General features: G+C 54.9%; 5 protein-coding genes and 1 pseudogene across 24 annotated transcripts; 1 reads left to right on the top strand and 5 right to left on the bottom strand.

Moving 5' to 3' along the window:
• Nucleotides 1-1,835: 1,835 nt before the first annotated feature.
• On the top strand, nucleotides 1,836-58,877 carry ZMYM3 (zinc finger MYM-type containing 3). 5 transcript variants are annotated; one of them, XM_050964890.1, is made up of 25 exons: nucleotides 1,836-1,909; nucleotides 16,935-17,831; nucleotides 19,363-19,406; nucleotides 19,765-19,837; nucleotides 20,512-20,803; nucleotides 21,247-21,424; nucleotides 21,915-22,127; nucleotides 23,037-23,187; nucleotides 23,527-23,642; nucleotides 25,567-25,653; nucleotides 26,049-26,199; nucleotides 26,778-26,950; nucleotides 27,341-27,506; nucleotides 31,939-31,997; nucleotides 32,767-32,926; nucleotides 33,848-33,963; nucleotides 34,162-34,336; nucleotides 34,973-35,119; nucleotides 36,905-37,008; nucleotides 38,972-39,140; nucleotides 39,343-39,494; nucleotides 53,076-53,190; nucleotides 54,467-54,721; nucleotides 54,797-54,914; nucleotides 57,292-58,877. In XM_050964890.1, exons 2-25 carry the CDS (start codon nucleotides 16,949-16,951, stop codon nucleotides 57,488-57,490), a joined length of 4,296 nt encoding a protein of 1,431 aa, XP_050820847.1. In that variant the 5' UTR covers nucleotides 1,836-1,909; nucleotides 16,935-16,948; the 3' UTR covers nucleotides 57,491-58,877. The 5 variants fall into 5 exon arrangements, with proteins under 5 accessions (XP_050820847.1, XP_050820851.1, XP_050820849.1 ...); XM_050964894.1 differs by having other exon boundaries at nucleotides 54,467-54,627; nucleotides 57,292-57,388; XM_050964891.1 differs by lacking the exon at nucleotides 1,836-1,909 and adding an exon at nucleotides 2,512-2,608.
• A 97-nt stretch (nucleotides 58,878-58,974) lies between these two features.
• LOC127056740 (gap junction alpha-3 protein-like) lies at nucleotides 58,975-62,684 on the bottom strand (annotated as a pseudogene).
• A 21,680-nt stretch (nucleotides 62,685-84,364) lies between these two features.
• Nucleotides 84,365-105,393, bottom strand: GJB1 (gap junction protein beta 1). Of its 4 annotated transcripts, none has more exons than XM_050964986.1 (2): nucleotides 105,199-105,393; nucleotides 84,365-86,400 (listed from the first exon to the last, which is right to left on the bottom strand). In XM_050964986.1, exon 2 carries the CDS (start codon nucleotides 86,386-86,388, stop codon nucleotides 85,549-85,551), a length of 840 nt encoding a protein of 279 aa, XP_050820943.1. In that variant the 5' UTR covers nucleotides 86,389-86,400; nucleotides 105,199-105,393; the 3' UTR covers nucleotides 84,365-85,548. The 4 variants fall into 4 exon arrangements, with proteins under 4 accessions (XP_050820943.1, XP_050820944.1, XP_050820941.1 ...); XM_050964987.1 differs by lacking the exon at nucleotides 105,199-105,393 and adding an exon at nucleotides 103,328-104,434; XM_050964984.1 differs by lacking the exon at nucleotides 105,199-105,393 and adding an exon at nucleotides 102,793-104,434.
• MARCOL (MARCO like) lies at nucleotides 88,801-98,460 on the bottom strand. The gene is given in 10 exon segments (XM_050965211.1): nucleotides 88,801-88,875; nucleotides 92,355-92,515; nucleotides 92,565-92,829; nucleotides 92,831-92,938; nucleotides 92,940-93,111; nucleotides 93,146-93,558; nucleotides 93,560-93,659; nucleotides 93,706-94,069; nucleotides 94,117-94,363; nucleotides 98,449-98,460. Coding segments are annotated over 10 exon segments (1,917 nt in total).
• A 1,208-nt stretch (nucleotides 105,394-106,601) lies between the features above and the next one.
• On the bottom strand, nucleotides 106,602-111,138 carry LOC127056749 (G-protein coupled receptor 143-like). The gene is made up of 9 exons (XM_050965001.1): nucleotides 110,870-111,138; nucleotides 110,674-110,783; nucleotides 109,661-109,755; nucleotides 109,225-109,317; nucleotides 109,041-109,162; nucleotides 108,820-108,928; nucleotides 108,117-108,225; nucleotides 107,560-107,767; nucleotides 106,602-107,043 (listed from the first exon to the last, which is right to left on the bottom strand). The coding sequence occupies exons 1-9, from the start codon at nucleotides 111,123-111,125 to the stop codon at nucleotides 106,958-106,960; spliced, it is 1,188 nt and encodes a 395-aa protein (XP_050820958.1). The 5' UTR covers nucleotides 111,126-111,138; the 3' UTR covers nucleotides 106,602-106,957.
• Nucleotides 111,139-133,723: 22,585 nt separating this feature from the next.
• Nucleotides 133,724-243,098, bottom strand: NLGN3 (neuroligin 3). 13 transcript variants are annotated; one of them, XR_007775880.1, is made up of 9 exons: nucleotides 230,017-230,144; nucleotides 182,596-183,322; nucleotides 181,423-181,482; nucleotides 166,748-166,807; nucleotides 158,575-158,724; nucleotides 155,703-155,888; nucleotides 139,904-140,693; nucleotides 134,384-136,031; nucleotides 133,724-133,970 (listed from the first exon to the last, which is right to left on the bottom strand). XR_007775880.1 is itself a non-coding variant. In XM_050964902.1 (9 exons), the coding sequence occupies exons 3-9, from the start codon at nucleotides 183,065-183,067 to the stop codon at nucleotides 135,191-135,193; spliced, it is 2,559 nt and encodes an 852-aa protein (XP_050820859.1). In that variant the 5' UTR covers nucleotides 183,068-183,322; nucleotides 229,571-229,623; nucleotides 230,017-230,144; the 3' UTR covers nucleotides 133,724-135,190. The 13 variants fall into 13 exon arrangements, 10 of the variants coding, with proteins under 10 accessions (XP_050820859.1, XP_050820862.1, XP_050820858.1 ...); XR_007775879.1 differs by having other exon boundaries at nucleotides 133,724-134,262; XR_007775881.1 differs by having other exon boundaries at nucleotides 133,724-133,962; nucleotides 134,122-136,031.
• Between the last annotated feature and the right edge of the window lie 695 nt (nucleotides 243,099-243,793).

Here is a 243,793-nt window from a genome sequence, read left to right on the forward strand (position 1 = left end):
TACTGTGGGTTGAGAGGGTCCCGCAGGGTGGGGGTCTGGGAATGTGAGGAGAGCTGGGGGTGTCTCTGAGGGGGAGTGGACCTGATGGGGGGTGCCAGAAGTGGGCAGGTCCCAGTGGAGCAGGGGTCCAAAGGGGTGGGGAAGGGGTCCTGGGGAGGGTCTCCATAAATGGGCAGGGCCCAGGAGGGATCTGGTGTGCATGAGGTGTCCCTGGGGGAGGGGGCCCATGGGGCAGAAGAGTCCCCTGTGTGTGTGCGCCCCAGTGGAGGTAGGGCAGGGTCTGGAGCTGAGGAGAGATGGGGGTGTCTGTAAGGGGGAGGGGTCCCTGGGAATGGGCATGGTGGGGGTGTCCCAATGGGGTGGGATCCGGGGGTGTCAGTGGGGTGAGCAGGGCTGCCCAGAGGATTCAGGGGGCCTGGGGCAAAGCAATTTCAGGGGCCCCTTCCATTAAAAAAATGCAATACTATAAAATACTATATTCTCATGGAGGCCCTCTGGGCATCCCTGGGGGTGAGGGGGCGCATGGGAGGGTGCCTGGCAGTGGGCGGGACCTGGGTTACAAGAAGTGGGGGTGTCTGTAGGGAGGAGGGATCTCTGGGAGTGTGCGGGGCCCAGTGGAGCAGGGAGGAGCAGTGGGGGTATCCATGGGGGCCAGGGGTGAGGGGAGTCAGGGGTGTTAGTGAGGGGGCCATGGGGGGGTGCTCAGTAGTGGGCGGGGCCTGGAGCATGAGGAGCAGTGGGGGTGTCCCATGGGGGGGCGGGGGATGTTAGTGAGCGGAGGGGGCCATGGGGGGGTGCTCAGTAGTGGGCGGGGCCCAGTGGGTGAGGAGCAGTGGGGGTGTCCGTGGGGGGGCGGGGGATGTTAGTGAGGGGACGGGGACATGGGGGGGGTGCCCAGCAGTGGGCGGGGCCTGGAGCATGAGGAGCAGTGGGGGTGTCCCATGGGGGGGCGGGGTGTGTTAGTGAGGGGAGGGAGCCACGGGGGGGTGCCCAGCAGTGGGCGGGGCCCAGTGGGTGAGGAGCAGTGGGGGTGTCCGTGGGGGGGCAGGAGGTGTTAATGAGGGGAGGGGGCCATGGGGGGGTGCCCGGCAGTGGGCGGGGCCTGGAGCATGAGGAGCAGTTGGGGTGTCCGTGGGGGGCGGGGTGTGTTAGTGAAGGGAGGGGGCCATGGGGGGTGCCCGGCAGTGGGCAGGGCCCAGTGGGTGAGGAGCAGTGGGGGTGTCCGTGGGGGGGCGGGGGATGTTAGTGAGGGGACGAGGCCATGGGGGGGGTGCCCAGCAGTGGGCGGGGCCTGGAGCATGAGGAGCAGTGGGGGTGTCCGTGGGGGGGCAGGAGGTGTTAGTGAGGTGAGGGGGCCATGGGGGGGGTGCCTGGCAGTGGGCGGGGCCCGGCAGGTGAGGAGCAGTGGGGGTGTCCGTGGGGGGCGGGGTGTGTTAGTGAGGGGAGGGAGCCACGGGGGGGTGCCCGGCAGTGGGCGGGGCCCAGTGGGTGAGGAGCAGTGGGGGTGTCCGTGGGGGGGCAGGAGATGTTAATGAGGGGAGGGGGCCATGGGGGGGGTGCCCGGCAGTGGGCGGGGCCTGGAGCATGAGGAGCAGTTGGGGTGTCCGTGGGGGGTGGGGTGTGTTAGTGAGGGGAGGGGGCCATGGGGGGTGCCCGGCAGTGGGCGGGGCCCGGCGGGTGAGGAGTAGTGGGGGTGTCCATGGGGGGCGGGGGGTGTGAGTGAGGGGACGGGTGCCCGGGGGCGGGCGGGGGTCCGGGCGCAGCCCAGCCCGGGGGCGGTGCCGTGTCCCGGGCCCCCGCCGAAGCCCCGCCCGGCCGCGCTGTCACTCACCGCCCGGGGGAGACGCTCCAGCTCCAGGGAGGCAGCGGCGGAGCCCGGAGCGGGCCGGGCGGCTCCCGAGTGGCGCAGGTAGGGGCCGGAGCGGGCCGGGGCCGGGAGCTGCTCCCCGCGCGCTCGCAGGGTAGGGCCGCGCGGGGCCGAGGCCAGACATCGCAGGGCCCGAGGCGGGGCCTGCTCCGCAGCGGCCTCCCCCGGGCCCGAGAGGGTTAACGGGGCAGACGGCTCCGGGGGGGTCGGTGCTCCCGCTCTGGCGGCAGATCCGTTCCGCATTTTGCGAACAGCCCCCAGGAGGGGACGATGCAGGCGGTGCCGTTCCTGATCCCGGGTTCCGCGCCGTGATTTCACACCCCCAAGCGAGCATGGCGGGTAGCTGCGGAGGCACCGTCCCTCACCGGGCCCGGCTGCCACACCGAGTTTCCCGGGCTCTCCCGATTCTGGGCTATGCTCCAGCTTCTTTGGGCTTTATCCTCCATTCCGAAAATCTGCCCCGCGTTTTCGGGCCGCCTTGCAGATCCCAGGCTCTGCCTCCGCTCCCGGACACTTTAATCTGCTCCGGGTTTTCGGGGCTGCCCACAGAAAAGAAGTCTCGCGAGCCCGAGCCCCGCCGCAGCCAATAGGGAACCGCCCCCCTGCCGCCGCAGCCAATGGGGAGTCGCCCCCGCCCCCCCTCGGGCTGCAGCGCGCTGAGGGCTTGGAGCGGCGCCTCCATTTAAAGGGGCCGCGACCCGAATCCGGGCTCCGGGCAGTGCGGGCGGCGCGGCGAGGCGAGTCAGGTACGAGCCGCGGCCGAGCTGGGGGCGGGTCCTCATTGGTTGCGGTGGCTTAGCGCGGCCTGCGGGGCGGCGCGGTCCCCGATAGGGAGGGGGTGGCGGCTCCAGCCTTCGCCCGCAGGGCGCCTTCTGCCTGCGCTCCCGGGTGGGGGCGGGGCTGGGGTACCCGTGGGGAGAGGGGCTGGGCCTCTGGGGGGAGGGGCCCCTTCTGGGCACAGTGACTGGCGCGCGCCTACCCTCGTCCCCTTTTCCGCGCAAGGGGAAGGGGGCGCGCACCGACCCTTCCCCCCACCCCCCTTTCCGCGCAAGGGGAAGGGGGCGCGCACCGACCCCGCCCCCTTTCCGCGCAAGGGGAAGGGGGCGCGCACCGACCCCGCCCCCTTTCCGCGCAAGGGGGGAGGGAGGGAGTGAGCATATATGCGCAGAGCCGCTATGGGGGAGGGGGAACAGAGTTGCGAGCGCAGGGGCGGGTATTGCGCCCCTGATGGGGGAGGGTACCCGTGTCGTAGGGAAATGGGAGAAAAGATGGTTGGGGTCTATGGGGAGAGGGTGGAGCAGGTGAGGTGCTGTCTCTAGGAGTGTTTCTGTCTGTGCTGGTGGTAGGTGGCCGCAGCTGAGTGTTGATGCCTGTTGGCACATGGGGCAGTCCGGGTCTCCTGCCCCACTGCCCAGAATTTCAGACCAGGTTGTGCTGGCGTTGAGTGCTTGCTTTGGGTCTCCAGGAAATACAGTGTGTCTCTTCTACCGCCATGTCCTGACGTAGTCATTAGAAGCCCTGCAAGCTTCTGGTTTGCCCAGCTAAGATGGCGCATTGCCCATGGGTGGCTATACAGTGGTTGATTGTAGGTTGTGCTTTGGCCTTGGGGGCTTCTTGTTTCCCTTAGACACCAAATGGGATCGGAACATTTACACCTATTGAGCTTGTTTTCCCAATACCTTTTTCCACATCAGAGTCAAGCAGGGCTTTTTCCAGAGCCCTTTCCCCTTCTCTTTGCCACCTGGTTTGCATGCGCTGCATAGACTTTATCTGCAGAATGTCCCATGTGCTTGGCTCTCCACACATGAGAATAAAAAGTTTGCATTTGAAAGTGCCTAAAAATACTGTTGCTGATGCAGGAGTCACATTAGACTCCAGCTCCCTCTTCCTGAGCTATGTTGTGGGCCCTAGAGTGGGAAAAAGGAGGAGATGCCTTTGTGCCCCTAAAGAACAGTTGTACCAAGAGGGTGTGCCTGAGGGAGGGGGAATGGAGTGGGGCAGGGTAGAGCTCTGCCTGGAGGTTGCTGTTGGATTGGTTGTGGTGGACATGTCTGCTGGTGGTGCCTGCAGAACATGCTTGCTTGGAGTGGGCTGTGACTGTTGATGGGAGGAGGTATGGCTCTGTGGGGTGAAGGTGGTGTTTTACCTGCCACGTGGGCTTGTTCAGGGTAAGGGTTGAGATGTGGCTCTGTGCTGCAGGGAGTGGTCTCGTGGGATGGGGTATGATGCATGGCTTTGGGATGCAGAGTGGAGATGAACCTCTTAAGTAAGGGAGAAGGAGCCATTATTTGAGTTACTTTTCTGCACCAGTAGAAGCTTCCTCTCATTTCCTGATGTGTTGTGTTGTGTTCCAGCTCTGGTTCTAGCCTGCAGCTCGCTCACCTCTCATCACTCTGCTTCTTCCTTGTAAACTGTGCTGCCATTCATTCCCTCCCAAACTCCCTCCCAAATTCAAAGCTCCTGATTAGAGCATGACTTTGTCATCAGCTCCATCCTAGCTTCATTTCTCATCTTGAAAGGGATAGTAGCACATTTGCCCTCTGGGGTTGATGGAGCAAAAGCCAAATCAAGCTGCACCCCATTGCTCCAGCCATGCCTCTTGCCCATTCACAAGCCAGGCCCCATTCCAAGTTCCTTTTGCGCATACTGTCATTTCTGCCTCCCCTCTTAATCCCCCAGCTGCTGGGGGCAGGGATGCAGTGTAACAATCCCACCCAAACAGCTGGTCACTCCAGACTACCAATAAAAATCTGGCATCTGGGACAAAGGACCAAAGTTAGGTCCTATAGCTTTAAATTGGGTGGGTGGGAGAGAAGCCGAAGATTGTGTCTAGGCTACAGACATCTGCTGGAGCTATGAGTTTGGGCTGTGAAGTGGTGTGATCCCTGACTGATATAGCTGTACTGGCAGCAGCCTATAGGGTATGTACAGTGGCAAAACTGTACTTTTACTAGTCTAGCTTGTTTTGCTCAGGGTTAGAGGGTATAGATGAGTTCACACTAGGAACCCTTTGCTGGTATAGATCTGGCCTAAGACACACCATCCTCTACCTCTTCCTCCTTCCCCAATGAAAAGTGTTCTTGATTGATGAGCATGGACCCTACCAGCAGATTCTTGTGGCTATCCCATGGCCACAGTTCATGCTTGAAGTTCATCAACATAAAGGAAGAGAAACCTAGGATTTACCAAAGGAGTGGAAAACACTGATCTATCCAAACCAGCATCCTGCTTCTGCCAATTCCTGATGCTCTTGGGAAAGGTGAAAATTCCCTGTAATGCCCCAGGCCAATTGTATACACCTGCATGTGGAGAGAAAATTCCTTTTCTAAGAACCTGATCTGTGCTGGATTCTCACTGATGGGTCTTTGGTTCCTAGCTCGAAACTGGTTAGAACCCTCTCCTGGCTCTTCAGGTTTTGGGGCCCTAGAAGACAGCATGGCATCAGTTTCAGGCTGCTTACTGGCAGTTTTGTCTGCTATACCCACGGAGTATAAATGTCTCCAGATGTTCAACACCATGGCTAGTAAATGAGCTTGTTTCAGGGACTGCACCTCATCAAACCAGCACTCCAGCTCTTCCCCATGTCTCAGCTATACTCATCCGGTGGTGGTTTGTGTCTGAAACTGCTTTCCAGGCAGCTGTGGTCATCTGTGGGAAGTTTTGAGGCCATGGTTGTGGTGGTGCATGTTTTGGCAACTTCCTTGGCATTGAGGAGCCACTATTCTTTGGCCTTTTCCAGAGCTCCAATACCTGTTTTTATCTTTTGGCTGGTGTCTTGAAACTGAGTGTCATCCACTTCAGCGTGTCTCTCTGTTTGCTTGTTCTTCACTTAGTGCTCCCAGAGCCCTGTTTTTGTGTATGACACCTGTTTTGACAGGTGTCTTTTGGTGTCAGGTTTTTGGTCTGCGAATAAATGCTTGTGATAGTGTTAGTTGTACAGGTGAGGCTCTGAGTAGAGGCAGTGGTTCTTGGAGAGGGAGCTGTGCAAGCTGCAGGAGAGTTTGCTTTCTGCCTTGGTCTCTGACTGGGGTCAATTCTTGACAGAATTTCTCCCTGGGAATCAGGCATTGGAGTTGGGCTGATATTCCTGAAAAAGGGGATTGCCTGCATTTCTGTTCCGGGGCTGGTGTATGTATGCAAAAAAAAAAGAAAAAAAAGAGAGATTTACACTTAGAATACACTCAGATTCCATACGGTTCACTTCTCCACTGGGAAGCTAATGGGCAAAGCCCTAATATCTGCCATCACTTGGCAAAGAAGTGACATAGGTATCAGCAGAGGCTGTTGGTGTCAGAAGAAGGGAAAACAAGGAGGCAGGAGGCTGCTCCTGTGCTCCAAAATCTGTCACAGGCTGCTGAGCATGCTGATATTGTCTGCCTCAGAATTTACCACTAGTGCCAAGGTGTTGGACACATCAGCGGATGTACCTGAGTGGTGAAGAGGCGTGAGGAGTGCCTTCAAGCCCTCTGAGGCATCCCAGAGTGGCCCTGTAAGTTAGGCTTTCTGATACCCCCTGTCAAAGCCCCAACTCTGGATAGCTCTGCCTTAAGGCTTCTGGATTTCACCCTCCTGCGTTCACTTGGCTGAAGCAAGGAGGAGGATAAAGTTTCTGGGTATATTCTGGGCAACCTAGCTTGATTACTCCTGCTCTTGTGAAACTATCCTGAAGCCTACAATGCTGACTTCAGGCCATCCTGTTGCTCTCTCTTGGCAGGTGTATGATCACTTGATGAATCAGAGTAACAAGTGCACCAAGACTGAGGCTTGAACCCCAAGAGTTTGGTGCTCCAGGTGCAAGAAACTCTGGTCTTGGTGCTGGTGTCCCTGGCACTGATAGTTGTGGCAAAGCCCGTGATGGTGTTTTCCAGAGAACTTGGGATGACCTGCATTGTGTAGACAATTTCAGCTGCATATCTGGGGGTGCGGGGAGCAGGTTTGAGGGATCATGGCATGGATGGCTGCTATTTAGACATATGAACTAGAAGATTGGTACAGATTCAAAGGCCAGGAGTGGACGATTGTGCTCGTCTAATCTGACCTCCTACCTAACTCAGGCCAGAGAACCTCACCCAGTGATTCCTGCATTTAGTCCAATAACTTAAGACACTGAATGGGAATGTAAAGACGGCAAATGATGGAGAATCTCTGTTGGCCAATGGTTAGTTACTGGTGCTGTTAGAAATTTGTGCCTTACTTACAGTTTGAATTGGTCTAACTTCAGCTTCTAGCCATTGGATCTTGTTCTGCCTTTTCTGCTAGATGAAAGAGCCATCTGCTATCAGAAATTTCCCCATGTAAATATTTCTAGGCTGTGATAAAGTCCCTTCTTAACTTAATAGATGGAGCTCCTTCTGTCTCTCACTGGAAGGCAAAGCTTTCCGAACACTTACTGCTGCTTATGGCTCTTCCTTGAATCTGCCTCTTTTTCAATGTGTAAACACTAGAATTATACCCTGTATTCCAGCAATAATCTCACCAGTACCTTATACGTAGGGAATGCCACTCCCTCCTCCTGCTCTCCCTGTTTCTACATCTGTCAAAGGCTACATTTCCCCAGTTGCACCCTTGAAGTGGGGAAGGGCATTTCATTTACCTCTACATCATTACCTCATTACTTGGAATCCCCTTCCGGATGTCCCTTCATCTGTGCTGCTTAAGTTCACCCCCTTCAGTGGGTACAGAGCAGTCCAAATGAAAAAGAAAATACTTTCATCGCCCTCGGGGCTTCATGCTAATAAGGGGAAGCCAGTCATTCAGATCCCCCAAGGAAGTCTTGGTCCCTATAGCTAAAGCCAAGGCTTAGTCCCAGGGGTTCCAACAAAGGCTGATTTTCTTTTCTGTCATCTTTCTCCAGAGGCTAGGCCAGACAGCGTGCTCAAGCCTTTCCTTCGGTAACCTAGGGCCCTGGACTGGGCGCCCTGTGCTCCAGGTCTGCTTGTTTCAGAGTGTCCCCTCAACTGGCCTGGATTCCTCCCTTTTAAGGGCCAACTCCAAGACCTGACAAGCCTCAGAGGCTTGTCAAATTGAAGCTGGTTGTGACCAAAGGAGTTCTGTAACACCACCTTGCCTGATGGCGGTGGGGAGTCATTTACATCACCACAACAACCAATAATGGCATTATCCATCTTAGCTGCAGCATTGCAATGGGAGCTCATGTTCAGTTGATTATCTGCAACATCCTTTGCAGAGGCTCATCTTTCCCAGATACAGGCCCCACCCTGTAAGTATAACCTACCCTTTTGTTCCTCCATGTTGGCCCTTGCATTTGGTTGTATTAAAATGCATGGAGTTTGATTTACCAAATTATGTGGATTTCTCTGTAACAGTGATCTTGTCCCCCTCATACCACTCCATCAACCATAATGGCCTCTGCTAACTTTATCACCAGTAATAATTGAGGTATAACTATTTAAACCAAGGGGATTAGCCCTGACTGCAGGGCTGACCACACACACCACAGTTCCCTAATGCTCTTGGTGGCAGATAGGAAGGAACTAATGTGTTTGGGGGCTGTGCTCCCTTGATATGAGTTATGAAACTGAATGTCAATGTCAAAGGCTATGCAGCTGCAGTGGACAGCCCCTCAGACAAGGGGGTGCCAATCTTACAAGTGTGAAATCAGAGTTGACTCATGAAGAACAAATTACTGGTAAGTAACCTTTTACTTTTTCCAGGTCCTCGATAAAAATATTGAGTATCATTGGGCTGAGAACCAGTCTCTCACAACACAGTCATTCACTGATAGATCTCAAAATGTTAATAGAGTATCATCCATTAGCTAGATTTTAATACACGTATTATGTGCCATGTTAATATTATATAGTGTTAATTTTTTAATCAGAATGTTGTGTGGTACTAAGTCAAATGCCTTGCAGAACTCTAGGGGTGTTGTGTCCCCCAATTACTCTTATCAATCAAACTTATAATAGTTTCAAAAAATAATATCCAGTTTGTTTGACAGGGCATTAATTATATTCTCATCCTGTAATTCTTTATTGATTGAGTCACTTATCAGTTGTTCCATTATTTTGCTTGAGATCAGTGTCCTCCTTGCTCTTTTTAAATATTGCTCATGATAAGCTTTTTTCTAGTCCTCTGGAAATTTCCCGTTATTTAAAGATTTACTCAGAATTAACATTACTGGTCCAGAGAGTTCCTTGGCCAATTCATTTAAAACTCTTGGGTGCAAGTTACCTTGTGTACCTATTGGGTTTCGGGAAGTGGGCGGACAGAAGCCCATCCACTGTTTAAGAATTCCCCATCACCAGCCCAAGGGGAGGATCTACAGGACCTCAAAACCCAACTGAGTTTGGGGGATAATTAATAAAAGAACAGGAACAGGAGTGTGGTCAGAGGGTCAAAAGAAGGGAGCCAGACAGGGACACCGAGCAGAGAACCCTGGACAGCACCCACTGCTCCTCTAAGGCGTCAAGGGAGCCAGTGGATGCCACCCAGAGGAACTCTGCCCAGATACGTGAACGGACAGAGGATCGGAAACAAACCCCACAATCACTGAAGTCTCCATCAGCCAACCTTCTCTCCCTGGTTATGTAGATGGCCGTTTTAGCCAGGGCTAGGAGGAGGTTGACCAGGAGCTCCTGTGACTTTGTGAGGCCACGGATAGGGAGTGCATAGAGAAGGAGGTGAGGGGAAAAGTGCAGCCAGAAACGCAACAGTATGTTTGTGAGGAGCCGGTCTAGGTGCTGCAACCTGGTGCACTCTAAGTAAACGTGCGCCAGGGTTTCCCTCTCGCCGCAGAAGGGGCAGGTGTCTGGGACGGGTAAACTGTGCCAAGTCTGCAGTCCGCCCCAGGGAGTGGGGACTAAATAATGACTGGCAGTAGTCACTGAGGCAAGGTTGGGGATAGAGGGTTGGGGTTCCCCTGGGAGGGGAGACCCAGAGACGGCATGGGTACTGCAGAGGGCAGAACCCTGAGAGAGAGGTCACCAGGGTCTGGGAGGGACACAGGGCCAGCGGCAGGCAAGACATCAGCTGGCAGAGGGCACTCTGGAGCTGAAGAAAAAGCTAATTCCCTGGACAACCAGCAGGAGGCATCGCGCTGGTGAGTCATCACCCCATCTCACCTGGACTTGCTGATTTTAAAATGTTGAACTTTAGTAGAAGTTGTTTAACACCTTCATTATTCTAGTGATCTCCCCACACACACTCACCAGCAGCGGCGGAAGCGGAGCAGCCCAGCCCCAGCCTGCTCCACTCCGCCAGCTCCCAGCCGTATCGCTCCACTTCCCACCACCGCCAGTGAGTGTGCGGAGGTTGGGGAAAGGAGCCCCCCTCTCTTCCCCTGGTGGTGGGAAGCAGAGCAATGCGGCCCCAGCCTGCTCTGCTTTCCTTGCCCCAGCCCCAGCTGTGTTGCTGGGGGGCGGCTGGTGAAAGGTCCTGCACTCACCTGCGGTGGGAAATGGAGCGCCGCAGCTGAGAGGTGGCAGAGTGGAGCAGGCTGGGGCCACATCGCTCTGCTTCCTGCCGCCAGTTAGTGCGGAGGGCATCCTTTGCCCAATCTCCCTGCGTTCACTGGCAGCACGAAGCAGAGCAGCCCAGCCCCAGCCAGCTCCACTCGGCCAGCTCCTAGCCATGGCACTCTACTTTCCGCCGCAGGTGAGTGTGGGACCTTTCCCCTGCCGCCCCCAAGTGACATGGCAGGGGCCAGGGCAAGGAAAGCAGATCGGGCTGGAGCCGTGTCGCTCCGCTTCCCACCGCAGGTGAGTGCAGGGGGCTGTCCTTTCCCCAACCTCGCACTCACCAATGGTGGGAAGCGGAGCCCCATGGCTGGGAGCTGGTAGAATGGACTGGACTGGGGCCGAGCTGCTCTGCTTCCTGCCTCAGGGATGTTTCTATGGTAGACATCGGTAAAGCTGATCTGGGGTCCTCTCCCCATGCATTTACAAGGTATTTTTATTTGGACTGGCCTGCAGGAAGGAGTCCTGTTTCAGACTTGTGTTCCAGAACATGTTCACAAGATAGGGGAGTTCTTGTGGCATATGTATACTCAGTGCTGGCTCAGCGTTCAGGGAGTTAACAAAGCAACTGCCTGCATGCTCAGCCAGAGTTGATTTGGTAACTCCAAAGGATAAAAAGGCTGCAAGGCAGGTAGATGCCTGGTCGACACCACAGAGGTAGGTCAACACAAGGCAGCTTACATGGACCTAACTGTAAGAGTATACACTAAAATGTCACTCCCACCGATGTGATTCACTCTCTATGCTGACTTAATAACGCCACCTCTGCAAGAGGTATACCAGTTAAGTCAATGCAGTGTCAGTGCAGACACTGCATTACTTCAGTTGACTTCAGTGGCCTCTAGGAGGTGTCCCACAATGCCCCACTGTGACCATTCTGGTCATCTTTTTGAATTCCACTGCCCAGAGGCCAGGTACACAGGTAGACACTGCTCCTCTTTTAAAGCTCCACACATTTTTGAAATTCCATTTCCTGTTTGCTTGGTATGGATAGCTCACCTAGCAGCTGACCATGCCAGCTCAACGCTGCAGAGACACTTCCTCCTGGAGTACACCAAAAGTGGTGGATGGCTATGGGGGCATAGCTCTTATCCAACCGTAGAAACATTGATGTCTACAAGCAGATTGCTTGGCACATGGGCCAGAAGGGCTGTAAGAGGGACCCGCAGCATTGCTGCATAAAAGTCAAGGAGCTGTGGCAGAAGGCAAGGGATGCAAATAGTGTCTCTGGTGCAGAGAAGCAGGCATGCTGCTTTTACAAATTGCTGCATGCCATTCTCGGCGAAGGCCCCACCACCACTGCCAAGAGCCCTGTGGATACTTCAGGGGAGCTGGAGTAACAGGCCCCTAAAGTGAACAGTGAGGAAGAGGTGTTGGACAAGGAAAAGGAGGCGCATGGGGTGCAGGCGACCAGGGTGGATTCAGTGGCATGGTGAGCACGGACCTCTTTCTGATGCTGGAGCAGTCAAACCAGTCTCTGTTGTCCAGCACCAGCGAGCCTGATGCAGGGGAAGGAACCTCTGGTAAGTATGCAGTTTGCGTTGGTATTGTCTGTTCATTTACTCTTTTTTGATCATGCTAGAAGAGGTAGTGAAATAGCTAATAGAGATAGAGGAACTGCCCCATGCTCTATGAATCCCAAGGAGAAGTGAGAATGTAGTGCCTGTAACTTGTGTGGATCAAGGGGAGTGAGTTCAGTATGCCAAGTTTCCATTTATCTTGTGAATACACTCACAATAGTACCTTTGTGCATTGCATCTTTTGCAGCTGGAAATGTGGCCTTGAGGGTCTCTTCATCCAGACCAGCAGAGCGGCTGTGCCACATGAGGAGGAGAAGGAAGAGGACATGAGATAATGTGTTCCAAAAGATCTTGCAAGCCTCTAGTGCTTCGTATACCGAGCACGGGGCTTAGAGGATCACCCTCATGGATAGAATGGACAGGGATAAAGCAGAGAGGAGAAAAACACAGGAAAAGGAGAGAGACGTGCAGCAGGAGATGCTAGTGCTTCTCAAGTGTCAAACAGGCTGGAGACTCTTGTTAATCTTCAGCTTCAACAGACCCATGCTCGCTTCCCTCTGCAGCCCATAGAGAGCTGCATTCTGGCACCTCTCCACACTCCTGTCCTCTCACATGGTGTCCAGGGACGACACCTTACCCCTACCACTCCTCCCTGTGACAGAGACTGTGTGTGTGTGAAAAATGGAAATAACTGTTCTTTCTTCAAAGGTTCTTTTCCCTGTATTTATAAAGTTTCATTCAGTTACAAATGTCTGTTTGCAGGGGTTTGGAATAAAAGTCTATTTATGGAAACTTAATTCATTTTTATTAGCTCACAGCATATGATGGCTAGGGCTGACATTCACAGATAATAGCAATAGGTGCATTTCCAATGTTATGTTACTACACACAGCACTCATTACAAGGTTCATATGGGACTGCGCATGCGCAAAAAAAAAAAAGCCAGGTAGAGCATGATACAGCAGCACACATCACTGTGGCTCTCTATTAAAATGGTCTTTCAAAGCCTCTCTGAGTCGCATAGCTCCCTGTTGAGATCTTACAGCTCTGGTGTCTGGCTGTTCAAAATCAGCAGCCAACTGTTCTGCCTCCACCCCAGTGGAAACTCCCTCCCTTTTGCTTCACAGATACTATGAAGCAGGCAGCTATACCCAGTGGGATATTTTTTTCACTGAGTAATCTCATGAGTAAATAGTGCCAATGTTGTCTCAAATGGCCAAAGGCACATTCAGCTGTCATGCTTCACCTGCTGAGTCTGTAATTCAAGCGCTTCTTGCTGCTGTCAAGGTGGCTGGTGTACGGCTTTGTGAGCCACAGGGCTAAGGGGCAGGCTGGGTCTTCCAGGATCACTGTCATCATTTCAGCATCCCCAGTGGTAACCCTGTGGTCTGGAAAGAGTCCCGGCTTGCACCTTTCTGAACAGGCCTGTGTTAAAAATGTGTGTTCTACACCTTCCCTGACCATCTTACTTTACTGACATCAATGCATCCCTGGTGATCTGTCAGCACTTGCAATACCTTAGAAAAGTAGCCCTTTCTGTTGATGTATTTGGGCAAGGTGGTCTGGTGCCAAAATAGGGATATGTGTGCCATGTACCCCACCCTCTCACAGTTTTGGAACCCCATTGCTACAAAACCAGCCACTGTCCTGCACATATCCCAGAGTCACAAACTTGCATAGCAGGATGCGATTAATAGCCCTGAAAACTTGCGTCACAGCAACCCCCATGGTGGATTTCCCAGCTCCAAATAGATTGCTACTGATCTGTCAGTAATCTCACATTGCCATCTTCCACACAGTGATTGCCACTTGCTTCTCCACTGTCAGTGCAGCTCTCATTGTGGTGTCGCTGCACCAGAGGGCTGGGGCAAGCTCTGCACACACTTCCAGGAATGAGGCTTTGCCCATCTGAAAATTCAACAGCCACTGTGCCTCATCCCATACCTGAATAACAATACAATCCCACCAGTCAGTGCTTATTTCTTGGGCCCAGAACTGGTGCTGCTTCATCTGCAGCTGCCCTGTGAAGGCTAGCAACAATCTTCAATTGTTTGTGTTCCACAACAAGCTAGCCTCCGTGAAATTGTGATGCTCCCCTCAACTCCTCTGGTGGCTCTGCAAATGCTGCAGGATCGGGCGCCTTATGCTCATATAATGGTGCAGACCTGTGCAGGAACCATGCTTCTCACAGACATAGCGAATGTGTGGATTTGTGGGGCTTTTGAAAAGAGTCACAGACATCATAGGATGCAGGCAAAATTATGGGATGAAGAAAACTGCATCATGGGACGTTGAAACCGTGTTCCCAGTTGCCTCTGAGTGATTCATTTGCCCCCATGAGGCATTGCAAACCCTTCCCAAGCCATCCTGCACTAGATGGTGGCAAGTTGTACAGTGGGATAGCTCCCCGCGGTGTCTGCTGTCTGCATCAGTACAAGTGCTGGTAGCGAGGACGCACACCACTGACACAAGGAGCATGGCGTGGAAGTGCAAAAGCAGTTTAATTACTGTGGCAGCTGTACATTTGTGTAACTTAGGCTCGACTTAATTTTGTAGTGTAGACTTGCCCTGAGGGGAACTGCAGGGAGAGGAGTCCTTCAGCAGGCTGGTGAAAAGCTTCCAAACCAACCAGCCCACCCAGCAAAGGGAGGAGCAGATCAAAGAAGCTGGGGAAGATTACAGAGATAAAAGTAACAGCAAGGGATTGAGGAGGACTGGTTTCTGGCTGTCCCAAATAATGGCACAGAGCTGCAACCCAGTGGAACCCTAGCCAGGGGTTTCCTAGAGAAGAAGCTCCTTAACACAGGTGAACTAGGCCTGTTTAGCCCCTATTACAGGAGATCAAACTTTCCCTCCACCAGATGAAGCTTTGTGGTGGTTTCACATAGTGGCTAATCTTGTCTGTGTGTTTGGCCTCTTTGGCTCATTCCGCAGGCTTGTACATGGCACCTAATTGTGGTTTTGAAAAGTGTCTTTCCCTGCTTTGTACATCAAATGAAACCCCTCCCTGTTCACTGGGCTGGTGTTGACCTTACTGCTGCTCGCTGCTGCGGTGTACTAACTTCTTACTCTCCAGAAGTGGGAATCCCAGTAGAGGGCGTCTTCAGAAAAGGAGAAATTATTTAACTTTATTCTACTTCTCCTCTCTGGAGCATTCTCATCTCCACTAAGGCTCTGGACCTTTTCTTCATTGAGGGACTTTTGACTCGTTTTTTTTCTCTTTTCCTTTCTCTGAGGCACATCTTAGATTTTATATTCTTGAACTGGCTGGGGTGGGCTCACTGTGGGAAGCACAGGGAGGGGCAGAGGATGCTGAACACTCGAAGGAGAGACCCAGGAGGTGAAGACGTGAGCTTTTGGCTCTGAAAAAGTCTGCTCCAAGGGAGAGGAGGCTCCCCAAAGTCCTGCCTGGCTTTGTAGGGAGCAGTTCCAGAGCATCACCCGGGGACTCCGTGACAGACATTCAAGTGGTAGAGCTGCCACAGCTTCCCTGAAGAGAGATTGGAAAAAATAGGGATTGTTGCCTTTAAAGAGGAGATGTGAAAAAGGTCTGTAAAATAATGACAGGTCAAGAGAAGGTAGATGAGGAGCTCCTGTTTTCCGTGTCTCATGACAGAAGAACAAAGGGACATTTTAATGACATTAAAAGGTGGCAGATTCAAAACTGAGAAAAGGAAATACCTTTTTACGCAGTTTGTAATTAACTAGTGGGACTTGCTGCCACAGGGTGTCACTGAGACCAAAAACTGAACATTTAAGAAGCGAGTAGACATTTACAGGGTTGAGAATGTCCAGAGTTAGAATAGTGATGGGTAACAAAAGTTGGAAGGCACATTAAACCTCCTGCCTCAGAGCTTAGACCCATTTCTAACTCTTAGGGATTAGAATGATGCTTTATCCTACATCTGCTCTTGTGGAGTTCTTGCTCCTTCCTCTGAAGTGTCTGGTTCTGGCCTCTGTCAGAAAAAGAATGCCACACTAGGTGGACCATAGATTTGATAGAGCTGGGCACTTCCCAGGATCCCTCTCCCTCTGACTTTTACACCTGTCATGTAGTTGGTGCTAGTTTTCCTTGTTTAGCAAATACATGTATTTCACTCTTCATTTCTCCTCATAATTCCAGCTCCTCCAGCCCTTAATCATGTTTGTGGCTCTTCTTTGACTTCAACTTCCAATCTCTCGCGTAATGAGGAGCCCAGAAGTGATCTCATTTCAGCAGGGGTAGCACAGATTGGTGCATCCTTGCTGCCTAGCTTGCTCTGTACCAGTTTCCGGGTAATTCCCCAAGATACTAGTTTATGATTTTCTGTTATGTTTTGTCAGTGGTTTTTAGCCTCTTAGGGTTATTTCTGTCTTCACTCATAACCCGCCTTACTCCCTGGCGGAAGGTTTCTTTCTGCAGAAACCAAACACTCCACAATTCTTGCACCTATACGGCTGGGATCCCAAAGATATGTCCTTGTCTCCCTGTGTTTTTTGACTCCAAGCTGTTGGGGATAGTCTGTCTCTATGACGAGGGCTACATAGATTGCAGGGGATTCCTACAGTGAGAACAGGGGAGGGGTGAGTCCTGGTGGTGAGATGGACTGTCTGGGAGAAAAGGCATTTTAAATAGTAACACGTGGGCAGCTGTGTGAGAACTGACCTATCCTGCCCCCTGGTCTGGCTCTGGTGAAGTACTGAGGGGGCAATGGGGCACTTGTCCCACTACCGTATTACAGATTGCTGAATAGCTACACAGAGTCCTCTGAATTGAAACACAGTTCCTCTGTAGTAGCTTACCATGTTTCTCTGCTGTAAACATACTTGCTCACCCTTGTAGTTGAATCTTGGCTATGGTGCAGCATAAGCATGTGGTGATAAATTCCCAGGCAGGCAGAGCTCAAGGCAGCTTTTTGGCTCCAGAAGTTTGTAACTCTCTCTCTTATACTGTGAGAAGTGGAGGTGGGTCGCTTGTCTCCTGATCTGTGCTAGATTTCCACCAGGAATCTCCTGGTACAGCCTGGAAGAGTCTGTAATGCTGTATGTAGACACTGTAACATTGACTTTCTGGCTCTTTCTCATTCCCAGTTTGCTGCTTCTAAATGGATTCCAGTGAATTTCCTGGATCTTTGGACCCACTTTCTCTGCCTGATAAGCCACTGATTGGTGATCTCCCTGCTGACATGGAGTTTGGGGAAGATTTTCTGGGCTCCCAGACAGCTTCTACACAGCAAGCGTCAGGTCTTCAACCCCCTGTGGTGGAATGGGATCAGACCAAGCAGGTCACAGCAGATGGGAACTTAGACCTTTTGGTGAAAGCAGACAGTTTGGCTGACCTAAGCAAATCAAACAATCTTGATCTAAATAAACCCAATGTCTTGGACGTTCTGGAGAAACCTTGTGTCTTAGATGACTTAGATGACGCCACTGACTTGTTGGTTCTAGATAAACCAGGGGATTTGGAGAGTCTGTACAAGGCACATTCTTCCCATGACAAGGCGGATGGGCATGGGGACTCCTCTGTGCTGGCTAGGGAAGACATTGTGCCAGAAACTTGGAAAGAAGGGGAAGATAAACCAAAATATGACTCTGGGGACCTAGAAGATGATTGTGCTGCTGCCACTGCTGCGCATTGTGATGGCAACACCCTGGAGTCCCCCCTGCAGCCCATTCCTGTTGCAGGGGAGCTGAGCTGTGCGCCATCCACAGAGGAATTTACAACGCAGCTCTCAAGTTTGCCAGCGGTTTCGCCACAGCCCAGTCTTAAGCAGGCAAAGAAAACAAGGTTGAAGGCACCAAGGAAAAGCTCCCCTGTGCAAAAAGAGGAGGCAGCAGCAGAAGAGGGGCTAGAACAGAGTCCTGCCCTGCCCCCTGAGCACACTGACGAAGGCCAGGCTGAGGAGGAGGAGGAGGATGGTGGTAATACCCTCAGACAAGAGAGCAGCATGCCGAAAGCACAGGAGACCACACTGTCATCATCCCCAGGTAGACCTTCCAGTGCCGGGGCGAAGTTCTTGCATGACAAGTGGTGGGCAGCCTCTGCTCCAGTAAACTGGAAACTGATCAGCTCTCGACTTACCCTGGGGTCTCCTGCCAGAGTTCCCTCTAATTTTTCCCACCCATGTGCAGAATACATTTTATTATGTGCGCCACTATGGATGTGATGTGTGACACATGACCTTCAGATTGGTGCAGATAACAAAATTTATGTGGTGGGGGTGGGGCCAAGGGGTTCAGAGAGTGGGAGGGGGCTCAGGACTGCAGCCGAGAGTTGGGGTGCAAGGGAGTGCAGGCTCTGACTGGGGGTGCAAGCTCTGAGGGGAGGCTGAAGGGTTTGGAGTGTGGGAGGGGGCTCAGGGTTGGGGCAGAGGGTTGGGTTGTGTGTAGGGGGTGAGGGCTCTGGCTGGGGATGCGGGCTCTAGGGTAGGGCCGGGGATGAGGGGTTTGAGGTGCAAGAGGGTGTTCCAGGGCTACAGCAAGGAGAGAGAATTCCCCCAGCTCGCTCTCCCCACAGCAGCACCTGAGCTGGGCCTGCAGGATAAGCGCCCTTCCCCTTGTCCCCGCAGGTCTGGGCCAGGGCTGGGTTCGGGCCTGGGGAGGAGTGCCCCGGCTGCACCTGGGGCTGGGCCACGCTGCGCCTGGGGCAGAACCAGGCCACTCCGACCACAGCTGGGTCCACATCGCCCTGGCCACGGCAGGAGGGGCACCCCTTCCCCGGCTGGTCCCTAGCTGCGGCAGGTCTCCAGGCAAGTTCCCTGAGTGCCTGCACTGCTCTAAATAGGCTGCTGCATGGATGCGCAGCTTACAGGGATCTTAGGTCTCTTCTGTGTGTGAACCAGAATTGCCTGCTAATTGGGTGGGCTGGAGAAGTGGCCCCAATAGGAGGGATTAATAGCTCTGGCAGTCAGGGCCCTGGGTGCAAATGAGCGCACTCATTGGCTGTCGTAGCTTGAAGTTTGGTCCTATTGGCTACTGGTCCCCCTGCCAAAGTGCTGGATTGAGCCCATGCTGGTGCAGTTGATGATGTCTGTGGCTACCTTGGCACTCGGGGTGGAGCAGCGTGGGCAGGGCATGTCTCAATTAGGCAGGGTTCATGCCCTGCTCTCCACACCAGGCTGAGGAAGGCCTGGGCCTACCCACACCCTTCCCAGGCTGAGTCTGTTCTGTGTTTACAGAGAAGATTCGGTCGCCAGGTTGGCAGGCTGGCTCCGAAAGTGTAGAAGTGACAGCTGCAGCTGCCCAGTGTCTCTCTCCCACTCTGCATGCAGGCCTGCTACCCATGGCATGCTCCCGGGTGTGGATACCACACCTTGTGTGTGGTTCTTCCTCCATGTGGCTCTGTGGTGTCAAGCCTTGCTGTGCATGCCTAGCCAGGAGCAAAGGCAGGTCTTCTTCCCTGTGATTTCTAGCCCCTCCTGTTTATGCAGAGGGCTGCTATCTCTGAGCAGGAAGCTTTCCCCCTGTCTGGAGAGAATCAGGGGCTGGGATTCAGGTGTCATCTGTATTTCTGTTGCAGGAGAAGACCTGGCCGGGAAGGGAAGCGAACAGCCAACTGAGAAGGTGAGGAGAGTTCAGACAAGTGCCTCTGTCTGCAACAGTACTTGAAGGCCATCCCTCTGAGTGAGCATGGGAAGGAGTGTGCATGTCTTCTGGGACAGACACCTTCTCTGTGCTGTGCAGGTGACTTCAGTCTTAGTTCCCTGCCACTTGCCAGGCTACAGCCCCTTTCTCCTAAGACGGCTCGGTCCCCTGCCCTTCTAAACCCAGTCAGGATTTGACTGGGGTGCAGCAAAGCTAGAACCATCTGCAGTTAGTTTGAAAGAAGAGCCCTGAAGCTGGGCCCTGGGCGTGGCTGAGGCTCTCTGGCCATGGTCACCCAGAAGATGGTTGGTCTGAATATTCTCTGGGTGTATTCCAGGAGCAGAAGAGAAGCGAACGAGCCAGGAGATCAGAGGCAGCCAGGCCTGAAACTGTGAATTCCTCCGAGAGCAGTAAGTAACCTAGGCTGGCCACTCAGCCCATTTCTAAGTGAGGGGAGGGAGACGGGGCGGGGGACGGTGTGAGGAGTCATCTAAGAGGCCCCTTCCCTGCCAGGAGCACAATCCCCTGGGCAACGCTGTCCCTTTCTCCCCATCCCACCTGGGGATCAGGAGGTGGGCTTCATTGTAGGGGCTTTCCTGGGGGAAAACATCCAGTGTCTGCCTCTGAGATGCAGAGTCCAAAAGTGCTTGTGGCATCTGCTGCTCCTTCCTCTAGGAGTGAGGAGGAGTTGTGCCCCTCGCACCCTGGCTGTGCCACCTACTCCTTCTCTCTTGTGGGAAAGGGCTGGGGGGAGCTGCCTTGGGCTCTGTAATGCACAGTGGAACGTACAGACACTTCTGCAGTCTGCTCTAAGTGTTTGCACTTGAACTTGCTGCTTGGCCCCAAAGAATTGTGCCTTTCATGTGGAGACAGCAGTGCTGAAGGCTCAGTGAGCCTGGGGGTTTCCTGCTTCATCCCCTGCCAGCACATTACAGCTTTCCAAGGTCCCTTACTCCTCCCTGCTGAGGAAATTCCAGGTTCTGCACCCTGAAATGGACTCCAGAAAGCCCCATCCCCAGTCTGGACATAGGGTTAAGCCGCGGTCCCTAACGGGGAATCTGTCTCTCCCTTTCCCTGCTCACAGTCCCAGTCTCTGACGAGGACTCGGATGCTATGGTGGATGATCCCAATGACGAGGACTTTGTTCCCTTCCGTACCCGGCGCTCGACCCGCATGTCCTTGCGCACACAGATGGCTCAGCGGGCTGCCCGCTCCACCGTCACCAAGATGACATGTGCCAACTGCCGGACCCCACTGCAGAAGGGCCAGACCGCCTACCAGCGGAAAGGGCTCCCTCAGCTCTTCTGCTCCAGTTCGTGTCTCACCACCTTCTCCAAGAAACCACCTGGCAAGAAGATCTGCACCTTCTGTAAAAAGTGTGTGCCCTCCCTGCCTTATCCGCCCTCTTGTCCCCCTCCCCCCGGCTTCCATCTGACTAGCCGCCCTTGCCCCCATCTCGCCCTGCCTTCCTCACCCCCCTACCCACGTGCCCTGCTTTCACAGTAGTGCTTACCCCTACCTATCTTTCCTTGTGCCCACCCTCACACTCTCTCCCCAACCCACTACTCTTCCTGCTGAATCTCTTGTCTACTCTCCTCCCCATGTCACCCCATCCTGCTCCCTTGCCCCTCTTCATACTCCTGGCCTCCCCCGCAATACCCTGTCATTCCCCACCACAGGACTCCACTCCCTCTAGCTGCACTTTCTGCTCCCCCTCACATCCCCCTGTCCTGGAGCTCCTTGCATTATGGTCCACCCTCCCTCTTTGTCCTGGAGTGGGGGTGTCCCCTGCGCTAACCAGTCCCTTCCTGCCCTGCAGAGAGATCTGGAACACCAAGGATTCTGTTGTGGCCCAAATTGGCTCAGGTGGCTCTTTCCATGAGTTCTGCACCTCTGTGTGCCTCTCCCTTTACGAAGCGCAGCAGCAGAGACCAGCTCCTCAGCCTGCAGAGGCCTCGGACACCAGCCGCTGCAGTGTCTGTCACAAGCCTGGGGAGGTAAGCAGAGCCCTGGTCTCTCCAGTGTTTGGCCCAAGAAGCTTTGAAGCCATCTGCTGGAGCTGGAGTTAATGCAACTGCCCACACCTTCCAGGTGCTTGTGAGCTGCCTGATCTAGTCATAGGGGCTTGGTTGAGCTTATCAGTATCTGGGTTGGCTTGGGGAACCTGCCAGGGACTCCTGTGGCCTCAGGCTGTGGCCTGTGTGCAGATTTGGGCTTGTTTTCAGATTCTTCCTTTTCCATTGTTTTCTACCTATAAGTCCCAGAGGCACAGCTTCTGCTCTCTTCTCCCCACGCTGCCCCTTGCAGCTCCCCGTGCCGCTCATTCCATTGTCCTGTTGGGATGGGAGCCAGCCTGCATGAGTTTCCTAGAGTAATGGCCCTTCCTGCCCAGAGGCACAGGCCAGCTCGAGGGCCAGGCCCCTGCGGAATGGCAGGGGTGGCCTGTGCATGCCTCTGAGGCAGTGCCTGGTGCTGGTGTGTGTACAGATCCAGCATGAGGTCAGCAATGGGAACGTGGTGCACCGGCTCTGCAGTGACGCCTGCTTCACCAAATTCCGAGCCACCAAGGGGCTGAAAACCAACTGCTGTGATAACTGTGGCCTCTACATCTACAACAAGGGGCTGCCGCTGGAGTACCTCTTCCATGAGGGCCAGCAGAAACGCTTCTGCAATTCCACCTGTCTCAATAGCTACAAGAAGGTGAGGGGTTCCTGGAGACAGGGAGGGGCTCTGGGGGCACCCGTCTCCCTTTCCTGAGGCTTTTACCAGCCTTCCCCTGGCTCAGTGCAGGGCGCTTCCTCTGCAGTAGCAGTAGCGCCGAGCAGTCTCGCTCTCATCTCCTCTAATGCTCAGGAAGCTTCTTAGGAAAAGAGATCCAAAGACTCTCTTCAAAGCCGACCAGTGGAGGTGCGCTGAGCTTTCTCTTGCTGCTGGGGCTGCAGCTCCCCAGGTCTGGCCCTGTGGCCGGTGGGCTGGCTGGATAAGTCGGCCTGGCCCTGGGACCTGTGGGCTGGCTGGATAAGTCGGCCTGGCCCTGTGGCCAGTGGGCTGGCTGGATAAGTCGGCCTGGCCCTGGGACCTGTGGGCTGGCTGGATAAATCGGCCTGGCCCTGGGACCTGTGGCCTGGCGCTCCTGGTCACTTGCCTAGTGAGGCTGATTGTCAAAGGCGCAGAGCTGGCTCCTTACGGTGGAGCTGGTCAAAGGCACAGAGCTGGTTCTATCCTGCAGTGCTGTGCAGGATTCTGTGAACTAGACAATATCCCCACTGAGGGGCCCCTCTCTCATCCAGCCATGGGGTCCCTACAAAGCAGCTGTGTGCCCCAGGCTAGCCTGAGATCTAAGTGGGTTCTCAGATGGTAGAGAGGAGCATGACCTGCTCTCGGGCATTGCCAACAGCTGCCAGGGCTTGTGACCCAAGGGGAGAAACAGAGTGCAAGCTTGTCGTCCATGTTGTGTGTTCATGTCAGCCTGCTGTAGAACTGCCTTGAGCCATTGAAGGGGATGGGAGGAGGGAGAGTGGGTAAGATGGGGTGAGGATGGGCTTGGACATGGGATGGAGGAAAGCAGGGGCCTGAGCTCTCCAGTCACCCTCTGCTTTATGCTTGCAGAAGAATACCCGCGTGTACCCCTGCATGTGGTGCAAAACGCTGTGTAAGAACTTTGACATGCTGCCCAACGTGGATCGAAGTGGCAAGATGGGCCTGTTCTGCTCCATCTGCTGCACCACCTCTCACAAAGTGAAGCAGTCGGGTCTGACCGGTAAGAGAACGTCAGCCCCAAAGGGCCTGTGTCGCTGACCTCTGACCTGTCGGAGTGAGGCTTAGGGGGAGCCCGCAGAGAGAGAAGTGTCACATGTTTGGGGATCTCCAACATTGCCCTAGGTAAGCCCGGGCTGGTCACCAAGCTGGAGTGAGGCCGCAGCATTTCTGCCCTGGCAAAGCCCAGCATCCCCATTCTCCTGCGATTGTTGCACCAGGATTTCTGAGTACCAGGCCCACTATAACAGATCTGGAGAGAATGGGATAGGAACGTGCAGCCCATTCTGTCTCTCCAATCCCACCTTCCACACTGCTGCCATCACTGTCTCTGTCTTGCTAGGTCCTGCTAGGCCCTGCAGCTTCTGCAGAAAGAGCCTGTCTGAGCCCTGCTATTACAACAAGACTGACCGGGTTGTGTACCAGTTCTGCAGCCCCAGCTGCTGGACCAAATTCCAGGTACTGAAACATGCTTCCTGTCAGGGAGGGGTCCCCCTCCCCTCTCCTCTCCCAGCAGAGGCTGCTGCTTCCTGGGACTCCAACAGGGTGGGCACACTGGAAAGTCCCAGCTGGGGCATAAGAGTAAATTACAACCAGCTACATCTTGCAGCCAGCCTAAGAGCAGAGAGTGGGACCAGCACCAGGGTTACTTACGAGCACAGTCTCTGCAACTCCTATACCCCAGCTGAGACTTTCCAGTGTGCTCTCCCTGTAGGAGTCCCAGGAAGCAGCAGCCCCAGATAATGTGGACCAAGAGTCCTAAGAGAATTGGAGATCTTTGGCCCACTGACATGCATTTTTAGTGGATCTTGGAATACCGAGGAAATTCCAGAAGACTTGGAAGAAAGCTAATGTCATGCGATGGTTCAAAAACGATAAGCAGGATGACCTGTATGGTCCAGTTAGCCTGCCATCAATCCCTGGCAAAGTAATGAAAAAGCAAATACAGGAATCAATCAATAAAGAATTAAAGGATGGGAATGTAAGTCATGTCAGTCATCATGGCTTTATGGAAAATAGGTCTTGTCGAACAAACCTGGTTTGGCTGATGAAAGAGAACTGTGTAGATGTAATACAGTTAGACTTTAGTAAGGGGTTTGTCATAGTGACACGCAACGTGTTGATAAAAAAATTACTACTCTATGATATCCGTCAAGCACATGTTAAATGGATTAAGAATGGTTAATGGACAGATCTCAAAAAATAACTCTCAATAGGGAATTACTGAATGGGGATGTTTCTAATGGGGTCCCACAGGGATTGGTCTCCTAGGCCCAGTGATCACCATTTTCATCAATGATCTGGAAGGAAATATAAATTTTTGCTTATACGCTTTGTGGATGACACAAAGCTTGGCAGTGGTAAATGATGTGAGGACAGGCAGGCATACAGAGCTATCTGGTTTGATTGGTAAATTGGTCCCATTCAAACAACATGTGTTTTAATAAAGCCAAATGCAAGTTCATGCATCTAGGAAGAAAGAATGCCAACCACTGGGGAAGGGGACTGTATCCAGCAAAGTAAGGACTCTGAAGGGTTTAGGGTCATAGACAAGCAGCTGAGTGGGAGCTCCCAGTGCGATGCTCTGGCAAAGAGCTAATGTGACCCTTGGCTGTGTAAACGGACATAGTGAGTGGGGGAACCGGGAGGGGACCTCACCTCTGAATAAGACTTTGGTGATGCTGATCTTGAACTGCATCCAGCTCTGGTGTCCACACCTTAAAAAGTGTTGAAACATTGAAGAGGGTGCAGAACAGAGCCACAACAAGGATTTGAGGGCTGGAGAAAACATGTGCTGGGGAGAGACTTAGAGGCCAATGTGTTTAGCTTGTCAGAAAGACACTTGTGAGGAGAGTTGATCACAGTGTCTGAACACCTTTATGGGGAGAAAATTCGGGGCACTCTATGGCTCTTTAATTTAGGAGAGAAAGGCAGAGCAAGAACCAGTGGCTGGCAGCCAAAGCTAGGTGCGTTCAGATTAGAAATAAAGCACCAATGTTTCAGAGAGGGTGATTAGCCGTTGGCGCAAACTCCCCAGGAAGTGGTGGATTCTCTATCTCTTGAGGTCTGTACATGAGGGCTGGATGCCTTTCTGGAAGATCTGCTTTCAACATAGCCCCATGTTCTAGGCTCAATACAAGGGGAACTGAGTGGAATGTAATGGCCTGTCACCATCAGGAGGTCAGACTAGATGCTCTAATGGTCCCCTTCTGGCCTTAAGCTCAGTGACCTTAGAATGTGCTGGCAGGCAGAGGTGGGTGGGGATACTTTGGCCAGTGAGTGTGGTGGGACTGGGCAGGAATGCTCCAGCTGGTGGGCATGGTGGGTACATCTGTCCCCCATATGCCCTTTTTCCTTTAACTTTCTCTCTTTCTCCCTGCAGCGCACCAGCCCCGAGGGGGGGATCCACCTGAACTGTCATTACTGTCACAATCTCTTCAGTGGGAAGCCAGAGATTCTGGACTGGCAGGTGAGAAGGGACAGCAGGGTGTTGGGCCCTGGGTACATGGGGCTGAGGCCCAAAGCAAAGGGTTTGCGGCACCTCCTCAGGTTCCTTTCCCTGCTCTGAAGAGGGAGCGGGAGGGGCAGGAGTGGAGCCACCCTTGGACAGTGGCAGAGCCCAGATCAGCCTGTTCTCGACCAGATTAGCTGGCAGCCGTAGCCCTATGGGGGTGGCTATGAAAGACATTCTCCTGGTGTTCAGGGTACAGGCTGGGCTGGGTACAGGGTGATTCCCCCTTGCCCTAGTTCCTACACTGGGGACGTTGTGACTCTGTCTACCCAGCGCTATGATTCCACTCCTGCTTTCCTAGCCAGCCTAGGTTTGTCCGGCCAGGCTGACCCAGGCAGCGGTCTCTTTGACAGGACAAAGTGTACCAGTTCTGCTGTAAGGACTGCTGCGAGGACTTCAAGCGGCTGCGTGGGGTGGTGTCCCAGTGTGAGCACTGCAAGCAAGAGAAGCTGCTGCACGAGAAGATCCGCTTCTCTGGGGTGGAGAAGAATTTCTGCAGCGAAGGTATATGGAGGAAGCATGGGAGAGGAAGGTGCCTGCTGCCGACCCTGTGGCTTGGGGAAAGGAGAGACCTTGTAGTGGAATGGAGGGAGGTCTGTCATGCCATGGCAAAGGCCTTCCCTTGTAGTGCAGGGAGGCTGATTCAGGGGTGGAGTATTGGCTGCCAGCACCTGGGAAGAGGCGTTGCCATCCAGTGTCAGCTTGGAGAGGGCTGTCTCATTGCTTTTCTCTGTCTGAGGGTTGGGGGAGACAGCAGGTGGCAGCTCCGCACCTCCTGTCATCACACATCTGCACTCCTGCACCTGGGCTGGCCTGGCCTGACCTTGTCCTGGCTGGCAAGTTCCTGCACACAGGAGGCTGGAGGCGTTTGTTTGAAGTCATGCTCTTCCTAGGAGCAAAGAGGTGAGAGATGGCAAATCCGCGGAGGTCCCATGTCGTCCCAGCCCCAGGGCCAGTGCAGGATTGTTCCTGACAATGTTGTGCTCTGTTGTGTCTCCACACACCTGGCTTCTGGTCTTGTTCAGGTCAGGGAGTCCCCCAGTGCATCCTGGGAAGGTTTCACTCCTATTGTTTCTCCGCAGGGTGTGTGCTTCTTTACAAACAGGATTTTACCAAGAACCTGGGTCTGTGCTGCATCACCTGCACCTACTGTTCCCAGACCTGCCAGCGGGCGGTCACTGAGCAGCTGGAGGGCAGCACTTGGGACTTCTGTAGTGAAGACTGCAAGAGCAAATACTTGCTATGGTACTTCAAGGTCAGTATCGGCATTGGCATCCTTGCACTGAATTTCTGTTATGGGCTCTGATCCAGAGAACTGGATCCTACTGTGGGGAGCTGGCCCTGCTGGAGTCCCCAGCTGGCTCTGTTGCGGGGAGCTCCCGTTGCTGGAGTCCCCAGCTAGCAATGATGGGACACTGCTGTGGGGAAGCTCACAGCTGATCCTGCAGAGCACAGCTCTGAGGAGGTTTGTACTGTGGGAGTCCACAGCTAGTGGAGGTGTGGAGAAGCTTGCACTGCTGTTGCTGACAGGGCACTTCTGTAGGGAAGTTCACAGCATCTTACCAAGTGTTCCTCTTTCTCTGCATGCAGAGTGCATGTGGTTAGTTACTTGGTTGTTTGTGTCTCCTACCACTTGGGGCTTTAGGCAGCTCGGTGCCATGCCTGCAAGCGTCAGGGGAAGCTGCTGGAAACCATCCACTGGCGGGGGCAAATCAAACACTTCTGCAACCAGCAGTGTCTGCTGAGGTTTTACAATCAACAGAACCAGCCCAACCTGGACACGCAGAAGGGGCCCGAGAGCCTGCTGAACAGTGAGTAGAAAGGAGGGAGGGAGCCCAGCAGAGCTCAGCCCAAGAGAGACAGGGAGAACTGGAAGCTCCAGTGCTGGGACTGGACGAGACACTAGAGAACAATCCTGCACTGGTCCCTGGGGGGATGGACTGAGTGGGACCTACTGGGGCTTCTCCATCTCTAACATCTATGGTTCTATGACACACAGGGCCCAGATGGGAGGAGCCGGCGCCAGCACGCTGCCTGTAGCTCTCACTCTTAGCGAGGATGCTCAGGTTATTAACGGGCGACTCCAGCCTCTTTCCTCAAGTTGCCAGCTGGGAGCTTGATTTAAAGGGTTAGGGGATAGCGTGGATTGACTTGATAATCCACCTCCAGCCCCGCACCACCTCTGAGCTGTGACCTCCTCAGATCTCATAAACTAAGCAGGATTGGGCCAGGTCAGTGCTTGGATGGGAGACCTTCAAGGAACACCCAGGGTGCTGCAGGAAGTGGTGCTGGTGATGCTGTCGGTGGGGCTTTTCCCTCAGTCAGAACTGAGCCAGTAGCAGAGCAGGACAGTAGAGGGTGCTGTGCTGCTCTTTTAATGAGACATGACATGGAAGTCTCTCTGCAATCCCAGGCAGTTGTGGGTAGTGCTGGGGTTGCTAACCCCACTGTCCTGGACAATCCTGTGCTGTGTTCCAGGAGTTCCAGTTGAAGGTTAAATTCTCTCTGCCTGTTGCCCCGTTTCCTGTAGTTAACTTGTGTAAATCAGTGGTAAGACATTGCAAAGTGCCTTGGGATGTCCCTGGATGGCAGGTGGCGATCGGTACCATGAGGGGACACAGCTAACACCCTCCTGGGCACACAGACATAGCCTTGCTCTGCTTGGCTGTTGTTGGAGTCAGGACCTCCCCCTTGTTACTCACTTGATTTGATTTAGGCCTTCAAGCTGCCCAGGACATGTGGTGCTTTTGTAACACTGGGAGATCAAATGACTTGAACTTCAGATGGATCCAGCATCAACTTTTGCCAAACCCTGAGCCTGCTGCCACAAGCATTACACCCTTAGAAGAGCAAATATTCCTCACTGAGAAAATCCCTGGCACACCTGCACCAAGGTGAGGGAATACATTCCAGAGACCAGGGCTCTGCCCCTACTCTCCAGGCTCTGTTGTCAGGAGAAGGGGACAGGAATGGACCGGCACCATAAACCAGATGGATGGCAGGGCAGCTAACAGCAGAGCTGTTCCACGTACTCCTGGTGAGAACAGCACTCAATAAGTGGCAGCCTTTTTTGTAGCCGGTGAAGCCCCTGATCGCTGTCTAGGGGTCACTGCACCTAAAGCATTTTGGAGCAGCAAAGGCCGGTAGCAAGGGCAAGGCCCTGCACATCAGAAGGGGGCAGGAGGGCCTGTGTGCTGGAATGACCCACCCTGGCGGCCCCAGGGGCCCGGAACTTGTGGCTACCTGGATAAAGCACTGTTGGCCTCTCGTGGTATTGAGACATCTGGGAGCTGAGAATCCAGCCAGGCAAGATGTGTCATGCTCTCCCGACAGAGGGTGAGTGTTACGCCTGCCATTTCCCAGTTCAGCAGCATTGTCTCTGCCACGCTCTGATCTCACCTAGCCACAGGGGAGGCTGATAGCTGCACTGTCCATAGCTGGTAACTTGGACTCCTCCACAGCTGAAGGCACTGCAACCCCACCACCTCCTTCCTTGCCCTTGAGGTAGTGCATACTCTTGAGGGGCCTCTAACGCTGCCCTCTGGAGCACTCACACAAGAACCGCCTGGGCAAGCAAGCCATTCGCCCCTCTGGGCCCTAGGGAAGGACCTGTTTCACACGTGTGGCCATTGCTTCTGCAGCGCAGGCTGCAAGGGTTTTGTAAGACTCCCCTTCTCCTCCTAAGCCCAGTAATCAGCCAGCCCATCTATCTGTGTTGCTGATCTTCTTTATCCCCTTTGAAAGTGACGAACAGGTGGCTCATCTGAAATACGCCCAGTGCTGCCCACCTTTGATGGCAGTGCCATTTGTATGTGAGCCCAAGAACAGGCATGGAGCCTCTGAAGAGAGGCTGGGACTTTACAAGGATGTTTTCTCAGCACCGAGCAGTACATACATGGGAAGTGAAAGGCTTGAAGGATCTTACTGCTGCATGCCACCCCTGATCCCCAAGATGAGCTGGGCAAATGCTAGGTCTCAGGAAATGGGTAGGTCAGAAGCCACCTGTGTGTAGTAACTGACTAGATTCCGATCAACAGCCCATGGAGTTCAGGTCTGCAGCAGGATTCCACCGGAGATCCCAGGTTTGTAGGGTGATATGCCTGTCCCAGAACTGATGGGTTTGAGTGACCTGCCAGAGCACAGAGAGAGAGCAGGAAAGAGCTCCTCTTGCAGGGATGTGTATTCTGGTTGGGCCCTGTACAGGTTCAGCTCCAGCAGCCTAAACCAGGAAAAGCATTTCCTATCAGCAGTGCTCTGGGTGGTTCAGGTGACAGCACAAAGGAGCATGTTGGGACCAACACCCTCTTCCCCAGCACTATGGAGATGGCACCATCTCTCCAGAAGCAGCCGCAGGGTCAAAGAGCTGAAGAACTCTGGAGGGCCACGAATGGTAAGAAACCAGTGGCTGTGCCTGGGACAGACCTGGAGCCTTCCATCCCAAGCACAGCCGCTGGCTGCTCGTTCTTCAGGCTCTTGGTGCCTCGTGGCTTTCCGGAGCTCTGCATCCCTTTGACCCTGTGGCTGCTTCTGGAAAGGTAGTGCCACTGGAACTGCTTAGCGAATTGTAGGTTGCCACTGCCCTTCTTCAGACTAAGTCTCTGTGTGTGAGCACCAGAGCCTCGGGCTGGTTTTGGGGAGACCTGTGTCCCAGAGCTGTGAACAGTCTCTCACTGGGAAGGATTGGCTCTCCAACAGGCCCTACTGCACTTCATCCCTCTCAGGTTGGCCAGACATTCCTATGCAGAATGGCAGTCTTCCCGAATGGGGGCTTTGAGAGCTCCTGACCTGATGGCAGGAAGAACCCAAGAACCAGGCAGGGTGCCTCAGAGGAGCACCTGACCCAGAAAATGGGGGATTGGTCACTTAGCTTGTGGGGCTCTGTGAGGGACTTTCTAGGCTCCCATCCCCTCATGCAGAGAGTCCTTTCTCCTTGGCCAGGCGGGGTGCTGCTCTTGGCCTCTGACTGCTCCACTGCAGAGATGCCTGTCACCCAGCCTAGCTCATGCCCCCCCAGCTCTAGCCTTCCCCACTGACGGCCATGCTCTCTTGGAGACAGGCACGTTATGGGCTCCATTCTGTCTGGGCTGGCTGCCTGTCTGCCAAGAGGTGGGAGGTCCCCCAAGAGATCTGCAGATTCTGCAGCTGGAGACCCTTGCCAGCCCTGCAGCAGGATTCTCGGGGAAGGACTTGCTGCAGCCTCCGAGCTGGAATCATCAAGCGGGCTGTGCTCGGATTTCCCCATCAGCTCTCTGTTTTTCCTACAGAGACAGAAGATCTGTGTGGGTCAGGCACTCAAGAAGGGCTGATCCCATGACCCCTTCTGTTGCCTGACAGGGCTGGGCCATGGGCAGCACCTTGCTCTGCTCAGGGAGGAGTGCACTGTGGGGGACAGGTGCCTCTGTAACTCCTGCTCCTTAGTATGTTGAGGCTCTGCTGAAGCCTGCACGGAGAGCTGAGCGTGCCATTGCTGCTCCATCTTCGTTAATACTGTGTACGGCTGTCCCTGCCCACCGGTGCTCACAGTCTAATGCCTGCTGGGTAATTCTGGACATGCTGGCAGACGTGGCTGAAGGACTTAACAACAAACTACTCCTGAGAGAGACCATTCATCTCTATGCTTAGTAGCTGGTTCGCTGGTTTCCTGACCTGGTCTACTATTACCTCTGCCAGACAGAATCCCTGAGTCAGGCCGTCTGTCTCCAGAGTGCACTTGGCTATGCCATCCTCGCTCCTGGGGGGCACAGCGGGGCAGATTTTGGCAGTATTGTTAATCATTTGACCTTCTCTGCCACCTTTCTCCTGCGGATCCCAAAGCACTTTGCAGAGGTACCCTGGTTTACAGTGGGGAGACTGAGGCACAGGGAGGGGAAGTGGTTCAGCTAAGGCTATGCAGCAGGTCAGTGGTGAAGCGGGGAATAAAAATCTGGAATCCGCTGCCTACCTGCCGTGATGGGGATGGGTAGGTGCCATCAGCTGGGATGGAGTGCTGGGGAGAGCAAGATAACAGTGGAGACGATGATGTGATTTTTAAGGTCCAGTATCTTGTGACCTCATTGGGCTAGAAACATTGGCAAGTATGGTCCAGGACTGGCCCTGAGCTAGTGAGAAGAGAGCATGTCAGTCCCTGCTCTTCTGGCCAGTGGCTGCTGCCATGTCCAGGCCCACCAGTGGGACCCGCCTGCCTGAGAGCGCAGGCAAGCAAGAATGCAGCACGTGCTCATGGTTCTTCTCTTTCCCTTGCAGGTCAGACTCCCGAGCCCAAACCTCCTGGCTCTTCCCCACAGAAAGCAGAGACTAATATGGTGAGGCCTGAGGGGGAACACATTGGGAGAGGTCCTTGGGCTGCCCTTGCCCCAAAGGGGGACTTCCTGAGTTGGAACAAATTATAGGACCTGACCAGTGTTTCCATGGTGACACGGGCCCCATCTGAGGCTAGGGCAGCATCTCTGTGCATGGGCAGAGGAGCCTGAGGTGTGCTGCTGGGACCCAGCCTGTGGGGAGGGCAGTACGGTTGCATGGGCAAGTGGCAGTGGCTGACTGGCCCTGGGAGAGCAGATAAACGCCATGAGAGGGTGCATCAGTGCAGAGCTAGGAGTGGTTCCCAGCGCTGACTGACGCATGCCCTCACCCTGTTTTCTCCCTGGCCTGTGGCTGTTCATTTCACTTGTGAAAGCCTGGGACTCTGAAAAGACCAAATTCCTTCCCTGCTCCCTAGGGTGGGACTGATGAGTGCTACGCTCCCTGTTAATTGGGGCTCGTCGGTCACCGACTCTGAGCTTGCCGCTCCTTTGGCCAGGTCTGCACCCCTGGGCAGTGCAGTCCATTGAGGGCCCGGCTCCCTGTCATGGGGTGTGTTCGTTGGTACAAGCACCTGCTGAGTGTTTGGCTTGAGAGCAGTGAATGGTGCTGGGGTGGGTATCTGGGGGTCTGCAGGTACTGCCTGAGATGGTGGCATCTGGAGGCACCACCAGCAGCAGCTTGAGGGAGAAGGGCCCTGGCCATGTGGATTGTTGGAGGAGGGGGTGTTTGCCAGCACAGGACACAGACTTGTCCCTTTCTGGATTTCGACAGGTGTCTGCAAAGGCCTCCTCAGCCCAGATGTCCCCAGCCCCCCCACCGCCACCAGTTCCCGCCACGCCTCGGAAGAACAAGGCTGCTATGTGCAAACCATTGATGCAGAACCGGGGCGTGTCCTGCAAGATAGAAGTGAAGTCCAAGGGATGTCAGACAGGTAAGAGCATGTGCTGTGTCTTTCTGGACTGCAGGGGCCATTGGGACAAGTTCCTGACTGAGTGTGTGTGAACTCACTGAATGCCCAGCACCAAATGGAGAGAGGAGTGGGAGTGGTTGTAACTTCTGTGCTGAAAGCCTGGAAGAGGAGGGAAGCGAACTCACCAGTACGTGCCAGCCAAAGAGAAGTGGTCTGCCCCTGCTGAGAGCAGAGCAAGTTGGCCCAGTCTTCATTCTAGCTTACTCTGAATAGCACCTGTGCCACCTGTCCCTGCAACCTCCCCACCCCTTCCTTTGGAAAGCCAGGAAATTCTGCACCTCTTGCTTGCTAACTGGCCACCTCCCCAGCAATCCCCACTGCTTAGCCCCTGCTGGTGCTGCATCCATCCCAACAGTAGGCATGAGGGGTCTGTGCCTTCTCCCTAGGGCCAAGTGGGATTTTCAACTCTAACGGATTCTTGCATGTCACTCCAGAGAGCCGGTCTCATTTGGGGGCGGGGCAGGCAAGCTGACTCCATGCAGGCTCTGGGCAGCAGCAGCAGCATCTGAGCCAGCCTGCCAATAGGCTCCACACAGACTGCCGAAGAGGTCTGTGCTTGAGGCATTCCCTTCTTGGGGGAGTCTGCAATCTAAATGCCATTAGCACTGTAAGATGTGTCCTGGCCGTCGGCTCTCTAGGAGAGGAGGGTTTGCAGCAATAGCCTATCACACAGGATTTGCCTGTGAGTTCTGGGAGCTCAAGTCTGGGTGTGCATGCAGGACCCGGTAGTGCTGCAGTGTGTGTCAACAAATGGAGGAGAGTCAGAGACTTACAGCCAGCAGGGGGTGCTGTAAGGAATAGAACCAAGGTGGGGTTCAAGAGAGAGACTGGTCCCCATCCCAGCCAGCAGAAGGCGCTGACATGCCCTTTGTTCTGTGCCAGAGGCAGACTGGAAGCCACAGGTGATTGTGTTGCCGATCCCCGTCCCGATCTTCGTGCCTGTGCCTATGCATATGTACTGCCAGAAAGTACCCGTGCCTTTCTCCATGCCTGTCCCGGTAAGCAACACACCCATTTGCTCATGCTCCCTTTCCCCTGAATTTCCTCTTCTGCACGGGCCTCTCTGAGCCCCGCTTCCTTCCTCCCTCCTGACTTTGGGTGCACTTGGCAGAGCCAGAGTTTGCTGTTGGGTGCAGACCCCAAAGCGGAGGCTGTGTTTGGCTCTGACCTCTGCCTGCTGTCCTGCTGACTGATAGGTGCCTGTGCCAATGTTCCTGCCCACCACACTGGAGAGCACAGATAAGATAGTGGAGACCATTGAGGAGTTGAAGGTGAAGATCCCTTCCAACCCCCTGGAGGCTGACATCCTGGCCATGGCCGAGATGATCGCAGAGGCTGAGGAGCTGGACAAGGCATCCTCAGACCTGTGTGGTAGGTTTCACCGCCATTCCCTGTGCTGGAGCCCCTCTCAGGAGCTGGCCTGGGCTCAGCTGCTACAAAAGCCAGCCCTTCTGTCCGTGCTCCAACTTCTGCACAGCCTGGGGGGTGGGGGTTGCTATCTGTAGGGAGCACCACCACTAAGATGGATGCCACTGAGAAGGCACCTGAAGAGCTGTGTTTCTGGCAGAGAACTGTGCCTGCAGCCCTGTCTGGTGGGGATGGGAGTACTACACATGTGCCTTAACCACCCTGGGTTCACTTCCAAATGATTTATTGTAAAATGGAGCTCCTGGCAGGAGTGCGAGTCCCTGTCCCTTGTGGGCTGTGGGTGTGCAGCACTGCACACAGAGTAAGCATTTCCCAAGCAGTCACCTGAGAGGTTTCTTGAGTCCTACTTTGCAGCCTTTGACTTGGTCTCCCGGAGAGGCCATAGGGCCACTCCAAGCACTGGAGAAGACTCCGCAGCGTGGCTTTAGGGAGGTCAGCTGCACTTCAGCACAGAGCCTCAGCCTAAGAGTGTGTTTAATTCTGCAAGTGTCATTTGACCCATTATGTCTGTTTCCAATTGGAGGGGATGGGGAGGCTAATTTGGAGCGTGAGTATCCTGAGTTGCTCTTGTGTCCGCAGATCTGGTGAGTAACCAGAGCGCGGAGGGTCTCCTGGAGGACTGTGATCTGTTTGGGCCAGCAAGAGATGATGTGTTAGCCATGGCTGTCAAGATGGCAAATGTCTTGGATGAGCCTGGCCAGGACCTGGAGGCCGACTTCCCCAAAAGTAAGAGCAGGCTGAATGTGGCACAGGGATGTATTCTGGCCTGGGGACCCTGCTGCTCAGGCAGCATTTACAGAGAAACTGTTCCTTGTCAAAGAACAAATGGCCAGCTGGGCACACGGGGCCAGTGGCAGCTGGAGGCAGAAGGGGCTGATATGTTTGGGGGGTGAAGCTGATCCCTCCAATATGAGTATGAGGAGAGACCAAGAGGGCAGGGAACGTGCTGAAGTGTGTCTGCACAGTTGCAGGGAAGCCAGTGAGGCTCAGCAGTGACCCTGGGCCCTGACAAGTCAGGGTCACTGGTGCAGCCTATAAAGGGCAGAGCGTGGGAGAGCCACACTGCATGGCATAAGGAGTAATGCCAGGGAGATGCAGATGAGGTTAGCAGCAAAACCTGCAGAAAGGTGAGGCCAGGAACGAAGTAGGGTGGGACTGTGCCCCATCCCTTGAAGATTCCTGCCTCAGCTGTGGTGTGTCTCAAAGTGAGCTTGGCTGCTCTGGGTTGTGGCAGTGTCCCCTAAATAGGGCCTGGCTGAAGGCTAGTACCAAGTGACCGCTGAGCTGGACGAGGCGTCCATCAGGGAATGGGTTAGGTCTGTCCTTCGCTAAGTCTGCTCCAGGGATCTGGCTGAATAAACAGCAGAGTGATCCAATGTACTGAGGCCAGAAGCATGGGCAGGAAATAGAGCAGACAACTCCACAGGGGGTTCTGACCCAGCTCCCAGATGCCCAGGGGACAGGAAAGCCTCGGAAGCAGTAACTCCTCTGCAAAGCCGCAGGGTGCGGGATGGACGGCTAGAGCCTGCCTCTTGGCATGTACCATTGCAAACCAGCAGCCAGGCAGCTGTGATGATGCTCCCCACTCCCCTCCCCCAGTGCACCGGGCACCTTCCCTCAGTCAGGAAGAACGCAGCATGGCAGCCAAGGTGGCCCCTTCTGGGGTGACCTGGAACTGTGAGCTACTGGAACGAGCAGCAGAGACGGGGGCTGTTCTCAGGCATCTGCTCGCTCCTGGCTTATTGGCTCATACGTGTGGGTCAGAGATCCCTGGAGTACTTAGCGGGCCCCTCACTGTCAAGGAGTGGGAGACTCCAAAGAGCCAAGTGCCATGGGACAGAGGGAGCATGCCTACAAGCCCTATGTACAGCAGGGCACGGCCTGTCCGCAGCATTGGAAGAGGGAGACCATTTGGGACCATGGCACAGCAGGGGCTCAAGAGGTGCCTTTGGGGAACCCCCCTTAAGAGGGTAGTTTGCTGAATATTTTCAGAGGCCCAGATGTTATCATGCACTATGGCAGGGGTCAGCAACCTTTCAGAAGTGGTGTGCCGAGTCTTCATTTATTCACTCTAATTTAAGGTTTCGCGTGCCAGTAATACATTTTAATATTTTTAGAAGATCTCTTTCTGTAGGTCTATAATATATAACTAAACTATTGTTGTATGTAAAGTAAATAAGGTTTTTAAAATGTTTAAGAAACTTTATTTAAAATTAATTTAAAATGCAGAGCTCCCCAGACCGGTGGCCAGGACCTGGGCAGTGTGAGTGCCACTGAAAATCAGCTTGTGTGCCACCTTTGGCACACATGCCATAGGTTGCCTACCCCTGCACTATGGCTTGGTGATGTCAGTGCTGCTGCCTGCCATTGGCTGGGGCTAGGAGATCTCCCTGGGGGGATCCCTGGGTAATGCCCACATTAGCCCGGCTGGTTCTATCCCTTTGGGGGGATGGCGTGGCTGGTGAAAGCCCATACCCCTGACCCCTCCTGTGCTGCCTTGTTTCCCGTCAGACCCTCTGGACATTAACCCCAGTGTGGATTTCCTCTTTGACTGTGGCCTGGTGGGGCCAGATGATGTATCCACAGATCCAGACCTCCCTCGCACCATCCGGAAGGTGAGCGCTGCATGTGCATATGCAGGGCTGCAGTGGCCCAGGGCAGCTGATGGACACTGCCTGCTGAACCCTGTGGGGTTCTGGTCTCAGTTCGGGCTGTGGGGGGGACAGGTGGTGGGCTATGCAAGGGTGCTTTGTCACTGAGTGAACTGCAGCCTGGATGCCAGGTTCTCTCCTTGGATGCAACTTAGATGGAGCAACTATAAGATGGGTGCAGAACTGGTTAGAAAAGAGTTCCCAGAGAGTAGTTATTAGTGGTTCACAAAAATGCTCAAAGGGCATAATGAGTGGGGTCCCGCAGGGATCAGTTCTGGGTCTGGTTCTGTTCAATATCTTCATCAGTGATTTAGATAACAGTATATAGAGTACACTTATAAAGTTTGCGGATGATACCAAGCTGGGAGGGGTTGCAAGTGCTTTGGAGGACAGGATTAACATTCAAAATGATCTGGACAAACTGGAAAAATGGTCTGAAGTAAATAGGATGAAATTCAATAAGGACAAATGCAAAGTGCTCGACGTAGGAAGGAACAGTCAGTTGCACACATACAAAATGGGAAATGACTGCCTAGGAAGGAGCACTGCGGAAAGGGGTCTGAGGGTCATGGTGGATCACAAACTAAATATGAGTCAGTAGTGTAACATTGTTGCAAAAAAAGCGAACATCATTCTGGGATGTATTAGCAGGAGTGTTGTAAACAAGACACAAGAAATAATCCTTCCACTCTACTCTGTGCTGATTAGGCCTCAGCTGGAGTATTGTGTCCGGTTCTGGGTGCCACATTTCAGGACAGATGTGGACAAATTGGAGAAAGTCCAGAGTAGAGCAACAAAAATGATTAAATGCCTAGAAAACATGACCTATGAGGGAAGATTGAAAAAACGGAGTTTATTTAGTCTGGAAAAGAGAAGACTGAGAGGGTAACAGTTTTCAATACATAAAAGGTTGTCACAAGGAGAAGGGAGGTAAATTATTCTTAACCTCTGAGGATAGCACAAGAAGCAATGGGCGTAAATTGCAGCAAGGGAGGTTTAGGTTGGACATTAGGAAAAACTTGCTAACTGTCGGGGTGGTTAAGCACTGGATTAAATTGCCTAGGGAGGTTGTGGAATCTCCATCATTGGAAATTTTTAAGAGCAGGTTAGACAAACACCTGTCAGGGATGTTCTGGGTAATACTTAGTCCTGCCATGAGTGCAGGGGACTGGACTAGATGACCTCTTGAGGTCCCTTCCAGTCCTTTTATTCTGTGTCCAGCTAGGCGGCCTCTTGATGTAGATTTTCCTTCTGAAGGAGCCAGGCTACTCGGCTCTAATTGTAGAGGGACCCTGAGTTCAATTGAACATAATAGTCAGCCTGTTAGAGGGTGTAGGGCTGTCCGTCGCTGTGTCTGTACTGCTCCCAGAGCTTTGTGGGCACTAAACAAACCTTGGGAATGTCATATGAAGATCAAATGCTCAGCTGAGCATATCACTGATATCCCTGACCCGGAGAGCTTTGGTCCTGAGAGCGTCTAGGCTTTGTTGGCTTTGCTATGAGAGTTCACAACCTCTGTTAACATGTTGAATTAGTGCCATCATTGCAGCTCCTGTGGCGTGGGCGTGGGAGAGGGCTAGTCTGATGGTTGGCCGTCTCCTTTTGGTGATAGCTCTGTGGCTGCCCCCGGTCTGCCCTCATTGGTAGCAGGGTTTGGTCCTTTGCCCCAGCCGTGCCTGCACTGTCTGTTGTGACACCCTGTGATGATGGGGTGCTCCTGTATGCCAAACATGCTAGCAAGGCATCTGAACCTGGTCTCACAGGTGATTCCCCAACCATTACTGTTGTGGGTGTTCTGGAGAGGCCTTCCTGTCCTACGTTTCTATGAGTCTGTAGGCATTCTGGGATCCTTTAGGACTGTCAGTAACACCTGCCTCTGCACCCATGTGTTCTGGCATTCCCAGCCTTATGGTGAACTTCTCTGCAGGGTCAGAAGCGTCTGATGCTCTCCGAAAGCTGCTCCCGGGACTCCATGAGCAGCCAGCCGAGCTGCACAGGACTGAATTATTCGTATGGGGTGAATGCCTGGAAATGCTGGGTGCAGACAAAGTACGCTGGCGGGGAGTCCAGCAAGGGAGAGGAGCTGCGCTTTGGGCGTAAGTGTTACCTCTGCCCCAGGGATTGCTGGGGAGGGGTTGCAGCATCAGTGGGCCTGGGAAGCCTGTCCAAAGAGCTCTGGAGTCCAGCGAGCCCCAGGGACCTGTCCCCGACGCCAGCAGCCAGGCTCCCTTCTCAGCGCTGAGCACTCCAACCCCCCACGAGCTCTTGCCTGAGGTTGATCTGCTTCTGTCTCTGCAGCTAAGCCTATGCGTATCAAAGAGGATATCCTGGCCTGCACGGCTGCCGAGCTCAACTATGGTCTTGCCCAGTTCGTCAAGGAGATAACACGGCCCAATGGCGAGCGCTATGAGCCAGACAGCATCTATTACCTCTGCCTCGGCATCCAGCAGGTAGGGGGGCTCCCTTGGCCTCGTGTGCTCCACCCCGACGCCAGGCAATGGGAAAGTGTGGGCATGCCTTGCACCCCTCCCTCACCCCAGTACCTGTAGGCTCTTTCCTGGGCCTCACACCCTCCCCACCCAAACCTGTACCCAGGGGCAGGGGGCTTCCCTGGCCTGCTCCCCTTATGACCCCTAGTAACTAGCAGCTCTTTGTGTTCTAGCTGTGTGAGGATCATGCTGGGGGCTTTCTCTTCAGGTCTTTTTTTCCAGGCCTCTAACTCTCCTCACCTTTCTCTGAATTCCCTTTAATTCTGCAATGTGCGTTCTGACCAGTACTAAGAACGGCTAGGCTGGGTCAGACTAAAGGTCCATCTAGCCCTGTATCCTGTCTCTGACAGGGGCCATTGCCAGATGCTTCAGAGGGAATGAACAGAACAGGGCAATTATCATTTGATCCATTCCCTGTCCAAACCCAGCTTCTGCCAGGCAGAGGGACAGCCAGATCATGGGGTTGCATCCCTGACCATCTTGGCTAATAGCCACTGATGGACCTGTCCTCCATGAACTTAGCTAATTCTTTTATGAACCCAGTTATGCTCTTGGCCTTCACAACATCCCCTGGCAATGAGTTCCACAGGGTGGCTGTGCTTTGAGTGAAGAAGTACTTCCTTATGTTTGTTTTAAACCTGCTGCCTATTAATTTTGCTGTATAAGAATGGCCATACTGGGTCAGACCAAAGGTCCGTCTTGCCCAGTATCGTGCCCAGAGGGAATGAACAGAGCAGGTAATCATGAAGTGACCCATTCCCAGCTTCTGGCAAACAGAGGCTAGGGACACCATCCCTGCCCATCCTGGCTAATAGCCAGGGTTGGACCTATCCTCCATGAACTTATCTAGTTCTTATTTGAATTCTGTTATAATTCTGTTATAATCTTAGTCTTCACAACATCCTCTGGCAAGGAGTTCCACAGGTTGACTGTACATTGTGTGAAAAAATACTTTCTTTTGTTTGCTGCCTGTTAATTTCATTTGGTGACCCCTAGTTTGTGTGTTATGAGAAGGAGTAAACAGCACTTCCTTATTTACTTTCTCCACACCACTCATGATTTTATACAACTCTATAATATCCCGCCTTAGTCGACTCTTTTCCAAGCTGAAAAGTCCCAGTCTTATTAATCTCTCCTCATATGGAAGCCATTCCATACCCCTAATCATTTTTGTTGCTCTTTTCTGAACCGTTTCCAATTCCAATATATCTTTTGTGAGATGGGGCTACCACATCTGCATGCAGTGTTCAAGATGTGGGCGTACCATGGATTTATGTAGAGGCAATATGGAAGAGTCTCTGCAGCAGTCTTCCTTGGTCAGATGCATCCATGTATTCTACATAGGTGTGTGCACACCCAGTGCACCGGAGCTGGAGAATTTAGCCTAGCAGTACCTGTAGGAGGCAGCGCTTGTGCCTCATGCTGATAGTCCCTCCCCTGGCTATTGAAGGCAGCGCTGCCTCTACCCCCTCAGTTCCTTCTTCCTGTCCAGAGCTCTGTGTGGCTCCTAACCTCACTGTGTCTTAGTGCCTTTCTCCAGTTGAGTCTAGTTAATTAGTGCACTTAGTCTGATGTATGTTAGCATTAGTTTCAGTATTTCCCTTGTGATGCAATCACCAGGGATTAAACATTGTCCGTCACAACGATCCCCACATGCAGAGCTTGCTGTGCTTAGACAAAGCCCATGGCAGGGGGTGGTGTTCAGTTCACAGATCATTCACCAAATGGACTTAGGTAGAGAGAGATCTTGGTCAGAAGCAGCCCCTGATTCAACAAGCCACATGGCCTGTTTCGGCACCAAGGCCTACATGGGATCGGAAGTTGCCCTCAGGTTCTGAGAGTGCTGCTGTTTCGCACTCTGGAGCTGGTGCCTCTCTGAAGAGATGGAGGAGTCGCTCCCTGCTGAGTGTGCCAAGCAAGAGGTCTCGTAAGACTGATCACGGCTGCTCCAGGTTGTGTGTGGACTCGTCTGCCTTCTCCAGAAGGAGTGTGGACCGAAATGATGCGATGGAGCAGTTTCCGTCAACCTCTCCCTGGTGCTGCACAGGAAGGTCAGAGACCCTGTACGGTTGTCTCCAATTTTGGCCCCGTGGCATCTGTTAAGTCCGGTACCGATGAGGGTGATGCCAGCACTGACTGTTTCTGCTTTTCTGTCCCGACTTCTCCCTTGGTCCAGGACTTTGCCAGGGCTGCATCATTTATAGCCCATTGACTGGGCAGGCAGCTGCACTGAACATAAGAATGGCCATAATGAGTCAGACCAAAGGTCAGTCTAGCCCAGTATCCTGTTGTGACGAGTTCTGTCACAAAGACCCCCTTAGGACTGTCACCTGATGTGCTGGAATTACCTCTGAGCCCATTTTCCACTGCCAGCTTGAGACTCCAGAACCCTGCCTTGTTGAGTCAGACACACTAGTCTGCTGCAACACAGACCCAGGGTTTGGTCCACGCCCCCAAAGCTGCAGACTTTAACCAAAAACCGCTCAGCAAGTCACCTATTTCCAGCACCCAGACACCCACTTCCCAAATAAATCTGTTTTACTCTGTTTAATGCTTATACAGGGTAAACTCATAAATTGTCCACCCTCTATAACATTGATAGAGAGATATGCACAGCTGTTTGCCCCCCCAGTATTAATCACTTACTCTGGGTTTACTAAGAAACAAAAGTGATTTTATTAAGTATAAAAATTAGGATTTAAGTGGTGTCAAGTGATAACAGACACAACAAAGTAAGTTACCAAGCAAAATAAAACAAAACACATAAGTCTGAGCCTAATACATTTAGAAACTGATTACAGGTAAATCTCATCCTCAGATATGTTCCAGTAAGCTTCTTTCACAGACTAGATTCCTTTCTAGTCTGGGCACAATCCTTTCCCCGGTACAGTTCTTGTTAGTTCCAGCTCAGGTGGTAACTAGGGGATTTCTCATGACTGCAGCCCCCTTTGTTCTGTTCCACCCCCTTTTATGGCTTTGGCACAAGGCGGGAATCTTTGGTCTCTCTGGGTCCCCACCCCTCCTTCTAAATGGAAAAGCACCAGGTTTAAGATGGATTCCAGTACCAGGTGACATGGTCACATGTCCTGTGAGACCCCCAAGCCTTCATTCTTTCTGGCCTGACTCACAGGAACACAGGAAGGCTTACAAGTAAACAGAGCCATTTACAACCAATTATCCTGGTCAACGGGAGCCATCAAGATTCTAAACCACCATTAATGGCCCACACTTTGCATAGTTACAGTAGGATTTCAGAGTTATACTTCATATTTCTAGTTTCAGATACAAGAATATACATACATACAAATAGGATGGATATATTCAGTAGGTTATAACCTTTGTAATGATACCTTACAAGAGACCTTTTGCATAAAGCATATTCCAGTTACATTATATTCACATTTACAAACATATTTCCATAAAACATATGGAGGAGTGCAACGTCACACCTGCCTTCTGACAGTGGCCAATGCCAGGTACCCCAGAGGGAGTGAACAGAACAGGCAATCATCAAGTGACCCATCCCCTGCCGCCCATTCCCAGCTTCTGGCAAACAGAGGCTCAGGACACCATCCCTGCCCATTCTGGCTAATAGCCTATTGATGGACCTGGGGGTCTGTCAGCACCACACACCGATATTTCCTTTCCACAGTCAGTGGAAGTGGGGCTGGGGCTGGGACCAGGCTCATCACAAGGGATCTCCTTGGTGCCAGGAACAACTTTGGCATCCTTGTTGTCAGCATGCTCTCATCGCTCTCCACTTTGGCACCATCAGTCACCTTAGTACTTCTGCTGGTTTTGACGTTAACAGCACTTCCAGCACTAGAAATGATGGAGGCATACTCAGTGCTGGTGATTCTGTTTCCTCTGTTGGCCCCAGTTCCCTCGCCATTCTGGGCTATAGGTGAGTCAGACTAGTTGCTCAGATGCTCAGGGCAGGTGCCACCTTGATCCCTTGAAGCCCAGGACTCCTTGGCGTCCTGGTCAGGATCTTCCTCTCGCTGTCCATCACCTGAGCTGCATCAGGGGCCGTTCATGGAGCCATATCGGTACCAGGATTGTCTCGCAGTTGGGATGGGGTCCCCTGGCCCAACAGCTACTCGCACCAAAGCCTTATGCATACCAATGGCCTCAGTGGAATCTGTGGGATGATCCTCGATTCAGAGTTCCCTCTCCTCATCTTGCTCTAAGGTGAGATCACTGGGCAGGTCCGTGGTGGTGACTGTTGATTCACCATAGCCCCAGGTACCTGTGAGCCTTCCCCTTGCAGAGCGTCCAGAGTTGTCCCGTCCAGGCCCGTCATTCCTGGAACACGATCCGGCATGGTCACAGTTAACCACTCCATCTTTGTCTCGGACGATTCCGTGGTGCCTGGATCTTCCTCTCTTTCAATACCACAGGATTTCAAGGCATAGCAGGACCTCTTGCAGTGTGGTCTGGCTTCTTCCCTGGGTGTTCAAACGGAGTTCCTGCAGGAGAATACCTATACGTTTTTGGATATTAGCTATCTGCCCCTGGAAGAGTCGTCCTCCCTAGGAACAGTACACTCTGGAGAATGCCAGCTTTGGTACTGCCTACTACAAAGTGTTGGAGAAACGCTACTTCATTCAGATGCAGGGATTTGGCGGTTTCTATTCCTCTCCAGCCCTATATTCCCTGGTCATAACCAAGGTCAACAATAGGAATCGGCAGGGCAGATTTAAGTCCATTCCAAAGGATAAGGACTGTGAACGGGTGGATGTGATGGGAAGAAAGATAAACACCTCCTCCTCCTCCTCCGTGCAGATACGGATTGCTAACCAGCAGGCACTGCTGTCCACATATGACTTTGTGAACTAAATAGCTATTTCTAAGTTTGCAGACCAGCTGCCCGAAGCCTCCATTGAGAAATTCCGGGCACTTCTCTCCGAAGGCTGCTTGGTAGCTTAAGACTTAATTGCAGTCCACGTTGGATGTCATGGATGCTTTTGACCTTGCCAGTGACCATGAGAAGGGCGTCCTGGCTGCAGAATTTGGGCATTGCTCCCCATGTGCAACAAGTCATAGAGCAGTGACTCTCAAACTTTTTCACTGGTGACCCCTTTCACACAGCAAGCCTCTGTGACCACCCCCCCCAAATTAAAAACACTTTTTTATATATTTAACACCAATATAAATTCTGGAGGCAAAGCAGGGTTTGGGGTGGAGGTTGACAGTTCACAACCCCGCATGTAATAACCTCGTGACCCCCTGAGGGGTACCGAACCCCAGTTTGAGAACCCCTGTGTGACGAACTGGGAATGTTCTTAGTGTTTTCTCTGAATATTGTGTTGGTGCCTCAGTGTCCCCTAGGCAGTTCTTAAGTATCTGGCAGAGCAAAGGGCCAGTGCACCTAAATGCCTGGCACTCTGTCTCCCAGCAACTGATGGCCTGGGCCCCTCCCCTGCAAAGGTGCCAACTGAAGGTGTTGGAGACAAAGGGATCAGGTGACCTCCTGGCCCAGGAAAGGAGCTGAGCAGAGAGGAGGGGCTGGAAGGGGTGGTTAGTCTGGAGCTGGCTGAGGGCAGACGTGGGGGTCTGGCTCACTGCCTCCCAGAATGGACCCGGCCGAGGGGTCCGGTTCGCTGTATCTACAAGCTCTGTTTTAGACCCTGTTCCTGTCATCAAATAAACCTCGGTTTTACTGGCTGGCTGAGAGTCACGTCTGACTGCAAAGTGGGGGTGCAGGACCCTGTGGCTTCCCCAGGACCCCGCCTGGGTGGGCTCGCTGTGGGAAGCGCACGGAGGAGCAGAGGATGCTGAGTGCTCCAAGGAGAGACCCAGGAGGTGAAGCCGTGTGAGCTTCTTGCCCTGAACAAGTCTGCTCCAAGGGAGAGGAGGCTCCCCAAAGTCCTGCCTGGCTTTGTGGGGAGCTGTTCCAGAGCATCGCCCGGGGACTCCATGACAACTGGTGGTAGCAGTGGGATGTATTGCACCCCGTGAATGGCGCTTCTTGCAGTAAGTGACTGGGGAGCAGTAAAACGAAGGGGGAATAATGAGGACCAGACGTGCTGAAGGCTCAGAGAGGGACGGTTTCAGGGAGCGGTTAACCTCTGGAAGTGTGTGACCAGCGAGAAGGACTGTTGGAGTAACGGGGTCCCCCTGAGGACTGCAGCGAGCAGTCTCGGGTGGAGGAGCTTGCCGCTCGACCCTGGGAAAGGGAAGGATTTTTGCAGTAGCAGAGTTCCCCTGGGGATTGCAAGAGCAGTTCCAGGGGCGGAGGAGTCTGCAGCTCGACCCTGGCAAAGAGGTGGTGATCACGAGAAGGGCTGGCACACCAGGGGTTCTTCCTGGAAACTGTGGGGGAGCCAAGAGCGCACAGGCCTGTGAGTCCAGAGCCACTTGGGAACAGTGAAGTGATGGCCTATCACCATCTCCTTAAGAAGGACATTGTGGTCCTGTGCACAAAGAGAGGGTTACGCATGGGGACGTTCACCAAGACACAGTTAATCGTGCAGTTGGAGGAGGAGGACCGCTCTGAGGAGCAGATTGCTGACCCAGATGGGGCTACAAGAGGATCTGGGAGCAGCTGGAGCAGCAGCCAGGCATCACCGGGAGTTTGGTCCCCAATCAGACGAGGGTCTTCACGATTGGGTTCCCCATCAGGAGATTGGAGATGGATAGGATGGGAGCAGAGCCCGAGAGAGCGAGAGGACCGTGAGAGAGAGCAAGAGCCCAAGGAAAAGCTGCAGGAGAAGCAGCAGCAGCACGGACTGGTGATGGTGGAGCAGGGAGACATAGGGGGCTGCCCAGGGGTCAGTGGGGAAACACGCCTGCGGGGGCGAGACTCTGGGACAGAGAGAACTGGGGTGGTGCAGCCCCAGATGCTGAGGGACTGTGGGACCTGGGTGAAGTTCCTTGGGGTGAAGCCCCTTGCCCTGCCTATGGCCCAGATCCCTGTGCAGACCCAGGAGGGGTCGGGCTGGCTGGTCATTGGGGTTCTCCAGGATATCGGCTCGGAGGCCCTGTTGAGGGGTGACTGTCTCCCCTTGGGACAGGATCCAGGCCCCGCTCCTGTAACTGCCGAGGGTTTGAATTCAAATCCAGGGAACCAATTGGCTAGGATGGAAATGGTCAGTGAAAATGCAAATGACCTGGCTGGCAGTGGAGAGGGGCTGTTGGGCTCAGGATACCTGCCTACCTGTAACCAGCCCCCTGGGGCTGAGTGGGAGGGAGAGATGCTCCCCGCCCCCCTGCACACCGGAGAGGGGTCTCATGCTGGCTCTGATGCTGTGACCAGAGCAGAGAGCTCGCTGCCTGCCCCCACTGGGACAGCAAGGGCAGTGCTGAGCATGGGGGGAGCTGAGACCCCAGCTGAGTGGGGGGGACACCCAGGCAGGGCAGGTCAGCTGCCAAACAGGTTTGCCTGGTCCAGACGTGCTGCTGGGAAGTGATTACACAGCAGGGAGGGAGCTACCAGGGACAGGGCTCAGGGGGACTGTGACCCCAGGCCCAGCCAGCGAGACGGAGCAGGTCCCACTCCCTGCCCCAGCAGCTGAATCCCAGACCGAGCTGCAGAGGGATCCCTCCTTGGAGAAGCTGAGGGAACTTGCTGGCCACAGCGCTGCAACCCCCCTTGGGGAAGGCTGCAGGGACAGAGTCCTGCAGGAGAAGGGATTCCTGTACCGGGAATGGGCTCCCCAAGGGGAGGTAGAACTGGGGGGAATCGGGAGGCAGCTGGTGGTGCCCCAGGAATCCACAGGGTTCTTCCCATTTGAGCTGCTGGATGGGAGGAGAGTGAGGGGACCCCTGGACCTGAAAGGGGAGGATTGGATGGCGAAGGGGGAAGACCCCCTGGGGGATCTCTTCCCTGAGGTGGGAGACAATCTCCCCATCAGGTGTTCCCCGTTCAGAGTCACTGGGAAAGCAACCCAGATCCTGGAGAGAGAGGTCAGGGACATGCTGGCTTTAGATGGGATCCAGCCGTTTTACAGCCCATGGGCCTCACCCGTGAGGCTGATCCCCAAGGGAGACAGGATGATCTGGTTTTGTGGGGGCTATCAGAAGCTTAAAGCCATCACAGTGTCCGATGCCCACCCCATGCCTAGGCCTGGGGAGATTCTAGACAAGCAGAGGGCGATGGAGAACTTGGCCCTGGCAGACACGGATAACGTGCATCTTTAGCCAGACCTGGGAGGAACAGGTGTCCCAGGTGAAGAGAGGGCTGGGCTGCCTCAAGGAGGTGGGACTGATGGTAAAAGCTGGAAAGTGCAAAGGGGGACGGCAGAGGTGTTGTGTCTGGGCCATAAAGTGGGAAGCGGCTGCCCAAGCCTAGAGCTGGCCAAGGCCAAGATGGGGGCTCTTAACCAAGAGAGCCTGAATTGCAGCCCAGAGTGCTGGGAGAAGACCCCATCCCAGTTTGAACCCCAGGGGTATTGGGGATAGCGAAAGCGTTCAAGCCGCATAAACCTTCCCACATGCGGCCTGCAAGTGCCATCAAGCACACCCAACCTAAGGGAGGGCGTGAGACTGGACTGTCCTGGTGTAACTCACACCAAGGAATGGGAGAGATGCTGGGGCATCCATGGGAAAGTTGGTGGGTTCGAACTTCCCCAGGTCACTGGCTGAAGTGACCTCGCTCAGTTCGGTCTTGAAGGGAGGAGAGATGTGACGAACTGGGAATGTTCTTAATGTTTTCTCTGAATATTGTGTTGGTGCCTCAGTGTCCCCTAGGCAGTTCTTAAGTATCTGGCAGAGCAAAGGGCCACTGCACCTAAATGCCTGGCACTCTGTCTCCTAGCAACTGATGGCCTGGGCCCCTCCTTTGCAAAGGTGCCAACTGAAGGTGTTGGAGACAAAGAGATCAGGTGACCTCCTGGCCCGGGAAAGGAGCTGAGCAGAGAGGAGGGGCTGGAAGGGGTGGTTAGTCTGGAGCTGGCTGAGGGCAGACGTGGGGGTCTGGCTCACTGCCTCCCAGAATGGACCCGGCCGAGGGGTCCGGTTCGCTGTATCTACAAGCTCTGTTTTAGACCCTGTTCCTGTCATCAAATAAACCTCGGTTTTACTGGCTGGCTGAGAGTCACGTCTGACTGCAAAGTGGGGGTGCAGGACCCTGTGGCAGGACCCCACCTGGGTGAGCTCGCTGTGGGAAGCGCACGGAGGGGCAGAGGATCCTGAATGCTCCAAGGAGAGACCCAGGAGGTGAAGCCGTGTGAGCTTCTTGCCCTGAACAAGTCTGCTCCAAGGGAGAGGAGGCTTTCCAAAGTCCTGCCTGGCTTTGTGGGGAGCTGTTCCAGAGCATCGCCCGGGGACTCCATGACACCCTGCCATAGAGAATTTGCCCTTCAATGGCCGAGTGCTTTTCTTGAACAAGACAGCCAAGATTCTGCACTCCATCAAGGACTCTCCGGCTTCCCTGTGGTCTTTGGGGGTGTATATGCCAGCAGTGCAGAGATGCCACTAGAGTGGTCATCAGGAGCAGCAGTATCTGCAGCGAACATTTGGGCAGCCTTTCCCTCCCCAGAAACAGTGGGACTATCCCAGAAAGGTGCAGAGGTCCCAGAGGAGGAGGCATTCGGGTCTGGGGTTTGGCCAGTCAACACGCTTTCCCCCAGTGCCACCCAAGCACCCATTTTGACTCCTTGGTCTGGAGCAGTGTTCATGTCATTGCTTCCTTCTCTCCATCCCCTCCATTTGGGGACAGGCTGCTTCACTTTCTCAGTGCTTGCAGGTTGATCACCAACATGTGGGTCCTAAGGATCATCAGATCAGGCTATACCATCCAGTTCCTCTCCATCCCTCTTACCACCCTCCCTCTCCAGGGACCCCTCTCACAGGATACTGCTCCTCATGCAGGTTCTCTCTCTACTGGCTGCTGGAACGACTGAGTCCGGGACACTATTCCCAGTACTTTCTGGTGCCCAAATCCAAGAGGAGGAGAGGTAAAACCCATTCTTGACCTTCACTGCCTCAACAAATATATCAGGTACATGAGGTTCTGAATGGTCACTCTATCAGCTGTTCTCCGCATGGTGTCTCAGAATGACTGGTTTGCTGCTGTGGACCTTCAGGATGCTGATTTCCGTGCAGCAACTTGTCATAGCAAAGCGCCATTTTCCAGATATGGTGCTTCCCTTTGGCCTCTCTTCTGACCCTCGGGTTTTTACTAAATGCATGGTCATGGTGACTGCATGGCACCTCAGGAAGAAAGGAATCCACATCTTCCCAGACCTGGATGACTGGTTACTGAGGGGCAGGTCCAGAGAGGAAGTCCTTTTTCACGTCAGCACTACACTGTGCATTTTTGACCATCTGGGTCTCATTCTAAACATGGGGAAGTCAACTTTGGTTCCCACTCGGAAAATTGAGTTCCTTGGGGCCCTAATAGACTCTGCAAGTACGGGAGCATTTTTGTCAACTGGCCATTTACAGGCAATTTGCCAGCATTACCGCAGTCTGCAGTCTCAGCCCTCCATGACAGCTGGGTGGTGCATTGAGGCTCTTGGGCCACATGTCCACTTTCTAGCCACATGTCCACTTCCATGCAGTTGGTACAGTTTGTGAGGTTGCATCTTTCCCCCCTTTAAATGTTTCTCAGGACAGTTTACTATCCAACTCTTCACTCTTTGGACAGATTGGTCCGTCTCCCTCCACTGGTCCTGGATTCCTTGCAGTGGTGGACACTTCCAGAGAATGTTTGTCAGGGCATTCCCTTCGTCTGGCCCTTACAACTCAGGTCTGTTGTCACAGATGCTTCCCTGATGGTCTGGGGAGCGCATCTGGGGTTGCTGAAAGTTCAAAGTCTGTAGTGGGAACAGGGGCCTCACTGCATATCAATGTGCTGGAGCTTCAGGCCATCTACGATACCCGTCACACTTTTCGGGACTGTATCAGGGCTCAGTGGTTCGCATACTAACAATACCACCATGTTGTATTATGTGAACAGGCAAGGGAGAGCATACTCCAGGGTATTCTGCCAAGAGGCAATCAGGCAGTAGCAGTTTTCCACTCAGGAGAGGATCACTCTTATAGATGACCACTTGCCCAGGGTGTGGAATCATCTCGCAGACCACCTCAGCAGGAATTTTTCCCTGAGTCATGAGTGGTTCCTGAAGACATGTGTCCTCTGGTTTATCTTTGCAGCTTGGGGCATTCTGGCGATCGACCTGTGCTAATGCCATCTGCTCTGTTCTAGAGGGGGCCTCAGTCCAGGCTCCCTGTCCAACACTTTCCACCTTAGCTGACAGTCTCTTTTACCTGATCCCAATCCTCTCACAGGTCATCCTCAAGCTGAAGGTGGATCAGGCCAAACTCATTCTCATGGTCCCAGCATGACCGAGGCAGTGCTGGTTCTCTGGCCTTCTCATACTGTCAGACCCCTTCCTCTCTATCCCAGCCTACTCACTCAGAATCATGGCTGCACCTTGCTTCTCAGGATTAGCTCCCTGCATGCCATGGCGTGGCTGAACCAGGAGAAAGTGCGGTGTTCAGCCACTCTTCAACAAGTCCTGTTCAACAGTAGAAGGCCCTCTACCAGAATGGCGTATTCGGTGAAGTTGAATGGTTTTCAGTGTGATGGCTGAATTTCGCAGCCCATTCTAGGACATCTTGGAGTACTTGCTGCACCATCAGTCATTGGGTCTTGTGCTTAGCTCACTGAGAGTGCGTCTCGCAGCAATATCAGCATTTCATCCCACCCATTCAGGGAACATTAGTCTTCTCTGTGCCATGGGGGCAAAATTCTTATAAGGGCTTCTTTGTCTCCATGCGCTGGTCTGAGAGCCAGTTCTTCTTGGGACCGTAATGCGGTCCTAGCAGCTTTGATGGGACCTCCATTCAACCCCCTGGCATCTTGTTCCTTTCTGCTTTTGTGTCAGGAGACTGAGTTCCTGGTAGTGATGATATCCACACACAGAGTCTGTGAGTGGCAGGCTCTGATGGCAGAGCCTCCTTATATGCAGTTCTCCATGGACAAAGTGACTTTACAATCACACCCAGCATTTTTGTCTGAAGTGATTTCTCAGTTTTATTTGAACCAGGCAGGATATTTTCCTGTGTTCTTCCCGAACCTGCATTCACTTCTGGAGGAGCAGCCTCTTCATCCATTAGATGTCAGACGATGTCTAGCCTTCTGTCTGGACACAACTAAACCGTTTTGTGCCTCGCCTCACCTGTTTGTGTCATATGCAGATCACATTAAGGGTCAGGTGCTCTCGTCACAGATGATTTCTAAATGGATAATGTCCTGTCTCAAGACTGCATATGAAATAGACTCATAGACTCATAGACTCATAGGTCAGAAGGGACCAATCTGATCATCTAGTCTGACCTCCTGCACAAGGCAGGCCACAGAACCCCACCCATCCAATTTTATACAACCCCTATCCCAGGACCGAGTTATTGAAATCCTCAAAAATGGTTTGAAGACCTCAAGCTGCAGAGACACCACCAGCAAGCGACCCGTGCCCCACGCTGCAGGGGAAGGCGAAAAACCTCCAGGGCACCTGCCAATCCGCCCTGGAGGAAAATTCCTTCCCGACCCCAAATATGGCGATCAGCTAAACCCTGAGCATGTGGGCAAGAGTCACCAGCCAGCACCCAAGAAGGAGTTCTCCGCAGCAACTCAGTACCCATCGCATGCAACATCTCCCCGCAGACCATTGAGCAGACCTGTCTGGTGGTAATTCAAGATCAATTGCCCAAATTGACGATCCTATCATAACATCCCCTCCATATACTTATCAAGCTTTGTCTTAAAGCCAGGAAAGTCTTTTGCCCCTACTACTTCCCTCGGAAGGCTATTCCAGAACTTCACTCCCCTAATGGTCAGAAACCTTCGTCTAATTTCAAGTCTAAACTTCCTAATATCCAGTTTATACCCATTCGTCCTCGTGGCTACATTAGTACTAAACTTAAATAATTCCTCTCCCTCCCTTTGGCTTTGGCTATGCCTCCTCAGTGGGTGCGAGTGCATTCCATGAGAGTACAAGCAACATCAACAGCGTTCCTCAGTGACATCTGTGTTGGATGTTGGCAGAGCTGCTCCGTGGTTGTTGATACGTACCTTTAAAAACCATTATGCCATTACCATATCTTCCAGGGCAGATGCAAGTTTTGGTAGATGGTCCTGTGAGCCTTGTGTACGTAGACTCCAAGCCCTGCCTCCCTGGGGTGTGCAGGGGGGGGTGTTACCGCTTGGGAGCCCACTAAGTGGAATACACAGCTGCATGTACTCGAAGAAGAAGAAGAAGAAATGGTTCCTTCCTGTAACTGGCTTTTCAAGATGTGATGCAGACATGTATTCTACAAGCCACCCTCCATCCCCTCTGCATCAGAGTCCAGTCTCTGGGTGTTCAGTGCGAAGGAACTGAGGCGGGGTAGGGCGCGGCCACCTTAGATAGCCGCGGCAGGAGTTTTGAGCATGAGGCACGAGTGCTGCCTTCTATGGGTAATGCTAGGCAAAATTCTCCAGGGCACGCACCAAGTGAAATACATGTCTGCATCACACTTCCAGTACAGTACAATTTCATCCTGTGCCCAACACTGGTTTCTCCCTTCACTGACCATGTGTTCTCTCCCTTCTAGTACCTGCTGGAGAACAACCGGATGGTGAATATCTTCACTGACCTTTACTACCTGACCTTCGTGCAGGAGCTGAACAAGTCCCTGAGTGGCTGGCAGCCCACACTCTTACCAAACAGTACGTGTCCCAGGGCCGCGTGCTCCTTTATTAGCAGCCACTAAGGTCAAGCTCTCAGGCCTGGCTGGAGTTGGCCAAGCAGGGGCCAACTTTGCCCTCCCTCATGCCTCCCGGATGCTTCCTGGGGAAGTTTGCCATGGGAGGCAAGTGGATCCTTGAATTCTCCTGAGGACACAGAGCCAGGCCTGCCTACTGTTCTTCCTGGAGGGGGAAGGCCACTGCCCTTGCTGCATCTTGGAGCCTCATGTAACCTCCCCCCAGGACACCATACCAGAGCTGGGCCAGGGATTGTCAGCAGTTGGGATTCAGCATCTCAGGCTGACTGAGGGTTGAGTCCAGGCTAGCGGTTGCCCGTGGAAACCATATTCTCTGTCCAGATACAACAGGGGACTCTCCATCCAGCCCCTTTGGACCAGGCTGCTGCTTTCTATAGCAGGGGAAGGCCCTGCCCCAGCCTTTGGGGAGCACTGTGTCAGACCAGGGGGCTTATGAATCTTTGTCTGCTTCCCAACTCCCAGGCCAGGGGGGTTGTGACCTCCCTGGCTTCCTGGCATAATCCAAGCAGTAACAGAGCTATTCCAGGGCGCTCGGCCCCCGGTTAGACACCTACATAAGGGCCGTGCTTTCCCTAGTGCTCGGCAGCCAGAGGGCGCCCCCATTTGGGCCCCATGCTGGGTGCCCTTGTCTCCATGTACCCTGATAGCAGTCGAGCTAACTGACCCAGCCTCTTGCCTGCTAGGGGAGGCTCTTGGGCTGGAGCAGTTTGCCTTGGTTTTGCATGGGAGTTGCCTGATCCTGTCCTGCCTGCTACTCTTTCTTTCCTTCTGACTGTATTAGCACATGCAGCTGTGTGAGACACTCAGTACCGAGGCGGGGGGCCCTTGGTTTGGTCTGCAGCTGGCTTGCACCAGTTTTGCTGTGGTGGATTAACCTAGGTTGGGTCATGGCTGGGGAGGGTACAGTGGGACAGCTCCCAGCCTGGTGTCAGCCAGCGCTGCAAGCATCACTCCTCTGGCTATTCCATCTGGACCTGGGCACTTCACAGGGCAAGGTGTTGTCCTGCCACTGAGCCAAGCTCCCTCTGCCCAAGGCAGGGAGAGAGATCCAGGGGAGGACTCCAGTGCCCTGGCTGATGTTCCCCTGGCACACATGGCTGAAGGTGGGCCGGTGGTGGCAGCCACATCCCCTCCAGTCTCCCTGCCAGGCCAGACCTTGCCAGGGAACCTGCAGCATGCCAGATGCGTGTGACCCAGCTTCTTCCACTGTGTGCTTGCAGACACGATCTTCTCTCGTGTGGAGGAGGAGCATCTCTGGGAGTGTAAGCAGCTGGGGGTGTACTCCCCCTTTGTCCTCCTCAACACCCTCATGTTCTTCAACACCAAGTTCTTCGGCCTGCAGACTGCGGAGGAGCACATGCAGCTCTCCTTCACCAATGTGGTACGCCAGTCCCGCAAGTGCACTACAGCCCGGGGCACCACCAAGGTGGTGAGCATCCGCTACTACGCCCCCGTCCGGCAGAAAAAAGGGCGAGGTAGGGGCCTGCGCGTGTCTGTCTCCCCGCCCCTGCTCTGCATGTGCACCGCTCTGACTTGGTCTCTCTCTGCAGACAGCAGTTCTGGGAAGCGGAAGCGAGAGGAGGAGCTGCCGATCCTGGAGCAGCGGGAGAACAGGATGAACCCACTCCGGTGCCCAGTCAAGTTCTATGAATTCTATCTCTCCAAATGGTGAGTCTCCCAGGGAGAGGGAGCCACAGCCCATCTGCTGGGGCGTTCCCTGTTCTCCTAAAAGCAGCAAAGAATGCTGTGGCACCTTATGGACTAACAGAGGTTTTGGAGCATGTGCTTTCGTGGGTGAATACCCACTTCGTCAGATGCATGTAGTGGAAATTTCCAGGGGCAGGTATATATATATGCAGGCAAGCTAGAGATAATGAGGTAGTTCAATCAGGGAGGATGAGGCCCTGTTCTAGCAGCTGAGATATGAAAACCAAGGGAGGAGAAACTGGTTCTGTAGTTGGCAAGCCATTCACAGTCTTTGTTTAATCCTGAGCTGATGGTGTCAAATTTGCAGATGAACTGAAGTTCAGCAGTTTCTCTTTGAAGTCTGGTCCTGAAGTTTTTTTGCTGCAGGATGGCCACCTTGACATCTTCATCATCTGGACCCATGGAAAGGAGTCTCTGGAAAAATTCCACCACAATTTCAACAGCTTCCACTCCACCATCATCCTCAGCCTGGACCAATCTACACAGGAGGTCCACTTCCTAGACACCACGGTGCAAATAAGTGATGGTCACATTAATACCACCCTATACCGAAAACCTACCAACCGCTATGCCTACCTTCATGCCTCCAGCTTCCATCCCAGGCACATCACACGATCCATTGTCTATAGCCAAGCACTGAGGTACAACCGCATCTGCTCTAACCCCTCAGACAGAGACCAACACCTACAAAATCTCCACCAAGCATTCTCAAAACTACAATACCCGCACAAGGAAATAAGGAAACAGATCAACAGAGCCAGACGTGTACCCAGAAGCCTCCTACTGCAAGACAAACCCAAGAAAGAAACCAACAGGACTCCTCCACTGGCCATCACATACAGTCCCCAGCTAAAACCCCTCCAACCCATCATCAGGGATCTACAACCCATCCTGGACAATGATCCCACACTTTCACAGGCCTTGGTTGGCAGGCCAGTCCTCGCCCACAGACAACCTGCCAACCTGAAACATATTCTCACCAGTAACTGCACACCGCACCGTAGTAACTCTAGCTCAGGAACCAATTCATGCAACAAGCCTCGATGCCAACTCTGCTCACATATCTACACCAGCGACACCATCACAGGACCTAACCAGATCAGTCACACCATCACCGGTTCATTCACCTGCACATCCACCAATGTAATATACGCCATCATATGCCAGCAATGCCCCTCTGCTATATACATCGGCCAAACTGGACAGTCTCTACGGAAAAGGATAAACGGACACAAATCAGATATTAGGAATGGCAGTATACAGAAACCTGTAGGAGAACACTTCAACTTCCCTGGCCACACTATAGCAGACCTTAAGGTGGCCATCCTGCAGCAAAAAAACTTCAGGACCAGACTTCAAAGAGAAACTGCTGAGCTTTAGTTCATGTGCAAATTTGACACCATCAGCTCAGGATTAAACAAAGACTGTGAATGGCTTGCCAACTACAAAACCAGTTTCTCCTCTCTTGGTTTTCACACCTCAGCTGCTAGAACAGGGCCTCATCCTCCCTGATTTGAACTAACCTCATTATCTCTAGCTTGCTTGCATATACATACCTGCCCCTGGAAATTTCCACTACATGCATCTGACAAAGTAGGTATTCACCTACGAAAGCTCATGCTCCAAAACCTCTGTTAGTCTATAAGGTGCCACAGGATTCTTTGCTGCTTTTACAGATCCAGACTAAAACGGCTACCCCTCTGATACTTGACACCCTGTTCTCCTGCAGCCCTGTGTGCCCAGTCTGGTCCCTCGCCTGGCTGGAAGGACATTGCGGAGCAGCCCGAGGCTGCCCCTGACATATGCTGCCTTTGCAAAGAGCTGTGTAGAGCACTGACTGCCAGGGTCCTGCCAGTGAAGCAGGAGGCCTGAAGAGCGCGTCTCCAGGGGTTGGTTTCTCACATCCCCAAGTCCCAGAGTGCTGTGATCACAGCCCCGGGGCTGAGTAACTTGTCTCAGTGGGCGCTGTCCCTCTCTCCCCTCGGATTGGCAGGAGGAGGTGGCTGTGGTGCTTCGGGACCCCCACTCCTGCCTGCTATGAGCACGGTCCCAGGTCACCTTGGGAGAGGAGCTCCAAGCCCAGCTCATGGGTCCTTCCCTGCAGGAGGGCGAGCAGTGCCCTAAGTACTAGTGCCTCCTTTACAGACCCTCAGACCAGTGGGCTCTAGGACTCTCTGTCTTCTGGGTGAATGGGGGGGCACCGGGGCTCGCTGGGCCCCTGGGGGACTTGCCGGGTTCCAGGTCAAGAGGGAAGGACCCTATGGGCTCAGGGTGGCTGAGGAGGCCAGGGCTTTCTGGCCTCTAGGTTGAGGTTCACTCTGCCCCTCTCTTGCCACAGTCCAGAGAGCCTGCGGAACCGGAACGACGTCTTCTACCTGCAGCCAGAGCGGTCGTGCATTGCAGAGTCACCTCTCTGGTACTCGGTCATCCCCATGGACAGGAGCATGCTGGAGAGCATGCTGAATCGCATCCTGGCCGTCCGGGAGATCTACGAGGAGCACAGCCGGGGCAGCGGCCTAGAGGAGGACATGGACTGAGCGCAGGCCAAGGCTGGAGCATGGGCAGGCAGCACCCAGAGCCCACTGGGCTGGGTCTGCTCTGGCCTGGGAAGGCGTCTCCCCTACTCCTCCTATCTGGCCAGGGTTGCGGCATGTGAATGTGGCATGGCATGGCATGAGGGTGTAATGCCGCTCCCAGACCTGCAGATGTGGTAGCGCAGTCCAGCTCAGTACGTGTAGGACTCTGAACATCCCTGCCTGATGCTAGTAACATGCCGTCCCCCTCCCCCACCAGCCCCCTGGCACCCAGGCCCTACCTGTGCTCTGCCTGACTGGGGCAGTGTCCCACTTCCCCCACCTGTCTTCCCGGGGTGGAGATAGGGAGCCAGTCCCTCTCCCAGCCAGGAGCCCCAGAGGGCACTGGCCTGATGAGCCCTGCCTGTCCCCTCTCCCCAAGGCTGTTCTCAGTCTCCGTCTGCCTGGTGTAACATGAACGCCAGGCTGTGGGGCCATGGGGACAGGCTGGGCCCAGCAGCCCGCACAGGAGGCCCTGAACCTACAGTCAGCTCCATGCCCAAGCAGCAGGAGTGGGGAAATAAGCCATGCTCAGCACGCAGGGCCCTGGGAGGAGCTGTGCCAGCCCGGGTAGCAGGACCATTTCCAGACGCTGACTCTTGTGGGCTGGAGGGGGCTGCGTTCCCAGAGGGGCCTGGTTGTGCTGTCTCTGGCTCCTCATCTCATTCTCCTCCTCAGCAGCGCAGAGCTCATTGCCCAGGGCGCTCCTGGGATCTCCCTTCCCCAGCTCTGCATTAGCTGTGGCTTCACTCTGCTTTGTGCACTCACAACAGCCACTGGGGACCATTGAAGGTCTGAATTCTGCATCGGGCATGGGAGCCCAGGGGCATCCTCGCTGCCAGAGCTGACGAGCATGGGTCCCTCCCTTCCTCCCTGCCCCCCAAGCTGCAGCAAAATGGACGGTGCCCCCGTTGCTAGCCTGACACTATCAGATGGAGGAGGTAGCCTCTGTGCCTGGACTCATTGCTGCTGGGCCTGTCTCCTCCAAGCCAGCATTAGACTGAGAATCCTGCTGGGCCGCGCCAGGCCAGAACTTGCAAGCAGTGGAGGGGGGCCGCAGGCCAACAGGGGAGTGGAGCCTGCCTGGGTCTCCGCTCACCCAGCCCCTGCCCCAGCTTTGCTGTTCCCTTCTGGCTCCCTCCCCTTGGTGTTTTGATTTTTTTATCAGCTGTCAATGGGACTCAGCACTGTCTGTTGAGTCTGTATATATTGTTCTGGGACCTGGCCCGGGGCCCTCTGTCTCCATATCAAGAGTGAGCCAGTCACCGGTCTTGTTGTAGTGCTAACGGGGCATTAGGCTAACCTTGTGTCTCTAGAAACCGTTCATTTCAAATAAAGACACAAAAACCTGCCGGCAGCTGCTGTCCTTAATCCACTGAAGGGCATAACAGGGGCTGCCTCTGCTCCAGGGAGGAGGCTAGGGCTGCTGCGGCCTTGCCTGTCTCCAGGGCTCAGTCATCAGGGAGTTATGCTTGATCCCTGCCTCCTTGCCCCCGCCATCCATTCCAGGGTCCGTGACAGGTGTAGGATCACCTGCCAGGGCACCCTACCCAGCAGCTGGGAGCTGTAATTCCCAGCATGGGTCGACATGCTAGCTCTGCCTGAGCTAGGGCCTAAACCTCTGTGGCCATGGTGGCCTGTCACTTCTGGCATTAGAATCTATTAACCGTGGTGGGAGCAGCCCTGGCCTGCACTGGGGGGGGGATGGAGGGATGGCCTTCCTGCCTCCATCTCCTATGAGCTAAGCAGGGAGTGGCCAGGCTGTGCCCTTGAGGGCGTGAGGGGCACCCTGTGTGCAACACCGCCTTCTTCAAACTGACCAGTCCTGCGTGGGACCAGAGGAGAGTGTGGACAGGAGACAGCCAAGCAGCCCTAGGTCCAGGTTCACGGAGCCCCCCTGCAATGAGATGAACTTGATCAAGTGCTGGGGGGCTGAAATGAATGGTGGGGCCTGCAGGCGCCATCTCTCCAGCTGCTGTCGGCCTTGGAAGAAGCTTCCGCGGCTAGCCTTGGTTCCAGCTGCAGTGGTGGTCCCTTCCCTGTGTCACTAAGGCAATCATGGTAAAACCTGCAATGATCTCCCTGCCCACGTGCCCGTCCCAAGCCTAAGGCAAGTGACCAGAGGATGAAACAGAACTGCAATCCAGAGGTCACTTCCTTGTAATGTAGCCCAAGCCTGGATCCTTCTCTCCTTGTCTCCACAGCAAAGCCCAGGAATCCTGATGGCTGCAGGGAGGGGCCTCTCCCATTCAGTGCAGAGCAAGGGCCTGGATCCTTCTCAGGGAGAGCACAAAGACTGTCCCGCAGGAAGTTCCCTTCCTGCCCCTGCACTGTGGCCCTGCACGCAGATACCCTGGGCAGGGACAGAGAGAGAGGCAGCTTAGGACTGAATTCCCCTCTCCTGTGCCTTGGCTGTGGGACAATGTGCCTACCCTTTACAGAACTCATGTCATCTTGTTCCACTTTTCACAAGAGAGAGAATTCAGTCACATCACAGCAAAGGATGCCCAAATACAGGGTGCAGTGCAGCCTTGCCAGGAGCCCAACAGCTGTAGCTGCTGCTGAAGCCTCAACATCACCTGAACATCACAGCTGCAGTCTTTGCTTTCCCACACACATTGATGGCTTGAGAGTCTCCCCAGCTGGGGCATGGGGCTGGGGAGGGAGTCATGTGGCTAGGATGCAGCGGCAGTGGGGCCTAGGCCTTCCTGCTCGGAGCAGCACCATCTTCCCTGACAGGCTGTTACAGCAGCAGCCTGCAAAGAACATCCAGCTGGGACCCAGGTGCGTGGCAAAGGCTATGTCCACTCCCATTCTCCTTGCTCGGGCCTGGAAGGTCTCTTGGCCCTGAGCAGCCACCTACTCTTAGTCTGCTGGGGCCTTCCTAAGCTCTGTTACTACCCAGGAGCGGAGGTCAGGCTGGGGGGAGGGCGGAGGCAGCTCTCCACCCAGAAAAGGGGGAACACCAGTGTCACATGGGGAAGGAAAAGCTACAGGCCCTGCCTGTGTCCTATCAAGTATAGAGCATTTACCCCCGTTGGCTCCCGGCCCATGCCCTGCCTCCTGCCCCTGACAGCCACAAGGCTGCTGCAGAGCCACCGAGGTGAGAGGGCTTGAGTTGTGCATGTCTGGCCCAGGCCTCAAACTCCTGGACACGTGTCTGTATTATGGGCCCAGTATTTCCATGGTGGGGACAACACGGCATCCATGGAAACACAACAGGCTCCTGAGCTGAGCTGTGCTCCCCATGATGCAGCCTCGTGGTAACGGTGCTTGTCTGGTACAAGAGCCCCCTTCCCTTGCCTGTCAGCCCTGGGCCAGCGCAGGGCTGCGCCGCCTCATTAAACAGCCAAGTCACTGGGTCTCAGCTTAGTGCTGGACTTACTGGACCTGCTGCCCTGCTGCAACGGTTCTTCCATGACCAGGCCCTGGTTGCCTGTCTCGCAGCTGCTCCGTGCTGCATGGCTGTCCCTGCCTGCTGAGGGAGCAGCTTGGCTGGAGTAAGGCTGCAATGGAAGGCTGGGGTCAGCGGCATGGGGAAGGCTGTAGGGTGCAGGACAGTGAGGAATGTGGTGGTCGCTTGTTTCTCTGGGAGCGTTGGAGCTGGCCTTGGGGTTGGGTGCCCGACGGTGGTCGGCTGCCAGCCTCTGCCTGCACTTGGTGAAGCTCAGGTGGTACATTTCTATCAGGTTGAGGAGCAGAGACAGGCAGGCCACCCCCGTCATGAAGAGGATAAAGATGGTCTTGGTGGGCCGGGCTATGTAACAGTTGACCACGTTGGGGCAGGGCAGCGTTTGCACGTGTAGAAGGGCTTTAGTTCGAACCCATGCAGTGCTTACTGGCCCAAAATGAAGCTCACCTCAAAGAGCATCTTAAAGACAATGTTGCAAATATACATCCTCAGAATGGCCCCCCGCTGGTGGATTTTGCCACCAACATCTTTGATGGAAGGTTTATGCTGCACCAGGGGTTCCTGCTGGGCCCCCCAAATCTCCTCTCACTGCTGCTCCTTCTCTGCCATGCGCACCAGATGCAGGATGTGGCCCAGGTAGACGAGGCTGGGGGTGGAGACGAAGATAATCTGCAGCACCCAGAAGCGGATGTGGGAGATGGGGAAGGTTTCGTCATAACAGACGTTCTGGCAGCCTGGCTACTTGGTGTCGCAGGAGAAGCCCGACTCTTCATCCCCCGAGACTTTCTCAGCAGCTGCCCCCAAGACAAGGATACGGAAAATGAACAGGACAGTGAGCCAGACCTTCCCCACCACCATGGAGTGCTCCTGAGCACTCTCCAGAATCCTCCCTAGCAGGTTCCAGTCACCCATGAGTGCAAATACCGGCTCATCCTAAAAGAGAGGAACACACCTAGATGTCGGCATCCCAGAGACTCCGGCACCCTGCACTGCTCCAGACCTGTGAGAAGCTGTCATGGGGGCACCCTGCACTGGGCACATCCCTACGCAGAGCCCTCCCTGGTTCCCACTGCACACTCCTGCATCTGGAGCTTCCTCCCTGGGGTCCCAGAACAGCAATGCCTGATAGCCAGATACAGCTCACAGCCGTGCTTGTCGTTTGCTGACAGGGATGTGTTTGTAAAAGCCATGTGCCTGACTTGAGAGCAAAGCCAGGGCAGAGAGTGGGTTAACCTGAGGCTACCTGAGCCCATCAGCTGCCTGTAGCTGCAAAATCCCTCCAGGATTAACCCGTTTGGCCCCAGTATCTCACTTTAAGAGCACTGATTGCTGGGGACTGGCTGCACTGACAGCACTGGGCTGTAGCCCTTTCACTGCTGGAGACTGGCTCTGAGGTGGCCCCAGGTTCAGCATGGCTCAGCTCTGTTCCTAGCTCTGCAGCCACTTCTCAGGGCAGCTGGAAATCAGTGGCCTCCTGAACAGAACAGCTGAGCAGGTGGCTGGGCAGTATGGGGGAGCCTGCACTGCGCTTCTTCTTCTAGGGGTTAACTCATGTTGAAAGCTCCAAGGCTAGAGTTCAAGGCAAAGCCATTTTGCTCAAGCCCTTTACCTGGTGCTTGCAAAAGGCTGCACCGGGAGTTTGTCCTGCACCACAGGCAGCTGAGGCAGACGTCCAGCCCAAAGCTGCTTCCATGCGGCCAGGGCCACACGAGGGCGAGGCTGGGGCGAAGGGCCGGGGTTTCTCCCACAGACTGTCACGGAGTCACCGGGCGATGCTCTGGAACTGCTCCCCACCAAGCCAGGCAGGACTTTGGGGAGCCTCCTCTCCCTTGGAGCAGACTTGTTCAGGGCAAGAAGCTCACACGGCTTCACCTCCTGGGTCTCTCCTTGGAGCATTCAGCATCCTCTGCCCCTCCGTGCGCTTCCCACAGTGAGCCCCCCTCAGCGGGGTCCTGGGGAAGCCACCGGGTCCTGCACCCCCACTTTGCAGTCAGACGTGACTCTCAGCCAGCCAGTAAAACAGAGGTTTATTCGATGACAGGAACAGGGTCTAAAACAGAGCTTGTAGGTACAGCGAACCGGACCCCTCGGCTGGGTCCATTCTGGGGGTCAGTGAGCCAGACCCCCACGTCTGCCCTCAGCCAGCTCCAGACTAACAGCCCTTCCTCTCTCCTCAGCCCCTTTCCCCGGGCCAGGAGGTCACCTGATCCCTTTGTCTCCAACACCTTCAGCTGGCACCTTTGCAGAGGAGGGGCCCAGGCCATCAGTTGCTAGGAGACAGAGTGTCAGGCATTTAGGTGCACTGGCCCTTTGCTCTGCCAGATACTTAAGAACTGCCATGGGGACACTGAGGCCCCAATACAGTACTCAGAGAAAACATTAAGCACATTCCCAGTTCGTCACACAGACCAATGGAGGGCAGGGTCGGGGCCCATCTGTGCGCATTGGAGTAGACACCAGTGCCTAGTGCATTTGGCAGCTGCCATGAGACCACAGGCCAGGCAAAGAAACCCCCTCACCGTTTGCAGATCCTGTGGCTGTGGAGGCAACTCAGCTGCCCTGTGTCTCTTGGGTAGTAGATCCCCACAGCCGCAGCAGGACGTGTCCCAGCACCTCTTCCAGGGGCAGAGGTGTCCGGCTGGTCTCTGGCAAGGGGCAGGCATGCGAGTCTGTCTGTCTGCCCAGCATCTTGGAGCAGGCGCTTCGTGACTGTCACCATGACTGACAGTGGAAACAACCACTGGGATATCTTTTTACCTCTTTATTTTTGGCTTGAGCATGTTTCTAAAGCAATTCACTGGCTCTGGACGTCTCAATGCCATTGAAGGGTCGTTTTCCTGACCAACCTGCCCCATGTGCTGCTAGGCCTGGGGGCCTCTGCAAATGCCCTGGCTCTGACGCCGTCCTCACATGGTGCCTTGGGCTCCTCCATGTGGCTGCCCGGTGCCCAAGGATGGAAGACACTGCCTGAATTTGGGAGGAGCATGCCCCAGCGTGTAGGGGCAGCCAGTGCAGCCCCTGGCGCATCCCCGCTCACCTGGCCAGCTGGGGTGCATTCCGGTCAGAGCCCTGTGCTGTAGCTGCACGACAAAGCTCAGCGGACCAGGGCCCTCTGAGATCCTGCACAAGGAGGGGTGGAAGCTTGCAAAGCCCTCGCTGCAGTGGGGGCAGGGCACGCAGTGTAGCCATGCTCCCTTGTTAATATTTATAGTGTAGAGGTGGAGTTAACTGCCCCTCTCCCCCCCAGTTTGTAGAAGCTCAGAGGCAGGGGACTGGGTGGATGGGGTTCCAAGGCTCAGCCTGCCCAGTGAGATCTATGAAACACCGAACTTGTCCCCAGCACAAACCCTGTCCTGGGCCAGCTGTGGGATGGCCCCCTCTGCTTGTCCCAGGGCACAGCCTGGCTACATGCCCACACGTTGCACCTCCAGCAGCAGCGACACCAAGTCCAGGCGCCAGGGACGACACCTGCAGTGACTGTTCTGACCCAGGGCGGAGCAGGTCCCTGACCACTGGCTAATAGCCATTGATGGACCTGTCCTCCAGGAACGTCTCTCATTTCTCTTGTGAACCAGTTACAGTTTTGGTCTGCTCAACATCCCCTGGCAACAAGTTCCTACATTGACTGTGTATTGTCTGAAGAAATACTTCCTTGTGTAGTTTTAAGCCTGCTGTCTAGTAATTTCATTGGGTGCCCCCTGGTTCTTGTGCTATAAGGGGTAAATAACACTTCCTCATTTGCTTTCTCCACATCAGTCATGATTTTATAGACATCTATCAACTGGACCCTTAGTCGTCTCTTTTCTGAGAGACAGTCCCAGGCTTTTTAATCTCTCCTCATATGGAAGCTGTTCCATACCCCTAATCATTTTTGTTGCTCTTCTGTGCACCTTTTCTAATTTTAATATATATATTTTTTTAGAGGGGGCGACCAGATGTGGGTGTACCATGGATTTATATAATGGCAAAATGATTTTTACTTTCTTATTAGCTATCCCTTTCCAATGGTTCCTAACATTCTGTTCACTTTTTTGACTGCTGATGCGCATTGAGTGGATGTTTTCAGAGCACTATCCACAATGACTCCAAGATCTCTTTCATGAGTAATAACATCAAATTTAGACCCTATCATTTTATATGGATAGTTAGGGTTATGTTTTTCACTCTACATCACTTTGCACTTATCAACATTGAATTGCATCTGCCATTTTGTTGCCCAGTCAACCAGTTTTGTGAGATCCCTTGGTAACTCTTTGCAATCTGCTTTGGACTTAACTATAGACTCATAGACTCATAGGTCAGAAGGGACCAATATGATCATCTTGTCTGACCTCCTGCACAAGGCAGGCCACAGAACCCTACCCATCCACTTTTATACAACCCCTAATCCAGGACTGAGTTATTGAAATCCTCAAAACTGGTTTGAAGACCTCAAACTGCAGAGAACCCACCAGCAAGCGACCCATGCCCCACGCTGCAGAGGAAGGCGAAAAACCTCCAGGGCCCCTGCCAATCCGCCCTGGAGGAAAATTCCTTCCCGACCCCAAATATGGTGATCAGCTAAACCCTGAGCATGTGGGCAAGACTCACCAGCCAGCACCCAAGAAGGAATTCTCTGCAGTAACTCAGTTGCCATCCCATCCAACATCTCCCCGCAGACCATTGAGCAGACTTATCTGGTGATAATCCAAGATCAGTTGCCCAAATTAAACTATCCTATCATAACATCCCCTCCATATACTTATCAAGCTTAGTCTTGAAGCCAGATAAGTCTTTTGCCCCCACTACTTCCCTCGGAAGGCTGTTCCAAAACTTCACTCCCCTAATGGTTAGAAACCTTCGTCTAATTTCAAGTCTAAACTTCCTAATATCCAGTTTGTACCCATTCGTCCTCGTGCCTACATTAGAACTAAACTTAAATAATTCCTCTCCCTCCCTAACATTAACCCCCCTGATATATTTATATAGAGCAAGCATATCCCCCCGCAGCCTTCTTTTGGCCAGGCTAAACAAGCCAAGCTCTTTGAGTCTCCTTTCATAAGGCAGGTTTTCCATTCCTCGGATCATCCTAGTAGCCCGTCTCTGGACCTGTTCCAGTTTGAATTCATCCTTCTTGAACATGGGACACCAGAACTGCACACAATATTCCCGATGGGGTCTCACCAGTGCCTAATATAACGGTACTAACACCTCCTTATCCTTGCTGGAAATACCTCGCCTAATGCACCCTAAAATCGCATTTGCTTTTTTAACAGCGGTATCACATTGGCGGCTCATAGTCATCCTGCTATCCACCAATACCCCAAGGTCCTTCTCCTCCTCTGTCGCTTCCAACTGATGCGTCCCCAACGTATATCTAAAATTCTTATTATTAATCCCTAAGTGCATGACCTTGCACTTTTCACTATTGTATTTCATCCTATTACTCTTACTCCAGTTTACAAGGTGGTCCAGATCTTCCTGAATAGTATCCCTGTCCTTCTCCGTGTTAGCAATACCCCCCAACTTTGTGTCATCCGCAAACTTTATTAGCACATTCCCACTCTTTGTGCCAAGGTCAGTAATAAAAAGGTTAAATAAGATCGGTCCCAAAACCGATCCTTGAGGGACTCCACTAGTAACCTCCTTCCAGCCTGACAGTTCACCCTTCAATACGACCCGCTGGAGTCTCCCCTTTAACCAGTTCCTTATCCACCTTACAACTTTCATATTCATCCCCATCTTTTCCAATTTAACTAACAGTTCCCCATGCGGAACCGTGTCAAACGCCTTACTGAAATCGAGGTAAATTAGATCTACCGCATTTCCTTTATCTAAGTAATCGTCACCTTCTCAAAGAAGGAGATCAGATTGGTTTGGCACGATCTACCTTTAGTAAATCCATGTTGCAATTCGTCCCAATTACCATTGACCTCTATGTCCTTGACTACTTTCTCCCTTAAAATTTTTTCCAAGACCTTACATACTACAGACGTCAAGCTAACAGGCCTATAGTTACCCGGATCACTTTTATTCCCTTTCTTAAAAATAGGGACTACGTTAGCAATCCTCCAGTCGTACGGCACAACCCCCGAGTTTATCGATTGCTTCAAAATTCTCGCTAACGGGCTCGCAATTTCACGCGCCAGTTCCTTTAATATCCTTGGATGGAGATTGTCCGGGCCCTCCGATTTTGTCCCATCAAGCTGTTCAAGTTTGGCCTCTACCTCAGTTGCGGTAATATCCACCTCCATATCCACATTCCTGTTTATCATCCCTCCATCATTGCTAAACTCCTCACTAGTCTTATTAAAAACTGAGGCAAAGTACTTATTTAGATATTGGGCCATGCCTAGGTTGTCCTTAATCTCCATTCCATCCTCAGTGTATAGCGGCCCCACTTCTTCTTTCTTTGTTTTCTTCTTATTTATGTGGCTGTAGAACCTTTTACTATTGGTTTTGATTCCCTTTGCAAGGTCCAGTTCAATGCGGATTTTAGCCTTCCTCACTTTATCCCTATATGTTCTGACCTCACCAAGGTAGCTTCCCTTGCTAATCCTGCCTTTCTTCTACTCCCTGTAAGCTTTCTGCTTTCTCCTAATCCCCTCTCTGAGTTGCTTGCTCATCCAGCTTGGCCTACAACTCCTGCCCATGGTTTTTTTCCCCTTTCTTGGGGTGCAGGCTTCCGACAATTTCCGCAGCTGCGACTTAAAGTAATTCCAGGCCTCCTCCGCATTTAAATCCACAAGTTCCTCCGTCCAATCCACTTTCCTAACTAATTTCCTTAACTCTTTAAAATTAGCCCTCGAGAAATCGAAAACCCTAATCCGAGATCTACATTTGTTTATCCTTCCATCTAGTTTGAACTGAATCAGCTCATGATCACTCGAACCAAGGTTATCCCCTACCACCATTTCTTCAACGAGGTCCTCACTGCTCACCAAAACCAAATCTAAAATGGCATCCCCTCTCGTAGGTACTTCAACTACTTGATGAAGAAATCCATCCGCTATCACATCCAGAAAAATCTGACCCCTATTATTCTTGCAAGCACTCGTCCTCCAGTCTATATCCGGGAAGTTGAAGTCTCCCATAATCACACATTTCCCCTTTGTGTTTACTTCATTAAAGACATTAAAGAGGTCTCTATCCATATCCAAATCAGATCCCGGTGGTCTATAGCAAACCCCAAGCACTATCTCAGGGGAAGCTCTAGTTGCTTTTTTACCCAGTGTGATTTTTGCCCAGACAGACTCTGTCTTATCCATTCCATCGCTTCTTATTTCATTACAGTTAATCTCATCATTGATGTACAAGGCTACTCCACCACCTTTGCCTTTCTTCCTGTCTTTTCTAAACAGCACATAGCCTTCAATACCTGTACTCCAGTCATGAGTACTATTCCACCAGGTTTGTGTTATCCCTATAATATCCGGTTCTTCTTCGAGTGATTGCTCACATCCATTCCAGTTAGGTGTGCGCGCCGTGCGTGCACGCTCGTCGGAAACTTTTTACCCTAGCAACTCCAGTGGGCTGGCAGGTCGCCCCCTAGAGTGGCGCCGCCATGGCGCTCGATATATACCCCTGCCGGCCCACCCGCTCCTCAGTTCCTTCTTACCGCCGTGTCGGTCGTTGGAACTGTGGAGCGCGGCATTGCTGTCCTCCACGTCCCTAGCTCTCCTTGTTACTACCGTTGTTACTACCGTTGTTAGTTAGTGGTTAAGTATAGTTAGTTAATTAGTTTGTAGTGTAAATAATTTTGTACATAGTTGTTAGCCGGTCTGGGCTGTAGCCCTTCCCGGCACCGGGCTCATGCCTGGTTCGCCGGGCTTTAAGCAATGTGCGGCCTGTAAAAAGCCTATGCCAACCAGCGACCCTCACGACGTGTGTCTAAAGTGCCTGGGGGAATCGCACAGGTCGGACAAGTGCTGCATTTGCAAGGCTTTTAAGCCCAGAACAAAGAAGGAGAGAGACCAGAGACTCAGGACTCTCCTAATGGAAGCGGCACTTGACCCAGCAGCTTCGCAGGCCGTGATCTCTACGCCGGCACCGGATCGCACCGGCACCGGAAAGACTCCCCGGCACCGACCTTCCCCGGCACCGGGTGCAGAAACAAGACCATCAAAGTCTGCAACTCCAGCCAGGCAGACTCGAATGGAGCGCCCGGCATCGACATCTGCCGCGGCGCTACCGGCACCGTCGACTCCGGGCCCGGTGGGTCCGTCGAGTCCGGTACCGCCGAGCTCCCCCATAAGATCTGGGGTTGAGCTATTGGTCCCATCCACTCCAGAGACCTTCGCCTCGGCACGGGACCTCATTGCCCTGACTGAGTCAACTCAGCCGCCACCCCCGGTACCTCCGGTGCGGGTAGCATCTAAGGGCAAGCCCATGATGACGGCGCCGTCTCGGGACTCACGCTCGCGATCGAGGTCCCGACGCCACGGTCGCTCGAGGTCCCGCCGCCGCTCGCAGTCCCGGCACCGCTCCCCTCGGCGGCACCGGTCGCACTCGCGGCACCGATCGACCTCCAGACGGTCACGGTCTGACTCCAGCCGCCGATACCGGCACCGTGACTCTAGGAGCCAGTCTCGCCGTCATTCAGTGCACCGGTCGACCTCCCGGCACCGAGCTGGTGGCAGGTCCCGGTCCCGGTCGACCTCCCGGCACTGCGTCGGTGGCAGGTCCCGGTCCCGGTCCCGATCCCGGCACCGAAGCAGTGGCCGGTACCGGTCCAGATCCCGGCACCGAGACAGAACTCGGTCCCGATCCCGGCGCCGGTATGACTCCCGGTACCGATCCCCGGCACCGAGAAGATCTTCGGTGCCGGACTGCGGAGACTCTTATCAGCCGCGGTCGGCCCCGCCATGGCCTTCCAGACAGCCGTCGGTGTCATCACAAGCGCACAGCGTATATGCGCTGGGCACCGACAGACAAGCGGCATTATTCCAGGACCCTCCGCAACAGGACCAGGGTCCGCAGCAGTGGGGGTTTTGGACACCCTGGGCGTACCATCAAGCCCAGGGCCCCCAACAGCTTCCTGCTAGGCCTGCAACGGCGGAGCACAGGGTGCCAGAGGCGTCGTTGTCTCGCCCCCCTCCCTCCCCTGATGGAGAGGAAGGATCGAAGCAGCAAGACCCTGGTCTTGCTCCTGAGACAGAGGCGAGGGCTGAGGTGGACCCCCCACTGGACACTTTCTTGCCAGGGGTCTCCTCATCCTCCTCTCCCGACGAAGCGGTGGCTGGCACTTCCCCCAATAGCCCTCCTCCGCTAGATCTCAGGGCACACCAAGACCTCCTTAGGCGAGTAGCACAGAATCTGAGCCTGCAAGCCGAGGAGGTCTCTGAGATCGAGGACCCCGTCGTCAGCATCTTCTCATCCGATGCTCCCACCAGGGTCGCCCTACCCTTCATTAGGACGATCCAGGCCAACGCCAATACAATCTGGCAGTCACCGGCCTCCATCCCCCCTACGGCGAGGGGCGTCGAAAGGAAGTACATGGCCCCCTCCAAGGGCTATGAGTACCTCCACGTTCACCCGACACCGTGTTCCCTGGTGGTGCAGTCGGTGAACGAGAGGGAGCGCCACGGACAGGAAGCCCCAGCCCCCAAATCCAAGGAGGCCAGGCGTATGGACCTCCTCGGCCGCAAGGTCTATTCGGCTGGGGCCCTTCAGCTCAGGGTTTCAAATCAGCAAGCCCTTCTTAGCCGCTGTGCGTTTAACTCATGGGTGGCAGCGGACAAGTTCAAAGAGCTGCTGCCACAAGAGGCTCGTCAAGAATTCGCGGCGATTCTTGACGAGGGCAAGAAGGTTGCACGAACCTCGTTACAGGCCTCTTTGGACGCTGCAGACTCGGCTGCCCGTACCCTCGCCTCGGGGGTAACGATGCGCCGCATCTCCTGGCTTCAGGTTTCTGGCCTTCCACTGGAGCTCCAATACACCATCCAGGACCTCCCGTTCGAAGGCCAGGGCCTGTTTTCAGAAAAGACAGACCCCAGACTGAAAAGTCTTAAAGACAATCAGGTCATTATGCGCTCACTCGGGATGCACACACCGGGAACGCAGCGCAGGCCCTTCCGGCCGCAGCAGCAACAGCAGCGTAGGCCATACCCCCAGTTCCGCCAGCGGCAGGACCTTAATAGGCGCCGCGGCAGGAATGGAAGGCGTAGACAGTCGGGGAACCAAGGGGGGCAGAATCAAAGCTCCTCCAAGCCCCCGCCTGGGCCCAAGCCTTCGTTTTGAAGGTGCGCCCGAGGGCGCAATAACAGTTTCCCCCACGGATCCTTCCCCCCCGTTTTCCAACCGCCTTTCGTTTTTCCTCCCGGCGTGGACCCAAATAACATCGGACCGCTGGGTCTTACGCACGGTGCAGACGGGATACCGCCTGCAGTTTGTATCATTTCCTCCCTCCCGCCCCCCTTCCTCGTCCCTCTTCAGGGACCCCTCTCACGAGCAATTCCTTCGGCAGGAGGTACAGACGCTCCTCAACAAAGGAGCTATAGAGGCGGTTCCGGAAAACGAGAAAGGCAACTGGTTTTATTCCCGCTACTTTCTGATCCCCAAGGCCAAGGGAGGCCTCAGGCCTATCCTCGACCTGCGAGAGCTCAACAAGTACCTAGTGAAGTTGAAGTTCCGCATGGTATCCCTGGGGACCATTATCCCATCCCTGGATCCGGGAGACTGGTATGCCGCCCTCGACATGCAGGACGCTTATTTTCACATTGCCATATGGCCACACCACAGACGTTTCCTTCGATTCGTGGTGGGCCGCCTTCACTACCAATTTGCAGTCCTCCCATTTGGCCTTTCTACGGCTCCGAGGGTATTCACAAAATGCATGGCCGTCGTTGTGGCACATCTTCGGCGCAGTCGTATCCACGTGTTCCCTTACCTAGATGATTGGTTAATTCGGGGCACGTCGGAGCTACAGGTTTGCAGCCACGTCCGCAGGATCACCGGCCTGTTTGCTACCTTGGGCCTCATGATCAACGTGGACAAGTCCACCCTGCTCCCCGCGCAGAGGGTGGAGTTCATTGGGGCCGTCCTGGACTCCACCGTGGCCAGGGCCCTTCTGCCGTTGCCAAGGTTCCAGGCGTTGTCGGCGATCGTTCTGCGATTGCGGGCAGCCCCCTTAACATCAATACGGACATGTCTAACCCTGTTAGGCCACATGGCAGCATGCACATTTGTGACCGGTTACGCTCGGCTCCGCATGAGGCCCCTCCAGTCGTGGCTCATCGCACATTACCGGCCGGCAAGGCAACCACTAGACATGCTGATCACAATCCCCCAGGGGGTGTTGGATTCTCTCAGCTGGTGGCTAGACCAGTCCGTAGTGTGTGCGGGGCTCCCATTCCACCCACCCCAGCCCTCGGTGTCCCTAACGACGGATGCCTCAGATCTCGGCTGGGGGGCCCACCTGGGATCCCTGAGAACACAGGGCCTGTGGTCCCCGCAGGAGGTGAAGCTGCACATCAACATGCGGGAGTTGAGAGCGGTCCGCCTTGCTTGTCAAACGTTCTGTCACCAGCTTCGGGGTCGTTGTGTCGCGGTGTTTACCGACAACACGACGACCATGTACTATATCAACAAGCAGGGCGGTACCAGATCCTCTCCCCTATGTCACGAGGCGATGCGACTCTGGGACTTTTGTGTAGCCCACTCCATTCACCTCACGGCTTCCTTCCTCCCCGGAGTACGGAACACGCTGGCGGACCGCCTGAGCAGATCCTTCCTCTCACACGAGTGGTCCCTTCGCCCGGACGTCGCCCTCTCGATCTTCCAGAGGTGGGGTTGTCCCCGTGTGGACCTCTTCGCATCCGAGGGGAACAGGAAATGCCAGGCGTTCTGCTCTTTTCAGGGCCGGGAACCCGGGTCTATAGCGGATGCCTTCCTTATTCCGTGGACGACCCACTTGTTCTACGCATTCCCCTCGTTCCCGCTGGTCCACAGGGTCCTTCTGAAGGTGCGCAGGGACAGGGCTCGCGTGATCATGGTAGCCCCGGCGTGGCCCAGGCAACATTGGTACCCCATGTTGCTGGACCTGGCCATAGCCGACCCAGTTCCCCTGCCCCTTCACCCGGACCTGATCACCCAGGAACACGGAACTCTCTGTCACCCGGACCTCCAGTCGCTGCACCTAGCAGCGTGGCTCCTGCGTGGCTGACCAGTTCTGAGTTGCGCTGCTCCACCCCGGTACGGGAGGTACTCTTGGGCAGCAGGAAGCCTTCCACTAGAGCGACATACTCGGCCAAGTGGAAGCGTTTCTCCTGTTGGTGCGTGGAGAAAGGTCTCCGCCCGATGGAAGTTTCGGTGGCCAATATTTTAGACTATATTTGGTCCCTCAAACAACAGGGCCTGGCGATATCGTCCCTGCGGGTCCACCTGGCGGCTATCTCCACCTTTCACCCGGGTGGGGATGGCCGCTCCGTTTTTTCTCACCCGACGGTGACTAGATTCCTGAAGGGGCTGGAACGTCTGTACCCTAACGTCTGACTCCCTGCCCCGACCTGGGATCTTAACCTGGTGTTGTCTCGGCTCATGGAGCCCCTCTTCGAGCCGTTAGCTACTTGCTCCCTACTCTATCTCTCTTGGAAGACTGCCTTTCTAGTAGCTATTACCTCAGCTAGACGGGTGTCGGAACTCCGGGCTCTCACGGTAGACCCCCCGTATACAGTCTTCCATAAAGATAAGGTGCAGCTGAGGCCACACCCTGCCTTTCTCCCCAAGGTGGTCTCAGCCTTCCACGTCAACCAAGAGATATTCCTCCCGGTTTTTTTCCCGAAACCTCACTCTTCAGGCAGGGAGCAACAGCTCCACTCGCTTGATGTCCGTAGGGCTCTCGCATTCTATGTGGAGAGGACCAAACCGTTCCGCAAATCCCCCCAGCTTTTCGTGGCAGTAGCGGACCACATGAAGGGGCTTCCCATTTCTTCGCAGAGGTTATCCTCATGGGTAACTTCCTGTATCAGGACCTGCTATGAGCTGGCCCATGTTCCTACGGGCCGTGTGACTGCGCATTCTACCAGGGCGCAGGCGTCGTCGCTGGCTTTCCTCGCCCGTGTGCCCATCCAGGAAATCTGTCGGGCAGCGACCTGGTCATCGGTCCACACCTTTGCTTCCCACTACGCCCTGGTCCAGCAGTCAAGAGAGGACGCGGCCTTCGGATCTGCAGTGCTCCATGCCGCGACTTCTCACTCCGACCCCACCGCCTAGGTATGGCTTGGGATTCACCTAACTGGAATGGATGTGAGCAATCACTCGAAGAAGAAAAGACGGTTACTCACCTTGTAACTGTTGTTCTTCGAGATGTGTTGCTCACATCCATTCCACACCCGCCCTCCTTCCCCACTGTCGGAGTAGCCGGCAAGAAGGAACTGAGGAGCGGGCGGGCCGGCAGGGGTATATATCGAGCGCCATGGCGGCGCCACTCTAGGGGGCGACCTGCTGGCCCACTGGAGTTGCTAGGGTTAAAAGTTTCCAACGAGCGTGCACGCGCGGCGCGCACACCTAACTGGAATGGATGTGAGCAACACATCTCGAAGAACAACAGTTACAAAGGTGAGTAACCGTCTTTTTCACTTCCTGCACCAGTAGCTCCAGTTCTTCCATCTTGTTACCTAGGCTCCTCGCATCTCGAGTAAGAAGGAATTTCCCCCAGGTCAGGCTGGCAGGGACCTTGGGTTGTTTGCCTTCCTCTGCAGCCTCGGAGGAGGTTTCTCTGGGTCTGTGTCACTGACTCATTTCCCTGCCATTGCTGGGGCCTCAGGCACTTCCCCCCCTCTGCCTAGGGGCTCCTGTGGGCCGACTGCAGCTGCTGGGTGGGGCTGGTGTAACTGTGAAAACTGCAGCAGGCGGAGTGTGTTAAACTGCTCTCCACAGGAATGTGCTACTGGTAGCAGTTACTGAAAGCCTAGGTTCCATTTCCCTCCTTTGTTTATGAGACAGTCATGGGAGACGGTATTAAAAACTTTATTAAAGGCAAGCTATACCACATCTACCACTTCCCCCCATCCACAAGGCTTGTTACCCTGTCAAAGAAAGCTACCAGGTTGGCTTAATACGATTTGTTCTTGACAAATTCATGCTGACAGTTACTTATCACCTTATTTTCTTCTACATGTTTGCAAACTGATTGCTTAATTATTTGCTCCATTATCCTTCCGGGTACAGAAGTTAAGCTGACTGGTCTGTAATTCCCCAGGTTGTCCTTATTTCCCTTTTTATAGATGGGCACTAGATTTGCCCTTTTCCAGTCATCTGGAATCTCTCCCGTCGTCCATGACTTTTCAAAGATCATTGCTAATGGCTCAGATATCTCCTCAGTCAGCTCCTTGAGTATTCTAGGATGCATTTCATCAGGCCTTGGTGACTTGAAGACATCTAATTTGTCTAAGTAATTTTTAACTTGTTCTTTTCCTATTTTTGCCTCTAGTCCTACCTCATTTTCACTGACATTCACTACGTTACGCGTCCTATTGCCACCAACCTTCTTGGAGAAAACCGAAACAAAGAAGTCATTAAGCACCTCTGCCATTTCCACATTTTCTGTTTTTGTTTTTCCCCTTGTTAAATAATGGGCCTACCCTGTCCTTGGTCTTCCTCTTGCTTCTAATGTATTTGCAGAATGTTTTCTTGTTACCCTTTATGTCTCTAGCTAGATTGATCTCGTTTGGCACCTTGGCCTTTCTAATTTTGCCCCCACAGACTTGTGTTATTTGTTTATATTCATCCTTTGTAATTTGACCGAGTTTCCACTTTTTGTATGACTCTTTAGATTTTTAGATCATTGAAGATCTGGTTAATCCAGGGTGTTCTCTTGCCACGCTTCCTGTCTTTCCTATGCAGTGAGATAGTTTGCTCTTGTGCCCTTAATAATGTCTCTGAAAAACTGCCAATGGTCTTCAATTGTTTTTCCCCTTAGACTTGCTTCCCTGGGATCTTACCTACCAACTCCCTGCATTTGCTAAAGTTGCCTTCTTGAAATCCATTGTCTTTATTGTGCTGTTCTCCCTCCTACCATTCCCTCGAACAGTGGTTCCCAAACTGGGGTTTGCAAAATGTTACAGGGGGTTCTCAGGAAAAAATTCCCTAATGGCGGACAGAGCTGTCCCTAGGTACCCCGGGCAGCCTGGGGCCAGCGGCCCAGAGCCCCTGGATTTCCAGAAGCTAAGCAGATCAAAGCAAGCTAGGGTGACCAGATGTCCCAATTTTATAGGGACAGTCCCGATTTTGATGTCTTTTTCTTATATAGGCTCCTATTCCCCCCCAGCCCCTCCCCCTGATTTTTCACATTTGCTGTCTGGTCACCCTAAAGCAAGTATATCTATCACACTGTGGAGATTTAAAATTCAAAAATCCTTATAAGAAATGAAAAGGGAGGTGGATGTTTTTTGCTGTTTTTTTAAATTAACTAGGCAGCTAGTATTGTTTTAAAAATTATTATGAAGAACAAGTTTAAGTTTTATTGTAATGTGTGTGGTTTCCCTGGACTGCTCAAGACCTGAATGCTTGTGTAGGAGGAACTCTTTGAGTTGGCTTCTTAAATACCTTCATGCTGTTTCACATCTGATACTCCTTGATGAAACATAGGAGCCTTGTCTTATAACAGGCTTATTCAAAGTGACACAAGCTACGAAAGTGAGAGCTTGGAATTGTGTTGCCATTTTCATAATGTAATAAAAATACTGTAATGATACACACTATTATTAATTATTTAATAAGCATATCATAAAAACAAATTTTCTATTTCCAAGATCACTCCTTTTATCATTTATATTCAGGTAAAGGAGAAAATCCCTGGAAATATTAATTTTTTGGGAGGGGGTTCGTGAGACTTGACATTTTAGTGAAAGGGGTTCACAGGTTGTTAAAGTTTGGGAACCACTGGTCTAGAATCATGAACTCCACCATTTCATGATCACTTTCACCCAAGCTGCCTTTCACCTTCAAATTCTCAATCTGTGCTCTGCTGTGTTATTTTCCCAACAAATGTCTGGTAGTTGAAGTCCCCCATCACCACCAAGAACATAAGGTTGTTCTTATTTGCTGATGCCTCTTAATTTGCTAAAAACTGCTATCTGAGGTAGCTAATTCCTACAGAGAGCAGTTTCTTACATCATAGGCTGTGTGAAACTGCTATCTATAGGAATTTGCTACCTGGAGCAGCGAGAGGTTCAGCCTTGCCAGAAACCTTGGTATAACTAATTCCTGCACACAGCAGTTTCTCACAGTCTATGGGGTGTGAAACTGCTGCTTGTAGGAATTTGCTACCTGTAGCAGGGAGAGGCAGTGAATTGTTACCAGTAGCAGTTACTAATATCTCAGATTGTTCTTATTTGCTGACTTCTCCTAATTTGCTAAAACTTGACAGTGGTGTGGGACAGAAGCATAAAGTGTTCAGCTTCCAAATGACCCTGCCTGGATTCATTGTAGTGGGACATGGGACAGGTGGAGGATAATTTAAAATCTTAATTTTGTTAGGGTTTGCCTTCAATATACGTCAATGCTGGTGTGATCTCTGCCCATTACAGTTCATCTCTCGGCAGGTGGGCACAGTACAGTGAGATGCAGCAAATGGAGGTTTGTATTCACAATTCCAGGCTATATGCAATTAAACGTGTCTTAGCTCATATTCATCTGATAGTTTGAGTATCGATATAATTGCTATTTCCATGCACTATCACAATAAGTGGCCTACCGTTCCATTTGCTCTCTCAACCATACAACTCAAATATGCATCAATAACCTACAACAGATGTTGAAAGAATAGTTATAATTTGAAAAACATCTGAGGAATCAATGCAGTCACCTTCCATGTTTACAGCTATTTCAACTTATGTCATTAGTCAACCATCTTTCCAGCATCAGGTTACAAAGTGCGGTGTCATACACACTGATTTTTCTAACTTTGGCCTCCATTCTGTTTGTAATCTTGTGGATCATTACAAATTTTACTAGAAAAAAACCCACATATTACATGCATGGTAACACATTTACTTTTTCCTCTGTTCAACCATCATGAATGCGGCCATTCTTATGTGTCAAGTATCAGAGGGGTAGCCGTGTTAGTCTGGATCTGTAAAAGCAGCAAAGAATCCTGTGGCACCTTATAGACTAACAGACGTTTTGGAGCATGAGCTTTCGTGGGTGAATACCTACTTCCTCAGATGCATGTAGTGGAAATTTCCAGGGGCAGGTATATATATGCTAGCAAGCAAGCTAGAGATAACGAGGTCAGTTCAATCAGGGAGGATGAGGCCCTGTTCTAGCAGTTGAGGTGTGAAAACCAAGAGAGGAGAAACTGGTTCTGTAGTTGGCAAGCCATTCACAGTCTTTGTTCAATCCTGAGCTGATGGTGTCAAATTTGCAGATGAACTGAAGCTCAGCAGTTTCTCTTTGAAGTCTGGTCCTGAAGTTTTTTTGCTGCAGGATGGCCACCTTAAGGTCTGCTATAGTGTGGCCAGGGAGGTTGAAGTGCTCTCCTACAGGTTTTTGTATATTGCCATTCCTAATGTCTGATTTGTGTCCATTTATCCTTTTCCGTAGAGACTGTCCAGTTTGGCCGATGTACATAGCAGAGGGGCATTGCTGGCATATAATGGCGTATATTACATTGGTGGATGTGCAGGTGAATGAACCAGTGATGGTGTGGCTAACCAGATGTTTTCCTGTAATCTGTTTTCAGCAGCTAATGTTGGAGTCTCTTTAAATAGTTTTTGAGAAGGTGACGGATTACTTAAATAAAGGAAATGCGGTAGATCTAATTTACCTCGATTTCAGTAAGGCGTTTGACACGGTTCCGCATGGGGAACTGTTAGTTAAATTGGAAAAGATGGGGATGAATATGAAAGTTGTAAGGTGGATAAGGAACTGGTTAAAGGGGAAACTCCAGCGGGTCGTATTGAAAGGTGAACTGTCAGGCTGGAAGGAGATCACTAGTGGAGTCCCTCAAGGATCGGTTTTGGGACCGATCTTATTTAACCTTTTATTACTGACCTTGGCACAAAGAGCGGGAATGTGCTAATAAAGTTTGCGGATGACACAAAGCTGGGCGGTATTGCTAACACGGAGAAGGACCGGGATACTATTCAGGAAGATCTGAACCACCTGGTAAACTGGAGTAATAGAAATAGGATGAAATACAATAGTGAAAAGTGCAAGGTCATGCACTTAGGAATTAATAATAAGAATTTTAGATATACATTGGGGGCGCATCAGTTGGAAGCAACAGAGGAGGAGAAGGACCTTGGGGTATTGGTTGATAGCAGGATGACTATGAGTCGCCAATGTGATACGGCTGTTAAAAAAGCAAATGCGATTTTGGGACGCATCAGGCGGGGTATTTCCAGCAAGGATAAGGAGGTGTTAGTACCATTATATAAGGCGTTGGTGAGACCCCATCTGGAATACTGTGTGCAGTTCTGGTGTCCCATGTTCAAGAAGGATGAATTCAAACTGGAACAGGTTCAGAGACGGGCTACTAGGATGATCCGAGGAATGGAAAACCTGCCTTATGAAAGGAGACTCAAAGAGCTTGGCTTGTTTAGCCTGGCCAAAAGAAGGCTGCAGGGGGATATGCTTGCTCTATATAAATATATCAGGGGGGTTAACGTTAGGGAGGGAGAGGAATTATTTAAGTTTAGGACTAATGTAGGCACGAGGACGAATGGGTATAAACTGGATATTAGGAAGTTTAGACTTGAAATTAGACGAAGGTTTCTAACCATTAGGGGAGTGAAGTTCTGGAACAGCCTTCCGAGGGAAGCAGTAGGGGCAAAAGACTTTTCTGGCTTTAAGACAAAGCTTGATAAGTATATGGAGGGGATGTTATGATAGGATCGTTAATTTGGGCAATTGATCTTGGATTACCACCAGATAGGTCTGCTCAATGGTCTGCGGGGAGATGTTGGATGGGATGGGGACTGAGTTACTGCAGAGAATTCCTTCTTAGGTGCTGGCTGGTGAGTCTTGCCCACATGCTCAGGGTTTAGCTGATCGCCATATTTGGGGTCGGGAAGGAATTTTCCTCCAGGGCGGATTGGCAGTGGCCCTGGAGGTTTTTTGCCTTCCCCTGCAGCGTGGGGCACGGGTCGCTTGCTGGTGGATTCTCTGCAGCTTGAGGTCTTCAAACCAATTTTGGGGATTTCAATAACTCAGTCTTGGGTTAGGGGTTGTTATAAAATTGGATGGGTGGGGTTCTGTGGCCTGCCTTGTGCAGGAGGTCAGACTAGTTGATCATATTGGTCCCTTCTGACCTATGAGTCTATGAGTCTAAGTGGGACATACTGTACATAGATCCTAAAAGTTTCCCTGACATGGTTTCTAATTTAACTCTTTTACCCTCTACAGCAGTGACTTTGTATGGTCCACAGTAGGGAAGTTGCAGTGGACCTCCCTTTCTTGTTTTCCTTCTCGCATTCAGTAACATGACACTGTCCCCAACATCAAATGTTATTTTCCCATGTTTACGAGTCTTAGTTTTGGCATAAAGCATCTGTTGCTTTTCTTGTGCTTTAGAAATATTACTAGTAGCCAGTTCAATGTCAGCAGCACATCTAGATTCCATATTTATTATGTGCCCTTTGTAGAATTATTGGAGCATGAGCTTTTGTGGGTGAATACGCACTTCGTCAAACGCCTGATGCATCCGACGAAGTGGGTATTCACCCACAAAAGCTCATGCTCCGATACGTTTGTTAGTCTATAAGGTGCCACAGGATTCTTTGTTGCTGTTTACAGATCCAGACTAACACGGCTACCCCTCTGATCTTTGTAGAATTGTTCGAGTTCCTCAAAATCTATTGGCTTTGAAAACAAATGGAGAAGGAGTTGTGTTTGTAAAATGAACAATCATAGAATAACATATGCACCTAAAAGCTGAAGGTTCTTAAAGACACCTACCATGTAATTTTCTGAGAATGTTGCTTCAAAGCCATACAGTAGTCGAAAGAGTGATGTTTTGGTTGTTGTTGTGTTTGGTTTTGATTGCAAAGAAAATAAAATGTCACCAAAAAATTTGTCCCAACTACTCCCAGGGTCATCAACCAACTTCCGCAATGCTCTGTAACAAATGGTGATGGACTATTTGTAGGGGGAGGAGAAAGGACTGTCTTTACTGAGAGACAATTCGCGTCCTGGCCAAACATCGGTCGGGACACGGGACAAACAAGTAAATATCGAGACAGCCCCGATAAAATCAGGATGTCTGGTGCCCCTAGGGAAGGGAAATAAAAAAATCCCTATTTTTGTGAATACAGGTGTCTCAGCCTACCGGGGTAACTGGTACCCTTCTGCCCCTGCCTGGGCCGGGGTTTGCCCTCTGGCAGCCCTTCACCCCTGGGCTTAACCCTGGCTCCTTCCCCCCCATCCCCTCTCCTAAGCCTGCCTCCAGCTGCTTGACTTCCTGCCCGGTCAATTTTTGCCCCCTGGTCCAATTTGCTTCCTTTGCCCTTTTTGGGCCCCTGTAAAAGCAGTCAGCAGACTCCCACGGCTAATAAGGGCAGGCTGAAGGGCAGTGGCTTCAGCAGAGGTTACTGGGCATGCTGAGTTCATTGAAGCAGCTCTGGGCACCCTAAATAGGACCAGGGCCGGCTCTAGGTTTTTTGCCGCCCCAAGCAAAAACAAATTTTAGCTGCCCCCACCCCAGCCCTGGGCTCCCCCCTGCACCCTGTTGCTGCCCCAGCCCTAGGCTCTCCCCCACATACACCCTGTGCTGCCCCAGCTCTGGGCTCCCCCCTTCCCCTCTGCCAGTGCCCCCCCACACACCCCCTGCCACCCCAGCCCTGGGCTCTGCCCCTCCACCCATACCCCTACTGCCCCAGCCCTGGGCTCTCCTCCCCCCACCTGCACCCTCCTTCCATCCCAGCCCTGAGTCACTAGTAACTTGCTCCCAGGGTGGGTCATTCAGCAGGAATTTTGGCTGTGCACAGAACACAGACAGGATTGTTTCCCATATGGTTACAGAACTGCAGTCAAGTGGAACAATTTTCAGCTTGTGCGATTGGAGGATATCTGGATGCATATTATAAGACTGTCCTCCATGAATGAGGAAAAGTTGAGGTGCCTTTATTATTCTTTTGTTCCACTCTTTGTTTCTATGGGGAATTTGCCAATGCAATATCACTGTCTTCCTTTTAAACAACTAAAACTAATAATAAGAAAAAAAGGCAATGACGTTGAAAATAGCAATTCCAGTCCTAAAAACCACTGGGAAGCATTTCTTGCTCAATTTTATCCTACTTTTTCTACAGCAGATTACAGTGGATCCGTATATTTGATTTGTGAGAAATGAAGTAAGAGCGGCCCAAATTGAGCTTCAGCACTCCTGAATTTTGAGGTGTTCAGATCTGGAAGGCAGGTGCTAGATTCCCTTTCTGAATATTAGCTACATCTGGAAAGGAGAAGTCAATTTCTGCTTCCATGGCTCAGGAGTGGAAATCCTCCTATGTGCCTGGTACTGCATCTAAAGCTGCCCAGATCCAGTAGAGCCTCCCCTCCTTACTTTTCATTTTAACGTCTCCTAGTGGGGTCCACATACCTCCCTTGCTAGGCTTCAGATAGAGAGGGGCACTGTCCATTTAGTCCCCCCAATTCTTTCTTTGAGGGCTGCAAGGTGAAGTCACACCAGTATCCTTAATCCAGTCTGGGGATGTCTTCTGAAGGAGATAACAGGGCCAAAGCCTTCTACTCCTTGGGCACACTTGTTCCACATTCACAGTGCCACCCCACTCTAGCAGTGAGCTCTCTGTTCACAGCAAGCTGCACCATGAGGTTTCAGATACCATACTTCCTCCCCCTCCCTTTCCTGTTGACTGTGGCCAAGGGAATGCTGGGAAATGTAGTTCTTTCCCTGCTCCAGGGCTGGCTCTATAGGCAGGAAACTAACCAAGGAACTAGAACTCCCAGGGCCCCCTGCTGGTTCTCAGCTCCCCGGCTTGATCCCTGCAAATGGGCTGCCCCAAGCACCTGCTTGCTTTGCTGGACCTAGAGCTGCCCTTGAATAGGACATCCCCACGGGGAGCTGTCTTTACCTTGTCCACCCTGCAGCAGTTACCGGCATGTGAGTAATGGCCTGGGACGTACAGAAGGGCAGGTGAGGTCCGGTGGCTCAGGAGCACGGGGAGGGCTGGGGGCTATTGGTGCCACAGTGGGGTAGGTGAAAGGGGATGCATGCTAGCCTAGGGCGCGGTGCTATGGGGGGACCATTCTCCTGGTCTGCAGCCTGTGCTGCGCAGACGCCCTGCCAGGGTGTGGGTCAGCCTGGGCAGGGGGGTGCCCTGGAGCCTCACTACTTGATACCCAGCAGGTTAGTGGCCAGCCCGGCCCAGCAGCAGGTGTGAGCCAGCCTTGCCCTCCTGTAACCTGGGCTGGGGTTCGAGCCGGCGTGGGGCAGGGGCTGGCTGCTATGGCTGTGCGGAGCCCCAGGACACTTGGCAGGACTGAGTATGGGCGTCTCCCTCTGCCCCCCAGTGCGCCCTCTCCCCCGGCTCGTGCCGGTAACTGCTTGCCCCCTTGCGGCAGGCTTGGAATGCATCTGGGGCTGCCCTGTGCCCCGGGGACAGCAACCGCTGCCAGGCTGCTCTCTGGGCAGGGACAAGGCCCCCGTATCTGCCCAGTGCAAGGGTCAATTGTGGGCATGCTGCCCCGCCCTCCACAGGGCAGCCTGGGCGGCCTGCCTGGGACAGATTGGGGGGCTGCCTGCGTGGCCAAAGTGTGGTACTGTCAGCAAGGGGCCTGGACTGGCTTGGGCTGGAGCTATGTCCCGGCCCCACACCACACAGCACCCGGCACGTCCCATGGCCCCAGCTGCATAGAGAGCTCCCAAGCCCCCGTCCTCTCCTCCAGCATAGTGTGTCCCCCCCTACACGTAGGGCTTGGTGCCTCCTTTGCCCTCCCCCCCATGTCCAGGCAGCCAGCGGAGAAATTACCTCGTAAAACCATTCATGAAAATTAAAGAAACATACAGCTGAGCCCCCCCACCCATCCCCCGGCCCCGGGCTAGCAGGGAGCAGCCCCCTCTACTGAGCGCCCCCCCCCAGCCCCGGGCTAGCAGGGAGCAGCCCCCTCTACTGAGCGCCCCCCCCAGCCCCGGGCTAGCAGGGAGCAGCCCCCTCTACTGAGCGCCCCCCCCAGCCCCGGGCTAGCAGGGAGCAGCCCCCTCTACTGAGCGCCCCGCCCCAGCCCCGGGCTAGCAGGGAGCAGCCCCCTCTACTGAGCGCCCCGCCCCAGCCCCGGGCTAGCAGGGAGCAGCCCCCTCTACTGAGCGCCCCGCCCCAGCCCCGGGCTAGCAGGGAGCAGCCCCCTCTACTGAGCGCCCCCCCCCCAGCCCCGGGCTAGCAGGGAGCAGCCCCCTCTACTGAGCGCCCCCCCAGCCCCGGGCTAGCAGGGAGCAGCCCCCTCTACTGAGCGCCCCCTGCAACCCTGTGCTAGAAGGGAGCAGCCCCCTCTGCTGAGCCCCTGCCCCCCCCCACTGCAGCCCCGGACCAGAAGGGAGCAGCCCCCTCTGCTGAGCCCTGGGCTAGCAGGTAACAGCCCATCCTGCTGAGCCCTCAACCCAGGCTAGCACAGAGCAGCGCCCTCCCCCACTTCTGAGAGGGTCCCATGATGTGCCCTGGTATGTCACGGAGCTGGGCTTTGAAGTGGTCTCTGGCCTGTGAGTGTGCCCCATCCAGCAGGGGCAGGGGGGGCACAGGGGTCTGGGACTTACATGTGCAGCAAGATGGGGTCCGGCCCTGGGGGAGAAAGCTGTCTTGCTGCACATGCTGCTGAAAAGGCTTCCCACGCTGTCCAAGGAGCTGTGAGCCCAGGACAGATGGACACTCACAGTATTCTCACAGAACCTGGGCGGTCTGCATGCCTTCTGGCAGCACTGCGGGGCTGGGCAGGGTCCGAGCAGCCCCCGGATACCACATTGCCATGCAGGACAGAGGGGAAGGGCCTGGCTGCCGTGGGATGCCCGGAGGGTTTGGCAGGCATCTGGGGAGGATGCAGCTCCCTGTTCAGTCTGTGCTTGGCCCAGCCCTCAGCAGGACAGGAAGGAGCTGGCCCAGTGGGCTGACCTGGCAGGGTTTGGGGGCGGTCTGCAGTCCTGCCACCCTGGGGATCCTGACCCTTCACCAAACCCCAGGTGACAAAGGGAGAGAGGCAGCTCCTGAAAACACAGCTTTAATGGCCGACATTTCTGACACTCCAATTGCCAGGCCACACCTGGTGTCCTCTGTCTCAGCAGCCCCTGGGGACTGGGCCCACCAGTGAGGATGGCTCCTTTCCCTGCAGGAGACAGAGTCTCTGTTGGGGGCACTGGTGGGGCTTGAGGGACATCACTCAGTGAATTAAGGCAAATTCCAAGAGCTCTGCAGCCACACTAGCCTTTCTAACGGGTTTCAGGGTATGAAAATGACTGGGCTTGTGCACGGCCGTGGGCCCATGGCAGTGCGGGGTGAAGGGCTCGGCACGACACCTGTGCACAAGCTGGCAGTGTCCTAGGGCCGGAGCTCAGGCAGTCATGAGTGTACCAACAGGCTCCGTTCAATACTCTTCGTCTCCCTCCAGAGCCTGCCCCCCATGGCTCCCAGTGGAGGGGTAAGGGCCTTGTGTGCGGTGGCAGAGCCCCCGCCCAGTGGGGCTGGTGCCTCTAGCAGGCGGAGCAGCGATCGCTCTTCTCCTGCAGCCCAGGGTTGCGGCGCAGCATGTCCTTAAGGGAGCTGTCCTGCTCCGTCAGCAGCTGGTTGATCTCGTTCTGCTTGTACTCGGTGGAGAGCTTGTGGCCGTATGAGGAGCTCTTCCCCGACGGGGGGTTGGAGTCCTGCTGGGCCCGCCGGGAACAGGCCCGCACCACCAGGTACACCAGCTCAGCCATGTTGAGGATGATGCAGATGCCCGAGGTGGCCAGCATGAAGACAGTGAAGATGGTCTTCTCGGTGGGCCGGGAGATGAAGCAGTCGACGGTGTTGGGGCATGGGTAGGCCTCGCACTTGACCAGCCGGATCATCTGGTAGCCAGGGTAGATCATGTAGAAGATGTACATGAAGACGGCCTCGAAGAGGAGTCGGAATATCACGCTGCAGATGTACGTCCACCACAGAGAGCCCGAGATGCGCATCTTGTGCTTCTTCACCTCCTCCAGGTGCTTGGGGTCGCCGTGTCCCGTCAGCACCAGCAGCTTCTTCTCCTGGTGCTGCTGGTAGGCCACGTGCATGGCCACTAGCAGGGCGGGTGTGGTAACCAGGATCAGCTGCAAAGCCCACAGGCGCACGTGTGAGATGGGGAAGAAGTGGTCGTAGCAGACGCTGTTGCAGCCTGGCTGCTGTGTGTTGCAAGTGAAGGCAGATTTCTCGTCCCCCCAGACACTCTCAGCTGCTACCACCAGCACCATGATCCTGAAGATGAAGATGACAGAAAGCCAGATGCGGCCGATGGCAGTGGAATGGCGGTTCACGCCGCTCACCACTGTGTAGAGGCCTGCCCAATTCATCGTGCCTCACGCCTGCAAGAGACAGCAGCAGGAGATGGTTAGCAGCTCAGAGACCCTAGGGAGGGGCCCTGTGGACTGAGAGGAATGGAGACCACAGGCCAAAAGCAGAAAGGGCTCCAGGGGCAGCATTCATTGTGCTTCTTACTTAGCCCTTTCCTCTGTTGACGCGAGTGTCCACACAGCCTGGCCAGTGGTAGCTGGGGGGCTGACCACTCTGTGTGTTAGGCCTGGGTGTCTGCAGGTGGGCACCCAAACTGAGTCACCAGTAGTGACACTCTTGGTCTGTGTTTCTAACCCTCATGCTTGTAAAGGAAGCCTGCAGAATGTTGACCACTTTGAAACAAACACTAGGCTCTCTGCCAGAGTCTGCAGGCAGCCTGAAATGAGCACAGGGAGCTGGGAACTAATCCTGACACCTCAGTGAAGTGTTGACTCTGAAACCTAATGTAACAGTCGTTGGCAGGCGGGATCAAACCTGGATCTCTTGGAGCTTAGTACATGAGCCTCTACAATATGAGCTAAAAGCCACCTGGCTATCAGCTAAGGCTGTGGAGCAGTCTGTCTGTGTCTGTGTCTGTGTCTGTGTCTGTGTCTCTCTCTCTCTCTCTCTCTCTCTCTCTCTCTCTCTCTCTCTCTCTCTCTCGGTGCCACTAGATGGGACAGAACCCCACACCCAGAAGGTGAGTGGGTTACACTAACAATGTGCTTTTCATTCTCAACATAGTTCACTCTCATTGCTGATCATTTCGCAGGAACGTCCTCCTAATATGCTCATCCCCTCCCTCCTCCTGGGGCTCCCTAGCTCCAAAACCCCCTGCCCTTTCCCCAGCTGTCTGACCCGCCAGCTTCGCCCTGCTGATTTCAGCCCCCCTATCTGAGTAGGTAGGAGAAGCTTAGAATACATTGAATGTCCTGTAGGGATTGGGGCGTGGGGAGTCTGTGCTGATCAGATTGCTCATTTGCATATTAATTGCAGCAGTCCTCTTCCCACCCACTCCCACATCCCAGCCACAGAGCACAGGGCACTCTGGTGCTGGATTTAGGGCCAGCTGGCTGGAGGACTGGGGTGGGCCCTGACTGCTGGCCTGTGGGGCAACCGTTCCCCCCCCAGGAGTGGTGAGGAGTGCAGTGGGGTGCAGCTTTCCCTGGCATGCGCACTGATTGCTGCAGACCTCCAGCATGGGGCACAGTCAAGGCCGCAGCCCGGCCTTGTGGAGCAGAGAGCTCAGCAGGACAGAGAGCCCCAATCTGGGCAGGTCAGTGGGCTTGCTGAGGAAGGGTCAAGCCCCAAAAGGTGTTGCTGGGGCCGGAGCACTAAGCAGCAGCAGGTGATGTGCTCTCTAGGGCAAGAGCAGCTGTCTCACCCCACATCCCATTAGGGAGCAGCATACACCAAGTGCCACAGGGTCAGGGAACTGCATGGGCCTTTCCTGCTGTTTGCTCCATGTCAGGAGGTGAAGGCACGTGTCACCCTCAAGTGCTCCCTGCCCCGCCTGGGGCCAGCCCCTCGCTTCCCCTACACAACCCCAGCCCTTGTTTGCTCTGCTGATAAGCTGTGCCTGGGTGTACCTGCGCCACCCACTTCCACCAGGACGTCTCCCAGCCCCCTGCTGCCTGCCCCCTTCTCCCGGCCTCTAGCCAGAGCACCATGACGGGGGAGAACGTGGCACAGGCCATCAGAATAGAACGGCACCAGGACCCCTACAACACATCCCCGCCCCCTGCCAGAGCACTGGGAGAGCCGCAGCGTTCCCAGTGGACGAGTGTCCATTCCCCTGCTGGGACTGCCATCCCCAGACATACCCAGAAACGCGACTTGCAGCCATCGCCTGCCTCTGCCCATCTGCTCCGCTTGCGCCACTGACTCCTGTGCAGAGCTCTGCAGAGGGGCAGGAGCAGGAGACGGGTCAGGGCCCTGTAGCGGCCGTGTTACCTTGTGGTGAGGAGTGTGTCCTTTCTGAACAGCCCGGAAGGGTCCCCGCTAAGCTCTCATGTCTCTGTGCACGGCTCAGCCCCCCGCGCTGCCTGCCCTTGTCTCTATCTGCCGCTGCCCTGCACTGGGAAGTCATATGCTGCTTTATAAACTATTCACATACAATGAGGCCTTTATGGGACCCTGAACAACACACTGTAGAATTCAGATCAAACGCCCTGACTTCCGCCTACCCCCTGCCAAACAAAGTGCCAGTGTCCTGCATTCCAGCCGGACCCAACCCCGTGCCCACGAGAACGAGTCTGGCTCTCTGCCCTCCTGGCATGCCAGAGACCCCACCGGATGCTCTCTCCACTGCCCCTAACGGGCTCTAGAGACCACGGCCAGTGCCTCATGGTGACGCCAGCTCATGCCCCCTCTGCAGAGGTGACTGTCCCCATGCCCCAGAGAACAAGCCAGGTTCACTCTGAAGGGACCGTTCACCCAGAGAACAAGCCAGGCTCTCGCTGATGGGACGTCTCGCCATGGCCCCAGGGCCCAGAGAACAAGCCGGGCTCTCGCTGACGGGACATCTCACCATGGCCCCAGGGCCCAGAGAACAAGCCGGGCTCTTGCTGAAGGGACGGTTCACCCAGAGAACAAGCCGGGCTCTCGCTGACGGGACGTTTCGCCATGGCCACAGGGCCGAGAACAAGCTGGGCTCTCGCTGACGGGACATTTCGCCATGGCCACAGGGCCCAAAGAACAAGCCGGGCTCTCGCTGATGAGACGTCTCGCCACGGCCCCAGGGCCCAGAGAACAAGCCGGGCTCGCTCTGACAGGACGTCTCGCCATGGCCCCAGGGCCCAGAGAACAAGCCAGGCTCACTGACGGAACGTCTCGCCATGACCCCAGGGCCCAGAGAGCAAGCCGGGCTCGCTGACAGGACGTCTCGTCATGGCCCCAGGGCCCAGAGAACAAGCCGGGCTCACTGACGGAACGTCTCGCCATGACCCCAGGGCCCAGAGAGCAAGCCGGGCTCTCGCTGAAGGGACATGTCGTCATGGCCCCAGGGCCCAGAGAAGAAGCGGGGCTCTCACTGAAGGGACGGTTCACCCAGAGAACAAGCCGGGCTCTCGCTGACGGGACGTCTCGCCACGGCCCCAGGGCCCAGAGAACAAGCCAGGCTCTCGCTGACAGGATGTCTCGCCATGGCCCCAGGGCCCAGAGAACAAGCCGGGCTCTCGCTGACAGGACGCCTCGCCATGGCCCCAGGGCCCAGAGAACAAGCCGGGCTCTCGCTGACAGGACGTCTCGCTAGGGCCCAGATAACAAGCTGGGCTCGCTCTGACAGGACATCTCGCCACGGCCCCAGGGCCCAGAGAACAAGCCGGGCTCTCGCTGAAGGGACGGTTCACCCAGAGAACAAGCCGGGCTCTCGCTGACGGGACGTCTCGCCATGGCCCCAGGGCCCAGAGAATAAGCAGAGGTCTCGCTGACGGAACGTCTCGCCATGTCCCCAGGGCCTAGAGAACAAGCCGGGCTCTCGCTGATGGGACGTCTTGCCATTGCCCCAGGGCCCAGAGAGCAAGCTGGGCTCTTGCTGACGGGACGTTTCGCCACGGCCCCAGGGCCCAGAGAACAAGCCGGGCTCTCGCTGACGGGACGTCTCGCCATGGCCCCAGGGCCCAGAGAACAAGACGGGCTCTCGCTAACGGAACGTCTCCCCATGGCCCCAGGGCCCAGAGAACAAGCCGGGCTCTCGCTGACGGGACGTCTCGCCACGGCCCCAGGGCCCAGAGAACAAGCCGGGCTCTCGCTGACGGGACGTCTCGCCACGGCCCCAGGGCCCAGAGAACAAGACGGGCTCTCGCTGACGGAACGTCTCCCCCTGGCCCCAGGGCCCAGAGAACAAGCCGGGCTCTCGCTGACGGGACGTCTCGCCACGGCCCCAGGGCCCAGAGACCAAGACGGGCTCTCGCTGACGGAACGTCTCCCCATGGCCCCAGGGCCCAGAGAACAAGCCGGGCTCTCGCTGACGGGACATCTCGCCACGGCCCCAGGGCCCAGAGAACAAGCGGGGCTCTCGCTGACGGGACATCTCGCCACGGCCCCAGGGCCCTGAGAACAAGCCGGGCTCTCACTGACAGGACGTCTCGCCATGGCCCCAGGGCCCAGAGAACAAGCTGGGCTCTCGCTGACGGGACGTCTCGCCAGGGCCCCAGGGCCCAGAGAACAAGCCGGGCTCTCGCTGACGGGATGTCTCGCCATGGCCCCAGGGCCCAGATAACAAGCTGGGCTCGCTCTGACAGGACGTCTCGCCATGGCCCCAGGGCCCAGATAACAAGCTGGGCTCGCTCTGACAGGACGTCTCGCCACGGCCCCAGGGGCCAGAGAACAAGCCGGACTCTCGCTGAAGGGACGGTTCACCCAGAGAACAAGCTGGGCTCTCGCTGACGGAATGTCTCGCCATGGCTCCAGGGCCCAGAGAATGAGCCGGGCTCTCGCTGACGGAACGTCTCGCCACGGCCCCAGGCCCCAGAGAACAAGCGGGACTCTCGCTGACGGGACGTCTCGCCACGGCCCCAGGGCCCAGAGAACAAGCTGGGCTCTCGCTGACGGGACGTCTCGCCACGGCCCCAGGGCCCAGAGAACAAGCTGGGCTCTCGCTGACGGGACGTCTCGCCCTGGCCACAGGGCCCAGAGAACAAGCCGGGCTCTCGCTGACGGGACGTCTCGCCCTGGCCACAGGGCCCAGAGAACGACCCGGGCTCTCGCTGACGGACCGTCTCGCCACGGCCCCAGGGCCCAGAGAACGACCCGGGCTCTCGCTGACGGGACGTCTCGCCACGGCCCCAGGGCCCAGAGAACGACCCGGGCTCTCGCTGACGGGACGTCTTGCCACGGCCCCAGGGCCCAGAGAACGACCCGGGCTCTCGCTGACGGGACGTCTCGTCACGGCCCCAGGGCCCAGAGAACAAGCCGGGCTCTCGCTGACGGGACGTCTCGCCACGGCCCCAGGGCCCAGAGAACGACCCGGGCTCTCGCTGACGGGACATCTCGCCACGGCCCCAGGGCCCAGAGAACGACCCGGGCTCTCGCTGACAGAACATCTTGCCACGGCCCCAGGGTGCAGAGAACAAGCCGGGCTCTCGCTGACGGGACGTCTCGCCACGGCCCCAGGGCCCAGAGAACAAGCCGGGCTCTCGCTGACGGGACGTCTCGCCACGGCCCCAGGGCCCAGAGAACAAGACGGGCTCTCGCTGACGGAACGTCTCCCCCTGGCCCCAGGGCCCAGAGAACAAGCCGGGCTCTCGCTGACGGGACGTCTCGCCACGGCCCCAGGGCCCAGAGAACAAGCCGGGCTCTCGCTGACGGGACGTCTCGCCACGGCCCCAGGGCCCAGAGAACAAGACGGGCTCTCGCTGACGGAACGTCTCCCCATGGCCCCAGGGCCCAGAGAACAAGCCGGGCTCTCGCTGACGGGACATCTCGCCACGGCCCCAGGGCCCAGAGAACAAGCGGGGCTCTCGCTGACGGGACATCTCGCCACGGCCCCAGGGCCCTGAGAACAAGCCGGGCTCTCGCTGACGGGACATCTCGCCACGGCCCCAGGGCCCTGAGAACAAGCCGGGCTCTCACTGACGGGACGTTTCGCCATGGCCCCAGGGCCCAGAGAACAAGCTGGGCTCTCGCTGACGGGACGTCTCGCCAGGGCCCCAGGGCCCAGAGAACAAGCCGGGCTCTCGCTGACGGGATGTCTCGCCATGGCCCCAGGGCCCAGATAACAAGCTGGGCTCGCTCTGACAGGACGTCTCGCCATGGCCCCAGGGCCCAGAGAACAAGCTGGGCTCGCTTCGACAGGACGTCTCGCCACGGCCCCAGGGGCCAGAGAACAAGCCGGACTCTCGCTGAAGGGACGGTTCACCCAGAGAACAAGCTGGGCTCTCGCTGACGGAATGTCTCGCCATGGCCCCAGGGCCCAGAGAATGAGCCGGGCTCTCGCTGACGGAACGTCTCGCCACGGCCCCAGGCCCCAGAGAACAAGCGGGACTCTCGCTGACGGGACGTCTCGCCACGGCCCCAGGGCCCAGAGAACAAGCTGGGCTCTCGCTGACGGGACGTCTCGCCACGGCCCCAGGGCCCAGAGAACAAGCTGGGCTCTCGCTGACGGGACGTCTCGCCCTGGCCACAGGGCCCAGAGAACAAGCCGGGCTCTCGCTGATGGGACGTCTCGCCCTGGCCACAGGGCCCAGAGAACGACCCGGGCTCTCGCTGACGGACCGTCTCGCCACGGCCCCAGGGCCCAGAGAACGACCCGGGCTCTCGCTGACGGGACGTCTCGCCACGGCCCCAGGGCCCAGAGAACGACCCGGGCTCTCGCTGACGGGACGTCTCGCCCTGGCCACAGGGCCCAGAGAACGACCCGGGCTCTCGCTGACGGAACGTCTCGTCACGGCCCCAGGGCCCAGAGAACAAGCCGGGCTCTCGCTGACGGGACGTCTCGCCACGGCCCCAGGGCCCAGAGAACGACCCGGGCTCTCGCTGACGGAACATCTTGCCACGGCCCCAGGGTGCAGAGAACAAGCCGGGCTCTCGCTGACGGGACGTCTCGCCACGGCCCCAGGGCGCAGAGAACGACCCGGGCTCTCGCTGACGGAACGTCTCGTCACGGCCCCAGGGCGCAGAGAACAAGCCGGGCTCTCGCTGACGGAACGTCTCGTCATGGCCCCAGGGCCCAGAGAACAAGCGGGGCTCTCGCTGACGGAACGTCTCGCCACGGCCCCAGGGGCCAGAGAACAAGCCGGACTCTCGCTGAAGGGACGGTTCACCCAGAGAACAAGCTGGGCTCTCGCTGACGGAATGTCTCGCCATGGCCCCAGGGCCCAGAGAATTAGCCGGGCTCTCGCTGACGGGACGTCTCGCCACGGCCCCAGGGCCCAGAGAACAAGCTGGGCTCTCGCTGACGGGACGTCTCGCCACGGCCCCAGGGCCCAGAGAACAAGCTGGGCTCTCGCTGATGGGACGTCTCGCCCTGGCCACAGGGCCCAGAGAACAAGCCGGGCTCTCGCTGACGGGACGTCTCGCCCTGGCCACAGGGCCCAGAGAACAAGCCGGGCTCTCGCTGACGGGACGTCTCGCCACGGCCCCAGGGCCCAGAGAACAAGCTGGGCTCTCGCTGATGGGACGTCTCACCCTGGCCACAGGGCCCAGAGAACAAGCCGGGCTCTCGCTGACGGGACGTCTCGCCCTGGCCACAGGGCCCAGAGAACAAGCTGGGCTCTCGCTGACGGGACGTCTCGCCACGGCCCCAGGGCCCAGAGAACAAGCTGGGCTCTCGCTGATGGGACGTCTCGCCCTGGCCACAGGGCCCAGAGAACAAGCCGGGCTCTCGCTGACGGGACGTCTCGCCCTGGCCACAGGGCCCAGAGAACAAGCCGGGCTCTCGCTGATGGGACGTCTCGCCACGGCCCCAGGGCCCAGAGAACGACCCGGGCTCTCGCTGACGGGACGTCTCGCCACGGCCCCAGGGCCCAGAGAACGACCCGGGCTCTCGCTGACGGGACGTCTCGCCACGGCCCCAGGGCCCAGAGAACAAGCCGGGCTCTCGCTGACGGGACGTCTCGCCACGGCCCCAGGGCCCAGAGAACGACCCGGGCTCTCGCTGACGGGACATCTCGCCACGGCCCCAGGGCCCAGAGAACGACCCGGGCTCTCGCTGACGGAACATCTCGCCACGGCCCCAGGGTGCAGAGAACAAGCCGGGCTCTCGCTGACGGGACGTCTCGCCACGGCCCCAGGGCGCAGAGAACGACCCGGGCTCTCGCTGACGGGACATCTCGCCACGGCCCCAGGGCCCAGAGAACGACCCGGGCTCTCGCTGACGGGACATCTCGCCACGGCCCCAGGGTGCAGAGAACAAGCCGGGCTCTCGCTGACGGGACGTCTCGCCACGGCCCCAGGGCGCAGAGAACGACCCGGGCTCTCGCTGACGGGACATCTCGCCACGGCCCCAGGGCGCAGAGAACAAGCCGGGCTCTCGCTGCCAAGAGCCCCAAGCCCCTGGGACGGGAGACAGGGAAGGGCTCTGACTGCAGGAGCAGAGCTGGCAGCAGGACTCGTGCTGCCACCAGAGCCGAACTCAGGAGGAAGTTCTTGTGGGAGCCGCGAGCTCTGGAGCCCTAGAGAGCAGGGAGCTTCCCACTGCACCCCGGGGAGCAGCGGGGACACGGGGTGAGACAGGGCTCCAAGGGGGGCTGTCTGCTGCCATCTGCTGGGGAGCTGACTGCCAGGGCCCGGCCTTATTTGCCTTTCAGTTCTGTGGCATTTGGGGCAGTTTGGGTTAAAATGCAGTGAAGTTTTGATTTTGGGGCAATGAGACACTCTTGAGTCTTTTGGGAAAGGGCGGGACAAGAGAACCGCCCTGGCTGTGCTGGGGTCACTCGGGCGGATCTCTGGCCTGGCCTGGCTGGAAGGAGCTGGGCACAGGTGGGAAACGGGGTGGGGTTAGTTGCTGGCAAAGGCCGAGTGTCACTGCGCCTGTGCTAAGCAAGGACTCCAGATGGCCTATTCCGGGGCTGATGACTAGTGCAGAGCTCAGGGGAGTTGGATGGCCAGAGACCAGCTGTGGCTATGGGGGTTTCACCTCCCTGCTCTGCAATTGAACCTACAAATCCTGTGAGCGGGGTCAGGTGGCTCTGGGGAGCTGCTGCCCCACCCAGGACAGCAAACAGAGGGGGACTAGCCACCACTGGCTCATCATGAGCCAGGTGCAGTGGCTGGGGAAGGCCTGAGCTTGGGTTGCTGGGAAGGACCTAGGGCAGGAGGCTTTGACCCAAGTTCCATATAAGCTGTGCAGCTGCACAGCTGCCTATTAAGCCCCACATAGGGGCTCGGCTGCAGTTAGGAGAGGTGCTCTCCCCACCGGGCCCCAGCGCGGACCTGCCATGGCCAGGGGAGAGGCGCCCCTCCCTCGGTCCAGCCCTGGCCAGCCGGAGCTGCCGCAGCCGGTGAAAGGCACCTCTCCCCGTGCCCCAGGCTGCTGCAGCGAGAGAGGACTGGGGGGAGTCCTCTCTCCCAACTGCAGCCCCAGGGCAGCTTGCACCCCAAACCCCTCATCCCCGGCCCCACCCCAGAGCCCGCATCCCCCACACCCCAACCCTCTGCCCCAGCCCTGAGCCCCCTCCTACACCCCTCCCACCTCATCCCCACCCCCATCCCAGAGCCCGCACCCCCAGCCAGAGCCCTCACTTGCCCCGCACTCCAACCCTCTGCTCCAGCCCTGAGCCCCCTCCTGCACCCTGAGCCCTTTGCCCCTCCACCCCCTGCACCCAACCCTCTGCTCCAGCCCTGAACTCCCTCCCACACTCTGAACCCCTTGGCCCCACCCCTGCCACATGAATGTTGTTATGTGCTCCAATATGAAGGTCATGTGTCACTCAACACCTCCATAGTGGTGCACATAACAAAATTCATTCTGTACATGGGCATAACAAATTAGAGGGAACCCTGTTTCCGACTGAAGGGGTGTAAGTGAATTATGACTTGCAGGCTGGCCCACATTTATTGTGTTGTCTCCCTTCCCCCCAGGGTTGGTTTTGAACCCCTGATTGCAGGGCTTGAGATGGACGCTGTTGCATATCAGAGGTGCCCTGGGGGCGTGTATAGGTTCCCAAGTTTCTGAGTGGGGGCTTGAGCTGAGGTTGACCTTTTAGGAACTCCTAGAAAACTGAACCCAGCCCATCTTGCTGCCGACCCTGACCCCCACCAGCAGAAGGGTTAAAATTGTTTGTATTATCGCCATGGGCCCAGCCATGCCAGATGCTGCACAAACTTAGACCATACGAGCCATGTGCAACAGAGCTGGAAAAGGGAGGGATGTGACACTTGTGAAGTGGCCATAATAATGAACTAGCAGTGAGGAGACAGGGAGGGCTGAGACACCCATAAGCATAGCTGTGCCTGCAGAACAGACAGCGTCAGGGAAGGGGGCTGGAGAGCTGGAGGGATGTACCCACCACGTGCACATGGTGACACCATCAGGGAAGGCCAGGTGGAGAGCCAGGGCAGAGATGGAGTCAGGGGTGGAGTAGGGGGACCAGTCAGCAAATGTGAAAAATCAGGATGGGGTAGGGGGGTAATAGGAGCCTATATAAGAAAAAGACCCAAAAATCGGGACTGTCCCTATAAAATTGGGACATCTGGTCAGCTTAGGGTGGAGGCAGCAAGGGGGTGGGGGGGGAGATGGAGGTGTAGGAGGAGTCAGGCAGGGAGTCAGGCAGGGGGAGAGATGGAGGAGGGCTGAGGAGCCTTGGAAGGGGGGAAATGAGCTGGGGGGGGAGGCAGGGAGCTAGGCCAGCAATACCAGTGGGTGGGGCAGGCTAGACGGGGCCAGGACTGGACGATGATAGCAGCAGGGCAGGGTCTGATGTTTGCAATTCAGGCGTTACTAATTAGATCTAGGGTTACCAGATAGCAACTGTGAAAAAAACAGGACGGGGTGGGCGGTAATAGGCGCCTATAGAAGAAAAAGGTCACCAAAAACTGGACTGTCCCTTTTAAAAACTGAACATCTGGTCACCCTAACTAGATCTGTATGAGCGGGGAGCAGGGCAGAGTCGCAATGCACCCATCTGGGTGCTGGTTTCAGGGCTCAGCATTTGGGGCTCCTTGCTCCTGAGTGAGGCTGGAGCAGCCCAGTCCAAAGGCAGCAGGGAAAGCAGGCCGGGGCATTGCTGGGGAACACAGCCAACGGGTCCGAGCGAGGGTCAGCTCCCTGAGCGGGAGTGGTGCTGTGTGTGTTCACAGTCGCTGTACGGGGACAACCTGGATGCCCCGGTCAGCAGCTGTTGTGTGCTTTGTGGGGACAGGAACTCTCCCGCCCTGCGGGGCAGATCTGGGGATGCACCTCGTGGAACGCAGCATGACGAGCAGGACCGCAGTCCAGCCACGACCCAGCTCCAGCACGCCCAGGCTCTGTGGGGCAGTGTTGGCACTGGCCCCACGGCAGGGGTCTGGGCTAGAGGGCCCGACACAGCATTGCCCAGATGGTCCTTACTAAGGCACCCACATGCAGAGCCCAGAGGCAGCTTGCTGAGGTTGCAGGAATCGGCTTTGGGGGAGTGCAAGGAGCAGTGCAGACCAGGCCAGCACTCCACGGCGTAGGTCCCTGGGAGCTTCCCCAGGCACCAGCATGGCCACAGCAGAGCGCTCCACTCCCAAACATGTGCCATGTTCCCCGCAGGGGTTACCAAGCTGCTGCCGCTACATGATGGCCCTGGCCACAGGAGGCCTGGCTTTGGCCAGAGGAGGGCCCAGTGAGAAGTCTGTTGCTAGACAGCCCAAGAGGTGTGAACACACCTGAACCCTGACTGCCGCAGGCCAATGGCCCATCTCGGCCCATAGCCTGCCTCTGGCAGACGTAATCCCCATGTGCCCATGGGATAGCATCCGCCAGGCCAGAGATGTGTCACAGGGTGAGATGGTCCTTCCAGGGGTGCCCCTGTAACAGATGCAGCCCACCGTCCCACGGGGACAAGGAGCCCATCCGGGCATGCGGGAGACAGAAGTGGACAGGCAGCCAGTGGGTTGGTGAGTGGGAACTGGGCAGAGACCTGCAGGCTGAGATGCCCCAGCAGAGCCCCCAACGCCGGGGGACTGAGGGAAAGCCCCTGAGGCAAAGGCAGCCCCAGAAAGCAGGACTGGGCTTATCCTGCCCCAAGGGAGAACATGTTTGCGCCCAGGTCTGAGGCTAAGGAGGAGCCCTGGGAGAGGCCACGAGGGGAGAGTGGAAGTGGTGGAGTTTGCTGTGAAGTGAGCAGGGCTGCCAGCAGGAAGGAGCCCAGCTGTGCAGGGAGAGGCCCTGGGAAGGAGAAGAGGGCAGAGAGCCCACTGAAGAGGGTTGTTGTGGGGCCCCCACACAGCCCAGGAAGGAGGCTGCCTCAGGAGGGCTGAGTCCAGAGGATGGGCTGAAAAGAGATGAAGAGAAGCGAGACCCTCAGGAAGCCAGGCTGTGTCTGGCTTACGCTGGGGCAGGAAGCTGGTTTGGTTTGGACTTTGATACCCCAGTGGGGTGAGGGTGGGGCGCCTCTTATGGAGGGCCAAGTCACCAAGAATTGGGGGTAGGGGGAGAGGAGCGGCTAGGGTACTTGCAGCACCATTCTGTCCACAAGGGGTGGGCCCCGCTACGTGGCCAGTGTCCTTACAAAGGTTCTTCGCCCCCCTAGAGATGGCTGTGCTCTTCGGATGCCTCCCCCACGCGGTGCTGGTTGTCCCAGACTGTCCCATAACGGAAGTGACATCTCTGGAACCCCACAGTTGCCTGTTGCTTGACAAGCCAAGGCCCGTTGTGTAGATTTAACAGGGGCAGGACAATCCCGGGGCTCCAAGAGACCGAGAAGTTGTTCACCCTTGTTCTCTAGCTGCTAACTGCCCTGTTGCCAAGGTGTTCTAGTTATGGGAGAAGGAGCTGATGTGTTGAGACTTTGTGGGACTTTGCAGAGCATCTACAGTCCTCTTCAAGCGCCTCCTGGAAAAATGATGGGCTCTAAGTAACCACCTTGTTCCTGTGCAGTGAAACAGAACTGGGACGAGTTCATGTTCAAAGCTGCTCTGGTTTAACATCTCCCCTTTTGTTAAACACGCACAAGGTACAAGGCCCTGCCTGGCTGCTGTACATTCAGTGTAAAGCTGGCTTGTGTCAATGGAGCTTAGTTTACTTCGCCGCTGATACAAGCCAGGCTTCAGCTGGATTCAGAGAGTCCACACAGGATCCGTTTCATTCCAGCTGTTTACAAGCCCGTCTGGTTGCGCAGGGGTGACTCTGTATAGAGACAGAACCTTGGTGTCCGTGTCTCGGCTTGAGCCATGGGTGCTCCAAGGCTAGGCCGGTTTGTTCCCTCTTCACAGTGAGTTCCATTGCCGTAGGTGGAGCTGCCCAGGATGTGGGCGCTCCCAGGGAGGGAGCTATGGCAGCAGTGGGTGCTTTTCAGGCAGTATGTGTAGCATGAGGGGATCATGCTGCTGAAGAGCCCCGGTGGCTGGCTGCAACGCTGGTGAGTGGCTGAATAGGAGACAGGCCTTGATGGGGGTCAGAGTTAAAGCTGTTTTTTGATAAATCTGAGCTGTAGACAAACCACAGGATTATAATAAACCCAGGAAATGCCCACTAGGCCCAGCTAAAGGAAAGAAAAAGAACCTCATTCCTAAAGCCGCAAATACTTGCATCTCTTGGGCAGCTGTAAACCTGTCTGCAGGTCACCTGAGAATCCTTGTGGGCAGTGTTCCCTCTCATTTCTTATGTTCATGTGTGGAATTCATTTTGTTGTGTGCACCACTATGGAGGTGATGTGTGATGCCACCGTCATATTGGTGCACACAACAAAATTCATGTGGTGGGGGTGGGGCTGGGGTTCAGAGTGTGGGAGGGGGCTCAGGGCTGGGCAGAGGGTTGGGGTGCAGGGGAGTGAGGACTCTGGCTGGGAGTGTGGGCTCTGAGGTAGGGGATGAGGGACTCAGGGCTGGGCAGAGAGTTGGGGTCTGGGGGGTGTGGGCCAGGGATGAGGGTTTTGGAGTGCAGGCAGGAGGAGAGGCTCCTCTCCCCTGGCTGCAGCAAGTCCAGGGCAGATCCGTGCTGGGACTGGTGGGGAGGAGCGCCTCTCCCCCAGCCACGGCAGGTCCATGCCAGAGTGCAGCTGAGTTCTTGCTTTGGGGCTGCGATGGCCACTGAGGGACCCTGGGAATGGTGTGAGTGCAGGGAGAGGGCAGCATTTCCCTGTCACTGTGCAGGGAAAGGGGAGGCCTCCCCTGGCCTTGGCGAGCAGGGGTGTAGCACACTGGAGCTGGAGGGAGCAAGCGGGGGAGCACTCCAGAGAAGGGTCTGGTAGCTGGGGGGAGCTAGGTTGGGTGCACACCAGAGCTGGGTCTGGTACCCAGGGGGGTGTACACCAGAGCTGGGTCTGGTAGCCCTGGGGAGCTGGGGGGTGCACACCAGAGCTGGGGCTGGTAGCCATGGGGAGTGAGGGGGTGCACACCAGAGCTGGGTCTGGTACCCAGGGGGGTGCACACCGGAGCTGGGTCTGGTAGCCCTGGGGAGCTGGGGAGTGCACACCAGAGCTGGGTCTGCTACCGGGTGCACACCGGAGCTGGTTCTGGTCCCGGGGCGAGGGGGGGAGGAGTGCACACTGGAGCTGAGTGTGGTAGCCATGGGGTGCTGGGGGGTGCACACCAGAGCTGGGTCTGGTAGCCATGGGGTGCTGGGGGGTGCACACCAGAGCTGGGTCTGGTACCCAGAGGGCGGAGTGCACACTGGAGCTGGGTCTGGTAGCCCTGGAAAGCTGGGGGGTGCACACCAGACCTGGGTCTGGTAGCCATGGGGAGTGCACACCAGAGCTGGGTCTGGTACCCAGGGGGGTGGACACCGGAGCTGGGTCTGGTAGCCCTGGGGAGCTGGGGGGTGCACATCGGAGCTGGATCTGGTAGCCATGGGGAGTGTGTGTGGGGGGGTGCACACCGGAGGTGGGTCTGGTAGCCATGGGGAGTAGGGGGGTGCACACCGGAGCTGGGTCTGGTAGCCCTGGGGAGTGCACACCAGAGCTGGGTCTGGTACCCAGAGGGGGTGCACATCGGAGCTGGGTCTGGTACCCGGGGTGGGGGGGGTGCACACCAGAGCTGGATCTGGTACCCGGGGCGGGGTGAACACCAGAGCTGGGTCTGGTAGCCCTGGGCTGCTGGGGGGTGTACACCGGAGCTGGGTCTGGTGGCTGGAGGGGGGAGCATGCAGACAGTAACTGAGTCAATGTGGCAGATGAGACATGGTGCAGACCCAAACAGGGCAAGCCCTGGCCTGTGTGGAGCTGAGCGAGCCCCAGGTTGGAGCCAGGGACTGGCGGGAAGCCTGTGCTGCGAGTGACCCAGTGGGGATCACCCCATCAATGGCAGCCTAGCACCAGCCTCTTCCAGCAGCTGACAGTGCCTAGACCGAGGCACTAGCCAGGTAGATGTGAGACGCTGTGTCTGGGCTGCTCCCCTCGCTGTGCACCCCTGCGACAAGCTGTCAGCACAGCAGTTCTGCCAGGAGTGGGAGTGACCCTCTGCCTGTTGGGGGTGCAGAGGGTTGGTGGGCGCTCAGACTGTCTCACTGGAAATGGCCCAGCTGGGCAGGGACAGGAGGGGAGAGCCCTGCCCCCGGAGGGTCGGCGCGGGCTGGGCAGGGACGGGAGGGGAGAGCCCTGCCCCCGGAGGGCTGGGCAGGGACGGGAGGGGAGAGCCCTGCCCCCGGAGGGTCGGCGCGGGCTGGGCAGGGACGGGAGGGGAGAGCCCTGCCCCCGGAGGGCTGGCGCGGGCTGGGCAGGGACGGGAGGGGAGAGCCCTGCCCCCGGAGGGTCGGCGCGGGCTGGGCAGGGACGGGAGGGGAGAGCCCTGCCCCCGGAGGGCTGGGCAGGGACGGGAGGGGAGAGCCCTGCCCCCGGAGGGTCGGCGCGGGCTGGGCAGGGACGGGAGGGGAGAGCCCTGCCCCCGGAGGGTCGGCGCGGGCTGGGCAGGGACGGGAGGGGAGAGCCCTGCCCCCGGAGGGCTGGCGCGGGCTGGGCAGGGACGGGAAGGGAGAGCCCTGCCCCCGGAGGGCTGGGCAGGGACGGGAGGGGAGAGCCCTGCCCCCGGAGGGTCGGCGCGGGCTGGGCAGGGACGGGAGGGGAGAGCCCTGCCCCCGGAGGGCTGGGCAGGGACGGGAGGGGAGAGCCCTGCCCCCGGAGGGTCGGCGCGGGCTGGGCAGGGACGAGAGGGGGGAGCCCTGCCCCCGGAGGGTCGGCGCGGGCTGGGCAGGGACGGGAGGGGAGAGCCCTGCCCCCGGAGGGCTGGGCAGGGACGGGAGGGGAGAGCCCTGCCCCCGGAGGGTCGGCGCGGGCTGGGCAGGGACGAGAGGGGGGAGCCCTGCCCCCGGAGGGCTGGTGCGGGCTGGGCAGGGACGGGAGGGGAGAGCCCTGCCCCCGGAGGGTCGGCGCGGGCTGGGCAGGGACGGGAGAGGAGAGCCCTGCCCCCGGAGGGCTAGGCAGGGACGGGAGGGGGAGCCCTGCCCCTGGAGGGTCGGCACACGCTGGGCATCATTCTGGGATTGGCAGCTGAAGTAGCATGAAGTCTCAGCTGTGGCCTGTCTGCCCAAGGTGTGTGAGGTTGGTGTCAGATGTGGGAACAGCAGGCGTGGAGGCCCCTAGGCGAGGAGCAGGCTGGATCTGAGGTTTGTCTCTTCTGGTTCCAGGCTCCAGGTCTGGGAAAATCCAGCAGTTGCACCGAGGGGTCTGCACCACCCCCCGGAGCTGCTGGATGTTGCTTAGAGCCCCATGAGTTGGGACGATAGCTGAGGCTTCGGAGGGCGGCAGAGCCCTTCAGGGGCGTTTGTGAGCTAGCTGCCCGTATGGTAAAGGCAGCTGGAGAACAGGCCTCAGCAGGGACTGCCGGTACAGGAGGAGCCACAGAGGAGGAGTAAATCCACTCACATGCCTCCTGGCTCACGAGTGGGGCAGCCACAGCTCCTGGGTCAGGGCAGCCGGTGGGGGGTGGAGACGGAGCAGAAAGTACTCTTGTTTGTGGGTGAGTCCAGGTGAAGCCACGCTCACCCCCACAATGAGAGCCTGGAAAGGCAGCAGAACCCCTTTAACTCTGCCTGGGATCCCCTTGCCCCTGGCACCCAGGGGGCAAGTGCCTTTCCTCCCACATCCCTGGCAGAAAGCTGGCCAACATCACCCTCTGCTCCCTGCCTACCCAAACTGCTCCTCCAGCTGGCGAAGGAACAGGGGAGGGAAGAGACCCCTCATCCAGCCCTGAGGGAGGGGAGGGCTGAACTGTGGAAAGGAGACCCCTCAGCTAGAAAGGTTACCTCCGGGACCCCTTGCCTAGGGCTCTTGGGGCAGCATGGAGAGCTGTGAGCCGGAGCCCTGTGCTGGGCCCCCGCTCCTAGGGGGTGGGAATTGGGGGCCAGCCTCTGGAGAAGGCTGAGGCAGCGCGTGCTGTGGAGAGGGGCCCTAGACTCACCGCTGGCACCGAGGAACAGGTAGGGCACTGTGCAATTATCCTCTTGCAAGTGCCGTGCTTCAGCAGCGCTGGGACCTTTATACTGGCCCTCCCCTGCCGCACAGGTCAGCCCTCGGAATCAGCCAGGGAGTGGGGCTGACGCCATCCAGCCTTGCTCACTTTCCAGGTAAACAGCCTCAGGTGTGTCCAGCTGTGCCATTTGGCTGCCAGCCCTGCCTTTCTGCAGGATCCCCAATCTGGGCCATGCAGATGGGCCCACACCCACTGACTGCCACAGCCCTTCTCTGGGCCCATTAGCCACGGGCCCCCCGCGAGGGCAGCTGCACCAGAACTAACTGCTGAGCTTGGACTCCTCAGGCAGGGGGGAGCCCAGAGCTGGCAGTGCCAGGCCCACCTGCAGGAGAGTATGGGAGGGCCTGGACCCAACTCCAGCTAGGGGCTGCAGCAGCCCGAGTTTCCCTGCAGGGCCCCCTAGACCGTGAGCCTCTCCTGTCTCCCCAGGACAATGGCTGGTGGGGTCAGCACGGCCAAACATCGCCCAGCCCTCAGTGCCTCAGCCCAGGCCCTCCCAGCGTCCCTGAGCCGCTGAATTTCAACAAGTCCAACCCTGCGATGGACAGCTGCAAAGGCAAATATAGGCTGTAACCGATTAACTCGGACACTGGGGCCTGCACCCAGCTCCAAGGTCTCTGCAGCTGAACAGAGAGCCAAAAACCAACCTATGCAGTCCCTGCCTGCCCTGGCACGAGGTGACCTCTGGACCCAGACTCTTGTTTGGCCCAGGAGGGAATAGCAAGAAATGCAGCTTCCAAACTCAGCTCGAAGGCTGGGCACTGAGCCAGGGTTCTTTGCTCCTGGGGCAACTGGGCTCTTCCCCCCGACCGACCCCCAGCACAGCTAAGGACCCAGCTCCCAGCCTTCAGGCAACATGGCTTGGGGGGACAACTTGGCGTGGGGCAGGAGGGGGTTGAGAGGGACAAGGTGGCAGAAGAAGTTGGGGGGCTCTGTTGGTTTGAGGGTGCTGTGTGTGGGGTGACTGGCTTAGAGGTGGTTTGGAAGGGCAGTTGGGTAGGGGAGCTATGGGGCTGATTAGGTGTGGGGGGAGTTTGAAGGGGTATGTGGGATAGGGGATTGTGTTAGAAGGGGCTGTATTAGGTAGGGTGGTTAGGGATTAGAGGGCTGTGGGTGGGTTGTTAGAGCTGAGGAGTCATATTGGGTGTGCTGTGGGGGTTGTTTAGGTTGGAGGGCTGGGGCAGGGGTGCTCAAGGCCGCTGAGAGGGCAGACTGGCTAAATAGGACCGACAAAGCCAGGCACCAGGCCACGGACGCCCTTCCAGACTGCTGGGCCCCAGTAATTTGTACTGGCTTCCCCCCTGAGTGGTCCTGGGGGTGCTGTCTGGGGGGCAGTCTCAGGGGCACTGGGGGACTGGATGAGGAGCTGTGGGGATCAGGTGAGGCTGAGTGGGGAGCTGTTGGGGGGGCTGGGTGTGGAGCTGTGGCTGAGGGGGTTGGGGGGCTGTGTGGGGGTCAGGTGGTGGGTGGGATTAACTGGGAGGGGGCTGCTGGCTAGGAAGGCTGGCCCAGGCGGGAGGGCACAAGCCTGGCTGAAGACTTAGGTTCAGTTCCCCACTGGGCCACACTCATCCGGTGGCGCTTGGGCATGTCCCGCAGGGGAGGTGTGCACTGCAGTCAGATGCCCACTGACCCGGGCCCATGGGGCGGCACTAAGGGGCGGTGTCGCTGCTGGGGCATGGGCTTGGCCTGGAGCCGAGGCTCTAGGACCCTGTGAGGTGAGGAGTCCCAGAGCCAGGCTGCCACCTGAGCCCCTAGGGCAATGAACCCCCCCCACACACACACACACAGCCACTCACAGGAGGCGTGAGGCAGGGCAGAGGATCAGGTCCTGCCAAGGGGTGGCTGCCAGCAGCGTTATCTCCTAGCTCAGCGCTCGCCTCTGCCCACAGGAAGGGAAGGGCCTCGCACAGAGTGCAAGCCAAACAATGAGCACAGGTTACGCAGCTGAGCGCTGCAGGGAATGCCCAGCGTCTCCCAGCAGGGGTGCTGCGGGGGGGGGGGCACGGGGCAGGGCGCTGGCTGTGGGGGGAGTCCCTGGCTGCTCCAGCCCAGCTTCTGCCAGCAGGGGGCGCTGGGGCAGGGGCAGGGCCCTGGTTACAGGGGGAGCCCCAGCTGCTCCAGCCCAGTGTCTCCCAGCAGGGGGTGCTGGGGCAGGGGCAGGGTAGGGCGCTGGCTGTGTGAGGAGCCCCCAGCGGCTCCAGCCCGGCATCTCCCAGCAGGAGGCGCTGGGGCAGGGGCAGGGCCCTGGTTACAAGAGGAGCCCCCGGCTGCTCCAGGCCGGTGTCTCCCAGCAGGGGGCACTATGGGGGGGACAGGGCCCTGGTTACGGGGGGAGCCCCCGGCTGCTCCAGGCCGGTGTCTCCCAGCAGGGACACTGGAGGGGGGGGGCAGGGCAGGGCCTGGTTACGAGAGGAGCCTCCGGCTGCTCCAGGCCAGTGTCTCCCAGCAGGGGGCACTATGGGGGGCAGGGCAGGGCCCTGGTTACGAGGGGAGCCCCCGGCTGCTCCAGGCCAGTGTCTCCCAGCAGGCGGCACTATGGGGGGCAGGGCAGGGCCCTGGTTACGGGGGGAGCCCCCGGCTGCTCCAGGCCAGTGTCTCCCAGCAGGGGGCACTGGGGGGGGGGCAGGGCAGGGCCCTGGTTACGAGAGGAGCCCCCAGCTGCTCCAGGCCGGTGTCTCCCAGCAGGGGGCACTGTGGGGGGCAGGGCAGGGCCCTGGTTACGAGAGGAGCCCCTGGCTGCTCCAGGCCAGTGTCTCCCAGCAGGGAGCACTATGGGGGGCAGGGCAGGGCCCTGGTTACGGGGGAGCCCCTGGCTGCTCCAGGCCAGTGTCTCCCAGCAGGGGGCACTGTGGGGGGGGGGCAAGGCCCTGGTTACGAGGGGAGCCCCCGGCTGCTCCAGCAGGGGTGCTGGTTGTGACTGGTAGTGGGAGCAGGGTGGCGGGGAGGTTGCATCAGCAGCGACTTGCTGGGCTGGGCAGGGCCTGGGGGTGGTGGCTGGTATGATAAAACTGGCTGAGTCAGCTACGTGCAGCCTGGGGCTAGTGCGCTGCATCCTCCCGCCACCCCCGTCTGTGCCCTCCAGCTACCATCTCCCCTCACGCTCTTGCCTGAATTCAAGGCGGGGGGGGGGGGGGGTGGCAGAGCCAGCCTAGCCCGGGTGGAGGGGGACAGAGGCTGGAATAGCTGGGGGGGAGGGGAATGAGCTTTTTCCTGCTGTATTTACAGATGCAGGCAGAGCTCCCCCCTCAGCCCAGGAAGCTGCTAGTATGAGCCGGAGGCAGGGGCACAGTTTGGGCTGCAAGCTCAGAGGACAAAGGGCTCTTCCTGCCAGGCCCTGGCTGGCTCGAGCCCAAAGCCACAATCTGCTCCCCCTGCCAGCCTGGGAAGCAGGCGAATCCAGCGGCAGCCCAGGCAGATGCTGCGGCCCCCTCCCCCGGCCCAGCCTGGCCCAAGCTGGGGGAGGTGCAGCCAGTGGGCTTCAGCCGAGCAGCCTTTATTCCCGTTGTAGCAGCTGTCAGTCCGTCCCTCCAGAGCCATCCCGTGGGGTAGGCGCCCTCAGCTTCGCCCTGCCGCTGCCTCCAGCCGTCCCTCGCAGCATGGCTGGGTGCAGAGCGCCTGTCTCTGCCACGCTGAGATTAACGCTGCAGGGGGAGGGGGAGACAGTGAGGCTGGGGGCAGGTCCTGCCAAGGGAGGGAGACATGCTGGGCCTGCCAGCCCCACAGCATCCTGTAACCAGCTACCACCCTAGGCTGGGGAGCAGCAGCCCCTTGTCCCCCAGCACAGGGCTGAACCCCACTGCCGCCCAGGGACGCTCTGCTCTCCCTGCCCCCCCTCCACCAGGCTGGCTCCTTTGGGGGAGGAGGTACAAGATGCAGATGGCACCAGAAACGGGGTGGGGGGAAGAGGAGAGAGGCCCCCTGACTTGCAGCCTCTGCCTGTGAGGGGCAGGCTGCTGACCAGAGTCCTTACAGGGGCAGACTCAGCATTTCAGGTGCACCTGGCTCCCGCCTGCACCCCAGCTGGGGGTGCCGCCAGAGGGCAGGGCGAGCCACACAGCTCCCTTAGCCCTGACCAGGGGCCTTCAGGCAGAGCCATTGGTGCTGGCTGCTGCCCCGGCCTTGGCCCGCAGTGTAAGGGCCATTCTGCCCCTACTCACCCAGGGAGCCCCTGGAGGTCAAGAGGTCGAGCAGGTTGGGGGCCCGCAGCTGGCCAGGCGCAGCCACACAGCCCAGGACAGGCTCAGGAGAGTCCTTACTGCTGCTCTGCTCATCCCTGCGGAAAGCTCTGCCCGCCGGCTGCCCTGCCTGCTGCCAGCCCACCAGCGCCAGGGACAGCAGGAGTCCTGACATGGGGTTCAGGATGGCCTGGAGGAAGGAGGGGGTCAGGGAGGGGCAGGCACAGGCGGGGCCCCTGTGCAACTGTGCTGACATCAACAGCAAGCCCCCAACCCCCAACGTGTGGTGCCCCCCCCCCCCCCCCAATCAGCTGAGCATGGCCTTGCAGCCTCTTGCCCTACTGGTCTCACCATACAGGATCCCCATTCCTACTGCACACCCTCCCTTCCCAGGACACTCCCCCAGGACACTCCTCCTCCACTATCCCCTTCCCAGGGCACCCCTCCCCTGCTACCCTCCCCCTTCCCAGGCACCCCCAGCACCCCCATACATGACCCCAGGGCAGCCTAGCCTCACTGCCCCCCGTGCCCTCTCCCACCACAATGATCCAGGAGGTCCGAATGGCCACGTGCAGCAGTCGCAGAGTCTCCGTGCACCATGCAGGCTCCAGCAGGAGCAGCCCATCATTCACCACATTCCCTAGCCAGCTGTGGGGAGCAGAGATGGGGCCACGCTGACTGATAGGGGGTGGAGTGAGGGCTACAGCAGCCCCCCCCCACTGAACGGGCAGGGCCCCCCCCCCAGCCTCCAGCAGGGGCATTGTAGGCAGCCGGGCAGAGCGGGGGGGCATTACCAGGCACTGGGGCAGAGCGCTGGTGGGTGAGGGGGAAGTGGAGCATTACCAGGCACTGGGGCAGAGCGCTAGTGGGCGAGGGGGGGCAGAGCGCTGGCTGGGTGGGGGGGGAAGTGGGGCATTACCAGGCACTGGGGCAGAGCGCTGGCTGGGGGGGTCAGAGCACTAGCTGGGGGAGGGAAGTGGAGCATTACCAGGCACTGGGGCAGAGCGCTGGCTGGGGGGTGGGGGGAAGTGGAGCATTACCAGGCACTGGGGCAGAGTGCTGGCGGGGAAGGGGGGCAGAGCACTGACGGGGGGGGGAAGAAGTGGGGCATTACCAGGCAGTGGGGCAGAGCGCTGGCAGGGGAGGGAGGCAGAGCGCTGGCTGGGAGGTGGGGAGGGGAAGTGGGGCATTACCAGGCAGAGGGGCAGAGCGCTGGCTGGCGGGGAGGAGGGGGGGCATTACCAGGCAGTGAAGGTAACAGTGATGCTGGTGAATCTCCTCCGAAGCTGCTGCTCCTGGAGCCGCTCGCTGGCTGTGTACCTGCCCGTCTGGCCCCTCAGCAGGGCTGCGGCTGCAGGAGAGATGCCGTTAGCCCCCTGCTCGGCCCGAGCCCAAGCCACTCTCCCTGCTCCGCTGCCAGTGTTCCCAGGAGGGCCCCGGGGCAGGGCATGGGGCTGGCTCACCTGCGCAGAGGGCCCTGGAGAGAAGCAGCGGGTTCAGCAGCAGGACCAGCGAGAGCGGCACGTAGGCAGCAGTGTAGTGAGCCACAGCCAGGGCCTGTACCAGTGGGTGCTGCGAGTCACACCTGGGGGAGAAGGGGGCATGAGCCTGTGACTGGGCAGGGGCAGGGTAGGGGCTTCAGCTTACCTGGCACTGGCAGGGGACAGGAGCTGCTGGATGCCCCACAGGCACTGGGTGCTGGACAGGCCCCAGCACAACAGGTAGTAGGGAGTCAGGGACCTGAGCAAAGCAAGAGGAGAATGGTTGGCCAGGCCCCCCAACAGCACAGTTCCTGGAGCCAGTGCCAGCCATCGCCAGGGCCAGGGCCCTGCAGCCAGGCCTGGCCGCTGCTCACACAGGCCCAGGCTGAAGGAGGGTGGCCTGAGCACGAAGCGCTGTTGGACGTGGGACTGAGTGGGGTGGGAAATGGAGCCACCGGGGCACCTGCTTGGCTCCCAAGCAGAGCTGTGGAAGGGCCGCGTCCTCAGAGAATGGGGAGGGAATAAAAGGCTGGGGTGTGGGGGAGAGGGGGCTGTGTCCCCCCCAAAGGGCTGGGGAGTGCAAGGGAAGGCATGTGGCTCACCTGCGGCCTGCAGGGCTCCGCAGCAGCTGACCAGCCTCCAGCGCGTAGCAGAACAAGGCCCAGAAGTGAGCCGTGTAGAAGTACTGCACCCACATCTGAGGGGCGATAGGAGATGTGAAAGGGCTCTGCCCTGCCCCGCTACCCCCAAGCCAGCAGGCCCCCCACCTGCAAGGGAGCCAGAGCCCTCCCTGTGCCCCACACAGCTCTGCCATCCACCCACTATTCCAGCCCCGCTCCCCTTTGCCAAGGCCCCCTCCAGTGCTCTCCAAGTACCCAGCCCCAGCCCCTCCCCCAGACATGGCTCTCCCAGCCCCCAGATACTGCCCCCAGCCCCCTCAGCTCCAGTACCTCCCTCAGACTACCACTCAGCCCCCCCAGACACAGCACCTCCCCCAGCCCTCCCAGATACTGCCCCAACCCCAGTGCCTCCCCTAGCTCACAACCCAGCCCCCCAAGATACCGCCCCCCAGCCACAGCACCTCCCCCAGCCTTCCCAGACACAGCACCTTCCCCAGCAGAAACTACTCCCCACACGCTGCTCCCTAGACACAGCTCCCCAGCCCCCCAACACAGCCCCCCAGCAGAAACTACTCCCCACACACTGCTCCCTAGACACAGCTCCCCAGCCCCCTGACACAGCACACAGCCCCCCAACATAGCCCCCCAGCAGAAACTACTCCCCACACGCTGCTCCCTAGACACAGCTCCCCAGCCCCCCAACACAGCCCCCCAGCAGAAACTACTCCCCACACACTGCTCCCTAGACACAGCTCCCCAGCCCCCTGACACAGCACACAGCCCCCCAACATAGCCCCCCAGCAGAAACTACTCCCCACACGCTGCTCCCTAGACACAGCTCCCCAGCCCCCCAACACAGCCCCCCAGCAGAAACTACTCCCCACACACTGCTCCCTAGACACAGCTCCCCTGACACAGCACACAGCCCCCCAGCAGATACTGCTCCCCGGACACACTGCCCCCCAGACACAGCACCCAGGGCTTATGCTACATACCACAGCCAGAGTGCAGAGTGGCCCAGCAAAGCCTGCTGTCCCATTCACTGGAGGCTCGCTGGCAGAGCCAGGGGGGCCTGCTAGCCACAGCACGGAGCGGCTCAGGATCCCTGGTGGAAAGAGGAATGCAGGGCAGCCCTGTGAGAGCAAGCCCAGCAGCAGGGCTCTATGCAGCTGGGAAGTCACCTGCTCTCACCTGCAGTGCCCAGACAGCTGCTGGCAGTAATGGCAGCTACTATCCCCCTGGCAGCATGGAGCCTGCTCTCTGAGCCTCTGCCAGCCATCTTGCCGCAGCCCCGGCGGTGCCTGGCTAGAACCTGCAGGAGCAGCCCGAGCAGGCCTAGTACAGCACTGCCCAGGCACAGCCCATTCCACACCTGCGGGTGGAAGTGCCACACCAGGCGGGTAGCAAGACTTTGGCAGCAGAACTGCTGGAGCTGCAGAGAGGCCATAGTGGGAGAGGGGCTAAGCCAGGCTGTACGCCCTGCAAAAGGGTCCCAGGGAACCTGGGCCCAGCTGGCCACCAGGGCAGAGAAATAGCCAGGCAGCAGGTGGCTGCAGGGTTGTTAATGAGCAGCCTGGCCTGTGCCTGAGAGAACCTGGGGGAAGAGAGGTGGGGCTGCAGAGTTTAAAGGGGTATGGGGGCTAAGCCTGGGGGGCTGCCCTGGTGTGTGGCTCTAGGGGGTGGAAGCCAGGTGGCCTGGCCTGGCCTGGCCTGGGCAAGGCAGCTAGTAGCTAGCTGGTTGTTTCTCTGTTCGGTGCTATGGGGAGTGGCTGGTTTCCATGCCTCTGCTAGGCCCTGCAGTGCTTGAGGTGCTCAGCCCCAGGTGCAGGGGCTGGGGTGTTGCTGGCAGCACTTCCCTGCCCCCATATGTCCATTAGGGGTTGGAGCCCTGCAGGTACTCCTGGCGTTCCTGGGGGCCCTTCCTGGCTCGGCTACTCTGCCCATCGGTGGTGCTGGGACTCACCAGCCAGCAAGACCCACCTTGTAGATCCAGAGCCCACCCCTGGCCTGGCTGCCTCAGGACACAGGAGCCCGATGAGCCCGAGTGGAGCTGGGGGAACAGAAGAGCAGTGGGCAGGCAGGGGCTGCCCACCTGGCCAGGCGTGAGGAGGCAGCTGACCTCTCGAGCACCAGGTGAGTCTAGGAGCAGCGCAGCTGCAGGGCACAGGGGGCTCCACCGGGGCTGGGTGTGGGGCTGGCTCTAGCCTGTGGCTCTGCAGGGGGCTCCATCCAGTCCTGACCATAGCTGCTGTGCTCAGCACAGCCAAGTTCATGTCCCTTTGTCCAGAGATGTTTGCCCAGGTGCACCTGGCACCCCTGGAAGGGCGAGCACTTGAAAGCATCTGGCGTGCTGCAGCTGGCACTGGCTCCCCAAGGCCTGGGGCTGATGCACAAGACCCAGGTTCCCTTGCTGCTGCTGGGTGCCTGCTTCCTCTGTGCCAGGTGCGCTATGCCCCAGGCAGCAGGTTTCAGCGAGCCTTTCCTGGCTGAGCACATGGTCTCATCTTCCGTGCATGCTACCACATCCCACCCCCATGCTGCAGGCTGGCTAGCGCTAGCCTCTGCCCTGCGGCCCAGCCCCAGGAAGGGCTGCTGAGTGAGCTGGGCAGAGGCTGACCCACAGCAGGGATCCTCCAGAACAGGCGCTCTTGTCTCCAGTCTGTGTTTTAATGTTTGTTCTGGGCTGCCCTGTGCAGGTGGTGTTAGCCCCTGTCCCAGCTTGGCTCCGAGTCAGCCAGCTCTCCGCCTGGGCTGCCCTGGCAGAGGGGACTGGCTACTGATGGCAGGTAAGTCAGGCATTGTGAAGTGCTGAGGTTTGGGGGTGCCCTGGCATGGTCCAGGGTTGGGCGCAGCCACTGCCCCCTGCCCCAGCATCTCGTTTGGATGGCTAGTCCATTGTGCCAAAGGATCGAGGCAGTTGGGAATGCTGCCAGCCGTGGTGCAGCACAGAGAGCAGGGCATGGGCTGCCCGGGGGGTGTGCCAGCATGCGGAAGGGCCTGTGTCATAAACAGACAGTTATGGGTTAACAAACAGGGACCCAAACACCTGACCAGAGGACCAATTAGGAAACAAGATACTTTCAAATCTCATGGGAGGGAAGCCTTTGTTTGTGGGTTTTGGGTTTGTGCGTTGTTCTCTCTGGGTCCTGGATGGGGCTAGAGGTGCAACCAGGTTTCTGCCAATCTCCCTGCTACAGTCTCTTATCTATTCAGAATTGTGAGTAAGAAAAAAAGGCAGTTATAGTCTTTTAACTTGTTTTTCTTATTTGCAGATGTGTACTTGCTGGAAGTAGCTTAAATTGTGTTTCTGCTGGAGAAAGCTTCTTTCTATTGTCTATAAGCTATAAAACCCTGTATATTTACTATCTTGATTACAGAGACAAATTTTATGTTTTTCCTCCTTTTATTAAAGTTTTCCTCTTTTTTTAGAACCTAATTGATTTTTTTGGTTACCTTTTGTAAGACTCCAGGGAAAGGAGTCTGCACTCACCAGGGAATTGGTGGGAGAAAGGAAAGGGAGGAGGGAAGAAAAACCTGCTCTCTGCGTTTATCTCTGTATCTCTCTCCAGGGAAGAAGGGAAGGGGAAGGGGTGATTCAAGGAGTTGAATCACGGTGGTCTCCTAGTGTACCCAGGGCGGGAAAGAGGTGGGAGAAAGAAAGACGGGGGAAGGGAAATGATTTATTCCTCTTTGTTTTAAGACTCAAGGAATCTGGGTCTTGGGGGTCCCCAGGGAAGGGTTTGGGGGGACCAGGGGGTATCAGGCCCCAAAATTCCTGATTGGTGGCAGCGCTACAGAATTTAAGCTGGTAATTAAGCTTAGGGGAATTCATGCTAGTACCCATATTTTGGACGCTAAGGTTCAGATTTGGGAATTATACTATGACAATGGCAGGTAAGTCAGGCATTGTGAAGTGCTGAGGTTTGGGGGTGCCCTGGCATGGTCCAGGGTCGGGCGCAGCCACTGCCCCCTGCCCCAGCATCTCGTTTGGGTGGCAAGTCCATTGTGCCAAAGGATCGAGGCAGTCGGGAATGCTGCCAGCCGTGGTGTGGCACAGAGAGCAGGGCATGGGCTGCCCGGGGGGTGGGCCAGCATGTGGAAGGGCCCGGCCGCAGGGGAGGTGGATTGTGGGATGGCCCTGACTCAGGCCAGGCAGAAGGGCGTGGATTGCAGGTGGCAGAGACTGGGCCAGCTGGAGGGGTGGCCTAGGGCCAGGCGCTGGAAGGTGGGGAGCCCAATGCGCTGGCCAGGGCAGGTCAATGCACACACAAACACACACTCCTGTGCCCTGCAGGAGCAGCACTACCTTGCAGTGAGGGAGGCTGGAGGTGGGGGCTGAGGTGGGGCTGTGCCTTGCTGGGGGGCCAGACACTCTGAGGTCACAGGGATGAGTGCTCACTGGTACTTGCTCTGAGTTGCATGTGGGCCTGGGACGGTTGGCATAGGCAGCCTGGCTCCCCCATCACTTCCTACTGCCCTGTGTCTGCACCGGGGGCTGGGGGCTGCAGGTGCTGGTGAGCCCTATGTGCCCTGTGAGTGGGACCCCAGGCTCCTTCTGGGCTGGCTGGGGTGGGACTGGATCTCTGCTCACCAGCTGGGGATGTAGGGCAGCACAAAAGGTCTGGGTAGGATCTTTGTGCTGGCCTAGCTGACAGCTGTAGGCTGAGGCTGACTCCCCGGGAGCTGCTGGCCGGCTGTGGACTGAGCCCAGCGAGTGCTGCAGGGTGGGGGCCTGGTGGGGTCTTGCTGTTGCAGGCTGAGCCTTGAGGCGGGAGTGTCTGGTCCCTCTGCATCTAGGCTGTTGGGTTCAGAGGGAGGAAGGTTCGTGCCCTCATCCTGGCCCCAGAACAATGGCTTGGCAGAGCTCCAGGGGACGGCCTGGCCCAGACGGCCTGGCACTGTCCCATGTGCATAGGCACCTTGAGGAAACTGCTCTGTGCTGAATCACTCCCCCAGGAGCCAGGGCTCCTTCCAACCCAGCCAGCACCCCAAGCAGCCCAGGAGCCCCCATCTCAGCACATGCCCAGCGGTGACTGCAGGACCAGCTCATGTGGAGGGCACCCTGCCAGCATCCCCTACACTGGGGAGGAGCCGGGCATGGGACGCAGAGAGAGAAGCCTCCTGCCTGCCTGTTCTGGAGTCTGCAGCTGGAGGTTAATGCATCCGCTGGCAGGCAGCTGAGTCATCGCTTCCTGCAGTGCCACTGACCCTTGGCCCAGTGAGAGCACAGCCACTGGGCCCTTCCTGCCTGCCCTATCCAGTCCGGGGAAGGGGGGTTACGTCCCCTGCCCACAGCCCCATCTGCTGCTGCTCAAGCAGAGCTGACAGGAGGAGTGGAAAAGGCTCAGTGCTCTGGGGGTCTGTGCTGGGCATGAGGGGCCTCCACCCCAAGCTGACCCCCTCCTGGGTTGCCGGCTGTGCGTGCGCAGCGTGCAAAGGCCCCCTCCACCCACAGGGAATTAAAACAAGTGATGGGAATGGAGCTAATGCAGCAGCTACCACTGGCCCTGTGCTGCCCTCCCTGCATGGCCCAGGCACCCTGCATGTGCCCCCTTGGGACAACAGCAGGACAAGTCTGAGCCCTGGCACGGCTCCCTCAGGAGCATCACACCCCTGTGGAGAGGAGGGAGCTGTTTTTGCGCCTGCTGGGGCTGAAGCAGGGTGGGGGACAGGGCTCTAATCCCACCCAGGGCCCTGGACACTACTGCAAACACCACCATGCAGGCAGGGCCATATTAACCCAGCACTAGGCCCTAGGCAAGCAGGGCCCTACCTTTCACACCAGAGAATGGGAACAAACATGGTGCATCCCCAGTAATCCATGGGCTGCCAACAGCTGCACCAAACATCACACTGCCTGGATAACCCTCTCCTAGCCAGCTCAGACAGCGACTGGCTACAGCTGTTCAGTCACTGCCCTGTTACCCCCATCATGTCTCCTCCCTCCCCCCAGCTCCCCGCCATCCATCTCGCAGCCAGCTCCCCCATGTGGGCACTCACTGCCAATTCCTGTCCAGTGCCTGATGATGAGAGCGAAGCTCCGGCTGTCGGGTTCAGGGACCTGTAGTAGGTTGTAAGGTGGTCGCTGGGCAGAGCAGAGGAGACACGGGCAGCTGGATGCAGGGCAAGGCCATGCAGGCTCCCGGGGGAGCCCTGTGCAGGAGCTGCCCTCATGGCATTGGCCACCCCATTGTCCACTCAGGTTTGGCCCAGTCACCCATCCATCAAGACGGAGGGGCAGCTGGGCCAGACTTGCGTGATGCTGCAGCCTGATGAGGTTCGGGTCATGTTTTCTAGACCTTTAATCATTTTTGTTGCTCTTCTCTGGACATTCTCCAATTTGTCCACATCCTTCCTGAAATGTGACACCCAGAACTGGACGTAATACTTCAGTTGAGGCCTAATCAGCACAAAGTAGAGCGGAAGAATTACTTCTCATGTTTTGCTTACAACATTCCTGCTAATACAGCCCAGAATGATACCACGTCTACCACTCCCCCTTCCCTCCCACCAGGCTTGTTACCCTGTCAAAGAAAGCTATCAGGTTGGTTTGACAAGATTTCTTCTTGACAAATCCATGCTGACTATTACTTATCACCTTATTATCTTCTAGGTGTTTGCAAAGTGATTGCTTCATTATTTGCTCCATTATCTTTCCTGGTACAGAAGTTAAGCTGACTGGTCTGTAATTCCCCAGGTTGTCCTTATTTCCCTTTTTATAGATGGGCACTTTATTTTTCACCTCCAAAAGAGCCAAAAAGAAGTACTTCGTCCGGGCCAAAGGGTTTGAGTACCTTTATACCCGCCCACTTCCAGGCTCGCTGGTTAACTCTGTGGAACAGCGAAAAGGATAAGCAGGGGCACACCAGTTCAACTCCCCAAAATAAAGAGGCCAAAAGACTGAACCTTTTTGGGAGAAAATTTTATTCAACAGCCAGCCTGCAATTCCGGGTGGCGAACCATCAGGCCCTCTTGGGCAGGTACAATTGTAACTTATGGGACTCCCTCCGTAAGTTCAGGAGTCCTCCTGCAGGCTTTGGCCCAGGAATTCGGCACCCTGTGGCTAGGTGCTCTCCCCAGAGGGCATGTGACTCGGTGGCCAGGGTGGTCCCATCAGGAGTGGTTATGAGGTGCAACTTCTGGCTTCAGACCGCCAGCCCTGTCCCACGAGATCCAGGGAATGGTCTATTTATTTTCAGAGCAGACTGATGCGAGGCTGCATGGGTTAAAGGACACTCAGCTGGGGATGCACACGCCACAGTCTGCATGGAAGCAGTTCCGGCCGCCCCTGTCACCAAGGCCTTGGCAGCCTCGTCAGGGGTCTGCAAGGAGAAGCGACAGAGACACGAGCTTTAGCCGTTGCTGCCTTTCCTCCTCCCGCTCACCTGTGCAGCCCAGCCTGGCGAATGAAGGATGCCAGGGGCCAGAAACTCATTTTGAAGGTGCACCTGAGAGCGACGCCCCAGTCAATTCCCTGGATCCACCTTGTTCTTTCCTCAACCATCTTCGTCCCTATTGTTTGGCTTGGTCGCAGGTCACCTTGGACCACTGGTGCTGGACATAGTATCTCAGGGTTATACCCTGCAATTTTCAGCTGCCCTTTCTCCCACCCCCATCCCTCTTCAGGGACCCTTCTCATGAGCAACTCCTTGTCCAAGAGGTTGAGAACCTCCTGCACCTGGGGGCGGTGGAGGAGTTCCATTGGGACATGAAGGGAAAAGGGTTCTATTCCCACTACTTCCTAATCCCAATGGCAAAAGGGGGCCTCAGACCCATTCTGGACCTGCGTGGCCTCAACAGATCTCTCAGAAAGTTGAAGTTTCTTAAGGTCTCCCTGGTCTCCATTATCCCTTCCCTGGATCCAGGAGACTGGTATACCGCCCTCAACTTGAAGGACCAAGGTCACCGACGTTTCATAGTGTGTGGACACCATTTCCAATTCATGGCTCTCCCTTTTGGCCTCTCATTGGCCCCAAGGGCATTCACAAAATGTGACCTGAGATGTTGAGGGATTCAGGTCTTCCCATATCTCGATGACTGGCTCAGTCTGGTGAGTTCCACCTGCCGCAAACTGTGCCTATTAATAAAAGAGAAAAAATCCACCTTAATGCCGGCCCAGGGAACAGAGTTCATTGGGGGCAGTTCTTGACTCCATGTAAGCCAGAGCCTTCCTTCTGGAAGCACATTTTCAGGCCATGTCGGACCTGATCTCCCATGTAAAGAACGATCCGCTCACCATGGCTCACACCTGCCTGCGGTTGTTAGGCTACATGGCCGCAGGTACAGACACAGTCAATCCTGCCCGGCTACACCTCTGGCCTTTGCAAGCATGGCTGGTGTCAGTCTACATCCCCAACAGGCATGACCTGGACTGGGAGTCAGGGTGCTGGATCACATTGGCATCCCAGATGGGTGGCTGGACCGTGGGTCGGTGTTGGAGGGAGTTCCCTTCACAACGTCATCCCTGTCACTGATCCTGGTCTCTGATGCTTTGGATCTGGGCTGGGGAGCCCACCTGTGCAAGCTAAGCATCTAGGGCCACTGGTTGTGGGACAGTCTGGCCCTCCATATCAATATTAGGGAGCTCAGAGCAGTTCGCCTGGCCTGCCAGGCTTTCTGGCCCCACCCGAAGGGCAAGGTGGTGCAAGTCCTGATGGACAATACTGTCACAATGTAGTACACCAACAGGCAGGGTGGTGCCAGATCTTCGGGCCTTTGTCAAGAAGCTCTCTGCCTTTGGGACTTCTGTGTGTGGCATGCCGTTCATCTGGTAGCCGCGTTCCTGCCTGGAACCAGGAACATCTTGGTGGATCACCTCATCAGAACCTTCTTGTCTCGCCACAAGTGGTCACTCCATCTGCAGATGGTCAGCCTGAACTTCCTGAGGTGGGGGATTCCCCAGGTGGGCCTGTTTGCATCCAGACAGAACAGAAAATGCCATGTGTTCTGTTTGATCCGAGGATGGGCAGGGGCTCCCTCTCTCATTCTGTGGTTGGGGGTGCTGATGTACACCTTCCCGCCAGTGCCACTGATTCAGAGTCCTTTTGAAGATCAGGATGAGAATTATCCTAATAGCCCCTGCTTGGCCCCACCAGCACTGGTTCGGCATGTTGCTGAGCTTTTCTGTAGCCACCCCACGGCAACTGCCCCTCTAGCCCGATCTGCTGTCCCAGAACATTGTCAGCTTTTTGCACCTGAACCTGGCAGTGCTGCACTTGATGGCTTGATTACCACATGGTTAAGCACAGACGAACGGGCACTCTTGACCCTTGTCCAGCAGGTCTTACTGGGTAGCAGAAAACACTTCACCAGAGCGACTTACCTGGCCAAACGGAAAAGGTTCACATGCTGGGCCTCGGAATGGCATATTCAGGCCGAGCAGGCCCCATTGCAGGAGATCCTGGATTATCTGATGAACCTCAAACTCCAAGGTTTGTCCATGTCATTGATCAAGGTCCACCTGGCCGCTATCTCAGCTTTCCATCCTCTGTTCCAAGGCAGGTTGATCTTTGCTCGCAACATGATGGCATGGTTTTTGAACGGTCTGGAGCATGTCTACTGCTTGTCCGGGATCCTGTGCCTCACTGGGACCTGAATCTCATGCTCCTGAGACTCACAGGGCCTCATTTGAGCCTCTGGCTTCCTGCTCTCTCCTGGAAGGTCTTGTTCCTGGTGGCAATAACGTTGGCCTGCGGGGTGTCAGAGATCAGGGCGCTTGCTTTGGAGCTGCCATATACAGCCTTCTACAAGGATAACATCCAGCTGCGACTGCACCCAGCGTTTCTGCCCAAGGTCGTTTCCCGGTTTCATACTGGCCAGGACATTTACTTACCCATCTTCTTTCCAAAGCCTCATGCGTCAGATGAGGAGCACAGGCTACATGTCCTGGACATCAGGAGGTCGCTGGCCTTTTACTCACATAGAGCAAAGCTGTTCTGTAAGTCAACATAGTTGTTCATTGCAGTGGCAGACAGAACGAAAGGTCACCCTGTCTGCTCAGAGGATTTCATCCTGGATCATGGCCTGCATCTGCTACTGTTAGGTGCCTCCGCTGGTGATCGTGACAGCACACTTAACTAGGGCACAAGCATTCCTGGCAGAGGTACCAATCCAAGAGATCTGTAGGGCCACTACATGGTTGTCTGGCCATATGTTTGCACCTCATTATGCACTTACCCAGCAAGCCTGAGACAACACTGGCTTTGGGAGAGCAGTGCTGCAAGCCGCACGACCGTGAATGTTGAGCCCACCTCTGGGGACACTGCTTGTGGGTCACCTAGAATGGAATCGACATGAGCAAGCGCTCAAAGAAGAAAACTCAGTTACCTACCTTTTCGTAACGGATGTTCTTCAAGATGTGTTGCTCATGTCCATTCCATTACCCGCTTCTGCCCCTCTGGCAAGAAGGAACTGAGAGGGTGTAGGGTTGGCGGTGCCTAATATACTGACAAATGAGTGCAGCACTCAAGGGCACCACAACCGAGCTGACCCTTTGGATACCAGTGAGGCAAAAATCTCCAATGACCGCGCACTTGGCGCACACCTAGAATGGAATAGACACATACAACACATCTCAAAGAACAACAGTTATGAAAGGTAAGTGACCATTTATTCTTTTGAAATGAAAGCAGTCTCACGGGATCACATAACTCTAGGAGCTGGGGATTTAAGAAAACACCATGGGGACTGGAGCTCATCCTAAAGGAGAAGGCTGTAATCTATCAGGCAGATGTCTGCACTTGTAGGATGGGAATATCCAAGGAGGGATAGCTCAGTGGTTTGAGCACTGGCCTGCTAAACTCAGGGTTGTGAGATCAATCCTTGAGGGGGCCATTTAGGGATCTGGGGCAAAAATCTGTCTGGGGATTAGTCCTGCTTTGAGCAAGAGGTTGGACTAGATGACCTCCTGAGGTCCCTTCCATTCTATGATTCTACATTCTAAGTGAATCAATTGCCCAGACCCTGCTCCAGGCAGGAGAGGCGCAGATCTGAGGCGGTGACGCAACAGCAGCCAGGGCTCATGGCTGACTGATTAATTCCTGTTAAAGATGTGTGAACCACCACACACCCTCACCTCTGGCTGTACTTCAAATCTGCAGGCAGGAGGGTGGGAAAGGGCCTAGGCAGAAGCTCTGCAGTGAAGCAGAGAAGAATCAGCTTTAGGGATTAACGCTGGTTCCTTATTCTGCTAAAGCTCCTTGTTCAGGGCTAGAGGAAAGTGCCGCCTTCTGGGGTTCTTTAAGATTGTCACAGGCCAGTGGGAAACAGGAGAAACTGTAATGGTGCGGGGTGGGGGGGAGCTACTGCTGGAGCCAGATGGGGCTGCAGGGAAGCCCTAGAAGGTCTGAGCTGGGGTGGCAGGTTCAGTCTCAGCCAGGAAGTACCTAGGGGTGCCCTTGTTCCCATGAGTCAACAGCAGGGCTGTGAGCAGGACACTGCTGGACCCATGGGCGGCAGGTTTGTATAATTTTTTGGTGGTGCCCAGAATGGGTCCAAGTTGCTCCTCCCCCTGCCCCCCCCCAGTATATATATATTTTAAATAATGTAAAAATGGACAGGAAACAGTAAGCATTTAACAGTTTCCCTATACGGCACAATGTAGGGGGTGAGAGGTGAGGCTAGGGATGAGGGGCTTGGGGTGTGGGGGGGCTTGGGGCTAGGGTAGAGGGTTGGGGTGTGTGGGGGTGAGGGCTGTGGGGTGGGGCCAGGGATGAGAGGTTCACGGTGCAGGATGGATTCAGCCCGGGGTAGAGGGTTGTGGTGCGGGGGTGCGGGGTCTGGGGATGAGGCATTTGGGGAGCAAGCAGTCTGCCCTGGGGCTGGGGCCAGAGAGGAGGCCTTCTCCCAGCCCTCTCCCCACCAGCAGCAGTGAGCTCTGGGAGAGGGTCACCCCCCAGCAGCACACACCCCCCCACCACTGTTACTGCACATGCCCCTAGGGCCCCTCTCAGCTCCAGGAAGCCCCCTCGTCTCCCCCCTGGTGGGTGTTGAGGGGAGCCTGCCATCACATGTAGCTGGCAGCGGCCGGCGAGGGAGCGAAGTGGGGAGCGGCAGGCAGCCACCCGCTGCCCAGGGCGCAGGCAGGGACGCTCTGCGGGAGGCACATGGGGGCACCAGGCAGGGCCAAGGGAGACACCTGGCCCCGAACACTGGGGGAGCTGGGGCTCCAGGCCCTGAATATTGCTGGAGCCCGGGCACCACGGGCCCATATAACTCAGTGCACCTGGCTGGACCTCCCTGCTGCAGGAGATTGGTGTATGGGCATTCATGTTTCTATGGCAACAACGGGACCCTGCAGAGATTGATGTCTATTTCCATCCAAGTTTTTCTCCCAGCAGGTCACTAAAATAGCAGCATCTTTGCTTCCCCGGCAATCTGGGGAGACCGTGCCCGGGCCAGTGGCTGCACCCAGCCCAACAGCAGGGGGTGGTGCAGGACTGGCGTCAGAGCGGGAACTGCCAAATGAGGGTGGGGGCCAGCCAGGGCTGAGGGAGGGGAACCTCCCCAGAGCTATGCGGGGAGCAGGGAGAGAGGGGCGGGGGTCAGGACTGGGGGCTCTGATAAAGATGGGAAGGAGCCAGGACTGGCAGCGCAGTTGGGGGGTGCCCAGAGCTGCGGGGTGGAAGGGCAGGGCTCTGGCAGAGCAGGGGAAGACTGGTAGCATGTTTTGGCCTATTTGCCTGGCTTTAAGAGGAGGCAGTGGTGCCAGTGCTAATCCATTGGGCAGGCACCAACTGTCCCTCTGCTCTGCCAGTGTCAGCCTCCAGCAAACACCTTGTGCTTTCTCACCCTGGGTCCCCTCCTCATAACCATCCGCAGCCCTTCCTCACTGTTGCCCTTCGGCCACAGCCTTCAACTCCCCTCTGCCACGGTGGCCTGGGGGCGGGGGAGGAGCGGGGGCCAGCAGGCCTGACCCAGCTGTACAAAAACCTGTGGCCATGACTGATGACAGAAGGGGGTATGGAAAGGAAGCAGGCAGACTAAACGATCTACGGCTCACACCCAGGGCCCGGGGTAAGACTGTGACTGGTAAACAAAGGAAAATGGAATCAGAAATTAATTAAGCAAAATTGATGTGTCAGAAATTAGGCCTATTGGTGGACCAAATAATGAGAGGGGTGGGCTATTCCACTATCACTTCCTTCTGGGATCCTTAACAAGTCATGGGGGTGTGAATATGCCAGGCACCTTCCATCCTGGCTGCCAGTCCCACTGGCTCCTGGCCCTGGGATCCAGGCTGACATTGTTAGACCTTCCCCAGCCTGATCCTGAGTGATGTGCTGAGCGGACCAGGCTGGAAAGCAGGGCCCAGATGTATCCTGAACAGCACCTGGATGTGAGGTCTGACTTCCTGCTTGCCCCCCCATTCCTTCTTCTCTTATCTATCACTCACCTTCTGCCTGCTGGTTAATCAGAGCCTGGCTGAGCCAACAACGACTGTGTCTTTTACAGCAGTGCTTGGAGTCGTGACCAGAGAGGCAGCTAAAACCAATGTTTTAAACAGGCCACCACTGGTCCAGGTCTGTGGATCTTGGAGGGTCGATCTACATAATGTTTTGGAACCAGGCTGGACAGACCTGGGCTCACCCTAGTGCTCTAGAAACAGCTGTGTAGACAGCCTGGTGAAGTGGCGGCTCAGACTGCAGCTTGAGCTCCGAAGCCTAGTGGGCCTGAGCCGTAACTTCCGAGCACTGTCAGGCCCGTGGGGGGGCTGCGTAGGGCACCCAAATGGCTAGGGACGGCCCTGGTTACTGTCCCCCCCGAAGGAGAACCAGTATTACCATCGTTAATACCAGCTCAGACTGCCAGCTGCTGGGAAAGGAAATCAGGGAGAGTGGCAATGTCAAAGCCTTACTTCCAGTTCAGCTCCATCACCGGTGTGTCTGATCAATGGTTCAAAAGCTGTCCGGTGCTGGGGGGACCGTGGGTCGAAGGGCACTGTTCTTGGCAGGGCCGGCTCCAGGCACCAGCGAAGGAAGCAGGTGCTTGGGGTGGCCCGTCCGTCCGTGATTGGGGTGGCGGGAATTCGGTGGTGGGTCCCTCAGTTCCTCTCTTCCTCTTTGAGCTGCTGCCAAAGTGCCACCGAAGAGGAAGCAAGGAAGTGAAGTACCTGCCGCCGAAGTGCCGTGGAAGAATGAAGCGGCGCAATTGAGCTGCCGCCAAAGTGCCACCGATCGGCCTTTTTTTTGCCGCCTGGGGCGGCAGAAAAGCTGGAGCCAGCCCTGGTCCTTGGACCCTCAGCCCAAGTTTAACTGGCTAGTGCCCTACTGGACAGGGTCTACTTAACACCTGGTGTCCTGGCCCATTTAGTCTATTGACATTACCGCAAACCCCCATCAGCAGACAAGGAGCTGAGAGTGCTACTGAGCAGTATCGTATCATGTTGCCTGGTGCCACTCATCTCGGTCATTGCCACCTGTTGTCCCTCGCCCTGTAGCTGGTGAGTTCTTTGAGCCTGAAACAGTGCCCAGCAGAGTGGTGCTCTGTTGCTGGACTCAGACTCCAGGAGAGCAAGCAGTCAAGGCAACTGCTTTGCAAAGGCTGTGTGCCCTCTGCGGGCTGGGAGAAGCTGAGCCCTCGAGCAGAGTGCAGCCTGTTGGCTCTAACTCCCCAGCTTTTTGCAGCAGATTAGTGATACCGTGAACCCTCCAACAGGGAAACCCGGCAGAGTTAATTACAGAAAGGGGAAATTGGGAGGGAAACCTGATTGCTTTTATTTTAGGGCTGTCAAGTGATTAAAAAAATTAATCATGCGATTAATCACACCGTTAATAATAGAATACCATTTCTTTAAATATTTGTGGATGTTTTCTACATTTTCAAATACATTGATTTCAGTTACAACACAGAACACAAAGTGTACAGTGCTTAGTGTATATTTATTTTTATTACAAGTATTTGCTCTGTACAAAAACAAAAAAAATAGTATTTTTCAATTAACCTAATACAAGTACTGTAATGCAATCTCTTCATCATGAAAGTTTAACTTAGAAATGTAGCATTATGTACAGAAAATAACTGCATTTTAAAATAAAACCGTAAAATTTTAGAGCCTGCAAGTCTGCTCGATCCTCCTTCTTGTTCAGCCAATTGCTCAGACAAACAAGTTTGTTTACATTTGCAGTAGAAAATGCTGCCCACTTCTTGGTCACAATGTCACCTGAAAGTGAGAACAGGTGTTTGCATGGCACTGTTGTAGCCGTCATCGCAAGATATTTAAGTGCCAGATGCACTAAAACTTCATAAGTCCCTTCATTCTTCAACCACCATTCCAGAGGACATGCATCCATGCTGCTGGTGGGTTCTGCTCGATAGCAATCCAAAGCAGAGTGGACCAACGCATGTTCATTTTCATTATTTGAGTCAGATGCCATCAGTAGAAGGTTGATTTTCTTTTTTTGTGGTTCGGGTTCTGTAGTTTCCGCATTGGAGTGTTGCTCTTTTAAGACTTCTGAAAGCACGCTCCACACCTCGTCCCTCTCAGATTTTGGAAGGCACTTCAGATTCTTAAACCTTGGATTGAGTGCTGTAGCTGTCTTTAGAAATCTCACACTGGTATCTTCTTTGTGTTTTGTCAAATCCGCAGTGAAAGTGTTCCGAAAACTAATATGTACTGGGTCATTATCTGAGACTGCTATAACATGAAATATATGCAGAATGCGGGTCAAAGAGCAGGGAACATACAATTCTCCCCCAAGGATTTCAGTCACAAATGTAATTAACACATTTTTTTTAATGAGCATCATCAGCATGGAAGCATGTCTGCTGCACTGGTGACCAAAGCATGAAGGGGCATATCTGGCACGTAAATACCTTGCAATGCCGGCTACAAAAGTGCCATGCAAGTGCCTGTTCTCACTTTCTGGTAACATTGTAAATAAGAAGCAGGCAGCATTATCTCCTGTAAATGGAAACAAACTTGTTTGTCTTAGTGATTGGCTGAACAAGAAGTAGGTCTGAGTGGACTTTGTTTTGTTTTTGAGTGCAGTTACGTAACAAAAAAAATCTACATTTGTAAGTTGCACTTGCACACCAAAGATTGCACTACAGTACTTGTACTGTGTTATAAATGAAATCAAAGTGTATATTTTTATTGCAAATATTTGCACTGTAAAAATTATAAAAGAAATAGTATTTTTCAATTAATCTCATGCAATATGTATAAACATTTAGAAAAACATCCAAAATATTTTAAAAAGTTCAATTGGTATTCTGTTAACAGTGCGATTAAAACTGCAATTATCAGAGGGGTAGCCATGTTAGTCTGGATCTGTAAAAGCAGCAAAGAGTCCTGTGGCACCTTATAGACTAACAGACATTTTGGAGCATGAGCTTTCGTGGGTGAATACCCACTTCCTGAGATGCATGTAGTGGAAATTTCTAAGCCCTTAGGGATAGGGTCATAGAGACTGCCAGGTAGGGGTGGGTGTGTGTGTGTGTGTGTGTGTGTTGGAGTGGGGGTGGGGGGGCGCTCAGGTAGTCCAGGCATGGGGGTGGGAGTGTCCACCCGTGTCCTATTAGCACTGATGCTGGGCTCCCACATGCACTCCTTAGCCTGGCACAGCTGCTTACAGGGAGGCATTTCTAGCACTGCCTTTGGTAGCGACGGCCCTGGTCCCACTTGCCCCGCTAGCCAGCGGTTACTCAGCGACGCAGCCCTGTCAGGCCCAGCAGCCCCGGAGCACCTGGTCTCATTGGCTGGCGTCATTCCTTGTGCAATGCAGCCTGGCTGGGCCTGGGGCAGGCCCGGACATTCGTCGCACTGCCCCGCACAGCGCTGGGGTTAGTGACAGCAGGAGCTAGCATGACAATTAATGATGAATTGCTCTTGTCCACACACACGACACGCTGTCGCTAGCCCCTCCCCCCCAGGGCTGAGGACCCAGGGGGCTAAGCCAGGGCCCCACATGCCGCAGTTGCATGGCCTGCCTGGCCTTGCCCAGCTGGTCCTTGGGCAGGTGTTGTTCCCTTGGTGCATTGGCTGCCTAAGCACATCAGCGCTGCCAGAGGCCAAGCACCACCCCGGAGCAGGCCAGAGCCCCTCCCAGCCCCCTCACTGGTGCCATGGTAAATCAGGACATGACCTGGGTGGCCTGGTGAGCAGTAGGCCAATGAGACCTGAGCACAGTGGGCAGCCCTTGTCAGGGAACTCCCCCCCCGGAGCATCTTCTTGTGCCAGTGGCTAATCGTGCCAGTGGCTAATTCAGCCAGTGCCCCGCAGCCGGGAGCCACCCTGCAGGGGGAGGTGAACCAGTGCTAAGCTGGTACCTGTGTGGAGGGGTGGCGGTGGCTAGCCGCTGCCTGAGCCACACCATGGCACTCAGGACCGGCGCTAGGGGTTTGAGCGCCCTAGGCAGATGGCAATTTTGCCGCCCCGTGCACTGGTCCCGCGGCTCCGGTGGAGCTGCGGCAGTGGTGCCTGCGGAGGGTCCGGTGCTCCGCGGCTCCGGTGGAGCTGCCGCAGTGGTGCCTGCGGAGGGTCCGGTGCTCCGCGGCTCCAGTGGAGCTGCAGCAGTGGTGCCTGCGGAGGGTCCGGTGCTCCGTGGCTCCGGTGGAGCTGTGGCAGTGGTGCCTGCAGGCAGTCGACCAGAGCCGCGGACCAGCGGACCCTCCACAGGCACCACTGCGGCAGCTCCAGTGGAGCCACCTGCCGCCCCCTCTGGCAAAATAGTGCCCACCATTTATTCTGGCACCTAAGGCGATTGCCTAGGCTGCCTAAATGGTAGCGCCGGCCCTGATGGCACTGACCCCAGGCTCATGAGGCCTTCAGCAACTGCCAGGCCTCCCTGTAAGCAGCTGTGCCAGGCCTCCTCTGCGGCTGCCCCAACACAAGTGGCACAAGGCTGGGGGCGGGGGGTGTCCTCTTCCCCGCCCCCCCAGGGCAGAGCTAAGGCTCATTGTTCGGCTCAGGGCCCCAGCTCTGGCTCACCAGGCCTGTGCGCTCACTGGAGGACACGCAGGGCCCATGACTGGTTTCTATGGAAACCCTGTTTGAAATTACATTAAAAAGATATGAAATCAGCAGCTTTGCTGCTTGGCAAGAAGAGTTTGGGGGGTGCAATGGAATGAGGTTGAGGGGAGGCAGCGGTGTGATTTGCTATGGGGGCTAGAGGGCAGCTCCCCCCACCCACCCACACACACCATGGTCCCCTCCCATTCATCTGTCTTCCACTCTGCCCCTCCTGCCCCCAGCTGTTGCAGGCACTAACATACCAAATCTAACACTGTATACGCTGGCACAATCCCTCCTGCTCCCTGGTTTTGTCTGACTGATGCCTGGTGGGGGGGGGGGGAAGCGATGGGGTGATTGGGATAATAAATGAGTGGGGCAGTGAGATGGGTGGGGCAGCGCCAGCGAGGGATGGGCGAGCCTGCCCTGCACACGGGTGCCTGCTGTGCGTGATGGAGGAAGCTGCAGCCCAGCCTGATGGTGCACGGTGCTGTGGGACACTGGCAGACCCTGCCCCACACAGTGCTCCTTGCGAGGGGTGGGACACAAACCCCAGGGCCCATTTGAGGCACAGGAACATCCGTGCTGGCCCAGCCTGCACCAGGAAGATCTCAGGGAGCTGAGACTCCGGCAGCTCATGCCGCCCGTAGGAGCCTGGGGCTTCGCTGCTGGGCCATGTGCCCTGCCCCGATCCCAGAGATGCACCAGGTCCCCAGCCAGCACAGCACTGGCAGGTCCCTTTGATGAGGGCTTCTCAAGCAGCTGGCCCTGGCTGCTCCATGAGCAGGGAGCCCCAGCACAGGTGAGGGAGCCACTGAGCCGCTTCAGCCCTGCCTGGGGCACCACCAGCAGGGCCCTGCCCGGTGTCCCCAGGGGCTGCTGCGCTGCAGGGCTTTGGGGCTGGGCTGTCAGAGGAAGATGGGCCAGAGGGCTTGGCACTAGCCTCGAACTAAGACTCCCCAGGTGCTCTTGGGCCTCTGTGGGGCTCAGGCCCCAGCTGTACAGTGGAGGGGGCTGCCCTGTCCTGAAGGGTGCCGGGAATGGGCTCAGTGGAGTATGGGAGTCTCCTGGGTACTGCCAGCGACGTGCCATAGCCAGACACTGCCCCTGTTGGGCAAAGCCTGGTCTGACGCTGACTATGGGTGTAACCAAGGCGAGGGACCCACTCTACTCTGAGCTGCCAGTGGTCGATTGCCTGATGCCCACTTGCCCAGCCCCTGTGATTGCTGGCAGTGGTGGGGGGCAGATGCCAAGGTGGTGGAACTGGGGCAAGCAGTGGAAATCTTGGGGCATGTTGCTGGATGGTTCCAACTCTGCCTGTCATGCAGCTGCTCTGTCCAGTCAACGGCTCATTCATGCTGGGACCTGGAGGGGCTGGAGCAGCTGCCATGGTGCCTGGGAGTGGGCTGGGGAGCGCGTGAGAAGTAACACCCTGGAACTCCCCTTGCCCCAGCCTGCAGCCAGCTGCTCACCCATGGCTCAGTAGCTCCCACCCCGCTCAGCCCCCCCATGCAAAGCGAGCATCTGCTGCCAATGACGCTGCATGAGGGCTGCTCCCCAAGGCCCCTGCTGGCAAACCCAGGCACAGGGCCCATGTAGCTGGCGCTGGTCAACGCCAATGAACTCCCACGCACTCATGCTGGACTGTGGTTCTCCAGTCCCTGCCCTGGCTTTGGGACTCCTGCCTCACTCCCCGCTAGGCTCTGGTGGTCTCCTCTCCTGCCCCAGCTGGCCTTTGAGATTCCTCCCTGTCCCCCGCATACAGCTCACAGGACGTCACACTATTCAAAATAGCATTTGTTTTATTTGGAGGCTGTTACTCTGCGCAGGTGACGGTATAAATACATTCTGCACTCAGCACTGCTCTGCCCAGCCCCAGCCCCCCTCCTGCTTCCGAGACCCCTGTATCGCCTGCTCTGCCCCCACACGCCCTCCCTGCCCCAAGGCCCTGCTCTGTCCCTCCCCCCTGTCTTTGGGGGGATCCTCTACATTGCCCTACATGGCATGAAATGGGGAACGCAGACTTGGCCGACCATTTCAGAGTATGAGCCCAAGCCCCTGGGCCTGGCTCTGGGCTCCTTTGACCAAATTGGGATGGGGGGCGGATTAGAGACAAGCACCTAGGGGGACGAGAGGACTCATGCCCTGGGCCGGGGGGGGGGGCGGATCAGGTGGCAAAGCCCTGGCATGAGAGTCAGGCCCTGACAGGGATTCAGTGGCGGAGCCCTGGGATGGGGGGAGGGTGACAGAGCCCTGGGGCGGGGAGGGGGGGATCAGGTAGCAGAGCCCAGGGGGTTGTGTCTGGTGGGTGGCAGAGCCCTGGAGGGAGGGATCGGGTGGCAGAGCTGAGGGGGATCAGGTGGGTGGCAGAGCCCGAGGGGACTCGGGGGGTCAGGTGACAGAGCCCGGGGGGAGGGTTGGGTGACAGAGCCCTGGGGCGGGGAGGGGGGTCAGGTAGCAGAGCCCTGGGGGGGTGTTGGGTGGGTGGCAGGGCCCTGAGGCAGGGAGGGGGGTCAGGTAGCAAAGCGAGTCCCAGGGGGCTGTGTCTGGTGGGTGGCAGAGCTCTGGGGGGGGGTCATATGGCAGAGCCCGGGGGTGAGGGTTGGGTGACAGAGCCCTGGGGCGGGGAGGGGGGTCAGGTAGCAGAGCCCCGGGGGTGGGGTCGGCTGGGTGGCAGAGCCCTGGAGGGGGGGATTGGGTGGCAGAGCTGGGGGGGGTCAGGTGGGTGGCAGAGCCCGAGGGGACTCGGGAGGTCAGGTGGCAAAGCCCAGGGGGAAGGCGCATAGCTGCAGCTGTGACTTGGGCCCCTGGAGCGAGCGAAACGTGCCCTGCCCAGCAGTCATGCGGAGGGAGGCAGGAGCAGACTGCAGCCCCCCAGTTGCCCCCCGCATCCTTGGGCTGAGCTGCTCTCGGGGGCTGCCGGGGGAGTGGGATAGCCCCTGGCCTTGCACTGGCTGGGGCCCAACCCTTGCACCCTCTCCCCAGCCCACTTGTGTCTGGCCACTGATGCCTGGAGCCAGGCAGCACCAGCTCGCATGTGGCAGGCCCTGCCTCAGGGTGCCTCTGCCAGGGCCCCCCTGGGCACCCTGGGGGGCAGCCTTGGGGTACAGCTCAGTGCTCCCGGGCCTGGAGGGAATGGCCAAGTGCAGCTTGTGTCCAACAGCCCAGGCCCAACGCAGCCATGGGCCTCTCCCGCCCCGGGCAAAAGCTGCTCCTCCAGTGCCGAGAATGGAAGAAACTCAGGTCACACCACCGTTACCCAGCTGTGCTGCATGTTCCTGCTAGCTCAGCCCTGGGCTCCCCCACAGCGCCGCCATCACTCCTCCATCCTGCCCCACAGCCCTGGGCTCCCCCAGCGCCCCTCCATCCTGCCCCGCACCCCTGGGTTCCCCCCTAGCTCTGCCATCACCCCTCCATCCTGCCCCACAGCCCTGGGCTCCCCCAGCGCCCCTCCATCCTGCCCCGCACCCCTGGGTTCCCCCCTAGCTCTGCCAGCATCCCTCCATCCTGCCCCGCAGCCCTGGGCTCCCCCACATCCCTGCCAGTGCCCCTCTATCCTGCCCTGCAGCCCCAGGCTCCCCCACAGCCCTGCCAGCGCCCCTCCATCCTGCCCCACAGCCCCAGCTCTCCCCCAGCGCCTCTCCATTCTGCCCCGCACCCCTGGGTTCCCCCCTAGCTCTGCCAGCATCCCTCCATCCTGCCCCACAGCCCTGGGCTCCTCCCCAGTGCCCCGCAGCCCCAGGCTCCCCCCCAGCCCTGCCAGCATCTCTCCATCCTGCCCCGCAGCCCCAGCTCCCCCCTATTGCTCCTCCATCCTGTCCCGCACCCCTGGGCTCCCCCCTAGCCCCGCCAGTGCCCCTCCATCCTGCCCTGCAGCCCCAGGCTCCCCCTAGTGCCCCTCCATTCTGCACCACAGCCCCGGGCTCCCTGCAGCCCCGCCAGTGCCCCTCCATCCTGCCCCCCCCAGCCCTGGGCTCCCCCCCAGCCCTGCCAGCGCCCCTCCACCCTGCCCCGCAGCCCCAGGCTCCCCCCTAGCTCCACCAGCACCCCTCCATCCTGCCCTGCAGCCGCAGGCCCCTCCATCCTGCCCCGCAGCCCCGGGCTCCCCCCAGTGCCTGTCCATCCTGCCCCACAGCCCCAGGCTCCCTGCAGCCCCGCCATCCTGCCCTGTAGGCCTGGGCTCCTGAGTGGTGACTGCTAGAATATTGGGGTCTTTCGGGGAGGGTGGGGTGGAGAAATGTCCAGCAAGGATTGAGCTGAGACGTCAATAAAACATACCCTGAGCCCCACATACTGTGTGACCCCCCCTGCACCATTCACTGCGCTACCTGGGTAGGGGCTTCTCACTCCACACGAGCCAAGCCCTCGCCACCCCAGGCTGCTTGAGCCAGGGCTCTGCTGTGCAGCTGGCTGCCCCTGTGTCGCCTGCACTGTCCACCAGCAGCTCACGCAGGTGCAGAGCAGAGCTGGGGGCACGAGGCAGGGACAGAGGCAGAACATGGCAGGCAGCAGGGCTGGCGAAGGATGGAAGCAGCAATGAGACTGACAGCATGATATGGCAATGGCAGTGGTGAAAAACATCAAGAGTGGCAGAGGAGGATGGGGAGGGGGCTGGCAGGGGACGGTGTGGGGGGGGAACTGGCAGAGGAGGGTAGGGGGGTGAGCTGGCGGAGGACGGCAGGGAGGGGGCTGGCAGGGGACAGGGCAGCTGGCGGAGGACGGCAGGGAGGGGGCTGGCAGGGGACGGGGCAGCTGGCAGAGGATGGCAGAGGGGAGCCAGCAGAGGATGGCCTGGGAGGAGCTGGCAGAGGATGGCAGGGGAGAGCAGGCAGGGGACGGCCTGGGGAGAGCTGGCAGAGGATGGCAAGGAGGGGGCTGGCAGAGGACAGGGGAGCCGGCAGAGGAGGGCGGGGGGTAGCTGGCAGAGGATGGCAAGGAGGGGGCTGGCAGAGGACAGGGGAGCCGGCAGAGGAGGGCAGGGGGAAACTGGCAGAGGATGGCAGGGGGGAGCAGGCAGGGGAAGGCCTGGGGAGAGCTGGCAGACGATGGTAAGGAGGGAGCTGGCAGAGGACAGGGGAGCCGGCAGAGGAGGGCGGGGGGCAGCTGGCAGAGGATGGCAAGGAGGGGGCTGGCAGAGGACAGGGGAGCCGGCAGAGGAGGGCGGGGGGTAGCTGGCAGAGGATGGCAAGGAGGGGGCTGGCAGAGGACAGGGGAGCCGGCAGAGGAGGGCAGGGGGAAACTGGCAGAGGATGGCAGGGGGGAGCAGGCAGGGGACGGCCTGGGGAGAGCTGGCAGACGATGGTAAGGAGGGAGCTGGCAGAGGACAGGGGAGCCGGCAGAGGAGGGCGGGGGGCAGCTGGCAGAGGATGGCAAGGAGGGGGCTGGCAGAGGACAGGGGAGCCGGCAGAGGAGGGCGGGGGGCAGCTGGCAGAGGATGGCAGGGGGGAGCAGGCAGGGGATGGCCTGGGGAGAGCTGGCAGAGGATGGCAAGGAGGGGGCTGGCAGAGGAGGGCAGGGGGCAGCTGGCAGAGGATGGCAAGGAGGGGGCTGGCAGAGGAGGGCAGGGGGGAGCAGGCAGGGGACGGCCTGGGGAGAGCTGGCAGAGGATGGCAAGGAGGGGGCTGGCAGAGGACAGGGGAGCCGGCAGAGGAGGGCGGGGGGCAGCTGGCAGAGGATGGCAAGGAGGGGGCTGGCAGAGGACAGGGGAGCCAGCGGATGACTGGGATGGAGGGGCGCTAGCAGGGTTTAGTAGGGAGGGTGGCGGTGTAGCAGGGTATTAGTGAAGGGGTGCTGGTCCTAGGCCATGCGGTGGGACGAGGTGGCAATGGCTGTTGGCAGAGAAGTGCTGGCAGTGCAGAGCGACACTCACAGACTTGGGCCATAGCGCACACGTTATTTGGCTGAAATACACAGACATGAACTACAGGGGAGGGGAAATATCAAAAATAGAAAAGGGGGCTGCACGTCAGCCCCGTGGGGACGTGCCCCGCCGGCCCAGACTGCTGGTTGGGGGCATGGCACAGATGGTCTCTCTTGGGAAGGCAGCAGGCAGGGGCCTGGCTGGTGGGAGCAGTGGCACACACTGAGATTCTAACTGGCTTTTTTACTTTATATCAAGAACACCTGGTTTAAAATCGTTACAAAGGACAAAACGCAGCAACTCCGTTAGTGTGTAAAGAACTAAAGATCTGCTTAAAAAACATCTCTGCAAAGAGACACGACCGACACAAAAGAGATTCTCTGCAGCAAGAGCAGAGGTGCTGGGCCCACACCTAGGGTTGGTCTGCCAGACGGGGCACCGAGCCCTTGCCCGCCCCCAGCGCCAGACCGGGCACTGAGCCCCTCCTGCCCAGCGCCAGACCAGGCACAAAGCCCCCCTTCTCAGCACCAGACCAGGCACCGAGCCCTCGCCCGCCCCCAGCCCCAGACTGGGCACCGAGACCTCCCCGCCCAGCGCCAGACCAGGCACTGACTCCTCCCACCCAGTGACAACCTGAGCCCTTGCCCCCCTCCAGTGCCAGACCAGGCACCAAGGCCCTCCTGCCAAGCGCCAGACCGGGCACCAAGCTCCCCCGCCCAGCACCAGACCAGGCACCGAGCCCCTCCTGCCCAGCGCCAGACCGGGCACCAAGCCCTTGCCCAGACCAGGCACCGAGCCCCTCCTGCCAAGTGCCAGACCGGGCACCGAGCCCACCCGCCCAGCACCAGACCGGGCACCGAGCTCCTCCTGCCCAGCGCCAGACCGGGCACCAAACCTTTGCCCCCCCAGTGCCAGACCAGGCACCAAGCCCCTCCTGCCCAGAGCCAGACCGGGCACCGAGCCCCCTGCCCAGCGCCAGACCAGGCACCGAGCCCCCTGCCCAGCGCCAGACTGGGTACTGAGTCCTCCCACCCAGTGACAACCCTGGCACCAATCCCACCCACCCAGTGCCAGTGGCCCAAGACAGCTGCTTCACACCACAATTTGACAGAGTGTTGGAGCCTTTTGTATGGCACTTTGAATGGCAAATTTCAATCAGCTCAACAGGTCCAGTGGAAAGAGAATGCCAAGGACAGCTCCTAGCCCGTCCCCAATGTACTTGGGGGAGGGAAGAGGGCTCCAGGAGGCACCACCTCCCAAGTGGTGCAGAGTCCTTTAGTGCCATGTCCAGGCCAGGGGGCAGGCACGCCATCACCTCCTCCCTAGACGAGTCCTTCTCAGTGTCCTGCACGGGAGCTTCCAGCGGGATGCAGCATGCAGGGCTGGGTGACGCTCTCTGCGCACACTCTGCTGTCGTTCTCCTGCACCGCTCTGGCTGGGTCCTGCTGCCCCGGTGTCAGCCCTCTCAGCACACGGAGAGTCAAAGCACTTTACAAAATAAAAACAGAAGAGCGAGCGAGCGAGCCGGAGGGGCGAGCAGCCCACCTATCCCACAGCAGAGGTCCTGCCAGCCCTGGGGCTCTGCTCCACCCCGCCAGGTGGGGCCGTCTGTGTGTGCTGCCCAATCTGCATCCGTCAGCTCCCGCCAGTGTCCCCTGTGTGCGTGGATGTGTGCAGGCATGGGTGGGCACAGCCCCTGGAGCTATACCCTGGTGGTGGAGTGTGAGTGCGGGAGCCCCGTACTGTTGAACCCTGCTGCAAAGGTGTTGTAGGGGTGCAGGGTCTGTAGGCCCACCAGGGAGTTGGGGATCATGGTGATGGTGTTGGGGGTCATCAGAGGGATGTCGTCTGGGGAGCGGCGCAGGGTGAGCGTGTAGTCGGGCAGGGAGGTGAGCCGCAGGGCGTCGTGCGCCTGCCCTGACTCGCACTCATGGTGGGCCTGGTTCATCTGCAGGGAGGGGATCTCCTCCTCGGGCGTGTGGCCGATGTCGTTGGGGGCATTGCGCTGGGGGCTGGGCTGGCGGTGTGTGTCCTGCCGGCGCTTGTCCTTGCGGTAGTAGAGCGCAGCGAAGGCCAGCACGTTGAGGAAGAGCAGGGAGGCCCCCACAGCGATGGTGACGCTCAGCTCGGTGGAGTAGTCCCGGGGGTTCTCGATCAGCAACGTGCCGGCCTCCTGCTCCGGGCTCCACTTCTCCCTGGGGTTCTCGCTGTTGTAAGCCGGGGAGATGGCCGGGCGCTTGGTAGTCCAGATTTTACCGTTGGGTCGGCGGGTGATGTGTGAGTTCTGCGTGGCGTCTGGAGGTGGCACTTTGGTGGTGGTCGAGGTATAGTGGAACATGTCATGCAGGTTGTACAGGTGGGGCACCAGGTGCTTCCAGAAGGCCACCTTGGTGGCTCGGTAGTGGTCTCGCACTCTCGGCTTCAGGCCGATGTGCAGGTACAGCTGGTCGCGAGGGTTGTACTTGGACCATGCCACTTCCTCAAAGCGGTTGGCCTTGGTGTGAATGAACTTGGTGTCCTGGGGGACAGGCTTGTTGGGGTCCCTGGGAAACAGAACGGAAACCGTCCATGTGGCACTGGAGAAACACGCAGAGAGAGGGTGCTGCATAGAGCTCTGCGGGAGACACGCAGACAGGGCCCAGCCCATCGGGAGAGGCACTACCAAGGCATTAGAGCCCCAGAAAGAGCAGAATGGCCCCTGTTGGGGCTCATCAATCCCTACCCACAGCCCCCACAGCCACTACTCCTTGATTCTCATCTTGGGTCTCATGCTTCCCCCGCATTGTCAGAGCTGGGCACCTGGCTGTAGTGAGGGGCTCCTGCACAGAGACAGTGTAACACAGGCTTAAGCTAAACCCACCCCGGCCCCCGGCTCTTGTGAAATCTCCATTGGACTCAGCCCTCCAGAATGGCAAGGTAGGTCCCTGACCCAGCTGCACACCAGGCTGCTCCAGCCAGGGCTGAGCAGGCCAATGGAACCAACCAGGGAAGCAGCTATGCTAACCCATCGCAGTGTAGCAACCCCCTGGGATTTCCCAGCATCTTCCCAGTGCCCCAAGGAATGACAATACGCCCCTCCAAGGCCCGGCCTGTGTAGAAGGCTCTGCAGTGATGCCCTGCCCCCTTGAGGAGTCATTGTCAGGGCAGGATCCTCCCCTTAGTGCCAGACTCCTGGCCCCAGAGTGTGATAGGGCCCCGCATGCCCCAGAGAGAGGTGCACACATGTAGGGAGGGAGCATGTGCACACACACACGGGGAGGGAGAGTGCACGTACGCGCACACACACACACACACAGAGGGACTGCACACGTGCACATGGGGTGGGAGCACAGACCCCCTGTGGTGAACTGGGAATGTTCTTAATGTTTTCTCTGAATACTGTGTGGGTGCCTCAGTTTCCCCTATGCAGTTCTTAAGTATTTAGGTGTTGGGATAAGGGTGTGTGATTGCTGCAGAGCAAAGGGCCAGTGCACCTAAATGCCTGGCACTCTGTCTCCTAGCAACTGATGGCCTGGGCCCCTCCCCTGCAAGGTGCCAACTGAAGGTGTTGGAGACAAAGAGATCAGGTGACCTCCTGGCCCGGGAAAGGAGCTGAGCAGAGAGGAGGGGCTGGAAGGGGTGGTTAGTCTGGAGCTGGCTGAGGGCAGACGTGGGGGTCTGGCTCACTGCCTCCCAGAATGGACCCGGCCGAGGAGTCCGGTTCGCTGTATCTACAAGCTCTGTTTTAGACTGTGTTCCTGTCATCGAATAAACCTCTGTTTTACTGGCTGGCTGAGAGTCATGTCTGACTGCCAAGTGTGGGTACAGGACCCTGTGGTTTCCCCAGGACCCCGCTGGGGCGGGCTCGCTGTGGGAAGCGCACGGAGGGGCAGAGGATGCTGAATGCTCCAAGGAGAGACCCAGGAGGTGAAGCCGTGTGAGCTTCTTGCCCTGAACAAGTCTGCTCCAAGGGAGAGGAGGCTCCCCAAAGTCCTGACTGGCTTTGTGGGGAGCAGTTCCAGAGCATCACCTGGGGACTCCGTGACAGCCCCTTCCTCTGGAAAGGTACACACACACACACACACACGTGCGGGGAGGGAGGCTGCATGCACACACACAGGGGGAGGGTGCATGCAGGCACGCACACACACATGCGGAGAGGGAGAGTGTGTGTGCACACACAAACACACAGAGGGACTGCACACGTGCACATGGGGAGGCAGCACAGACCCCCTTCCTCTGGAAAGGTGCATGCACACACACACGTGCAGGGAGGGAGGGCGCACGCACACACACACACACGGGGAGGGAGGGCACACAGACACACGTGCGGGGAGGGAGGGTGCATGTGCACACACACGTGCAGGGAGGGAGGGCACAGACACACACGTGGGGAAGGAGGGCACACACACACATACACACGCACACATGCACAGGGAAATGTGTGACTGGATGCCTCGTGCAGTCACATCCTAACCACTGTAATAATCTTCACACAAAATATGCCTTACGAGGTATCACTTGAGAACTAGTAACTCACTGGTCAATAATAGCACGGTGCCATGTGTGCAGCACGTGTGTATGTCCAGTTAGGAACATAAGACGAAATGACGACTGAAGTGTGTTTACCAGACAAGTCTGGGGAGGGGCTGAGCCTGTTTGTCAAAGACAAAGGACAGGTGTCAGCGTTGACTAGCCATCACCAGTCAGGTGGCCATTCTTTGGCAGCAAGGGGGTGTATCTGTCAGTCCTCACAGTGGGAAGGAACTTTATCTTGGGAAACCCTCAGGAAAACACATTTCAAAGGGCAACTGGGCTAGAAAAGTGCAGGGCTAAAACACCCCAGGGATTTGCTCTCTCACTCTCACTCTCGACAGTGGTTTTCAACCTGTGGGCTGCAGCTCTTTGGGGGTCTGCACACTCTGGCAAAGTTTCCAAAGGGGCCCACACCTGCATTTTAAATTTGTTATGGGCCTGCAAATGAAAAGAGGTTGGGAAGCACTGCCTGAAGCGGGCAAAGGAACCAGGTTTGGGCTTTGGCAGGGACTGTGACATGAACATTTAGTCAGCCCTGTTGCTGGGAGCATGTGGTAGGGATCTGACCTTGAGCTCATTAAGTCTCAGTTACTGGAAGCTGTTTTAGCTTTATTTCTCTCGTAGCCACTTCTCATGTTACTGCCTTACCCCTGTGTTCTGCCTTCCAGTCCGGCTCTCTGTACTTCAACAAACAGGTTGGTGTTTTTGAGCAGACCTACTCCGGTGCTGTGCTGACACCGAACGCCAGTTAAAGTAACAACCCGTTGTGCACTGACCCCTTACAGGGGCAATGGAGCTCTAGTATCGAAGCACCGGGGAAAGAACTGGACAGTGCAGAAGACATGTTTTGGGGGAAAATTCAGGACTGGCCATGTGTCAGGGTCACCCTGCAGGTAGCAGCCAAGGCTGTGACAGGCAGTGTGGCTGGTGGGATGAGTGCTGCTGGACCAGGGCTCTAGCTACACACAGCCACTCAGGGTGTGCCCTGCATGCTGGTGGCTGGAGAGGGAGAGGGAGCTGTAACAGCAAAGCATGCTGAGATCCCCAGTTTATGGGGCAGATGGTGACACAACCCTTATTAGTCTGGATTGCAGCCCAGGGTATGACTGTGCAAACACACACACACACACGGAAGGTGTGCAGACACACTCTCCTGCCACACTAATACAAAACCGCAGTAAGGCACATGCACACACGCATGGGAGGTGCACGTGGACACACATACAGGGAGAGTGCACGCACACACAAAGGGAGGGCATGCACACATGCCCACCCCCCAGGAAGGAGGTGTGCACCCACCCATGTGCAAGGATGCATGTATGCACACACACATAGGTCCACAGAGATGACCACAACCCCCTCCACTCACAGGAAGGATGCACATACACACATATGGGGAGGGCATGCACTCACACACACAGGGAGGTGGGCACACACAGACTCACACAGAGGGAGGCAGGCAGGCACACACAGACACAGAGGGAGGTGGGGGCACACACAAACACACACAGGCAGGCACACACACACAGGGAGGTGCATGCACACAAACATATACACAAGGAGGCATGCACGCACACATGTGCAGACACACAGCGAGGCACGTGCACACACACACAGGAAGGTTGGCGCACACATGCACACACACACACACAGGAAGGCTGGCGCACACACACACACAGGGAGGTGTGCATACAGAGGGAGGAGCATGCACACACACATGGGTGCATACACACACAGGGAGGCAGGTGGACACACACAGAGGGAAGCATGCATACACACTGAGGCACATGCACACAAACACAGGGAGGCGGGTACACACATACAGGGAGGGGAACAGACACACAGACACCCCACACACAGACCCCACACACAGGCCCAGGGAGGGCAGAGCATCCCTCACCCTGTCTTGGCGAAGTTGGTCCAGTATGTCATCACCACGGCACTGAGCATAACGTCATTCTTGGAGAAGTTGCAAGGGAAGAGATCAGTGGGGCCAATCATGGGGATCCCGAAGACGTAAGGCACCTCGTCTCCATGGGCCGCGTCAGACCATGCAGGTTTCATGAGGCTCTGGCAGTGGTGGTAGAAGGCGTAGAAATAGGTTGGGGAGCCGTAGCGGGCATGCAGGTCAGCCGTCACCACTGATGGCTCCACCCACTGGTGGTCAGTGAACAGGGCCACCAAGGTTTTGCGACGTGTCTCGGGGTTGTCCCTGTCCGCCCAGTCTGTGTACATGAACTTGATGGTCTCCCGCAAGGTGTCCTTCCCCTCTGGGTAGCCATACAGGTTATCCACAAAGTTGGAGACAGAGTAGTCAAAGTCACTGCCCGAGACACCATCTTCAGGATCCACCACGCCCTCCACGAACTTCAGCCCCTCACCCTGGTTCACCCCCAGCATGATGTCGTAGTTCAGGAACTCGCCTTGCTCCATCAGGATCTCAGGGTCATCCGGGATGACATCTCCATCGATGACGGGCCCGAAGGCCACGTGGTAGCGGGCTGGCTGGATATCTTGCTCCACCAGCTCCTTGGGACTCTTCTGTCGCAGACAATCCACCATGTCCACAGTGTCCAGCACGTTGCAGCCCACCTTGTCGGCCAGCAGGCTGGTATACTTCACAGGCTGGTAGTTGACTGCCCAGCTGGAGAGAGCAGAGCCACTCTGGATGATGGCTCTTTGGAAGAGACCTGCAGGCAAAGAAGAGCATTAATGGCAGCTCATGGCAGGGGCACTCTAGGCACAGCACCAGCTCCTCTGTCTAGGAGCCCCCAAACACACACACATCCCACATAGGGGGATACAAGCAGGGGCTCTGGCTTCAGGAGAGGCCCTTGCTGCAGGACTGGACCTGGGGCATGGGGGGGCATGGGACATGGGACATTGCCGGCAGGCCTCTTCCTGCTGTCCTCCCCTTAGGGCAGGCAAGAGTGAGATGTGAGACTAATGTATAGGCATCTAAAGGATCTCTAATGCAGAGCCCCATAGGCAACTTGCCTCAGGGCTGCAGCTAATGCAGCATCCCCCAGGTCCCAACAATCACAGGAACGTCTCAAAAGTCTAACTCATAGGATTGGTCTGTCTGCCGCCGGGGCCTGAGATAATTACAGCGCTGGCTGCCAGTGATTCTGGTGCCAGGCCCACTGCACTAGGTGCTGTAAAACACAGGCAGCGTCTCCTCTGCAACAGGCTGAGTTTGTACAAGCAGCTAAGAGAGTAACTCACTGCAGAGGGGAAACATGCACCTGACCAATTCCCCTGTAGCACAGCCAGACAAGCTGAAGCAGGGGCCAGCTCCCTAGGGGCTGGACACAGACACACGTTACACTGTCTCAGCCGGCGTTTGTTAGCATTTCCTTCAAAGCAGCGAGAGTACAGAGTTGCAGATATGCAAGGTACAGTGGGACCATGCCTGTGTCCTGCAGCAGCAGCATACTCCGTGCCATACAACTGGGGCCTGGCCCCACGGAGCCTACAGGCAAAGCAGAAAACAGAGCAGCTATGCCCCAGAAGTGCTGGAGTCCAGCAGCCTCCCGCCCGCCTCTTGAAGAGAGCTGGTGATGGCACCACAGAATCCCTCAGCTGTCCCAGCTCCTCTGCCCTGGCACGACCCTTCAGAGTGTTGGTAGCTAGCAGAGCTACGCCTGTGCTAGGGCAGCTTAACCCTGCGCGTCCCATTCAGCTGCTCCCTCTGGGTACACCACTCTCCCCACCCTTCGAGACATACTTCCTGCCCAGCTGGGCCCAGCTCTCTGCCAATGCAGGCCTCGCAGGGCACAAAGGAGGCCTTTCTGCTGGAGGGAACACAGAAGGGAGTGGACTCTTGCCCTGGAAAGCAGGGCTACAAAGGCCCAGGCCCTGGCCCAGGCAGAGGAATTCATGGCCAGACTCCAGCTCTGCATCAACAGAACTTGTGCTCAGAATACAAAGGACTCCCAGGAAATGGAGCCCGCGGGGGCTGAGATGGGACGCGATGGGGCTTGGAGTGCACACCCTGGGGCTCTCTGCTCCCCAGCCTGCTCAGGCCACAAGAGCCCTGGGGGAGTGGAGAGCTCAGCCCCTGGGGAGCCTGGCCCAAAGGAGATCTAGCTGTGTCCCAGGTGCAGACCGTGCTGCCAACCCAGCTTTGTCCTGGCACCTGCCAGCAGCACAAGGGCTACAGGACTAAGGTAACATGGCAGCTTCCTGACACCCGTCCTGCCAAATACCATTTATTTCCCTGGGCCAGTATACCTTCTGGGTGGCACCAGGGAACTGTCCCAGCCCAGCTTCTCTGCCAGGGGTTCCTACTGGGAGCAGCAGGAGGGAGCAGGGCTGGCTGGACTATGGGGAGGGGGCTTTAGACACCAGGATTCCCACACAGGATTTGCCCAGGGGCCCCGCTTGCTCAGGCTCCTGGTCTTGACCTTTTCCATAGCAGGCCTGCCCTCGTCTAGCTAGGACCTAGCCAGCACGCCCTCCATTGAGCACAAAGGGAAGGGTGAAGGGGTTGTGATCCCCTGACACGTGTTCCCTAGCTCCAGTGCAGAAGCCCTTCTGTAGCCAGTTCTGGAGGAAGCTGTTTCCCAGCCCCAGCCAGGCTGAGCTCTGGCTGAGGCTGGAAGGTACCAGGTCCATGTCACCCATCCAGAAGCAAGGGTATCTGTAAAGTGACTGTGACCATCCTCACCCACGCAACCCCCAATCTTCATCTTGCTCTCTGCTGCTCCAGCAGCCCCACTGAGTCTCTTGCAAGCTCCTGATCGTGATGTGCTCAGAGAATAGATTTGTTTTTCTCTCTATTTGTGCTTCACAACCCCCTACCGCCTACAGACAGATTTTTGTGCCAATATAATGGTGCTGGGGAGTGATTTAACAACATACTTCTACCAGCATGCTCTCAGGGTGGATCAGTTAGCCAGCTTGCAAACGTGCCACAGGCAGCTCATCCCCTGCCCACCCAGGAACAGCTATCCCAGGACAAGGCGAGTGGCTGTACTGCTTATGCTGGACAGATGCAGTGTAGGCACCTTTGTGTGCAGATAAGCCCGTAGCCTTCTAATTTCCACCATTCCTCTGCCATTGTTTATGCTCCTTCCTCTTGGCTCTGTCAGGGCTGCATTTCCTGATTTGCCTTTTTGCCAGACCAGGTTCTCTCTTGCCTTCCTGCGTTCTTGCCTGGGCAAGATTCACCTGTTGCTGCAACAGCCTCCTGGCTGTGGAAACACTTTCCTGGCTAACGCTGAGGATTTTAATGTGTTTTCTGACGTGCTCCCTCCTGGTTGGAAATGCCCCACTATTCGGCCAGTGCACAAGGGCAACCCTGCCCTAAGGATCCTGAACTGCCTTATATGGAATGCTACCAATTTCTCCATTCCTGCTATGCCTTCCCCTGCATGGAGAGGGGTGTGGTCTCCAGCTGGGGCAGGTGAGATGGCTACACTGCAATCCCAACTGCCATTGCAGCAGAGGTAACAATCACAGCGAAGATGCAATCCCAGGCTCTGTAGCACCTGCACCTTCGCTGCTCTGTTTAGCCGTGTTAGCGCGCTGCCCGGGCTGCAGTCACACTTCAGCTGCAGTCCCCCCCATGAGACCAAATTTACAAGAAAAATAGTCTAAATGTCCCTTAGGCGAACAGAGGTGTCTCTGAGACCAGAGATGGCTCCCCTCCGCTACACACCAAGCCCCTCCCCCACCCTCAGCCACATTAATGAACCACAATCGCTGTGGCCTACCGTTAGCTGAATGGGAACTCAGTGTGCAGTCCAGGGTATTTTGCCACCCTCCCCAAGGCTCACAAGCACACACAGCATTCTGGCACAGCAATTTACACTATGGGAGCAGATCTCAACAGGTTCCAAGAGCCTGGGCAGTGAGAACTCACTGAGCAGGGCATGCTGGGCTAGTGCCCAGCTCAGCAGACACTGCCGATGGCAGGAGCTTCCCAGTGGCAAACAGGAATAGGTTTTGTTGGAATTATTTTGGGTATTTTAAATTACAGAAGAAAAGTCTGAATAAATGGAGACAAGGGTGTCCAGAGCCTCAGAGCAAGGGACTGTTTTCCAGGACTCTTAACCACATCCCATGGAATAGGGTTTGGCTTTCCCCACTCATGGCATCTGCAGGGGCACACCGTGCTATCTGGCTAGTGCACAAGAACCAGGGAAAGTGAGCAGCTGGCTTTCAGGGTCCACGCGCAGAGTGGGCAGGGGGGCCGGAACCGGAACCATCACTTCTGGGATTAGCTTTGCACAACAAACACATGTACTAGCGTTTGGGGAGCAATGGCACATGTGGGCACTAGGATTGATTTGGTTGAGCGTCTGACCCTCTAGTTCTTTGCAGGGCAGGGACTGTTTACTGCTTCAGATGAATTGGCATCAGAAGTTGAATCCTGTTTTCTGTACATCAATGGGCAGGGGAACCACCCTGTCAGTACTGGAGCCCCTGGGCACACAGGAGGTTGGTTCGTGGGTTGCCAGGGGACTGTGCCAGTCAGTGCTACTGGCTGTTCACTCCCATAAAGCTGAAGCGGTGGGCTTGTGCTGTTGAATGTTTTCAGCCGTACTTCTCTGGAGGGCTGGTGCAAACTCATGGTTTCTTTATAGCTTAGAGGTCCACAGAGCTTCCCCTTGTAAAGTCAGCTTGAGGCCCCCAGGGGATTGTATTTGGAGGGCCAGGGATGTCTGATTTAGGATACCTTCAATTACTGCCTTGGTAAGAACAAGGGGGTTGGGGTTTCTCGAGACATGTGGACAGTCACTGTCACTATATCTCAGCAGTAACTGTGCTTTTCCTTGGCAGGAGGGCATCAGCGGCTGGAGCCCAGGGAACCGTAGGAGAGGAGAATTTACATTGTTGAAGACAAAATGAAACCATCCCAGCAGCATGTGGGCAGTGCCCGCCAGTCCATCCATCTTGTGCATTGGCTGGGCCCTGGCAAGCTGCTGCACTTTAAACACTATTGAAAATGATACAGCCTAGCTCTGCTGCTCAGAGCTTTGAAACTGTCACGCTGAGTGCCGTGGTTAGGGTGACCTAGCCCCCCTGTGGAGACGTGGCTAGGTTGACAGAAGGGTTTTTCCATCACCTGGCGGTGGGTTACCTGCACTGACAGACCCCCTGCCCCCCCGGCGCTACAGTGGCACGCTTGCAGTACGGTGGTTGTGCCCCTGCAGTATAGGCAGAGCCTAGTTCTGAACTCTCAGGCTGTTGTGTCCAGGGGCCATGCTGAGCTCATGTGTCACAGGGAGTTTCCAGGAGGTGTAACCCTCACGTGGATGATGGCATTACCACCTCAGCAGACTGCAGGCTCTTTATCTTAGAAGTGGGGGGTCATTCCAGGGGAGCTCTCAGGTCCCTGACGGATGTGTACAGTGCAGAGGATAGGGTGTTTTACTCCTCTGTGTGCATGGCTGCCTGGGATGGCAGCTGTCTATTTTCTCAGCCACTCTTGTTTGCGGCAGCTTTAAGGTTCTGGTTGCCAGATGGGGTTGGGAGTGGTTTTAAAATCTATGCAGCAGCAATTACCCTCCTGCTTGTTAATGAGTGTCTGTTGGATAAAGACAGTGCTGGTGGTTTGTTTCCTGGCTAGGAATCCACTTTGATTTCAATGTATTACACTGGGGGGTGCTTTCCCCAGGGCAGCCTGGTACAGCGCATGTCCCTCTGCCTCTGCCTTTCACAATACTGGGAGAGGATGCACTAATTGGTGATTCATTAACAGCTCTTGATCACTTATCTTATTAAAGTAAAACCTAGGAAGCCTACACCCACCTGATCTCTGCAGCTCTGAAGCCCATCCCCACATGGCCCCTCCTCTCCCCCCACCCTCCTGTCATGTCTTGCCCTAGAATTAGTGCAGTGCCCAGCTTAAAGGGGCCCTGATCATAAATACCAAGAATAATGGCAGCAGGCACGCCAGTACTCCACAGCCAGCATGGTTCCTCGGGGCACCTCTTACACGGTACTGGGCACTGCACCCCCATACCCCAGCCCCACAGCAGCTGCCATAGCTAAGACAACAGAGGCCTTGGGTCCTATCCTGTATGAGTGATGGCCTGACCCCATGACCACGAGGGGGCAGGGTCCCAGAGCCCAGGCTCCAGCCCAAGCCCAATCACCTACACTGCAATGTTTAGCCCCAGGAGCCAGGCCAAGCCACCTATCTTTTACTCCAGTGCAGACTGTCCCCTCAGAGCCCAGGGCTGCCTGGGGCAGGTGGGGCTGCTGCAGGGGGAGAGGAAAGGCAGGGCTATGAGCGGAACCCTGCTCTGTGGTCTCTCAGACAGTTGCTTCCCCTTTGGGGCTCTCTCCCCTCTTCCATGCTTGGCTTGTAGTCTGAATACCAAGCAAAGAAAATGACCTTCAGTAACCCCAGCCGCTGCTGTGGTTTCCATCCCTCCTGTGGCCCCTGATTCCCTGCTCCGATGGATTGGCGTGTGGCAGGGACAGGGGCAGGCGCTGGCAGAACGCCATATCCGGGGCAGAGAGCTGGCGCCTGCAGTACAGGGCCAATGAACGAGGCAGCCCCCTGCCATCTTTCTCCAGGTAAACAACTCCCTTCCCCCAGCACTGCGGCCGGTGCTGGCACACTGGGCGTGTGCAGGCTCTGAGAAGCCCAGGGGAATGAATGGGCAGGAGCGGCTGGGCACCATCTGGGCAGACGAGCAGAGAATCAGCATCCCAAGGAGGTGTAATTGTTTGGCTAGGAAAAAAAACTGAGGCTCTGCAGCGGTGGATCTGCCCAGCCAGAAATGATCTCTGCAAAGAGCGCGACCCCCGCCCGTCACAGCCCGACACCAGCCTGCCTCTGCAGCATTCCTGCAACGGAGAGAGCCAGCCTGCACGCTGCTGAGTGTGTGCGTGCACACATGCACGTGCACACTCACACACACAGGCTCCTCACCCTCCTGAGGTGCAGAGAAAACCATTCCCCCTCCCATTGGCATTCACCAGCTCCAGAGAAATCCATATCCTGCACACACATTACACACACCTGCTCCTACAGGCGTGTGCACATGCACTAGGAACACGCACCTGCTCCTACAGGAGTGTGCATATGCACTAGGAACACACACATGCTCCTACAGGCAGATTTTCACCAATATCTACACACTGACACCCGACTACATGCACACAGACTCCTGCAGGATGGCACACAACACACCCACTCTCTACACCAGTGGCTCTCAACCTTCCCAGACTTCTGTGCCCCTTTCAGGAGTCGGATCTGTCTTGCGTACCCCAAGTTTCACCTCAGTTACAAACTACCTGCTTACAAAATCAGACTTAAGAATACAATGGTGTCACAGCACAGTATTACTGGAAAATTGCTGAATTTCTCATTTTTACCATTAATTATAAAATTCATCAATTGGAATATAAATCTTACTTATTTTTCAGTGTACAGTATATAGAGCAGTACAAACAAGTCATTGTCTGTATGAAATTTTAGTTTGTACTGATTTCGCTACTGCTTTTTATGTCACCTGTTGTACAAATAGGCAAATATCTAGATGAGCTGATGCACCCCTGGCAGAGCTCTGTGTACCCCCAGGTGTACATGTACCCCTGGTTGAGAACCCCTGCTCTCCACAAACCTGCACCTCCACAGATGTTGCACACATGCAGAGACAGTTACGTACATGCACACACTTCTGGGAATACACCTGAACAGGCCTGCTGCCTGCGTACACCCAGGATGCAAACCCCACCCCCACTCAAACACACCCTGCCGGCATCCAGAGGAGGAAGAAGTAGCTTGTCCATGTGGTAGCTCCAGCAGGGAGAGCCTAGGGTTTTCCCTAACCAGCTCACACACAGGGACACTGAAGCTGCCTTGCCCATGCTAGGAGTCCCGGTGCCTGGGCGAAGGCGCCAACCCCACCATCTGTCCTTGTGCAGACAAGGCTTTTGGCTAGTAACTGCTTCAGGTGCCATAAGACATAATGTCCATCTGCAGCCTTGTGGAGCAGGGCTGAGCAGAGCCAGGCCGCTGCCTGCCACCGCCTTTCCAGAGGTGCGCGCCCAGTTAGAGCCTGCTCTTGAGGACGGCTGCACAAGGAAAGAACTGGAGAAAGCCAGATCAAGCCCTAGGGACACACACCAGGAGGCAGCGCTCACTTGTACAGTAAGGGGCGCAGGGCACACACCTCTCGAGAAGAGGGGTTGTCAGTGGAAACCAAGGCCCATCCCAAAGAGGAGCGCTTCCCAGACATGACAGCCCATAGCATGAGGTGCCACGTCCCACGTGGGGACTGTGCCAGGGCAGCAGGGAGCATGCAGGCTCTGGCCTTCACCTCATTTTGAACCCAGGCCCCTTTGGACAAGCTCATAGGAGGAGTGCAGGGCTGCTCCAGCAGCAGAGCTTCGAGAAAGTCTGCAGAGAACTTCGCTTCGTGGACCTGCAAATTTCCTAAACAACAATGGACCTGAGGCCAGCAAACATGGCAGCCATGCCCACGTCACACCTGCCTCCAGGTGACCTAACAGCTCATGTCTCTAAGCAGGGGAGTGAGACACACAGCCAGGCAGCTGCTGGACAGGGTACAGCTCAGCCACAGTACCAGCATTGCATGCAGGCTGGACGGGAAAAGGGCCTTCATGTTCATAGATAAACCTCTTCCACCCCAGCTTGTGCAGAAGGGTGTGCGGGTGGGAGGGTCAATGTCCACAGCACCACCATATGCATCCTTTGGGAAGCCAGCCACCAGAGCCTGAAGCCAGCACGTTTCACCAGGGCCACAACCATATCCCACCAAATGGAGCCCTTTCAACAGGGGGCTTCAAAGCCTGGTGACTAGGCCCTGGGCAGAGGCTGGGTCCCCTGCCCTGCGTGCACGGAGAGCTCACAGATGTGCCAACACATGATGAAGGAAGATGCCTGAGCCAGCAGCCTCTCACCACCCCATCTGAGCTGCTCAACTGAACACCCTCCACATCCATCCTTGTCCCCCTCCACCCACTGGGTAGGAACCCACCTTCCCAATCTACTCAGCCAGACCCTCCCTCCTCAGAGAGGTGTCACCCCACAGAAAACTCAGACCCAAGCAGCTCTGTGCGCAGCCAATGCCTGAAAGGCAAAGGAGGTTCAGCACTCAGCTCAGAGAGTGGCCCAAGCTCTGTCTCGGTGCAAGGCTCTCCGGGACGAGGGAGGAGGTGACAGAGCCCAGAAGACAATTGTACTCACCCGGTGGCAGTCCGGGTTTTCAGCGGCATTTCAGCGGCAGGGAGCCCTTCAGTCACTCCATGTCTTCAGCAGCACTGAAGTGCCCCCTGCCACCGCCGAAGACCTGGACCGCCACCGGGCCAGGGCTCATGGGACCCCTGCGGGGCCTGGGACAAATTGCTCCACTTGTCCCCCCCTCTGGGCAGCCCTAAATCTCCTCCTAGGCATGAAGGAATCTGACCCTGCTAACACATCGTGAAACTGACTGGGTGAGCCAGGGGCTTTCCTGCCTTTGCTGCAGCTGGGCTGACAAACCTGCCGCACATCCAGTGCTAAAGGGCCACCCTTTGGCAGTGCTGGTTCTAGGGGCCAGCCTGGCTCTCCGAATCCCCACACTGTGAGCTCATGAACATCTCTCCTGTAGATCCCAGGGGGCTGCGTAGAGCAAGGACATGCACTGCTCCCACGTGGAGGAGAGGGCACAATGTGGCAAGATGTGAGCGCTGGCCTGCACTCTCCAGTGGCTTTGTGCCCTGTCTCTCTGCGCCTTCCTTTCCTTATGCTAAACGGATCCCATGGCCCATTATTCTAGAAGGACCCATCTGTCTAGGGTCCATCAGAGGCAGATAGCTGCTGAGCTTCCTCCACTAGCAGATCCTCAGGGTGGGACCCCAGTGCCTGGGGAGCCAAATCAGCGGGTGGCACTGAGCACCCGCGACTGGAGCTCGACCGTGAAAAGAACTCGGCACCTAGTTCTTTGAGAATCTACCCTTCACCTGTACCCATATGTGCAGGCCTGCTCCTGCCCGTCCCGAGGGCTGGCTGGCACTGCCCTCTCACCCACCTTCACCCCCATCACACACACCCTTGCTTCTGCTGCAGAGCTCAATGGAGCCCAGCAAGGCACATCTGAGCACCCACCCGAGGGAGCTGCACGAGACCGAGGGCACTAGATGCTAGCACCCTGCCATATGGGGCTCACTCAGGCTAAAGCTGGGGTGATAGAAGGCCTGGGAAGAGCAGCCAGGAGGACCTTGCCAAGGAAGTGAGCACAACTTTGGAGACAGCACCGAGTCTCAAACGAGCAGCCCACGAACAGGTGCAGGGCACCTCAGAAGCAGCATGGTGGCTTCATCCCCTGTACCTATTGGGTTTCCAGGAAGTGCTAAAGGATCCCCCTCCAGCCTAAGGGGAAGATCTACAGGACCTCAGAACCCGACTGATTTCGGGGGACAACTAATAAAAACAGGGACAGGACTGCAGTCAAAGGGTCATAAGAAGGGAGCCTGACGGGGACACTGAGCAGAGAACCCCGGACAGCGCCCACTGCTCCTCGAAGGCGTCAAGGGAGCCAGTGGACACCGCCCAGAGGAACTCTGCCCGGATACGGGAACGGACAGAGGATGGGAAACAAGCTCCACAGCCACAGAAGTCTCCATGGGCCAACCTCCTCTCCCTGATTGTGCAGATGGCCATTTTAGCCAGGGCAAGGAGGAGGTTGACTGGGAGGTCCCATGACTTTGTGGGGCTATGGATAGGGAGTGTGTAGAGAAGGAGGTGAGGGGAAAAGTGCAGCCAGAAACGCAACACTATATTGGTGAGGAGCCAGTACAGGGGCTGCAACCTGGTGCACTCTAAGTAAACGTGCGCCAGGGTCTCCCTCACGCTGTAGAAGGGGCAGGTGTCTGAGGCAGGGGTAAACCGCGCCAAATACACACCCGTGCTCACAGCCCCATGAAGGAGACGCCAACTGATATCCCCGGCGGGCCTCAGGACCAGGGTAGAGTATAGGCTAGCCCACTGGGGCCCTCACCCTCCAGAGGTGGCAGGAGATCCTGCCACTTTGTGTCGGGGCGGGACACGAGGGTGAGGAAGTGAAGGGTGTGGAGCACGAGCGTGTAGAGATGTGTCCTTGGCGCGGTTTGGAAGTGGACCGGCTGCAGATCATGCACGGGTCCACGGGACAGGGGTCCGATGAAAAGGTCCGGAGGGCCCGGGGTGGAGGGTCGGTAGGGCGTGGCCCCTCGCAGGACCCGGTTGAGGTAGGCCCGAGCAGCGGGCGGCAAAGCGGCCTTCACCTCTTGTAGTACGCGCTGGGGAGTATAAGGTCTGGAGAGCCCCATACACCGAGCAAATGTCAGGGGATCCAGCCAGTCTCCCCGGTCATAGTCCAGGAGGTCTCCGACCCTGGCAGCTCCTGCCAGGACCAAACTCTGGCGCACCGCGGGGGACTCCGCCTCCTGCACACGAAGCTGGGGATTGTGCAGCAGGGGCTTCGCAAGGAGATCTGTCCCCTCGGTGGCTGCCACGGACCTGGTCGCAAAGAACAGCTTCCAGGTCTGGAGGAGGCCCTGGTAGAAGACCGGCAGCCTGGAGAGGTCTCGCGGAAGACCCCTTGGATCGAGATAAAGGAGCTGCTGGTTGTATCAGAGCCCTCCGAAGCGGCGCAGGAAGGCGTGTGCCAGTGCTCTCCACGCTGGACTACCCGCACCATAAAGAAGCCTCTACAGGGCCTGGAGATGGAAGACGTGGACCTGAGTGCGCAGGCACTTCAGGCCCTGCCCTCCCTCCTCCAGGGGCAGGTGGAGGACCCCTGCAGAGACCCAGTGCAGTCCTGGCCAAAAGAACTCCAGAACCACCTTCCGGAGGTCGGCCAGGAAAACTGGGGCCGGGACCAGGGTGTTGAGCCGGTACCAGAGCATGGACAGGACTAGCTGATTGAGCACCAGTGCCCTCCCTTGAAGGGAAAGGCACCGGAGGAGTCCTGTCCATTTCTTGAGCTGCTCCGTCGCCCTGCCTTGCAAACCTTGCCAGTTCTCTGACGGAGACGGATGCGTGGCAGAAAGGTAAATGCTGAGATAGAGCAGCGGACCTGCACTCCACCGGATGGCCTGAAGCGTGGGTGGGAGGGAGCCCGCCTGCCACCCGTCCCTGACCACCAGGCCAGAGCTCTCGACTGAGTTGACCCAGGCGGAGGAGGCCACCGAGTACACAGCCTGGCAAGCCTCCACCCGTGCCAGGTCACCCGGGTCCTGGACCACAAAGAGCACATCGTCGGCGTACGCCGACAGGACCAGCCACAGCTCTGGCTCCCGAAGCACCAACCCCGTCAACCTCCTGCGGAGGAGACAGAGGAAGGGCTCGATCGCCAGAGCATACAGCTGGCCCGAGAGGGGGCACCCCTGCTGTACTCCCCGCCCGAAGCTGACCGGCTCAAACAGGGTCCAGTTGAGCCTGACCAAACACTCTGCGGAGGTGTACAGCACCTGGAGAAAACTGGGATCCGAAGCCTAACACTCGCAGAGTGCCCAGGAGATACCCGTCGTCCACCCTGTTGAACACCTTCTCCTGATCCAGGGACAGGAGGGCGAACGACAGACCATCCCTGCACCCAAGCTCCAAGAGATCCCGGACCAGATACAGGTTTTAAAAGATGCTACGGCCCAGGACGGTGTAGGTCTGGTCTGGGTGGATCACGTCCTCCAGCATGGACCCCAGCCGCAGCGAGATGGCCTTGGCTATGATTTTGTAGTCCGTGCTGAGGAGCGAGACAGGACGCCAATTCCGTAAGTCGCGGAGGTCCCCCTTCTTTGGCAACAAGGCGAGCATGGCTCGCCTGCACAAGAGAGGGAGGACCCCACTCTGCAAGGACTCAGTCCAGACGGTGACCAGATCCGGGCCGAGGACGTCCCAGAACAGGCGGTAGAACTCCGCAGTCAGCCCGTCCATGCCCTCTGGGCATGCGACAGAGGGATTCCGAGAACTCGGCCAGAGAGAGAGGCAGCTCTAGCCGGTCCCGGTCGCCCACGCTGACTGTTGGGAGCCCGTCCCAGAGCACTCTGCAAGAGGCAGGATCGGTCGGACCTGGGGAGAAAAGGTGCATGTAGAAGGTTCTGGCCCTCTCGCACATCTCCGCCGGATCCGTGAGGGGGGTGCCGTCCTCTGCCAGAAGGCAGGTGACGTGCTTCTTGGCCCTCCTCTTTTTCTCCAGGGCACAGAAGAAGCGGGAGCCACGATCCATCTCCTGAAGGAGGCGGATGCGGGATCGAACAAAAGCACCCCAGGCCTGACGGTCTTCGAGGACCCGGAGCTCCTCCCGCTTCTCCCGGCACGCTCCACAGAGGGATGGATCCTCAGGACTGGCGGCCAGACGCCTCTCCAGCTCTAAGATCTCCCATTCCAACTGCTCTATCGCCGCATCCCTCCGTCGGCTGGCGCCCCGGGTGTAGTCATGGCAGAAGAGCTGGGCGTGCACCCTCCCCACATCCCACCAGCGCCGCACCGAGGGAAAGGCATGCCGCTGCCCTTGCCAGGCCAGCCAGAACTCCCGGAAGGACGCCACGAAGCCCACATCCTCCAGCAAGCTGTTGTTAAAATGCCAATAGGCTGGCCCCAGCCTCTCTGCACAGAGAGAGGCCATCACAGTGATGAGGTGGTGATCCGAAAAAGGGGCCGGCCGGACATTGGAGGACTGGGCCCGTGAAAGATGGAAGCATAACAAATAGATGGGGTCCAACCTGGAGTGGCACGACCGATGGGCCTCCACCCGGACATAGGTAAACGTGGAGACATCGTCCGGGTGGTGGTAGCGGCGGACATCCACCAGGGAGTGATGGCTGACAATCTCCTGGAGGACGTCCACGGCGGCCGGACTCTGCTCGGTCCTTGAGTGGTCCTGCTCCTCGAGGGTGGTGTTAAAGTCCCCGCCCAGGACCAGGCATTCACGAGGATCCAAAGAGCTGAGGAAGGTGGACGCCTGCTGATAGAATCGCAGCCGCTCCGGGCCTGATGTCGGGGCATAGACGTTCATGAGGTTGACCACGAGTCCCTCCATGCAGACCTAGAGGTGCAGCAGGCAGCCCGGCACAGCCTCGGCGACCCCCAGCACCTCGGGCCGTAGGTTGGGGGAGAACAGGGTAGCCACTCCAGCCATACGAGCTGTGAGATGGCTAAAGTAGACCCTGTCCCCCAACTGCAGCCACCAGCTGGCTTCGGTGGCTGGATCCGTATGGGTCTCCTGCAGGAAAACCACAGAGTACCCCCCTCCCGAAGGAAGGAGAGAACCTGGCTCCTGCGGAGACCCACCCTACAGCCCCAGGTGTTCAATGTGGCAAAGGTGACGAGTGCCATGAGGAGGGCTGTGGGGGATCCTCGCCAGCAGGGACGCTCACGGCCCCCCTTGGGCCACGCAGCAAACCGTGACCCATCCCAAAGGCAAGCAAGGAGTCACGGAAGCTGCGGACCCGCCGGTAAGCCGCGGCACCCTGCTTCCTGGTCCTTTTGCCCTCCCGGCCCGGACGCTCTGGTGAAAATCCCCCCATCGCTGGAGAGCAAGCGGTACCTTGTTGCGGGAGCCCAGGACGTCTTCTAGAAACTCCCGCAGCTCTTCTTGCAGCATATGGGGGGGTGGGGTCACTGGCCTCCGGTGATCCACCGGTGGGGATTCTGGCACAGCCCCGTGGCCTACTGAGACGGGCACAAGTCTGTGGAGCTGGCCTGGTAGGCTCTCCCAGATGCTGCGTGGACCCATCTGGTGTGTTTGCAGGGTGGGGCTGGGAAGCTGGGCACAAGATTCTGGAGACTTCAATTACACAAGAAGTTGGGAAAGTCTGTGACAGGGCAGAGTTAAGGTGACTTGGGGGCCCTTGCTCTGCATTTCAAGCCCTTACCATGTCTGGAGTGCTGTTAAACTTCCCCTGACCTGTGAATTTCCTGGGCTCATGCCGCAGGGCTTGGGGATAATGGCATCTCGACAATGTATTTGACTCTCAGGGGCTGACGTGTCCTCTCAGGGGTAACCCATTTACCACAGCTTCTGTCTGGGGAATGGGAGGAAGCGACAGAACAGTCTGCAGCTGCTGCTCCCACAGCCAGTTCTGACTCATTTCTGCTTTGGAACTGTAGGGTAACTAGTCACCAGAGCCCATTGCAGGGAGGGGCAGGATTGGCGGGTCAGGTTCAGTGTCATTTAACACTGCCTGGGCCAGGGATTCCTAGGGCTGATCCGCTGAAGGTGCCCTTCAGCCCTGGCATGTTATCAGCGGTCCAAAGAGCTGTAGTGATATTTTCAAGGGTAATTCAGTTTCCAGTTATATTTCCATGGCCTTGCATCAGGGGGCCATGATGGAGCCTCTTCTAGAGGTCCCAGAAGTGTCTGTCCACATCCTACTAGTCTGGACTGGCATCTCTGTTCCTGATCACACCCCACAAACAGCTACAGACTTACAGCCCCAGGCCAACCCCACCCGTGCTCTCAGACATTCCCCTGCCTTTGTTCTCCTGGGGACAGCCCACGCTTGGCCCATCTAGCACCACACCCAGGCAGTGCAAGCATTAGCCGCTTTCCCCTTCCCTTCTCCTAGGAGGGGGGCCAGGGTTAACTCCTCATTTACAATGGGGAAATGCAGGCCTGGAGAAGGGGGAGAGAGCCTTGCCTGCATGTCCGTTACTCTAACCACTATACTCTCATTCCCTTTGCCAAGGAGGGCTCGGCAGCAGCACTGGCTGGGGGCTGGCTCACAGCCAGGCTGGGAGTGTCTGCACTTACCTTCTGAGTGGTGGGAGAGAGTGAGCAGACTGACGCAGGAGGCGCCAATGCCGGAGCCAAAGACAGTGATTCGCAAGGGGTCCCCCCCGAAGAAGGCAATATTTTCACTGATCCAGCGCAGAGCCTGGATCTGATCCAGCAGTCCATAATTCCCCTTGGCCGCCTGGTCCCCGGTGCTCAGGAATCCTGCAGCCAAACGAAATCCACTTAGGACACCACAAGCAGCCGGTCTTCTGACCTTCCACAATCCCCTCCAGCCCCAGCCAGCGTGGGAGCCCCTCTCAAACCTCCTGCTGAGAGCACCTGTGGCCAAGGCCGTGCAGCAAGACTCGGGGATCTTCTTTGACTGGGCACCTCAGAGCTGAGGTCAGGGACCCTCAGTGTGAGCTCCCGGGGCCCCCATCCCACTGCCAGCCCCTGGCACCTCCCCACTGAGAGACCCTAGGAACCGGCTCTGAATCTCTTGAAATGGGGACAAGGAGCCTGCCTTTTGCAGCTGGACTCTCCCACTGCTCCTTCCCACTCCTCTCCTGGGCACAGTGTAGCAGCCCAGCCTAGCTCAGCCCAGCCCACATCCCTTGGGTGGCCAGCAGGGCTCAGAGCAGAGGAATGGGCCTACCTGGGCACTTGGCTGAGCCAGCTGCTTTCTGAAAGCCTTGAGCACTATCAATAGAGTGACTCAGGCCCTGACCCCTGTACCAGCACAGGCTGCAAGGAGCCGTCCTGCTGGGCTGACGAACCCAGGAGTCCCCCAGCCACCTCCCCTTTGCCTGGCAGGGCAGCATCTCTCTCTGCCTGAACACCCTCCAGTACACAAGCCACAGTCCCTGTGGCTCTCACTCCTCCAGCAGGGGTTGGGGGGGCTCAGGCTCCCTACAGCCCTGGGGAGCTGTCAGCTTCTGTCCTCAGCGATTTCTTCAGGCCAAACCATTGGCTTGGGGTATTAGCTAAAGAAATGACCAGGCCCCCCACAGTCCCTGACTCCAGCACCAGCCCAGAGAGGCACCTTTGCTCAAGTGCTCCAAGCACAGCGCAGTATGTTCGCTGCTCATGGCAGGGCTCACCAGCTCAGGGCCCAGCCTTTGCCAGGTTTGTGGCAGCTGGCACAACCAACGTTCCTCCATTCTGCAGAGCACCCAGGCCAAGCATCCTGCCACCAGCCTTCTCATGCCTCCCAGAACCCAGGGTGCTCGGCCAGTACGGCTTGGGGCGCACCTGGGGGGGGGGAGTGGAAAGCCTCTGTTCACAGGCAAGTTGGGCTGGGGCAGAGGGTGGGTTTGGGGCACCAGGCATAAACACGGGGGCTCTGGATGAACCTGGCCACAGGAGAGGATCTCCAACAAGGCAGCTCCTATGCCCATCTCAGGAATGCTCCAGCCCAGGCTCTAGCAGCTGGGACAGGGCAGGGAAGAAGCTGCTGCGGGCTGGGAAGAGGTGCCTGATGCCTGAAGTCCATGTGTCCCTAGCCCCAGCGGATGTCAGTGTGAGCTCTGGGAATCATGCCCCAGGAATCTCAGGTCAGCACACTTGGCCTTACTGATTCGGTCCAACATCTGCCCGAGTCCATCATCCCTCCACAGGACAAGCTCCCGAGGGAAAGGTGGAAGAATACACACACTGCAGGGACCAAGCCCACAGGCCACCTTGGGGGAGAGGGGCTAGACGTGGCCTTGTCCATCTGCAGCGACTCAGCTCTGCATGGCTTCAGCGCCGGCAGGCCCACTGGCCATTGCCAGGAGCAGAGCTGTGCCCTGCAAGTGCTGACACAGCCTGGCTTTGGAATCTGCTGTGGTGCTCCAGCAGGATAAGCCATCTGCCCTTTGAGAAAGCTCCCAGCAATCTGTTTCCAGAGGCAGAATGGATGGGACATGTCCCAAGGGGCAGCTCATTAGCGCTGGCCAGGCAGCTGCTGCTCCCAGACTCCAGGGAGGAGGAGCTGGATAAACACATGTATTAATTATTTAACTGGGGATCAATATTTGCTTTCAGCTGAGCCAGGCTGTGTAAATGAAACTAAACTCCCCAGCCCAGGGAGCCTCAGCGCTGCCCTAGGGCCCAGCCACAGGCAGGTACAGAGCTGGCAGAGAGGTTGGGGACGGGCAGCAGGTAGCATGAAGGGCCAGCTGGAGGCCCCAAGCCCACTCCCACCTTTCTCAGGTGACGCTGGCAGGACTGAACAATCTTGATGACATCCTCATCCCCCCTGCCCCAACCACTCTGGCCATAACTTGACCCCCCCAGGTCCCTTCCCTGAGCCACGGAGAGACATGAGGGCAGGGCTACAGGGGCCTGGGCAGAGGTTCTCCCTCACCCGTGAGCAGAACAGGATCTGCAGCTAGAGGAACTGCAGGGGAAGGGCAGAGCACAGCCTTCAGCAGGGATACCAAACTGGCCTCCTCATGGAGCTCCTGACCCCACAGGGCACAGAAGGACCTCCTTCCAGCCCCTCAGCTCTTCTCTGAGCAGGCCACTTCCTGTCCTAGGCCGGCTTGAGCAGAGTCCCCCTGGAGCTCTGCCTCCCCCCTCCATGCCCCTGCTCCCCCACCCTCGGGGCTCTACCCCCAACCTTGGAGGTCTGCCTCCCACGCCCCTGCCCCCCCCACTCTCAGGGCTCTACCCCCCACACCCCTTCTCCCCTGGCCTTGGGGCTCTACCCTCCCACATCCCTGTCCTCGGGGCTCTGCCCCCCACAGCCCTTCTACCCTGACCTTGGTGCTCTGCCCCACATACCCCTACTCCCCCCACCTAACAAGAGGTGAGTCCCTCAGGGCTCTGCCCCACATATCCCTGCCCCCCACCCAACAACAGCTGAGGCCCTCGGGATCCCCCTTTTCCCCCCACTCCCAGGAATTGGGCCCTGCTGCGCCTATACCTAGCACGCCCACGCGGTAGTTGAGGGTGATGACGATGACGTTGCCGTAGCTGGCCAGGATGCTGCCATCAATCATGTTCCCTGTGCCCTCCATGTAGGAGCCACCATGGATATAAACCATCACGGGCTTGGCCCCACTGTCACGAATGTCTGAAAGAAGAGGAGGTTAAACACAGGACTCTGCCAGCACCCACAGGACCCTGCCAGGAGGGGTGGGACTGCAGGGGAGAGAAACAACACCAGCTGCCAGGACCTGCAGAGGGGTAGCGCTGCAGCCATGCCCAGGCCAGCTAGGGCCTGGGCATCTCACACCCAGGACAAATGGAATGGCCTGTGGCAGGCTGGGCTTCATCACCTGCCCCCCAGGATTCCCATAGACCTTGTGGGCCTAACCCCGGCGGAGCCACAGCCCGGCACTGCTTCTCCCACCAGGCCAGCTGCCCCAGGTGGGTCAGGGCTCTGCAGCCCAGAGGCCATGAGTGGGCACTGAAAGGGATTCCTGGGCTACCAGCCCAGATGGCACATTTCTCTGGAGAGGGATCTTGCTGTATGTCACTCAGCACTGGGCCCATCCTGGGGCTCCTTCCCCAGCAGCCTGACGGAGCGTCCTGCATGCACAGGGGCTGCGGGAGCCTGCGAACAGCCTGGCTGCAGCAGGCTGGTGGCTAGCTGAGTCCTGGAAGCTGGCATTGCTTTGGAAAGGGGAGAGATGTGCAGGACCCGGGGCAGGTGGAGGGAGAACACTGCTCGCATTTTTGACCTCGCCATGGAAAGGCAGGAACCCCTCTGTCTCTTGCCACTTCCCTCTAGCTCTACCCCCAGTGCCCAGACAGACCATGGCAATGAGGGGCAGACAGACTGACCAGATGGGCACAGGGAATGGGGGAGATGGAGGAGCAGGCAATGAGGGGAATACAGGGGAGTGGGAACTGGACTAGGTCCTGAGAAATGGAGTGTCAATAGAGGGGGTGCTGGACAGTGAGGGGTCATGGGGGGGCGCTAGATGCTGAGGGCCTATGGGGGAGGGGAGGCATCAAGTGCCCTCTCTTCTGTGAACATCTCAACAGACGATCCTCCTGCACCCCCTGGCCCTGCCTCTGGCGTTCTGCCAAAGAAGCAGGCACTGGAGTCCCTCCACCTCTGGCTGCAGACCCCACACTCTTATGCTTGGCCTCAGCATCTCTCTCTCTCCCCTCAGCGGGCGCTGGGGCTCTGGCACAGGTAGGTCAGCCCTTTGCTGACTTCTGCCCTGTTTTCTGATTCCCAAGGCAGTGCCTGAAGGGGCCAGTGCCAGCCATTGGCAATGCTTTTGCACAGCCACAGTTACAGGCATGCCTCTGCTGCAGACCACAGTATCCCCTGAGGCTGGGACTTGCTTCTCTATGGGACTAGCTCCTCTCGCTCTCCCTCCTGAGTGCCAGTAGCTGAGAGCCCCTGCAGATGCACAGTGATCCCAGGCCAGGCAGGCTCAATTCTGAGCAAGACAAACCTTCCAGCGCCTTCAGCAGAACAGGGGCCCACAGGGTCAGTGAAACATGGACCCCACTGGGCTATCATCCATGCATTGGGCCTGGGGCCTTGGTTTCTCCTTTGGATGGCTGCCCTGGTGAGAGAGATGACGTTTCATACCCCAGGCTGGCAGCAGCTGGCAGCACACAGACAGGGCAGCATCATCCCAGGAAAGAGGGATGATGGGGCTCAGATGGGTCTGCCAACCTCGGCTCATTAAGCCTCTGGCTCTGGGTTCTCTGTGGAACCAAGCTGGCTGCTGCCCCAGGCACCAACAAGCGAGTCCTTCCCAGCACTCCTGACAGACGGAGGGGCACCTGGCACTGTGCAGGCACAGCCTGTACACTCAGAGGCTAACCAACCTCCCTCATCTGGTCCATCCCCATCCCCATCTTCCCGGGGGAACCTGGGTGAGTCATAGCTCTTTTTCCTAGAAGAGGCCTATAGGTCAGTGTGCCTGTGAGCAGAGCATTTCCCGAGGCTACAAGCTGAGCCCACCTAATAGCCCTCTACACGTGGCCATAAGTGTCCCCTCTCTCCAGCGCCAGGGACTCCCAAACGCCCTAAACTCCCTGGGTGGCTGGGGCTGAATCCCCTCTGAGCAGGTCTAAAGGCCCCCCCGAGGGAAGTTCTCAGGCTTCCAGCCTTGACTTGGTATCTAGCTTAGATCTCTTGCCAAGGAATTTACCATCATCCTTCACCACACTCCCTGCTGAACCCACCCCCACCCACTATGCTGGGCAGGGCCAGGACCCCCACCCCATCGCACATCTGGAGGCTGAGGCCTGGAGTGGCCCAGGATCATGCAGGGAGACTGTGGCACAGCCAGCCTTGAACCAGGTCTCCGGAGTCCCAAGGTGGCTCCTTAACCACTAGACAAAGCAGCCCTCCTCTGATGCTGTGATCTGCTTTTGTCAGCCACTCAAAGCACACAAACCTCTCAAGCCCTGACCAAAGGCTGGGAAGACAGCAGCATACAGGAAATGCCACAGAGGCTCCCAGCCCGAGCTCCAGTTGTTGAATGGCCTTTTGGTGGCTGCAGCTGGAGTCAGAATGCTGAGGGTGAAAGCCCAGAACTACCACCAAAGCAGCATGTCCACAGCCTGTCAGATTAATCAGGAGTGCTTGAATTAGGTCGAGGGGAGAACACTCTCCCACTGGCATACAGTGGCTACACTGGAGACCTTACAGCAGTGCAGCTGTAAGATCCACAGTACGGATGTAGCCTAAGGTGACTGTCTGTGACTTCACGGTCAGACTGTTCTAATGATCATGGGGTTCACATTTGGTACTGGCCTGGTGAAATCTAATTCCAGAAATTACCGCCAGTTTGGGGTGCCTGCCTGTTTCTGACAGTCTGCCCTGAGGTAGGCACTTGTGGCCATGAGCCACTCCAGACAGTGTGACAAGCAGGACTTCCAGAACAGCACCCTGTTTGGATCTGAAGAGATCAAGAGATGGAGAATCCCCATTCCCCCTGGGAGTTTGTTTCAGTGGTTCATCACCCTGGCTGTTACAAATCTCCGGGCTGGATTAACTCTCCTGTGGACCTGGGGCCATGAGATTTTGTGGGGCCCTTGTGCACAAGTCTTTTCCTGGGAGGGAGGTTGGGGCGGGAGGGAGCTGGGGCAGAGGATTGGAGTGCTGGAGAGGCTGTGGGGTCTGTGAGGGGGATTCTGATATGGGATGAGGGACTGGGGTGGAGGAGGGGGTGCGAGATGCAACCTCCAGCAGGAGGCGCTTACCACAGGCTGCTCCCGGCTGGCAGTGCAGTAGGGTTCAGGCAGGCTGCCTGCCTGCTGTAGCCCCATGTGGCTCCTGGAAGCAGCTGGCTCCTAGCATGTCTCTGCAGGCCTGGGAGGAGGGGGACAGCGTGTCTCCCTGCGCTGCCTGCACCTGCAAGCGCAGCCCCCGTAACTCTCATTGGACAGTTTCCAGCCAATAGGAGCTGTGAGGACAGTGTTGGGGGCGGGGGCAATGTGCAGAGCCGGCTCCCCCCTTGCAAGGGCCGCAGAAACACCTTAGCAGCCAGCTGCTTCTGGGAGTGGCATGGGGCCATGGCATGGAGGCAGCCTGCCTGAGCGTCTCACTGCACCGCGGGACTTTTAGTGGCCCAGAGTTGGAGATGGCTGCCTATGATTTATTTTGGACGGGGCCTCCCTTGAACCAGGGCGCTGGGCTGCAGCCCCTGCCTTAATCCGGCCCTGCAAATCTCTGCCTAATTTCTAATTTGAATTTATCTAGCTTCAGGTTCCAGGCATTGGGAAGGAGTAGATTCTTTGTCAGTAAATGCTCATAAGTGTTGATTTCACCATGCACACACAAACCAACGAAAATATATTTCCATTGATAATTAACAACAATTACTGAGAGGCAAAGTAAGAAAAATGCTGCTTCAGAAATTACTAATTTGATTGAAGAGTATTTACTTTGCATAATTTGATGTGATGTTGACAGTATGTGGTTTTAACAATTATAAATGTTTAACTTTTGAAATCTGTGTTTACTATCATTTAATTATTGTCTGATACCCCCCATAATTTTCTATGACTATAAACATTTAAATTGATAAAAATATTAAAAAATACTTAAAACCCAAAATTTTGTGTACTGTGAAAATGTTAAAATCAATAAAAATCTAACAAATGCTTAGAAATAAACATTGATATTTGCCATTAAAAATGATCAAAAACTTTAATTAGGGTTGGCAGAATTCGATTTTACAAGCCCTTTAGAACCCACTATTTCTCCCTGAGAAGGAATGTATATGCCATAATCAGATCACCTCTCAATCTCCTTTTTGATGGCTAAACAGATGCAGCTCTTTAGTTCTCTCACTGTCGGCCATTTTCTCCAGATCTCGAATAATTTTTGTGGCTCTCTTCTACGGTTTCTCCAATTCTGGACTACTATAGGGCCAGAACAGCCCCATGTGTACAACTTAGAGCAACCCTGGGGCTGCTCTAAGTTACTACAGCCTGCTCAGTTACTGCCTGTCACTTATGGCCACGGCAGCATGGATTACACCTCCCAGCCCAGCCCACTCCTTAGGCTGATGCTTCCAAATCAGCAGGGGCACCAAGAGAATTCTCCCTTGGCGTTTACAAGCAGCTTACAGTCCCTATTCAGTCAGAACCCGCTCCTGCTGTGTCACCAGGCGGCGGCAAACCCCGCGACTGCACCTCGGGTGGAGAATTCCTTGAGGTGTCCACAGGGAGCTACACAGAGCATCTGGATATTGTCCTGTGGGCCCTTTCTCATTTAAATCCCTCAGTCTTGGTTCCTCTCTGGACCTTTCGCATCTCAGCCCTGGTGGAGCTCATGTCTGCAGCGTTTTTTCAGTCCTGCACATGGCACTGCCATCACCAAGCCACTCACCCCGATGCCTCAGTGGAGCTAATCTGGTGCAGCATGGGAGACATTGTGACACAAGGGGGAAGCTGATTTCTGGCCCCTCAAACATTTACCTCCCCCCCAATCTAAGCACCCATGTGTACATACATAGACACCCCTGCCCCCAAATGCCACAGCTGCAGTGAGGAGGCTGAGGGCCGTGCATTGCCAGGGAATGTGCAATCCCCAACATTGTCAATGTGTCCGCCAAGGATATTGCTAACGAGGTGAATTTATCACAGTGACGTGCACTGAAGACAAACACAGTACGAAGGGTTCTGGGACAGGGGCAAATGGCTGCAGATGGAGAGAGAGGCTGGTTTTGCCAGGTTAAATTCCATCTGCCAGGAGAGTACCCTGAATGCCACAGGACTCTCATAATTCACCAGTTTCCACTGACAGCAGTTTCCAGCTGTGTCCTCAGCAAACTTCCCCAAACTTTCCCCTCCTGCCAACATGATAGGCCATTTGACTTTTATACTGAGCACCAGCCAGCTTTGCAGCTTCCTTAGGCCTGGGCTACATTCAAAATTGCTCCGGATTAAAATCACACCTTCAGTTAAAGTGATAGAAGGCCATACCTGGATGCTGGGAATTCAGTTTAAACCTAGCTTGTATCCATTTAATTTCACTCGATTCCCTATTGATACAAGCCAGGCTTAAACTGAATTCAGTGCATCCAGACAAGGTATTGGACCAGCGTGACTCAATCAGCTTAAAAGCCCATGTGTAAGGGCAGGGTCTTGGCCTCTGGACACAGCAAGGTCCTTGCTGAGCTGCACATTTTAGGGCCTGTCGTTTACTCCCAACTTGCTCCACCCATTTTTGTTTTCACTGCCAGCAATCTGGGCTCTTTGTTATTAAGGGGGAGACACCCCCTTGCACTAGCTCCCCAGGCAGGAAAGGACCACAACCCCTCCTCCCTGCACCTTCCGGGCACTGAGGCGCCCAGCCAGGTCGTTTCCCCCTCCAGCTCCACACCTTGGTGATCTCCCACCTAGCCTGCTGTGCTGGTCTCCAGCCCCACTCTGACCTTGCAACCCTTGAGCCTGTCCAGACATTCCTCCCACCACAGCAAGCTCCAGCTGCTCTTCCTCTGAGGCTCTGAACAGCTCTGCCCCAACAGTCATCGCCTCCTGCTGCCAGATGAACTGAGAAAGGGCCTCTTAGGCTGAGCATCTGGAAACCACTGCCTTAGCACCCCCCTAGGAAGAGCCCCGCACTTCTTGCCTGGGGGACAGCGCTGGCTGGGACCCCCTTGGCCAGCACATTGAACATGAATGTAGTGAGGGGACCCTGCACTGGCTGAGAGGAGAACGATGTGACGAGATCTAACTGGGCTTCTCCGCCTCTAGACTCTGAGCCTCTCTGATTCCTTAGCCCAGACTTGCTCCATTTGAGACATCACAGGCTCACGTTCCAGGGACTTGATACCAGGGCACTGGCACAGTAAAAGGCATCTGGTGCGCACCCATCCCCTGGCCTCCTGGCAAATCATCATGCACTGCCTCAGCAGCAGCAACACATCCCTGACCCTGACTGAACAGCTGCTGCCCATGGCTCCAACTCCAGCTGGGGTCTCAACTCGGGGAATTCTTGCCTAGTCCTTTGTGGTGGATCTAATGTTTAGCCACCCACATGCCAAGGTCACTAACTCACAATCAAGCTGCCACCGCAACGACCACCACCTGCCACAGGGCAGCACCACTTCTCCCAGTGCCCCCTGGCGATTCAAATAAGAGCTGCACAGAAGGGACTGCACCCTCCCATACTGTCCAGGCCCCAGTTCTGCATTGGACATGGCAGGCAAAACCAGATACTCCTGTCCACTCTGCTGAGAAAAGCCACCAACCAAGGCTGATCTGTTCCTGGCCGCACAGAGACCAGCAACCCGAGAGGGGTGCCCAAGCCACTGATGTAATGCTTGCCTTCTCTCCCCTTCCTGCAGTCAGGCCCTTGTGAGACCAGTTGCCAAATTCACCAGATCATTGTGACAGTGTGCAGACAGTGTCCCCGTTTGCTTCCGCCAGGCAGCCCCATCCAACCCTGGCGTGTTCACTCGCTCACCCACAGGCTCTGCCATACCCTCAGCAAACAGTACAGCATGCCTGGCCTCTCACTCACGCCTGGGCAGTACCAGAGCTGCTGCCCTCCTCAAATCCGCTCACATGGGGCTTTGGGCCAAGAGCTGGCAAGTCACTGACTCACAAGCAGGGGGTTGTGGAATGCATGGTCGCCCTTAACAGCAACTGTGCAGCAAGGACAGCCAGGTATTTAAAGCAGAAGATCAAACAGCCAAATGGGGGACTTCTGTCCCCCTCAAATCTAACCCGCTGAGTTAGCCTGGGTGATGCTAACCGGACACTATGGCACAGCCTGAACAGAATGCTCAGGGCTACTTTCTGCAGGTCCTGCTGCCCTTCACTGGACAGGTGAGGGGTATCCCTGCTCCTAAATGAAGACGCTAATCCTGGAGAGAAAGCAGAGGCCAGTAAAGTGACAGTGCTCTCTTCTGCAGGTCTCCAGAGCTCCTGACAGCTCTGTGCTCAGCCTATTGCCTTCATTTGTATTTCCAGTTTCCTCTGCATCTGTAGTGGGGAGCGGCAGTAGCAGAGAGCGTGCAAGCGGATGCATATGTGAGAGAGAGAGAGACAGAGAGAGAGCGCGAGAGCTGGACTAGACTCTAGCTAGCAGATCCGGACATGGGTTAAAGCAGGCCTGGACTGCATTCTGCCATGTGCATGCTCCCTGCGAGCCAGTGGGGCCTCAGAGGGAGTCACACAGGACACAAGGGGATGAGGACAGGTGCTGCCTGCTCTGACACTGTGCACCGTGGGGAGAAGGGAGGTTGGGATGGCAGCATGGGGGGTGGAGCCAGAAAGGAAAGTATCTTAGTTGACACAGTAAGTCTGAGGTCCAGCGAGAACTGAGGCTGGAGATGAAATGTGACTGGGCTTGGGGTGAAATCGACCCAGGCACCCTTTGGCTCCTCTCTTGTTCATGTTGCTGTGCTTCCTTAGAGCCTTTTGCTCATACAGAGGCAGGTTGGGCAGCCAGCAAACTCCTTCTAAAGCAAACCCCCCTAAGTTTCCCCAAAGGAAAGGTCTGAGCACCCCCTGCACAGCCAGTCACCCCACCTGCCCGCCCCGTGCAACTGCTCAGGAAACAAAGACACAGACAGACAGGGCTCCCTGGAAATGGCAGAGAATGGAAAGCAAACGGATTTGCTTTGCGTGTCATGCAGCAGCAGCAACCTTGAGCACAGAAATACCTTCGTCTTCATCCCCGTCATTATCCGCTAAGTCCTCGCCCTGTTTCTTAGCGATGGCTCCTAGGGACCAAACACGAGGAGACAGAACAAAAAAGAAAAACAAAAAACAAAAACAAAAGAGAATTCAAAAATAGCATGATAGCAGAGAAGGGGGCCAGGCCCGCAGCACCGCACGGCTACTCACACTGCATCTCTCCATGGGCTTGGCCAGGGCTGCTGGCCAAGCATAGCCACAGTTCAGAGCAGACAGGGACTGCCTCTGCAGGCTGCCTGGGCCCCTCTTCCACTAGAGTCTGCCCTGGGAACATGTGCTCCTTGGTCTGGGGGCCAGGAGAGGGAGAGAACAGGCTTCTTTAAGCAGGATAGCAGATAAGCTTGTGTGCCCTCCTGCCTGCCCCTCCCCTGCTACATCCTCAGCCTCCCCTGTGGCCCACACTTCGCAACCGATTCTTGGACTGATTTGGGGTAAGTTCCATGGCATGCCCATCGGCAGAAAGCCACATGAGGAGAGATTAAAGAGACTAGGACTTTTCAGCTTGGAAGAGAGGAGACTAGGGGGGATCTGATAGAGGTATATAAAATCACGAGTAGTGTGGAGAAAGTGAATACGGAAAAGTTATTTACTTGTTCCCATAATACAAGAACTAGGGGTCACCAAATGAAATTAATGGGCAGCAGGTTTAAAACAAATAAAAGGAAGTTCTTCTTCACACGCGCAGAGTCATCCTGTGGAACTCCTTACCTGAGGAGGTTGTGAAGGCTGGGACTATAACAGGGTTTAAAAGAGAACTGGATAAATTCATGGTGTTTAAGTCCATTAATGGCTATTAGCCAGGATGGGTAAGGAATGGTGTCCCTAGCCTCTGCTTGTCAGAGGGTGGAGATGGATGGCAGGAGAGAGATCACTTGATCATTGCCCGTTAGGTTCACTCCCTCTGGGGCACCTGGCATTGGCCACTGTCGGTAGACAGGATACTGGGCTGGATGGACCTTTGGTCTGACCCAGTATGGCCATTCTTATGTTCACTAACACTCACTCATCATCCTGGTTCCACTAAACCATTTCAAGTTAGTTTGCAGCTCAGGCCTGACTCTCAAATACCTCTGCCCCTTCCTCTACCCATCAACCCCCCGCCATCCCAGGGATGTGTGTGCTGCTCGGTGGAAGGAGCTGCTCTACTGCTGGCACTGGGTGGCACCCCCTTACTTTCACTGTATTGCAGGCAGGGTTTGAAGCTGAAGCTCTGTGCTTCCACCTCAAACCAATTACAGGCACAGTCAGCCACAAATGCCCAAAGCTGCCAAGAAGTCTGTGTGCTATCAGACCCCAGAGCCACTGAGATCCCAAGACAGTGTGCACCTTGAGCCTGGCTTCTCTGGACTGTAATAATGCAAATGGGCATAGATCTGAAACTTGCTAGGGCTGAGTAACTGGTTGAGGGATGTAAACAGAGGGCAGTGGATGGCATGGGAGGGAACAGCTGCCAGGATTACAGTTAGACTGGCCTGATCTAGTATGTTAGTGATCACAGACACAGTGGTGAACAACATGTGGGTGAAATTCCCACGTGATATTAAATTGGGAGAAGGCCAGAACCTCCAGGAGACCAGAGGCATGATCCATGGGGCCAGAGAGGCTGGAAAACCTGAGCAGAAAATAATAGAATGGGATTCCGCTGAGAAAAATGCGGTTAGTGGGTCTGGGAGAAAATAACCTAAAACTCAAACACCCAGTGGGAAGGGCAAACTGTGGAGACAGCAGAAAGTAATGATGGGGTAGGGAATTAGAGTGCTAAGGCAACAAAGAGCAAGGCAGTTCTGTACTGCAAATGCAAAGCATGGCCCAGCCTATGAAGTGTGAGCCCCTCTCTATCCCACTCTGGGGAGATACCCTCCAGGACCCTGTGCTCACCTTCCAAGTCCAGAGGCCTTCCTTCCACAAGCAGGGAAGGAACAGCCCTTCTGTGCATAGTTTTGGTGAGGTCGCATAATTTACCAGATGCCCCAAAAGCCACAATTTCACAATCGAGGAAGAAGGTCATAGTGGTTTAAAAACCAAACCTGGTTTAGAGGAAGAAGATGGCAGCTATAAGTATACATATAACAAATGGAAGAAAGAGGAAGTCAATAGTACTTAATGTAAATCAGAAGCTAAGTACTGTAGAAAACTGATAAGGGAAATCAAGGGACACAGGGAGAAATCTATGGCCAACAGAATTAAGGACAATAAGAAGGAATCTAAGTATATTAGGAACAAAAAGAATCCTGACAATGGCATTGGTCCACTACTAGATGGAAATGATATAATTACCAATAATAATGCAGAACAGGCAGAAGTATTCAATAAATAATTCAAGAATAATTAAATTAATAGAGGAATATGGTAAAGGGAATGTAATGTAACATAGGTTTACCAAAAATAAATCACGCCACACTAATCTCATTTCCTCCTCTGAAAAAAATCATTTTTTAGATAAGGGAAGTGAGGAAAATCTAATATACCAGGACTTCTGTAAAGCATTTAACATGGTACCATATGGGAAATAATTAGTGCAGTTAGGGAAGATGGGGATCAGTACAAGCATTGTAAGGTGGATAAGTAATTGGTAAAAGGGGAGAAGACAATGGGTTGTGCTGAAAACTGAATTATCAGCCTGGAGGGACATTATTAGTGGAGTCCCTCCAGGATACATCTTGGTACCAATCTTATTCAATATTTTTATTAATGACCTTGGCAAAAAAAAGTAGGAATCCGCTAATGAAATTTGCGGATGATACGAAGTTGGGAGGCATCATCAATACAGAGGAAGATCAGAATAATATACAGGAAAAGCTGGATGACCTTGAAGACTGGAGTGACAGAAATAGGATGAAATTAAATAGTATAAAATCCAAGGTCATACAATTAGGGTCTAATAGGAATTTATGCTACAAGCTGGGGGCTCATCCACTGGAAGTGACAGAGGAGAGGGATCTAGTGTGTGGATTGATCACAGATGACTATGAGCCATCAATGAGCTGCATTCAAGAGTTTCAAAGAGCTGGCTGAGGAGCTTGCTGGACAGTTAACGTTGATTTTCAATAAATCTTGAAACACAGAGAAAGTCCCAGAAGACTCACAGAAAGCTACCGTTGTGCCAATAATTCAAAAGGGTAAACGGGATGATCTGGGTATTTAGAGGTCTGTCAGCCTGACATAGATCCTGGGCAAGATAATGGAGTGGCTGATGCAGGGCTTGATTAATGAAGAATTAAAGGAGAGTAATATAAACAATGCCAATCTACACAGGTTTCTGGAAAATAGAAGCTGTCAGACTAACTTGATATCTTTTTTGATGAGATTACAAGTTTGACTGATAAAGGTAACAGTGTTAGTGTAATATGCTTAGACTTCTGCAAGGCATTTGACTTAGTATCACATGACATGTTGATTAAAATATTAAAAAAATATAAAATTAAAATGGCACACATGAAATGGATTAAAAGCTGGTTAACTAATAGGTGTCAATGTAATTATAAAAGATGGTAACTTACTTTTATTGTAACTGTCGTTCTTCTAGATGTGGATGCAGACATGTATTTCATTCAGGTGAGAGCATACCCAACACACCCAAGTTGGAGAATTTTTCCTAGCAGCACTCGTGCCCCATCCACCTCTGTTCCTTTACACCAAAATCCCAGGTTGGAGACTTCAATGCAGAGGGGTGGAGGTGGGTTGCACCCACATCTCAAAGGACAACAGTTAAAATATAAGTAGGTAACCGTCTTTTCAAGTTTGTACAGGAAAATACCGATAAACTTGTGAATATCCCCCACTCATCACAGGGATCCACCCCAGGTCTGGTTCCAGTCACTATCTTCACAAATGATTTGGACAATGGCACAGAGAGTATACTTAGACTCTGATCCCACAAGCAGTTCCAGCAGGAGAGTGGCTCAGAGTCTATTTAAACAGTGAGAGCCGAACTGCCTTCTCAAAGTTTGCATCCCTTCTCAGTGCCATGAGGATAGCATAATGCCTAGTGAAGGTATCCATGGAGTACCATATTCCAGCCCTGCAGATATCCACTACGGAGACATCACTAAGGAATGCATCCAGTGTTGGTTGAGCTCTCGTTGAATGAGCTCACAATGACTGCAGAGGTATCAACCAAGTCACTCTAGAAGGTGTGGTGATGCAGGCAGTTATCCACCTGGGAACGGTCTGAGCAGCGACTGGTTGTCCCGTCAACCACTCAGTGACAGACACAGAGTCAAGGTGATGAATGAAACAGCACAGTCCTTTCTAACTAAGTTGCTAAGCATTAGCTGACATCTGCTCCTCTGCACTTGAATGTGCTTTGGGAAAAAATATAGGTACGTAAATAACCTGATTGGACAAAAATGTTGGGTGTGGTCTTAAAGCCTCCTTGAAGACTTGAGTGTACAGAGAATCTGCCATTAAGGCCTGCAGTTCACTAACTCTTCTTGGGGGTGTTATAGCCAAAAGGAAGGCCATCTTTTGAGAAAGGAGAGCCCAGGAATATGTTGCCATTGGCTTGAATGGCAGACCCATCAGTGACCCATGACCATATTAAGGTCGCACGATGGTGCTGTTACCTTCACTGGTGGAAAATGACAGACAATCCCTTTGAATTTTGGGTTTGATAATACTGATTTTCCACGAATGGGAAGATGGAAAGCTGAGATCGCCACCAAGTAAACCCTTAGGGAGCTCAGAGCGAGGCCTGAAGATTTCAAATGCAGCAAATAATACAAAATGTCCTGAATCCATGCTAAGCGGTGTACTTCGCATTTGTCCTTATTGAATTTCATCCTATTTATTTCAGACCATTTCTCCAGTTTGTCCAGATCATTTTGAATTCTAATCCTGTCCTTCAAAGCGCTTGCAACCCCCAGCCCCAGCTTGGTATTAGCTGCAAACTTTATAAGTGTACGCTGTGCCATTATCCAAATCATTTATGAACAGAACTGGACCCATGACAGGTCCCTGGCTGAAGGATACCCACCAATTTATGGGCGTTTTCCTGTACAAACTCAGCCTGAATCTCTGAGGCCAATGCCAAGCCCCTGAGCAGGTCCTGATATGAACTGAAGTCTTCCAGTTCCAGAGAGGATGACCAGGATATTGCTGCACCATCTGGTGATGAAGAGGAAGATGTAGTTGAGGCCAATGGAATCCCTTAAGGAATGACAGCTAACTGTCATAAAAGTTCAGGATGTTTCTTCACAGAGAAAGCCCGCTAGTAATTCCAGCAGGGAGTGCACTGAAGACATAGATGGTCTCCTGCTAGGGCGAGCAGCTGACTGTGATTTTGCCGAATGAGGGAGTTCCCAGGGATTCTGTGGAGGTCACTGTGGAGGACAGTGCATCTGCACCCAGAAAGAAGTAGGCCAGTGTCCCGTGTCTCTATTGCTGGAATGGTACCAATCCCAGCACCAACTATGATTCTCGCTGTGTCTCGACAACTTTCAAAAGCAAAATGGGGAAGGGGAGAGAGAGACGCCTCTGAGCTCAAATGTGAGGATCCCTCTAAATAGCTGATGGCGGCAGCGGGGCCACCAAACATCCAGCACTATCCTTGGCTCAACCCGACGGTGCCATCAGCACTGAATGAACAGTCAATAGGACCTTGGCTACTGGGACCAGCCTCGATCTCATACTCTGTTTCAGTGCCTTTTGGGACTCAAAATGAAGCTGGTCCCTGGACAGTGATGCAGGCTGCATCGCAGTGAGTATCAGTAGTGAAGAGTCTCTGCGTGTGCCCACAGTGCCAAGCAGGAAGTTGACAGCCCTCTTGATCGAGGGTAAATCACGGTGCAGATGATGGTGTTGGCAACGACAGTAAGTTTGCTACCAAACCAGGAGGAGCTCAGGATGCTGAGAATGATGCCAGTGTAGTCGGCTGGTCCTGAATAAGCGGAGAGTCAGGGATAGACAGGTACAGCAAACCTGCTGTCGGGGTACAGACTGACAGTGCCACTGTCTCTGCTAAGGGTACTGGACTCAATGGGCAGCCCTGAGGTGGTACCGGAGTCAATGGTATGGGTTCTCCCTGCCAGTACTGAAAAGTGGGTTGATGGTCCTGCTCTAACCTGAGCAGTGGGAGACTCCGGTGCTGGTCCGTACTTTTCTTAGGCAGAGAAGATGGGTTTCCCCGACCTCTGGAATGGCCCTGCTCTGTTTTATGGGTTCTTTTTCTCAGGGACGCAGTCCCTGATCCTTTGGGGCAAGTAATCCCAGTTTGGTTGAGAAGTTCCATAACGTACCAGCTCCAGTGTTCTTGGAGGGGCTGGATTCTCCACAGCAGTCCTCAGGGCTAAGGAAGGCCTCAAGGCTTGAGATGGTGCTGCTTCAATCATAAGTCTCTAATCGTTCGCATCCTCTTTTTAAAGGACTGACAAATAGAGCACCTTTCCTTAACGTGTCCTTCCCCATGACATCTAGTGTGGGGATAGCCACCCTAGACGAAGGGTAATGTTTAAACCCCAGGGAGAAACTAGCCAATTACTACTATAGCTATCTAACTGCAGCTACTAACTATTTATTATCCCTATATACAAGAAAACCACAAAAAGCTGTGAAGACAAGTGTGGGGAAAAATTACACTAAGAGCTCCGGCACGGGCAGTGAGATGGAACTGAGGGGGGTCAGGGCAGCACTGCCATTATATAGATAAGGGAGGGGCATGAGCATACCCCCTGGGTGCTGCTGGGCAAATTCCTCTGACTTTGGTGCACAGGGCGTACACACAACTGAATGGAATACAAGTTTGTAACCACTCAAAGAAGAAGCAGGGAATCATCATCAAGCAGGTGCACTATCAGTGGATCCTGCAGATATCAGTTCTTGGCCCTACACTAATTAACATTTTTATCAACGACCTGAAAGAGAACGTAAAGTCATCACTGAAAGTTAGCAGCTGACAGAAAGACTGGGGAATGATAAATAAGGAAGAGGATAGATCACTGATAAAAGCGATCTAGATTGCTTGGTATACTAGATGCAAACAAATAATATTCATTTTAATATGGCTATATGTAAATGTATACATCTCAGAGCAAAGAATGTAGACCATATTAACTGGATGGAGGACTCTATTCTGGGAAGCAGTGATTCTGAAAGATTTGAGAGTCATGGTGGATAACCATGATAACGAGCTCCTAGTGAGCCACTGTGGCCAAAGGCTAATGGGAACCTCGCATGCATAACCAGGGAAATCTCAAGTTGAAGAGAGGTTGTTTTACCTCTGTAATTTGGCAGGGGTGTGACTGCTACTGGAATATTCTGTCCAGTTGTGGTGCCCACAATCCTAGAAGGATGTTGATAAATTAGAGCGGGATCACAGAAGAGCCCTGAGAATGACTGAGGGATTAAAACATCCCTTATAGCAATAGATTCAATGAGCTCAGTGTATTTAGCTTAACAAAGAGAAGGTTATGGGGTGACTTGATCACAGTCTACAAATACCTACGTGGGGAACAGATATTTGATAATGGGCTCGTCGGTCTAGAAAGGAAAGGTACAACACACAATCTAATGGCTGGAAATTGAACCTAGACAAATTCAGATTAGAAATAAGGTGTAAGTTTCCATCAATGAGGGTAATTAACCACTGGAACAATTTAATGGCCATGGTGGATTCTCCATCAATGGGAATATAAAAATACATTTTCTAAAAGACATCTTGTAAGAATTATTATTTTGGGGCAGGTCTCTGGCCTGTGTTATTCACGAGGTCAGACTAGAGGATCACAATGGTCCCTTCTGGCCTTGAAATCTATCAGTCTATGAATACTTTGTTATTTCTGAGTGCCCCATCACCAGAAACTTGAGTCAAATTCAGGTTCTTCTCTGAATTCCCACAGAAACAATGAAGGACCCACAGCGAGCAGCGTGACTACTGGTTACAGGAATCAGTTACATAGGACTTGGCTGAATGAAGAGTACGGGTGGATACAAAAAGGAGCTACAAGTGTGAAGGGTGCAGGGACTGAGCAGGGCCCTCAGTGGTTACAACTAAGAGCAACAAGATTAAGTTCAGCCAAAATTTGGGCTGAGTATCAGAAAACATCCTGCAATAGTGAGGCGTTTGATTGTGGAAACAGCTTCACAGGGGTGTGGCGGCCAGAACCTGACAATGTAGCAATCCTGCCCTGCCTCCCAGAATTGGGGTAACACCCAATAGGTTTTGGCTAGTTACCAGTTTATTTGCATCTAAATACACCAACCCACTTCAGATCCCAAATCCTTAAACCTGACCACAGAAGCCCTAACAGGTCCAATCGAGCCAGTCCTCAGGGCCAGGCCAGAGCTGCTAACCAGCTTGTTTATTTACATCCCTAGACATGCAACTGACAACATTAAAGGATACTTGGTTCCTCCTTTCCTCAGCTAACAAGAGGATGTTTCTTCTGCAAGAAAACCTCTGAAGCTATCCATGAAGCTGCACTGGCTTCATGTTAACCAGTGCCAAAGGCTGTGTGGATACTCATTTTAGTTTAGTGTAAGTGTATTAGAAACAGGTTTAAGCTTAACCAAAATAAGCTACTCACACCAAAATATGAATATCCACATAGGGGTTGCACCAGTTTAACTAAACCAGTGCAAATGTATTGTAGACAAGACCTAAGACACGGGGAGGATGGCAGTTTTAGGGGGTTAGCAACACCAATCGCAGGAGAAGCACAGCACTCTGAGCCCAAGCCTCAGCGTCTTCAAAACCAGCTCTATTCTCCTTCAAAACAAGGCAGCCGGAGAGTGGGCTCACTCCACCTGCTGAGACCAGCTGAATGTTGTGGCAGGTGCTAGTGTCATGCAGGGTCCAAATGGACTGAGTTTAGGGATGGCTAAGATAAAGGGAAGGTGGGTAGTGGGGTAGAAAAAGAGCCAACCTGAGAGCAGTGACAGACTAACCCTTCTGCCCATCTCACCTAGCTGCATAGGGTATCACAGACCCATAGAGTTAAGGATGGAAAAGGCCTGCAAGCGCTCAGACCCACTCGAGGCAGGAAACCTATCCTAGGGAACAGTCCTGCCCGGGGTCTAGCAGGGGTTTTCTGTCCATTCCCTGTGATTTCAGGGACTACCCAGTAGCCATAGAAACCAGAGCTATGCTGCTGGAATGGGAGGAAGGGGAAGAGACACTGCAGTTCCCAGCAAGGCAATCTCCCCAGCGAGAGGCAGACAGACAACGCCCTGCCCTTGCTACATTACAGCTGCCTGGGACACTGGCTCAGCTCTCACCAGTGCACAATTTCAATTACGAATAATTTAAAAAAAAATCAACTTTCATACAAATTGTCACAAATACAAACAATGGGCCAAGTGCCCTGAGCAGCAACAGGCCACCTGGCACCAGGATGCCATTCCACCTGTCTCACCACCTGGACTTCAAGGCCATCAGGGCCCCCTCCCTCCTGCACTATGGCCCCACAAAGGGCCAGCCCTGGGACACTAACAGCAAATCTCCTGAAGGCCAAAAATCCCCAAGCGCCTCTTCATTTTAATTAATAGATCTGCAGTAGGCAATTAAACGGAGGTGCCTGCATGCTGGTTGGCACCCCAGCAGAGAGCCACTCAGAACTGCCTGAAGTATGAAACAGCTCTGGAGTTTAGCAGCTCTATGTCCAGCGGGCTTGAGGTCTGGGCTAATAGGAGGGGATTTGTGCAAAAAAGCCAAATGGCTGCGATGTTAATGAAGGAGTACCAGCGCAAACCCCTCACCTCAGGGACCTCCTGGAGAAAGGCAGAGAGAAAGCACCAGCTGTTTAACTCCCATTGGCCAGAGCATCTTTTGTGTTGGCAAAGAGTCAAACAGATCTATGGGTCTGTAGAAATAACTAACCCCATGGGGCTCTGGTGCCTCCCAAGGGAGAGTGAGGAGTCTGTGGCCCTTGAGGGAGGTGTGTTATCCCTCCTGTGGGGGGCAGAGATCTAACTAGGCTCCACAAGGGAGCAGTAAGAAACAGACTCAATTCATATCAGATCCAGTGAGTTCCTCTACCCAGAGCTCCTCTGGCCCCTCCCTCTCTGCTGGTGTAGCTATTTCAACACAGTTTGGTCACTGGCTTTTTGGTAACACTCACTAGTTTGCAGGCCACAGGGAAGGAGGCAAGAGTTGTTCTAGAACAACACAACTGCAATTCTCACAGAGTCAGGGTGGGAAGTCACCCCGCACTGCCCTAGCTGATGCACTTCTGTAACCACTCAGGGGCTTGTCTACACACAAGGGGTGTAGCACTTTAGCTGTATTGGTGTATTAAAGCAAGACAGCCCTCCCAGGGTGGGTGCTGTAGTACACGGGACAGGCCTGTACTGGAAGTGAAATAAGCTATAGCAGTATAAGGCACCTTGATACTGGTCAGACTGTGTCCACACTAGGAGTTGTACTGGTAGAATGATATTAGAGCCCTCATCAACCCAGTTCTACAGGCACAAAGTCTGTGCGAAGGCCAGACCTTACTTGTCTCACCAGTATTGCGTCCAGTTTTGGTCCCCCCCACTACAGAAGGGATGTGGACACATTGGAGAAAGTCCAGTGGAGGGCAATGATTAGGGGGCTGGGGCACATGACTTATGAGAAGAGGCTGAGGGAACTGGTGTTATTTAGTCTGCAGAAGAGAATAGTGGGGGGGGGGGGGGCGTGATTTGATAGCAGCCTTCAACTACCTGAAGGGGGGTTCCAAAGAGGATGGAGCTCAGTTGTTCTCAGTGGTGGCAGATGACAGAAGCAGCAATGGTCTCAAGTTGCAGTGCAGGAGGTCTAGGTTGGATATTAGGAAACACTATTTCACTAGCAGGGTGGTGAAGCACTGGAATGGGTTCCCTAGGGAGGTGGTGGAATCTCCTTCCTTAGAGGTTTTTAAGGCCCAGCTTGACAAAGCCCTGGCTGGGATGATTTAGTTGGGGACTGGTCCTGCTTTGAGCCTGGGATTGGACTAAATGACCTCCTGAGGTCTCTTCCAACCTTGATATTCTATGATTCTAAACTATTCACATCCCCTCAGGGATCAAGCTGGCGTTTGGCTCCCAAGAGAAATCAGAATGGGCAGAGGTGGAGACCCCTGAGGGCGTTGGGCAGAGCCTTTTGTAAGCTGATTGCTCTGGGTGGAAGCAGTGTGCACAGCTCCCTGGTTAAGGCAGAGTAGAGCTTGGCATGTAAAGCAAAAACCGAGCCTGAATGAAGGCCAGCGTGGCCTCCACAGACGACCAGGACATACAAAGAACAGAATGAACTTGAGGAGGTAGACGGGATGCATAAAGCTCCCTGGGTGGCCAGAACTCTCTGACATTGTAGGAGGCCATATTTGAAAGCTGGTGTGTTAGAGAGAAGGATCATTACATGCTGCTGTTTATTAGCAGAGGCTCATGAATACCCCAAAGAACTCCTCTTTCAAAATGGCTGCTGGCTCCCGTTGCTCTCCTTGACAGCGAGAACAAGGCTGAGGACTTTTTTCGAAACAGTCACCATTTCCCATTAGTTCCACTTGAGAATGAAGCCAAAACATTCTGAGGGAAAGAGCAGAGGCCACCTTGGGTACAGCTCGACTTCCCTTCCTTTGGAAACAAGACGGTGACCATCTTGTTCTTCAGGATACCCATTGGCCCCTGTTGAAGGAGACACTTGCAGTGAGAACTGTTACCTCTAACACTGCGCACTACGTATACTGACCAGGGAGTGTCTGAGCTGTGTGCACGCAGGAGCATGTGAGGAACAGACAGGCTGCGCATGTTTACAAGGGAATATGGAGGCCAGGAGCACGGGGAACTGGTCAGGGAGCTCTGGCTGCTCCAGAGTGGAGTGACTGACGTGTACAGGTTAATATGGACATAAATAAAAAGTTAAAATAAAAAAACTGATCTGAAGTTGACCCTTCCTATCTTCAGATCATTAGAAATATCCCACAGGAACCTGCTCCTTAGGTTTCTTTTCTTGTTTACCATTCACGTATGAAATTTTAATAACTTTAAAGTACAAGGAAATTCAAAGAAAAAATCCACAATCTCCTGAAGTTAAAGCTGGGTAAATAGCAATAACTTATGTAACAACATTCCAGAATGTTGCACCTATCTCCAAACCAAGAATTACTAACCCAGGAAGTTGAGAGTCAAGGCTGAATGTAAAAGCAACCCAAACATGTTTAGAAATGGATCTATTTCATTTTTAGCCCCTCATGGCCTTCCTACAAGGCAGAAGTAAGGTTGCTTGGGCGCCTTAACTGTGCGTTTCCATTTCTTAGTGCATTTGGATTACTTTTACATTTAACTAGAAGTCTGAACGTTTCTGTTAGCAACACTTGGGTGGGGATAATCACTGATGCGAACTAAGCACCTTCACTATCCTACAGGAAAGGCAGAGCTTCCTCTAACCTGAGCCAACCCCACTAGACAGCCACTAGGGTCCTTCCTCTGCAGATGGAACATACACAGGAATCAGCGATGGACAGCACAGAAATCCCTACCACAGGCAGAAGTGGTGGGAGAGGAGACACCAGGCTGAATCTCTCCCCTACGATCATTTATTAATGGCATTTAATAAACATTCCCCCTCCACACACACACACCCTGCACACCCAGTGACCAGCTGAAGTGCCGGCTTCCCCTCCCAAAGCAAGGGGTCTGTGAAGCCCTGGCAGCCAATGGCAGGCTGGGAAAAGAGGGCTGGGGAGCTCTCTGAGAGGAAGTGCTTTGAAGTGGCTCATGGAGGGCCAGCTGCTGGCACAGCATGAGAGGGAGCAGCCCACTCCAGAGGCAGCGTGTGGAGACTCCCTGATGCGCTGGCCCTTTCGGGCAGCCTTGGCACTCACAGAGAGATGGCGTGTGAGTAGCCAGACAGTAACAGGGAAAGCAAAGCAAAGAAACCAAACAACAGAACTCAGGGAAATCTCTGGAAGGAAAGAGAATTCTTGTCAAATCTCCAAGCTGTGCCGCACTGCACCAGGTCCTGGACACCAAGAGGAACGCACAGAGAAGAGAACAGGAGGACACAGGACCCCAGGACATGACAACCCCTCCCAGGGCAAGGACTCAGTAGCCCAAAGGCCCAGCCACACGAAGGGCTCCAGAGCCTGGGCAGGCCACACAACTCCTCGAGAGCCACTGGGTTGGACCCCACCATGTGTGTGCGTGTGTGGGGAGAGTGGCAGTCCATCCCCATGGGGGCTTCTCCTCTCCCCACATGTAGCCTTTCAGAAAAGCTTGCCTGTCCCTTTGAGGGAGAAGTGGGACCCTTGTGCTGGATAGGAAAGTTCTGGCCCTTGCCTCACCACCCCAGTGCACTGCACACAGATGCAGTACTCAAGGAGGTACTCAAGGCCACTGGGGCAGAGCTGGGTCTGTGCTGCTGGTGTGCATAGAAAGCTGCTTTCTGGGGAAAACCCAAGTATGATTCTAGCGCACATTTCCCATCTTCTCCCACAATCCTGTCTGTCTCTAGCAGCTGCTCTCCTCCCCGCACACTGGGGTCTGTGACAGTGATGCAGAATCATGCTTTTTCAGGCAAACCATTCCCAGAGAGGACTGTGATGTCACAGATTTTGGTATCAGGTGGGGACTGCATACACGACTCCAAAGAAAAGATCCTGCTTTGTCCCTGCCTCGGGGCTGGAGACTCCAAGGCAGGGCTGTGGAACATAGGCTAGAAGCAGAATGGTTTCTGAACTGGAGCTGTTTCACAGCTTTCCAGGCGGCAGCCATGTGCGCAGGGATCCCTGGGGCAGTAAAGAACTGCTTATGAAAGGGGCTACGGAGCAGGTTTCCATGTGTGCCAGATAACCCAAGAGTAGGGTCTTCAAGGGCCAGCATGAAGGGAAAGGAGAGGCACGTGTATGTGCATGTGAGCGCAGAGGTGGCATGCCTGACTGAGGGAGCAACATGGGGGTGGAGAAACAATTCTACAGCCAACAGAATTTACATATTTGTATAGGGACACATGAAATTAATGCAGCTGGGGGGCAGAGCTTCCACACACATGGTCCCAGTTCCCACAGCAATCAGAACTCTACCAGGCCTGTTCACAATGGTGCGGTGCATACCCATTTACACAAGCACGCCCATGTGCGGTGTACATTTCAGTAGGACCTTTGACTAGGTTGACCCCACCTCAGGGAGACCAAATGAAAGGTGTTTCTCCTGCCTTTGCTGCCATAAGATGAATGAATGGGATGCTTTGCATGTAAATGTTAAAGAAGGTGAGAGTACTTCTTCCTCGACAGCAGCACTCCCAGGCCTTGGGAGCTGGGATCTGCTGGAGGATTTGGGTGAATGGGGTGTGCAGTCCATATTTCTCTATCACCCATACACCCTCAATGGGAGCGGGCTGCACTGGCTCCAGCATGCAAAAGCAGCTGTTCTGAAAGGCTTGGAAATGCACCTGGGTCCTGCCCTGATTCAAACCCAGAGCCTCCCACTGAGGAGCCCAGTCTGGCCCTGGAAAGGGAGCAGCATGTAGCAGGAGCATCTTGAAGGTTCCTCTGAGCAGAGGATGGGTGGATGGACAGACAGACAGTATTGCAGGCTGTATGGAGGGCCCACTGTCTCAGTCACATGGCACGAGAGGAAGGCTGAAGAAATATGCCGCAGGCCTGGAGAGAATGGACAGGTGCCCCCCCTCCTCTCTCTCTCTCTCTGTCCTCTCTCTGTGCCTCTCTGTCAGGTCCGGCTTGCTACATACCTCCTTTCCTACATATTTTCTTGTTGGGCTTTCGAGCGCATTCCTTGGAAATCCGTTTTACTGTAAAATGAATAAAAGACTACAAAATAACAGGAGGCTCCACCGGCTGGAGTGGGCATGCAATTACAACCACACTGCCCACCCTCCCACCACCCCCTCTTGGGACCGCGGGACGTGGGGAGGGGAGCATCGCTGCAGGAGGAAAACTCTGGGGCCAGGGGTACTGGGATGAAAGGAAGTTATGGTGCTGTCCTCTGCAGCCTGGAACCCCCAAGGAAAGAGAAGCAGAGCTGCTGGGGCTCCAGAGCAGCTGTCTTCCCAGAAAACTGCTCAGGGCATGGCAGATTCCCCCTCCAGTTCTCTTCCATCGTAGGCTCGTGTGTTATCGAGAGATTCTTGCAGCTGGCACAGCCCATGGGATCCCACAACTTCCCCTTGTGGTGAGGCTGCCATGGACCTGAGGAAAGGGTGCTGCCTCCTTGGCACTGCTACTTACAATTAAGATGGAATCCCCTATAGAAAAAAAAGATTGGAGAGAGAAGAGGCACCCTGAGGCACTCAGCCTCACCACAAGGGGCTGGGTCCACAGCGCTCCAGCTCCCACCCAGCTCCACCTACTCAGCCCCTGGCTGGTCCCAGTGAAGCACATATGCTAGCTGCATTGTTCTGTGCAATGCAGTCAAGAATGGCTGGTGACCCTATCCCAGCAAGAGAGAGAGTGTTCCTCCCAGCCAGCAGCAACAACCCACACCCCAGAACTAGCACAAGAACCTGAGGGTGGGGAGGGAAGACAAACCCAAACCAAACTCAAGCCAGAACCTGGCACTTGGCACCTAGGGAACCCAAACCAGCTCATCGCTCTGTGGACCTGCGGTCAGAGAGTCCCTTTCAGTTTTGGCAAAACAAAAGAGGAACCCGTGACAATGCCATGGAGGGGGAGGGAGAGAGCTGGGGGGGGGAAGGGGAGAAGAGAGCACGAGAGAGAGAGAAAACAGCTGGAGGGCAGAGGGCAAGCAGAGTGGCTAGAAAAAGCTTTTCCACAGACAGCATGCTGCAGGTTCCACAAGCACGTGCTTCAAACACAACATCCAGGTGAGACCAACCAGAGCTGAGAAGCAGCAGAATAACTCTGGGACCCCCCGCCCACCCTGCTGGCACCCTGGACAGACTCACCATCCTCGGTGGGAATGTAAATGTTGAGGTACAGGCAGTCCTCATTGGGATCCTGAATGTATGTGGCAATTATATCCAGATTAGAGGTGAACCAGATGGGCAGCATGATCTCCGGGACCGCACTGTGGATGTTCTGAGGGCAGACCGGTGAGAAGTGGGTAGCATTCCTTATTCCAGACCAGGAGGACGGTGGCTCAGGGGGCATGAACCTCTTCTCCCCAGTGGGAGGGGCTGCATAAGGCACCCCCAGGTATTGATCCACAGGACCCAGAATCTCACTAGGCAGTGGAACCCGGACCCCTCGTAACTTCCCATAGTGTGTGTTGACAGTCGGGGAATAGACCTGGCCATCCATCTGTACAATAGCCAAGCTTAGAACCCAGAGCAGGAGGCAAAGGTCCCGGCCTGCAGCCAACTCAGGCACTTGGAGAACAGGGGCCAAGGACGGGTTTCTCTGAAGTATCAGCCACATTGTCTGTGATGAGCAGCACCACCATCCAAGCCTTAAGCACGTTCCTGGGGGCTCAGAGGGACTCCATCACAGCAGGCCTGCTGCTCTCTGTTAACCAGAGCCAGACACCAAGGGAGGACAGAAACTGGAACACAAACCCAGAAATGAACTGCAAACGGTGAGCTGGAGAGATTTGGGAGTGTTCCTCTTCAGAGCCCCCAGCCTGCCCGTTGCTGTTTGCCTTCAGAGAGAGCAGCCCTGATGAGATTGATGGCTCTGTGGAGAGAGGGGGAGAGGAATTAACAGTCACAGACTCTCTCACCTGAGAGAATGGCAGCTCCACCTGACAAATAAAATCTGCAGCACAAAGGGACGTTGGAACCTACCTGCATGTCCCTGGCCCACTGATTCCACAACCTGGCAGAGGTGAGGGAGAGATTTTAATACCTCACCAGAATACTCCTCACCTCCAGCCTTAGAGAGAGAGAAGAGCCCCTGGATAATCCACTGCTGCTGCCTCCCTGTTACCAGTCAGCCCTATGGCTTGGTCGTGGTAAGTGGTGCCAGCTGCAGAGGAGGACAGGAGATTTCTGGAGATGTGGGGGAAAAGGGGATTAGAGGCCTTGTAGAGGTGGGGCGTTCAGACTCTAGAGCAGGAGGTATGTGTATGTCAACTGCAGAAGCATGGATCAAGCACCCAGGCTTGAGACACCCAGAGCAGACAGATGAAGCTAAGGAAAAGGGGATTCAGCCACAAACTGGGGAAGCAGTTTGCACACCAACTACTAGCCTTAGGGCTGGGGCAAGGTTCACATAGAGACAGCCCATGCAAAAGGTATCCCAGGCCTGTAGGGGAAGCGAGAAGGCCTGTGTGTAGGGGAAGGACACCACCAGAGAGGAAAGACAAACCACCTCTTCTCTTCTCCTCTCCTCGGAGTCCAGGTCTGAAGAGCACACTAGCAAGAACATGACTGGAGCAAGAGGCTGACAGACTTCAGGAATAGTCAACAGGCTGAGAGAGCACCTAGTGCTTTGAAATTAGGATGGGGAATCAGGACTGCTTGGTTCCATCCTCAGCTCTGTTCCCTATTCCCTGCAGAACCTGGAGAAAGTGACTTGCTTTCCCTTCCCAGAGAGAACAATACAGAGCCAGGTGACCCTGAGAGCTGGTTGAACCCTGAAATGAGGTGCATGACCATTGACCAAACTAAGCCAAAGCCCCATGGTGCTTTGCAGCTAGGCCAAAGACAAAATGGAAAAACTGCTTGAAAAGTTTGTTACATACATTGCTGAATGTTGCAGGGCAATTACCAGATAAGGATTGGAACTTTATAAAAGTTTGTGAAACTGACTCGTCAACAGATATATTGGGAAACCAGCTCTCACAGACAGAATTAACCAGGAATGTAAATTGCTTTATTGCTAACTACCAGAAAACAGATGTTGTCAGCTCTCACAAGCAAAATGGTATTGTTCAAAGCATGGGAAAAAAATGGTTACTCACCTTCTCATAACTGTTGTTCTTTGAGATGTATTGCTCATGTCCGTTCCAATCAGATGTGTGCGCATGCACAGCAGCCAGAAAAATTTTCCCCGCGCAGTATCTGTTGGGTTGGCCTGGGCACCCCCTGGAGTGGCGCCATGATGGCGCACAATATAGGGCCCTACCAACCCGCCACCCCCTCAGTTCCTTCTTGCTGGCTACTCTGACAGAGGTGTAGGTTGGTGGGTATTGGAATGGACATGAACAAAACATCTTGAAGAACAACAGTTACGAGAAGGTGAGAAGCCGTTTTTTCTTCTTCGAGTGCTTGTTCATGTCAATTCCAATCAGGTGACTCCCAAGCCTAAATTCAGGAGGAGGGGTTGGAGTTCAGGTATCCACTGACTGGAGCACTGCTCTACCAAACATTGCATCGTCTCTGGCCTGCTGGGTAATTGCATAGCGTGCAGTGAAAGTATGTATTGAGGACCACGTCGCTGCTCTGCATATTTCCCGGGTTAGGACTTGCGCCAGAAACGATGCTGAAGAAACTTGCGCCATAAGTGGAGTGCGCTGAGAGTGGAGGGCAGGCACCTCTGCCAGGTTATAGCATTCATGTATGCAGGACATGATCCACGAGGAAATTCGTTGAGAGGAGACTGGAAGACCCTTCATCCTGTCTGCCACTGCCACAAACAGTTCAATGGACTTCCTAAACCATTTCATTCTTTCGGTGTAGAAGGCCAGCACTCTGTGGATATCCAATGAGTGGAGCCTCTGCTCCCTGCCACTTGAGTGCGGCTTAGGATAGAACACTGGGAGGAAGAGGTCCTGGCTAATGTGAAACTGGGAGACAACCTTCGAGAGGAAAGCTGGATATGGCCTGAGCTGAATCTTGTCCTTATAGAACACAGTGTAAAGGGGCTCTGATGTTAGGGCCTTGAGCTCAGACACCCTCCTGGCTGAGGTTATCGCTACCAGAAATGCCACCTTGTATGACAGATAGTGTAGGGAACATGTCACCAGCAGTTCAAAGGGCAGACCCATCAATTTGGAAAGGACCAGATTGAGGTTCCAGGTCAGGGCCGGTTGTCAGACGTGAGGATATAGCCTGTCAAGACCTTTCAAGAAACGGCTGACCATAAGGTTGGCAAACACCGACAGGCCCTCTGAGCCTGAATGCAAGGCAGAGATGGCGGCCAAATGAACCCTTACTGACAATATGGACAGTCCCTGCTGCTTGAGATGGAGAAGGTAGTCCAGTATGAGTGGTATAGAGGCGAGCATCAGGGATGAGTGATGCTGCGCCAACCAGAATGATAATCTCTTTCACTTGGCAAGGTAGGTAGCCCCGCTGGAGGGTTTCCTACTGTCAAGGAAGACTTGTCTAACTGGGTCCAAGCAGGAGAGCTCTGTGGGGTTCAGCCATGGAGCTTCCACGCCATGAGGTGCAACGACTCGAGGTTCGAGTGTTGGAGATGGCTGGGATCCTGAGTTAGTAAATCCAGGAAGAGCTGCAAGGTAACTGGGGCTTCCACGGACATCTCCAGGAGGGATGTGTACCAGTGTTGGCGGAGCCAGGCTGAGGCTATCAATGTCACTGAAGCCTCTTCCCTCCATATCTTGAGGAGCACCTTGTGAACAAGAGGAGTGGGTGGGAATGTGTAGAAAAGAGGGCCTCTCCCTGGGAGGAGGAACATGTCTGCGATGGAGCCCAGGCTGTGGTTCAGGAAGGAGCAAAACTGTTGGCACTTCCTGTTATGTTGCGAACAGCTTCATCTGGGGAAAGCTTCATCGTTGGAAGATGGAGTTCGTGATGTCTGGGTGTAGGGAACACTTGTGGCTGTGAAAGGACCTGCTGAGACGGTCCACAAACTTGTTCTGTGCTCCAGGGAGGTGTGACGTTTGCAGGTATACTGAATGAGCTACACAAAAGTCCCACAGCGGAGGGCTTCCAGGCACAGGGGAGAGGAGTGTGCATCCCCATTTATTAATATAGAACATCGCCATGGCATTGTCTGTCATGACTGATACACATCTCACTGTCAAGTGCCATGCCAGACGCACTGCTCTCAGCTCTCTGAGACTGATGTGGAGAGCGAATTCCACCTGAGACCAGAAGCCTTGTGTCCTGAGGTTCCCCAGATGTGCTTCCCAGCCCAGAGCTGACACATCCATCACTAGTGAGAGGGATGGCTGAAGACAGGAGAAGGGGATCCCTGCATACACTACCTGCGGGTCGAGCCATCACTGGAGGCAGTTTAGGACCGGGTGAATCAGAGTCACAACCCCGTCCAAAGTGCCTCGAGCCAGCCAATACACCGAGGCGAGCCACGATTGGAGAGGCTGGAGTCTGAGCCTGGTGTGTTGCACCACACAGGTACAAGAGGCCATATGCCCTAGAAGCTTCAGGCAATTCCCTGGTGGTGGGAAACTGCCTGAGACTTTGAATGATGTCGCTCTGGGCTAGAAACCTCACTTCTGGGAGGTATGCCCTGGCCTGTGTCAAGTCCAGCACCGCCCCATGAACTCCATCTGCTGAACAGGGGACAGTGTCAATTTCCCCACGTTCAGGATAAGGCCCAGTTCGTCGAACGTCGTTCTTAAGAAGTCGACTTGTGCCTCCACCTGAGCCCTGGAGCAGCCAGTCGTTGAGGCACGGGGGCACCTGTGTAGGAATGCGGCCACGACTGCAGCGCACGTGGTAAACACACGAGGGGCACCGCTGCCAGGCCGAATGGGAGGAATGTGAACTGCTAGTGACTGTTGCTCACCACAAGCCTGAAGTACATTCTGTGGGATGGTGTAATTGCTATATAAAAGTACGCGTCCTTCAAGTCGAGGGTGGCATACCAGTCCCCTGAATCCAAGGAAGGGATATGGAGGCCAAAGAGACCACGCGGAACTTCAGTTTCCTCATGAACATGTTGAGCTCTCGCAGGTCTAGGATGGGCCTGAGCCCGCCTTTGGCTTTCGGTATTAGGAAATACCGGGAATAGAAGCCCCTGCCCTTCAGCTCCTGAGGAACTTCTTCCACTGCCTGCAGTGAGAGGAGTGAGTGCACCTCCTGTATGAGTTGCTCGTGAGAAGGGTCCCTGAAGAGGGATGGGGAAGGGGGGGTGGACGGGCAGAGAACTGGAGGAAGTATTCTTTCTCTACCGTGCAGAGCACCCAGCAGTCCGATGTGATACGGGCCCACACAGGGTAGAAAGGGGATAGCTGGGAAGAGAAGATAAGGCAGGTTGGATCCAGTCCAAGTTCTGGTGCGCTGTCCTCGTTCGCCCCTTCAAAAGTCCTGCTTCTAGCTGGATAAAGGTTTGGACAGGCCACAGCCCTGGCCTGAGGATCGGTGCAGCCTCTTCCTACCACTCTTGTTTCTCTTTCATGAGCCATCCTGCCGGTTCTGCAGTTGGTAGAACCGCAGAGGAGGCTGTGGCCTAAAATGCCTCCAATGCATGGCAGGGGTGAGGAGGCCCAGCAATTTGACGGTGGCTCTTGAGTCTTTTAAGCTATGTAGCCTTTTATCCATCTGATCGGAAAATAGAGACCCCTCAAAGGGGAGATCCAGAATGGTTTGCTGGACCTCATATGGCAGGCCTGATACCTGAAGCCCCTTCCCAAAGCAATCCCAGTAGACATCACCCATAAGAACGTAAGAACATAAGAACGGCCGTACCAGGTCAGACTAAAGGTCCATCTAGCCCAGTATCCTGTCTACCGACAGTGACCAATGCCAGGTGCCTCAGAGGGAGTGAACAGAACAGGGAATGATCAAGTGATCTCTCTCCTGCCATCCATCTCCACCCTCTGACAAACAGAGGCTAGGGACACCATTCCTTACCCATCCTGGCTAATAGCCATTAATGGACTTAACCTCCATGAATTTATCCAGTTCTCTTTTAAACGCTGTTATAGTCCCAGCCTTCACAACCTCCTCAGGTAAGGAGTTCCACAGGATGACTGTGCGCTGCGTGAAGAACTTCCTTTTATTTGTTTTAAACCTGCTGCCCATTAATTTCATTTGGTGGCCCCTAGTTCTTATATTATGGGAACAAGTAAATAACTTTTCCTTATCCACTTTCTCCACATCACTCATGATTATATACCTCTATCAGATCCCCCCTTAGTCTCCTCTTTTCCAAGCTGAAGAGTCCTAGCCTCTTTAATCTCTCCTCATATGGGACCCATTCCAAATCCCTAATCATTTTAGTTGCCCTTCTCTGAACCTTTTCTAATGCCAGTATATCTTTTTTGAGATGAGGAGACCACATCTGTACGCAGTATTCAAGACGTGGGGGCACCATCCATTTATATAAGGGCAATAAAATATTCTCCATCTTATTCTCTGTCTCCTTTTTAATGATTCCTAACATCCTGTTTGCTTTTTTGACCGCCTCTGCACACCCGAGTGGCCGCATCAGCCCTCTCCAGAGCGACCTGCAACGAAGCTCGGGAAATGAGCTTGCCCTCCTCCACGAGGGCCGAGAATTCAGCATGGGAGTCCTGCAGCAGCAGCTCTGCAAACTTTGCCATTGCCCTGCATGTACTGTAGCAGTACCTGCTGACAATGGCCTGCTGATTAGACATGCAGCTGCAAGCCACCAGTGGAGTAGATCTTTCTCCCCAAAAGATCGAGTCGTTTCCCCTCCCAGTTCTTTGGGGAGGGGCCTTGGTCGTCCTGGCGCTTGTGCTGGTTAGCAGCGTCCATGACCAAAGAATCTGGTGAAGGATGGGTATACAAGTGCTCGTAGCCCCTGGACAGCATAAAATAGCATCTTTCATTGCGCTTAGCTATAGGGGACAATGAAGCCAGGGTCTGTCACAAGGTTTTTGTGGTGTTGGCAATAGTCTCTATGAGGAGTAGGGCAATATGTGCTGGTCTGGAGTGGCTGAGGATATCGACCATTGGATCTGTGTCCTCCATTACCTCCTCCGCCTGAACGCCCAGGCCATGGGCAACCCTCCTCAGCAACTGCTGTAGGACTCTGTTGTCCTCCAGGGCTGGAGCTACCGAAGTGCCACCAGCGCTTCATCTGGACAGGAGGAAGAGACCCCGCAAGGAGTGGTTGCTCTCTTCCCTCCATGCCCAAGGGGCCCCGCAGTCCTTGGGGATTCTGGGCTGCAGCTGACGCAAATGGTGCCATGGCCCTCAGTGCCAGAGCTGTATACATTGGTGCTGAAACAGGAACCGATGGTGTTGGGGCTGTCGGTGCCGAGGACGTCGGCACTGATACCACTGGGTTGGCATATCTGACGCCGGTACCGCAGGGGTTGGGATGGTGGCAACAGGGAGCAATGGAACTACCCCCAATCCTGCCGATGCCGGAGGCAGTACGAAAGTGGCCGAGGCCGCCACCGCCCTGAAATTCGACTCTTCGCTCCACCCTTGGCAAAAGGCCCAGGGAGTCCAAAAGGGCCACTGTGCAGGGGGCTGCCACTGCACAGGCCACGGTGCCAGGTAAGGGTTCCAGTCTCATGATGATCTGGACTGTCTACTTCTGCTCCTATGAGATCAATAGGAGTCTGACTCTGAGGTCTCTGAAAAGGAGGACCATGGAGGAGCAGTACCTGAAGGTACCGAGGTTCCGCGCCGAGAGCTCAGGGCCCAGTGAGGCTGTTGACCCTGTTCTGGAGCCAGGAAACAGTGCACCGGGGATGGAGATCGCCATCATTGCAGGCTTCCCTCTTGACAGTGCTGGGGGAGCGACCAGTGCTGGCAACCTCTCCCATCTAGGTGGGGAGAACGGTGCTGTGAGCTGGAGCAGATCCCGGGCTGCTTCAAATGCCTCCGGGGTAGACAGGAGGCAAAATTGTCAGCTCAGCTTTGGCGAGCGAGAAGGGTCCAGACTTGACTGCCCTTCAACTGGGGCAGGAGTTGACGTGACCATCTCTTGCAGGGAGACAGAACTAGTGAGACCCGAGCAAGTCCACACAATGGCCGTCTCCTTGGGTCTAGCCGGCAGGGAATGACCCCTCTTCAGCCTCCACTTCTTCTGTCAATAATCCTTGTCTTTACTCAGCACTCATCCCCGTGCCAACGGTGCTGGGGCACTGTGTACCAAGAAGGTAGTATTCAGCGCCGGGCCCGCCAACCCAGAATCGGACTGGGCCGGAGTGCCGCTTCCATTAGTAGGATCTTCAGGCGCTAATCTCTATCTTTCAGTGTACTGGGGCGAAACCCGCTGCAGATCCTACAGTGATCATTTTGATGGCTCTCCCCCAAATACTTCTGGGCATACACTTGCTGGAGACCTCACAGGCTTTGAAGCTAGGAGACTGCACTCAAGGGGAAACCCCTCCAAAGGAAACTTAAGAACTAACTACTTCACACTAACTACAGAACTAATTAGAACTCTGTACAGACTGCCAAATGCGCTTGTCACAACAAGAACAAGGGGAAGTGCCAGTTGTAACTGGCAGTAAGAAGGAACTGAGGGGATGTGGTGGGTCAGCAGGGCCCTATATTGAGTGCTATGATGGTGCCACTCCAGGGGGCACCTGGACCGACCCAACAGCTACTACTAGGGGAAAAATCTTCCAGTGCGCGCACACACCTGATTGGAATTGACACGAACAAGCACTCAAAGAAGAATTGTTTGCTGTTGTTACTGCAAGTGTGATTGAAAAGGAGGTGTTATGTCACCAAAATAAGAAAGTAGCTAATAGTAAATAAGTAAAGTACATTATGTTTAGAATGCTTTATATTGATGCTGAATTGCATAACTTTAAAACTGTACTATAATTAGATGCTGTAACCTTTGTATAACTCTTGCTCTGTATTCTATAGGAAAGTACAATAAGGTTTGCAAAATACACAAGCCCTCACGTATTCATGCTATGGCTGGCAACTATGGATCCTCTGTCTTACAAAATATGTATGGAGATAGACAAGACAAGCTTGTAAGGTTTATGGTTTTAGCCAGTATCAGATACAATATTAATACACACAATATCAATATTATATATCACATCATGTATGTTTTGTACAACTATGATTTTTATTCATATTAAGTTCTTCCCAAAACACTTTTCACATATGTTAAGCTGCTTAATCAAGGGTAGCTGTGTAGTGCTATAATTTCAGAGTTAGGTACAGAACCATTCCAGAGGGACAGGACAAGACAAACTGTTTTATTGATGCTTAGCTAACATGCCCTGTGTACCAAACTATAGCTGGTGCAGAATGCCTCTAACATTTTGCTAACTTCTGGAATGCTATGCTCAAAACAAGATAAGAAACTAGTTGCAATCTGTGTTTATATGCAGGGTCTATATAGGCCTAGCAAAATGTCTTTGAAAACATGTCAAAGGAGATAGATAAGAATAATATGTTAGGTTCAAAGTACTGCACAGAAACACTCATCCGTTGCAAACAACCCTAATATATACAGAAGTAAAGTGAAGCTCAGATTTTGAGGCAGTAGACTGACCAGCTGTGCTGCTGCCTCCCGGACAGGCTGGTAACATACTGACCTTCCCTTTTGTATTATATTGTATTAATCTTTGACTAATGAAGTTGATTACGCTTAACTATTTGACATCTCTCATTACTGAGTTAATTGAACCCGTAACATGACAGAAGAGCTAACTATTGCCAACTACCATGGAGAGCACCTGCCTGCACAAGCAGCACAAACACAAAGGAATGCCTCGCCGGGCTGGACAGAGACAGCCTCCACCGGACAAGAAGAAGGAAAGCCCAATGGACAGGGCACCAGCCTAGGATTTGGGAGACCTGAGTTCAAACCTCTGCTCCATCACAAACTCCCTGTGTAGCCTTGGGCAAGTCCCTTAGTCTCTCTGGGACCCAACCCATGCACTGAGGGGTGTGTGAGGATAAATGCATTAAAGATTATGAGACATCTAGATACTACTGTGAGGGGATGCCCTCAGCCCCTCTTCCCCCACAGAACCCACCCCAGGAGTCCCTGCCCAATGACCTCTCCTCACTCCGTTTCACATAGCAGCCATGAATCGCAAAAGCCTTCTGCCTTAGTGAGAGGCATTCATGTGTTGGGCGAGAGCTGCCCCCTACACTCGTGTCTCCTCTCCTCCCTTTCCCTCCCCTCCAGATACTGTCCATGGGGCACACAGGGAGTGGGAAATGGAAGAAGCCCCCAGGGAAGCAATAGTACGCACAGCTGTCCTCTGCTCTGTGGTAGAGCATACACATAGTCACTGTGCATCCACTCTCACCTGCCAGGGTGTCTCACTGCCAGCCCTGGATCTCCTAGAACAGTCACCTATACCTCTCTGAGTCAGCCCGGTTGTCTTCCCCCGCCTCGCTATTTGTACCCTTCATTACTAATCCCCACCCACCAGAAGTCCCATGACCACCAGCCACACTTCAGGCAACCTCAGACCACCTCTTCCCTCCCCACTGCTGGATGGGTCCTAGCCCAGTCCCCTGGCCTCACCAGCGTCCCTGCCCCCCAGTGACAGCACTATGGATCAGGCATTAAAGTAGAGAAGCAGCTGAGCGGTCTCAGTGCAACCAAGTCAGTGTGACAGGCTCACACTTTTTTGTTGCCAGTCGCAAGGAGAAACTGCAAGGGCCCACATGCAGGGAACCCCGGCATCACGTGCCTGCCTGCCTGCCAACCCCAGCAGGGGAGAGTCCCTGCCTGGGAAGGGAAGCTGGCAGGAAGCTGCTTCAGATGACGACCTGCTGATGTGTCAGCAAGCAGAGCTCTTGCGCCAGGAAGCCCTTGCAGGAGGCTGTTTGGATTTGTAATGCTCTGCCATTCCCCTCCCCCAGTCTGGGAGCTACTCTGCCTGCTGCATTTGTTTCTTATGTAACTCGCGGTCCCCTCCCTCCCTCTCCTTCAATGCTGTTGCCTCCTGCAGGAACGTGGCAGAGGAAGGCGGTGGAGGCTGCCCACTCACTGCAAAGACCTCATCAGACAGTGCCAGGGAAGGAGAATAAACCAGCATGGCCTGCAGCCCAGCCCAGCCCAGCCCAGCTCCCCCTCCTCCAATGGCAATTTCACAGAGGAGTCCCCTACCCTCAAAGGATCACTGGCCTGGCAGGGTTCACACTGGGAGCCAGGTGCAGTAGGGACCTGGCTGAGCAGTACTGCCCTTACCCAGGAACAGAGGCTGGGTAGCAGCAGGGCCCTTACCTTTGTGCCTCTGTAGCACTCCGGCAAATCTCCCCAGAGAGCATGGAGGGCTGGCACAGAGGTGCCTTGGAGTTATTGGAGCATAAAATAAAAGCCCTTTTGCAGGCTGGCTGGAATTGGTTCACTTCTGGACTCCACAGACCAGAGAGCACCTCTGTAGAGAAGGAAAATCCAGAGAGAAAAATACAGACAGGGTATCTGAAAGTTGCACTACACATGTGCAGCTAATTCACTGCTGGTCATTAAGGAATGGGCTCCCACTGTGTCTGGCCTATCCAAGACAGCCAGGGTAGCACAGCATGTGCTGAGAAATCAGCACAGAACCTTCATAAAAGGAGAGGTTTGGCCTAGAAAGAAGGGGTTACTCACCTGTAACCGGGGTTCTTCAAGATGTGTGGTTCCTATTTGTATTCCACACGTGGGTGCACATGAGTGCCATGCGCTGAAGTCCAGAAGCTGTACCTATACTTGCGCTCCCCACCTCACTTGCTCCAAGCCCACATCCAGCACTCCTGATTCCCCACTGCACCCAATGGACCACAGAACCCTCCTCACCCACCCGCCAACAGAGCACAATACAAACAGATTCGCAGGCACAAGCTACATGAAGATGAAGTTAAGGCTGACTATGTATCAGAAAAGGAAGGTAAAATAAATTACTAGGAAGTTGCTGTTCTCTCAAAACCAAGTTTTATAAATCTAGGAAATAAGCAGTTAATTTAAAAACAATCTAAACACATGAAAGGCTGGAAATGCAGAGTTGGGGAACCCAAACAAACTTAACTCCGCCCAGTCACAGACCCTAATTTTCCCTATAGCTAAAACTCTCCAAAATCTGGTACCTGGGCTACATTGTTATTGTTAAGGGTTAATGGTACACTTCTCCTCCCCCCGCCCCCGCTATTCTTCAAAACAAAGTTTCTCCTTCAGCAAAAACCTTAACTCTGACCTGCAGGGACACTATTCAGGGCAGGAGAGATGCAAAATATCTGCAGTCACTTTATCTGCAGTCACTTTAACAATCAATTTAGTCTATTTTGGGACCTCAAACACTAACACATCTTAATCCGAATTGTTTTTTGTGGTGTCCGTGCAGGGCAAAATTATACATGCACGCCTAACTTTCCATATAGTTACAAGTAGTTTAAGTCTTGTGCACAGATTGTATTTCAGTAAAACAGAGTGTAATTAAGGCAAGTTATTAATGATCACTGTATCTAGCTTTTATGATTATATAGACTACAGCAACAGTTAATACCTGGTGACTTCAGAGATAAAAGCCAACCACCACCCTTCCTCTACAGCTAATTTTCATGCAACAGTCCCATTGGTTGTAATGACTAAATCTGCGATTTTGTCATGGAGATTGCAGAAGTCACGGAATCCGTGACTTCCAAAGAACTCTGTGACTTCAGCCCTGGCGACCGATAGCTGCAGGGTCCTGCTGCCTCCTGCAGCGGCAGGGAGCTGTGAGGTATCCCCACTGCCTCCCCAAGCTCCCAACTGCTATGGGCAGCGGGGGTACGCCGCAGCTCCCAGCTGCCATGGCAGGGGGGGTTACCTGCAGCTCCTGGCCGCTCTGCAGGACAGGGGGATCCCTGCAGCTCCCTGCCAGCTTCCCGGTCACCGCCTGCAGCAGAGGCAGGGGGACCCCAACAGCCCCACACTGCCACCACTGCAGGGGGAGCAGGGGGACCCCAATAGCCCACCTGCCACCATGGGGGGAAGGAGGATCCCAACAGCTTCCCACTGCCATGGCAGGGGGATAACTGCCTCTCCCCTGCTGTCATGTGGGAGGCCCCATGGGGACCCTGGAGCTCCAAGCCCCTATGGGTGGTGAGGGCCCAGAGCTCCCAGCCACCCCACAGCTGCTCAGTGCCTTCCCATTTTATCATGGATATTTTTAGTAAAAGTCAGGGATAGGTCATGGGACTTCTGTGACTTCTTTATTGCCTATGACTTGTCTGTGACTTTTACTACAAATACCCATGACAAAATCTTAACCTTAGTGACGACTCAATGGCATGAGAGAGACTCAACCCATGTCAAGAGTTCTCACTGTGGATTACTGGGTCCAAATGTCACTTCTCTTTAAAGGTTTCTTGGCCACATGCTGGCTTGAGAATCACTGCTCCAAAGGCTATTCACAGCACCACAGCCTCAGCTCCACCACACAGCACTGCCAGGGGAACCCTTAAGCACAGAGAAATTTTACTTGAGGACCGGACTCCTCACACACCCTTCATGTAGGCTCACTAACACAGTCCTCTAAACCAATGACCCAATGTCAAGTTAATGGCCACATCTACCAGTGCACTTTGCATCATGAGAGCAGCACAGTTAAGTGAAACCCTGTAAATGCAGCCTAACTCTCCAGGGCATTCTGGCTGCTGCTTGCTGCTGAGGTACCAAGGAATCTGCCCTTAGAAGTTAAAACTTAAAGCAAAGCCAAAGTAAGTTTGCTACAACATATCTTTCATATGATTTCATTAGTAATATCATATTGCAGCATTCCATTTGGGTTTCTTGTTTCGCACTCATGTACATCATTAACTGAATCTTAACATGGACATTAGCTTCGTCTTAACATGGTTCTTTTGTCTTGAAATTTCCTTGGTTTTTTAAAATTGTTAAAGTTGAGAGCACATATCAGTAATTTAAGGGTAACAAAAACAACATTAGAAGGACATTGTACTTTTCCCCAAAACCAATCACTACAAAACCCAGGAAATTCAGAGTTAGAGTTAAGTTTAAAAGACACCGAAGCATATTCAGGTATGGAAATGCACATTCAAGGCATCCAGACCACCCTAATGCTGTCTTGTAGGGACACCATGCAATAACAATGCAATTATTATAAAGGCATTTTGGGGTTTGTGGTCCCAGCTTATATTAAACTGATTTTTAAAGACATATTCATGTCTCTTACAGGGCAGAGTTGAGGTTGCTTGAGCGCCTAAACTGTGCTTTCCCATACCTCAATGTGTTTGGATTGCTTTTAAATGTAACCCTCACTCTGGATTTCCTGGGCTTGTAACATTTGGTTGGGTACCACTAAACTCAGGTTCAGACTTTAAGGCCAGAAGGGACAATCATGATCATGTAGTCTGACTTCCTGCACATTGCAGGCCACAGAATCTCACCCACCCATCTCTGTAATAGACACCTAACCTCCGTCTGAGTTACTGACATCCTCAAATCATTATTTAAAGATTTCAAGTTACAGAGAACCCATCATTTACTCTAATTTAAACCTGCAAGTGACCCATGCTGCAGAAGGCAGCCTAAATCCCCCAGGGTCTCTGCCAATCTGACCTGAGGGAAAATTCCTTCCAGACCCCAAATACAGAAAAGAGTTGGACCCTGAGCATGTGGGCAAGACCCAACAGCCAGGCATCTGGGAAAGAATTCTCTGTAGTAACTCAGAGGCATCTGTGACACTGTGCCCCAAAGGAACACCCTGGTACCCCCATCTTTACCATGGTTATATTATTATGATGTGTTTTGTACAAAGTATGCATTGTAAGGTATCATTTTAAAGTCTTGATCTGTTGAATATTAATATCCTGTTGGATTGTATGTGCTATCATTGTATGGGATGTTATGAAGTTTTGCTGTGTGTATTACTGAAATATGTTGTAAAGTTGGAAACACCCACAACAAGCCTTTCAGGTACAAAATGGAGACACCAGACAGTGTTGATGGCCCACTAAAGGGAATACACACACACAAGGATTACCCCAGGAACTGTATACAATGGAAACCTCTCAGAGACAGCACATAAACAATGGAGCAGGGTGGATAAAAATCAATGTTTTTTTTTATTTAAATAGAATTTTTTTGATAAAATGCTCTTTGAGGAAAAAACCTACCTAAAGATAGTTTTAATTAAGATACATGATAGCTCAAAGACATATCATCATGGAACAGGGATTATAAATACTAATTCTATAGTCTGAGACAATATATTCATGTCATGTTTAAGAAAAGTTTTGTCAATGAGTTCCAATAGTTCAGGGATTAGGGTTCCACTGGCTGCTGTGTGAATTATTTAGGTTGATCTTTCTATCTATTCAATGGCACTCAGTGCTCAGTCTAGAAGATACCATCAGAGATGCTTAGTTTTGCAGTTCTCAAACTGTGGATTTGTCTCTCCAGAGGTAACATGCCTGTTAACAGCAAAAATATTTTTAAATAAATATAGAGAGGTGAGAAATAACAGACCTCAACTCTATTGTCCCTCTGCAAATTTGTGTACACAGAGTCAATCCCTTACCTCTCTCTAAAAGTGTAAAGTTTCAAAAAGTTCAATGAATAGGAGATTGTTCAGGGTGGAATAGATCTGGACAAGGAGAAGAAGTCTGGAGATAAATGTGAGAAGCGAGGAACATATGCTTGTTTTGTGAAAATAATATAAGTTTGCTGTTGAAGAAAAATATCCAGAAATACTTAACACTGTTGTTTTATTAAATAAAATAATTTAAATGTCTGTCTGGTGATGGTCTCCTCCTAATACAGCATGGCAAGAAAATCCTCCAAATATTAATGATTAACCTGTTGAATTGGAGATAGTTCACCTGCCAATGACTTCATAAATATATGCTTCAATTACATGAAATAACCAAACAATCATTCATTTTCTGATATAGCTGTAAAACTAATATGAAAAGTTTTCAAAATAAATCACTGTTTAAAAATATATAGTGATAACAACCAACAAGAATGCACTTTTATGTGGAAAACCAGGATTAAATCAAGTCTTCCTGACTAGGGATTTAAATCAAATCCACCCTGCAATGGAGACTGTTTGGCTCACAGCAAATGATCTTTCCAGCAAGTTGGAAAAAAGCTATGAAAGGGGGAAGTGATATCATCACTTGGCCTCACTCTCCCTACAACTCAACATTTGGAAACACATCTAAACGAAAAATATTGAACTGCGGTGGTGGTCCCATCCTGGAAAGGAGAACCCCAGGCTGTGTATGAAGGAGCAATACCATCAGGATGAGAAACTGCTTGATTCAAATCCTGTCTAGTTTATAGAACTCAGATTGTGATTTTACTTTTTATTTCTTAGGTAACCAACTTTGATCTCCATGTTTACTACTTATAATCACTTAAAATCTGTCCTTCTGCAGTGAATAAATGTGTTTTATAATTTACCCAAAACAGTGTGTTTTGCTTTAAGTGCCTGGGAAAATCTGCTCAGGAACAGCACTGGTGCATGTCCTCTCCACACTGAGGGGGGGGCGGACTGTGTAATAAATTCAGGGCTTCTCTACACGGGCAGCTTTCTGCGCAGGAAAGCAGCTTTTTGTGCTCAGACTGCAGACCTGCACCCACCGCCAAGCCACTTGGTGCGCAGAAAATCCTCAGCTGCAGCGCTGCAAAAAACCCACCTTGACAAGAGTCATGAGGCTATTGCCCAGAGGCTAAAGCACTCTATTGCCAGTGTAGACAAGGGGTGGGCAAACTACGGCCCGGGGGCCGCCTCTGGCCCCCTAAACATTTTAATCCAGCCATTGAGTTCCTGCCAGGGAGCGGGGTCCAGGGCTTGCCCCACTCTGGTGCTCCAGTTGGGAAGCAGGGTCCAGGGTTTGCCTCACTCCATGCGGCTCCCGGAAGCAGCAGCAGCATGTCCCCCCTCTGGCTCCTATGTGTAGGGGCAGACAGGGGGCTCCACACACTGCCCCCGCCCCAAGCGCTGCCCCTGTAGCTCCCTTTGGCCGCGCAGGCAGTACGTAGAACCGCCTGGCCACACCTCCATGTAGGAGTCGGAGGGGAGACATGCCACTGCTTCTGGGAGCTGCTTGAGGTAAGCGCTGCCCGGAACCTGCACTCCTACCCCCTCCCGTGCCCCAACCTCCTGCCCCAGCCCTGATCCCGCTCCCGCCCTTGCCTTGATCCTTCTCCTGCCCTCCAAACCCTTCGATTCCAGCCTGGAGCACCCTCCTGCACCCCCAACCTCACATCCCCAGTCCCACCCCAGAGCCCGTACCCCCAGCTGCAGCCCTCCCCTCCACACCCTAACCCCCAATTCTGTGAGCATTCTCAGACTGCCATACAATTTCCATACCCAGCTGTGGCCCTCAGGCCAAAAAGTTTAGCCACCTCTGGTGTAGACACTTGAGTGCGTTCTACGCTGTAATTGGCCTTTGGAGCTATCCCATAATGCCTCAAGTGATCACTCTGATCATTATTTTGAAGTCGGCTGCCATGGAAACATGCAACCCTCCCCTTTCAAAGCACCATTTCAATGCTCGTGCTGTTGAACACAGAGAGAGAGGGTGGGTTTATGTGAGCGTGAGAGAAAGAGCGCAAAAGCGCATGCAGGTGCCCAAGCAGGGAGGCAGGGGCTGATGTCAGGGTTTTTCCTACCCCCAGGACTGGTAGCTTCATGTCACTGTCTGAACTTAAAGCCAGCATGCTGACACACATTCTGTCCCCACAAACACACCGTCTCTCTCCCCCACCATACACACACGCTCCCCATACCCTTCAGTTAAAAAGCAGCTGGCAATGTAGTAGGACGCCCATGGAAGGATGGGATTGGGAAATCTGCATCATGTGATGCTGTGCCTGCCCCACAAGGCATTGCAAACCCTTCCCAAAGCACCCTGCAGCCAGCTGCACAGTGAGATAGCTCCCACAATGCACTGCTCTCTTTGCCATTGCAAGAGCTGCTAATGTGGATGTGCTCCAGCCCAGGGTGGACACGCAACAGTGGTTTAATTCCAGCATGTTTTAAAAAGTGGTATAACTTGTGGTGCAGAAACTTGCTAGTGTAGACAAACTCTGATCCTGGTCAGAAGCCTGACCAGGGCAAGATGGTACAGCTCTGGGGTCCTAGGTTGAGGAGCTATGGGGAACTGGCTGGAGCTTCTCTATGGCTGGCAAAAGCATTCTTGTAACGCAGCTAGGTGTGTCCCTGCCGGTGGATAAGACGGTTACTCACCTTTGTAACTGTTGTTCTTCGAGATGTGTTGCTCATATCCATTCCAGTTAGGTGTGCGTGCCGCACGTGCACGTTTGCCGGAAACTTTTTACCCTAGCAACTCCAGTGGGCCGGCAGGTCGCCCCCTAGAGTGGCGCCGCCATGGCACTAGATATATACCCCTGCCGGCCCACCCGCTCCTCAGTTCCTTCTTGCCGGCTACTCCGACAGTGGGGAAGGAGGGTGGGTTTGGAATGGATGTGAGCAACACATCTTGAAGAACAACAGTTACAAAGGTGAGTAACCGTCTTTTCTTCTTCAAGTGATTGCTCATATCCATTCCAGTTAGGTGAATCCCAAGCCTTACCTAGGCGGTGGGGTCGGAGTGAGAAGTCGCGGCATGGAGCACTGCTGAGCCGAAGGCCGCGTCACCTCTGGACTGCTGGACCAGGGTGTAATGGGAAGCGAAAAAGTGTGGACCAATGACCAGGTCGCCGCCCTACAGATCTCTTGGATCGGCACTCGGGCAAGGAAAGCCAGTGATGACGCCTGCGCCCTGGTAGAGTGTGCAGTCACACGGCCCGTAGGGATGTGGGCCAAGTCATAACAGGTCCTGATACAGGACGTTACCCATGAGGATATCCTCTGCGAGGAAATAGGAAGGCCCTTGACACGGTCCACTATCGCCACCAAGAGTTGGGGGGACTTGCGGAACGGTTTGGTCCTCTCCACATAAAACGCTAGTGCCCGACGGACATCCAGCGAGTGGAGTTGTTGGTCTCTGCGGGACGAATGGGGCTTTGGGAAAAAGATGGGAAGGAAGATCTCCTGGTTAACGTGAAAGGCTGAGACCACTTTAGGGAGAAAGGCAAGGTGCGGTCTCAGCTGCACTTTGTCCTTATGGAAGACCGTATACGGGGGGTCTACCATGAGAGCCCGGAGTTCCGACACCCGTCTAGCTGAGGTGATGGCCACTAGAAAGGCGATCTTCAAGGAGAGGTAGAGCAGGGAGCAAGTCGCTAACGGCTCAAATGGAGGGCCCATGAGCCGAGCCAGAACGAGGTTGAGATCCCATGAAAGGGCAGGGGGACGGACCTGTGGGTAGAGACGTTCCAGCCCCTTCAGGAATCTTGCCACCATAGGGTGGGAGAAGACAGAACAGCCATCTCCTCCCGGATGAAAGGTGGAGATGGCCGCTAGGTGAACCCGAAGGGACGATATCGCCAGACCCTGGACCTTGAGGGACCAGATGTAGTTCAGAATATTGGTGATGGAAACCTCCATAGGGAGAAAACCCTTCTCCGAGCACCAGCAGGAAAAACGCTTCCACTTGGCTGAATACGTAGCTCTAGTGGAAGGCTTCCTACTGCCCAGGAGAACCTCCTGAACCGGGGTAGAGCAGCGTAACTCAGAGCTGGTCGTCCACGCAGGAGCCACGCCGTGAGATGCAGAGACCGAAGGTCCGGGTGACAGAGCCTGCCGTGGTCCTGGGTGATCAGATCCAGGTGAAGGGGCAGGGGAACTGGGTTGGTTATTGAGAGGTCCAGCAACATGGGGTACCAATGTTGCCTGGGCCACGCTTGGGCTATCAGAATCACACAAGCCCTGTCCCTGCGCACCTTGAGGAGGACCTTGTGGACCAGTGGAAACGGAGGGAACGCATAAAACAGATGGGTCGCCCATGGGATAAGGAAGGCGTCCGCTAATGACTCGGGCTCCCGACCCTGAAAGGAGCAGAAAGCCTGGCATTTCCTGTTCTCCCTGGACGCGAAGAGGTCCATCCGGGGACGACCCCACCTCTGGAAGAGTGAGAGGGCGACGTCCGGGCGAAGGGACCACTCGTGTGAGCGGAAGGATCTGCTCAGGCGATCTGCCAGTGTGTTTCGTACTCCAGGTAGGTAGGAGGCCGTGAGGTGAATGGCATGGGCTATACAAAATTCCCAGAGCCGCGTCGCCTCCTGACAGGGGAGAGGATCTGGTGCCGCCCTGCTTGTTGATATAGTACATGGTCGTCGTGTTGTCGGTGAACACCGCGACACAGCGACCTTGAAGGTGACGGACGAACGCTTGACAAGCAAGACGGACCGCTCTCAACTCCCGTATGTTGATGTGGAGGTCCAGTTCCTGGGGGGACCACAGGCCCTGAGTCCTCAGGGTTCCGCTGTGCGCCCCTCAGCCCAGATCTGAGGCGTCCGTCGTCAGGGATGCCGAGGGTTGGGGCGGATGGAACGGGAGCCCTGCACACACGACGGACTGGTCTAGCCACCACCGGAGGGAGTCCAGTACCCCCTGGGGGATGGTGACAACTGTGTCTAACGAATGTCTGGCCGGCCGGTACTGCGCTATGAGCCAAGATTGGAGAGGCCTCATGCGGAGTCGAGCATACGCTGTCACGAACGTACAGGCTGCCATATGGCCCAGGAGGATCAGACATGTTCTTATGGAGGTCAGAGGGGCCGCCTGCAAGCGCAGAATGATGGCCGATAGCGACTGGAACCTGGGCAATGGTAGCAAGGCCCTGGCCAAGGTGGAATCCAGAACGGCCCCGATGAACTCTATCCTCTGCGTGGGGAGCAGAGTGGACTTGTCCACGTTGACAATGAGGCCTAGGGCAGCAAAGAGGTTGCTGATCCTGCGGACGTGGTTGCGGACCTGCAGCTCTGATGTGCCTTGGACCAACCAGTCGTCGAGGTAGGGGAACACGTGAATGCGGCTGCGCCGAAGATGTGCGACAACGACTGCCATGCATTTCGTGAATACCCTCGGGGCCGTAGAAAGGCCAAATGGGAGGACCGCAAATTGATAATGCTTGCGGTCGACCACGAAGCGAAGGAAATGCCTGTGCTGTGGAAATATGGGAATATGAAAGTAAGCGTCCTGCATGTCGAGGGCGGCGTACCAGTCTCCAGCGATGGGATGATGGTCCCCAGGGATACCATGCGGAACTTCAACTTCACCATATGCTTGTTGAGTTCGCGCAGGTCGAGGATAGGCCTGAGGCCTCCCTTGGCCTTCGGGATCAGAAAGTAACGGGAATAAAACCCCTTGCCCTTCTCGCTCTCTGGAACCTCCTCTATGGCTCCCTTGTCGAGGAGCGTCCGTACCTCCTGACGGAGGAATTGCTCGTGAGAGGGGTCCCTGAAGAGGGACGAGGGTGGGGGGTGGGAGGGGGGGGCAATGAAAACTGCAGGCGGTAACCGGCCTGTGCAATGCATAAGACCCAGCGGTCTGATGTTATTCGAGTCCACGCCTGGAGGAAAAATGAAAGATGGTTGGAAAACTGTGGAGAAGGATCCGAAGGGGAAACTGGTACTGCGCCCTTGGGTGCACCTTCAAAATGAAGGCTTGGGTCCGGGTGGGGCCTTGGAGGAGCCTTGGTTCTGCCCCCCTTGGCTACCCGACTGTCTGCGCCTACTGTTCCTGCCCCGGCGCCTATTAAGGTCCTGCCGTGGGCGGAACTGGGGATACGGCCGGCGCTGTTGCTGCCAGTTCTGTGGCCGGAAGGGTCTGCGCTGCGTCACGGGCGCATGCATCCCCAAAGAGCGCATGATGACGTGATTGTCTTTAAGGATCTTTAGGCTGGGGTCTGTCTTGTCTGAAAACAGGCCCTGGCCTTCGAAGGGGAGGTCCTGGATGGTATACTGGAGCTCCGGTGGAAGGCCAGAGACCTGAAGCCAGGATATGCGGCGCATCGTAAGCCCTGAGGCAAGGGTCCGAGCGGCCGAGTCTGCAGCGTCCAATGAGGCCTGCAGCAAGGTCCTTGCGACCTTCTTGCCCTCGTCAAGAATCGCCGCAAATTCTTGACGTGCCTCCTGCGGCAACAGCTCCTTAAACTTGTCCGCCGCTACCCAGGAGTTAAACGAGTAGCAGTTAAGGAGGGCCTGTTGATTGGAGACCCTGAGCTGTAGCGCCCCCGCCAAATAGACTTTACGGCCTAGGAGGTCCATCCGCCTCGCCTCCTTAGATTTGGGCGCTGGGGCCTCTAGTCCATGGCGCTCTCTTTCGTTCACCGACTGCACCACGAGGGAGCACGGTGTCGGGTGGACGTGCAGGAATTCATAGCCCTTAGAGGGGGCCATATACTTTCTCTCCACGCCTCGTGCAGTAGGAGGGATGGAGGCCGGCGACTGCCAGATAGTGGTGGCGTTGGCCTGAATGGTCCTAATGAAAGGCAGGGCAACCCTGGTGGGAGCATCTGCGGAGAGGATGCTGACCACCGGATCCTCGATCTCAGCGACCTCCTCCGCTTGTAAATTTAAGTTTTGCGCCACGCGCCTGAGGAGGTCCTGATGTGCCCTGAGGTCGAGAGGGGGAGGGCTGGAGGACGAGGTGCCTGCCACTGCCTCGTCAGGGGAAGATGACGAGGAGACCCCTGGCAGCAGAGCATCCCCACAGGGGGTTCCATCTGGACCCGGCCCTCCGGCTGCGGAGGGAGCTCTGGGTCCTGGTGGCTGGACCTGTCCTCGCCTTCCGGAGAGGGAGGGGGGCGAGACAGCGTTGACTCTGGTGGTCTTCGGTCCGCCGCAGGCCGGGGAGAAGTATGTTGCGGACCCTGGGCTTGATGGTACGCCCAGGGAGTCCAAAACCCCCACTGCTGTGGCCCTTGGTCTTGAGGCGGAGGGTCCTGGAAGAGGGCCGCATGTCTGTCCGGGCCCAGTGTATAAACGCTGTCCGCCTGAGAGGAGACCGATGGCTGCCTCGAAGGCCATGGAGGTGCCAAACTCGGCTGATAGGCCTCCCTCAGTCCCGACGCCGACGATCCTCTGAGTGCCGAGGATCGGTACCGGGAGCCATACCAGTGCCGGGACCAGGACCGGGATCGGTCTGGTACTCAGTGCCGGGATCCGGACCGGGACCTGCCTCCAGCTCGGTGCCGGGATCGGGGCCGTGATCTACGTCCAATGCGGTGCCGGGATGGCGCTGGGGACCAGGACCTACCACCGACGAGGTGCCGGGAGGTCGACCGGGACCGGGACCTGCCACCGGCTCGGTGCCGGGAGGTCGACCGGGGAGTTGATCGCCGACGCGAACGGCTCCTAGAGTCCCGGTGCCGGTATGGAGAAGAGCGAGACCGGGACCGTACCGACGTCGACCTGCGCTGCGAGTGCGACCGGTGCCACCTAGGAGAGCGGTGCCGGGACTGCAAGTGGTGCCGAGAGCGCGAGCGTCCACGTTGTCGGGGCCTCGAAGGCGATCGATGCCTGGATTCCAGAGACGGCGCTCTCAATGTTGGCTTGCCTCTGGAGATGACCGGTACCGGGGGTTGAGGCTGGGATCGCTCAGTCAGAGCTATCAAGTCCTGCGCCGAAGCGAAGGTCTCCGGCGTGGACGGGACTAATGGCTCGACCCCAGATCTTAAGGGGGAGCTTGGAGGGGCCGGACTCGACGGACCTTCCGGGCCCGGAGTCGACGGCAACCCTGCAGATGGTGCTGCGGCAGAGGTAGGTGCCGGGCGCTCCTCTCGAGCCTGCCGAGATGATGTCGCAGACGTCAAGGGTCTTTAATCGGATCCCGGTGCCGGGGATGGGCGGTGCCGGGGTGTCTTTCCGGTGCCCGCGCGGTCCGGTGCCGGCGTAGAGGTGGCCGGCTGCGCTGACAGTACCGGATTCAGTGCCGCTTCCATCAAGAGAGTCCGCAGTCTTTGATCTCTCTCTTTCTTTGTTCGAGGCTTAAAGGCCTTGCAGATGCGACACTTCTCGGCGATATGCGATTCCCCGAGGCACTTTAGGCACGCGTCATGGGGATCGCTAGTTGGCATCGGCCTCTTGCAGGCCGAGCACTGCTTGAAGCCCGGCAAACCAGGCATGGGCCCGGTGCCGGGCGCCGGGAAGGGCAACGGCCCAACCCGCGAATAAGTTCTATAAACTATATACACTAACTACTAATTACTATACAACTCTAACTGTATTATTAAACTATTTACAACTACAACTATTGACAGTAACGAAGGAGAGCTAGGTACGTGGAGGACAGCAAGCCGCACTCCACAGTTCCAGCAACCGACACGGCGGTAAGAAGGAACTGAGGCGCGGGCGGGCCGGCAGGGGTATATATCAAGCGCCATGGTGGCGCCACTCTAGGGGGCGACCTGCCGACCCACTGGAGTTGCTAGGGTAAAAAGTTTCCGGCAAACGTGCACGCACGGCGCGCACACCTAACTGGAATGGATGTGAGCAATCACTCAAAGAAGAAGTCTGTGTTAAGTGCAGTAGCTGGAGAGGTTTGTAGCTTGTCACAGCATCACAGTGTGAGAGGGAGCCCAGGTTGGCAAGACAGAGGGCTCAGTGGCACCCCAGTTCCAGGTTGCACCCTCGGGAACTTGTCTCAGCCTCCACATCTAGTGTTCCATCAACAGTCGTTGGAGATATCTGCTACTGGCAGTCGCAGATCAGCTACATGCCACTGTAGGCCGTCTCATCATACCATCCCCTCCATAAACTTATGCCACCATTTTTTGCCCCCACTGCTTCCCTTGGAGGGGTATTCCAGAATTTCACTCCTCTGATGCTTCGAAACTTTTGTCTAATTTCAAGCCTAAACTTGAGGGCCAGTTTATATCAATTTGTTCTTGTGTCAACATTGGCCCTTAACTTAAATAACTTCTCTCCCTCCCCTCCCTATATTTATCCCTCTGATGTATTTATAAAGAGCAATCATGTCTCTCTTTAGCCTTTGTTTGGTTAGGCTACACAAGCCAAGCTCTTTGAGTTTCCTGTCATTAGGTAGGATTTCCATTCCTCTGATCATCTTTGCTACCCAGGCTCTGTGCACTGCTGTACGAACATCTTAGTTGTTTGTTTGGCTTGGCCCAGATTCCTCAGCCAATTAACAACAGTCATTCTACTGCCAGTATCACCTACCTGTTAGCTTCATTGGCACTGACACTATCTTTTCTCTGCATGTCCATTCTCCTATCCACTGCTGTTCCTTTCTCCACTGCTGGATTCTCTCTTCCTTGATTTTCCTCCCACTCAATATTAGTATCAAGTGTGGCAATTACACGAGCATCTGCCAAGTGTCTCCCCTGAATTCCTAGTTTAAAGTTCTTTTGATCAGTTGTGCTAAATCTATACCAGAAGTCTATTTCCCTCCCTGCTCAGGTGGGGTCTGGCCTTTAGCAAGAGGGAACTTCGCCTCTGGTAGCGGTAAATCAGGGAGGGCCCTGACACCACAGCTTTCCGGCCACTCTAGCACTCTTGTCTGAGTATGCCAGCCCTGTCTGTCCCCGAGTCCCTGTGAATCATTCCTGTGACATCCTCTGCCCCCAAAGGAGCAGGGTACCCCAGTTTACCTTCACTCTCCCATCCACATAACACACAGCACTTATAGTAAAACAAGAGATTTAAGAAAGAACAGATTCAACTAAAAACAAGAGTGCTAGAAACAAATGGTTACAGTAGAAAACAAAATCATAACACACAAACTTGGGCCTACACTTACTAATAGTTATCTTTCCTATCTAATAACTATTCAGAGAGAGTTATCAATGGTTCATTGCCAAACTGGGAGGACATATCTAGAGAGGTCCTGCAGGGGTCAGTCCTGGGTCTGGCACTATTCAATATTTTTATTAATGACTTGGTTAATGGAGTGAAGAATATGCTTTGGAGGACAGCATCAATGCTCAAAATGACTATGACAAATTAGAGAACTGGTCTGAATTCAACAAGATGAAATTCAATAAAGAAAAGTACAAAGTACTACACTTAGGGAGGAAAAAATCAAATGTGCAAATGCAAAAGGGGGTCTAACACTGGGTAGGTGGTAGTACTACTGAAAAGGAGCTGGGGGTCATAGTTGATCACAAACTGAATGTAGGTCTACAATATTAAGCAGTCGCGAAAAAGGCTAATATAACTTTGGGGCATATTAACAGGAGTGCTGTACTAAGTCTCAGGAGGTAATTGTCCTGCTCTCGTCAGCACTGGTGAGGCCTCAGCTGGAGTACTTGTCCAGTTCTGGATGCCACATTTTAAGGAACATGTGGATAAAGTGGAAAACATCCAGAGGAAAGGATCAACAATATAAAAGTTTAGAAAACCTGACTCATGAGGAAAGGTTAATCAAACTGGGCATGTTTAGTCTTGAGAAAAGATGACTGAGTGGGGACCTGATAATGGTCTTCAAACATGTTAAGGGCTGTCAAAGAAAATGGTGATCAATTGTTCGCCATGTTCACTGAAGGCAGGACAAGAAGTTATAGGCTTAACCTTTAGCAAGGGAGACTGAGGTTAGATATAAGGAAAATCTTTCTAACTCTCAGAATAGTTAAGCTCTGGAACAGGCTTCCAATGGAGGCTGTAGAATCCCTGTCACTGGAGGTTAAGGACAGGTTAGACCAGGGGTCTCAAAACACGAGGTTATTTTCTGCGGTCCGTGAGTTCCTCGCGGCCCCCCCGCCTTGCCCCAGTGTTTACCTAAAGCGGCTCCAGCCCGACACGCACAGGGGGCAGGGTAGGGTCCCTGCCTGCCTGCCTGCCTGCCCTGCCCCCGCGCCACTCCGGGAAGCGGACAGAACCTGCAGGAGGAGGGGTGCAGGGGTGTGTGTTGATGTTGCTTCAAGCATTGCCTCCAGCATCTCCCATTGACTGTTCCCGGTCAATGGGAGATGCTGGGGACAGTGCCTGAAGCAACAGCAACACACACACCGCTGTTTCCCTGCTCCCCCACGTTCCAGCCACTTCCCGGAGCGGTGCAGGGGCAGGGCAGGCGGGCAGGGAGCCTGCCCTGCCCCCAGTGCGCACCAGGCCAGATCCCGCCCCTCGAAACCCTCCCGCAGCCAAATCCCCTGCCCTGAGCCCCTGTAGTGAGGCACCCTGGCTCCCAGCTGCGTCTGAGAGGGCCGAGCCCCTGCAGCCTCCAACGTGGGCGGAGCCACTGCCGCCCGTTCCCCCCCGCCTGGAAGTCAAGGGGAGGGACAGGAAGTATAAAAGCCCAGCCCCGGCACCCACTTGGAGGCCGGGCGCAGAAGAGAACAGACGCGGGTGGCCGAGCTCCCGCCTGGCCTGAGCTTCCCCGCGCCCGGTATCCTGAGGGGGACTGGCCGAGCCTGCCCCGCGCCCGGTATCCTGAGGGGGACTGGCCGAGCCTGCCCCGTGCCCGGTATCCTGAGGAGGACTGGCCGAGCCTGCCCCGTGCCTGCTATCTTGAGGGGGACTGGCCGAGCCTGCCCCGCGCCCGGTATCCTGAGGACGACTGGCCGAGTCTGCCCCGTGCCTGCTATCCTGAGGACGACTGGCCGAGCCTGCCCCGTGCCCGGTATCCTGAGGGGGACTGGCCGAGTCTGCCCCGTGCCTGCTATCCTGAGGGGGACTGGCTGAGCCTGCCCCGCGCCCGGTATCCTGAGGGGGACTGGCTGAGCCTGCCCCGCGCCCGGTATCCTGAGGGGGACTGGCCGAGCCTGCCCCGCGCCCGGTATCCTGAGGAGGACTGGCCCAGCCTGCCCGGCGCTCGGTATCCTGAGGGGGACTGGCCCAGCCTGCCCCGCGCCCGGTATCCTGAGGGGGACTGGCCGAGCCTGCCCGGCGCCCGGTATCCTGAGGGGGACTGGCCGAGCCTGCCCCGTGCCCGGTATCCTGAGGGAGACTGGCCGAGTCTGCCCCGTGCCCGGTATCCTGAGGGAGACTGGCCGAGCCTGCTCCGTGCCCGGTATCCTGAAGAACCCATGGTCTGGGACCCACTGGAAGACACCGGCGAGACACAGGTACCCCGAGAGGGGGAGGTGGGAGGTGGCCCGGGGGTAGCTGCCCCTGGTTTGGCTCCCGAAGAGCCGGAACCAATGTCAGTGTGTTGTGACCAGGATCCCCACTGACAGCAGCCACTCTTGGCTGCTGCTAGGGCCCCGGGCCAGAACACAGCGGATGGGAGGGCCTGCGTTCCCCCTGCCACCTGTCCAAGGGTGGCAGACTCCCCCTCTCGCTGGCCTGAGGAGGCCGTTCTCGTAGGCTTAGAGACTATTTGTTTGCTCAGTCCCTGCTGAAGGGCCTGAGCTTTGAACTGCTTATTGCCCCGCCCTGACCCAGGGCCTGGGCTTATCGACTATTTGTTTGTTTAACCCCTACTGAAGGGCCAGAACCCAGAACTCTTTGCTGCCTGTAGTTAGGCACCCTGGCTCCCAGCTGTGCCTGAGAGGGCTGAGCCCCAACACTGGACAGTTACAGCCCCTTGACGCACCCTTCCTGCACCTCAACCCACTGCCCTGACCCCTTGCCGTACCCTGACTCCCCACCCCTCCTGCACCCTTCCCTGAGCCAGCTGCTGCACCCCTCCTGCACCCTGATCCCCTGCCCTGCACTGCAAGCCACTACCCTGAGCCCCCTGCCACACCTTGACCCCCTGCCCTGACCCCCTGCTGCACTCCTCCTGCATCCCACACTCCTCTTGCACCCCCTGGGAGCAGGGAGGGGAGGAGTTGAGTGGGGATTTCATGGAAGGGGTTGGAATGGGGATAGGGAAGGAGTGGAAGGGGTGGGGCCTCGTGGAAGGGGTGGAGTGGGGGCGGGGGCGAGGTGTCAGTAATGCAGCCCTCGGGCCAATGCACTAGCCCTCATGTGGCCCTGGTGGTCATTGGAGTTTGAGAGCCCTGGGTTAGACAAACAGCGGTCAGATGTGCTCTGGGTTCCATGGCCCTACATTTCTAGAATTCTGTGACAAATCAGTTTCCTCCCCAAGTTTGGTTGCAGAAGTGGCTAGCTTCATAGGAACCAGGACCCAAACTTCCACACCCAAAACATCCCTCACTCTACAAGATGTTTCTTCAGTGAATGCAAACAGAATGCCTCTCCCCACGCTGTGTTATACTGAAACAGTTTTTTGTCTCTATTCTTGAGACAGGGCAAACCTCTGCTGTCATGTTTCTTTTTCACCTCCAAGTTGTTTTGATTCCTTGCGGTTATCTCTGATGGTTTTCCACTGGTAGTCGGACAGAGAAAGGCTAAGCAAGTAAGCCACATACTGCATAAATGGCTAGCCAGGGTGGGGTGGTAATTCCCCCCTGCTTGAATGGGCCATCACTGAGGCACAGGCTATGTCTACAGTGCACTTTTCTTGGTAAAACTTCTGTTGGTCACGGGTGTGAAAAAACCCCCACACGTCTGACAGACAAAAGTTTTACAGTCAAAAAGCACCAATGTGGATAGCTCTTTGTCGGTGGGACAAAGCTCCCGCCCCTCATTGGGGATGGTTTTAGTTTGTCAGGAGGAAAGTGCTCTCTTGCTGACAAGAGCATACTTAACAGTGGCACTGCTGTAGCGGCACACCTGTGCCAATAGAAGGTGTGCAGCATAGATAGAGCCATGTTGTCTTCCGGTGACTAACTTCTACTCCAAGTCCATAAAGCATACTTCCAATGTAAATACGCTATTCCTTAAGTATTACCCCTGCATACAACTCCCAATGATCATGACAAGTTAGGATCTTTCTGTAGATATTCTACGTTACTCTTTATGGATAAATATCCTGTAAGACATGTCTTTGGTGTAGTGAGTATGTGAGGTCTGAGGGGACAGATGTTTGCAAAGAACAGGGGACCCTTTGCCAAGGACTCTGTGTCAGACTGCATCCTACTCGCCCATCAGTTCACTTCAAAGCAAGCTGGGCCTGTGCCCCTCAGTCTGGGTTACAGCATAGATGAACCATTCCTCACAGCAAACCTTGCAATACTTCCTGACAGCCTCTAGAACTGTCCTCCTCTCCAAGCTGAGAAATGAGCATTTGATGCTGGCACATACCTAACAGCTGCCACTGCATCACAGCGAGAGGTGGTGCCAGAGCAAACCCCACCCCCACCCCCAGCACGGCAGCAGCTACACTGCAGGGAAGTCTGTCTCCAGGCTGGGATTCGGCATGCCTGACAGGCAGTTACTTCAAAATAGACCATTTAATGCCATATTCTGGATTATCTCACACTCTGCAGCTTTCTGCCTCCCCCGACTTCCTCGTGAAGAGGCGGCAGCCCCTCCCTCGCCTCACTGCCTGTTTGAGTTTGATTTGTAAATGACTCTCAGCAGGGGCAGAGGCTAATGAAAATCACCATCTAAACTGCAAGTGAATCCCTGGAGATGAACAGCCGCTATGCATGGACATTCATCCATCAGTCCCCAGTCCAGCCAATCAGCTCTGCTGGCGGGAGGCAGTTCCTGAGGCAGAGCACTCAGACCCAGCTGTTAAATACAAAGAACTGCCTGTTTGATCCCAAAACACCTTGGGATGGGCACTAAAAATATTTGAGGATAAGGAGACCTCACCTAACCTCCTTGCACAGAAGCTGTGATCACAGCTCCACGCCACTCATGCTGCCTGGTAGTTCAGGCTCACCAGCTGCAGCTGGAAGAAAGTCTGCTGTGTTTGCTCCTGAATGAGATGGACCTGGCTCACTGCACACTCAGATCCTAGGGCTGATACCTCAGAGTGCTTCTCATTCTGCCCTGTGTCTGCAAAACCCCTGACACACCAACCAGCACTGCCAAGAAGCAAACTCTCCCCCCACAACTCTGCCACTGAGCCAGCACTCCCAGCCCCTCGTTACTCCTGTGCATAGGAAGAACAGTCCCTCCTCCATCAGCCACCTGGAGCAGGAGACTTGATTAACCCAAGCACAGCACCTACCTGAAAATATTAATGGACATGAAATGACCCAGTCCCTTTTAACTCAGCTGTAGCACCTAATTCAAGGGCACCCAGCAGCCAGGAGTTCCATGGGTTAGGTATATGTCATGGATAGGGGCTTCTGGCTGTTTGAAATTACTTAGAGACTGAACAGCTTTCCCCAGACCCTTCCTCATGCAGCTCCCTGGGAAGCGTGTCCCTAAACAGGAGAGTCCAAGCTGCAGGACACCAGTCTCCCCCTCTCCCGCGATACTGCCAGTCAGTCCATACAGGTTGGGGTTTGTTACCCAGTTTATCCTTCCCCAGAGTCCCAAACCAGTGCAGGACTAACCATTTCTGAGTGAGCGGACTGGCTCTCTCATAGCCGCTGGCATCTGCACAGCAAACAGGATGCATCAGCTCAGGTGGGAGCTGTCCCTTCAGCACCAGCCAGGCTTGTCCAGTGAGCACGGAGCAGCCCACTTGTTTGTCTCTATACACTTCCCAGCACAGTAAGGGCAGAGGGAGAGGCATGCTCTGGAGCAAACTGCCAGGTATCTGGGAGCAAGGGAGAGATGTGGGAGAAGCTATTTCTCTTAGCAGAGAGATCCAGGCCTCCCAGTGCAGGGAAGCCACCCAGGGAAACAAGTATTTGGTAGTCAGGTAGAGGCAGTCGGCCGGCCCCCTTGATATCAGAGCAGCCATCTTCTCCCTCTAAAGAGCATTCATGGTCTGCAAAGCGACTAAAGCTGCATGGCGGGGGAGGTGCGAGGGCTGGAGATGTACCCCGAGTGAGGCAAACACTTGGACACATGGGATGGATGTGCTGAGTACAAAGGTCACTTTTCTGACCATTACTGCATTTTACAGGTGACTAACAATAAATCATGTCATAGTCATGCACATATAGGCCAAGAGGCCCTCTAGTGAGCTGGAAGCATCAATCCCCAAGCCAAGGCAATGATCTTACCTGCCCTGTTTAAGGACAGAGGGAGCGGTGAAACATCTGGGAACAGAACCCTGCCTCCTGGAGCCCTGCTCTAACCCCTAGACACGCTGCCTTGCTAATGCACTGAAAACTCAGGCAGCCAGAGGAGCTTTCGGCACAGACTTGATAATTCACCCTTTTTAGATCAGCTCCCCTAAATCATATAACAGCTCCGCCAAGCTGACTGCACATTCTATTCCTCAGCAGAGAGGTACTTACCTTGCCATGTCACCAGTGTCCAAGAGCCTTCCAGTAATGTATTAGGATGCAGAGATTTTTTTTAAAAGGCCAGCAGGGACCCCCTAGCTGAGCTCCTGCATATCACAGACCAGAGAATTTCAGTCAGTCCCTCCTGCACTGAGCCAATAACTTGTGTTTGGCTATAGCGTAACTTCCAAAAAGGTCTGATCTGAAACACCAAGATATGCAGAATCAATCATTTCCCTTGGGAGTTTGTTCCAGTGGATAATCACCCTCACAGATCAACATTTGTGTCCTATTTCTAAATTGAATTTGTTTGGCTTCAGTGTCCAGCTATCAGTTCTTGCTATGTCTTTCTCTGCTTGTTTAAAGAGCCTTCTAGTACCTGGTATTCTGTCCCTGAGAAGGTCCTTGATCACAGCACATAAGTCACCACTTGATCTTTGTTTTGATTGACCTCTTTAAGTCTCTCAAAGTCAGACATTTTCTGCAGCCTTCAAATCATTGTTGTGGCTCTTCAAAGTGACATGACTAACTCCTGTCATATGTGATTCTCTCTCGCTCACCCAGTTGGTGTGCAGTAGTGTTTTCTTTGGGGTTTGTTGCTCTGCGTATGTGTGACGAACTAGGAATGTTCTTAGTGTTTTCTCTGAATACTGTGTGGGTGCCTCAGTTTCCCCTATGCAGTTCTTAAGTATCTAGGTGTTGGGATAAGGGTGTGTGATTGCTGCAGAGCAAAGGGCCAGTGCACCTAAATGCCTGGCACTCTGTCTCCTAGCAACTGATGGCCTGGGCCCCTCCCCTGCAAGGTGCCAACTGAAGGTGTTGGAGACAAAGAGGTCAGGTGACCTCCTGGCCCGGGAAAGGAGCTGAGCAGAGAGGAGGGGCTGGAGAGGGTTGTTAGTCTGGAGCTGGCTGGGGACGAGGAGTGAAGTGCAGACGTGGGGGTCTGGCTCACTGCCCCCCAGAATGGACCCGGCCGAGGGGTTCAGTTTGCTGTACCTACAAGCTCTGTTTTAGACTGTGTTCCTGTCATCGAATAAACCTCTGTTTTACTGGCTGGCTGAGAGTCATGTCTGACTGCCAAGTGTGGGTACAGGACCCTGTGGTTTCCCCAGGACCCCGCTGGGGCGGGCTCGCTGTGGGAAGCGCACGGAGGGGCAGAGGATGCTGAATGCTCCAAGGAGAGATCCAGGAGGTGAAGCCGTGTGAGCTTCTTGCCTTGAACAAGTCTGCTCCAAGGGAGAGGAGGCTCCCCAAAGTCCTGACTGGCTTGGTGGGAAGCAGTTCCAGAGCATCGCCCGGAGACTCCGTGACAGTATGTAACACAGGCAAGTTGGATAAGTGTTCCAGGCACTTGAAACAGGAGGCAGAGTGGGTTGGAATGGTCCACATTTCTTGGAGAAGTTCATTTCACAGTCTGCAACTGTCCCCAGAGAAGTTCTGTCTACCACAGACAAGCTTTACCCTCACTAGAGCATTCCACTGGGCCAGAGGAGCAGAGTTCTCAACAACAGCCCTCATCCTAGAACTTTTGGCTCAGACAGCCTAGGCCCAGGCCATAGGGCACTTTGAAGACAAGGGCTCAGGCCTTCAGCTCAGCTCTATTTATGGGAAGCTAGCGTAGAGAGCAGAGGACAGGTGTGATGTGCTCACGTAGCCCATGTTGCTAAGGAGTCATGCTGTGAGGTTCTGCATGACCTACATTGTACTGCTGTAGTCCAGGGAAGGTGACCAAGGTGTGTCTAACAGAGGCTAGGTCATTGTCCACCAGGATGGGACAGAGTCTCCTAGCCATCTGGACATGGTAGAAAGCATTCATTGCAGATACTGCTGTGAGAGAGCTTGGCAACAGCAAGGAATTCAAGAGGTTCATAAACTACTACTGAAGTGACTAATTGTGGAGATGAATCTTCAACAGATATAGATGCCACCATGGCTGCAAACTCCTCAAAATACGCTCCTTTGCCCACCAGCACCACTTCTGTCTTGCTCAGGATCAGTTTAATCCAGCTGTTCTCCAGCCAAGCTCTGGGCCATCTTGGTGAAATAGTCTGATCATATAGGTGAAAGACAGGAAGAACTGAGTATCATCTCATGCTGCTGACACTTGAGTCCAAGTGTTCAGACCAGTTCATCTAATGGCTCCATGTAGATGTTGAATAAGACCAGAGAGAGAACTGATCCCCATGGGATTCCACAGGGGAGTGGTCCAATGGTGGAAATGCAGTTTCCCATCACTTCTTGCTGGGGAAGGAGTGATCACAGAATCATAGAATATCAGGGTTGGAAGGGACCTCAGGAGGTCATCTAGTCCAACCCCCTGCTCAAAGGAGGACTAATCCCCAGACAGATTTTTTGTCCCAGTTCCCAAATGGCCCCCTCAAGGATTGAACTCACAACCCTGGGTTTAGCAGGCCAATGCTCAAACCACTGAGCTATCCCTCCCCCTTGAGGATTATAGAAAGGAGCATAAACTCTGTCAAGTCAAGTGTCAAAGTATAATTAGGCAGGCCAAAAAAGAATTTGAAGAGCAACTAGCAAAAGAAAAAAAAAGTAGTTAGTTTTTGTAAGTACATCAGAAGCAAGAAGCCTGCCAAACAATCAGCAGGGCCACTGGACAATCGAGGTGCTAAAGGAGCACTCAAGAAAGACAAGGCCATTGTAGAGAGGCTAAATGAACTCTTTAAATAATAAAAATATATGGAGGTATACCTATATCTCATAGAACTGGAAGGGACTCTGAAAGTCCAGCCCCCTGCTTTCACTAGCAGGACCAGGTACTTATTTTTGCCTCAGATCCCTAAATGGCTCCCTCAAGGACTGAACTCACAGCCCTGGGTTTAGCAGGCCACTGTTCAAACCACTGAGCTATCCCTCTCCCCCACCCCCTTTGCATCAATCTTCACTGCAGAGTATGAGAGGGAGATTCCCACACCAGAGCCATTCCTTTTTAAGTGATAAATCTGAGGAACTGACCCAGACTGAGGTGTCAATAAAGGGGATTTTGGAACAACTTGACAAATTAAACAGTCACAAGTCACCAGAACTAGACAGTATTCACTCAAGAGTTCTGAAGGAACTCAAACATGAAATTGCAGAACTACTAACTGTGGTATGAAAGCTATCATTTAAATCAACTTCTGTACCAGATGACTGGAGGATAGCAAATATGCCAAATTTTGAAAAAGGCTCCAGAGGCAATCCTGGCAATTACAGGCCACTGAGCCTGACATCAGTACCAGGCAAAATGGTTGAAACTATAGTAAGGCACAGAATTATCAGACACACAGATGAAAATGATTTGCTGGGGATGAGTCAACACAACATTTGTAAAGAGAAATCATGGCTCACCAGTCTATTACAATTCTCTGAGGGGGTCAACAAGCATGTGGACAAGGGTGGTGCAGTGCATATAGTGTACTTGGAATTTCAGAAAGCCATTGACAAGGTCCCTCTCGTAAACAAAGTGAGCTGTCATGGGATAAGAGGGAAGATTCTCCCATGAATCAGTAACTGGTTAAAAGACAGGAAACTAAGAGTAGAACGAAATGGTCAGTTTTCAGAATGGAGAGAGGTAAATAACGGTCTCCCTCATGTCTGTACTGGGACTATTCAACATATTCACCAATGATCTAGAAAAAGGAGTAAACAGTGAGGTGGCAAAGTTTGCAGATGATATAAAATTACTGAAGATAGTTAAGTACAAAGCTGACTGTGAAGAGTTACAAAAGCAACAAAATGGCAGGTGAAATTCAATGTTCATAAATGCAAAGTAATGCACATTGGAAAACATAATCCCAACAACATGTACAAAATGATGGTGTTTAAATTAGCTGTTACCACTCAACAAACAGAACTTTGAATCATTGTGGATAATTCTCTGAAAACGTCCACTCAATATGCAGTGACAGCCAAAAAAGCTAACAAGATGTTAAGAACCATTAGGAAAGGGATAGGTAAAAAGACAACTTCCATTTGAGGACAGATTAAAAGACTAGGACTGTTCAGCTTGGAAAGGAGATGATCAAGGGGGGATGTGATAGAGCAGGGTTTCTCAACAGGGGTCTCTGCTTGTGTAGGGAAAGCCCCTAGCGGGCCAGGCCAGTGCGTTTACCTGCCCCGTCTGATTGCAGCTCCCACTGGCCGCGGATTGCTGCTCCGGGCCAATGGGAGCTGCTGGAAGTGGTGGCCAATATGTCCCTCGGCCCGCACCACTTTCAGCAGCTTCCACTGGCCCGAAGCAGCGATCTGTGGCCGGTGGGACCTGTGACCAGGGCAGGTAAGCACACCAGCCCGGCCCACCAGGGGCTTTCCCTACACAAGTGGCAACCCTTGTTTGAGAAACCCTGCAATACAGGACAATAAAATCACGAATGGTGTGGAGAAAGTGAATAAGAAAATGTTATTTACCTTTTTACATAACCCAAGAACCAGGGGGTCACTCAACGAAATTAATAAGCAGCAGGTTTAAAACAAACAAACAAAGTACTTCTTCACACAATGCACAGTCAACGTCTGGAATTTGTTGCTGGGGATGTTGTGAAGGCCAAAACTATAACTGGGTTAAAAAAATAATTAGCTAAGTTCATGGAGGACAGGTCCATCAATGGCTATTAGCAAGATGGTCAGGGATGCAACCCCATGGTCTGGGTATCCCTAAGCCTCTGACTGCCAGAAGCTGGCTTTGTACAATGTGATAACTGCCCTGTTCTGTTCATTCCCTCTGAAGTATCTGGCAGGGGCCACTGTCAGAGACAGGATACTGGGCTAGATGGACCATTGGTCTGACCCAGTCTGGCCATTCTGTTTTTGCGTGTATCCCTCCAGGAAGGATTCAAACGATTTTAGTGAATTGTGGAACCCTGCCACCTCTCTCAAGTGAGACAGAGGAACCTCACTGTCAACAGTGCCGAACACTGTGGAGAAGTCCAGGAGGGTGAGACTGAATGTCTGCCCTGTATCCAGTAGCAGGAGATCATCCCCCAGTGCCACTATAGCACTTTCAGTTCCAAATCCTGGCCTGAAACCTGATAGTAACCTAGACATGGCACTGGCTTCAATTAGATGAGCATACAGTTGGCCTTTGGTTAGTGTCAAAAGGAGCTTGCTCAGGAACTGGAGATATGTCACCAAGTGGTAGTTGGTGACCACGGAAGTATCCAGGGTGGATTTCTTTAGGATTGGTCAGACTGTTCTGTGTTTGAGGGAGGAAGGAAGAGTTCTTCTCTGAATGAGGCACTGGTTGTTCTGATCAGGAATGGCCAGGAAGAGCAGGGCTGGATTCATAGGTCTTGGCCCGAGACTCCTTTAGGGTGCCCAGAACTACTCGGAGAGTGATTTACTAATCTGTTGGAACATGGGCAAGCTGTCGGTTGGCTGCTATAATGGGAGTTGATCTGTGCTGTGTCCACTAGTGCATGTAGCCCACTGGGTGAGAGTGGGAGCGAGCTGACCGAGTATCTTTTCCCCTTATATTTAGTGTACTTGCTCTACAACATCTGGAGTGTGAAACACAAGGCTCCATAAACCCCAGACTTATTCAAACACACAGTGTGATAGTTAGTTAAGGTTGCTAAGGGACAAGAATGGGAAACTTAAAGCCACAGACCTAGCATCTGCTATAGATATACACAGCACAGACTCACCCAAACACACTGTAGAAAACCAATCCTCCCCATGCAGTCACCAAGCTCAAACGCAGACAACCTCAATTCTGCCCACCACAAAGCCAATCGAAGCACCACACGCTGGATCAAAACAATACAAACCCATGCCTAATTGTCAGGGTGTTAAGCACTGGAATAAATTGCCTAGGGAGGTTGTGGAATCTCCATCATTTGAGATTTTTAAGAGCAGTTAGACAAACACCTGTCAGGGATGATCTAGATATTTAGTCCTGCCATGAATGCAGGGGACTCTCAAGGTCCCTTCCAGTCCTATAATTCTATGATTCTATACACACCAGAGATCAGTGTGGCCCCCCATCACCCTCACCGCTAGGACAGCCTCTGCCACAGCCAATACACATGCCTCCCATGCCACTGCTGACCAGCACCATCCCACACATAGCTAGTAATAGGGTGACCTTATTTCCCAAAGGGAAAACAAGACAGTGCCCAGGGCTGGCCCAAGCCCCTCTCTCTAACCTCCTCTCCCTCCACCCCCGTGGAGGACTGGCCCCAGACACTTGCCTGAACCCTGCTGGCTCCCCACTCGAGGGTGTCGCTAGTTGCTCAAACCACGCCACCGCTCCCAATCCACACCATTCCTCGATACTGCACTCCGTCTTTTTAACAAGAGTGGGCATTTGCCCAGTTGGCAAGAGCAAATGGGACAAAAGCCCTCTTCTGCCAAAAAAGTCGGGATTGCCAGGACAGGGCTTAAGAAAGGGACTGTCCCAGCCAAACCAGAACATATGCTCATCCTAGCTAGTAACCAACCCCACCCTCAGCCAATGTGCATGGATTCCCTCACCCCACAATGTACGCATGCACTCCCCCCCACCCCCGCACTGCCAGTGACCGACTGCCCCCCGCAGGGCCAACTGCATGCCCCCACGTCACGACTGACAGACCTACCCGCATGCAAAGATGCCCCAATCAGAGGCGTGTACCACTGTTCCTGCAAGGTAGACGGAGGTCACAGAGGGGAGCATACACTATTTATCGTCACTTACAAACAACACCACAGAGCACAAATCTGACCATTTGGGCAGTCAGTTACATGAATGCAGAACTCATCTAAAAAGCCAAAACAAACTCTTCATAACAATAACATAACACTTGCACAGCATTCTGCAAGGCCTAGAGTTAAGATTGTAACGTGGTCTGTCATCACTTTACAAGGTTAATCAGTTTTTTCAGGTATATTAAACTTCTTCTGTTGCCATAGAGATAAGTGTGTTTATTTTTTTTTAAACTCACTGGATAAGATGAACTTCTTGCTGCGGGCAGGCTCAGAGGTGGCCACATGCCGTGGTTTTTAACTGAAAAGGCTCTGAGCAAAGGGAAGACCAGCCCCCTGAAATGTGGCATATTGCAACACTAATTTAACAACCACAGAACTTCTCAACCCAAAGAACTTAGCAACATTCAACCAGACTAAAACTGATAGTTCCAAAACAGAAGATTGCAAGGGACCCATTGAAAGGAAACTCCTAGTGCAATCCCAGCTGTCCAGTCATCATTAGTGCCTCCCTAACTGCACAAAAGGAGACCTTAGCACCACATCCAGGCCAGCTCCACACCACCATGAGTGAGGGACAGCGCCGGATCTGCGTGGCTAAGGGTGTACAAGGATTGCAGCAGGTTCACACTGCAGACCCACAGCTAACTGACTGGGGTGAAGACAGGCTGATGGCAACTCTGTACTGCCGACACATTATCCCCCGGCTCTGAGGCCTCTGTCACATACCATGCTCTCGTCATCCCAGCACTGAATGGCAGCTCTGCTCCATTCTCCTATGCTGAGCCCCCTGACACACTGGCTCACAGTATATGAAAAAGCCTGTCTTTTTCAGACCCAAACAGGAAGCATGGCCTGTCCTTGTGTCCTATGGCTGGGCTGCTGCATCACTGTCAGGGTTTCAGTTGGGGCTGCTGGTGGCATCCCTTTGGCACGTTTCTAAGCTCCCCGCACATGACTGCTTTATATAATGCTGCCCCTATGCATCCCCTGACAGTGATCTACCAGACAAAAGGCAGCTCAGAGGCCAGCTTTCCCATGCCCATCACAACAGAGCTGATGGGCAAACAGGGCAATGCTCAGTACCTCCTTCGGGTTGCCACAGGAAAAGCCAAGACCTAGGGAAGGATAAACATGAGCTTCCGTGTGCCAGGCCGAAACCATCAGGTCCCCCCACACCGCTCAAAGTTCTGGCTTTCTGCCCCCTTGTGGCAACAGCAGCACCATGTCTCAACAATGCCCCATTGGCAGAGTGCCTCAGCCACGTTTCACACATTTCACAAGGACAGAAAGAAGGGCTCAGTCTGACCACCTCATCTGAGCCCTATGTAATACTGTCCAGAAACCCTCACCCAAGAATTCCTGCAGCTAGCCCAGAACTACAGCTGGGGGCGTATTTTTCAGCAAATCATTTATTCACTGAAAAATGCAGTTTTTGCTGACCCAGAACTATTCACAAATCCATGCCATGTCACTGAATAGTTTCAGCTGAACTGAAAAAAAGCAAAACATTGTGGAAATGTCAAAACAAAATGTTTCAACCCAAATTGTTTAGTTTCAATTTCAGACATTTTCAGAAAAGCAAAGAACTACACTCACAAAATGCCGGGAGACAGGGAGGGGAGGAGGAGGTGCTATTTGGGGCAGCTCCATGGCCTGTGTTGTGCAGGAGGTCAGATTAGATTATCACAATGGTTCCTTGTGGCTTGGAACCTGTGAGGAGGTGGCCTCCTTTATGACTGCTAGCCACGTAGTTAGAACTCTCACTGGGGATTCTGGAGACCCCAGTTCAATTCCCCTCTGCCTGAGGCGTGGGTATCAAAGGTCGGGGCAGGCTAAGGCCTGGTCTACACTGGGGGGGGGGGGTGTCGATGTAAGTTACGCAACTTCAGCTTCGGGAATACCATAGCTGAAGTCGACGTATCTTATTCCGACTTACCTCCTGTCCTCATGGCGCGGGATCGACGACCGTGGCTCCCCCGTCGACTCTGCTACAGCCGCTCGCTCTGGTGGAGTTCCGAAGTCGACGGGAGCGCGTTCGGGGATCGATATATCGCATCTAGACGAGACGCAATATATCGACCCCTGATAAATCGCTCGCTACCCACCGATACTGGTGGGTACTCGGGACGTACCCTAAGCCTCCCCTAGGCCAGGCTATGGCCCCGCCTAGGATCTGCCCGAGACCTCGTCTCCCTCCCCCTCTCCCCTGAAGCCAGTGGAGACTCAGCTTCAGCCACGGCCAGTGGCAGCTTGGGGCAGGTGGGCCAAGGCTCCACTGGCCATGGGGGGCACTCCTCCTGCCATGGGGGGAGGAGCTAACCCGCTACCCATGCTGAGAACAAAGGATTTGCACTTGGGGGGTTCCTCATTGCAGGGGCATGTTCTAGCCTCTGGTTTTTGGACTATTCTGGTGTAGGGCTCTCTCAATCTCTCCTGTTGAAACTCCTCCATTTTGTATAAAATAATTAATCAAAGAAACAGTGACTTGAACGTGATCTTGCACATCACAGCTGAGTGGCCTGCCCGCCTGGCCACAGAGTCAGTCACTCTGTCCTTGACCCCATGAGCATTTGTTAGCGTCCACAGTGGCATCCTTCACTGGGCCAGCCTCTGGATCACACAAGGCCTTTTCTGTCCGCTATCCGAAATCTCCTCCCTACATAGGTATTACAGTTCAAGTTTAAGGCCAGTGGGGCCACTAGCACTACTTCCACACTAAACCCACAGTCATGGGGTGGACCAAGATCAAATAACCCCTTAACCTTCTCTGGGGTAAACTAAAATAGATTGAGTTTCCCTAGTCTCTTGCTATAAGGAAGGTTTTCCAGACCCAGGCACAATAGCTAGTGGCGATCTCAGTAAGGCTACGTCTTCACTACCCGCCATATCGGTGGGTAGCAATCGATTGCTCGGGGATCGATATATCGCGTCTCATCTAGACGCAATATATCAATCCCTGAACGCGCTTATATCAATTCGGGAACTCCCCCAACCCAAACGGAGTCGTGGAGTTGACATGGGGAGCCGCGGACATCGATCCCGTGCCATGAGGACGGTGAGTAATTCTATCTTAGATACTTCAACTTCAGCTACGTTATTCACGTAGCTGAAGTTGCGTATCTGAGATCGATTTTCCCCCGTAGTGTAGACCAGCCCTAATACTGTATACAGAGGGAACTTCACATTCCTACTCCTGCTTAAAGTTCTTCTCTTATTCATCCCAGGATGGTGTTCACCTTCCACACCCTGGCAGGAGCTCATGTTTCACTGGTTATCTGCCACAACCTTTATCCTTTGCAGAGCTGCTGCATTCCAAGATACAGACCACATCCCAAAAGCATGACCTACATTCTTTCCTCCTAGTTGTACGGCCTTTTGTTTGGCTGCATTAAAACACATTTCCCAATACTCAAATCGAGGAGAGACAGAGCCAGACCATCAGCTCCTGCCCAAAGAGCACCAAATTGCTGCCAAGGGAGCCATAAGACCTGTCCTAGCCAGGTCTCTCCCCAGCCTTCCTCCTGCACTCAGACAAGCACCTGTTAACAACAGAGGCTGCTCGATGCCCTGATGGACTCCACTTGAGCTCAGACAGGCAATTGCTCTCTTTGGGATGTGTCAAACTGAAGCTGCTGTACTCATCTATGAGCCTCTCTTGCTACTGGGAGGTGTCAGCCACAGCAGCAGCAGGGCAGCGGCGCAAGACACCAGGGCATTAGAGAAGGCACTTCCTGCCTGCCCCACAATGCCATCACCCCCAAACAGTGGGTTCCTGATGCAGGCAAAGCCCACTCCATGCATTGTGGGGAGGCAGAAGCAGAAATGCTGCAACCCGGAGCTGGGGTCTGTGGGAGAACTCCAACCAGGGACATCTTCCACTCCCAACCCCCCAGAGCACCAGGGTGTGAGCACTCAACCTGCTCTGCCCAGCTGGGGTCTGGGGAAAGGGGGACACCATGCCACAAAAGCCCCCAGCAGGAGCATGAACCTGCCCTCCACCTGGGGAGTCCTCACCTTTCAGACACCACCCAAGTCTCATCCAGCTGACAACCTGCCCTGAAATGCACAGGGATGGGAGAGGAACAGAATCCGCTCAGTGAAAAGGAAGAGAGACCAGCTGCCCACCCAGCTTCCCTACAGGTCCTTGGCCTGCACAGTGCAGGCTTCAGGCCCAGCACCCCTCACACCTGGGCACAATCTAGGCCCTCTTACCACGATCTTGGCCCTGAGCCCACCAGACCGTGGGAGGGAGACACGATGGAGCATCTACCAGGTGCTTTCAGTAGGCGCCAGTATAGCATGAGCTCAGTTCCTGGGCAGGGGAGCTCCCGGATGGAGACAGAAGGCTCCACACCAGGGGAGAACCTGACAAGACTTCAAGCAGACATGTCCTGCAGCAGCCACTGCTTCGCTGGGGTGACGTCAGCCTCCCTGGGAGCTGGCAGGCAGGACACACTGTGCATACAGGCTGCAATGCTCCCAGACTGCCAGGCTCCAGCAGACACAGCGGCCCATGTTCCTCATCAGCCATAGCTTGCGTCTACAAATTGAATTTCACACTCATGTGCCCTTGAACAAGACACAGGTGGCTGAAGAACTCTCTGTCACTCGCTCCCCCGCTGCAGCTGTCTTCTCTTCTCCCCGGCCCCCACCTCTCCTTCTGCACTGGGTGCAGGGAGGGGAAGTGAGGCTCACAGCCACCCGCCCCAGTCTCTTGCAGGACACACAGCAAAGGCTGCATTTGGACAGTGCTTGCTCTCTGCTGAGCTGTGACCCCAAGACCCAGACCTGAGCAGCTCCCCTGAAATGGAGGGGAGAGCAGTCCAGAGGGCTGATCCCAAGCACTGAGCACTTCATTGCCAGTCCACAACCCCATGGCACAGCATTATTCTTGTAAATATCTTCAATAAATAACAGCCATTTCTGCAGTTGGATAAAAAATGAAAGACGCTTTCTGGAGGTCTCCAAAACTCCCAGAAACAACCCCAATTCTCAGCCAAAGCCTCCCTGGGATCAGATAGCATTTCACCCCAAGCCCCCTTGTGTCCCGTCATGGAGACCAAGAGAGAGGGAGGAAGAGGAAAAAAGGAAGAGACAGACAAAAGGGTCCTGGCCCCCTCGTTATCCTCACATATAGGCACAGAAAACCCAGGGGCAGCTGCACCATGAACATGCACGGATGCTGCCTGCACCTGCCTGGCCCTAGGAAGAGGGAGCCAAACTACTGGCAGTGGCATTCCCTCCCCATCAAAAAAAGAATGGGTCTGGGACTCCATTTTCTACTTTTCCACACCTGTGAACAAGACTGGTTATCCAAACAGTTCTAAAACACGAGCACAGGAATTGTCAGACCAGACCAGCACAAGAATCCAGCCCCCAGCATCAGCGGCAAGAACCCCCAGAAGAGAATATCCTTCTACCTAACCCCCATCAACTGGCATTTGCCCTATGCCCGAGAGCTCACATCCCTCTCATTGGTGTCAAATATTAGAGGGGTAGCCGTGCTAGTATGGATCTGTAAAAGGGCAAAGAGTCCTGTGGCACCTTATAGACCAACAGACGTATTGGAGCATGAGCTTTCGTGGGTGAATGCCACTCCATCAGATACATGCTTTGGGTATTCACCCACAAAAGCTCGTGCTCCAATACGTCTGTTAGTCTATAAGTGCCACAGGACTCTTCGCCGCTTTTCCCTCTCATTCTGACCTAATGGAACTCTGGCTGTCACTGACTACAACTTGGCAAGGGGTTAGACTACACGATTCTTGCAGTCCCTTCTAATCCTATGATCCTATGTCCCCATCTAATTGCCTCATTGCTACGTGTGTGGCCTCAATGACACCTTGTGGCAATGAGTTCCACAGGTCAATTGTGGGGTGTGAAAAAGTATTTCCTTCTCAAGAGTGCTGCCTTTCAGTGTCCCTGCACTGGCCCTTGGTCTTGTGCAGTGAGCAATGGAGAATGGCCGCATCTGATCTCCCTTCTCTGGATAATTCATCATTGTGGATCCCTCTACCTCACCCTCTTATTTGCCCCTCTTTAGACAGCCCCAATGGTTTCTCTCTCCATGTGGTCTCTCCTAACCCTTAATTCTTCTCATTGCCTGCCTCATAATGCCTCCAAGCCCTGCCCCACCCTGGAGATGGGCTGGCCCAGGGGAGCTGTGTCCAGGGAGGGTGCTCATTGATTTGGACAATGGCACTAGAATATTCTCCTGTTACTTTCTTGCAGCCCAATAGCTCAGTGGATTCCCTGACAGTGGCTGCACACTGAGCTCAGATTTCATTGGCCTATTGCTCACCAGGATGCTCAGGTCTTTTCCTGATTTAACATAAAACCACTGACAAGTCTGAGGCATTCGTTCTTTCCATAACATGTAAGTAAAAGGATATGGGTGAGGATGACAGATAACGACAGATTAAACTGAGATCAAGACCCTGTTCTTATGCTGAAAGGTCCCACAATGCCTGTCACACAGGGGTAACTCCCAGAGACAAGGCACATAGATCATCTGATCCTGCTGCCAGCACACTCTGCAGAAGCTCCGGTGCCCGAGGAAGCCATGGAAAGGCAGTGCTAAGAGGCAGATGCCAGAGGACACCAATGCTTCCATGGCACTAAAGCAGCTTCAAGTATTTTGTCCTCACCAAAACTCACTTAAATCAGCAGCAGGTTTGGAGACAACTGAATACAGGCCTACTAGAGATATGATCAACTGCCTCCATGTAACTAGGAACCTAGGTGAGAGAGCCAAGCGGTGACAAGTAGGGGGAAGAGACCTGTGAACCTGCCAAGCCAGGAAGAATGCAGCCCCAGGATGGAGAGGGGAGGGCCTAGTGCACAGGGAAGGGCTTACCCTACACCTCCACAGCACCACCTGCAGACAAGGCAGAAGCTCCTGAGCTCCAGGGCAGGAGGGATGGCTTGCTTGTGAGCCCCTGCAGCCCGAGCAAGGAGTTTCTTGGGCCTGGGAGGGCACAGGGAATGGTTTCTCTTGCTGCAGTCCCAAGGGGAGAGAGCTGCCTGAACCACAGATGTGGAGGCCAAGGCCAGAACCTGCAAAGGGGCTAACCCACCTTCCCATAGTCCCCAGCAACTCTCTACCATTCACCATGTCTCTGCTCAGATCCATGAATCAGGTCTGCCCCTCCCCCGACCCAGTCAGACCCTGGGTTCGGACTGTGCAGCTCTAGATATGACACCCACCCCCAGTCCATGCAGAGACCAGCAACCCCTACTCATCGCTCTGCGTGGGGAGGCCTCCTCCAGGAGAACAAATTCAATTTGTGGGACTGGGAGCAGCGGGTGATCCCACCTAGCAATGCTTGCACAGCCCCAGTCATTCCACACTGCAAGCCAGGGGCTGACTGAATGCAAAGCAGAGGCAGAGAATGTGGAGGGGGCAGGACTGCTCACAGAATCATAGAATATCAGAGTTGGAAGAGATCTCAGGAGCTCATCTAGTCTCATCCCCTGCTCGAAGCAGGACCAATCCCAACTAAATCATCCCAGCCAGGGCTTCGTCAAGCCTGACCTTAAATCCTGACCCCTCTCCACAGCACTCCCTGCTGGCATGTGTGTGACATAGCTGGCATAGCTTCCCGGAACTCCCAATTCCACCTCAATCTCTGCACCACTTTGAACGCACCTGCCTCTTGCTGGAGACTCTTCTGGGGCACAACAGCGAATTCATGTGAGGACAAGGACCAGGGGAACTTGCAGGTCAGAGGAAGATGAGCAAAGGCTAAGGCTGCTCTCTGCTTCTCCCCACGGAGATGACTGTAACACACCCTCCACCCAGCTGGTCGCACTGCTTGGCACAGAATGGCTGGATGGCCTAATTTCTGAGGCAAGAGCATGAAATGCGCAGAATGAAGATGATGCACAGAATTAGACCCCACCATGCTCCCCCAAGGAGAAAAGCAGCTCTGAGCCAAAACATGGATGCACCCATATCCTCAGATGCCAGCATCCCTGGCACATACAGAACCCCCTTCTCTTTTGGCTGCCCTAACAAAACTTGCCCACTGCACTAGTGTTGTGGCAGGATTTGACTGCTAAAGCAGTTAGGTGGTACCTGCCTGCCACCAGTACACAACTCGTGTAAACAACATAGTAAACAAAGGGCACTCCTCTCTGATCGGTCAGCCTGCATTTGGGAAAGATGCTTCCACTGTTCTGTTAGCATATCAGACCAGCCTCTTCAAATATTATCTTGTGTCCACAAATACCATTCCCTGAGTGCAGAATGCCATTCATGCTGATCACCCGTGAAACAACCTGAACCCTAGGGTCTGCCAAGGACACAGCACATCCTATACACAGTCTCCAGGCCAAGATTCTGCCCCAAACTCTCTGCCACATGTCTTGCTGCTTAGACTGACAGATCTGCATGTGAAGCAAAGTGTCTCCTATGCGCAACTGGGCTGTAAGGTGCATGGAGGGGACACCCTTACCCAGGATGCGGCTGGGATTGCAGACTTTACATTGTAATTTAGGGCAGAGAAACATTCATACGCACACTGAATTTACATCAACAGCGTCTGATATCACCTGGAACAAGGCCTCTTCACACTGGCGGAGACAGGAGAGAAAACACACAGAACTCTGAGTAAAATCGGCCTCTCCTTATGCCAGAGAACAGTCAACTGCCTTGAGAGCTGCACCCTCAGTCTGCCCACATTACAGACTGCCTGGGACAAGCACTGCAGGTTATACCCCCATCTCCAGTTTTATCAGTGAGTTACCCAGACAGCCCTGGGCCATACAGTGAACAAAGCCCATCCATCCAAGGCCCAGTAAGCAGCGGCTCTTCAGCTAAAGGCTGGACAAAGTGCTCTGTAGCCCATGAGTAATTTAGGGTGGAGGCCTGAACGGAGGCAGGGCCTGTTGTGCAAGTTCTATGACATCTCTATAGAACCCCGACAATCCCAGCCCAGTAACCCCCTCCAGACAAATATCACACACCTCTTGCTGCTGTGGATTCCCCCAGAGTTCCAGACAGTGTTAACAGGAGCCATTACTCCCCATTCCATAGCTGTTGCTTCACTGCAGTTTCTCCCAAGTAAGGCAGAGATTGCCCCAACTGGCTTGGATACACAAGTTTCAGCTGTAGTGAGAAATACAGGCACATTTATTTATGCATTCACGTTACATACACACGGCAGCATCCTTCTGAGGAGGCAGGAGGAGGGCACTATGCAGATGGCAATGGAGCTGAACAGACAATCTGCTCCCAGTTAACAATTCTGGCTCTCATCCAGTGTAGAACCAGTCAGACCAGTTACTGCAATGTCATTTTGCCCTCTCCCCACACACAGCTCTGCAGGTGCCCCTCAGTACCAATCCACAGCCCTCCCACTGTTCCACCTGAGCTCCCCACACACTCTGCCACTTCTCCTCAGTCCTGCTCTGCAGCCCCACAGGCTATTCCAGCCTGAGCAGAGACTTTTAAGCAGACACAGCCTGTGCCAAATACCAAGGCTTTGTGATGTCAAGGCAGATCTGACCTAAGGCAGAGCTGAACCCAGGATTCAGAACAAAGAAAGGCCTCAGAGGTGCAAGCTTGTTCCAAATGTCATCAGCGACGAGCTGATCTTAAGCACAGGCAGGAGCCACATCTACCACAGTAACAGTCTCTTTCAATTCCCACCCGCCATGCAGCATTCCCATTAAAGTGAATTTCCAGCCTTTCTTGTTGGCAGAAGTCTGATTCTAAGGCATTTATCTGGCCTCCACTGTCATAGTATCCAGGGGCCTCTCTCCATCTAAAGTATTTACCTCACATGCCCCTAAGCAGCCTGGCAAGGCTGTTCTCCCAGTTCTACAGATTGGGATGGAGGCCCAAGGAAGCTAAGGGACTTGTCCAAGGTCTCACAGAGCACCTTCTGTCGTCTTCTGAGCCCCACGGAGCTCCAAAACCCCTTGGCTATCCTTCCTCTCTGACTACAGACGGACACACATACCAATTAGATGAACAATGCACACCTATATGCATGTGCACTGACCATGGCTATTTGACACAAATTGGATAACTATACACACTATTTGCTAATTATGGTAATTTGAACTCAATTTCCCAACGAGACCACCTAAAGTATTTAAAAATAAGAGCCAACGGCACAGAGATACAAAGCACCCATGCGCCTCAATGGTGTTAACTCTGAAATCCAGTGCTGGATGTCCAGAACTGCAAATATGCAGGCATCCAGCTAATCTCAGCATCCTAACTGCACAAGTCATCATGATAACAGTACATGCACATGGCCAACTGTATAACTATGTTAACTACAAATGCGAATTAAGAAAATACATGCACAATGCTAAAAATGTGACCTCTAAATGTCAGAACTTAACTATTTCCCTGCAGATCATTTTAGAAGTATCCAGCTAAAGAGCGGATTTTACACAGTTGTTGGATTCAGTAGCTGATATCAGGGGGCTGAAGAAAGGTGGGGTGGCTGCATGGGACAAGGCAGGCTAAACTGGGGAACTAAGAGTTAAATCTCTTTCCTCCAAAAACGTTATCACCTTTGCTCCTGCCTAGAATGGGGACAAGCTTCTATCATAGACTTGACACCTTCCTAGTCTGGGCACAATCCTTTCCCCATGTACAGCCCTTGTTCCAACTCAGGTGGTAGCTAGGGGATTTCTTATGATTGCAGCCCCCTTTGTTCTGTTCCACCCTCTTTTATGGCTTTGGCACAAGGTGAGAATCTTTTGTCTCTCTGGGTCCCCACTACTCCTTCTAAATGGAAAAGCACCAGGTTTAAGATGGATTCCAGTACCAGGTGGCATGGTAACATGTCCTGTGAGACCCCAAGCCTTCATTCCTCCCTGCCTGACTCACAGGAAGGCCTCCCTGCAAACAGAGCCATCCACAGACAATTGTCCTCATTGATGGGAGCCATCAAGATTCCAAACCACCATTAACGGCCCACACTTTGCATAATTACAATAGGCCCTCAGAGTTATATTTCATATTTCTAGTTTCAGATACAAGAATGATACATACATACAAATAGGATGACCACACTCAGTATATTATAAGCTTTGTATTGATACCTTACAAGATACCTTTTGCATGAAGCATATTCCAGTTACATTATATTCACATTCATCAGCAGCATATTTTCATAAAATCATATAGAGTGCAAGGTCACAGTTACCACCTCTGCTCCTGCCTAGAATAGGGATGTATATGTTCCCCAATGTCAAAAGTAGCCCCATCTGGGTGACAAGAACCCAAGATGTTTCCAATCCCTTCCCGGGAACCCACCTGCCCCTTACACAGTGGGCAAAAACCTCTAGCTTCCCACCAGCTGCCTCCTACACCACAGTTACAGGGACAATAGAAACTAGAGCAGCACACGGAAAAGACGGTTACTCACCTTTGTAACTGTTGTTCTTCGAGATGTGTTGCTCATATCCATTCCAGTTAGGTGTGCGCGCGCCACGTGCACGTTCGTCGGAAGATTTTTACCCTAGCAACACTCGGTGGGTCGGCTGGGTTGCCCCCTGGAGTGGCATCGGATACATACCCCTGCTGACCCAATCGCTCCTCAGTTCTTCTTGCCAGCTACTCCAACAGTGGGGAAGGAGGGCCGGTTTGGAATGAATATGAGCAACACATCTCAAAGAACAACAGTTACAAAGGTGAGTAACCGTCTTTTCTTCTTCGAGTGCTTGCTCATATCCATTCCAGTTAGGTGATTCCCAAGCCTTACCTAGGCGGTGGGGTCAGAGTGAGATGTCGCAGAGTGTAACACTGCGGAGCCGAAGGCTGTGTCATCCCTAGACTGCTGAACCAGGGCAGAGTGGGAGGCAAAGGTGTGGACCGAGGACCAGGTAGCTGCGCGACATATCTCGTGGATGGGCACGTGAGCCAGGAAGGCAGCAGATGAAGCGTGAGCCCTGGTAGAGTGTGCAGTGACGTGGCTCGAGGGGACATGAGCCAAGTCATAACAGGTGCGGATGCACGTCACCCAGGATGAAATCCTTTGTGAGAAAATGGGTAGACCCTTCATACGCTCCGCCACCGCGACGAAGAGTTGAGGTGTTCCGCAGAAGGGCTTTCTTCGCTCGATATAAAAAGCAAGTGCTCTACGGATGTCTAGGGAGTGCAATTGTTGCTCCCTGCACGATGAACGTGGCTTCGGGAAGAAGACCAGAAGGAAGATCTCCTGGCTAACACGGAAGGCCGATACCACTTTGGGGAGAAAGGCCGGATGTGGTTGCAACTGCACCTCGTCCTTGTGGAACACAGTATATAGAGGGTCTGCCGTGACAGCCCGACGCTCGGAAACTCGTCTTGCCGATGTGATGGCCAAGAGAAAACCGGTTTTCCAGGACAGGTACAGAAGGGAGCAAGTTGCTAACGGCTCGAATGGGGCCGACATAAGTCTGGTAAGAACAAGGTTGAGGTCCCAGGTTGGGGTGGGGCAGCATACCTGGGGGTATAGGCGCTCCAAGCCCTTGAGGAATCGAGATACCATAGGATGTGAAAACACTGAGCGGCCATTCTCCCCTGGGTGGAAGGTAGAGATGGCCGCCAAGTGTACCCTCAATGATGATACCGTTAGGCCCTGCTGTCTAAGAGACCAGAGGTAGTCCAAGATGGTGGGGATGGAGACCTTGGTGGGAAGAACGTTCTTCTCTCCACACCTGCATGAGAAACGCTTCCACTTGGCCAGATATGTTGATCTAGTGGAAGGCTTTCTGCTACCCAAGAGTACTTGTTGCACTGGGGCAGAGCAATGCAACTCAGACTGGGTCAACCACTTAGGAGCGATGCCGTGAGATGGAGGAACTGTAGGTCTGGGTGATGAAGTTTGCCGTGGTCCTCAGTTATGAGGTCCGGGTGAAGAGGTAGAGGGATGGGGTTGGCTATTGACAGGTCGAGCAACGTGGTGTACCAGTGCTGCCTGGGCCACGCTGGAGCGATCATGATCAAGTGGGCTCTGTCCCTGCGTACTTTCAGCAGGACCCTGTGGATGAGCGGGAATGGTGGAAAAGTGTAGAGCAGGTGAGTCGTCCATGGTATCAGGAAAGCATCCGCTATCGAACCATGGGAGAGGCCTTGAAAGGAACAAAATATCTGGCACTTCCTGTTCTCGCGAGACGCGAAGAGGTCCACACGGGGAAATCCCCACGTCCGCAAGACTGAAAGAATAACGTCCGGGTGAAGCGACCACTCGTGAGAAAGGAAGGATCTGCTGAGGCGATCCGCCAGAGTGTTTCGAACCCCCGGGAGAAAGGACACTATAAGGTCTATAGAGTGGGCTACACAAAAGTCCCAGAGTCGTATGGCTTCCGGACAAAGGGTCGAGGACCTTGTCCCGCCCTGTTTGTTTATACAGTACATGGCTGTTGTGTTGTCTGTGAATATTGACACACAACGGCCTTGCAAGTGCTGCTGAAATGCCTGGCACGCAAGGCGGACTGCTCTCAGCTCCCGGAAATTGATGTGCAAGGCCAGCTCCTGAGATGACCAAAGGCCTTGAGTGCGTAGATGTCCGAGGTGAGCACCCCAGCCGAGAAATGATGCATCCGTTGTCAGGGACATAGAGGGCTGGGGCGGATGGAACGCAGCCCTGCACACACCAGGGAGGGGGTCAGCCACCATTCGAAGGAGCCTAGGATGCTCGGGGGAATGGTGACTATCGTGTCCATGGCATCTCTGCCTGGTCGGTACAGTGAGTTAAGCCACGGTTGTAGGGGACGGAGGCGCAGTCTGGCGTGTTTCGTCACAAACGTGCAGGCCGCCATGTGACCCAGGAGACCGAGACAAGTGCGAACCGTAGTCAACGGAACAGCTTGCAGGCTCTGGATGATGGTCACCATTGCCTGGAACCGGGGCCGCGGTAAGCAGGCTCAGGCGAGACTGGAATCCAGGGTGGCACCAATAAAATCTATCCTCGGAGTAGGAATCAGAGTGGATTTTTCCGCATTAATCATCAGGCCTAGATGTAGGAAAAGGTCCTTGACAATGCCGACGTGATGGGTGACTTGTGCCTCGGAGGTCCCTTGGATGAGTCAGTCGTCTAGATACGGAAAAACGTGTATTCGATGTTGGCGGGTGGCGACTACAGCCATGCATTTCGTAAATACTCTTGGGGCTGTAGAGAGGCCGAACAGTAGGACCGCGAACTGAAAATGTTGGCGGTTGGCTACGAACCGAAGGTACCTCCTGTGAGGAGGGTAGATGGCTATGTGAAAATACGCATCTTTCATGTCGAGGGCAGCATACCACTCTCCGGGATCCAAGGATAGGATGATGGTCCTCAGGGATACCATGCGGAACTTCAACTTTATCATGAATTTGTTGAGTTCCCGCAGATCCAGGATAGATTGCCTTGGGGATTAGGAAGTAGCGGGAGTAAAACCCCGTGCCCCTTTCGTGTTTTGGTACCTCCTCTATGGCTCCTTTGGCAAGGAACATCTGCACCTCCTGAAGGAGGAATTGCTTGTGAGAGGGGTCCCTGGAGAGGGATGAGAAAGGGGGGTGAAAGGGGGGGTGTGAAATAAATTGGAGGTGGTATCCAAATTCCAGCGTGCGTAAGACCCAGCGATCTGATGTTAGCTGGGACCATGCAGGGAGGAAAAGGGAGAGGCGGCTGGAGAAAGGAGGGAACGGAGCCTTTAATGAAACTGGTACGTCGTCCTCGGGCGCACCTTCAAAAGGTGGGCTTTGGCCCTGTGGGTGGTTTGGAGGGACCTTGGTTCTGGCCCCCTTGGGTGCCTGACTGCCTCCGACGACCGGTTCTACCCCGCCTTCTGGCAAAGTCCTGTCTCTGTCTGGGCTGAGGGTAAATGCAGTGTGGCTGGGGGCGGAAGGGCCTGCGCTGAGTCACTGGCGTGTGCATGCCTAGTGAGTGCATAATGACCCTGTTATCTTTTAGACTTTGCAGCCTAGGGTCTGTCTTTTCGGAGAAGAGGCCTTGCCCTTCAAAGGGGAGGTCCTGGATTGTATGCTGGAGCTCCGGGTGAAGGCCTGAGACTTGCAGCCATGAGATACGTCTCACAGTAACTCTGGAGCCTAGGGTCCTGGCTGCAGAGTCTGCTGTGTCCAAGGAAGCCTGGAGGGAAGTTCTAGCCACTTTTTTTCCTTCGTCCAGGAGGGCCACAAGTTCCTGCCAGGAGTCTTGCGGGAGCAACTCCTTAAACTTGTCCGCCGCCGCCCAGGTATTATAGTTATAGCGGCTAAGGAGGGCTTGCTGATTAGCCACACGGACTTGGAGCGCCCCTGCAGAGTAGATTTTGCACCCCAGCAAGTCCATGAGCCTCACGTCCTTTGATTTTGGGGCTGGGGCCTGCTGGCCATGGCGTTCTCTCATTGACTGACTGGACAACGAGGGAGCAGGGAGGAGGATGGATGTATAAGTAATCGTAGCCCTTGGAGGGCACCATATATTTACGTTCCACTCCCCGGGCAGCAGGTGGGATAGAGGCTGGAGACTGCCAGATCGTGTTGGCATTGGCCTGGATCGTCCGGATAAAGGGGAGGCCACTCTCGTGGGGGCATCAGATGATAAAATGTCCACCACTGGGTCCTCTACCTCCGGGACCTCCTCGACTTGCAAATTCATATTTAGTGCCACATGCCTGAGGAGGTCCTGGTGGGCCCTCAGGTCAATTGGCGGAGGGCTTACAGATGATGTTCCGGCTACCGCCTCGTCAGGGGAGGATGAGGAGAGACCAGGGACAAGCAGGTCAGTTGAGGCCTCTTCTTGGTGGCCAGCCTCTGTCTCCCTTGGGATCTGGGAGTCTTGTGGCTGGACCGGCACTTCCTCCGAAGTAGAAGGAGGAGGGTGGCTTATAGTGGCTTCCTGCATCCGGTGCTCTGATGTGGCAGAGCAATATGGGCCTGGATGTGCACCTTGAGCCTGATGATATGCCCAGGGTGTCCAGAATGCCCACTGGTGAGGCTCATGATCTTGGGCCTGGGGCTCATGGAATATCCTGGCGGGCACATCGGAGTCTCTGTCCTGGGCGTATGAACCGTCCGCCTGCGAAGACACGGACGGGTGCCGGGACGGCCAGGGAGGAGCTGAAAGACCGTGGTAACAGTCCTTCTCTCTTGCCGTTGCTGATCTCCTCGGCACCAGGGATCGGTACCTGGAGCCATACCGGTACTGAGAACAAGATCGGGACCTGCGACCTGCACGGTGCCGGGAGGTTGACCTGGATCTTGAAGGTCTGCATGGGGAACGGGTGTGAGAGTCCCGGTGCTGGGAGCGGTGTTGGGAGCTGGAGCGGTACCGAGAGTACCAAGCCAGAGGCCGAGACGTCGATCTATGCCGCGAGTACGACCAGTACCGAAGAGGCGTGCTGCGTCGGGACTGCGAGCGGCATCAGGACCGTGATCGTCGATGGGACCACGAACGGCGCCGGGATCTGGATCATGATCGGTGCCAATCTGCGGGGTCGACTGAAGGCAGTCTCATGAGGGCTGGCTTGCCTACCGAGTGTACTACCCGCACCGGCGGTGCCAGGGGTTGAGGCAGGACAGACTCCGTCATAGCTATGAGGTCGCTAGCTATGGAGAATGTCTCCGGTGTAGAGGTGACCGTAAGCTCAACCACAGGCCTCGGCGGGGAGCTCTCAGGGACTGGACTCGACGGCCCCCGCAGGACCGGAGTCGACGGTACCGCAGCAGGTGTAGGTGCCGGGTGGTCCGAATGAGGCTGTGTCTGCGGCGCAGAGGGTACAGAGGTAGTGGAGGACTTCGACCTCCTCAGTTTCAGGGAGAGAGATCAGTGCTGAGCAGGTCCCTGCGCTGGAGATGGCCGCTGCCGCGGTGTCTTAGCAGTGCCGGCACGGTCCAATGCCAGAGGAGTGCTTATAGCAGAGTGCTCAGCGCTCGGTGCCGAAGGTGGAGGGTTCAGAGCTGCCTCCATGAGGAGATTCTTTAGGCGAAAGTCTCTTTCTTCGCCCTCGGCTTAAATGCCTTGCAAATACGGCACTTATCTGTAATGTGCAATTCCCCGAGGCACTTGAGACAGGAGTCGTGGGGATCTCCTGTAGGCATCAGCTTGTGGCAGGCCGAGCAAGGCTTGAATCCCGGTGAACCGGGCATGGGCCCCAGCACCGGGTGCGGGGAAGGGGCTAATGCCCAAACCCCACTTAACTATATACACTATCTATCTAAAGAACTATCAAACTAACTGTAATTATATAAATTCTAACTATATACAACAAAGATATCGGAGAAATTACGAGTAGCTAGGGAAGTGGAGAACAGCTAAGCCGCGCTCCACTGTTCCAATGACTGACACAGGCGGCAAGAAGGAACTGAGGAGCGGTTGGGTCGGCAGGGGTATATATCTGGCGCCAGGGTGGCGCCACTCCAGGGGGTGACCCAGCCGACCCACCGAGTGTTGCTAGGGTAAAAATCTTCCGACGAACGTGCATGTGGTGCGCACACACCTAACTGGAATGGATATGAGCAAGCACTCAGCGAAGAACATAGAGAACCATGCCAACACTATCAGGGTCAACAACAGGGAACTGAGCACAGGCTCCATCAAAGACAGCACATGGCCCCGGCTCTCTGGCAGCTTTTCATAACAGAACTAAGGGCCTGGGAAGGGCTCCCAAGCCCTGAAGGCCTTTAAATATCTAGAGAGAAGAAAGCAGCAAGAACTTTATCTGAAGAGTGTTGCAGCTCAAGAGGGAAAGCTACCCCAAACAGATCTCACACTGGCTGCAGGTCCCAACAGGGACATGCCAGGGTCTGGGCTATGCCAATGGGAGGAGTGGGCTGGGCTACAGAGCAGGCACTGTTCTGGAACCTGGGGGACTGCAAGCTGGAAGAAGACTGAGGTTATTTGATCATCAGGTTCTCTGCACCTCTTCTGCTTCTAACACCTTCCACTTCTCAGCAGAAAAAGGCTACCTCATCTTTCCAGTAACATTCTACACATCTTTCTCCTTTAGGGGTCTGCACTGACCAGAGCCCGGAAACTGCTCTTCTTCCCGCTGCTGATGGCTCCTTCTAGCTCCAGATGCTGGTTAACCTCAGTGCAGCCTTCTGTACTAAGGACTGCACATCTGTAGGGCTTCAGAGCACACGAGCCCAACTCTCAGGCTGAGGTGACCAACAGTGAGATAATCTGCAAATATTGCTAGTGCACATACAGATCTGGTAAATCACACTTCCTGCCAGTAACCAGCCCGGGCCAGAGAAACTGATGATCCAACCAGCAGACCAAATTCAGTGATGGATCCTGGTCACATGCCACCTGAGGCATGTTGTGCATATGCTAAGAAAAAGAAGTGCTTGTGCAAATCTTTGTGCGCAACTACCCAACTCACAACCTGAATAAGTGTGCATGCAAGTTGGATATAACATTGCCCAGTTGTTTTGCACACCCGAACACTCTACATTCTGGCCCACAGAACCCACAAGTTGAGGTGGAAATCCCCCTCAGCTCACAGTGCCCAGATCCCAATGCCTAAGCATCTTTTATACTATCCAACTCTGTTCAAAAGCAACTTGGCTCCCCCTCCCCCAGTCTGGCCCATCTTACCATCAGGAAGAGGTTCCTAGTGCTACCCCTAATATCTCACTGAAGCCTTTTCCATCAGGTGTGTCAGCACCCTGCAAACATCTTGGACCAGCCCCTTACACACTTACTAGAAGAGCTACATCATTCCCTCCCCCAAATATGGTCCAGACATGACCACCACCTTTGAGCCAACACGTCCTCAGAGCCATATATCTCACCTTGCAAATTACTGTCTAGTTTTCTGCCCCTTCTCCTCCATCTTCCCCTCTTCTTGGTTACTTCCCAGCGAAATCCCATTCTATTATTTCCTACCAAGCTTTATAGCTTCTCTGGTCCCTTTGGATCATGCCTTTGGCCTACCTAGTCAAAGACACCTGTCCTTGCTTGCTCTAGATCACTGGTTCTTAACCTTTACTGCAGCCTGCACCCCTTTGGTTCTCAAAATATGGTTTTGCACCCCTTATCAAAAATCAAAATATGTTCTTGCACCGTTTAAACCTAAAAAATATGTTCTTCCACCCCTTAAATCTAGATATATTTTGTAGTTGCTAACAAACTGTGCCTGTGGTTAATTTGTGTTTTCGATGATTCACCTTCTAAAAAAATCTGGCATGTCTTGCACCCCCAGGAAGGGCATCTTGCACCCCCAGGGGGTGCGTGCAGCCCAGGTTAAGAACCACTGCTCTAGATGATCTAATGGACTCTCATCTAGTCCCTCCTCTCATCCGGCTTCAGTCTCTTTCCTGTCACTTCAGACAGACATTGCCATCCCACTGCTGGTACAAGAGCCTTCTCCTCAGCAGCTCTGTGTATACCTCTCCCCAGTGGCCATACAACTGGGCTATAATTAATGCTTACATAACAGCTAGTGTACTAGTAGCTTAGAAGACTCATTACAGAGCTTTGATCAGTAACATTCTCTGCCCTGAAGAGCTACCAATCTAATAAGACAAGAGATCTGTGCAGGGAGGGAGAGGATGCCCAAAGGGAGCAACAGACCTGTTCAAGACGTAGGGGTCAGCACAGCAGCAGGCACAGAGCTGGATACAAGAAAAGGAGATGCCAGTGAAAGGACTCAGAATTGGTTAAAAAGGAGACACAACAAAGGCATAAGAAACAGCTGGAGCAGTGGGGAATAGAGAGCATAGCAACAGGCACATTAGAAATACAAAAGGAGCAATGGCATTTTGGACATATTGGTGTGAAAACAGGAGAGGGGCAGATGGGAGATCACCAGGGCTTACACTAAAAGTGTAGCAGTGTAAACAGGGAGCAAAGGTGGAAAGGAGGCATCAACAGGGCGATGTGGAGTATGGCTCTGCTGAACACCCAAGGCTACAGAGGATGGGGTGGAGGAAAGTATAGCACAGAGGCGGGAGCTGAAGCCCTGGGAGCAGCCAGGTGGGTCAAGTAAGAAGATATGACAGAACGCCAAGTGAAAAATCACTACACTCTCAAATGAGCTTACACAGGAAAATGATAAAAGACAAAAACAAAACAAGACAAACACTTTTAACAAAGTGATCACTCTATCTGACCTACCAATCTTCATCCTCAAAGGACACCTGCACAGCACTTTGAAAAGTGGGAGCTTAAATTCATAACTTTGTTAGACACTAAAAATCATGGTCTTAAATACAGACATTGGATTTATAACTTATTACAACAATCTGTAACCCACTAACCCCCCTTTTTGTCCTATGACTACACAGGTGTTAATGGGCCACTTTACCTCGAATGGTCCCTTACAGAATTAAAATTTGTATTAAAGCTAATGTTAAAGAATAATGTAATACACATGTTAAGAAAAGGGTGTCTGTACTACTACTTGTACTAAGCTATCTGTTTGATCTTGTGTGTAACTGTGACAGAGTACCAGACCTGAAGAGCTCTGTGTAGCTCAAAAGCTTGTCCCTCTCACTAACAGAAGTTGGTCCCATAAAAGATATTACCTCATCCACCTTGTCTGGTTTACACTGACAGGAGTCAAGACTACCTCAAAACCAGACTTACACCACCATTCCCAGCACTACACAATCCTGCCCAGATACCGAGACCTGGGCAGAGAAAGAGTTTACCATTACAATTATTTGAACATAAGCACCAAGCTGCTTTACAGAACCACTGACATGCAGCCATCCCTAGGCAGAGGCCTGGCAACCACACAGAAGTGCACAGCAAGGATACCCGCATTTTAGGACAGGAAGTGAAGAAGAATCCCCCCCTCTGTTATAGGAGAAATTGAGAGAGACCAAATGCAATTGCTTAGACTGGCACATATCCCAGGCTGGGGGCTGCCTTCCTGCTTCAGCCTGCCAACGCAGAAGAACTATGCCTGCAAGGGGCTGCAGCAGGGACCCCCCAGAGAGATTACATGGGTTTGGCTGGGGGGAGGGTCGGAAAGTTTGGCACATTTTATCCTCAAGATGTGTTATCTAATTAACCCACAATATTATCCCTCCCCACCCTGCTCCTCTGCCAGCCTACCCGACTCCCCTACGCACCTTCTCCAGCAAAGCCAGAAGCCAAGGGCGGGGTGCGTTCGCGGGCCCAGGCAAAGCTCGGAAAGGCGAGCCCAGCCCCTCCGCCTGCCGGGAGAAGGCGTCCGGGTGGAGCCGAGCAAGGGGTGCCCGCGCCAGGCTGATGAATGAGGGCGGGGTGACTCGTTCCAGGCTCGGGCCGACCGGGGCCGCCAGCTGAGCGCAGCACAATCCCCCATTCACTTCGTCACCATGGCAACACCGACTGCACGGAGCGCCGCTTCCCGCCCCCTGCCCCCAGCCACCCGTCCTCCCGTCACAGCCCCCCCACAACCCTCCATAGCCACCCTGCCCCTCACAGTCCCCCCCACAACCCTCCCCAGCTCCCTCCCCTCACAGCCCGCCCAGCCCCCTCCCCTCACAGCCCCCCGCAACCCTCCCCAGCCCCCTCCCCTCACAGCCCGCCCAGCCCCCTCCCCTCACAGCCCCCTCACAACCCTCCCTAGCCACCCCGCCCCTCACAGTCCTCCCCACAACCCTTCCCAGCCACCTCACCCAGCCCCCTCCCCTCACAACCCCCTCACAGCCCGCCCAGCCCCCTCCCCTCACAGTCCCCCCCACAACCCTCCCCAGCCACCTTGCCCAGCCCCCTCCCCTCACAGCCCCCCCACAACCCTTCCCAGCCACCTCACCCAGCCCCCTCCCCTCACAGCCCGCCCAGCCCCCTCCCCAGCCACCTCCCCTCGCAGCCCCCTCACAGCCCCCTCCCCTCGCAGCCCCCCCCACAATCCTCTCTAGCCAGCCCGCCCCTCGCAGCCCCCCCACAACCCTCCCCAGCCCCCTCCCCAGCCACTGAGCCCCCTGGCCCCCTCCCCAGCCCCCTCCAATTCTCCCCGGCTACCCAGCCCAGCCCCAGGCGAGTCCTCCCCCCACAGCATCCCCGCCCCGCCCCGGCCGCGGCTGTCAGCAGCGGGGCCTCACTCACCCGGGGGGGCGGCCGCGTGGCTCCGCCATGTCGGCTCCCGGCGGCTGCAGGTGGCCGGTTCCGGAGGCTGCTCCGCCCAGCCCAGCCCAGCCCGACCCGCGCCGCGCCACAGAGCGCGCGGCGCGTGCACGGCGGGGAGAGCGAGAGCGCGCTCAGTAACCCCTTCGCGCCCGCGCCGCGTCCGGCCGGCTCCCGCGCACGGCACGTGCCTGCGCCTCCCCCCAGCCCTGGGCCCTGACCGCCCGCCCCCACACCAACCCCCCACCATCCCTCACCGCCCGCCCCCTCACCGGCCTGTGCCCCCCACAGCCCTCACCGCCCGCCCCCACACCGGCCTGTGCCCCCCACCATCCCTCACCGCCCGCCCCCTCACCGGCCTGTGCCCCCCACCAGCGCTCACCGCCCGCCCCCACACCGGCCTGTGCCCCCCACCAGCCCTCACCGCCCGCCCCCACACCGGCCTGTGCCCCCCACAGCCCTCACCACCTGCCCCCACACCGGCCTGTGCCCCCCACCAGCCCTCACCGCCCGCCCCCACACCGCCCGCCGCCACACCAACCAGCCAGCCCAACACCAACCCCCCCACCAGCCTGTACCCCCCCACAGCCCTCACGTCCGCCCCCACACCAACCAGCCAGCCCAACACCAACCCCCCCACCAGCCTGTACCACCCCACCAGCCCTCACCGTCCGCCCCCACAGCAACCCGCCAGCCCAACACCAACCCCCCCCCACCAGCCTGTGCCCCCCCACAGCCCTCACTGCCTGCCC

The sequence above is a fragment of the Gopherus flavomarginatus genome, chromosome 8 (genome assembly GCF_025201925.1).
Source record: "Gopherus flavomarginatus isolate rGopFla2 chromosome 8, rGopFla2.mat.asm, whole genome shotgun sequence".
NCBI lineage: Eukaryota > Metazoa > Chordata > Testudines > Testudinidae > Gopherus > Gopherus flavomarginatus.

Bases quoted from the DNA above. Each gene is read 5' to 3' on its own strand.
- GJB1 (XM_050964986.1), bottom strand. From the start codon at position 86,388: ATGAATTGGGCAGGCCTCTACACAGTGGTGAGCGGCGTGAACCGCCAT.
- NLGN3 (XM_050964905.1), bottom strand. From the start codon at position 183,067: ATGTGGCTGATACTTCAGAGAAACCCGTCCTTGGCCCCTGTTCTCCAA. The intron at 158,725-166,747 runs GTATTTCTGTGC...CTCTTCTTTCAG, and splicing joins TGACGGGGATGAAGACGAAG to ACATTCGTGACAGTGGGGCC. The intron at 136,032-139,903 runs GTGAGGGATGCT...TCTGTTTCCCAG, and splicing joins ACCAACTTCGCCAAGACAGG to GGACCCCAACAAGCCTGTCC.
- LOC127056749 (XM_050965001.1), bottom strand. From the start codon at position 111,125: ATGGCCTCTCTGCAGCTCCAGCAGTTCTGCTGCCAAAGTCTTGCTACC. The intron at 109,318-109,660 runs GTGAGCCACATG...TGCTTTGCTCAG, and splicing joins CGGAGCCCTGCAGGCCGCAG to GTCCCTGACTCCCTACTACC. The intron at 107,768-108,116 runs GTGGGAGAGGGC...TCCTTCCTCCAG, and splicing joins GGACCTCCTGGATCATTGTG to GCCATCCTGAACCCCATGTC.
- ZMYM3 (XM_050964890.1), top strand. From the start codon at position 16,949: ATGGATTCCAGTGAATTTCCTGGATCTTTGGACCCACTTTCTCTGCCT. The intron at 17,832-19,362 runs GTAGACCTTCCA...TTTCTGTTGCAG, and splicing joins CACACTGTCATCATCCCCAG to GAGAAGACCTGGCCGGGAAG. The intron at 19,838-20,511 runs GTAAGTAACCTA...CCCTGCTCACAG, and splicing joins TGTGAATTCCTCCGAGAGCA to TCCCAGTCTCTGACGAGGAC.